The 211872-nt window shown below is 40.4% G+C and overlaps 25 protein-coding genes across 48 annotated transcripts; 11 read left to right on the top strand and 14 right to left on the bottom strand.

The window, feature by feature from the left end:
* Positions 1–31476: 31476 nt before the first annotated feature.
* G9a (histone-lysine N-methyltransferase G9a) lies at positions 31477–41027 on the bottom strand. Its single transcript, XM_043419331.1, has 13 exons — positions 40960–41027; positions 38530–39456; positions 37426–38030; positions 36733–36786; positions 36537–36640; positions 35555–36194; positions 34918–35250; positions 34305–34533; positions 33927–34133; positions 33396–33652; positions 33047–33297; positions 32677–32852; positions 31477–32486 (listed from the first exon to the last, which is right to left on the bottom strand). Exons 2-13 carry the CDS (start codon positions 39432–39434, stop codon positions 32324–32326), a joined length of 3924 nt encoding a protein of 1307 aa, XP_043275266.1. The 5' UTR covers positions 39435–39456; positions 40960–41027; the 3' UTR covers positions 31477–32323.
* A 762-nt stretch (positions 41028–41789) lies between these two features.
* Positions 41790–51487, bottom strand: LOC122410864 (serine/threonine-protein kinase 10-like). Its single transcript, XM_043419314.1, has 8 exons — positions 51078–51487; positions 49539–50029; positions 48972–49151; positions 48523–48657; positions 47863–48116; positions 44918–45751; positions 44062–44355; positions 41790–43745 (listed from the first exon to the last, which is right to left on the bottom strand). Exons 1-8 carry the CDS (start codon positions 51268–51270, stop codon positions 43610–43612), a joined length of 2517 nt encoding a protein of 838 aa, XP_043275249.1. The 5' UTR covers positions 51271–51487; the 3' UTR covers positions 41790–43609.
* A 549-nt stretch (positions 51488–52036) lies between these two features.
* LOC122411053 (ATP-binding cassette sub-family F member 1) lies at positions 52037–55157 on the bottom strand. The gene is made up of 5 exons (XM_043419568.1): positions 54699–55157; positions 54178–54403; positions 53265–53910; positions 53006–53184; positions 52037–52731 (listed from the first exon to the last, which is right to left on the bottom strand). The coding sequence occupies exons 1-5, from the start codon at positions 55052–55054 to the stop codon at positions 52237–52239; spliced, it is 1902 nt and encodes a 633-aa protein (XP_043275503.1). The 5' UTR covers positions 55055–55157; the 3' UTR covers positions 52037–52236.
* Positions 55158–56659: 1502 nt separating this feature from the next.
* On the bottom strand, positions 56660–62135 carry LOC122411059 (ankyrin repeat domain-containing protein 13C). 4 transcript variants are annotated; one of them, XM_043419579.1, is made up of 11 exons: positions 61978–62133; positions 61685–61876; positions 60572–60958; positions 60084–60125; positions 59785–59889; positions 59560–59691; positions 59257–59468; positions 58972–59103; positions 58480–58641; positions 57971–58371; positions 56660–57567 (listed from the first exon to the last, which is right to left on the bottom strand). In XM_043419579.1, exons 3-11 carry the CDS (start codon positions 60687–60689, stop codon positions 57552–57554), a joined length of 1320 nt encoding a protein of 439 aa, XP_043275514.1. In that variant the 5' UTR covers positions 60690–60958; positions 61685–61876; positions 61978–62133; the 3' UTR covers positions 56660–57551. The 4 variants fall into 4 exon arrangements, with proteins under 4 accessions (XP_043275514.1, XP_043275512.1, XP_043275513.1 ...); XM_043419577.1 differs by having other exon boundaries at positions 61685–62135; XM_043419578.1 differs by having other exon boundaries at positions 60572–60971; positions 61685–62135.
* Positions 62136–62500: 365 nt separating this feature from the next.
* MED18 (mediator complex subunit 18) lies at positions 62501–63517 on the bottom strand. The gene is made up of 2 exons (XM_043419592.1): positions 63149–63517; positions 62501–63068 (listed from the first exon to the last, which is right to left on the bottom strand). Exons 1-2 carry the CDS (start codon positions 63349–63351, stop codon positions 62618–62620), a joined length of 654 nt encoding a protein of 217 aa, XP_043275527.1. The 5' UTR covers positions 63352–63517; the 3' UTR covers positions 62501–62617.
* A 466-nt stretch (positions 63518–63983) lies between these two features.
* Positions 63984–68066, top strand: LOC122411057 (Golgi matrix protein 130 kD). 2 transcript variants are annotated; one of them, XM_043419574.1, is made up of 4 exons: positions 64002–64242; positions 64834–64917; positions 65189–67112; positions 67209–68066. In XM_043419574.1, exons 1-4 carry the CDS (start codon positions 64204–64206, stop codon positions 67769–67771), a joined length of 2610 nt encoding a protein of 869 aa, XP_043275509.1. In that variant the 5' UTR covers positions 64002–64203; the 3' UTR covers positions 67772–68066. The 2 variants fall into 2 exon arrangements, with proteins under 2 accessions (XP_043275508.1, XP_043275509.1); XM_043419573.1 differs by having other exon boundaries at positions 63984–64242; positions 65189–68066.
* A 1517-nt stretch (positions 68067–69583) lies between these two features.
* Positions 69584–70641, bottom strand: RpL35 (Ribosomal protein L35). The gene is made up of 3 exons (XM_043419594.1): positions 70510–70641; positions 69974–70110; positions 69584–69862 (listed from the first exon to the last, which is right to left on the bottom strand). Exons 1-3 carry the CDS (start codon positions 70510–70512, stop codon positions 69631–69633), a joined length of 372 nt encoding a protein of 123 aa, XP_043275529.1. The 5' UTR covers positions 70513–70641; the 3' UTR covers positions 69584–69630.
* A 261-nt stretch (positions 70642–70902) lies between these two features.
* On the top strand, positions 70903–72991 carry Hs2st (Heparan sulfate 2-O-sulfotransferase). The gene is made up of 6 exons (XM_043419582.1): positions 70903–71103; positions 71194–71420; positions 71657–71742; positions 71826–71964; positions 72038–72293; positions 72766–72991. The coding sequence occupies exons 1-6, from the start codon at positions 70992–70994 to the stop codon at positions 72975–72977; spliced, it is 1032 nt and encodes a 343-aa protein (XP_043275517.1). The 5' UTR covers positions 70903–70991; the 3' UTR covers positions 72978–72991.
* On the bottom strand, positions 72881–76537 carry Ntmt (N-terminal methyltransferase). Of its 3 annotated transcripts, none has more exons than XM_043419590.1 (5): positions 76419–76537; positions 74407–74775; positions 73805–73991; positions 73618–73726; positions 72881–73319 (listed from the first exon to the last, which is right to left on the bottom strand). In XM_043419590.1, the coding sequence occupies exons 2-5, from the start codon at positions 74590–74592 to the stop codon at positions 73082–73084; spliced, it is 720 nt and encodes a 239-aa protein (XP_043275525.1). In that variant the 5' UTR covers positions 74593–74775; positions 76419–76537; the 3' UTR covers positions 72881–73081. The 3 variants fall into 3 exon arrangements, with proteins under 3 accessions (XP_043275525.1, XP_043275526.1, XP_043275524.1); XM_043419591.1 differs by lacking the exon at positions 76419–76537 and adding an exon at positions 74896–75007; XM_043419589.1 differs by lacking the exon at positions 76419–76537 and having other exon boundaries at positions 74407–75014.
* Positions 75375–82455, top strand: LOC122411062 (P2R1A-PPP2R2A-interacting phosphatase regulator 1). Its single transcript, XM_043419583.1, has 5 exons — positions 75375–76555; positions 77444–77507; positions 77861–78264; positions 78737–78874; positions 79301–82455. Exons 1-5 carry the CDS (start codon positions 76419–76421, stop codon positions 79527–79529), a joined length of 972 nt encoding a protein of 323 aa, XP_043275518.1. The 5' UTR covers positions 75375–76418; the 3' UTR covers positions 79530–82455.
* Positions 79491–84789, bottom strand: Rpp30 (ribonuclease P protein subunit Rpp30). 3 transcript variants are annotated; one of them, XM_043419587.1, is made up of 6 exons: positions 84486–84789; positions 83912–84396; positions 83743–83810; positions 83571–83650; positions 83357–83472; positions 79491–79590 (listed from the first exon to the last, which is right to left on the bottom strand). In XM_043419587.1, the coding sequence occupies exons 1-5, from the start codon at positions 84577–84579 to the stop codon at positions 83360–83362; spliced, it is 840 nt and encodes a 279-aa protein (XP_043275522.1). In that variant the 5' UTR covers positions 84580–84789; the 3' UTR covers positions 79491–79590; positions 83357–83359. The 3 variants fall into 3 exon arrangements, with proteins under 3 accessions (XP_043275522.1, XP_043275521.1, XP_043275520.1); XM_043419586.1 differs by lacking the exon at positions 79491–79590 and adding an exon at positions 80624–83068 and having other exon boundaries at positions 84486–84788; XM_043419585.1 differs by lacking the exon at positions 79491–79590 and having other exon boundaries at positions 83297–83472; positions 84486–84783.
* Positions 84790–84860: 71 nt separating this feature from the next.
* Positions 84861–86598, top strand: LOC122411067 (transport and Golgi organization protein 6 homolog). Of its 2 annotated transcripts, none has more exons than XR_006261072.1 (2): positions 84861–85154; positions 86130–86598. XR_006261072.1 is itself a non-coding variant. In XM_043419593.1 (2 exons), the coding sequence occupies exons 1-2, from the start codon at positions 85850–85852 to the stop codon at positions 86421–86423; spliced, it is 390 nt and encodes a 129-aa protein (XP_043275528.1). In that variant the 5' UTR covers positions 85278–85849; the 3' UTR covers positions 86424–86598. The 2 variants fall into 2 exon arrangements, 1 of the variants encoding a protein (XP_043275528.1); XM_043419593.1 differs by lacking the exon at positions 84861–85154 and adding an exon at positions 85278–85945.
* Positions 86447–137482, bottom strand: Rab3GAP1 (RAB3 GTPase activating protein subunit 1). Of its 2 annotated transcripts, none has more exons than XM_043419572.1 (14): positions 137405–137482; positions 136913–137021; positions 136479–136742; positions 136066–136351; positions 135843–135979; positions 135434–135647; positions 134929–135340; positions 134431–134645; positions 91111–91256; positions 89963–90291; positions 89680–89779; positions 88629–88948; positions 87253–87456; positions 86447–87136 (listed from the first exon to the last, which is right to left on the bottom strand). In XM_043419572.1, exons 3-14 carry the CDS (start codon positions 136672–136674, stop codon positions 86909–86911), a joined length of 2787 nt encoding a protein of 928 aa, XP_043275507.1. In that variant the 5' UTR covers positions 136675–136742; positions 136913–137021; positions 137405–137482; the 3' UTR covers positions 86447–86908. The 2 variants fall into 2 exon arrangements, with proteins under 2 accessions (XP_043275507.1, XP_043275506.1); XM_043419571.1 differs by lacking the exon at positions 137405–137482 and adding an exon at positions 137120–137226.
* On the top strand, positions 127035–134451 carry haf (leucine-rich repeat and fibronectin type-III domain-containing protein hattifattener). Its single transcript, XM_043419575.1, has 7 exons — positions 127035–127161; positions 127382–128256; positions 129734–130049; positions 130672–131300; positions 131760–132192; positions 132283–132459; positions 132758–134451. Exons 2-7 carry the CDS (start codon positions 127390–127392, stop codon positions 133039–133041), a joined length of 2706 nt encoding a protein of 901 aa, XP_043275510.1. The 5' UTR covers positions 127035–127161; positions 127382–127389; the 3' UTR covers positions 133042–134451.
* A 96-nt stretch (positions 137483–137578) lies between the features above and the next one.
* On the top strand, positions 137579–141748 carry LOC122411064 (NECAP-like protein CG9132). Its single transcript, XM_043419588.1, has 3 exons — positions 137579–137857; positions 138312–138708; positions 138904–141748. The coding sequence occupies exons 1-3, from the start codon at positions 137772–137774 to the stop codon at positions 139165–139167; spliced, it is 747 nt and encodes a 248-aa protein (XP_043275523.1). The 5' UTR covers positions 137579–137771; the 3' UTR covers positions 139168–141748.
* LOC122411060 (tetratricopeptide repeat protein 17-like) lies at positions 141678–144529 on the bottom strand. The gene is made up of 4 exons (XM_043419581.1): positions 144006–144529; positions 142707–143010; positions 142198–142611; positions 141678–142102 (listed from the first exon to the last, which is right to left on the bottom strand). Exons 1-4 carry the CDS (start codon positions 144287–144289, stop codon positions 141944–141946), a joined length of 1161 nt encoding a protein of 386 aa, XP_043275516.1. The 5' UTR covers positions 144290–144529; the 3' UTR covers positions 141678–141943.
* Positions 144530–159639: 15110 nt separating this feature from the next.
* On the bottom strand, positions 159640–167082 carry aralar1 (calcium-binding mitochondrial carrier protein aralar1). 4 transcript variants are annotated; one of them, XM_043420617.1, is made up of 16 exons: positions 166680–167082; positions 164261–164317; positions 163866–164008; positions 163647–163762; positions 163430–163569; positions 163197–163343; positions 162912–163053; positions 162460–162644; positions 162314–162389; positions 162049–162167; positions 161801–161971; positions 161555–161695; positions 161170–161467; positions 160960–160980; positions 160539–160629; positions 159640–160427 (listed from the first exon to the last, which is right to left on the bottom strand). In XM_043420617.1, exons 1-16 carry the CDS (start codon positions 166719–166721, stop codon positions 160253–160255), a joined length of 2064 nt encoding a protein of 687 aa, XP_043276552.1. In that variant the 5' UTR covers positions 166722–167082; the 3' UTR covers positions 159640–160252. The 4 variants fall into 4 exon arrangements, with proteins under 4 accessions (XP_043276552.1, XP_043276555.1, XP_043276554.1 ...); XM_043420620.1 differs by having other exon boundaries at positions 166676–167078; XM_043420619.1 differs by lacking the exon at positions 166680–167082 and adding an exon at positions 164814–165187.
* Positions 167083–168736: 1654 nt separating this feature from the next.
* Sec24CD (Secretory 24CD) lies at positions 168737–174985 on the top strand. 3 transcript variants are annotated; one of them, XM_043420614.1, is made up of 12 exons: positions 168737–168890; positions 169608–169865; positions 169937–170082; positions 170450–170570; positions 170667–171319; positions 171405–172430; positions 172514–172640; positions 172751–172911; positions 172988–173564; positions 173652–173843; positions 173937–174121; positions 174194–174985. In XM_043420614.1, the coding sequence occupies exons 2-12, from the start codon at positions 169619–169621 to the stop codon at positions 174335–174337; spliced, it is 3579 nt and encodes a 1192-aa protein (XP_043276549.1). In that variant the 5' UTR covers positions 168737–168890; positions 169608–169618; the 3' UTR covers positions 174338–174985. The 3 variants fall into 3 exon arrangements, with proteins under 3 accessions (XP_043276549.1, XP_043276550.1, XP_043276551.1); XM_043420615.1 differs by lacking the exon at positions 168737–168890 and adding an exon at positions 168922–169284; XM_043420616.1 differs by lacking the exon at positions 168737–168890 and adding an exon at positions 169343–169477.
* A 135-nt stretch (positions 174986–175120) lies between these two features.
* On the top strand, positions 175121–179424 carry LOC122411648 (heparan-alpha-glucosaminide N-acetyltransferase-like). Its single transcript, XM_043420621.1, has 9 exons — positions 175121–175719; positions 175846–175985; positions 176601–176740; positions 176820–177099; positions 177348–177552; positions 177961–178253; positions 178464–178633; positions 178738–179025; positions 179117–179424. The coding sequence occupies exons 1-9, from the start codon at positions 175594–175596 to the stop codon at positions 179302–179304; spliced, it is 1830 nt and encodes a 609-aa protein (XP_043276556.1). The 5' UTR covers positions 175121–175593; the 3' UTR covers positions 179305–179424.
* Positions 179425–180043: 619 nt separating this feature from the next.
* LOC122410461 (WAS/WASL-interacting protein family member 1-like) lies at positions 180044–188935 on the bottom strand. Of its 6 annotated transcripts, none has more exons than XM_043418605.1 (11): positions 188557–188933; positions 187298–187329; positions 186992–187077; positions 186456–186879; positions 186073–186362; positions 185713–185999; positions 185413–185636; positions 185202–185336; positions 185019–185078; positions 184728–184853; positions 180044–180391 (listed from the first exon to the last, which is right to left on the bottom strand). In XM_043418605.1, the coding sequence occupies exons 1-11, from the start codon at positions 188601–188603 to the stop codon at positions 180369–180371; spliced, it is 1734 nt and encodes a 577-aa protein (XP_043274540.1). In that variant the 5' UTR covers positions 188604–188933; the 3' UTR covers positions 180044–180368. The 6 variants fall into 6 exon arrangements, 5 of the variants coding, with proteins under 5 accessions (XP_043274540.1, XP_043274538.1, XP_043274539.1 ...); XM_043418603.1 differs by having other exon boundaries at positions 186992–187089; XM_043418604.1 differs by having other exon boundaries at positions 187298–187332.
* Positions 188936–190155: 1220 nt separating this feature from the next.
* Positions 190156–192693, bottom strand: LOC122410462 (dnaJ homolog subfamily C member 1). Its single transcript, XM_043418608.1, has 6 exons — positions 192157–192693; positions 191927–192028; positions 191620–191838; positions 191290–191537; positions 190907–191222; positions 190156–190832 (listed from the first exon to the last, which is right to left on the bottom strand). Exons 1-6 carry the CDS (start codon positions 192310–192312, stop codon positions 190518–190520), a joined length of 1356 nt encoding a protein of 451 aa, XP_043274543.1. The 5' UTR covers positions 192313–192693; the 3' UTR covers positions 190156–190517.
* A 356-nt stretch (positions 192694–193049) lies between these two features.
* On the top strand, positions 193050–197579 carry LOC122410463 (uncharacterized). Of its 2 annotated transcripts, XM_043418610.1 has the most exons (4): positions 193052–193392; positions 193684–193882; positions 194094–194684; positions 196496–197579. In XM_043418610.1, the coding sequence occupies exons 1-3, from the start codon at positions 193215–193217 to the stop codon at positions 194680–194682; spliced, it is 966 nt and encodes a 321-aa protein (XP_043274545.1). In that variant the 5' UTR covers positions 193052–193214; the 3' UTR covers positions 194683–194684; positions 196496–197579. The 2 variants fall into 2 exon arrangements, with proteins under 2 accessions (XP_043274544.1, XP_043274545.1); XM_043418609.1 differs by having other exon boundaries at positions 193050–193392; positions 194094–197579.
* Positions 197580–197867: 288 nt separating this feature from the next.
* Klp3A (kinesin-like protein 3A) lies at positions 197868–203383 on the top strand. The gene is made up of 11 exons (XM_043418601.1): positions 197868–198090; positions 198182–198240; positions 198762–198991; positions 199253–201153; positions 201243–201549; positions 201714–201862; positions 201939–202067; positions 202153–202353; positions 202441–202623; positions 202705–202781; positions 202872–203383. The coding sequence occupies exons 3-11, from the start codon at positions 198766–198768 to the stop codon at positions 202888–202890; spliced, it is 3192 nt and encodes a 1063-aa protein (XP_043274536.1). The 5' UTR covers positions 197868–198090; positions 198182–198240; positions 198762–198765; the 3' UTR covers positions 202891–203383.
* LOC122410865 (uncharacterized) lies at positions 201857–204906 on the bottom strand. The gene has a single exon (XM_043419315.1). The coding sequence runs from the start codon at positions 204904–204906 to the stop codon at positions 203551–203553; it is 1356 nt and encodes a 451-aa protein (XP_043275250.1). The 3' UTR covers positions 201857–203550.
* A 229-nt stretch (positions 204907–205135) lies between these two features.
* Positions 205136–211396, top strand: TM9SF2 (transmembrane 9 superfamily protein member 2). 3 transcript variants are annotated; one of them, XM_043419469.1, is made up of 16 exons: positions 205136–205308; positions 205425–205680; positions 206150–206217; positions 206714–206807; positions 206894–207029; positions 207340–207461; positions 207572–207689; positions 208027–208166; positions 208272–208448; positions 208734–208890; positions 208986–209163; positions 209258–209417; positions 209513–209664; positions 209933–210044; positions 210228–210399; positions 210692–211396. In XM_043419469.1, exons 2-16 carry the CDS (start codon positions 205540–205542, stop codon positions 210757–210759), a joined length of 1995 nt encoding a protein of 664 aa, XP_043275404.1. In that variant the 5' UTR covers positions 205136–205308; positions 205425–205539; the 3' UTR covers positions 210760–211396. The 3 variants fall into 3 exon arrangements, with proteins under 3 accessions (XP_043275404.1, XP_043275403.1, XP_043275405.1); XM_043419468.1 differs by having other exon boundaries at positions 205136–205680; XM_043419470.1 differs by having other exon boundaries at positions 205137–205680; positions 208746–208890.
* The last annotated feature ends 476 nt before the right edge of the window (positions 211397–211872 follow it).

Raw genomic sequence — 211872 nt, forward strand, 5'->3', positions numbered from 1 at the left:
ATTTTCACGAATTTCTTTGATCGGTATAAATTATAAATATGGATATAAAAAGTGTTAGGCCTCGAAAATACACTCTTAAAATACAAAAAAAAAAATTTTATATGTATTTTACTCAGTTTTCGTACAGAAAAATGAGAGAGAAGACAGGTCCAAAAAAAGATGGATGTTGATCAAACCTCTGGAATGGATGATCGGAAAAAAAAATAAGAATGGTTTTAGATTCAATAGGTAAATGGCGCATGGCATACGATTTTTGATTGTTTCAAAAATGACAAAATGGCGGTCGTTTTTCCAAAAACTACGATAAAACACGTTTTTTTCATCGTTTTTTACAGAAAACAAAAATAATTCCACTAAAAATTTCAAAATTCGTATGATACGCGCTATACTTATATAGTCATAAAGAAGATGTGGTAAAATTTTGGTAAGGATCGGTCGAATAGTTTTCGGAGATTTGATCAGATTTGATCAACGAGCCGTCGAAAAACGTAATTTTGAGAAAACTTTCGAAAAATGCAATGAAAATAAATAGATTTTTTGAAAATTCTAATTTAGGTAAACCCCTTAGAACGCCCTCACGTGGCCGTCGCGATGACCGACCGTCCAAGCACCAATGACAACAGGGTAAGCTAGTCCGTTGCGGAAAACCTCGGGAAAACCACGCTGCCACGAAACTCCCTCAGTTACGTGGTGGCAACACATATGTAATGGATCCACAAGTAAATGTGCACGCTTGCGTGGGTTCCTATATCCATATCGAGTCGGATTTTCTGCTGGCTTCCCGCATTTCGTCCCGTGTACGGCGAGAGAAGCAGAATGGGGGGGTTATCGCACTAATGGAAGAGCCCCTCGCGTATAGTTCGTGCAACTGGATTACGTTGTTAACTTTTTGCTTGGAGGCTCGGGCGCGCGGCGCTAATTTGTTCTTGAATCAGTGACGTGCACGAGCGTTTACTCGCGCGATGATTAAATTAATAACCGCAGGATTGTCGTTGCTTGTTAAAAGCAGAAACTTCCCAAGTACGGATTCGCGTGGAAACGCATTGAAATTATTTCATTCACTCATTTTATTTCCTCATTATTTCTTACTCAAATGAAGCAGATTCCTCATGACTGCGGACAAAATGTCACCAGCTCCACAGACACGTTTATAAAAATGAGGAAAAACAAATGAAAATAAAAATAAATAATAATCCGTGCGACATTGTGTTCTGCGAAATGGAAACCGCTCATGCGAACCCCTCCGTCAGCGCTCAAACGCTCTCTCCGTTCAGCCGTTTCCATTCTCCAAAGTAGAATAAATGTTTCTCGATGGATTATCGATCGTCCGGAACGCTAGAGTGCAACTTCCGATGAGTTTCCTCTATCGCGGGGCTGGATACGCCGGTGAGCTCTCGCAAATCTTCTGGGCGTTTCTCGACACGCTGCATCAACACGTATATTATACTTTCGGACCCCTTGCGAGAGGGAGGAAAGCCGGAAGACACAAATCCACCTAAAGCCTGTTTTTAAAAAAGCCTCCCTTCTTCTCCATCGCGTGGGAGGACGGGAAACATTTGTCATCCACGAGGCAGCTTGACAAAAAAAGTTTCGCTTCGCTTCAATGAGAATTCAGTCGTTGAGGAAAAGAAGAAAAGTACGATTTAAAGACCTTCCGTCAGATTTTTAAAGGGAAAATTTACCGCCGTCAAAAGAAGCGTGAAATTTCGTAATTTTGGATATATTTCTCATTGCCAAAGTCTCGAAAATCCGTTCATCGTGTTTGATCTGAAAATATTTCTTTACTGGATCAAACGTAACCTGCTGGAGTATCGTCGAAAAGGCCTCAGATCTGTTGGACCTCCCTCGAGAACTTTCTTCCGAGTCCGAGTTTATACAAGATAAGCTGACAATTCAACAGGGTGCAGAGAAAGAGAAGGACGGTGGAAGATGAAGACCCTCGCAATTGCTCAGAATGTTCCTCCTCGTTTCGTTCTCGCATGACTACCCAGTTAATCCGCTTTCCCGCTTTCCTTGAGACAAACAGATGCAATGTATAGCTCTCGTTGCTCGTTCATTTATACTACCCTCGCATCATTGTGCTCAGACTCTATGGAGCAGGCTATGAAAGACAGAAGGTCGAAGAAGCCAAGGGACAAGTGAATCGAGGCTCTCGTTACTAGAGAAGCAAAATTGTGTACCGCGCACAAGATCCAAGCTGTTGAGATAGGAATGCATCGATTCACCCTTTACTGGCAAAGCCTCTCTCACTCGCAAATTTTATATAGAATGCCTCAAAAACCGAGAGGAAAGTTTCAAATATTTGTGAATTTCTTCCAAAAATCCTTCCATGCGAATTAACTTTCGTCGACTCACTTGAACTTTTTTTCTCTTTTGATGATCAAAGAAACGATTAAAATTTATTCTCCCAGCTTATTAAAATTATGTGTAACTCATTTGTTGAGATTGATCTATTTCTAATACAATGATGGCGGTTTAAATACTTTCGTAGAGTTAAATCGTCAAGCAAAACGTGACAGCAGCCATTTTCTATTTATGTGCGCTCATGGTGTTGTCAAACCTTCCACCGTTCGTGTCGTCGTAACTCGTTAACCTCAAATAAGTGTTTTTCTTTTTCCGTTCCCATAAGTGAATTTCACCGGCAACAAGGCTTTCTCAAGACCATTTTCTTATTCTCGTTTTTGGCTCTTTAAAGTCGGGAGGATCCAATTTCATTAAATCCAAATCGTCGCTAACAATTCCGGGAATAGATGCACGCTGTATATTTCAAGCACATTTCAAAATTTCAACTCTCAGAGTTGGAATTTTCGATTTCCATTAGATTCGCGTGAACTTGCTTGAAAGAAATTTCTTCATCAATGAGACTTCGTCAGGGTTTTGTCCAAATCGATATTATTTTTGGTGAATAATCAACTTTTTCATATATTGTTACTGTTATTCGTGTGAATCGAAACGATTATAGTTCACGGTCTTCAAAACGCCAAATCTCATGTAATTTCAGTCAGTGTAATCGTGGAATAAGAGGGAAAGTTAAGGGGTTGGGAATCGCCAGTTGCGGGATAAACTTGTTGCTGGCTCGGCCCGTACCTGGCACACGTAGTATATCCAGCGCAAATAAATGGACGAATTCGTGTACACGTGAAATTGCCAGATAACAAACACATGCCAAGGCGATATGACCGTTATTTTATGTGGAACGTTCTGTTCTCATGTTTGACTAATTAAATAGCATTCAATTCAATCAAATTCGTTGCTTCATGCAAAGGTCTTTGAACAATTATACGAAATTCGTGATAGAAATTCAGAACATTTCGAGTACAAAGCTCGAGGATTGCTCATCAAGTTTTTTCAATATCGAGAAAATTGAAAGATCAAAATTAGCATTGCAGTTACGGAAACCTGAGACGACGTCAAATCCTCCAAGGTTTTTACCGTGCAAACTGAGAATTTCCACAAATATATCAGTCAAATTCCTCGCATAAAATAAACAAATTTTATTTTCATATTCATGAATTTTGTTAATATTTAAGGTTGTCCCTAGTTTGTATCTCTCTAACGTTCATTCTGACTTTTGAATTATCTCCATGAATTGAATAAACGAACCTTTCTAATTAGTATATCCCTGAAAGTAATCCCCCGCTTCTACCCTGTCCAAAATGTTCGTCCGTTGCTTTCTTCCTATTTCACCCTTCCCTCCGCTCTTGTGGCCTTTCCCCTTCCTTCCGCGCCATATCCGTTGATCGCTTCATAGAATTCGAGATTCCAGCCTCTCGGTCCATGGAGCTTTGTAAACGTCCTCGCGTCGAGGCAACTGAACTCTTTCCGGAGAGCATATAATAGCGAGACGATAAGACGCCTCAATTAAATGGCGGATAGAAAATTTCAATCATAAAAAGCCATCCCTTATAATCGGATTGTCCCTCCTTCCTGTCAAGTTGCTTCGCTAATGGCATCCTTTTTCGCCACCGCTGAGCTAATTATTTCATTCCTCGCTCCCGCGGAGTTAACGGTTCCCTTGTTTCCGAACTATTACATCCCGTTCACAGAATCTTAAAAGTGCAGCCTCGCGATTTTATTAATCTTATATATATATTTCTGTTCACGTTCATTTTTCTATTGCGCTTATTTACATTGGCTGCAAGATGACTGAGACGGGTGGGGATGAAATGTTGGAATGACTAAAATTTCGAACAGCTAAAATCTCGAGTTTATACATTTCGAATGATAATATGGAGACAGATAGATTCGACTAGAGCTTTGAATGCCGAAAATAAATAAAGCAGAAAGTGCAAGGTTCAAAGCATGTCTACATCGAAAATAGAATGTAACGAATCGCCCATAGGACGATGACTAAAATATCGATTTTTCAAAAATTCGACTATTACTCTTTCGATTCATAAATTACTATAGTCAGCGATACTGTGAAAATTCACAATTTTGAAAATATAATAAAGAAAGACCAAATATTACTGAGCTCGAAATACTGAAACACCAAAAAGTCGAACAGTCAAAATAGCGAAACGTTAGAAAGTCGATCGATCAAAATAAAGAAATGCAGTGGAGCTCTGAATACACGCGTCTCACTCACTCACTTACTCAGACCGGTGATCTCCAATTTTAAACATCGCCATTTTGACTTTCGCCTTTTCGAGCTATCGCTATTCTGCATATCTAAGTTTTATAGGTTCGAAAAATGCACTTTCGATTTTTTGCTACTCTATATTCTGGTCTGTCTGTAAAACAATTACTCTTCATTTTGAATTCGAAAATATGAACTTTCAATATGAACTTTTGCATTCGAAATAAAAACTATTGAAATATATATTTTCGGGTAAATACGAATTCAAAGAAGGAATTTTTGATTAAACACGCAATCTGGTGAATAGTCGATCGGGAATAAGAATTTCAAATTACTTATTTTTCTCCAAACTGAAATCACAACTTTTAAAATTTCGAAATATCGACCGTTCTACAATTCAGTTATTCGACATATTGAACCCCACCCACTGAGACAAATGACAAAAAATATTTTCTCCGTTTTCTGTAGAAAAATGAACGAGAATTCCTTTTTAAGGATTTGATTACACAAAAGAACCCACCTCATTGCATCGAATCTTTTTTACATTCATTGAAGTAGGTCATCACAGCTCCAACAAAATTCACTAATTCCATAGTTATTAAAATAATAAAAAAAAAAAAAAATTTAATGAATTTTTAGTTAAATTGAATAATTCTTTTAAAAATAAATCTATTACAATAAATTTTTCAATTCTTTCTATATTCTATTTTCTTTTCATTTTTTTATTAAATTTGTAAAAATAATTTTTTAATTAAATTGATTTAATAAAAAAAATTAAGATTTTCATGCTATTCAATTTTTAATGAACTCTTCGCGATGGATTTCCAGAAAAGCCACGATTTTTAATATTTATCCTGATTTCTCATCGCAGCGAAATGTTGGAAACAAAGGAGACTGAAAATCTCAATTTTACAGGAAGAAATAATGGAGTAAGTCACTTTTATTCAGTGACGTGTCCACGACTTTGTGAGTTTTTCAAAATAGCCACCCCGTGGGTAATGAAAATGGCGTACGGCTCGAGCAGAGCCTAAGAGAGGCAGAGGTCATTCGTAACTTAATTATCGGTAAAGCCTTGCCGAACCGTCCTCCCGAAATGTCCTCACAGGAAAATACCAGTGCATTACGAATCGACGACGCGAGAGTACTCTCGTCCCACTTGATTCAATAATCGTGAAAGGAAGAATGGACCAACTCGCAGCTTCCTCCTTCAATTTCTCAACTTGGGGATTCGATACTTCGAACTACTCTTCAAGGCTGTGTATCATGATCTCATACGGAGTACAGTGAGAGACGGAAAACGAGAAAAAGATAATGGACGAGAGAGAGAGAGAGAGAGAAGAGCAGCTGAAAAAGGAGGAACGATGCACGAATGGTGACACCATCGATTTTCCTCCGCCACCCTCAGTTTGCTCAATACAAAATGTTTTCGCAATCAGTACGATAATTGGCTCTGAATATTCTCGACCGTTCCGCAAATATATTCCGCTGCACGAAGCACCGTTTTCCATCAATTGAAAAACCAAAAAAAAGAGCTTTTTTCTATATGCAAATGAACGAGAAAACTATCAATATTTTATGCAAAGTAAACGAACTGCGTACAACAAAATAAAACTGCATAAGAATCGATGAGTTTTTTTTTACGTTTCTCGACGAACAATCACCGTACCTTAATTTCTGTTTCTATCGTTAATTTAATCAATCAAGAGTCCGTTATCGTCTTGCTTCCGAGTTCAAATGATTTGCCTCTCCAATTGACATTTCGCTCTTTCATTAATTTTCGTTTATCCCATCATACCCAGTGCAGAAAAAAAAATGAACCGGAGCACGTGCCCCGTTCCACGACGCACCTAAGTCGAAGTGAACCGGACTCCCGGACATGCCAGAAAGTAATTGAAAATCTTTCAATGCATTTGCTCTATTGCATCGAAGATCCTGTCAACTTTTGGACTGAGATTTGAAAAATAGTGAATAGTGAAACAAGAAAATTTTCTGTGGCCACTGACTTTACCTTCTCGTCGCCATTTCGAATTCAATAACTACATTCAAATTTAAAGACTTTTAATTTGGATAAAAATTGTAAAATTCAACCGAAACGCTTCGTACATTCAAACAGACTTTTTTTTTTATCGATACAAAATATTGGAAAACTTCACGTAGAAAACGAGGCCGAAAAATCTACAGGAAAATACTAGAAATATAGTATCTCAGAGACACTATGTAAATACTGGATTTCAGCATTTATTGGAAGAGCAGTAATAAGAATTGTTCTATCCACCGTAGTAAAAAGACCAATACCCATATATTTTATTCAAAAGACTCAAGAGTCTTTTTAAGCATAGTATAAGCATATAAGTTTTAAGCACATATTTATGGTAAAATGTTGCACGTATTCGGTGTATATTCCGTGTATAATCATAGAATTTACTGTGCTAACAGTCAAAATTTGTGATTTACAATACATTTCGACTTATCAGTAAGCGCTAGTCTGACACGATGAATGACACTCGAAAACAAAACGAAATATATTTCTCACGTGTATCACTTTTTGCCATCCACATAAAGCTGTTTAGAATTGAAGGAGCAAAAAATTGGAAAATTCAAACACACTATGCTGTTTGTAATTGGTGTCTAAATATTTATTAAAAATCTTGGAAAAATAATATATTCCTCACTGTACAAAACGAATTTTTTTTCTCCACGTTGAGTAAGATGAAACGGTGTTTTTCGTGCAAAAAACGTAATGGATATTTCTCTGGCCTAAGCCAGGTGAGCTTTGTTATCGAATAGAGTATTCAGGAATATTCTCTCGGTGCAAAGATCAAATAACAAAAGCCATGTAATACAGTAGTCTTTGCGGAGATCCGGGAAGAGGGAGGTGCCGAAAGACGAGGGTGAAATTGTTTGGGAAGCGACATAATCGATATTTACGAACTCTCCATTGGTGTTGATGGTTGCGAGAGTTCACTGTCGTTTTTCTCCGGCTGACAAGCTCTCGCTGCTCCAATTCCATTTCTTCTGTGTTTTTTCCTGCTAGTCGTTTTTCCCCATATCGTTTCACCCTCCTTGTCTGCGAATTTCCGATAAATCGACTGTCTACGTGTATCATCCAATATCCTTCAGTCTTTTTTTTCCATCAACAGCTCCTTCTAGTCTTCGATTACAGGGGAAAGTGGCCGAATGTGTCAGACGTAAAAAAGTGCAATTTCACGTCGATTGGGAGGTAGAAAAAAATTGCGCTCATTATTCTTCAGCCTCGAGCAATCTTTTCCCATTTTATTTCGATCATTGCACCGCAAATTACGAGAGCTTTTCATCGAGTGATGAGCCCAAGATGCGTTTTCGTTATTTAACAATTTATTCCTGTTGTGAGGGAGCCAAAAACCGAATCGGCAGCCAAAAAAGCAAAAACTTTTGAGCCAAAGACAGGAAAATTGAATGAGAACTAACTTTGTAAACTTTGCTAAGAGTTTCCATCTCGTCTTCCCCACGCGTTTTCATAAAATTTTAACGAATTCCTCCACTTTGTTAAAAGCTTCGTCTCAATTCACGATACAACTTCGTTTATATTCCGCTCTGCATAATAAATCACTGCTTAATTATTCAAATAGAATGAACATGAAGGATATTGAAAAATATCTTTGAATAAAAATGAATTTCGTGGCGATGCTATAAGATCGATCGAGTTCCCAAATGATGATGGAAACTAAGGAGGGGCACGAGAGAGAGCTTTTCATGAATATTTTAATGGCATTAAGGGACTAACAGGTCCAATTGACGCGTCGAATGACGTGCCTCCTCCGAAAATAATGCTTCATTTTCCACGTAGTTTCGTATTAGGCCAGAAGACTGTGTGAATATCTTGATGACATTATTTCGCGTCAAGCAAATAAATTCGTCGTGATGAAACTGCAGGAAAAAAGTGCCAAAAAAGAGCCTTTGGAAAGCAATAATTATGGGAAAAAACACTAAAAACTTTTCCCCTGTCGGAATGAAACTGGAATGTTAATTGCGCGTTCGGGTTCCAACGGTAATTACCGCTAATTGATAATGAATCGGTCGATCGAACCCGAGCCCGCTAGGCGATTACGTTTTTGCGTAAACGTTTTGCGCCCTCTTATTTCCCGAGGCCTCACAATCTGGGCTTCGGTTATCGAACGACTGGAATAATTTAATTCACGATTGTTATTAATCCTCACGCTCACCAGGCATAGTATGACGGATTTTGCATGACAATCGCTCCGCGCTCAACACAGTCGCATGTGGCAGGTTGCGGCTTCATAATTCATTCGAATTATCTGTCCAACTTTATATATCTATGTTGCATTCGCTTCGCGCTCGGTTAAGCTTTATTTCCGACAAATGATCGCACATTCAAGGGCTGTGGACGCGGGTACGCGGGCGGTTACACTAATGCTGTAGCAGTGACGAGCACGAAACTTTTACAAATTAGATACAAAACTCCGGCAATGTGTCCGAAAAAATGAAGCCCTCCCTCGATCTCGGAGCTCATCAAAAAGGGAGGATGAAAGCAAAATGAATGAAAATGAAACAGCGATTGACGTTTATGGAGTTTCACGTTTTTTGGCCCGGATATCCTGTCGAAATGCGAGTCATATCGTACTCAACGCCGACGACCAAACTTCATTACGTTCTTTTATTTATGACGCGCCAGCCTCGGGATGAACAGTTTTACGAATCAAATTCGGCGCCGCAATTACGACGATTATTAAACCGCTGACGCTAGGGTCGTCGTTTCCGTGAATATTTACTTGCGGGAAAAAAAAAACGAAGTTTCGTTTTCTTACGGACGTTCAAGCCTGCCATCTAATGCTAATCGAAAATTCAAGAAAAAAGTATTAATAAAGAGACAAAAAACGAAGCAAAATGGACAAATAAGGAAATGTTCAATCTCGTTCAATCTTTAACGTAACATATCTTTATTACTAGTAAGACAATCGTCTCGAAGTTTTTCCCAGGCCTTCATTACATGCTCAATTGTTATTGTGTACTTTTTCACAAACTTCGTAAAAAGCGTTGATTCGTTATGTGGAAAGATAAATGATTTTTTACGCATAGTCACTAAAGCCCTGTGTGTTTTTCTTCATATTTAAACACGTTTATCTAAATAACCAATGATAAATAACCAACCCTTCAATATTTGATATGCGTGTAATTCGACTGCTTATTTAAACTCTTTTCAAGACTTAGCGTTATTCGTGAATGCACGACCTTGGTATTTCTCATTACATCGGTCCCGACTCATCATCGCGCAAGTATCGCTTTAAATGTCATTAGGATGGAGAAGCTTTCCGGTATAGATTTCAACGAGGATTTCGAAGCCTCGAAGTTTCGCTTAGGTTCACGTAACCTCGAAGCGCAAAATAACGCAAACTTCGATCGGAACGAGCGAGTTGTAGCGCACGGAGACAGAAATCGGAAAAATCATCTCTGCATTGAACGAACGCTGTGACGAAATTTTTACTTTAGACATTCTACCTTTTCACGTTCAAACTATTGATCCTGATGACACGTCACACGGTTACTCTTCAAGAAGTTAATAACATTCGTCAGCTTCCACATGCGTGGTCTTTACGATCATATTTTCTCAACCCCCGCAACCATGACTATTATGATTTTCCATCCACGATCTTTATAACCTCATATTTCTACCCTCAAAACTGTCACTCTTATGAAAAATAAAAAATCAGAGTTTCGCTGTCCCAGCGAGCATTCTCACGCGTCGCCAGAAAATTCCCTATTTTCTAATCAAAATCCACAGGCACTCCGAGCTGAAAAATGCGTAAGAAAAACAAAACATCAGCTTCCTTTAAGGGCTAAGTTCCATGCTCCCAACGCTCGCCATATCCCAAGAAAAATCATCGAGAAAAATACAAATCGCCACAACTATTCTCCACAGTCGATGAAATATCGTCGAAAAAGCATCAAAAATGTTTGCCAACAGCTCGGTTTACTCCAAAAAATTAAAGCCTGACTGGCCCTCGACGTTTGAGACGCCACACGCAAATGTGCTCGTCTCAAAGCGCCACTGCGACTGAGAATATGGAAAAATGAGTTAACGCATTATGCATATTGGTATGGAGGAAATACGTACAGCAACGAAAAAGCGATATGGACGTGCGGAGAGTTATCGTTATTTTATGGTATTATTCAGCGCGGCTGGAGTGGAAAAAGGGACTAAAGGGGGTAGTTAGCGAGGTCTCTTGCGACCGTGGCAGTGTGTATAGCTGGAAGTTGTGCCGGAGGCAAAGAGAGAAATATCTGTGCAAGCGTTGCAACAGGTGGGACTTGCACCACTCGAGCACAGACTCTATAACCGGTTATATACTACATGCAATGTGTACATGAACACGTACAGCTGGATCGTAACGCTCGTTCACGTATTTATCCATAGTTATAGATGCGCGTGCGGACGTACAGGCATCGGCGACATTGGGCTAAACGAGAGTTCTGGATCCGCGATTCCCCCGTTAATAGATACGACGTAGAGAGAGAGAGAGAGAGAGAGAGAGAGAGAGAGAGAGAGAGAGAGAGAGTACAATAAGCAAAATTGCAATTATTCACTAACTGGAAGTGAGCGCGTGGAGGGGAAACGGTTTTGGGGGGTTTTTGTTGTTTCCATCATGTAATTCAATGCACGGGAATTATCATCTCGACAGATAAAAATGAAACATGCGTCCATCCGGAACCAGCCGCATTTGTACAGCGATATCGGAAAATGAAAATATGGGCTTTAAGAATATTGCGAGTCACCGAAAAAAGCACGAGGACGCGGATAAAAGCTTCCCCCTCCGCCGCCATGATCACTCGGCCCCGAGGCTCCTAAATTTCCGCAGTGTCCTCGTAAAAACATAGAACGAATAAAGCGCCGAGTCGAATAAACGAAAACTGGGGGGGGGGGTAAAAAATGTAGGATTTTCAGGGTGCACCGTTGAGCTCTTGCCCTTACACACGCCCACTTGCTCTGCATTTTTCACCCTCTTTGTGATGATTTTTTCTTCCCGCATTCACCATGGCCTCGAACTACCTTCTCGCTCCCCCTTCTCCCTAGCTTTTCTTAGCCCTCTCGCGCCTCCGGCACGTCGACGCACCCTTCGTCGTTTGAAAAATGATTTCCTTACACTTGAGCTTAAACTAACATCGGGTGGCTTCGCTTTCGTCAAGGCAAACACTACTTCAGCTTTCTTTAATTATTAACTCGATAGGGGAAAAGGCTCTTTTTACCTGCTAGATAGTCGTGCATGGAAATCGAATTTTACTGGCACTTCAAGCCCGTTTTATTCAATGTTTCTTCAGCCAGCTGGAGATCGTGAAAAAAACATCGAATTTAGTTAAACGCGACGGTACGACCCTCCCGGCATCTAGTCACATCCCAGACTGTAATTTCCCTCCCTCAAGACTGCCAGATTTCGACAAAACTATCGCGTGGGGGGTGTCGAACCTAAAGACTTATTGTGGAGTCTAGAGGATTGAAAGGGCTAAAGGAGGGTGCGACTTGTGTCCTGGAAAACGTGTGTGTGTGTGCACGATTCTCATCACGTATTCAACCCTCCATGAATATTTCAACGCTCGTCATATGCAAACGAAAGAGAGAAAAAACAAATTCAAAAGTTTTGTGGAATTTAAACATGTAAAAATTCACACCTTATCTACGATATGCGTGATTGGCCACGTCGATATTTCTCGTCGATCTCCCGTGCATGATTAGAAGTTTGAGTGGGGAAAGCCGGCTCCCTCCTCTTCGAAAGCCAACGAGGGACAAAATCCACGCTCATGGAGATAAGTCTCATTTCTGCATTTTGTAAAAATCGGTCGTAACAACGAATCCACGTGACGTCGATCACGAAAAAAGGCTCTGAATGTAAAGCAAAATACGTGACTATAAACTTTATTTATTATCTTGCATTTTCGCTGACGCATGGTTGAACTGCCTGTAAAATAAAAGTGCGCGACTACAGACGAAATCTTACAGTTTTTAATCACATTTCGAATCGTATTTTGACGTTGGGAGTCGATCAACTCATTCGAGGAAGAATCTGAAGCTATAATTAATTACAAGAATGAGCTTCAAAGGAGCCGCGCAATTAGCCTGAACAAACGGATCCGAATAAAAACGACTCGACGCTACTTTGAAGTCGTAATTGATGGAGTCTGCAAGGCGGAGGAAAAAACGTGGATGAAAAATTCAAGATTTTTCGGAGCCGGAGAACGGTCGCTGGGATCTCAGCAGCGAAGGAAACCGAAGGAAGCAACAACTGCACGATTCCAATGCCACACGAATACAGAGAAATATACGAATGCATAGAAAAACCTTCGAGTTTATCTTCCGTTCGAGTTTCCCTGAGAAACAAATGACCTGCTTCTCACCCCCGCTGGAATCGTGCCCGCAAAGGGATTCGTGAAATCGTGTCGCGTGGAGCTCTCCCCTCGAGCTCTCTCAAACCCATGATTGGGACTTATCCGGACATTTACTCGAACCGCGAACACTCCTATTTTTAGCGTCGGAGCTTTCCAAGGGAAAACGCCCTGCGTGTGTGCTTTACACTCGTCGATCCATCTCTGCGAATATGAAATGCGAGCGTGCGAGATTTTTCTCGGAATTGTGCTCGATTCAGTCACACGCGTCTGGCGGGAATATTTCTGACCTTTTTCATCACACCTCTCCGCAATTGACGATATTCAAAAAAACTAAGAATTGGAGGCGACCGTCAGAGCATGGTCTCTACACCAACCTTATTCTGCATACCGCTCGATATTCTCATCCGCTCGTTTATCCTCCACGAGTATATAGACACAAAGAAGAAGCGTTCGCGTGCGTAAATGGCCCGAAATCACTTTTGTTTCTCGTGAGAAATTTCCCGCGCCGCACGCAACGAGAACGCGAGGCGAAGCGGGGAAGATTGATGCGTGGGGATTGGTCGCGCTGCTCTCCGGTTTCAAACCGGCATACAAAACAGAGGCGGGAAACCTGAAGGCGGAGGCGCGAATGAATCCGGTTTCCCAGGTCCGTTTCGATCGATGCCCGGGGCAGCCCGCTCCCCCTCGCCCTTCTCTCCTTCGGTTTCTATCTCTCCCGCTTTCCCTTCGCGTCCTCTTCCGCTTCGCCTTTCTCCCCCGGCCGCGAGCTCGCTCGACTCGTGTTTATGCCTGTATACGAAATACGAAATACATCAGCAGGGTAGCGGAAAAGCCCTGGAACTCTCTCCTGGCATGATCGACCGGGAGATCTCAGGGCAACGGTCTGTAGAACCTCCTACTCGTCAGCCCCCCTGGTGCTTTGCCGGTCGCGCTGCGAAGCTCGCCCGATACGCATCAAACTCCTGGCCAACGTTCGATCCTCAGACGAGGTTCCACGTACAAAATCCTCTCGAACAATAAATCAAATTGGCTATACGGAGCGTGGCTTAATTGGAAGATTTTTTTTTTTATTTAAAAATTGGTAAACATATGGCTATTGGCGTAGTTACAAAAACCGGGGTGCGCTTCGAGAGGCTTTTCGGCGAGTATCGAAGCAGATTTTGGATTAACTCGTTTATTGTGATTCGTAGATTTTTAATTCGGTGGTAATTTACATTTGTCCGTGCGCCATTGGGGCTAAGAATAATTGAGGCGTTCCGCGGACTCTGCTCGAATTAAAAGAGAATCGATTTTAAATACACAGAAGGAAATATAATTCAGTTGCTAATTGATGTAAGGGCTCGTAAAGGGGATTGGACGGAAAGTTCAAGTCGGTGGCGTCGAGTAACAGCGCTTAAAAGATGCTGCTAATTGGAATGGTCAGGAAAAATAAAGGTGAAAAACGTTTCCTTAATTACGGAAAACGGGCTTTCCTGGCGCTGTTTTATGTGCTTGTGAACATTCGGACGAACGGCGATGACCGAAATATTTTAAAATTATATTCAAAAGTTTTACGAAATACTGACAACTCCAACAAAACTCGTTGAAACGATACGAAAATTAAGAAGGTTCACGCGAATCTAATTTGAAATCGCAAATTCCAATTTTGGGAATCGAAATTTGTAATTATGCTGGAAAGCTACAGCGTGCATCTATTCCCGGAAATATTATAGAATCCACCGTCTGGTTATTGAGAAAACAATTAAGGAGGGTGGATCGCGACGATACAATGTTGCCATGCTGAACCATGTTAAAAATATTAAAAATTTCAAAATTATAAAAATTTAATAAAATTTGATAAATGTATTCTTTAAAAATAGATAAGACAATAAACATTTTTTTAGATCTTTCTACCGCATAGCTCTCAAGTAATTACACATTAAAGTTCACGTCCATAAGCATAGAGTTTACTTGTGTGTACATCTCGTGCACAAGAACTTCGGTTTAACGCTCAATTATTCGATAACCATGTGGTAAAAAAATTTGAAAAAAATAGTATTTGTATACTTGATGCTAAAGAATGTTATCGCCAAATCTTATCAAATTCTGATTATTTTGATTCCGTGATCCACCCTCCTGAACAAAAATCACATTTTTTAAGGGTTTTACACGTATCGTTTGGTTAATTCAGTTAAAGGTTTTCGAATGACAACACAGTCCACGAGTATTCAATATACAATTATTTTCGTAGGATTACCTAAATACTTTGTGAAATTTAACAAATATTTTTTCGTGCGTATGGGACAAAATATTTTAGTTTTGCACATTTTTCAAGCGCTCCAACCAAATTTTTTTCTCAGTGTAGGCTCTTATGGCAGGCACACTCACTGTGCGACGATTTGGATATAATGAAATATAATCCTCCCAACTTGAAGGAGCCAAAAACGAGAATAAGAAAATATAATTTTTTTAGATGTCAATGGTGTCTTGAGAAAGCCTTGTTGCCGGTGAAAGTCACTTGGGAATGGAAAGAGAATAAAAACACTTATTTGAGGTTAACGAGTAACGACGACACAAACGGTGGAAGCTTTGACAACACCACGAGCCAGCTGGTTTAAAATATAGATATGCGTACGCATATAAATAGAAAATGGCTGTTGTCACATTTTGCTTGGTTATTTAACTCTACGAGAGTATTTAAACCGCTATCATTGTATTGAAAATTGTTTATCTCAACGAATAAGTTACACATAATTTTAATAATTGCGAGAATAAATTTTCATCGGTTCTTTGATCATGAAGAGAGCAAAAAAGTTCAGTTGTTCTTAAGTAACGCATGATCTTCCTTTAAATGACTTCTGCATCGCAGTGTACACAGCTCGCAGTGTTTCTTTTAATACATAAATAACAAGTAATATACACTGCAACACAGAAAATATAAAAACTGGGGAAAACGAGATAAAAAATCGTTCTCTCCCAACAATGCAATGGAACAATGATCGATGGACATTGAAGCGACGCATCAATCCCACGGATCCATCAAATTTTTTTCCCAAATCCGCGTACACGCGATAAAATCCGTAATATTAAAAAACATAATTCCTCTCACAAACGATGGATGAATAAAAAGCTGCTACTGTGCACCGTGAGTGAATTTTCGTCGAATATGTACACACGTATAAAAGCGTTGATTACGATCGGTTGGACGCAGGGGGCTGAAGTCGGCAGCCATAGATGTGCCATCAATGTGGTATCAACCGTAAGCGCCTATACTGACATATAAATAAAATACATTTCCGTCCGAGTGAAACAGACGTAGAAACAAGATTATACCCCGTGTCTCAACTCTTTCGAAGGCGAGAAAGCCTTCGAAAGGTGCGCACCGCGATATTCGCGTGCACAGTCGCATCGGCGAAGAAAGCATCGGCGACGAGGAAGGAACTAGTGACGCAGAGAATAGCGTCATATAAAAACAAAGTCGCAGACTGCACGATTTCGTGCGTTCAATGAAACGTCGTGCAACGACGGACACGTTTGTGTCTATTCGCTCTATAGTCTTGTGCATATTTGCTATGGGATCGCGGTCAATACCTGCGGGTCTGGCTGCGTCTGAGGAAATAAACTGATTACACTTCCTATTGAATAATCCTCAAGGCAAAGTAAAAAAGACGGATTATATACGCTTTATTTTTTCGTTTTTTCTCAGCTTTCAAAGCCAAACTGGAACTATTGATCGAATATTATTGACGAAGGGAGTTTTTGAGGCCCCATAAAGGGGGAATATATATGAAGCCTATTGCAACGACCATATCTATAGTAATATCAGAAATGAAAGCCAATTTATCTTTCGTCCCTATCGTTTGCTGGCGCACAACGATCACGTTTTACATTCGTATACAGCCACGAGGTTCCATGCACGTTCACGTGTATACGTGTGTGTCAGAACACCCCCATGGCCAACTACTTCTAGCTCTAGGCCGTATAAAGTCTCGTTGTGCTTGCACGATTAGTGCCACGCAAGCCTGTATGCTCAAGAGGCTCGGGTTCCGACTCTCTGGTACATGTAATGCACGGTACGTTTACATATGCATAAGTAAATATACAGAGTGGCTCAAAAGTTGTGACAGCGAAAATCGTTGAATTTGAGGAAGTTGGTTTTTTTAAAAAGTACAAACGAACGATAAAGTTTGTCGGTTGGTATATCGACTCGTGGAAGGAAATTGATTTTTTTGTTTGTTAAAAACAATCACGAAATCAGTGAACCAGAGAAGATCGGAAAATTATGAAACTCCATCGAGCGATAAAGAATTTATAATTCATTTTCTGTAACGCTGACGCGTTTGCAGCGTTGGAGTCCAACGAAATGATGTTCAAAAAGCCTCCAATAATTACAGTAATCGTCCAATTTCGTTCCTTGTCGAAATTCCAATTCGTAGTTTTTTTGCACCGATATATCGTGAAATGAAAAATGAGCGAATTGCAAATGTTGTTTTCGTTAATTTCGTTGGACTTGAACGTTGCAAGCTTCAGGGTCGTTATTTTCTGTATTTTTGTAAGTGGTCTCTCAAATAATTCTCACTGAATAAATTTTTCGTATAATTTACAAATTCAAAAACCCCGCATTTTCGTTTTTCTTTCGTGCCCGCTCGCTTTGTTAATATACAAAAAGCTCGAATTACCGCGCGACGGTGCGCGCACGCACAAACGTAGCGTTACAACTTTCTCGCCCCATTTTTTCGTGCTCCGATCTCACGAGGACATAAATTAGTGAGGGGTAACTTTCGAGATGCTGCGAAAAACGAAAAAAGCGTGAGTCGCGCTGATTAAATGAGTGCGGAATTTCTGGGGGGAAACAATCCGTTGGCTCAAACAACCTCGGACAATGCTGGAAATGGGTTGAAAAAATAGAGGTTCGCCGTGTCCAAACAACCGTCGAATATCATCTTAAAATAGGTCGCAGCGATGCGTTGCGAATGCGGTTGACCCTTTGAAAGCGCTAGCGACTGCTATATGTTTGCTCCATTTTAACATAATTTCCCTTGATGCATGCTTCGACAAAGCTTGGCGATGACCGACGATACGGAACGAAGGATGATTTTCCTTGGGACCTGAATGCATGTCGCTCCGCGCGCACGCGTGTATGTAACGAGAAACGTAACAAACTGGAGTGCACGAAGGAGGAAACGCAACGCTTTGAAGGGTCTCGACAGAAACGTTCGTGAAAATGCCATCGGTGGTCGCGTGGAAGTTGCTGCTGCAGCGGGAGTTTGGCGGAGCAGAATAACGGCGGGCTCCGGGGGAAGCTTTTCTCCATCGTCCCGAAGAGTCTCTAGGGCTCTTAAAGTTTGCCGGAACATTGAAGGAACGCGTAAACACGCGCGAGAACCGCGCTGCCCGAGAGGAAAGGATAAAGTGAGCGGAAGAAAGTTGGAACGTTGAAGGCGACGGCGGCACGGAGCGCGGGGGCGCACACCGACCTCAACCGGTTGACCTCGAGCGTACACTTTTCGGAGAGACTCATCGGGATTTTCCTTCCCATCCGGCGCGGAGCTGTTAATCCTGAGAGATGCTTCGAGGCGTGAAAAAAAATGGTCCTCCAACAAAAGCCCATTGAGATTTCGGGTGGAGTTTTCTCTCCGATATCCAGGACTAAACCCCACTTGGCCCTTCGACCAGCTACGAGTTTCATACATGGACATTAAATTTTCGACTAAAAGCACTTTTCGGCCGAAGTAGATTCTACTGCTCCGATAAATTGTGCAAAGACCCCGAGTTCCGTTCCCCTGCACGAGTCTCTCCCTCATTATCGTAAACCCGCTCATGCCCTTTCGAGTATAAAACGAATCTTGAAAGCGTCTTTCCCTTCCTTTTATACTTATTTATCAACGACTCGCCTCGCCGGCGTTCCCGGATCGAACTCTCGCGACCGCGTGTATCTTAAGAATTGATCCTAATCGGCCTAAGGGAAATAAGATTTCTCCGAGTTATGAACATCGGAAAAGTATGGGGGAGGAGCAAAAAAATAAATAATCTCCGCTGCGTATATAGCTGCGCTCCAAGAAAATGATTTGTACAATGAAACCGAGCGCAATGCTCGCAGCAGCGCAGACTAATTCCCGATCCGCGCAACCGTTGCCTTTTCGCGCGGATAAATAATCGAAATCGTCGGTGAGAATGAACCTTCTGCGCTGCTGCTCGTCCCGCCGGTGCGAATAAAGTGTGCTAAAAACTTGGCGACGTCCATGGTCGAGTCAGACTGCGTGACGAACTCGCGCCCCTGTGTGTGACCTGCCCGTCCAGCGGCTGAGCTTTTTCCACCCCTGTCGTAAGTTCCGACTCACTGTGCTGTGTGTGCCCTCGTGTCCGAGACCCATAATTCACTCGTTTCGATAGTATTATTCTCATGAGTCACCGGCACGCGTTACCTCGAGATTATACAACTTGCTTTTTTCTGTCATGTACCACGCTCGGTTAAAATTCATGGCGCGATGCATTTCCTTGGTTAAATCGCAGGAAAGAGCGAAATTTATACCTTCAAATATTTCTACAGAGGGAGATGAACCATTCGGATTACGAATGACGCTTGGAGAAGGGAGTGGAAGGTATTCCTGATGGTCGATGAAATTGGGAAATGCTGGGAAAGTTTTATTCTGTAGGCAATAAAATAAATATGACGTGTTCAGTCAAATAGTGCACTGTTCCGTGTCCATGGTCGGTGTCTTTTTCCTCGTGCGGCAAAATTTTTCAAATTACTACGCGAAGCTGGTTCGTTATAATAGGGTATTACATTTTTTTGGAAAACTGTTTTAAAATCATTCTGCAATCGTAATAAACCAGTAGAATTTTTATTTCAATTTCGTATGACCGAAAAGTCTCTTAAAAACTATTTTTTATTTATAATTTTGAATTTTCGCGGGGAAACGCCAGTCGCCGCGTTGTGTTTCGGTTTGTGACGTCAATCCGTCAGTAAACGCAATACGACTGGGAAAGACAGAGTAACAAGATTTGTGAAAACAATGAGCGAAAATAATAATAACAATACAAGTGGAAAAACACCACAAAAATTGTGGTTCATCGCCAGCATAAAGTATATATTTATCATCGGTAGATTTGTACTTTCTGCTTTCTCTCAAAGCCCTTTTCCATGATGCGATTTTAATAAAATAAATGATATTAAAGTCCACAAACGTCATATAACAAATTGTTCAATTTCAAAATAACACTATCATAAACATGCATTTTTATATATTTTTTCACATGGTGTAAAATAGCCAATTCCAGATAAAAAATAACTTTGAATATTTTGAATTAACAAAAAATTTCGTGCTTCAACGACGAACCGCGTTATGAACCAACGTTCAAAGCTATCAATTTGCGGAGAGACGAAGGCAAAGTTCAAAGTGAACCTTTGAAACTTCAATTTTGAAATACTCTCAAATTGAAGTACGTACTTTAATTTTGAAAATAGCAAAGCCTCGTTTGTTATCGTGGCTAGAGATGAAAAATTTGCACGAATTCTCAGTGAAACAGACAGCCCGGTGTGCTCAGGCTTTTTTTCGTTGACACACATATTGCCGCCGACCCCTTGGTTTGCTTTCACGTTTACGAACTATGCGACAGACTCTAATGTAGTCACTGATGCGCTTATCCAACGAGACACCCTGCACGACTACGACCATGTGCCTCGGCTTTGATTGGATCAGCCGTCAGGTTAGCTCGGATGTTGCGGTGGACGCAACAGGGTACGTAAAGGGTGTCATAGAAATTTCGCCGAGCTTGATAAACCCTCGGGCGCGCGTGTACACATCTTTATGAAGCGAGAAAGTGCGTGTCTCGCCATCGCTTGCTCGTACATGCTGCGATCCTCGGAATTCTATTTGACAAACTGTGATTCGATCGAGGCTGTATACGCAAAATTCGAGTAAAATTGAAACGGAAAGCTCTCATTTGCGGGCTTCTCTCGGTTCAGAAACTCATCCCCGAGTTGACATTACTTTTTGGTTCAAATGACGCTGAAGTTTCCAGCGAAATGAGCTAAAAAAGCCTCCAACAATTCCAGTAATTCTCCAATTTAGTTTCCTAACGAATTTGCAATTCGTTGCTTTTCGAGCTGCACCGATACTTCGTGAAATAAAAAATTGGTGAATTACAAATGTTTTTTTCGTTGGACTCCGGCGTTGCGCATTTCAGCGTCGTTCGTTCAAAATGGTTCTATCTTTTTGCTTTTCTTTTTCATCAGTCGCGATTGAAATATGCTGAAGTGATGAAAAGGGTAAATTCATATTGGAAATTCGTTCGAATCGTCGATACCTTTGTAAAGCGAATTTCCGTGGAAAGCCCCGCACTTTTTCGCTTCCGACCTCGCAAGTTGTTTGGAACAGAGTCGTTCGGAGTTTGCTGCTCCTACGATCGTACACGAAGCATTATCGAGCGATAACTTTGAACGGAGAGCGATCGAAGTTTGCGGAGGATTGCGGAAAGCCGTAAAAAGTGACGGCGTGTTAAAACTTATTTGCTGGTGAGAATTTAAATTAAAAGCATGCTCCCGGAGCGCGCAGTGACTGACGAGGGGAAATCCTTCTGTTCAAACCCCCCTGCCGTGCGGGAGGGATGAAAAAAGCTCTTCGAAACGGAGCCTCCGGAATGTCGAAGGCTTGGGAGGGCGAAAGACCTCGGATCAGGAAAAAACACTTTTCGCGCGCGTTTCGAGAAATGAAATATTGATTTTATTGAAAAACTTCTAACGAATGAGCAGTTTTCATCGTTCTAACGATTCCTCGGAACTTGGACGTTAGTTTTTGGACACCCGGTACACGAACCTCCCTTTTTCCCGACGCAGCAGGTCTGTTTTTCGCTCCGATTATTATTCCTACGTCTTGGATGTACTAAAAGTAAGAAAATCGTTAGGCTTTAACGAGAAATACGCATAGAAAGAACGGGACGCACCTTCGTCACACGATTTTTTCGTAATTCTAACCCTCCGCTCCTTTCTCTCGTCCCTCGAAGCCTCGAGCGATCTTTCCAACTCCGATATCAAACGTCGAGGGTGGTTCCGGCTAATCCGGCGACCTTACTATTTTTTGCAGTTTACACAGGAGCTTCGCACTCTCGGTATATGGATCCTCGGAAATGCCTGCTGACCGACCGACTCGCCACTTCCCAGCGAAAACACGCACCCGCGGACTCAAAAACATTTATTCTCGGAGTACATTCCCCCTTAACGTATCAAATCATTTCTCCTCGGGGGAGATTTTTGAAAATGAAAAATTCGAATTTTCGAATTTGAAACTTCTGAAAAACTGAATTGATCATTTGAAAATTGGAAAACTTTGAAAAAAAAATGAATTAAAAAAAAAAACTGAAAAGAGCAAACAAAATGAGTTTGAGGATCGAAAGTTTCTGGAAAAAATGAACCTCGTTTTTCTCTCCGGATATCGAGATCTTTCCAAACTAAACGATGCTCGTGCTACGATGCGATCAAAATTTCAAGAAAAAAACCACGATTCTAGCCTCATTTCAAGCGAGTCTTCGTTTAATGAATCAACATTAGAAATAACGATGAAATAAATCTACGCGAAGAAAAAATCTTTTGATTCAGACCGAATTTTCATACTTCGAAGTATGCTCCGGCAGCCATGAAAACAAACCGTGCCAGAAGATCAACGACGCTGAAGTTTGCAGCGTTCGAGTCCAACGAAATGTACGAAAACAAGATTGGTTATTCGCCAATTTTTTAATTTCACGAATCATTGGTGAAGCTTGAAAAACTGCGAGTTGCAAATTCAGCAGGGAACAATAAAATTGGAGATTTACTGGAATAATTCAAGTTTCTTCAGAACATTTCGTTCGTCTCCGGCGTTGCGAACTGGTGTAAATCCATATATTAATCGCGGAATTTGCTATGCTGGCGGTCAAAATTTGTGATTTTTTATACTTACCCCTCCTTATTAAATTCTAGTTGGACGTGAAAAATAACACTCGAAAGTGAAAGGAAAAATATGGTCCTCGCGTGCGTTATTTCTCTGGCCCACTGTAAGTAAAACTTTTTAGAATGAAAGCAAAGAAAAAGTTGAAGTTTCGAAAAATGCTATGCTCCTTGCAATAAGTGGTGCCTGAATTCTTTGGACATTAAAAAACGAAAAATATATTTCTTGCTGAAGAAAAACAATCCGCTTCCTTCGTGTACTTACTTTCCTCTCAACGCTTCGTGTTTCGAAACGAATGCAAATAAACGACTCGAAACGTCTCACCGATAAACTCATTACGACAAACCCCCTGGATGAAAAGACTGAGGGAGCGTGTTTCAAATGATGATACACAACGTGCAAAATCAAAGGACGAGAAAAGGAATCCGAGTCGACACGAAGTTCCTCGTGCACGCGGTGTTGGGTTGACGAAAAATACGATACTCTCAGATGTAAAAGGTCGCTCTCAAATATATGATAGTTTCCTGACATGACAAGAGTTCATCAAAGAACTCTTGGCTCGGAGCTTCCCGTTACGGTGCTGCGACGAGGGAACGTAAAAGAAAAAGCGCAGCTTGCAATGGATCGGCTATGGCCGACTCGCGAGTATTTCTTAAAGCATTTTCAGGCTCTTACTACTTGAGTGCATTTCTATGAGAGAATGGAAACAGTTCGCCTTTTTTTCTAATTACTTTTGCCTCGGTTTCCAGATGAAAATCGCCTCAGAAATCGATGGTAAAAGAAATTTTTCATCTGGTTTATTGTGTTAATATTAATATCGATGAGGCATTGCGAACCGAGCTGCGAACACGTCGAAGTGGGCAGAAGAATATTTGACGTTTCGCAAAAATCAATACACTCGGGCCAAATGTTGAATTTTCCTCCAACCATCGCTTTACTTTTTCAACTGTGCGCCGCAATCAATTGTTTTCTCTTTTTATTTTTAGAGTCCCGCATTTTGAATTCGACAACTTTCGAAATTTGTTTCATTAGTCATTTTAATTAGTAGCTCAGAGAATATTGCAAGTTGACGCGTATTTTTTATTTTTTCTTCTTCTTCTTTCGATCTCTTCGAACTCTGTGGTTTAAAAAATTGCAAAAAATATGAGTTATTTATTATTTCATTTCGTGAAATAATGTTGCATTTTTTCTCACACATTTTTCCTGTTTTTTCATTTGCACCTTCGGATTCCTCAATCTGCTGTTGGATTCCTATTTTTTTCGTAACTTTTTCTACGTCAAGGCATTCGACGGCATATTTTTTGCGATTGACACTATGACGCTGAAGTTTCCAACGTTGGAGTCCAACGAAATGGTCTAAAAAAACTCTCAAATAATTTCAGTAAATCTCCAATTTTGTTCCCTGCCGAATTTCCAATTCGTCATATTTCAAGCCACATCAATAATTCGTGAAATAAAAAAATAATGAATTATAAATCTTTTTTTCGTTCATTTCGTTGAACTCCAACGTTGCAAACTTCAGCGTCGTATTGACACTGCGATCCTGACACTCGTCGAAACAGTCTCGAAAGCCCTTTCGCCACGAATAGGGTGCAGCCCCCTTCCTGTGCGAACATTATTCGTTGTTCCAAAAATATGTTCCAAAAATCATTGAAATTATCGCTAATGATGAGTCAAAAAATAGATGGTTACGGTATTTTACTAAACTTCCATAATTCCTCGTGATTTTGGAATTTTTATATTTTTCCTGACAAACAACTGTCTCGAGCGCAACGTTCTCAAGTATAGTGATTATCGCAGCTTGTCTCACGCGACGGCGTTGTCACGTCGCGAACCTTCGAATCTCCCACTCAAATTCTCACACGATTTTTAAGACAATATTTTCTCAAAAACTAGACGGCAGATCATGTTTTTTTTAAATTTATTCTTCAAAAAATACTCTAAAACTGAGTTTTTTAAAATAAAAATCGTAAAAACCTACGAAATCGAGAAACGACCTTAAATTTTCGGAGTCGAAAAGATTTTGAGTCGTTCCGAGTGAGCCGAAGTTGAAATATTTTTTTTCAACTCGATCAGAATTTTTCGACAGCCGAAAATATTTGGAGGAAAGTCGTTCTAGGGGTCGGGAGAAAATGATTCATTCCTGAAAAACGTACGAGTGTACAGAAAAAAGGGGGGGAAGGCAGAGAAGGAGGGATTTGCACAAGTGGATAGAGACTTTTCGAGGGCGAGAGGAACGACCTCGTCATTTCTCAGGCCTGTTGGTACCCCGAGTCGTTCGTACGATGTACTTCATGAATATTTAGCCCGATATGCATATGCACACTCGTCGTGGATCGAAAGTGTGCGTGTGTGTGTGTGTTACGTTTGGTTGCGTTCGCTGCATAAGCTTCTGTCATAATTTCGTTTTTTTTTCACCTCAAACTGTGAAAAATATCGCGTCTGACCACAACCCGGACCTTTCTACTGGCAAAACCTTTCCGAGACCAATATTTATCAGCCGTCCATAAAATCTCTCGGAACACACCAAATATTTCGACTTCTCATAATCTTTTATTGCTTCCTAAACGTTTCTGCTTCGGGGATCGAGACTACTTTTGGGGCTCGTGGCACACTTTACAGCGCTTTTATTCATCCAACTTGCCGTGGTTCGAACCCCTTTTTTCACTGCTGCGTGACTCCTAATTTCGAAGCTCACAAAAAACGGTCATTTTATTTCAAGAAATAAGTTCCACTCACGTTGGATTACGAACTGGGTTGCCTATATCCACTGCACGGTTATAATAATCTGAATAAATAATAAATAACTCGTGAAAGGTATTGAAAATAGACGGAAAAACCTACCGGACTGTTTTTTAACCCAAGGTCTGAACGGAGGCTAGACAATGTGAGCTTTTATGAACGAGCCTCGATTGACGCCGCGGTCCACCTTGGAAAAGTGCCTTACATAGCGAGCTAAACGGAGCTAATCGACAAGTGGATAAAAAACCCCCCAAAATCGACACTAATGCGAAAGAAGCGTCAAGTCAGCAAACCGAATTTTTTCGGTCCAGTGGCATCATTCTTCTTGTCACCTTGAAACGAATATGTCGCAAAAAAAAAATAAAATAAAATAAAAGTAGAAATTCGTGAATTTGGATAAACGTCAAAAATACTTTCATTTTGTTAATATGGAAGAAAAATGTTCTGGAAACTAGCAGAATTACGGTGTTTTCGGTAAAAGTGTCTTGCGTGCGAGCCGCTTGGTAGCTGTACTTACAATGAGTCGTTACCACGACCCTCAACAGGCGATCCAAACACGTGCACTTGGCGAGTACTTCGCGCTTGTTCACTTTTTTATTTTGGCGGCGCAAATTGGGGCCTCGAAATTTCGACTGATTTTTAACCTCTGAGGAGTCGCGGCGGTTGCAAAGCTTCTGCTTTTGCCATTTTTCCAACTTCTATCGTTAATGACTTTTAAGCATTCGTCGACACTTTATTTTTATCCTTGCTATGAATTCCTTACATTTCAATCTCCGCAAGCTCCCGCGTATAAATCTTACGACTTTTCGAGTTTTAATTCTTCGTTAAATGTTCGGTAAGCTGACCTGAAATTTCGCCAATCCATAAGCATGCGCTTTTACTTCACTGTAATTTAATATCAGTTTTTTGGAGAATATTCGGACTCGCGAAAGCAATACCTTAATGAGAAAACGAGCCTCAAAGTCGTTGGAACTGTTAAAAGACGAATTGAAAAAAATGCTGAAAATTAAAATTTTCTAATTGCTTCCTCAAGACGGTCAAGATGCGCGTGCTCAGCAAAGCTTACTCTATGAAGTGCTATATTTTTCATTTTGGCTTCCTCGTCGAGGAAGCTTTCAGCATTGTTGTAAATGCTTGTGAAAGCAATTCGTTGCTTTTCATTTTTTTTAAATAAAATTTTTACCTATACACAACAGACTTATACACATAATATCTTAGAAAATTTTCAAAAATTCAAGCGGCTAGCCGATTTTTCGAAAAACTCATATTTTCGTAAAATTCCAAAAATCATAAAATTCAAACCGCTCAACCGATATTCCCCAAATTCAATACCCCAACCTTCCTATTGTGATAATCTATAAACAAAAAAATTAGTAATGAAACTTAAAATTTTCGGAAGTTGGAGCGTCGACGCGCTTTTTTTGAAAATTTCAAAACCCCGTAGGATTCATATTTTTTTTCAAATTCTGACAAAATTGTCAGAGAATGAAGAACTCGTCTGGATTAAAATCTCTGTAAAACGGTAGCTCTGTATCTCAAATCGTTTTCGAGTTATAAGCGTTTGAATTTTGCAGTGCCGTAACATCCACACACACACACGCATCCGGACATTTTGTTCTAGGCATGATTTTCCGATGTTTTGGGACATTTTGGGCACACTGACATTGAAAACAAGAAAATAAATGTCATAATCACATGTCTTCCTCTATTTTTTTCCATATGCGTTTGCTGTTTTGATTTTCGATGGCCCCGAGCACCTGGAACTCAGTAAAAATATGTGAGCGCTCGTATCCGGGTTCTCCGCAGTTTCCCTCAGGCCTCTGCCCTATTGGGAGTCTCGAAGGAACAGGAGCAGTAAAATGAAAGCGAGGTCGAGGCGCTGCGCCATCGGATCGTGGGATCCTGGAAGAGCAGCAACGCAGGGACAGTAAAAATAAATAATAAAAAAAAAAAAAAAAACTTTTACGAAGGCACTGCAGCCTCCGACACACGGAAAAACATTTTTCGGATCGACGATAAATTCGGCTCGTTCGTTTCCGACTCGTCGCACCGACGCACCGAGAATGTTTTCTCATTGGTGACAATGAATCAAGCGGCTTAAACAGCAACGGTGTGTTCCTTATCTCTCAGTAAAAAAGAAGCGCCGCTTCAAATAAGAATTTGTCGTGATAAAAAATCGCTGAGATTCCACGGCTGATGTGCATCAACGTACTATTTTCGCTTGAGCAGAAAAAGCCATTTTTCTAAGCGTTGTCCTAGCATCGGAGCTGCGGGCGTCGCCGAGCCCCACCAAAGTCCACGCGGAGAACGAGAGGGAGCGAAAAAACGGCCCTCCTTTCGTGGCCCTCGATCTCACGGATATGAAAAAATATATACGTATAGAAGGATTACGGTAAACATGCGGGGAGTTGACAACGAATACTCAGCGAGTGAAAATGCCTCTCCGAGGGTAAAATTCAATCTCGCCGATCGCGTCGGACGAACGATGATCCGTCGGATGCAAAGCTTTTATTCTGGGCTGTCGAATTTCCTCCTCTAAATTCCACGGAACGTTTAATTCGTAAAGCGACGAAAAAACAACTCCGCGATCGTCCAATTTTTTTCGTAATCTTCGAAACAGCTGTTCCGCCTGAAAGCAGGCAGCGCGAAGTCTACTTTTTTTATTTTATTCACGAAAGAATGATGGAGCATCGAAAAAAAGTGAGATTTTCGTGCCAATAGGGGGCTCGACGAGAAATAACAAAATTTTCAAACCGCCCAATCGATCCGGCACTCGGAACGGTTGCTTTGGGAGACGAGGAAAAATAACGAAATTCTCATTTCAACATTAAAACTCATTGGAGCGAAGGGGATGAAAAAAAAACTGTTAAATGGAACTCCAACGTTTTTCTGTGAAGCTGTTTCTGTGTGCCCACTGTTTTATAACTCTCTGTATAAGCACGTGAAAAAAAGAGGAAATCTGGACAAAAACATTTTCGTTTTCTTCACTCCTTTCTTGTTCCTATCCCATTTAAGGAAAGGGCTGTTGCAAGACGGAGCGCAAAAGCGAGGACAAAGGAATACTCCGGTGTATTGTCGGATTTAGTAGAAACGAAGAAAAACAACCTCGAGAACTAATCTCCCCTCACTTTTCGCCCTCCCTTTCTTCGCCGCGCATGTTTTCGCGTATTTCTTTGCGCTCTCATCGTGATGCGAAGGTTTTACAAGCGAGGAGAAGAAGAAAAAACACAAATGTGTACCTTCCAGCAAAAAACGATTTTGCTGCGTGTGTGGCTTAGCTTCGGTTTCTCGAGAGGACGAAAGCATTCGTGGTAACAAGTTTTTACGAACTTTTTCACTTTCATTGGCACTTCTATTAGATACACGGGGAACTGGCACGTTATTTCATTTCAAATTTCGATCATTTTCATTCCTTAATCGACGAAAAGTTCAAACATGGGAAAAAAAACAAAATGTCTGGAAACGGGAAGACGAAAAAAAAGTTCGCCGATGTCGTGAAATAACAATGAGAGAGGAAAAAATACGTTAAAAGAAGAGCGGAACAAAAAGAGAGTGAGAAAATGAGATAAAAGAGTGGTGAGAAAACGTTCGAAGCGACAAAACCGAGTGACGTCGCCGCCTCTGTGATCTTCGAGATCGAAATATTCAACGAAACGCGAAAACGATCGAGCTGCATTTGGCAGGCTGATTTCCGCCGTGGGAAAATCATTATCTCAACCATCTGTTTCATTGATAGGCTTACGACATTACGAATATCACGAAAATGAAATAAAATCCCCCTGTTGTTGGCTCGTCATAAAAAATATTCGTTCTTGAAAACAACGCAAAGATATGATAGGTTAAGAAAATTCATTGGTTGCACGACCTTCGAAAAGTTCGCTCCACAAAACAAGCTAACTCAAAGTCACAAAAAATATGTACGTCATTTCTTCGAAGTATGAAACGAAAAACTTGTCGTTAGAGTATTTTCTAAAAACTATCTCAGTTTGAAAGCGTCAGAATTGTTTTTTCGTGAATTTCGAAAAATTTTCTATCGCAGTTTCCAAATTTTCGATTATAGTTTACGGATCGACGAGTGTCAGATATTTTGGAATCGAAATTCTTTGGAATTTGTTGACTGTGATCGAGTCCGTCAAAGAAGATACATTTCACTCCGCCCTCCCTTCGTTTTTGCGTTTCTTTACTCAATGACAATAGTAAATTGTAATATTTGAATATACATGACTCAATGGTAAATACCTTCCACTTTCTCGACGATTTTCAGCCCCGTCGTCACGGAAATCAGCCCGTTGACAATGATCGAATATAATATCCGTCAGCTGGCCATTACGGTATTTGATTGCACGACGAACAGACACGAATTATCACCACCACAAGAAAAACACTTTTGAGAAGCGTAGGCAAATCGTATTATCACCGCTCATTTCGTAAATCAAACGACAAACATTATATTTTTCCTTCTAACACGACCGTTAGCACGTACAATGAAATTTCAAAGAAAAATGATGATTTATATTTCGAAAACCTGTAAATTTGTTTCACACCGTAACGAATTTATTTTCGCGTAAAAAACACAATGAAACAATATTCAATAGTTGCGTTTCATTGAACAAAGCCTTTCCCGCACGGTTCCATTCACGCTTCGCTTCGTTTTTTTAAATAACCAAGCAAAGAAAAATCAAAACACGACGTTCCCTCGGCTCACTTGAAACCTGAAATACGACTACGATTCTACGCGCAGATACGGACCGTCGAGCTTGCACGCGCTCTGCGGACGCTACACTGTTTCGTTCGCTCTCCCTACGAGTTTCGAAAGCGGGCCTGCCGAATCCACAAGTCCCTCCCGAACTGCGCATACCCGCGACGCTGTCAGTTCGTGCGGTCCGAGCACCTTCGCAGTATTTACTTTTTAGTTTTAGTAAATATTACACAATCGGCAATGGAGTTTGGTTATGATTTTTTTTTATGTTCTAAGGGGAAAACACGACAGACGATTATGTCGAAAATATAGAACAAAATTGTCTCTTGTCTGTTCCTACCACGCTTGCCAAACTAAAGTTTTAAGCAAATTAGTGCTTATTTGGCCAGGGCTCTTACCGGAATCGCACTTCGAAATTATAAAAATCTGCGCTTCAGACCAAAAATCATCCCGCGGTGCAATTTCAAAATAACGTTTTAAGTACGAATAAAGCGTTCGCGGAGCGCGCCTATCGCACACAACCAACAATTCAGTGACAAACAGAAACTTTTTCGGAACGATCTCGATTTAATGGTGATCCGTATGCTTTGGTCTTTCAATATATATACCAAAGAGCATGTCAACAATTCTGTCGACATTCTGTAAAATTCAGAAAATGAAAATCCCTCCCCCCCCCCCCCCCCCCCCAGCACTAATCTCAAACGGCGCCTCGTAAATAACGTTTTCCTTCAGTCCGTCTACCCGGCATGCATCAGGTGGTAGTCGCGTGAATCACGTGACTATTCTACATGCACCGGCGGCGCAAAAAAAATAAGAAAATGAAAAAGTCAATTTTTGTCAAGAATTTAGCAACTCGATAGAGTTGCTATTAGATTGGAAATTAATAAAGAAATACCAAGTCACGACTATACCAACCATGAAATGGATGATCGTTGCGCGGCTCCGGCGTTATCCCAAAAGGCCTCGAACGAATGGTCGGGGGACAATAATGCTTGGCCATGCAGTAGTTCGCGAAATTCGATGAAGTACAAAATATAGAAAAAATCCGAAATTTTGCTAAAGTTCTGTTGATGTAATTTTTTTTATAAAGAAAAATCTGTTCGGAAACAATAATTTTGTAAAAAATATTGTTGAGACAAGAAACATGAGAAACTGGATGAATGAAGGGCGAAAGATCCTTTTTACTTTTTTTTTATTATAAAAAAAAGTTTGCAATTTGTACAAAAAATCGTATTCTTTTGCAAGACGACATATAATTATGATAGTTTCAGTATTATGAAACCCTCGCACCATTAACAGTCGTGAAAATTGAAAAATCTCAATTAATACATAACAATAATCTAGCACGATTTTTCATATTTATCTTTGACAAAAATTATTCTTTACGCATCCAAAGACCGATGCGATCGATATCGTGATTTAAAGAAAAAAAAAAAAACAATAAGCTTTTTTTTTCACACGCAGATTTTTGTTAAGATGCATGATGAATAACGATACAAATTTCAACCACATATTCATTCTCAACACTTAATCAATAATAATATCTAAAATAATGCAATTTGTCATTGCAAAAAAAAGTTTTTTAAAAATGTGACAATTTTGTGATGTTTTTTGTGAATTCTTGTAGGCGTTACAACAAACCGTGTTTAAGTCAAATCAGGAAGCAATTCTTCGTTGATAATGGTGTTTGGGCAAGCTCGGCCGTTGGAAACAAATTCGGAAAAAAACAACACGTATCAACAAACTCGAACATTCAATTATCATACCAAAAAGATCAATATTAACTAACATTTCTCCGCACTTTTGTACTCATCCATTATTTTTACACATATTTTTTCACATATATATGCTTTCTTGTTTGTCGTTTGTTAAAGTTGTTTTATACACTCTTAAATAACATGATTTTCCTCCAATTTGGCAATTGGAATTCTCGTTTTCTTTACCATTCCACGTGATCATGAGCCCTTTGCGTACTTTTATTTTTGTTTAGTTTTTTTTTTTTTATTTTTTATTTTACTTGGACTAGAGCATTTGTGCTGCAAGAATTTCTTCCTGTTGTATTTTCTTTCGGTAATTGTCCAACGTAACTTGTATAGTTTTCTCCGAATAACGACAATTCTCAGCGCCGCAGGTACATGTGAATGACTTGCACTTTATTATCCAAAACTTTTCACCGTAATCGAATCTGTTAAAGGAGATAAAATTAACGAAAAGTTAATATTTGTTGAATTGTTTTTGAATCAATCGACGTTCATTAGATAAGAATTTGTGCAATTTTGCATCCTCGTTATCAATTTGTAATATCTGATGGTGGACTGGAAATATTTACGATAACAAGTGTTTCGTTTGAAGGATTTTGAGTCGGTTTCTCTTACCCTAGTTCTTCATCGGCCTCGATGTCACGATTGGCGAAAAACGCTATTCTAGGAAAATGTAAATCTTGATGCTCAACGAACACTCGCACCGGTAATAAATTTGGTGCGCACGAGTGATTTATAAACCGGGCTATATTTCCGTAACGTCTTGCATCTATGCAATAAGTTTCTCCGTCCTGAAAACGAAAAAAAAAAATCGAACGAGTTTTTTCATGACTCAGCGGAAGAGAGAAAAAAATGTTCAATGGAAAGGATCATTTTGAAACGAAGTTTTGAATTCATTTTGTTTCAGAAATGATCAGTGTCTTTGTAACAAGAAAATGTTGATAAAATATGAGGAGAAAGCAGCATAAAAAACGTGAAAACTCACTCGATTGTCCAAATCGAAAAGATAAGAATCGTCTTCTCGATGATCAGCTTCAGAATCAGAAATAATTTCACCGACGTATTCACAGACGTAAGTCCCTTTGGGTATGTGTCTGAGCGTTCGTAAGCCCCAACCCTTGCCCGTAGTACGAAACAACTGAAATCTCTGCGTCAAACCATGCTGAACGACCCGATTGTTACAAGTGATACGATTACAATCGCATGCTTGATTACACTCGAAGAGCATTGGTGGATCTGAACAGAAAAAAAGAAAGTATTGAAGTAATGAAAAAATTAGCGTCAAAATAATCAAATTATCAATTTTGTTAAATGAAATTTTTTTATCGCTTTACCGGTGTAATTGAACTCTGGAATCAGCTTCCCTTCCTCGCTGTACCAACATCTCAGACTGATATTACCACAGAGACATTTTTCAGAGCTGCAATTATCCTCGCAATGGCAGGACTGTAACGAAGTTATCGTACGATCAACGTTTATATTGCTCGTAAAGCAATTTTCCGTGACGTAAAGAAAATCCGTTGGTTTGTCTTCGGTGTCGTAACCGTTTACACATTGTATCGGGTTAGTCTCTTTCCCCCTCGATATATCGCTGCAAAGGCCATCGATAAATGGTCAGAAAAACTCTCTTCTCGTCGTTGCACGTACTACTCGGTTCTTTTTTTGCTCTAACAATATGGGTCATAATAACTTTGGTTTACACTCAAAAAAATTGGTGATTTCCATGGATAAATAAAATGACAGATGTTGTCCGTCGGATTTTTATACGGAATATCATTTTTTGCTAAACTATAGAAAACAATGACTAGGTCAACTTTTTTTCTTGCCGATTTTTCTACAATCTATTAATTGAAATTGTTGAATACTTTGTAAGAATCCTCGTAGTTTTTTCCCACATGTGTTCCGATAGCTCGTTGACTTTCGCATTGAGTCGGAGTGCTGCCAGCGTATCGCCATCGTTGACACAACAATTCACCGCCGTCTCACCGGCAGCATTAACTTCGCTGACTTTTGCCCCTCGAGCTAACAAAAGCACGCTCACGGCATACTGATCCTGTCTCGCTGCTATGTGCCTGTAAGCCGAACCGGAAATTATACAAAGTTTTCGAAAACCTTTCACATCCAACAAACTCAATCGAGGGCGATTCAATTAACCAAGTTCTTGCGATTCTCTTAATCGATTTCTCACACAATACTAAAGCCTTTTTTTTCTTTATCTGCTTAAGAAATTTACGTCTACTTACAAAGGTGTGTCGCCGTGAACGTTAACCGCATTCACGTCGCAACCCTCGTTTAGCAACATTTCAGTTATTTCTGAGCTTCCGCTGTACGCGCTCCAATGCAGAGCTATATTTTGCTCGGCATCTCGAATCAGAGGATCACACTTCTTCTCCAAAAGGAACCGTGCGACGTTCGAGTGACGAAATTCACAGGCCCATATGAGACTCGTCCAGCCACCGTCATCGACGGAATCTGAAACATTGTTTTTTTATCTTCAACCGTGTTTTCCAATTTCGTGGATTTTCGTTACGCTCTGAGAGTGAATTCTTTAGTCACTTATTGTTACTTCATTCGCTGTGCTTTACGAAATTTTCTTGGTATCAAGTTTACCTTTTCCAGAGTTTTCCATGAAAAGATTTTTTTCGGAATTATTGTGACGTTGCAGTGAGTTTTGAAGAATGTAAAAAAAATGAAACAAAAAAATTCCCCATAACTTACAATTACATTTTAGAGTGTTTGGTTTACAATTTTCCGAAAAAAAAACCCCTCACAAAGATCAATACGATAAAAACTTTCTCACGCTTCCTCCACTTAAATTTTCGTTCCCAAATGAATGATAATGAAATATTAATTTACCTACTAAAGTCCGAGGTACTTTGCACTCGGATAGAATGATTCTACACGCTTTCAAATGCCCCGACTTGGCTGCCATGTGCAAAGCCGTCATACCATCCTCTCCTTTGAGGGTAACGTCAGCTCCTGTTCTTACGAGGTATTTAACGACGTCCGTTTTACCCTCAGTGGCAGCAAGCATCAACGGCGTTAATTGATTTTTGTCCATGACATCGACTTGGGCTCCCGCTTGGATCAACACATGGACACATCCCAAATGTCCTTTTTCCGCGGCTATGTGAAGTCCTGTGCGATGAGATTGCTCCCGGAATGTGTGGTTCGCGTTGTAACCGCATGCTGAAAAAATTTCATGATTCTATCAACAAAAAAAGACTTTTGAGGAACATGCTTTAAGGAGTTTCGACATAAAATAAAATGCGAGCAGTTTTATTCTTTTCACATTATTTTTCTGCAATTTCGAGCTCTCACGAAATACAATGTTCATACAATTCAGCAAATTTAACATGGCTCGATGCGCGTTTCTCCAAAAAATTAATCTTTCGTTTCAAAGTTTCCAATGACAAACTCAGTTTTGAACGAGCAACACCAGAGAAAATGAAAAAAAGGTAATAGTGCCAACGAGTCTGGAGAGATTTCTTACCCAAAACATTGACCAATTTTTCCAAATCGCCATTTTTCACTGACGTGTAGAGACTCATGATCGTGTATCGTTCCGGTCGATCGGAAAGCGTCGCTTCCGGTATTTTAATATCCTCGGGACTAACCAATGGACTCGGTGGTCGTTCGGCCAATTTAGTATTGTCACCTTTTCCCGGCAAGCTCATTTTGGCAGATGGAAACTTGGAGAATTTTCTTCTAGTTGGTATATAAACAGGTTTTCGTGTGCCGTTCATTGTGACCAATATTTCGTAAATCGTACTCTCAGTTGCACAGTGAGGGCAGGCCGACTTTTTATTGACTATCGTTTCACATTCTCGATGAAACTGATGACCGTTTGCGCATTGCACGAATTTACCTTGAGTACAAAACAAACCGCATGATGGACAACAGTTGTGCCTTAATAATCTCTCCTTGTGCGTACGACATAGGATTATGAAGGGAACACACGTGCTCGGACGCCGCATCGCAACGTCGTTGCTATCGACCTCGTTGCAACATCCGACTAACCGATTATCGATCGAATCGATCGCTGTACAGTAGAGAGGCGCGCCTGAGCCGGTTATCGTTACGTACAACTGCGACCTGACTTGGCACAGACACTTCATTGTTTGCTCGTACGACTGAAACGAAGCAATCAAATTTATTATTTTTTTGTCCTATTTTGACCGTTCTTGGTAAATAATTTGCGTTGGATAAAAAAGTCGCTGTACATTTTTTATGTTGAATTAGCAAATGAAACTTTTCATTCTTAGATCCGTCATAAACAGGAATCGAATGGGAAATGTAAAGATTTCGATTAAATCGAAACTGTTGAGATGTTTTGTTCAATTCTGTTTAAAAGATACCGCGTCAATAAAACTATTGGAAACGTGTCTTCCAGTCTTCAATGTTTTTCTACGTATATGAGTTTGACTAAAACCAAAAATGGAATAAATCGATGTCCGGCTTGAGGAATAACCCACCTCGCTGAATATCGCAGTTGATTCGGGTTTCGAAGCTTGTCCCTCTGCGGGGCTGGGACTCGGTGCCATACTTCGGCGAGTTCGTTTAACGGGACCTGTAAATTCTGCAAAAAAATTTCAAAAACTTCGTGAAACTTATCTCAAGGTATTCACTCGTGTTTAGGTTCCAGTAAGAAAAATTGCGAAGCCTAAATACCTTCGGGATAGTCGTTGTTTTTCCCCGTTTCAGCTATAGAGGGAGAAGATCCATCTGGAATGTAAATATCTCAATATTATTTCTGACCTATAAAAAAAAAAAATTAGATGAAAGTTTGCATCGTCAGAAATCGATACAAATGTTCTCCTATTTTTAATAATTTTAATTTCATTCAGTTGTCCGTATCGTTTCGATGATTTTGAAAAGAGATTGTGCAAAGCTTAAGGAGGGTGGCTACGTTCGTCAAATTGATAAGAAATTGATCAAATTTGGTGATAATGTTCTTCAACATCAAGTGCGAAGACACAATTTTTTTCAAAATTTTCTTCTGCTTAGTTATCGAGTAATTACGGATTAAAGCAAATTTCTTATGCCCGGAATGTATACCTATATATATGGAAACGCTATGCTTATACACTTGAACTTTAGTGATCAATTACTCGATAACTGTACAGAAGAAAAATCTTAAAAAATTTGTATTGTCAAATTTGGCCCTAAAGAATATGTTCACCAAATTTTATTAAATTCTTATCATTTTGAAATTTTTAATGTATTTAACATGGTTTTGCATGGCAACATTGTATCGTCGGTAGCCACCCTCCTTAATTCATTTTTTCTTAAAAATTTTGTTACGATAATGAAAACCCAAAATTTTAAGAATAAAATCGTTTTTCCTATTTGTTAAACGCGTACCTTCGAAAGAGTCAGTCTTCGCTATTTTTCTAGCAGCTTGAGCACTCCGTGGTCTTCCACGGTCTCTCCTCGTTCGTCCAGCAACAGGTTTTAAAAATGGTTTATCTATATCGCTACTCGAACTTTCGTCATTTCCGGCAGGATTATTTGAGCTAGTCTCGCTAGAGGTGATTCTCGATTGACCACCATCCGAATTGGTTTTAGTAATGGGCGATAACTTTGGCATACCATCATAATCGCTTATAGAATTATTCTGTGACTCTTCAAGGCTCACTTCGTTTATACTATTCTCAGAATTCCCGAGCCTTGAGTTTTCCAAAGTGCTATTTCCCTCACCAACTAACGAATTGCTCGTATCACCATTTTGGACGACAACTTCTGTCTTCACTTCGGCTGTCAACTTTGACTGAGCCGGCTTCGATTGTTCTTTCATTGGTTTTTTTGGCCTTCCTGGTTTGGCTTTTCTCTTCCATTGCGATGTCTCCAAAGTGTAATTCGATTTTTCTTTTCTTGCCATTGCACTCTCTAGAACCGTACTCCTGAAAGGCTCTTTGCACAAACGACGAGCCGAACGTTTTGGACCTGGCGATTCTTCTGCTGAGTCGCTGCAAGAATTAATTTTTTTCTCATTAAATCTCGTCAATAAATGGTAGCTTTTTTACACAAAACTTTTGGGTCCAACAAATTAATTGTTTCTACGAATATCTTAATCTTGAGTCATTTTTCCATAGTCAGTGAGTTAATCAGAAAATTGATCTCAACTTTAATCTAAGCCTTTTTACAGGGGAACCCCATGCCCAAAATTTGGTACAATGAAAGAACCAGTATTTTATTTTTTATTGTAAATATACTATTTTCAAAATGTCTAGAAACATGTTGAAAATTCGATCGATCAGTCAATTAAAAATATGTGAAGCCACACTTCGTTACTCTTCAACGAATATGAACAGTAATCCAATTTGTGACTAATTAACCCATTGAAAACATTAACAGCTTAAAAAATTAATGGTCAGCGATAGAAGCATTGGGAATCTAACAAATGTTTAAAAACATCTTATCTTAAGAAACAAAAGAGCTGTTGAATATAACAAAACGTTTGTTTACCTCAAGACTCTGGATCTTGCTCGTGCGGCTCTTCGTTTTCTCGTTACAGGAGGTTCTGGTTCCGATTGTTTGTTGGTTTCCCCGACAGCTTCCATATCTACGTCCTCAACTACAGAATCTTCATTTTCCAGTTTTTTGTCTGGCTCTTTTTCCTCTTGTTCAGGGACTTTTTCATCGTTTTCCAAACTTTTTTCTTTACTAGTTTCTCCAGATGAATCTTTGGACTCATCATTTTTTTCCTCGTCAACCTTGGATTCATCGTCATTCTTAGACTCCTCATTTTCTGATTTATCCGCATTGTCAGAATTCTCATCGGAATGTTCAATTTTTACAGAAACACCACCGATTTGATCACAATTGCCAAGTTCATCGGGGACAAGACTGAGATTGGAGGAGCAGCTTGAGATTTTAGTCTTCCTGCCATAATCAGTATTTTCATCAATAGTCCTAAACGTGAGGACGATTCGTGGTATGTTGTTATCTTTTTTGGACACGTTTTCCGGCTTAGTTTTATCGCGTTCACCAACCGAGTCGTCAGTCTCGTTGATTTTAGTAATTGACGAGTGTTCTTCGTTCCGTGAATTCGCTCTTATGATCGAGACGTCGTTAGAATTATCCGAAAGATTTTTTTTCAACTCGCTCGACGTTTCCATGTCCTTTTGCATCGAGTTCAATTTGTTGTTCACTTTGACACTAGTAGTTTGATTGTCGGCGGACTGCTTCACCGGAGTAACGACACTGCGATTGAACTCGCTAGTCATTCCAGCTAGAATCTGCTCGATGCTGACCTTTTCCTCAACCTCTTTGCCGCTCTCAACAGCGGCCATTTCTTCGTCTTCGGGCACTTTGGAGACGAGCTCGTCCTTGCTACCCTCAAGGCATTCTTTACGATCACTCTTCTCCATATTTCATTCACGACATGAATATCTAGCAATATGAATAAATGAACGGAAAAACAAAAAACACGGAGAGCTGACCGATTTCTCACTATAACCTGTTATTCATAAGTGATCTACGATGAAGATCGAAACTAGTTTCCAAAATCTTTGAAACATTCCAAACAGGCAAAATTGTACAGAAAACACTCGAAGAAGTCACAAACACGCGACTGAACCAGCTGAATTCGAAGTGTCCACGTATACTTTGATTTTAACAGGTACTTCGTTATTCTGCTTCTTTCTGCATCGTCAACGTCAGAGAACCCGAACAGCGCACGCGGCCACAACGGAACACAGCCGAAAATGCAAACTTACCGAACTCTTCGTCAGACAACCCGATGAGTTAAAGTTTCGGGTTGTATTTCGCTGTTTTTACGGTGTGCTTAGCAATAACATTGAAGTTTGAACCCATTTAAATGAACTAATTAATGACCGCAATTATTCATATAGCGTGTACATTTTTATTTTTCAATAACACCGCCGAACATGAAGAATGAGACGAGCCTAGGCTGGCGTGCCCCGCGTAGCGCCGGAGGCCATATTGATTGTTCAGGGACGAGAGAGACGCCCGTCCGTCGTCTACTATCGTTGCTACTATGTACGTGTACGCGCGAGCAGCCGATCCAGCGATCAGGAAAATACGTTATAAAGAATAAAATTCTTAGTTTATCAAATAAATTTGTGATTCGCCTCTTTTTACGATGTAATATTTTTTTTTCTAGTCAAGTTTCTCCAAAAATTCGTTTGCCTGCTCTTACATTTATACATATATAATTTTGTAACTCTCGAACATATTTGGTAACTGTTGAAAAACTGGAAACCAAATTGAGGGATCATATAAGCTATGGATTCGTATCGAATTCTTCAGCTTACTGCAACGTGGCAAAACCTACAAGTCGTTCTAAAAATAACCATTGTCTTTTTTCCAAATCCTCCATTCAGATCTAAAAATAACCGGTTCCATTAAATCCTGCATCATTACATACATGGGAGTTATTGTTTTCATGATTGGAAAATATACTTCATTTTGTTGCCAGCTATCGATTAACACGCTTTGCGATTGAAAACAACACTTTTCACGCACCCTCATATAAATCACGTCAAGAATATAACGCATAAGAAAAGTATCTTCAAATGTACTGAAAATATTCGAATCAAAGCGACAAATGGTCGAAAATGCCCATAATGCAAATTGCTTATACTTGATATCCTTGGCGAGTTCAAAAAATTAAAATTTCTTAAACCCCATCGAAAACTCGCATCGATTTCTCATTTTTATGGATTATTTACAATTGAATGTCTCATAAACACTGGTAGTCCGTATCTTATTGTCGTCTTTATGGAAATGAACCCAGAAATTGAAAAGTATCGACTGTCTTTTTCCATGTTACGTCACTACTCAATAGAACCACAAGTTTTTGTTTACAGCTAAATAAATAAAGCAATTATGTACATTTACGGAAGCCATATGTAAAAGATAAGGTGACAATACCCGGTGGACTGCTCATGCTGAGGTCACCAACGCCAAAGAGCGAGCGAGATTTAGAAACTCGTTGATTTTCGTTGTCAAAATATATATACTGAAGGAATTTGACACGAAGAATTACTGTTATCGTCGGGGCGGCGTCATTCGCCTGAGGAAAATTTCCAACTGAATAGTTTTTATCAAAAAAAAAATATTAAGTTATTCCTCGTCACGACACGATTCCGTGTGCTGTTATGTTCAGATAATCATTTTCCGAATAGAGTGCTCCTAGAAAAAATTTCCTCTGCCATATATCTAAGAAAAAACCTAACAAATTTTAATTTATTTTTGCCTGATAGTTGACGAAAAGATTTTATAATCAGTGTTGTATTTTTAACGATCGAATTTCCCTTCAATATGCGAGAATATTTATAATTGCAAAATGCACCTCGACGTATCTCCAAGAATGAAATTCATCACAATTAAAAATCAATAGCAATAATCAATTGAAATCCCGCGCTGAGGATCTGAAAAGAAACCAGCGAAGATGCTGTACTGAAAACAGCTAAATTGAAAAAACCGTTCAAAATTCTGACATTTGCATAAATAAAAAAAAAAAATTTATTAACCTATAAATTTCGCAATGAAATCTTTCAATAATCTCTAAAACTGCTCTCTCGAGCCAGTGGATGCGAAAAATGAAATAACCTCGAAACTGTACGCGTTAGTGTGACACGAATTAAAATCAATTTCTCAGATCTGGTAAAATCGCTGTTTCTAAGTCCCATTGTAAAAATGATGGGTCGAAAGGAGCGAGTCTGGGCGGGAAATGGGTAAATAAACAAGGCAAGATCGAATCGTATAAATATAAGTTTATTTACATTGCAACAGATCCTCTTGTCAAATAAGCGACAAAAAGGTGATTACGAGAGAGTGGCTTTTTGTAGACTCGAAATTAATTCGTGAATGATTGATTGTACATATACATACACACACATATCTCCATACATATATGTGTATATACATATAAAATAATTACCACGGTTTTACAGCTCCACGATGCACATTTTTCTCTCTCTCTCTCTTTCTCTTTTTTCTCATTGAAATAATATTGTACAATCGAGGATATATTTAGCGTCTACGAGTTTTATTCTTCGCGCTCCAACGCGACGCTTGTGCATTCTCGGCGCTAAGTGCTTACACGATCGACGCTCCTCGTGAATTTGGTTTTCTTATTACGATCATTTTCCTCTCTCACTCTGTCCTTCTTATTCTCGTTTCCAGTTCTATTTCTATCTCTATTCCTATTTTTATATTGTTTTTCTTTCTTTCTCTTATTCTTCCTCTTCTTCCTCGATTTCCAACGCACAATTTATAGAGTACAAACGTTAAGCACTTTCAAACCTGAAAACGTACTCTCGTCACAACACGCCATTTAGAAAAAACGTACTGCTCTGTTATCCAACATCGCTTCTCCTCACTTTTAATACGTACAAAGTACACCGCGTTTACACACTCAGGCACACTCTCTTCGCCTCTAATCCTCTCGGACTTTATCCGCTATTTTATTTCGGATTTAAAACATATCACTCGAAGTATAAAACTCCAATGTACATTGAATTATTCAGGATTCCATTCGTTATAGATGTCGGTCAGAGAAATATCGCCGGGCATATTAAACATCATTTTAGAGTAAACGTAGATTCGAATCGTTCGAAATGAATTCGTCAAAATAAAACATATTTAAATCATTTGAAAACGAAAGATTTTCGCGAAATTAAAGTGTTGCATTTTCGAATATTTGAAGTTAAATAACTGATTCCAATATTTGCATTACCAAGATCGCAAACGAACGAACGCGGATTTTCGATCTGGTTTGAAAAGGAATGAAAATCGAATGCTTTCAGGGTTGAAAACAATGACGAGTAAAGCCAAATGAAATTTTTCGATCCCTGAGTAAAAGACTCCGACGTAGACTGAGTAGACATGGAACACTAAATGTATATAGATGCGTCTTCCTCGAAATATTCTTTACAAGCGATATATAAAAAACTTGAGCATCGTATTGCGAGTTTTTCCTTATTTTTCGTTCGTTTTTCCATACACTTTGTTTTGTTGTCATTTCTATAATAAATTAGACGATAATAATAGAGACTCGTCACGACGAAGATTGTGTAACTAATTCGATTCTTGCGCCGATCGCAGGCGTGAGGAACGAGAGATTTAGGTCGCGAAAGCCGTGTCGTCAAAGTTTTTTTCTTGTTATTTTTGTTTCATTTTTATCATTGCCCTCGCATAATTTATCTCACGGCATATCACTTTGGTTTTTTGTTTTTTTCGTCATCTTCTTTTTCTCCTTTCAGACGTGCAAAAGCTTTTTTACGCTGCGCAAACCTCCAAAGCTCGCGCATATCGGGTTCGTCACGAACAACTGACTTTTCGGAATTAGAGTATTATTACGGCTTTTTGGTTTTGAACTATTCGTGATCGATGCTACCCTCGAGACGGTTTTCATTTTCATCAAGTATTCTCCAAACGGGATATCCGCGTGTGAATATTTGTCCTTCGAACGATCACTACTCGGCATCTCCTTCGCTAATCTCGTCACTTCGTATGGCACCCACTTTATGTCACATTTATACGGATCGTTTTCATCGGCCAAATCCTTGGCCATGCGTTATGGGGGCGGCGGCCTCCTCTGGGGCTCCGGAGTGTAACGCAAACGCGCTCGCACGTACTGTGGACTGCCCGGCACTGAATTACTCTCCGATAATCTGCGCGGTGGCGGTTGAGGTGGCGAGGGCGAAACGTATCTGTTGAAAATTCCACGAAGATTTTTAGACGCAGAGAATATTCAAAGGGATGGGGATGAAAAAGATGAAAAAAAAATCGATTTGCACAAATGTGTTTAAGGCTAGAAAATTTCGATATTTTCGAAGTCTGGAAATATTTAGAACGTTGAATTGTAATAATTTTCTGATAATATAGATAAAATATTCATGATAATTTGCGATATTTAACAGGAACATAATTTTATTTTTACTTTTAAAAATTGGAAAAATTCTTTCCTCAAATTTGACCAAACCGTTGCGTTTCAGCCACATGCAACTAGAAAGAGGCGATCGATACCTTCGTGGAAACGACGGCGAAGGTTGATCGACTATGTTTCTCCGACCGGCGAGGGGAGATTCACCACGATTCATTCGCGGTGGTGGTTCCGGCGACGGTGCTCTTTCGCCACCGAGTCTGAGTCTAACGTAGGACGCAAAACGTTTTTTTGCCGATTCCTTTGAGTTTCCAGTAGTCGAATTTTGAGCCGACGTTATCGGGGGATCTTGTTTGAGTTGATGAGCGAACCGAGATATGAGCAATTGGGGACTGGTCGAACCGTGTGTACCATGAGGCGGAGGTTCCGATGGAAATCTGATTGAAAATAAATAAAAACGTTTCGATTATCATCACATTCGTATCAATTTAAATCACGAAGCGGTCTAAGTTGTTTTTTATGTTTTCAAAAATCGTAGAAATTTTGTTGCCATAGTCTCGAGAATTCATTTAGAAAATGACTAACGTACACCTTGAGGTGTCGTAAAGGATTTGTGCTGCTGAAAAAATTTCATTAAAACTGTTGTTTTTTTATTTTATTTTTTTTTTTTTGGAAATTTCATTTTCATGTTGTATGAAAAAAAATCTATTCAATGACTTTTTTAAAATTTCTCTAGCGAAATTTTTGTATAAAAAGTTCTATCGTTGTCAATAAACTGACATATAATGAGTTTGTGTGTTTATGACGGAGTCAGTATTTGAGCTATTTTTAATGAAAAAAAATATTTCTACTCATAAGAAAAATCTATGAGCATCGAAAGAATGCCTCGGCAAAAAATTTGAAGGGAATGGCTATTGAATGTTTAATCCTATGAATACAAGTTTCTAGCCATTCCTGAAAATTTTCCACGGCTGAGACATGACACCTGTTGTAACTGACCTTTTCCTGCTGATCATTGGACTGCCATAAATATCCTGAGATGGTGGATGCGTCTGCGGTGCGGGAGGAAGTTGTCCAAGCCTGTATTGTACAAACGGTGAATATCTTCCGCTTTCTACGACCGGTTGAACGACGCCAGGCGGATCAACGTTTTCTCTCCGCCAAGGAGAATAATCTCTGGCGAAAGGGCTCAAAGAGCGTGAAACATTTTGCCATCTATCACCGCTGTTGTCGCGTCGTTCTTCGAAACGTCCGTGATAAGGTGAATACGATCTGACTTCGTTCGTATCCCCGGAGTTGGTGTTTTCGTGTCGATAAGGCGAATAGGAACGTCCGTCGACATAAGCTTGTCCATTAGAAGAGCATCTTTTCGAAGCGTATTCCCTGCTCATTTGCTCAGCTTGTGATTTCTGCTGCTGCTGGTGTTGTTGTTGTTGTTGTTGTTGTTGGTGCTGCTGCTGTTGTCTCCAGGGTGAAAAAGGCCTCGATTGAAGGCACGTAGCCGGTTCCGTTTCGACGGGATTTACCGGCGGCGAGAAAGGCCTCGATATAACGACATCCTTTCGCTTTATCGCGTAAGGACTATACGGCAGATAATTAGCGCCGTTCTCGCTGCTTGAGCGTTGATGAAAAGGGAGAAAATTCATCGATGTATTGGATTGTTGTTCTTTGGTCGCGTTGCTCTTCATAAAAGCCGGTACTTCCGAATGAGATCTCAAATGTGCCGTTTGCTTTAATGACACGTGACCTCGAGGCTGATTTTGTTGCTGCTGCTGCTGTTGTTGTTGGTGTTGGGTATTTTGCTGGTGTTGTTGCCCACCCGACAACCTGAAACTGAATCGTATTTCGCTGGAGTAATAAAATCACGAAAAATCTTTTTATGTTTTCTTTTATCTTGAAATTACGAATTTATTGTTCTCAATTTATCATTTATCGTTGACTCTCCGGAACGTGGAGCTAAATCCTCGCGGCCAATTTAGCTTTCATCCGTTGCACACGTTGGTCAGTTGCTAACACACATTTCAACTCTTGAGTTAGCTGAAGTTAGAGAGTTGTTAATTATCATTTCATGCAACATAAAACAGGACAGAAATAGAAAGAAAGAAAAGGTGTTTTTGACAGAAAAATATATATATATAGAGAGAGAAAGAGAAAAGAGAGAGAGAGAGAGAGAGAGAGAGAGAGAGAGAGAGAGAGAGAGAGAGAACAAGAGAGAAAGGAAAACATAGATGAGAAAAAAGAAACAGATACAGGGAGTGTTGACTTTTTTCTACAAGGGTACAACGTACGAGAGACACCAAACCTAACTTTTCAAGCCTGTGACGATTGAAACGAGACAATGAATATCGTAAAAAAATAATGCTTCGTTGGGTCATCGAAAAAGAAGCTCATCAAAGTTTCGAAGCTGATAAAATGATATTTCCTTGGATGATTGTTGGCACCCCACGTAACCGGTGAGTCATCGGTTGTTTACGTGAGAGAATCGCAGAGCAAGGAAACGCCAAAACGCAAAAAAATAATGAAAATTTCGAAAAAAAATAGAAACTAAACAAAAATTGCAAAATGAGTATTTTAAATAAAATAAAAAGAATGCTTACCATGAGTGGGGGTTGAAGGGTGGGGTGTGTAACAGGCGCGTGCACAAACCAAACAACTCGAAATGAAAATCGGACAGATTTGTCAAAGGGATGTTTGTTCTTTTGGGGTTTCAGATTTCGTTTTTCCGTTTCGTTTTTTTTTCGCTTTGTTCAAGTAGATTTTTTGTTCATCGATTCCTTTCTTTTTTTTCTCATTTCCGGGCAATTTCGTTAGGACGTTTTGTGGAGCATGGGTGGACTTAAGGGCGAGGGACAGAGAGAGGGAATATGCTACGCTGCGCTGCCTCCCTCAAGCTCAACGCTGCAACACAATTCAATACGCACGCAAACTTTTAATTCTCATTTACGAGTGTAAGTTTGTTTTTGTCATTTTTCGTATTTGTAAATTGATTAATTTTTTCGGATTAAATATCAAAACGTCACCAAGATTTTAAAAATATTCGCCAATTTTCAATTCCACTATTCGACTATCTTCGCAATTTAATTTCGATAATTCAGGGACTAATTAAGCAATCAATAAAATTCAAATAAAATTTTCATTCAATCGAGTTTGATTCATCAAAAAACTAAACCCATTCAATAATTGTGAGTCGTTTTTTGAAATTCAAATTTTTTTCAAATTTCATGTTAATGATCCGAGACATTCTTCTTAATAAATTCGGCATGTTTTTATGGTCATCGTGAAGGTAAATAATCCAACCCGATATTAGGAATGCGTTAACAACGTTTCTATATTTTTAAGGCGTTATTCGCCACCTCGTCCAAACATTGGAACAATAAGACCTTCATCTATTCTCAAATTTTCCACAGAGACCACCAATCACCGATTCTCTTGATGTATACATTGGCAAATGTCTGATCTACAAATTGTGTAAGAAAAATCGAGTGAAAACAATCAAAACAAGAGAAAAATTAATTTCATGGAAAAGAAAAACAATAGAAAAAATTTTGGGAGGTGAAGGTCAAAATTGGTCGAGTTGACAAAAAAACTCCTGTTTATACAAACCCGGTTGATAGCGACGAATCAAAATAATACCCGGTTATTTTCAAACCAAACCAAACATTACTGATATTAGTCAAGAATATATCATGCCGTTTTACACGAGATCGAATTAAAATATAAAACAAATACCATTTATGCAGATCAGCGCAATCGTTCTATTGATTTCGCATTTTTCGACGCAAGGTCCTCGGAAAAATTATTCTTATTGCAAGTAGATTGTCAACAAAAGTGCAACTAAAATATTACAGCAACTTTTTTTTTCCTTATTTAAAAAAAAATTGAAAATCATTTACGAAAATGCGATCACCTAACGGTTAAAATACCAAGCAACAAGAAGTACCAACCTCGGCTCAAGTTGCTGCATTACTCTACCGAACCATTGACAACTGGAAGTCGGCAGAGATGAGGAATCTGGAGCAGTCTCGTCCTGAGGCGAATCGTATTTTCGTATAAACGAATGTTCCATTAGCTTGTGATACTTAGGCCGATGTTTATAATTTTTCGTCAAACAACACGTTACAAAACCTCGAAATTCTTTCGAGAATGTTGCATCCTGGGGCAAAGCAGGAGGATCGTCTTGTACTACCCTACTCAGGACCTGAAATTTTCATAAAAATTTGTCGTAAAGTATTCGAACGAAAATATCTGATACGGAAATGGGGAAATTTTTGTGAAATTTATGATCATTCCGAATGGGCTTTTTTAAAAGATATAACGGTCTATTCTGATTCGGGAAAATCATCGAATTGTTCACAATCTTTTCGAGTATCTCGAAACGTTTTTCCACAGAAAAAGCCAAGACTTCTTAAACGGAATACAGCAAGGAGGTAGACTAAGTTCATTGATTTAGTTATCATTATTTTCATTGCCTCTGAAGCTTCAAAGTAAACGCATTTGTCTATACTTTTTTTGAATCACTAGTCACCTAACTTCAAATTCAAAACCATTTTCTTTGATGATTATGATATGAAGTTGATCAATAGTATGAGGGAGTGAGTTCTTACTTCAAAATCAGTCTTGCAGTCTCGATAGGGAAAAACACCGGTTGCTAATTCAACCAGAGTGATACCCAAACTCCACACGTCTGCTCTTATATCGTAGTCTGGTTTTGTCGGATCAGGTGGATCTATCCTTTCGGGCTGTGCACAGAATCGAAATCTTACTATTTTCTTTATCACTGGGAAATGAGAATCAATTATATGTAAAATCCAATTAATGAATTACATTAAAAAGAACTGTGATTGTAAATGAACGCAAAACTCGTTGAGATTTTTTATATTTTTTTTAAGTACGAGTGCATATGATACAGGAATGTCTTGAATCTCACAAACTATCCTTAATGGGTCACAGATGAAAATACATAATACACAATAGATTTAAAGGTGATATTAATGACAGATTATAGATAAAAAATGAGGGATTGAAGATGAAAATTATAAGATAATAAAATTACCGCCATGTATGCTGCACAACCGGCGCTTCGTGTTTTCGCTTTACTGTCAACCAAGCGTCCTGATATACCAAAGTCGCATAACTTAACACCTCCCATCTCATCCAAAAGTATATTGCTAGGTTTAACGTCTCTATGTATAACCCCGTGCTTCTCTTTCAGGTACGACAACGCTTTCACGGTCTATACGGGACAGAGTGGGAAACATTAAAAATAAAAAGATAGAGATTCACTCGATTACAATAATTCCAATTTACTGATTATTATACTTCACAATTTAGAAACATCAAAAAAATAATGGATGATTCAGTCTCTTATGCTGTTCTATAATTTAGAAAAATTTTGAAATGATATTGTCAGTTTCAAAAATATTTTAAATAATTCTTCAACTGTCCAAATCTCATTTTTTATAAAATTTGATCTGTTATTTTACTATCAGGTGATAATGATTTGGATATTTCCGTTGAAAAAGTTGATTGAAAGAGAATTAAAAAATGTCTAAAGATATTATTGTTGAGTTGTGAAATACACCCACTGTCATTACTTTCCAAATGAATAAATCGTACTCACTGCTACAGTAACTTTGCCTAAAAATTCCTCAGGAATGGCCTGACGGCACTTTTTCAGCAGTTTGTCAAGGCACGTAGCCATGAGTTCCATACAAATCCATACATCGGATTCAGTTATGAAACAACCCAAGCACTGTACTATGTAAGGACAGTCGTGAGATTTCAGGACAACGTCCAAGTCCATAATTATCCTTTTGTTTTCCTCTGCATTACCCGATCTTCTCATTTGTTTAACAGCTATGACCACTCCGCTGGGCTTATGTCTCATCTTCACCACATGCCCACAAGTTCCATTGCCTAATTCGCCAAGATGTTCCAAGTCTTTCATGTCCGTATGATACTTTTGGCCATCAATATTCAATATCCCATTTTGCTTCATGATCTCCTGTAGCTTTGACTCAAATTCACCATTATGAGCCTTTGGGGGCATCATCTGAAGTACCGGCAAATCCAACTGCCGCTTCGGCCTTGTCGGAGTTCCCATGTCACCCACTAATAATTTTGGAAATAATATTTCATTAATTACTTGTTTTTTTTTTCCAAATCTGTTTAAAATATGAAGCTATTTGTCCTTGAGACTCTAATACTTCTTTCTCTCTTCCCATTTGACATTGCAATTGATGGTCCTACCAAGAAAATAAGGAAACAAAAAACTCAAAACTTGTAAACTATCAATGAGATCCAAATAAAAATACTAAAGCAAAAATATACATTTGCAACTATACCACATATGCAGAATCATACTCTTTGGACAAAAAATTGATTATTGGGCTCTTACTTCTTTGCTTAGTATTTTTTATGTATAATGCACAAGAGTCTCATATGTATTGTCATACCATTTTACATCCAAGGTATATATTGAAAAAACAAATTTTTTAACTGATTTATTATCAGTTGATATCCCAATCTGACATTTTTATATTTAGACCTGAATATTACTGATTGTCTATTTTTCATTGAATTTGAAAGTACGACTATGTGTAGATCAAGAACAACCTTAACCACAAATTATTTGGGAATAAAGATTTGTTCATTCTAAAACTGTACTACATATATTTATGAAAATTATTTCAATATCATAATAATGGGATTATCCATTTTGAGGCTTAGTTCATGTATTGAATACTTGCAATACCTTGAAATGGTGTTTTGATTCACAATAGCCGAAATATTGATAACATCAGAAAGAAAAAAAAAGCCAGAGTTTCACAAACTCGACAAAGTCCATTTTCAAGGACAAATTTTCGCACGAATTGCCCATGAATCTCTCGTCATAATGAAAAACTTCAAATTATAACGGAAATGAAAGAACAAACTTATGAAATTGAAGCATTATACGAATAAATTGAGTCGGAGCTTTAAAAAAGCGATGGCGTAATAAATAAATAAGCCAAGAACAACATAACCTATATTCACAAATATCGTACTGTCACTTTCTCTCAATAACATTTCACATTCCCTCAGAAAACAATGGTTGTGTCGAATTTTTTCATTAAGGTTTTGAGAGAAAGAGTAAGTTATGAAAAGAAATGTTGCTCACGTTGTCGAGGTCTTCGAGCAACGGGACTCGAGGTCGGTGCCGAGGATGACGGTTGGAGAGTAGCACTTCCTGGCACGATATCATTACTCTGTCGATCTCTGTCACGGGATTCTTTCTCCGCCCTCAGGCGTTCCTGAAGATCTAGTATCTTGTTCTCGAGGGTGCTCGACATCCTTGGTACCTCGTCGGACATTTGTCAACGCCGCGAAAAACCGCCGAACGTGAACAAACCACGCGACACTTACAGATTTTTTTTCTTATTTTCTCTACTTTCTTTTTCTATTTTACTTGACAATTTTCACTATCATACAGGGAACTTCATCTCTCACGTCGCGCACCTCTCTCTGCCTCTGCTCTCTTGGAGGAGTTCTCTCTCGGGCCCTTTTTGGCAAGCAGGCAGGCAAGAGCGGCGCGCCAGAGCAGCTACGGTAGTGCCACTGTTCGCGTATAGGACGGCGAACGCGGGAACTTGAACCCCCAACGCCTAATCTCACGGAGTAGGCGTTTTCGCAAGGTTTCAAGGTGTTTGCACACATTGAAAATCTACCGAAAAATTGACGTAACAATAAAATGAAATCGTAAAGGTGCAAAAAATTCAAAATTTTATTATGCCGCTCTAATTTTTCCGCCCTGAGTTCGATTTGGCCTGCAATACGACTAAAATAAATTGAAAGGAAAAACGCACCACATACAATTGGATTTTTCGCTCGAAATGGAAACATTTCGAAATGTGGTTTGCCTACTTTTTTCTCTCTGCCTATACGAGACTCCCTCGATTTTATTGCGAAGGAAAACGCGCAGAAATTCACGTTCAAAGCCGCAGCAGACGATCCTAATATGGAGCGTTTTCCAATATAACGATGAAATCTTGTCATTAGATGGTAGATCCATCCAATCGCTTTCTCCTCCACCTTCGGACTTCTAAACTACAATACACTACGATATTTCTTTTAAAAAAATTTTAATAAAAAATTCGTTATTTTATTTCGCAAAGAAAGAAGAAAACAAAGATTCAAACAATCATTTGTATTTTATAGAATTATATAATTTATTTTTTCATCGCTATTTCGTTTCGCGGAAAGTTTTTGCTTTTTTTGTTTCCGAAATATTTCCTTTATTCTTCTTTTTTTTTGCCAAATATCTAGAGTCCTCGATTCCGTCATTGAAGAACCGCGGCGTTCGCAGCTATGCTCGGATTGTTGATTATCTCACCCAAACTCTCCAGCAGCTCTTTCCTGTAATCGTCGAAGTCACCATCGATCTCGTTGATCGACTGATTCTCGATAACGTAAAGGCAACACTCGGTGTCCCTGATAAGGCGCTCGTCGTGAGATACTATTATAACACCACCCTTATAACCGTTTATTGCATCGGCAAGTGCATCAATCGATTCGATATCGAGATTATTCGTCGGCTCGTCAAGAATCACCACGTCTGGTGCGTTTAAGCATAACTCAGCCAGCGCAACACGAGCCTTCTGTCCACCTGATAAATCTTTCATTTGTATCGTATGAGCGTGCGAACTCAGGCCAAATGTTCCCAATTGCTTCCGTGCCTTTTCGTATTGCAAATCAAACAAACGCATCAAATACTCGGATGGCGTTTCTTCCGCTGTCAAATGCTCTCCTGAATGCTGATCAAATCTGCCGATCCTCTGAAATTCAATTTTTCAAATCGTTTTATTTACCTTTTTAAAAAAAATTTATAGGCTTTCGAAGAAACGAAAGGATCCTTAATTTTTTTTCATTTCTTGATTCGAAATTGTCATTGAAAATTTTGATGTTATTTCCACTGAGCATGATTTCTTAAACCAAAAATTTGTTCATTTTGAAATTTGAATTTCTACTTGTTTGATAAAAAATTTAATAAATTTAGTAACCTTCATGGAATCGCGGAAAAAGCAGGCAATTTTCCGTAAAAAATCTTACCAATCGATGATTTTTAATAAGTTCTCCAGAATTCGGACTAAGATCACCAGTCAATAGTTTCAGGAACGTAGATTTTCCGACCCCATTGGGACCAACGATAGCTACTCGAGAAGACAAATCGATACCAAAATCGACATCGATCAATAGGGGTTTTTGGCCCTCGTAAGCGAACGTAACGTCTGAAATAGAGTAAAATGTAGATTTTTATTAGGCACTCAGCTATTCGTATGACAAATTTTCAGTATGTGAGAAGACGTACTGTGAAGCCCAAGAATGGGTGGTTGTAAAGGCGGTGGATCCGGGAAACTAAATTTAACTATATATTCTCGTGGTCTTGCTAACAGTTCTTGCGGTCCAGTTTCTTCCTCATTTTTCTGCAATTTAGTTTTATTCTTTTCTTGCTTTCTTGTTAAAACTTCCTTTTGCTTTTTCTCAGCTGCTTTTTTACTCTGACCCGATGCTTTCATGTCTTTTATTCGTTTTTCTTGCTTCTCGTAGGCTTTGATCATTTCTTTTCTCTTTTGAACATACATTTTCTTGAACATGCTGTAATTGCCTTTATAATAGAATAGCTTGAACTGATCCAAATGAATAATATCAGTACAAACGTTGTCCAGAAAGCTCTGGTCGTGAGAAACTATGAGCAAAGTTTTCTTCCATCCTTGGAGATAATTGTCCAACCAAATGACTGCGTTCAGATCCAAATGATTTGTCGGCTCGTCCAACAACAATAAAGTTGGCTCAACAAAGAGAGCCCTCGCTAGAGAAACTCGCATTCTCCAACCACCCGAAAAATTCTTCGTTGCCCTGTTTTGCATTGATTTACTGAATCCAAGACCAGCAAGAATTCTTCGTGCTCTAGGTTCTGCAGAATCTGCACCAAGCGCTTTCAGCTCTTCGTATACCTGAACATTTTTTTAATGATTTAAAAAAAAAACCTGGTTTCCAAAGTCGAAAAAATTTCATCATGATCTGTAATTTCTTTATAGATAAAAAAATATTTACAAGTATTGAAATAATATTTATAAAATCGGAGCAACGACTCATTCACAATATTCATATCCAATTGTTTAGGCTTTGTACTATTGCAAAAAAACAACTCAAAGTTGTACAATTTGAAGAGGAAATATTTCCTTTGAACTTTTTCAGAAGTATTTTTTGCAACAAATTACCTCCTGCAATCTTGCTTGAACAGACTCATCTCCTTGTTCTGCTTTTTCTTCCAATAGTTTACACTCTTTCTGGAGTTCCTTGCACTTCACATCGGCATTAAGTACAACTTCTACAGCTGGTGTATCGTCAGCCACAACTTCTTGTTCACAATAAAGGACATCGATATTTGGAGGAATAGCAAATGCTCGCTTAGCAATGTGACGCAACAAAGTTGTTTTTCCATGACTAGGAATAGAAAATGAATGAAATTATGTTATTGAGAAATCATTATAAAAGAACAATGTTTAATTATGAGACTAAAATTCTCAGTCAAAATTTTAAGCTCTGATAATTCATTAATATGAATGAAAATACATAATTTTGTCAAAAATGAACATTTTTTTAAAGTCCATAGTTTCCAGCAATGTGTGCTCAGTTTCCCACTTTGATAATTCATTGAAAATTCTAATTCAAGAAAAAAAAGAGGCTCAAAGAAAATGAGCATTATATCAATATATCAAATTTGAAAATGAGTACTCACCCATTTGGTCCGACTAGACCGTACCGTCTGCCCTGTGCAATGAGTAAACTTGCATTCGTAAACAATTCTTTACCCTTTGCAGCGATACTGAAATTCTCTACTTTAATATCGACTGCGTTGTCTAGCTGTTGGGCACCACGATTTTGTGCAAGACTTTGAGAAACTGTAAAATTTGATTCCAATTCACTGTGTCCCTGACCACCAGTTTTGGTCATACGTTCCACCGTTTTTTCGTACTCTTGCTGTTTTTTCAACTTCTTCTTCTCCTTGTGGGTCAATTTTTTACCCGTTTCTTCGATTTCAACTTCTCCCATTTTTTCCGTCACTTCCGATATATTTTCCTTAGACTTTGACATATTGTTAACTATATTATTTCATATAAAAAAACGATATGGAGTAAAATTTACACCACCTTGCTCAACGTTGCTCGCTACTTTCTAGTCAACGTGCTTTAGGTATGGGTTAAAGCATCGAACATTTCAATCAGCAGTCGACAGACAGGCTCCTCGTCAATTAACGGGAACAGAGCTCATGTTTATATTCACCGTCAGATGGCGCTATGATAACATTCCAACCGCATTTCCGTTGTCAAATCCTCTGCAGTGTACTGGTAATTTTAGAACTCGATTTATTTTTTATTTCAATTCTGGCAAATGGTGTATATTTTATTCATTCGAATAAACCATTTAGCTTGTAAAAAGAAATAAATTGTTTAGAAATTAATGAATAATATTTCCTCCGACGATTTAATTAAAAAAAAAAAACATTTTGACGTATTCGAGAAATATTGTTTAACATATTTCTTTTTCTAATATTATTAAGAATAAATTACAAAATTGTAGTTCATAATTTATTTTGTATACCATACAAAATTCAACATCATTTGTACGTGGCTAAATAATTGTAAAATGCCTATTGAGAAAAATGATAAAAACAGAATATATTTTTCACCTTCAAAACGACCTTCGTAATCTGGAAGAAATAAAATTTACGAGGCTCGTCGAAAGTGCACGACATCAATTTTTTCTGAGGCTCTTGGTTTTTTACGATTCACACAATCAGAAAACCTCGAGTTTTAGGGGCACTTATAAAAAAGCTTTACAGCTGAGAAGCCTATCAGAAAAATATTGCACAATTTCCTTGTACGTTCGAAAACTCGAATAAATTTCGGAGTTAGTTTAACATAATATTTAGTCATGATGTTGGAAGTATTGACATTTGCTGTTACCGTGTAAAAATACAAATTTGCTGAATAATCAATAAATTCGTGATAAATATCGTAATTTCACCACCAAAATGCGACACACCACGCTAATTTCATTCTTCATAATTTTCGGAATATTGTTGGAAATATGTGACTCGTCGAATCTCGAAAAAAGAGAAACGAACGATGTCGTGCTCCGTAACAAAAGATCTCCCTTGGACATAGTAATCGTAAGGCATCGACCGAAGTACAGAAAAATATATATCTCAAGGCCGGGATTGAAGAGAAAAATCTTCCATCATTGGATTTCTTCGCACATACTGTTCAAATAAAGTGGAATCTTTCAAAACGTATTTGGACTGTTCGATCACTATATAAATGTGTTGGAGAATCACGTTTATTGAAATCTCAACCAAAAATGTGTTTGAAGCTGGAACCCTTGAAAACAAACGACGAATCTTTTATCTGGAACATCATAAGAAAACTTGAAAACATTACTGTTATTCGTATTGTATGAATATTCGAATCGATATGTATGAAGTTATTGAAAATAAACGCCATTCAATTGCAACGGAAAATTAAGTTATCTTTTTTATTTTTATTTTTCTTTTTTAATTCTTGTTCAAAAAGTACACTAAATCAATTTATTACGTGCCACTTAAAGTGATAATAAAGTGATACTCTAGAATTATGAGTTATTGGACATTTTGAAAAAGTGTTCTCATAAGGGCAGATAAATAATAACAAATTGTCGAGCCACGTGTGAATGCTTTTTTATTTTACTTTTTCCTTCATCTTTAATAGTTTTTTATTCAGAGTAGAACAAATACTGATTGTGCAGTGATTAAAATGTTTGATGTATCCATGAATATGAAACAGGTCCTTGGAGCATTTATACACGATGAAGAAATAAAATAATTTATGTTTAAATTATCGATTCGCACTCCAATAAGAAATAACATAATAAATCTAAATCCCAGCATTTGTAGCAAATGAATATCTATTTTCTATCTATACTTGTAGCAAATACGACGAAATAAGGAGGAAATAATTATTTATAATGAAGTCATTGAAATACGATTTGTGTGATTTTCCATCTAAACTGCGCCAGAATAATACTACTTGTTTTTTTTTAGCTTATCTCACTTTCAAGGAATTCAATCTTAGATCGATCGTGGCGATTTTGAGATCTTCAATGTTTCTTCGGTTACCTTTCAAAAAAATTGCATTGCAACATTTTTCTCGGTAGACCTTCGAGCAATAGATTTTTCAATGTTTATTGTATGCGTTTTACTCTTCGATTTTGTTTCATTTTGTTTTTCAACAAGCATTGGAGATCTTTCGATTTGGTATCTGCTAATAATTTATTTAGCACATCGAAACGGACGAATTTGTTTTTCATCAGCGTGATCATCACTCACGTCCATATCACTCCATTAATACAGGTCCATTTTACGTCACTCGTGCCGACCATTTTTTCTCTTCCGTCACTCATATTGCTCAATTGATTTGACACAGTGCTTGGAATTTATACTTTCTTTGAAAACCTCGAACGAGCATTTCAGCAGTACCAGCCAGACCACGAATATCCATATCAGTCCCCAAATTCTCCGAGTACTCTTCTCCGCTTTTTTTTGGGTGTCGAAGCGTCATAAGTCTGGAAACCTGTAGAAAAGAATGCGTTTTTATGAAAATGGTAGGAAATACTAAAAATGCATGAATCCTAAAAATTTATGATTCGTTTCAACGAAAAAAAAGCGATATCAACTCTGTAACTCTTTTTGTCGTTAGAGCGTCCGTACGAAGATAAAAAGTCTTACGAGCGCATGAATCTTTTAATGTAGAACGACGAAAAGAATCATTCGCTGTGAAATTCAATGAGCAAAAAATTTACAATCCCACAAATAGGTACTATTATTTTTTTTTGTATTTTTTTCATTTTCATAACTTTTCAATACCATTATAGAAAATAATAATTTCGCATCGAAAAATTCTCGGTAAAATCAAATTAATTGAAGTTTAATGAAAACTAAGCAGTAAATGGACATTCAGCTATATGTTATCTTACCTCATTGGATCTTCAAAGTAATCCAAGGGCACTTGAAAGAGTTCCGAATTTATGTCATTTCTAAATGCAAATTCTTGAAAGGTTATTTTGGCGGTGACCGTAGGCAAAATGGGAATGTCGATCTTGACGGGGAATCCTGGCGGTAGTTTCATGAGAACGAACTGTCGAAGTTTACTGAAGTGTTTGAACGGTGCGGTCACTTCCAAAACATTTAGAAGCATGTCCACAGTCAATGGGAAATCCATACTCATCGCCACTGTCGCTTTGACAGATTTACTACTTTCCTTGTATACAAGATTTCGACCTAAGAGCGGACTTTCTCCTGCCGGAGCTTCCAAATATTCTTCCCATGATATGTGAGCATCAGGGGGAGGATTTAAGGAAACTCTCCTCATCGGAGGCTATGGGGTAAGGACGAAATATCAATTAGTTTTTTAGATTAAAATTTGATTGAAAAATCAAATTGATGAAGCTTAAAAAAACAATTGAACGATAAATTATTCACAAACCTCGCCATTAGCGAATCCTTGCGAATTTCCTTTAGTTAATGACTCCATAATTGCTTTATTTTTTTGCAGATCTTCTTCGCTCAAATGTTCCCGCCGTTTTCTGCTTTCCAATACCATCCCGTTTATTTGGTAAAAATCAGCGTTGAAGGGTCCAACCATTTCCTATATTTGGAAAATGAAAAATTCATTTACTTGAAATATTATTGGCGAAATTGAATCTCGACAGGATGTCAAATATTTCAAATATAATACCAATTTGTGCTATGAGTCTCGTGAATCATAAATCACTAAGTACGTCGAATGAAATTAATCTATTGCTTTTCAAAATCTCGTGTATAGACAGATCAATATTTTCAATATTTTTTTTCAACTTTGTGCTGATATTATAATCGCAACAAACTATTCTCAGAGTATAAATTTGAACAGAAATGACCAGACCTTCATAAAAACTCAATAATTAAAAAAATAGATAATACTTTAATAAATTCTAACCTTCTTATCTTCTCTAAAGATCCACCCACTTTGGGCTCGAGAAAATGTTATACCCTTAGTTGACATTTGAGCTGCCATGATATCACTGGACATAAGAATATCGACTTCATCTTCAATCTCCAGTTCAGTCTCCTAGAATAAATAGCAACTCAACTTGATTAAAATCGAAGGAGAACTATGCTTCGACCCGTTTAAATTCAATTAAAAAATTCGACTCGATATAAATTTTGAGACGCATCATTGAAGGAAAGATCAATAAATGCACACTCAGACCAAATTACTCACTTCGTATCGAACCCTTTGAAAGAGTTTGGCCTTATTATCAAGAACGGTAAGCGATTTACTAGGCTTTTGGTCTCCATTGAAAATGAAAGATATGTCACCTCTTTCCCATCGCATATCGTTAAAATCGACGAGTGTTGTATCCATCCTTATGGACGCACCGCTTTTATGGATTTTACATATGTCCGATGGAAGGATTCTAGATACGAGAGGAACTTTGACAAACAAAAAACAGAAAAAATATTACCATGGAAATAATGATAACACCGTAATTTACTTCTTCAATTATTGAATCACTCGAATTACCCCAACTCTGGAAATCCCATTTGAGTTCCATATAAAAATCGCCCATTTGACGTAACGCAGATACTAAATTTGGTCTCCTTTCTTCCATTTGTTCTCTTGCTTGTTGTTTCAATTTTTTCACTAATAATAAAACTGTAAAGTAATCATAGTACAATGCATATAATTGATATTGAAGAAATTCAATCAACCAAATGTTAATCTGACAAATGTTTATATGTAACTCACTAGTTGGCCTGTGACCGTAACTTATAGCTTCGGCCAATGGGCTCCAGCCTGCAAGATTTTTCACCTTTACAGGTGCTCCATGCGCCAGCAACAGTTCAATACATCCTGCAAATGACAATTATCAACTCTTGTATAATCCAAACACATTCAAGTTGGAAGTAGAAAAATGAAAAAACAACTTTAAATAAAATTGAAATGCAATGTCAATGAAATAAGTATAAAGCTTAAGAAATTAAGACCAACAACATTTGTATTGTAACAAAAAATCACTATAAACAAAGTCAAATCACATAACATACCTTTCCTCCCCAACATTACAGCAAGATGTAACGGTGTATTTCCTGCAACAGATGAACAAAAAATATATGCAGCGAAAAATTGTAATAAAAATGTGTTGAAAAATAGTTTGTTCGTGGAACAATTTGATGATACTAATATAAATTGAAAATTCTAAACAAAATGACAGATGAAATCGAATTATTGAATAAATCAAATTAAATGAATCCAGTTGAGCGAATAATACAAAATAAATTGAGTTAACTCAAGGTTACTACCATTTGGTCATTTTGACCCAGGCCAAAGACATTCAATATTGTATAATTTCTTTAGTTAAGCGTTGTTCAGTTGTTTAATCAACAAAAATGTATCAACAAATAACAATTTCTTGGAAACCTGTGAGAAACAAAAGTTGCTTGGGTCTCCAGGACCTTAGTACCAACAAGTGCTCAAAAAAAAAAAGAAGTTCAGAGCAGTCAAAATTTTCAAAATTCAAATGTTCTTTACCCACCGTGTTTATCTTTTTCACTAATATCGTGATTCTTTAGGATGGCAATGAGTGTTTTGATATCACCGTGGAATACACATTTATGCAGTGGATATTTTGAACTCTGTGTACTTTGCGCCATATTTCTGACTATAATTTGAGATTCTATATCAATATATCATCATTTAGGTCATTATTGTGATATTTTCTACTGCTCCCTAAGGCATTGGTTGCAGTGCTGACGTTGTATCATTTATTGTGTCCTCCATTTTTTTATTTATTTCAACATCAAACTTCTTTCCATTCCGTCCTTTACATTTTTAAATTAGATCTCTCTCAATTGATTTGTAGATTTCATCTACTTTCATGTTTCATATGGAACTGAATCGATGAAAAGTTCTTGCAGCCAGTCTGAAAAGATTCCCTATACATTAGAAAATATTGATTTAAAAAAATTTTTTTTTCCAACCTTAAAAGTAAATACTTCATGATTATTTTTTCCAATTTGAACTTCAGATATCCCAATATCATGTGTATCAAGTAAAATTGTCATGATTTTCATAATTATCCCAAAAATACTGTTTGAACTGAAAAAGGGTGAAATAAGAACAAGTTTATAGTCCATAGTTGAATCAATGGTTTAGTCTTAGTTCAATATTTTTCAATTTTTCAGACAAAACAAAGAAAGAGAATACAATAAAACTGTTTAACACATTTCAATCTTCTATGAAATATTGCACAACTTGCCTTCAAATCGGGACTTTATTAATCACCTTGCAACTACGGCTACACTGACATCTGTTTCAAATGATCCAAGTAATCATTTACTTTATTTTTTCTTTGTTATTTGCTCGTGACTCATGTTTTAATTCATACACATCGTGACTATGTCAATTATAAGTTTTATTTATTTAGTTTCACAATGGGATTCTCACGATGTGCATACAACACGATGCAATGTTTATTTTAATGAACACAAAACATCGACAGCATAACGCAAGTTCTTTGTTGCCAAAACGGAGGGTTATTTGCCACGTGTTACAAGCGTATTAGTGTTGAAAGTAGTTATCTGATAACCTATTTTCAACTACATTCGCGGCATTGTTTGTTGAATATCTCTGACGTTTGGTTACGTACCCCAATCAGCCTGCGTTCTACAATTTCCCTGCGATCTTGCACGAACTGACGATTCTTCTGATGACCGGTGACAATTCAGATGCTGCACGAATTTTATTACTTTCGCCTGTTTATATTATCACATATGCTGCATGTGTTTAATAAACAATAATTTCACACACACTCTTCCATTCGATTGTTGTGTTTGCGGATCTACACGTAAACAAAAGCATGGACACTAGTTATTCTCGTAATGATATACTCATACTGATTTTATTACAAGCTTTCACTGTAGAATAATATTGCTCCCTGACATGAAATAAAGGTTGCCATCACCCCTATCAATTTCATCACCGAAAATCAACGTTTTGATATTTTTTTAAACGAAATTTTATATTTCCGAATTAATTACAACGATGTCGAATGTTCATTTGTGAAAGATAAAAAAAAAAATATGTCCATGAAGTTAACCGAGTTTGGGTTCAGATGATCTTGCTTGGAACAATAAATCTATAAATCCCCTATGCCATAAAAATGAAATACTAGACCTCAAGTAACTTTCTCCGAAAAGACTTGCAGTGACATCTATACATGTCAATATGAAAATGCTTCGTATTTGATCTCGCATGATAATTGGATTAAACCGTATATCATGTGTGCAAGAACCAACGGCAGAATGAATCGAATGAATTTGCTCATTTGAAAAAATGACTATTTAGGAATACAAAATAGAACGTCTGTAAGATACTGCTGACAGGTATGCAGTTGATTTATAAACTAATAAAATTTTCTGATAAAATTCTGAGAAAGGAAAATTTCAAGGTACTTCCGAAAAAGTAGAAAAGAATTAGTTTTATTGTTATTCTTCATTCCCGTTTTATAAAACAAAAAAGAATTTTATACATTCACACATAAATATACTGGATTTTATTTTTATTTTTACACTAATTAAATTTAATGAGCCAGTCTCTTATAGTCAATTTTATCAAGCTGTACAAGAGGTCTGAGTTGTTCAGCGAATATTCTCATATCTTCGGCAATAGCATCTTGGCCGCTAGGAGCTAGAACGCTCAGTTCAACCAAATAACTTTGTGAAATAGCTTCTACGCTCTCAGGCAATTTGCCTGGAATCATTTTGAAGATTTTTGAAACAGTAACTTTCATTCTTCCTTTACGAAACATGTAACCTCTAACAATGTACTCAAAGTCAAGTCTACAGCCCAACTCTGTAAGAAATTCAACAACAGTATTGCTGGTTGCGATGTCTATACTCGTTCGAACGATGGTTGGCCGTGTTTTGTCACCCAACTCTGGTTGTCCTATGTAGCGCAATTGCCAAGGCATGTCCTGGCAATCGAGAGCTCGTCTCACTCGCAACAATAATGGTTGTTCAGGTGGCGGAGCTCTAGATTTCAATTACATAAAAAAATTCCTTTATTCATCAATTCCAAGGAATTTTAAAAATGTGAGCAATTTTTTTTTTACCTTCTTATGCTAAAGCACATCTCATGGTCGTGAAAAGTCTCAGGTCCGCTATCGACGTTATCACACAATCCTCGTAATCGGTGCAACAATATTTCTACTGCACTGTCCAACACAGAGCCTTGCAAAAGATATTCTTGATTTGGAATTATATTTGAATTCACTGCAGCTCCCAAACTGTCCATCGCACTTATTGAAGACGTCATTTTCAATTGAGACTGTAAGGAGATTTCGTTTGCCCATAAAGTGAAAAATTCGCGATGCGGTCGTTGTTTATTGTTATTTAAGGCTGGTCGGTGCCGAAACAAGGTGCCGAAATGCTTTAAACAAACTCTGAATGCTCTGAACTTAAATATATGGATTCACCTAGGTGATAAACTTTGTACAATAATTAGGATTTCATTGAAGGAACTTAGTAGTTGCTCTAGCCGTTATGGATGCTGCGGTCGTTTTCTAACATGCCCGCTTTTTTTTCTTCTGCTCGGTCGGTCGCTTCCGTGTTTAAACCTAATACCGTAAACTCGAAATTCAATTTGTTTCATGTTGTTTTGTAGTTTCAACATCGGATGAATTGTTGTATAGATTAACGTTGAAAACATGGGCATCAAACAATAAATATTTTTTTAAAAAGATGACTATTTTATAGTTGAATTATTATGTTACTTCATTCATTCAAAAATCGAAAATGGATAGTTGACTACAAAAGATTCGAAAAAGAAATTGAATTGGGATTCTTTTTTTGTATCTACTGAAATAACTTTCGAAAATAGAAAACTTATCTGTAAAAAGAAATCAGCTTGGCCGCTACAATGGAGGTGGGGATAAAACATTTTTTCTTCCATATACGCCACCACAGCAGCCAACAGCGCAGCCCTGGCTCTCTGGCAAAAAAGTGGTGAAGTGGCATCTGGCATCGCACTCAAGAGACATCATGGCACATAACCTCAAAAGTATTTGTCACTGAGCAATATTTTTCAAATGAGCTGGATAAATCATTTTCGTACTCGAAACATTGTTTCTTTATTATAGTCGAGGTAATTGAAATCAAAACTACGAACATGAACAAAACAGAAAAACTTTTGGCCGCTAGAAAAAAGGTAACGTAACCGTTGACTTTCTTTTTCCCTTTCGATTCTACGATGAAATATGTTGATGCGAAACTATGATTGTTCAATCATTATTTTGCTGTTTGTAGCAGGAAAATTTAGTATAATCACTAGTTCTCGTATATTTCTTACGTTTTATTTATTTGAATATCAAAATCGTATTCGGAACAATAATTCCGAGTTATATTTTCCAATGTTCATGTAAAAAGATTGACTGTAGTAGAAAATTGGGAAATAGATAAATATTGCTTTGACCTAAATGATTGAAGATTTATTCAGCCTATGGCATTGTTGATGTTTGATAATTGAAGTCTGCTGTCAGAGTCATGGATCTCTGGTATCTAAATCTTCAGCCCTACTGTTCAAAGTGAAATGTTCAAAGCATAATTAACATATTATTTTCTGTAACTTCAACTTTCTGTCAAACAACAGTTCTTTTTCTTGATATGTACTTAAGCATGTTAATAATCATTGCTCTCCAGCCCTCTTTAACTAAAATGTATGAATTGAATGGTTGTGCGTAAACTTATATGAACAATATATAAAAATTTTGTTAACATTAGATTCCCTGTTTTTTTGCAGCTAAAACAATTCCAACAAAACAAAAATCACAGTCCTGATAATTTGACACAGCAAAAGGATGTGACCAAGAATGTTCCAGCCAAGGTAAACATATTTCACAGATGTAGACTATTTGTATAAAAAATTCTAGTATTAGAAAAAAAAATTTACTGACTTTACTTGACTAGTATTCTTTCATACTGCTAGAAAAATTTCATAAAATTATTGGTTTGAAAATAAATTATATTGCTAAATGTGCATGATACTGGAATAAGAAAAATTATTCTAGTTTTATTGTCCTGTGGTTGAAAAATTTTCTTAAAATTACTTAATATATTCATATTCATATTCTTAATATATTCATATTTATCTTCAGTCCTCACCTAGGAGAGAAGAATCTCCATCAAACACAGATTTTGATTCCACAAATAATCCAAGAGAATTATTTGGAATAGACCAAGAAACAGCAAAAAAATGTGGAGCTCCAGAAGAATCCAGATCAGTAGAAAAATCATTCGAAAGAGAAAACCGTCTGGAAAGTAATGGAAACAGTGATAAAATAGAAAATCCACAGACAATTCATAATCCAGTTCAAGGGTCATTCAATCAAGCTCTGTCTTCTTCATCTGCGTCTCCTTCTCCGCCCCAATTAATCCGTTATGCTGATCATGAAATCAACATTACTCCATTGTCGCAAACAGAACAACTGGCACAAATGGCATCTGCTGCAACGGATGCACCGATCGAAGGGCCAGAAAGTTTTTTAACAATGCCTCAGAGACCCAATCAGGAATATATGAACGAAATGGTATCGTCTTGTGTTCAAGAGCATAAACAGTTGATAAAGGATCTCGAAGTCGAAGTGAATCAGTACAAAAATCGCGTTTTCGAACTCGAAGCAATGTTATCTTCAAAAGACAGGGATTTCGAGACAAAATTGGAAAGTGAACTGAACCAATTGAACTCACAGCTACAGGTTCATGCTCAGACAACAGAAATTCTAGTAGCTGAAAAAGCGGAATTAACTTCAGCGATCGAGCAGTATCGATCAGTAGCCCAGAAAAAAATTGGGGAGATTGAGGAATTAAATGATTGTTTAAAAACATCGCAAGCTAGAGTTTCCGAATTGGAGAAAGAACTTTCACATACGAAAAACATCGTGGACGATACTCGAAAAATGTATCAACAATTGCATTTTGATTACGCGGAGCTTGATAAAAGATACAACGATTTGCGAAAGTCCAAGGAAGACGACGAGCTCGAAGCTTCGGAATTGAGACAAGAACTAGGCCTGAAAAATGTTGAAAATTTGAGACTGCAGCGTGAACTCGAGGAAAAAAATACTTTGTTATCATTGAACGAATTGAAGATACAACAGTTGTCGAACACATCTCAAGATGTTCAAGCCCTTGATGGTCAGCGTCAAGCTCTCGCTATTTTGGAACAACAATTGGCTCAGTCTCGCGAAGATTTAGCAACAGTAACTCGTGAGAAGGACGAAGCTTCCAAACAGTACGAGAGTTACATTCGACAATTGGATTCATCATACAAAAACAGTCTCAAAGAGCTTGAAGAATCACGTGAAAAGATTGAAGCTTTGAAACAACGAGAAGCCAGTTACGTTCAAAGATTGTCCGATCTCGAGCAGAGTCTCCAGCGTGAAAAACAAACAGTTGAGAAATTATTACCGGCTCAAGCCCTTGATGAGCGTATTGATCATTTAACAAAAAGTCTCGATGCGTTGAGCTTGGAACATGCGAATCTTCAAACAACTCTCAACGAAAGAGATACAGAGATCGAAGCCCTTAAACGCGATTTAGAGGAGGCGCGAGAGAACACAGAAGACAGCGTGGATAAGTTGAAGCTCGTAAGTGCTCTAGAAAGTGAAAAGCTCGGTGCATCAAGAGCAGTGTCACAAAATCAACAGCTCAAACTTCAGTTGAACGAGATGCACGATGCTTTCGTAACTTTGAGCAATTCCAAATTAGATCTGACAGAGCAACTTCAGGCAGAACGTACCATTGGGAAAAAGCTTAATGCGCAATTGAACAAAGTAGAAGACGAGGTCGACGCCCTGAAAGAACAATTGCGACTGAAGACTGTTGCACTTGAAGAATTGGAAAGTGAAAAACTACAAACCGCACAGATTGCCGATCAAATGCATCACTATCAAGCGCAATCTCAGCAAGCTAGAACTTTGCAACAAGAGTTACAAAATTCTTTCGGCTGCATCGAAATCCTTCGCCGAGAGAATCAAAACTTAACCTCACAAATGAACGCGCTCAGGGAACTCGATGCCGGTGAGAATCTTTTATCGAATGGTGATAGTCTAGAGAAGAAAATCGATGATGAAACACATGAAAAAAGCTTGGTCGACTCGTCGTTTAACGTTTCAGCTGGTGGCATGATCTCGGATCCGTTGAAGAAGCTTGAGATTCGATTCAAGGAGACGATGGAACGCGTGGCAGAGTTGACTGAGGAGAAACAGCGATTGGAACATCTGGTGCTACAACTCCAAGGTGAAACGGAAACGATCGGAGAGTACATCACGTTGTACCAAAAACAACGAAGCATTCTTCAGAAAAAAGCTGAAGAACGAGAAACAATGTTCAAGCAATTAGTCGATCAGCGGAATCATCAGCAAGAACAATTGCATCAGCTGAAAGTCCTTGTTGCGCAGCTTATCAATGGGAAACCTTCGAATCCGATAGTGGAAAATGAAACCGCTTCATCCTCAATCATTGAATTCCAAAACGAACACCAGGAACAACCGTCTCCCAACCCCCAGATTACTATGTCTCAGAATAATCCTGAAAGAACTGAATTAGTCCTTAAAGATAAAACGACATCGAAAATTCTCGATTTACTTTCAGAAATCAAAGATTGCAAAGATTCCTGTTTCGTCGAACCCAATTTTCACCCCTGTCCGTGGTGCTCCGGAAAACTTATCACAGTTTAGGGAATGTTACTAAAATGAAATGTATATATTAGTCATATGTATATTCAACCTGAAGGAAATGGTCAAAACCTTTGTTTTTTTCAAGTTACTTTAGTTTATTATTATGCCTTTTATTGTAAACAGTGTATATACCAAGTGGCAACGGAATACTAAAATTCTTTATTGTTTACCAAACCTAATATATAAACACAAATATTTTTGTGCGATATCGCTTCTTTTACTTTGTACCGCGTACGGTAAATACAAGTTTATAAAATTTTGCAAAATAAACGTTGTGATTATTTTGGAAAAAAAATATTGAATTATTGAACTTATACGAAAACTTGAATTTTTTTGTTTGAAAATTCTACAACAAAGAGCAGAATAGCTTTCACATTTTTAGATGATTTTATAAAATAAAACATGATTTGGTGAGTCACATCAGTTGATTAAAAATATCATCTCGGTTGCAATGGGATTATAGGATTTCGAAGTAACGGAAATATTATAATCGGCATATCAACTCGTATTTTAAGTGACTTCGCATTTTCAGGTTTAAAATGCGATTGTATTTTAAGAAAAAATTTGACAAAAAAAGCTCGTTGAACACCTTTACATACGAATATACGAAAGATTTTGTTTTTATTTGAAATACTGCATTTTAAAAATTATTTCAAAGGGGCTTTGTTTCTTGCGTTAATATTTTCAGATACGTTTGAGCTGCCAGATGGTGCCTATATTTTATCTGAGAAATAGCTTGATATAAATCAAAATGCCAGTCACTGGATAAAATGCGAATAAACGAATACATTCTCTGTGAATATTGCTTTCAAGTGTATACACAATATTATTGTAAAATATAAAAAGCAAAAATCTATAAAAGAAGAAAAGAAAAAAAATATGGGGAAAAGTCTATTTTTCTTCCCTTCAAACACTATTGTTTCGGGTGATCAAAAATTGAGTCTAAATTCCGCAAAAAATGTTGAAGTATAAGCCTCATAATCATTACAGAAACCAATCAGAAAAGTTTTCTACTATTGATTCTCAGTACAGTTATTCTATATCACAGTTGTTTTGCATACTTGGAGAGTTTGCGATCATGGAGTGAAATAACCAAAATAAGGCACAGGCTCTCTAAGTATGAGAGAATGACTGTACTTGTCTCACTTTTTAACAGCGTTTCTGCTGCTTTTTTACGAATAACTTTTTGTAGTCGTCCCGAATTAGTTGGGAAAAACTTGTTTTTCGAACAGTCTTTGGTGGAGCCGATTTTTAAAGGGGTTGTTTTATTAGGGGTCACGCATGACGTATTGACTTTTTCAAAATGAATAGAGTTGACTTTGATGTCCTTTTGTGAAATATCCACTATTATTAGCATTAGAAATTTTCAATATATCATTTTGAATATTGTAGCAAAACGTGTGCGAATTCACGAATGTCTATCTAAGTATTCCAGTCTGGAAGAATTTAAAAAAAAGTATGAACAAGATTTAAGAAAAATCGTTTTCAGTAGAATCACCGATTCAATAATATAGAGGGTAAAAATAATTTGTGAAAGACAATTTAATTTGAACAATACTTCAGAGATTTCTACTAGTGTTGCTAGATTTTGTTGCATGGTAAAAACTAAAAATTCGAGTAAATCAAAATGTCTTCCAAAGAACTCTGTGTACGTACCTCAACACAGGAAGAGAAAAGGGATAGAAAAAAACTACCTTTTGTCTGATTTCATTGACCAATGACGGATACTGAGATGTAAATAAATATTTTGCAACATTCATTGAGATTCAAAGATCTTTCAGGGTAGAAGAATTATAGAAAAAAAAACTTGAATTTTTATGTAGACATTTTTATTATAACTTGAGAAAGGTAAAACGACACTAAGCCTTCAAGGCGTATTTCCTGATGGGGAATGCAGATCGTTTTCTGATCTCTTTGAGAGTCTTGCGGCTGGCTTGATGGGGTGTGAGTACTCTGCGCAGAGCCCTGGTCTTTTTCGGCCTCAAGTCCAAAGGCTTGTACTTTTTGTTCTTGTACAAAAGACGGAGGTTCTCCTTTTGCTTCTGGTGCATAATAATGTACACACGAGCAATAGCTTTGCGAACAACACGACTGTAATCATGGGAGAATAGAAAATGTTTGAAAAATCAACAAATTTGACAGGAAAAATATTCGGGCATGAAACTTGAGAATCGAAAGAAAAAATGTTAACAAATCGCTTACATTTTGGAAAGCTTGGATGCAGCTCCTCCAGTGACTTTAGCAACCCGGAGACTGGTCAGCTCGGTTTTGAGCTCTTCGAGCTGCTTCAGCAGCTCCTTCTTGTCCTTCGTCCTCAATTCAGAGCACTTAACTTTACCCTGCAACAATAAAACGCGTTGAACTAACCTCGAAACAACCTCAAGAGGAAGTAACCTCAAAATTACGAAATACAATTTTCGACACAACAATCGAACGTCAACAAATTTTCACGAAAATAAATATGTAATAAAAAATGTTCATCAACACCAATAATGAACATTTAAAAATTTCAAGACGGATATCATAATGCAAGAATGCCCGTCGTAACGGAGCATGATGGTGTACGCTGCACAAAACTTCGAAATTATTGTTCAAATTGAAAAAAGTAATAACTCCCGATTATATTAAAATCATCTTATCACGTGATTATAGTTTGTTCATCGGTTCGATTGTTTAATGCCATTGTCACAACGATGTTTTAGATTATTTTGGATTACGAGGTGGATGCACACACTAACCATTTTGCCACAAATTTACCGAAGAAAAGAGAGAGAAAATTTCGGAAGTGCTATACACGTTCGTTATAACCAGTGAATCAAATGAGCTACTCTTTTTTTTTTTTTACGAATGTTGAACGAAAATTTCTTGAACTTTTTGGAAGTATTCTTATTAGATGAAAATTGACAATATAAATAAAAAACCAATTATAAGCATTGATTGTATGTTGTTGAACAGATATTGTAGTTTTTCTTGAAATATTCATTTGACTGAAATTCGGCCACTCAATCCGTCTCTACCGGAAATCAGGTTCGATGATTGGTTGAATTCGTGAGATACAGTGGATTTCAACCAATGAAACTGAATGTTTTCGACATCGCGCGATAACTCTTTTATTTATAATTTTTGGCAAAAACAACGCTAGTCTTTACACTTGTAGTCGCAGTTACTGACAGATGTAATTCGAGGTTATGGTTCCGCACGAGCGTTATCGTGATAAAAAATGATATTAAGAAATTTCCCACTTCAGTGGGTATGCGGATTAGTGTTGTTTATCGTTATTTTATATTTGAAAGTAAAAATCAATCATTTGGAGGATCAAAATAGGAAATTGGGTATGTGTCACAAGCACTCTGGGTCAGCGAGTGTTTTGAAGGCATTGACATACCTGTCAATAATTTCGTTTTCTTTTTATCGTGTTATAGTTGATACCGTCACTCGAATTCAAAATCAAGTTAAGACTCATGGGACCGACGTTCGGCAAAATAGGCTCGCAGCTTCGGACGATATAGTTATTATTTATAATAGAGTTCCTAAGACTGGTTCAACTAGTTTTGTAGGCGTTGTTTATGATCTATGCAAGCCGAACAAATATCATGCTCTTCATATAAATGTTACGAATAATATGCACACTCTAACTCTTCCAAATCAAGTGAGTAATTGTTTTTTTGCAACAACTTCCATTTATCTCCAAAATTAATTTTTTTGTTTACATATAGCTATTGTTAAAGACTTTTATGGCCTAGGAAATAGTACATGCTGTCAACTTAAAGTCTAATTTTTAGTAATAAGTGCTTTTAATTCAAAGAACTATTTCAAAAACTAAACAGAAATTATCGTTCTAATTTCAATTCAATGGCTTTATGAATTTGTTTTTTCCGGTCACAGGTACAATTTGTAAATAATATAACGCAGTGGGATGCTGTCAAGCCAGCTTTTTATCATGGACATATGGCTTTTTTAAACTTTGAGAAGTTAGTCACACTAATAATGATTTGCATGGAGAGAACAGAAAAAAGCTGTTAATCGTGTTTTTAACTAAAATGCGTAATTTCAGATTTGGTGTAAAGAAAATGCCTCTGTATGTAAATTTACTGAGGAAGCCATTGGATAGATTTGTTTCGTATTACTACTTCCTTCGTTACGGAGACAATTTTAGACCTCACTTAATCAGGAAAAAGCATGGTGATACAAAGGTTAGCCTTATCAATCATCTGTACATTGACAAGAATGATCAGATGGATCATTTTAATTTCATTCATGTTTTAGACATTCGACGAGTGTGTGAGAGCTGGACAATCGGATTGTGATCCAAACAACATGTGGTTACAAATCCCCTTCCTGTGTGGTCATGATCCAGCTTGTTGGGAAGTTGGGAACAAGTGGGCTTTGGAGGAAGCTAAGAAAAACTTACAAAAACATTATTTACTTGTTGGTGTTACCGAAGAGCTTGAAGATTTTGTGCAAACCCTCCAAGCTGTTCTGCCTCGATTTTTTCGAGGCGCTTTTGACTATTTTCTACACAGTAAATAAACCACTGTTTCTTAACATCACATTCAATCTATTATTTTATCGTCTTAAAATGTGAAATTCTTTTTAATTTTGCATGTTCGTAAAAATCTTTGCAATAATTGAATGTTTTGGAAGAATAATTGAGCTCATGATTTTAGAGATTGTATTTAAAAAATCCGGCTAATAGAAGGAATTTTTTTTTCTTTACAAAAATCAAAAACTTACAATTATTTTTGCTTCTTCGATCAAATTTTTTGTGAATTATCAAAAAAAATTGATTTTCGTAATAATGTTTGGAGTTCCAGAATGATTCTATAAGAGCTTCGGAGAACAAAAACTTTCTATGATTTCCGTGTTTGTTTGATGAAATTATGTTTTCAAACATAAGTATCGAGATTAACTTTTCGAGTAGATCATACTTTCATTTATGCCTTTCTAAAACTTTGACCAAACCTCAACATTTCAATTGTCTTAAATTGTTACAGACAACAAATCACACCTTCGTCAAACAACGCGCAAAACGAATCCTTTGCCGGAGACTGTGGAGAAAATCCAAAAGTCTGTAGTGTGGAAGATGGAAAATGAATTATACAACTTTGCTCTTGCGCAATTCCATTCCGTTAAGAAACGTCTCATCAACGCATCCCCGCAAGATGCTAATCAACATTTTATGTATGAAAAAATACGACCAAAATAAATATATACATTTTTTGTCTTGTTTGTCTTTCCAAAAAATTTATAAACGTAGTATTAAAATTTCTTTTTTGATAAAAAATAATCTCATTGCATTAAATTTTGTATTTATCCTTGATCCATTGGTTTAGCAGCTCTCAAAGCAAACATGTAAACGGGAAATAGTCCTTTAGGCAATCTGTGCTGTACTTGTTCTGACAGGCAAATAAGTCCAGCTTTCTCAAAACATTTTTTCAGCTCTGTAAGAGGCCTCGTTACAGAAGAATCTTGTGTGTCAATTTCCAATTTATCCGAACTCGTGACGTTTTCCTTTACCACGAGGACGCCTTTATTTCTCAAAGCTGGGCTGAAATTCAAAAGTAATACAGAGAAAGTGTCATTTAAATATTTGTCGTCTTATGAACTTGTTAAAGTAAAATATTTTTTGGAATATTTCCTTTTTGAAAATGTTCATGTTACAAAAAGTTATGAAGAAATAATTAAGACAAAAATGTTCTCCTTTAAAAAATGGTGAATGACGAAAGTCATAATTTTCACATGGAGTATCATCAATTCAGTATTCACAATAATAATGGTATGAACTAGAAATACTATTATATTATGCTAAATATTATCTATCTAATGTTGATATTTTTTAAACTTACATGCATTTTTTAAAAAATTGTATTAAGTCAGCATCTTTGAGATGGCCTAGGACCCATTGACACCAAATAACATCATATTTTTCAGGTGCCGGAGAAAAATCTTGCAACCCTACAAAATTACAAGTTTTATATATCAAGTTCTTCCATCGCATTGACTTCATTCGTTTTTAATCATAATTCAAATTACCTTGCGGATAAAATTCTCCTATTCTTGATGAACACGAGGCCAACGATACTTTGGCAGCTTCTAAAAATTTGCTGGATTGTTCAACCAGATCGACTTTTTTGAAATGCTTTGTCAATAGGTTCTTCGTTATTCTACCAATTCCACTACCACAGTCCAGAGCATAATTTTTTTCAGGTGCATTTTTCATCTGCCAAAATTTACAACCAATCACAAAACAACAATGAATGTTGAGAATTTGCATAAGTGAACCATTTCTCCCAGTGACTCAAGATATTCTATTGCGTCGTGTACTATTTGCCTGTTGAGATTAGTACAGATATCCAGCCACTAAAATGAAATGACTGATGCAAACTTTTTTTTTGACACTTATCATTTCAAGATCTCGATGATAAATATTTCGGAAATTCAATTAATATTCAGTAACATTTGTCAATCGTCAACATTGAAATAAAAAAAAAGTATTTGGCGACATGTTGATTCACGAGGGTCCGACAATGAATAATTTTTCTTTCGTTCATTTGATAACAAATATTTTTTGTGCGATTATTAATGACTAACATGAAATTGAAATCATAAAACAATAAATTTATCCTTCAACATACCTTAAAAATAATCTTTAAAAAACCCTGGGAACCTTCAATGTCGGTGTTCGAAATGAAACCAAAACCTCCCAACATTCCATCAACGGTGGGAGGTACTTTATCCCAATATTTTGCAGCATCAGTGTAGAATTCAAGACCCTCAACGTCTTCCGAGACCGATTCTACGTTTTCACTGTCTTCACTCATTTTGTTACCTCACACTTCAAGATTTTCTACAAGAATTTCTCGAACAATATTTGTTTGAGCGTTCCACGTGATGAGGTAAGGAAAACGTGACAGCTTCGCGGTAACGTGGTACGCTGGCGCAAAACAATACACTAACAAATCCGCTCCGCTCCAACCCAAATGTTTGTTCATTCTTCGATTCCTCTGGAAAAACGCCGGTAAACTACATGAATTGCTGGTTTTGTAATAAAAATTGGGACTTTATATGCCTTTGATGCGACGGTGAAAATGAGCATGAAAATCACAAGTGTTCGATTAGTGTACTTTCAGGGTGATATTCCGTATTTTTTATTTTGAATTGTTGGGTATATATATGATGGAATGTTGAAGAAACAACTTGCATCGACCAAGCAAAAAAATACTATGATCTGCAGCCTCGACGGAGGCTTGTTGAAAAGACGGCATCTTCGAAAATTTGTCGCTACGAAAAAAGCGCCGCATCCAAATAAGATCTACAAAAACCCCGGCATCATCGGAATCTCATTTTTTTATTATAGCGCATATATATAAGAACAAAAAATTCATTTTATCCATTTATGAAACTTGGTGTACACGCCCGGGACTTCAAAAAAGTTGAAAGCGTGACATATATCGTAGGAAACTTTTTCTCGAGCTCCTTCACTCTGCAAGTCTGATTGTGACTGTAATCAGTACCGTAAATAAAAAAGCATTCTGAAAGCAGTAAAACATTGGGTTTTCAAGAGTTTCGAATATACATAACAATGGGGTCTTATTACAAAAGCGTTGATAACCTGCTGCACCAGCTACGAAAATCGTTAACACGAAAAAGAGTCAATATTAGAGTTTTGCCCCATTAAAATACGTTCCAAGTTTCTTATCATTATTGTTTTTTCTCCAATCATTAGATCAACAAAAAAAAAGTACACTTATCGTACACATTGCATGTACAATAAACTCGACGAAGGAACGCATCTATGACTCGCAGTTTAATTTTTTCGCTATTTTACCCGGTTTTTCCTAACTCTCTTTCTCAGTGGGTTGTGATCGAGGGATCGGGGGCGGTAGAGAGGGGGAGATTGGGTTCTCGATTGAAGAGTGCCGAATCGAAGGAAAAAGCCTCATAGTTGAGAAAGCTTTTGTGACAAACTTTACAAATTCCTTTGTTGCCTCTCTCAAAATTTTTCGAGTTTCGCAAAAAGTTTATTTTCGGTAATATAACAACGAAATATAAAGTTTTGAAAAATAAAGTGTTAGTGGAGAGGAAATTCTTCGATTATTGTGTACATTATTGGACGTCTCTCGTGTTGGTGTGTACAGTGGTGAATGTGTGAGACAAAAAAATTTACGATAAAAAATACGAGAAAAAAAATCCTCTCCCCACCCATTTTTTTATTTTTGCTTGCTTGGCGTACGAGAGAGTGTAGAAAAAAAAAATTCGGCATTCATTGAAATGTCGAGAGTCTGGTTTCGGGAGTTGAAATGTTGCTTTCATCGACGAGACTACTCGTATGTGGTAACACATGTTACTACGAGACTCTCTAAGTTGTCATTAGCGAGCTCGAGTTATCGTAAACGCAACGGAGAAGTGAATTTTTTTTAACGCGGTCTTGCTTGCAAAAATTAATCACGTCCAGGAAGACGTTTTATGAACAATAAAAAAACTTTACGCATATATATATATGATTAATATACATATATATAGATTCAATAATATCGGAGTTGACAGCGTTTAGTTTTATGCAACAAACCCGAGTCTCACACGTCGTGTATCGTATATTTTTCACCAATGTGCCAGTCTCTCCCTTTAAACGAACATAAAAACATACATGAATGTCCAGAGGAGTGCGACAGCCATGGATGTTGACTGTCCGATTGTAAGCTTAAAACGTTCAAGCAGCGCTCCTATGATTAACGAAATAAGCGCCACTATGTCTGTCACATCACCGTCAACTTCAGCTCCAAGGTATATTCTTTGCTTCCTCATTGAGCCTTCCATTCTCAAGTTAAACCCAAATTTGCATCCATGTTGGCTTTTAGTTTTCTGAACCTCTGCGTACAAATACCAAAGTTGAGGTCCCTGTTGATTTTTACTCGCTGGATGCTTGTCTAAATAAGAAGACAGAACGCATGAAAATTGTTGTGACCGTTCTGTCCATTAGCGATAAGTCTGATTTTGTGAATGACTTTCTTAGATTTTTACAAGTGCAAGAAGTCGAGATGGAAGATAATTCATCGATGAGAGCAAAAGTATTGGCTTTCTTATACAATTTAAAAAAAATGCTCGAATAATGCAACAAAATATTGTAGGAATAGAGTATGATGCTCAAGTTCTTCCATCAGGATCTGAGATTTCTTTGTATTCAATAACACTCGATATTTTTACAATGGTAAAATTTGTAAAAATATTCTTGAATACGATCTTAGACTCTTCTCTAGAAATTAAATTTTGCTTGCAGTTTTTGGCTTTTGAAAATAGACAATTCTTTTTTTGGATCAAAAACCAAATCTGCAGAAATGAATAAAATACTTGGTTGTGTTCTAACAATGAAAGACATAAAAAAGTCCCTTCACTCACCAACATACTCAATCTAAGGCCCATTCAATGATAGGGACATTTATCAATCACATTTTTAGCTGTTTACTGTTATAGCAGAGATAAAATTTATCCTCTTAAACTCCTATATGAAGAACAAATTTTGTATTTTTTTTACAAATAAATTTTAAATGGAATAGAATTTGTGAAAAGGTATTAAGTACGATGATTAGAATCTCCAGACTATTTTCTTTGTAGTCTTAGAATGAGGAAAGTGTTTAATAGAACTAAATGCCAAATTTCATAAAAATTTTTCAGGGAAGCAGTGTCAACGTTCAATGTGTTCTCCAACACTCCTCGTACCCGTCGCTTCAGCACAAGCGTAAGGAAAATTTTTTTGTCTATTATATGTTTTTGCACACTAATAAAAATAGTACTGGTGTACAATAATGACGAAATTTGTATCTTTGAAATGAAACGCAATGCAGTCTTTTCTTGGAACTTGCCCAAAATAGGTTGAATTTTATTTTAGTTTAGTGCTTTTCTCATATTTCTGAATAATTCAAAAAATATTTGAATTTTAAAATACTAATAAGTAATGAATTTATTTGCTTCTTAAAAATAAAAACTTGAAAAAAAATACAACTACTCGATAATTAATTCATTGTACATCAGTGAAAAAAACACCAGGCATCCAAGTATTTAGTTAACATTTTGGCATATTGGTTTTCTCAGAGTCCTGGCAGTATACCAAGATTAACACCTCGTGTTAGTCAATTAAGGCAAGAAGAATGTGTGGATGTAGCCGGCCGAGAAGCTGCACACGAAAAGGAGATACACAGTGCAATGCAAATTTCTCAATCATGGGAAGATCTGACCCTAGAAGCTGAGGGATTATCATTCAAAGATTCTGAATCGCCAACTCAACAATTGACCAAGTCAGAGCGTCAAACGGCTAAAAGGATATTTGATCCACTGAGCTTGAATTTGCCAGTGGGAGGAGGACCGCCTCTGTGCTCGTCTCCGTCGCCAACGAGATCAGGATTAGGCCAAAGGCAATGTTACTCACCCGGAATTCATATGGTTAACTGGAAAAGCAGTTTATCGCCAAGTCCAACGAGGAAAGCATTTGCCACAAGGTAATTTAACAAATAAAAAAACAATTTTTTTGCATAGAATGTATGAATTATTTTTTATCATTCATTCAAACAATTTGATGGATGATCTTTTTTTTTTACGTTCTTAATGGTCCTATATCCTCTAAGTCGGGTAAAAATATTGAGATGTTAGAAATATGAATTTTTGCGTTAACAAGAATGAAAAATTTTGAGAATGTTTCTAGACACTTTTGAAAATGTTTCTTATTTTTTTATAAGAAGATGTTTATTCTGGATATATGAGAATGGCTTCGGCGAATCTATTTAAATAATCATGAAGTTTTTTCTATCAATAAAATTTTCTTAAGCATTCAGACATTTGCAAAGACTTCAAAACGTTTGAAAACTTATCTAAAAAAAATATTTTGTACCATAAAAATAATGTCGATTTTTTTTTTGGTGTATACAGATTTTTATTCCATTTCTCTAATTGTTTTTTCACGTTTGCACACAGACGCAGCCTGAGTCCCATTGCGATTCGTCCAAGTTGTTTAGGCCCGGTAAAACGGAAATTCGAGTTGGATGACAACAGCTGCGATCTTCAACCTCCAGCAAAGCGAACATCCAATTTAGTCATTTCAAATTCTCCGCGGTAAGATTTCTACGGTATTTTTCAATTTCCAAACTCGTTCCTTACCTAAATGAGAAATATCGACATCAATTTTACTGTTTCTCTTCACATCACAATTAAATTTTCTAGGAACCATGTACAAATATTTATTCTTCGCCGAAAAACTGGTGTGAAGTTGGAGACAAATTAAGTTTTCGTGAACAAAGTTTCCTTTTCTCTGAATGCCAGAACCCAAAAATCTTTTGAATCTCATACAGCAGTTACTCGAATTTAAAAGACATTTCCATGACTGCGAATATTCTATTGGTTGTTTGCTTTATAATTTTTTAAAACAGAAATTTCTGTTCAAGTTCCTGTTATCTCATGTCTGCTCAATATATCATCAACTTTATCGTGACTGCTTGATTGTTTGATTCTTAATGTGGCTTATGTATTGAATTGGTGTAGATTGGACTCGATATCGAGTCCTTTGCCGGGGACTATCAGTTCGGCAGGAACACCAGAGTCTCTGTCGAGCGTTGATTCACCGAGTTTTTCGTTCAGGCCGGTGGACAGTCCATCACCGGGCCGTGTATTAACAAACGGCGACGAGCCCATGTTAGAAACGTGTGAAGGGACCAAAACATCGACGGAACGTGGCCAAACCGAGCAAGTTGGGCAAGGCGATAACAGGTGAACGAGCGAAAACACACACACAATTACACATACGCCACGTGCAGCCAAAGGTCGTCGTTTCGCTGCGCAAACGAAAAGTAAAGAAGGGAAATGAGAAGCGTGAAAACTGTTACCAACAATCACTTACGACGTCGCTTAAATGTCGTTTCGTCTCGATAATTTTACATGCTGATACAAAAAAATCATTATTTAAACAAAAACAATTATTTTTGTCTGAAAAACGAAACTCTACAATAATCGCTAACACCTCTTAAGGATCTTTGTACACGCAATTAGCGATTAATTCCATTCGGACTTTCGTTACTTGGAAATTGGGTTTAAAATCACAAACAAGTCAACTTTTTTGAGATCTTTCCGACAAGAATTTTTAACAGTAATTATTTTGTATAAATAATGAAGTACATAATTTTGCGTTATTAAAATTCAATTTCTCAATATTTTAAAATATTTATAGAGCTTTCCGAATTTGTCCTAATCGAAATATTTTTCTCGGAACTCGAACTGCATGAAAAATTTCATTAGTGTTGATCATTTTTTCATAGAGATTCTCTCAAAATTTTTACGTTATTGATCACGCAATCGCATAATAAATACAATCTCGTGAAAGATACAAAAGTATAAACTTCATAAGACGTTAGACCATTTAGTAAAATCAAAACAATTATTTTCAGAAGTAAACGAAGCTCTCATTATTTATCGAACCACATCGTGTTTCAAAAACTAGAGAATAATTCTACGTCGTTACTATTATTGAAGATCAATTTTCGTGACATTCTGAAGATTTATAATCTTGTAAGAGTTTAGGTATTGGAAGCTCGCATTGAGATTTTAATCCGAAAGAATTTTAGTCTGTCAATTGTTGTACCAAAGATCCTCAAGGGCACTGAATACAAAGCGGTATATATTATTTAGTCTCACATATTGGAGAGACGATTGATGGAGAAAAAACTGTCGACACGTATTCTTTTCGTTGTTTTTTTTCTCAATCGACGTCTCGTTCCCGTTTCGTTCTCGAATGCTCGCGCGTCTCAATAATGTAATAATTTTTTAGAAAAAAATTCACGTGGTACGTGCGTTAAATAATTTTACTAGGTATTCAGTATATGTGTATATTTACTCTACGTTAGATCGGCCTCAAATATATTTTTTCTTTTTTTTCGAATGCTTATTTGAGGCTCGTACTTACAGCTAGTCTTTTTCGTTCGATCGAATTACGGATTTGGGATGAATGACATTTTGGCGAGAGTCGTGTCCATGTGTCTCGAATTGCCAATGATTGTATACGCTGATAAATTATTAGTTGCTTGATTTACGAAAGGTAAAACACAATGTTGTCAGCAGACATAAACAAATAAACTGTCACAATCCTCGTTCCGTAACATCCGGAGTTCGCCCCTAAATGTGTACATATGATTGTGTGGGTTCGTTCCTTCGTATGAAAGAAAAGCTGAGAATTATTGTGGAAATTTCTCAACAGTAGTTCCGATTGAAGATCATTTTGTATGTCATCGAAATCCAAATGATTTACGATCGAGAACAACGTTGAAAACTGAAAACAATAATGTCTACGGTAGGTTGGATCGAATCGCGAAATAAGTAGCACCGTTTGGGTTCAATTATAATGCATCGAGAGCTAGAAAGAAGATTGGATACGGCATCATTCATAAGTACACATTCAGGTTGATATTCCAAATTCTCCAATCGAATCGCCGTATAAATAAGAATATCGTCCCACCGAATGAGGTCTGTGTTTCACAAAGCGTGTGCCTCAATAAGACAGTCTGGCAAATAATTATTATCACCATTTCCGCGAAATGAGAATACAGGGAATGAGGAAAATGAATAATAAAAAGCGCGACTTCAAGCACCGGTGTTGTAACGTTCGATTGGAGAGCGTTTCACACCAAAGTACAATTAGAATTATTCTAGAACTTACACATCTTATTGAATTCTTCACTATTATGCTATTGATGACATTTTGTTTTATTGTTTCAAATACTGCGATATTATTGCCCCTAGAAAGGTATATATGTATATACACGTTTGTTTTTATTTTCATTTACCATCAAACTTGATTCTTCAATTGATTTTTCGCTAATACCATGAGTATCGATGTGTCGAGAATTATTCGAGGGATGCAACGAAAAACGCTTCTCAAATCTATCGTTCCTTTCGACCCTCAATCCTTCTCTTCGAACCGCGCAACTTTGCGATCCAGCAGTAGCATAAATACGAATCTTCGATGTCCTCTCGACCGCCACCGCTCTCTTCAACTTTACTTGACTTTGAGAAATTCAGATAATTTTCATCCGCTTTTTCTATCGTACGAATATTGCATGCAAGAATCCATTTTTGTTTTAAATTTTTCCATTGGTAATGCTGAATTAATGAAAAAAAATTAAATTAATTCAAGTCATTTATGAAGAATGAAAAACAGCGTTTCGGATAAGAAACCCGGATCAGGCACAGACATCTTAGATTAATACATTATGCTTCCTACTCCCAAGACTGAAATTGATGTTTCGTACAGAAACACCCCCACAATCCCTAGAATAAATGTATCTCTTCCACAAAAATAAATCATATGAAAAATGAAGCAAAAAAGTGGACAAGAGCGACGAATTTCACGCTGCACTTTGTGCAGGAGTTTGTCCAACACTACAGGATCTGTGTTCTGTGGAACTCGAGCTTTCCACTTTATTCATAATCAACCATTATTCGATAGTCTTAGTACAAAGAGATACCAGACCCTCTTCCTCCCTAAGGGTTTATTCATTAACGAGTGCATTGCAGTTTAAACAATTGATGAAACAAACTCTAAAACTGTATGTTTATCAAGAGTTAAACGGAGATTCAATCCTGATAAAATCCTGATCTTGAAAAATAAATCCAATGTAATATAATGAAAAATAAATTTATAAATTAAATTTTTTGTTGTACTCTCCAATAATTATGTAGATAATTACAGCATAACCATGTAAGTTCTAAATGTTGGTTAATCATAAAATAAAATGATGAAAACAAAAACACGATAATTACGAGAATCAAATAAAACCGTGGAGCTGAACTGCGAAATATACAGAACATTCGTTCTTGTCAATATATCTAACTCATCGATAAATAATCCCATTGAAAAAAAAAAAAAAACAAAAATTCACGACGCCTTTATCCTGCTTTTCAAACCAAAGATTGTATTTTATATTGCAACACTCTCATCAGTGCCTTTAATACTGAGCACTACTGAATTCCAACATTTTTTATCAGACAAAAATTCCTAAAATTCGTTTGATACAATTTTTCTTTAAAAACTCACAAAAATTGAAAGTAGACAGATACATTTTAGGTATTTGCAATATGGCTAGTATATTTTTCTAGATATTGTAATTTTAGTTTTCATTTAAGTTTTTTAGAGATCATCTAAAGTATTCGTTCTACTCGTTACCCACATACGCGTTCCAAAGGTTCATACCGAACGAGCATATTTGTTCATCAGGGTTCTTCCAATAATGTATAGGCTTTATAACAACATCAGTCTCGTAACTAAAATAGGAATAATCGAAGACACATATCATCAAGGGCATAATATACGATTAGAAGACTGCAGTCGTCAGATTAGTAAAAACTCGTGAAACAAATTTCACGAGGCCAAAATACGATTGCATTTTCAAGGACAGCCTTGGTACGTGTAGCAAACATTTACCAAAACATTAAACTTAGCAAGTGTAAAGAAAAATACTAGTTTTTGTTCCATACTGAATCGAACGATTCTACATTGTGGGAAAATATTTATTAGTATAATGAGGAAGTAAATAAATTTCGTTTATTTACATGTTAAGAAATTTTTTTTCTCTTATTCGATTGGTATCCAGCCGATTGTTCTCCAGTTTCAGATTCATCAACATTCGTATAAATAGCGAATACCGCTTTGCCGTAACGTCTTCCTTCTGAAATATTGATGACACATGTTCAACAAATCATTTGTAATTTATACAAAGAAAACAGATAAGTGACAATGAATTGTTGGAAATTTCTGTGAACTCACCGGCTTTCAGCAAAAGATGTTTGCATTGAGCGAGCACCGAAGCTTTGGCTTTTGTCTCGTTCAGGCCTAACAGGAATGCTCTGATGTTTAGAGAGTTAAGAAAACATAATACACTCAATGAATTGTAGCTGAAGCTGAATATCTCTCAAATGTAAAACTCTTGAAAGGATACAAATTTATTACATCATACGGATTTCTGATTAAACTATGGTTCGTCGCACCACTGGATATTATTACGTTCTGTAAAATATAAGAGAGAAAGAGAACATGATAAAATATTACATTATTCTTTATGTATAGACAACAATACCCTGTAATTCATTAAAATCTATTAGACTCACCCTGCTTCTACCAAATATATAAAAAAGATGTGAATAATGCAGAGCATATTTTCTTGTTGATTCATTGACGACGTCTGCGTATTGTATCTCAAAATGTACACCTCTCTCAACAGCCTGAAGATAAAGTTTCCTATTGAACTTCAATCCGGAATAGCACGATTTCAAAGTTACAATATCGGCGTTGGATTGAGAACAAGCAAATTGGAGCGCTGCTTGAGTTTTTGGCACTAGTCCATAAAGGTCATATTTTTTGAGAATTTGAGACTGCGTTAGAGTGTGTATTTTTGATGAATCACCAAAAACAAAAGTTATTCGACTCAAAATAACCAATTTATCTGCAAACTCATTTTTCAGTTCGGTTAAGTTGAACGGTTCAGGTAACGTGGACTTTATTTCATTATCAGCGCCTTTTTTCTTTTTTTTCTTTTCGTTCTCAAATATCGATTCATCTACCGTTTGATTAATCGCCACTGTTTCGTAGCCCACTGCACGAAAAAATAATAACAAAAATACTGTATAGTTATTGAGCGTATTCAAAAAAAAGATAATCGATAAAAGAAATCATCAAACTTACGGCGGTAGAGTTGTAACAATATCTGACGAATAGTTTGCGGATTTTTATCGTCGGGGTTTACGCAAAAATCACAAAACCCTGAGTACGTCCGCATGTCTTTTATCTTTAAATATTTTCATTCAACTTTTTTGACTGTACGAATGTAAACATACACGGTCCAGTTCCCGTGGTTTCCCCCCTCCGGGGTACTGATTTTTATTGGTTATCGATAAAAATGAAAATTGTACATTTTTTCCAATCGACAGTCGGTATCCAGATAACCAGCGTACAGATATAATACTGGTAATATACCAGAACGCGTATTAGTACTGTACTTGCCAGGTACCGCCGTACCGTGAGTGTACGGTACTAGTACGACGTGTTGGGTACGTCGTATTGGTACCGTATCGGTACGCCGTGGACTGAAATTCATTATGAGCAGTACGGTGTATTGTTACGGTACTGGTACGGTAGTACACTCACCATATCAGTAACGTACGACGATTGTACACAGTAATTCAACGAACTGGTACAATACTGATAATATGGAAGTACGGTGAGCGTACGATACTAGTACGGCGTACTGCCACGGTACCAATACAGTACTCTTACCAACCAAGAATCAACATAATCAACGATTTATATATCAATTTTATTTTTAACTTAACAAACTTCGGCGACAGTGCCGTGGTAAGTCTTTTGGCTCCTAAGCTGAAGGTCGAGAGATCGATTCCCGCTTTCGTTATTTATTTTTTCAATTGGTTCATTTCGAGATTATCCCAAATTGAAACAAATTATATGCAATTTGATAAAGTGGACTAATTTTTCGAAAAAAAAACCTTTTCCATTTAAAAAATGAACAATCATTATCGCCGTATGAATCTTACCCTTTTACATTTGGATGAAAAACAAAATATCGTCACAATAATTCTGCATTTATTTAAATTGCTTAACATTCTTTACGCCGTTTAAAAAAATATAAATAAATAAATTTAAAAAATGATTTGCCGAAGGCTCGAACTGTCGAACTTCGGTTTTCTAGATGAGCATGTTACCATGTCACCAATTGACATCATAAGATTAATTATACGAATGCAATATATAAATCGTGGCAAATTTTTGGAAATCATTTAGTACGTTGTCTTGTACGGTACCTGTACGGTACCAGCACGATCGTAGAATTCACACGACGTACTGGTACGATACAGTCTTTTTCGTGGAACTCGTACGCAGGGATACGAAATACCATTTAGTATGCCGTTCTAGTACCGTACGGTCTTTTCTGTGGAAAAAGTACCAGAACACACCTACAATAATATTGCACAATATTTTTATTGTGCAATAAAATATTGAGTACTCCCTTTTGAATTCACACGTTCAATAATATGGACTCAATAAAATTGACGGCCATTCCCATCAATATTTTCATGCGAGCAACGAGCAACATGTCCGACGACGAAGTTTTGGCAGCGGCCACGCTGGTGATTTTGAATTTCCTTTCTCGTAATGTCCCTATAAAACGTCTTTTTAATATTTTTTTTTTTTATATAGAAATCCAAAACCTGTTAGACTGATATTTTTCAGTACAAAGTGAATTCAACAAAAGCTCTTAACTTATCATTCGTGTTTATTGTTTAATATAAAGTGCGTGGTTTGAATTTTCAGAAACTCTACTGCGTCGGACACGTAATCCGTACGGACAAGTCACCGGAATGCAGACGAGCTGCAGTGTTGGTAACGAATTTATTGATTCAAGGACTGGGCAAAGATGTCCTAACAGATTTGGGGCATGATCTGGTGCCTTTGTATCGAGCTCTCAAGTTGCTTCGCGACAACGACGACGATCACGTGCTACGTTTACACGCTCAGCTTGCTCTCGAGGAGTTGGATGACATCGTCCGATTACTAATATTCTCAGTCCCGAAGAAGTTCGATAAACGAATATACCTTCCTCCTTAATACCATATATAAATAAGTAGACGTTGTCGTTATTCATTTTATTGTTTCTTTTTTTTACCACAAATCGATGAGCAATCGTCGATTCCTTTTTAATGTTCTAATATGTCGATGATAAACTATTTTTCTGTACACAATTAATATAAATTCGTTAGTAATATAAATTTTTGAAAATCGATATGTGTAATTATTTCGAGAATTGCGTATATGTATCTACGGATGTGATGCTTCGATTAATCGTTGCCTGCGAATTCGGTAGTACCGTTAACTCGTTCGCTGTCAGTGACGCAAGTATGCGGGAAAAAAATACGTACCACTTTCTTTTCACGGTGCATATTCATGCGCACTTTACAATATATTTCCATTATTCTTTCTGCATGTTTTTTTAGCGAAATATTTTCGGTGCGGACATATTCTTCAACCGTTTTGGCAAAACGATTTTTGTCTTTTGAAAAGACATTTTTCTCCTCTGGTCTGCTTTGGCTGATTCAAAAAAAGGTCGTATCTTCTGAAAAAAATCCTGCTAATCTAATGTAATCTCGTTTCAAACAGGCGTACATTCGTTGCGGTTGAGGAGTCGATGTCGGCGAAGGTCTCGGCGTTACTGCTCGGAGTATGAATTCTTTGCACGATGCTTCCGGGAAAGTCTTGTGTTTTCCGTCGCCCGATGTTTCGACGTCATTGTTCGCGCTGCCCGAAGTCATCATCTGCGCGGCCTGAAGCGTGCGAAAGCAAAACGAGCGAGTAACTTCGAATTTGTCGAGGGAAACAAGTTTTTTTTCGACGTTTAAATGGACGAATTTGTTCTGTGAATAATTGTTGTCACACCAACCTTTTGAGCGTCGCGAAACATGGTCGTGATACGCGACCCGATGTTGCCTCTCGCACCTCCCGGGACAGAAACTTCTTTGCTGCGCATTAGCTGAACGATAAAAGAAGCAAACTCTTTGCAATCATCGTTGCCGCATAATTTGTGCTGCAGTGAATTGGCTTGCGCCACTAATGCCTCGATGCCTTCGATGTCCCTCGCAATTTCCTGAAATCCAAAAGCAAATGGAGATTTGTTTCTGTTCAACTATGAGAACTCATTACAAGAAATATATTGTAGATGGTAAAATTGTTCTGGGCATGCACGAGAAATATTTCATGAAATTGTGGAATGTTTATTTCTCACTGGAAACTCGCGATAATTTTTCAAAAATTCACTTGTGACACTAGAAATTCTCATTCATCACAGAATACAACAAATTCGGTAGGAGAAAAACTGTTCAGTTCTGAAAAATTATAAAAACGAGAAGAAAAATGTTAATTATCTCAATGACAAATATTGCCATTGAGATAATTGGATTTCTAATCCTTTTAAAAATCTTTCAAATAGACCGTATGTCGCTGAAGTTTCCAACGTTGAACTTCAATGAAATTGAACAAAAAAAAAAAATTCGATTCACCGCTTTTTTATTTCACGAATCACTTCGTGAGGTAAAAAAGGACGACATGCCAAGTTTGGTCGAAAAATTCGTTCCGGAATACCCCCATTTCGGAGGTTGAAATTTTCGAAAATTTCGTATAATTTTTCCTATGAGCATTTACCTCCCACGATGGGTTCGAAACATGTTTCACGCGATTCTGAGTGAGTTGAATGAGACAAAGTTGTAATGAGCGAAAAAAAAAATTTCGAAGAGGTGAATCGATTTTTTTTTTTTTCAATTTCGTTCAAGTCCAACGCTGGAAACTTCAGCGACATATAGACCGTAAATAGTTCCAAATTTTCCACGCGTTTTTCTAAAAATAATCAGCATTACTTTTAAGCTGAAATTCAGAAGAAAAAAAATATCAAAAAATATTGAATACTCCAGTAAATCAACAAACTTATTTACTGAAAGTTAAAATATTCTGGTTGTTGACCAATAATTGTTTTCGAGAAAGTCAATATTGTTTCCTACAATTCCTCAATTGCCTCGCAGCACTTACAGCTCTTCAGAGTAGTCCGATTATTCGTCCATTTTCTGCGAACTACAAAAGCCCGAAGTTTCAATAAAATATAAATATTTGTGTAATTCATGTTCAAAAGAAAATCTTCGATCACTGCAATAAGATGGAGGTGAACGATCGATGACATTTCCAAGAAAGTTTGACCTTCGACCTATGATGTTTGTCCAGGAGAAAAATGATGAGCGTTTCATTGAAGCTTACAATTTTCTTACGTACCTCGTACAATTGTAATTTCTGATGAAGCGGTTTCGTGGCGTGTTGCAATTTATTCAATATGCTCTGCGTCACCTCAGGCAAATTGGGCATTGCATTTTGTTTCTGTTTGCTCAGCGTATAAAGCGCCGCGTGTGTTAGCACTGGTAAAAGCAGTTGAGCCACCTGACCGAGTCTCTTCGACGTTAAATAATGAATTGCTTTCTCGGCCTCTCGAGTATCGTCGAACAAACGTTTTTGCCTGTGTGCCGGCACAGGCTGAGCCGAGCTCCACGTCGTTGACCAAGGATTGTTCGATATTCTCATACGCGGCGAAAGATGACCTACGAACAATTTTATTTATTATCTACGCTTCCCAATCGGCGATTTTTTTGAATTATTCATCGGTAGGCGTCAACGTACGATGCGAGCAAAATATATGTACAAGTTTTATGCATTCTTGATGCACGTTTTCCACGCCTATGAATTCCACATTGTAATAGTCGAAGACCCGTTGCGATTGAAATCGCAATTTTAATAAATTAATTATTTGTTTGTAATTATTTAATTTTATCGTTCGAATTTTTCGATTATCAATTGATAATCGAATTCTAAAATGCAGTTTAATAACAATAAATAGTTTCTACGAATACTAAATTTAAACAAATTCAAATATTTCACGGAATTTTCATGATTCCATTCACTTCCAGGGATGTTGAATGAACGTTCGCGAGTGCAAGGCTCTTACAGGCTGTTTTTCTGAACATAAACCCTGCAACGGGATCGAAAACAAAGCAAATTTTCTCTTCGGCATGGAATGTTTCCCGCATGCTGTAATAAGGTTTAATTATATAGCATTCTCTTCATTTTTTCATAACGGAGAGAATGCTGTGCGATGGTGTAGCATTCGGTAAACGTTTGTTGACAAAAACAACGCGAAACGAGAAAATCGTTCGAAAAAATGCGTTCAAGTTTTTCCTTGCACGAGTCTCAGTAGTTTTTGTGCAATTCTGACAGCACATGTTTTGAGGCAGCATAAAATTGATAATTTATCATCCGCAATCATCATTCATACCTCCGGGCTGTCCCCATTCGTCAACGCCCTCTTCCTCCACCCAGTCGCGAGGCGAATACCAGCGGATGAAATCTTCGAGTTCTGCGCCAGGATTCGCAGCCTGAAAATCGTTTCAATACTGTTATTCACCACTGCGATAAACTCGAGAATATTTCTACAAAAAGTTAGCAAAAATATGAGAAAATTTTTCGAATGGCTAATAATAATAATAAAAAAAGAAAAAAAAGAAAAAAAAAAAGATGAAAAACCAGAAATCAAAGGGAAAGCAATTCTGATAATTTACCTTGAAAGATTCCATGTCAGAAAGCAAAGAAGCGCTCATGAGTCTGGCGCGCATTTCTGAGGCGTACTTGTCAGTGCCAAGTTGCATCATAACTTGGGCATCCTCCTCGAGTTGATCTTCGGTTTTCGGGACTGGATCTTGAGTGACAGGCAAATAAAGAGCATCGCCAGTTTTGATGAGACGCAAAGATGGATGTTTCGCTAGTCTGCCAGTCGGACGATTCCACAACAAGTGTTTCGTCTTTGTGTGCGTTTTCGGCGGAGTTGAATCGTCGGGCTTGATCGATTCGTCGCTCGTACACTCGAAAAATTCTTCTTCGTCCTCGGATTCTAATCAGAAAAAGAAATCAACGAGGCATTCGAACAGCAATTTATCACTCGGGGTTTCAACCTAAATGACTATTATTTAAAAAATGACACGAATTACGTCATCGTGGAATTCCTCTTAAGGAGGGACCCTGCTTTGAAAAACCAAAAAAATCGATTGTTTTCGAAAAGGGTTTTGGATAGATGGAAATGACTCGGCATAGCCAACTTTTCTGTGTAGTTTCAAGGATATTTTAAGAGTACGAAAACATTGTTTGAATTTGAAAAATACTAATTTGTACATGGTTTATGCGCCAAGTCGCATTGTCCAAGTTTCTCAGTTGCGCCTACAATGTGGAGATCGTAATTATTGCCTGCAACAAAAATTCCAAAAATATTCTTTCCATTCACATATATATTTTCGTTCCATACGAATTTATGAAAACTCAATAAAATTGCAAAATTCTATCTTCTTTAGAAGAGTTTTTTTTTCAAACTTGCTAAAAATATAGAATTTCGCAATTTTTTCGAGTTTTTATAGGTTAACATGGAAGGAAAATGTACGAAAATGGAAAAAAAAAATTTGAAATTTTCGTTACAGACAACAATTACGATCTCCGCATTGTAGGCAGCTGAGAAACTTCGAGAATCAGACTCGGCGCATGAACCATGTACAAATTAGCATTTCTCACATTAAAAAAAAATCGAAATTTTCGACTTTCTAAAGCAGGACCCCCCTTAATTGTATTTTTCCGTCAGATTGACGCGTGAGTTGAAAAATCATTGACGAAACTCGAACGAATATTGGCAAGCGATCGATTTTGGGGATCATCGTTTTATTACCGGTGTCGAAATCCATTTCCATGCTCTGCTGATGCCTCTGAGCGGTCTCCTCGCGAGCCTTTTTTCTCTCGACGCAACAATTCATCATTTGGAGCTTCTGGTGGAGGATGCACGTTCTTACGGAGTCCGGGAATCCTGTGCCGATTCTGGAAGCAAAATTGATCGGTTTTTATGAGAATTTAGTCCGGGGAGATGACTCGCGCCAAAGTGACGTTCACTCGTGCCCGAATCGAATTTAATTTTCTTTCCTAGAGACGTTGAGGAAGAAAAAAACGTTGGTAACGAATGTTTTTTGCGTTTTCTTGCTCCAATAACGCTGCAGCAGTCTTGCACGAGAGTTGAAGAAACTCCTCGGGTCGAAAGCGTATATGTGCGTTTACTTGAACGAAACGAAACCGATGAACCCGCGCTTGTTGCACGCTTTTCTGGGCCACAAACGTACCAAGACGCTGCTACACCGCGAGAGCCCGGAAGTAAAAGGCATCAAATGCACGAGGTTCTTCAACTTTGTACGATGCTTCAATTTGGCATGCGGAGCCTTCAACGCGAATACAAATACGATGGATGTTTTTGGAGTTGGGCAGTAACTACGCGCATTCGAATTTACTTTGATTATTCGAGCGTCGAGAGTTGGCTGATAACATTTTTTTGATAAATCGTTTGTTTGGATTGAAATCTCGAATCTAAGTTGGGAAAGCTCCCGGAAGCAAGAATTTTGAGTTACTTTTTTGGTCCCTTGCAGTCAAAGATTCGAAGGGTTCGCCATTTTTATTGAGAATATCACAAAAAATCGGAGAAAGAGCGAAAATCGCTTTTTCTCGAAAAAAAAGTGAATCGGTACGATCGCATAATGGATTTATAGCTGCGAAAAGCATTACGAAAGAAGTAATGAAAAGAAAAACAATCGTTTTTTAAATTTCATTTAGAGTTATAACAGCGGTGCGGAAAGAAGGAAAATGATGCATCATCCTGCTGGTGTTCTCAACACATAAAATTAAATTACATCGCACGTATACATAGAAATCCGAGCCACAAGAATGAAATAGTGCATTTCACCAAAGCACCCACAGCGCACAAAAGCGGATACGTAAGCGCGGTAATTCAACGCGCGATCGTTCTTTCGTTTCCTTATAAGGATTCTCACCTGAAAATCGTCGATTGTCTCTCGGCATTATTTCCGGTTTTTTATTCCCAGTTATGTGTGTGTGTGTGTGTGTGCGTCATTAAAAATCTGAGTGCTTGTACACACACCTGTTACTTTGACCTAATTGTCGAATAAAAACTCCATTTGGAAGATATTTCATTTAGGAGAAAGAGCTCCGAATTTTCTCGATTCCTCAGGCCCGAGAATCTTGACTTTTATCGATCTTTTGATGGGTAATTCCGGTTCGGTAAGCTCAGTGGCAACCTCAGCACTCGCAGGAGCCCGAATCTCCCCGAATGGAGACAAGTTCGAAAAACTCCGGTGGCCCTTTTCAAGAAAAGTTGATTGTACGGGAAGAAAATGGTCGCTAATCGCCACGAAACAAAAATTTCGACGTCGGTGCCCAAAACTCGATCGCACACTTTGGTGCTCGCAGCCAGCGTTTTTATCGAAAGCAAATGGAAAGATGCGGGGAAAGCTAAGAGAGCTCGGTGTGCGCGAGAGGATTTACGGTGCAACTGTTACAATGTGGGCTGCCGTGTTACTCGAGTGGTAACGTCACGTGGCCGCGCGACGACCCCGCAGGAACTGGCAGAAGAGGAAAGAGATGAAGGACACAGGGCAAAGACAGACCCCTGAACCCCCTTAAGGAGTTTCGGTACAGAAGTCAAAATATTAAGAAATTGATCAAATTTGGTGATAATGTTCTTCAACATCAAGTGCGAAAACACAAATTTTTTCAAAATTTTCTTCTACTTAGTTATCGAGTAATTACGTATTAAAGCAGATTTTTTATGCCCGGAATGTATACCTATATATATGGAAACGCTATGCTTATACACGTAAACTTTAGTGATCAATTACTCGATAACTGTGTAGAAGAAAAATCTTTAAAAATTTGTATTGGCAAATTTGGCACTAAAGAATATGTACACCAAATTTTATAAAATTCTAAACTTTTTGAAATTTTTTATGTTTTTAGCATGGTTTAGCATGGCAACATTGTATCGTCTGTACCGAAACTCCTTAAGGAGGGTGGCTACCGACGATACAATGTTGCCATGCTAAACCATGTTAAATACATTAAAAATTTAAAAATGATAAGAATTTAATAAAATTTGGTGAACATATTCTTTAGGGCCAAATTTGACAATACAAATTTTTTCAAGATTTTTCTTCTGTACAGTTTTCGAGTAATTCATCACTAAAGTTCAAGTGTATAAGCATAACATATTCCAGGCATAAGAAATCTGCTTTAATGCGTAATTACTCGATAACTAAGCGCAGAAGGAAATTTTGAAAAAAATGGTGTCTTCGCACTTGATGTTGAAGAACGCTATCACCAAATTTGATCTATTTTTTATCATTTTGACGAGTGTAGCCACCCTCGTTAAACAGGCACGAGAAATTTCGTCGTCTGGACGTACATCCGCTTGTGAAATTTCATAGAATCGAGCCTCTCGTATGAAGGATCCTCAAAACTGCGTGAGCACACATGGCTCAGGGCACTCGGGGAGAAGGAACTCGTACGAGTAATGAACGAAACCTAAATTCGTCCAAACTATCGCTTTACAGGATGTTTTATTGAAAAGCTATTTCATTGGGGGAGAGTGCGCCGGAAAAACGGACTTTGATATCGAATGATGAGTATAGATGACGAATAAAAAGAAATTCTGATGAATTAATCGATGCGCAGCTGCATTACGATTTTCCTTGTGCTGAGACGAGGCTACATTTTTTATAATTTTTTTGCGAATGGAGATTTTTGTTTATTACCGTACGAGGGCATCGAACGAAAAATTCGTTCTGGATGATTCGGTACGAAAAAACATTTAGTGGCTCGGATCGAACCGAGTATTTTTGATGAAATAATCGAAATTTGTTGCGATTAACAGTTTTTTTTTAATATTCTGGGTACTCGAAGTTTTTCGATGTATTTCGACTGTTTTTTTTTTTTTTTTTTTTTTTTTTTTTACTTGAATTATACGTTTTTTCTCAGCAAGAGATTCGACGGATTTACAAGTTCGAAAGGAAGGCACAAACGAGAGTTTAATTCAGTATAATTTTGAATTTTCGTTTCATGGTTAGAGGAGAGAATGAGACGGTAATTTAAAGTAGTAAAATGCTAGCGTAGAGTATCATAAATCATATTGAAAGATAACATTTAAATAACGAAGTTTAATGAGTTGATGGCTCCCAGAAAAAGAGGAAAGTTCAAGCGGGAAAAACATCACTTTCACTTAATTTTTTTCGTTGTTTACTGAGACGATACACCGAAACAATAAAATAAAAGGGAGCCCGCGGTTCTCCAATAACCGGAAAGAGACCGCGAGGCATCAAGCAATAAAGGTTGGTTCTGCCGAGGCAACTCGAGAGATAGCGAAGCATCAGATGAGCATTGGGAGCCGCGCGTTCTCAAATTTCGAGGATTTCAATGGGAAAAGTCTCGTTTACCGATTCCGAAAAACAGGTTTTCGGGGTCTTCCATGAATTTCGATATCCCTAGGAATGTTGCCCTATAAAGCGTCTCCGCGAGGTTTAACCTTCACGTCGAAAAACTCGTCCCACTCGAGAGGGCAGAAAAAAGCGCGGGGAAAAGGGTGCTCTCACGGGAGGAATGAGGAAAATGACGTTTTCAAGTCTCCAGTAAAAGCCCCCACTTTTCGTGAGCCACCGTTCCCCCACGACAAAAGCTGTTTCGCCAAATCGTTGTCGAAAGCTTAATAAATAATTAATATCTCTTCAACGCGTCAAGCTACAGAGTTCGATGAGGTCGCAATCGAAAGAAAAAAAATAATAAGAAATATGTCAACGCATAATATTCCCCGAAATGATACAGTTAATTAATTATTGAAGAAACAAATTTTGAAAATTTTCGAAAACAATTGGAAACGCTATCGCTCCGGTAAAGAGTCCCTGGCAGCAACTCGTCATATCTTATAAATGTACTTTTGTCTCAGAGTCGCTGCCGCGACTCTAGATTTCGCTCGCTTTCAATAAGTCACCAAATCCCGTGAGAATAACGTGCGCAACAGGTTGTTTTTTCGGAGCTCATAAAATCGGCATTGTTTCCCCGGAGGCTCGACGTCAGCCGGGCTCGATCCCACCACCAGCCCACGCCTCTGCCTCGAGCCTCACGAGCCGTTCCTACAGCAAATATAACTATACGGATGTCTCGAGAGCACACGAGCACCGCTCGTGTACGGGGATCGGGACGGTGTGAGTATACACACTTAAGAAATCGTACGGAGGAAGGCGAGCAACGCTGAGGCACGGACACCTGGAGGAACGAGAGGACGAAGAGACCGGGGAGTTTGGTGAAAGAGTGAGAGCAAGAGAGAGCGTCGCCCCCTCTTTCTCTGCATGATGGGAAGGTGCATGGGATACTCGACTCGTGTATAGAGATGGAGGGAAGGAAGCTACGAGCGCTGTAAGAAGCGAGGCTCGCGGGACGAAGCGAGACGCGATATTCGACGCCGGCTCGAGACCGAGGCTTCGACGAGTTCTTGCAGTCGAGCCCAGGACGGTGATGCCGATGCGAGCACCGCGAGGAAGTTAACGGGAAGTTTTTCACGAGCTGGCGCGCTTCCTTTTTATTTTATTTTCTCTCTCCGTCGAGCGCTCACTTTATTCGCGGTCTCAGTTTCTTCTCCTTGCCTCGCCGATCCTTTCGCGTTCTCGAAAAAATTTTCGTCCCTCGTATAGGACGCCCGCGACTTCGGGCCACGCGCTCCCGGCTTCATTGGAGGATTAACGACCCTCGATCGATTTCACGAATTTATGAAAAACCTTACGTCAGACGATTTCGGTTGCAGAATGTAGACATTTTCGGACTCCGAGTGATCATCGAGCAGTGCGATCTTTTCAAACGAATTAACTCGTTCGCGCGCACTCCCGTTTTTATTTATGCACTCCAATTGTTCTGTGCGGTGATACGAGACTCCGGTGACAACGAAATCCTCAATCCGGGACGCAGCGATCTGTTTATTGTTTCTCGGCAATATGTGCTGTTGGAGAAACTGAAGATAATAGCGCGCTCTGAAAATCAGTAAGTTATCACATTTCTCTGCGCTCATTCGAGCCATTTCGCAGCGTGCTTGTACGTACACTCTTGGTCAGAATCGATCGCCGATCGTCGCTGGGCTCGATAAAATCCACGGCAGCGATCCCGAGCAGACCATAAACCAGCAAGAAAATAATCTTGACTGCAGTTTCACCGATCAAAATATCAAGCGAACCGAACGAATTTCACTCCCATTCCAGCGTTCATTCCCCATTTAAGATTCCCCGAATTTAACCAAACGAATCTCAACTTTCCTCGAGCGATTCCATCCTCTTACTATCGAAAATCCGTTCCTCCCGCGTCGTTGGAGCGCGAAAAAAATCCCATCGGACCAGTTTCCCCACACGAAAACAACAAAAAGCTCAACTGACCCAAAAATTAATCGGAATTTCCCTCCCGATTTTCACAGCTCCGAATGAACAACGAACTCGCGAATTCTATCGCGTTTTCATTTATTCAACCCGGAGATTGAGAACGTTGGATAAATTTCGCATGGTTGTTCGTCTGGACGCGCGACCGCGTCGGGCTCCCTCCGCGGGCAGCCCTGCAACGCGTACCACCGGTTGCATTCCTCGATAAGTGTGCACTGCACGAGCAAACCCTCGAGGTTCTTACGATCCAAGGGTTAATGCACCTACAGCCGGGGCTATATATATCGCGTACATGTGCATACAGAAAACGTACACGTAGTTATAGCCGAGCGAGAGCGATTCCGCGAACGCGTATCTTCGAGTATCGTTTTAACTGGATGCACTTCTATCATCCGACCTTGAACCACACCGCGGAGTCCACCGCCCCCTTCTTTTTGCAGAGTGCACATCGAGCACGCAGCCTGCCCTTTGGTGCGGTCTATTTTCTATCGAGGCTCAGGAAAGCCAGCGTTTTTTAATTCAATGCACTTGGACGAAAGTTTGGAGTTTTTAGTTGCGGAACTGAATTTGTAGGATATGGAATCGGTGATCGTGCTGGGATTTCGGGGAAGACGATCGTCAGTTAAAGGATATATTTCATCTGCTTGCTTCGGTGGCAGGCTTTGGCTCAAAGCTCTGGAAGCTCTCGTTGGGTGGGGGAAAAAACTTGGGGGTTTGGGAGCATTTAAAACATTGCGGAGAATTGAAAATTGGACGATTTTTGGAGAAAAATCTCGGTTCTGGGTCTAGGGCACTTTGGCTGCGTGGGGCGACCGTTTTCAATTACGTCACTCGGGCTTTACACCAGTTTTTCTCTCATCAGTTTGATGAAATTGCGAGATTTCTATTGTTTGGTCTGGTGCTCTCGTTGACTTTCGTGGATAAAATGGTTTCTGGGTTGGAATTTTCTCCCCTTCGAAATCGCAGGGCACACCTTGAGGATTTCATAATTCTTGTTCCGGTTTCGTTTAGCTGTGAAAATTCTCTTTACGATTGAACGGATGAATATTTTAAGGGATCAGGGCAGCGTCCGCGTGAATACCGAACAATCGAAACTTTCCATTTTTCCTGGGATAATAGACTTGAATGTATTCAGGAATAATAAAAGCTTCGAATTGTTTTTGTTGGCTGATCCACGCCCCTTTTCAGTACGTGAGAAAGTCGTTGCTGATCTCTCGATCGTATACTGGAGCCAAAATCGTGGAAAAAATTCGATGAAAATCGAGGCCAGTTTTTATTGTAATTCGTTGACGATCATGCAGCGGCGGCCAATTACTCAATTAAGTTCGTTCGAACTTGTTAGTTCATCGAGTCCCCAAAAACTTGGCTCCCCGATCGATAAAACTGGGAATCCGTTAACTGAGAATAGTGAAAGTTCCATTCAAACGTCAAATCCATTCCCGTGCCAATGCGAGCGGTGTCATTGGGAGAAAAAAGTATGAGAAAAGCGGTAAAATAATTTGTTTACGAAATGTGACAAGCGGGCTTGAAACGCCGGACGATGTTCGTGGCAACAGACGCGAGTGGTCGGTTTTGTTGAAAGATATTAACTGCCCGACGCCATTGATTTGTCGAGCTGATTGTCGATCATTCAAAATCTCTCCTGAACGTCAACCGGATGTTGCTCTTAAAGAACCACGCGCGCGTTATTATTTCTCTTGTAAATATTGCAGGCCGGATGTCGGTGTTTTTCGATCTTTTTCATTTTTATATCTCATCAGAATAATCGTGCTTGTTAAGAGGCTGGGAATAATTTTCGTCTTGAGAATTTTGTTTTCGGATAAAAATATTTCGAAATGGAACTCACGCGCGTGAAGGAAACGGGGACAACAATGCCCGAAAGATCGAAGCTCTTCTGGTGGGAAAACGGCCAATTTCAAGGTTCCAAAAACATTTCGCTGTTTCAATTGGTACGACGAATCATGAATATTCGTCGAATTAAGGTAGTGCATGCACGAAACGATTTTCTTAAGAAACTTACACAGAGTTCAAATGGGCAGTCGACTGACACGCACATCCAATTTTAATAAAGGGTTCGTCTTATTCGTTATTTACATAAACGTGCTTAAATATGAAAAAAAAAAAAAAAAAAAATACACGGGGCTATAAACAACGAATGACACGTGTCTTACGAAGTTTATAAAAACGTACACAATAACAGTGAAGTATATAACGAAGGTTTGGCAAAAAATTCGAGACGATTGTCTTACTAGTAATGAAAATATTATATTACCTTAAAGATTGAACGAAATTGGTAATGAGCACTCGTATAACCTCACACTTGCTTATTTCGGCATTTTGTTTCTTCTTGGTTTGGCTCATTCCCGTCACAGCCTTCTGTCTTTTTATTAAGGTGGTTCCTCCACGAGACAGTTAAATTAGGAAATTATTTAAATTTGGCATACGTATTGTTTAACATATGAACATCACCTCTATAAAATTTTAACAAGTTTCACCATCCCGAACCCGAGATATATGTAATTGAAGTCGACTCAATTAACACGTAACATATGGACCATGCATAGGCAAACAGCACATTATTAATTCTACCGCGAGTACTAAAATTAGGAAGTTTATAAAAAACGAGGAGGAGCTAGAGCAGGATATCACAGATATTGTGAAAAAAAAATCAAGGTGATTGACCATCTAGTTTGACAGAAATAGTCTCGAGAAGTACGAAGGTTTAGGCTGCGTACGATATATTTTGCAGGCGAACAAGCGAATGTCGTCTGTATAGGCAATCTTTTCTGTGTGTTGAAGCGCAACCCGGATAGTTCCGTCAAAAAATTTACTCACGATCTCGGATCAAAAATACTTTTAGAATAAATTTTACGAAAGCAAATGATATTTGTACTATATCTATTGGCACCGAGTACATTTATAGGGTCTTTACAAAGTTATTGATTACGATCCGAACGAATTATCAACCCATTTAATATGCAGACGGTACATAACTTTTGGTTGGGGCTGTCGCAGAGGATCAACCTTAAAATACTTTTTTCTTTATCCATTTCCCGCTGTGTTCTCTTTTCGATTTTTTATATAAAAAACTATGTTTGCGCCAGGGACGAATGAAATTTGGGGTTCAGTCAACGCTGGATCCCAGATTAATGAATGGCTTGTAATTTCATTCACCAAAAGATACGCAGAAAAAATGTGTTTGCAATTTCGAATTGATAACTCGCTGGCATTAATTTAAAGTAATAATATCTTTATTATTATTATTAAAATACGGTCCTTCGGGCATGATCTACCTTAATGGCATTCGTATCGAAGATTCGTCAGTTTTTTCCATCTCGAGGGAAACCGATTCAAGATTTTTGCAAGGTTCTTACATCCTCGAATTCCGCCTCCGAAACCTCCGAGAGACAATCTCATTGGAGCGAGGTTTTATCTCGATCGAGAAACCTTCGTGGAGGAGTAACCTACATTCCTTGGATTTCCTGATGGAACACCGAAGAAAACTGGGAAAGGAACGACGTTAACGAGATCAGTAGACCTTCGGAGTTGAATTTTACTCGATATTGGCTATGGATTTTACGATAAATGGGACGAAGAGCGCAGAGCCCCCATTTCCGCAACTATTTCTTCACTTCCGTCCTAGCAGCGGGGCCGCAGACCAGCGGTAATTGCAGGAACCGATGTACCTTATGTATTTCGAGGGGTCGACGACGCAAGGCCAGTAATCGAAATATCCACAGCCCATAACGCTCATTAGGGAAGGAGAGAAAAAAAAATCGTTCCTCGATCGATCGAGGCTCGTTGGAATCGTTTTTCAATGCTCCCAAGACCATTGATATAAAGCAGTTTCAGTACGTTCGATGATGACGAAGCGAATCGACTTCGCCTCCGACAAAATGAAGCAAATTTGAGCCCAATTTTGATGATTGGAGGAAAACGTTACGAAAAAATGTTTCAAAACCATCTCAGAATGGGAGACACTCATCACGTGCACTGTTATTTTCAATTTTTTATTCGTTCGACTCGAAAAAAAAACGAGGCCACCTAACGAGCACGCTGGCAAGTGTTCTATGGAAAATATCGTAATTTTCTAAACCGCCGAATGTCAAGACACCTGCGAACGTTTTCCTCGGAGAGGATCCCAGTGGACGAAAATTGCTGCGGACTTCGAGGACGAACACATCATAAAATGTTGTATGAAAATGGGCTCAAGAGCGGAGTATGCAAAACACATGGCGCGATTAGCACTTATCATAGAGTTTTATTTTATCGGCGTAAGTGAAAAAACATGGAGAATGCGCGGTTCGCTCGTTAATTCATATATTCGTCCGAAGAAAAACGAAAAGATCGAAGCACTTTGAAGGAGATTGCGGTGTCTTACCCGCTTGAAAATACACGTTGCTACGGTTATAAAGTTGGTGAAAGAAATAAGAAAACGATGAAGAGAGCCCGCGTCACAAATCATTTGCGGACGCGGTTCCGATAGTAGTGGAACGGCTGACTTCTTTTATTTTCGCTCTTATTTCTCATTTTTTCTCGCTCTCTTTTAAAAAAGCGGTAATTACCGGAGCAGGGAGGAAGGAGGTGCGCGCGATTAGTGTCTTCGCGGTTTCCTCGTTATTGTCTGCGCTGTTTCTCTTTCTTCATTTCTTTCTCACATCGGGCCCGCGTGGCTTTCCATTGTGTAACGATTCCCGCGCGACCCACAATGAAACACGATGCGTTACGTGCTGGAAGATCCACCGACGCAATTTCCACAAATACAACAAGTTTGTACGCCCGTCCGTGAACGAGGGTGAAAGAAAAAATCACTTTTTTCTCGGTGAATTAAAATCTCAATAGAGATGAAGAACGCGGCAGTTAAAAGGGAAATCGGGGATGAAAATTGCGGTTCTACTTTTGCTTACAACGCACGGGAACCTCGGAATAAATTCTCGTCCTTCACTCTCGCCGCGTCGTAATTTTTCCGATCCCGCGAGACCTGACGAGAGCTTCAAGTTTGCCAATCGCCTCGAGGACTTGCGTTTCGAAATTCACGGCTTTTCCTTCGACTTTTCAATAATATATTCATGGATACGAGACCGCGTTGAAATCGAGTTTAATTATCCGCGCGGAGGTATTTTTACACCGCTTCGAGTGTCACGCGCACGGGGGCAATCGAAATCATCTCGTCAGATAACGCGACAGCTAGCTTTATCCGTTGTTTTAGAAATCGCGATGTCGAATCCTCGGACACAAAAATTATTTGAAAATCATTCGCCTCCGCGGAATGCCGGGAAACTGGTAATGAATCGACACTTTCGATAGCGGATATATGCTCTTCGTGCAACGCTCCCGCGCCTTCGACCAACGACCCGAGTAGATAATTAGCCTGTCAGATTTCAGTGGAAATGAAATATATACTTATTAATAAAATTGCAGATCGATATTAATCGTTCCGGCGACACTTTACGGGGTCAATCACACAATTATTTCATTAAACCTTCCCCCGGTCGGTGTTTTCGAGAGAAAAGCACGGAATAGCTGAGATGGAAACCCTCCATATAAATTCCTCGTTATTTCTCACACTGAAAATTGAAATTTATTGGCTCAAGACGATTTTTCTTGACGACGACGAACAGAATGAAATTCTTCAAATGAGGAAAAACCCCGTTGGCTCAATGTCCTGATCAACTGGCGAACGAAATGAGATTTAGTAAAGCAAAGCTTTTTGCTGAACCGAAACAAAAGCTTCGGTCCAAGGTCACTCGGACCCTCCCCGCGATCGAATTTGATTTTAAAGGTGAACGAGCGCTTCGGACATCGATAGAAACGCATGAAAATGAAGGTACGAGGAATGCGAGATGAAACCGATAAGTGCTACTTCCCGAAGAGCTTTCATAGGCTCGTATCCGCTCGGGTGTATCGGTTTCCATGCGAGTTTTCCTTTTCGCTGCAAAAGGGAGAAGCCTCACAGCTCGTATTTGCACGACGACGAAGTTCTGGCGTCCGAGCGCATATATTCGCGACAGGTATTATTACGACAAGAGTCAAGAACTCGAGGAGTAAATAACTCCGTCCACGATCTACATGCTCATTTGGCAGCGCGGAGGAAGCACTTTCCTCGGAAGTTTCTTCGATAAATTCGTCCCCTTTTCTGCGTCCACGGAATCGTGAAATCTCCGAGTGGAACTTGTCATTATAAGCGTGGCCTGCAACTATCCGTCATCGAATGAATGAACGCACACGCGCGCAGTTTCGACATTTATCGAGCAGCAAAACCATTCACAACTTTTACAACACTTAGGCCCGATATCCGTTTGTCGTTCGAGCGTGTTAAGCGGAAATTACGACGAAAGTACAGAGCCGCGCTAATAACGCGTTTGCCTATTCCGCACCGAGCAGCGGAGCAGCGTTCTCGGCGTTCGTACTTTTTGTCGACATTGACGGGCTCCCTGATTTTGATCGATTGTGCAAAGCGACATTCCAAAGAGGGATGCAACGTGCTCGAGGAATCCTTGGATCCCAGGAATGTCGCGGGTCCTCCGCAGGGACGGAGGCGAGTCGCTCTGCTCTCCCAGCAGAATCGACCGAATTTCCATTCCTCAACGAAACCACGTGGAAAAACTTTCTAGAAAAAATCTATCCGCGTTGGCGCGCGAGGAGAAAAACGGTTTTCGTATCCGCGAGCGATGCTCCTCAGCGACGCGCCGGCGAGGCCCCGCCGATCTCTCGTTCTCCAGTCCTTGGAGCTAAGGAGGAAGGAAACTCCACGAGCACGCGAATCTCGGGTTGAGTAACGCGACACGGGTATCCTGTCGCAGATCCTCGATGAGTGAAACATCCGAAGCGCAATCGTGCTCGCGGGGGAGGCGCGATAGACGCGGCTCGTGAAAAATCCAACGTATTCGAGCGCTTTTGTCACGCGGCACGCTGCAACTCGGGATCGCGGGATCGCGCACGCCGATGCCCTACTCCGCCGCGTTACGCTTTCGAGATATATTTATCCAGGCTGTGATTCTAACGCGCGTGATAATCGCTCATGCCGCGCGGATGTAACGCGCTCTTGCAGCACTTTCGCAGTGCTCGGTTACGAGCGTGTGTGAGTGTGCGCGCGTCGTACTGAAAACGCGGATTCTTTATTACATCGGAATCTCGCCTGGGCTCGATTCTCATCGAGAATCGCCACGGTGGAATGCCCCGTTACGTTTTCACGGCGGGCAATGTAAGACGCGACACATTTTTACCGAAGCGTATTCCGACTCGGCGTTCCGGACATGGGAGATACTTTTCGTACATTTTTTCCCATTTTTCCGTACATTTCGGACGCATGACGTCACAGGTATTTGTCCGGCTCTCGTGCGAATGAAATGTTAAGGAGTTTTTTTTTTTTTTTTTTTTTTTTTTTTTTTTTTTTTTCGAGCGATGTCGAAAGACGAGGAAAATCTAAATAATTTTCTCGCGCACTGTTCGAGGATGCATCCCATCAAGGGCTGAGATTTGTGGTCGGGAAAACAGGCAAGTTTAAAGGTCAAGGAAAACCGCTACGCTCGAGCGTCTCGAAGCGCGCGATCAAATAATTTTTCTCGTCCGCGTGCGCCGGTTAAGAAGAAATTTATACGATTTTAAATCAAATTAATGCTGAGAAGAATCGCGCGTCTAAAAATTGAGATTTATGGGATTTTTATATTCTTCAATTCCGATTGGGTCCGCTTCGATGAATTCTGTGAGTTTAGCACTCTCGATGCTACCAGGACGAAGGTTCGTCCGCCGGCTTCGAGGTCTCGGGCTTCCGGGCGATGCGATAAAATGCTGGAGGGAATAAATATCGAGTGAAGAATTCCTTGTTTATCCTCGAGAAAGTCCGGCATCGATCTTGCCATCAATAAAGGCTTTCGGGGTTCGTGACGGGGCTTTATTGATGGATTTTTAGAACGTTCTTAACGAGATAACAGCACTCATTTCGGGCCCATCAAAAAATCTTGTAACGTCGGCGGCGCGACACGTGGCCGCGTTTCAATTCGTTTTACGAAGGCTCATCGAGAGTCTGGCAGCTTCCATCGAGTTGAGCATCGAGCCAGTGATCGTGAGAAAGTAGAAACGGATTTTTCAAAGTTATTTGAGTCGCGCGAGCTTTGTTCGTCCGCTCGTTACATCGCCTCAAATCGTTTTTTCATGAAAATTCGACTCGAAACGTGTCGACGCGGATGCTGATGAATCGCGATGGTGGAAGCGTTGCGTCAGAAAACTCGGAATAATCGACACTCTTTGGCAATCGCGTGCTCCGCGAACAGCCTCGACACCTGGCTTTCAACGCCTTTTCTTAGCTCTCATTCACTCGCCTCGTGCCCTCCACATGGCTCGGGCCCCGCTTTGCGGTTGCTTCGCAATTAATTTCTCCACGGGATTGAATAATTGGCACGAATACCAGGGACGACGCTGGGTGCTCCTCGAGCACGATGAAATTCGTCTCGAAACCCTTTCACATAGGAAACGCTTTTTAATCGTGCCGTCAAAGTTTCCCCAGGAAAACATCGAACTACGCTCTTTTCCTTGATTTTTATCACCTCGAAGCTCGCCGTCCGCCGGTCTCCGCATGTGGCCCTGCGTAATCGCGGTACACGCGTCGGTGATCGAAAGATACCGACGCGAGAGACTCGATGCTCGTAGCCACGAATTCGGTTAGGGCATCCGCACGAAAATACTGACGAAATGATCATTCGACTCAGGAGCAGGCTTCTTTGGATTTGAAAACCTCGAGGAATTCGTAGGCTCGCAGTCCATTGCGAAATAACGAAGAAAACGAGCATCGCGAGCACTTCGATGGCCTATTATTGTCTGGAAATGTTCAACAGCCAGCCCGAGTTCACATGCCACTTACTTATCCAATTCGGTGTATTGCACGCGCGCATAAACACGTACGCGAGCAGAGAAATCTCTCATCGAAACGGGAAATATCCACGGACAAACGTACTGGCGAGGAGATACGAGAAATGATAAATGGGATTGGTCCATTAGAGCATGGAAGCTGGACGCGGGAATCGGTATCGAAATGCAATTACGCGGCGAGCTCGAACGCTGATCCTAAAAGCAATTGGCCCCGCGCGCACCGCTCTTTATATAATCCCCAACTTTATGCCCCTTAAATGTGAGTCTTTATTTTATTTATATCAAAACAACTATCCCGTTAATATTCCTGCTCGCCAAAGACGAAAATCGCGGGACCCGTTCATGCGGAAACTCGTCATTCGAGTAGGAGTACCGGATTCATTCGATTTCTACGGCGAGCCTGCGAGATATGGAAACTAGACATTGAAAATGTGGATTTTAACATCAGAGGAATTCCTCGTTCGAAGCATTACGAGGGGGCCTGCTTTAAAAGGTCAAAAAATCGAGTGCTCTCGGCAATGTTTTTGGCACGGATGGACATAACGTGGCAAACTTTTCGGTATTGTTTCGAGGATATTTCACGGGTAGAAAAACATTTGTTGAATACTAATAATCGAAATTTTTCAGCTGCGTGCAATGTGGAGGTCGTAATTATTGTCTGCAACAAAAATTCCAATTTTTTTTCCATTTTCGTATATTTTCCTTCCATACGAACCTGTGAAAACTCGAAAAAATTGCGAAATTCTATATTTTTAGCGAGTTTGAAAAAAAAAACGCTTCTAAAGAAGAAAGATATCACTTCAACGTACTGTAAATATAGAATTTCGGAAATTTTTCGAGTTTTCATAGATTCGTATGGAAGGAAAATATATGTGAATGGAAAAAAAATTTGGAATTTTTGTCGCAGACGATAATAACGATCTCCACATTGCACGCAGCTGAGAAACTTCGACAATCAGACTTGGAGCATGAACCATGTACAAATTAGTATTTTTCGCATTAAAAAAAATGTTCTTCTACTTTCGAAATATCCTTGAAACTATACCGAAAAGTTCGCTGCGCTGAGTTGTTTCCGCGTCTATCCTAAAAACATTCCCGAAAACAATCGATTTTTTGACTTTCTAAAGCAGCCCTTAATAATCTCGTTGTTTTTCGACGTAAGTCGTAAGTCTCGATTGTACGATTACGTAGTGACGTCGATCGATTCAAAGTTCGATTATCCTCCGATTCATGGAGGTCGATCTCCGCAGGGTTCGATCTTTAGTCCCCTAATTTTACAATTCTCTTCCGTCCATCGTGGCTCAAATGGTTAATGAGCTAATCTCGTGTACACGAATGACGCGTCGAGCAAAGGTGATAAGAGGCCTGCATTATTTCCGCGTGGGTAAAAAAAAAAACCTTTTGAAAAAATCCCCGTCATGTTGCGAGCCCATTGGAACACACCTACGAAAACACAGTTACATTTAAGATGCAAAAATACAAACAAGTGCGGCAGCGGCCGCACAACAAGCTTTCTGCCGGTCAATTCCCATGCCCGCGGCGAATCCAGTTCGACCTGCTCTCGCCCGGAGTTTCAGGTCCAGCGGTCACGCGGTATCGCTGGCATTGACGATGAGAGAGCGACGAGGCAGATTCGGAATCCTCGTACGATTGTTGGTGCAACCATTTTACGAATATTTGCAATAGAATTATTTTATTGTCGTGATCGAAGATCGTTTTTTGGGGGGAGGCGTGCGCGTAGAATTTCAATGGTTTTTACGAGCCTTATTTTTACAAGGATCGTCGCGATCGAGAGTGAAAAACCTTTTTATTATTCCCCGTTGAAAATGTTTTCTTAACGGGACAAAAGAATCTCGAATTAGAAGCGATTCGGATGAGCGGTTTTGGGGGATTGTGACGCGACTGTTTTCCCTGCGAAGAGCCGTCCGATCATCTGCGCGAGTCCGCGTGAGTCACGGAGCAGTAAAATTGTACTCGAGTGGGTCAGAGACGCGGTGATAAAATCGATCGATGCTCGCTTTGACCCGGTTTATCGAAGGCTCATTTCACACCTTTGTGTACTAAGAGATGAAAAATGGGGGAATTATTTTACGGAGTTTTCTCTCCGGCAGCCTCTGTGAGAATGCTGAAATTCTTTGAGGCCTCGGAGATTCGTGAGCTCACAGCGACCGGCAATTCCAACGCACTGTTCGATCAGATTTTACAGGCTCGCACTCGATCAGCACGGCTATACACGACTGGCGATTGATGGACGTTTGATTGCCCAATAAATAGTCGGAATCTTGAAGCGTCAGGAGGGATTTTGCAACGAAGCTTCGTAAGAGCGTTGCTGTACGTAAATTCGAGCGTCGAGCATCGTAACGGAGGTCGCGGAGCGCGTGCTGATTGACGGTTAAATGGCACGTCAGATGAGCCCGAACGAGAGGGAAAGTTCGACAGCGTGGAATATCGGAGTGAAAAAAGAGAAAGAAAATAAAGGTGCTTCGATCGGTTTTCACTCGGACTTTCCCATCCCGCGGTCGCGGCCACCAAGTTTATTGAAAATGAGATGAAAAGCATCTGCGAATGCGCGCGCGTCTGGCTCATTCGCCATTATGTGACTCATCAGCGCGGAATCCTGAATTTCTGCCTCGAATGGGTGAGGTAAGGCTTTCGAGTCGCGAGCGAGAGCGCCTCTCGAAGCCTGTGACGTCGCCGTCTCAATCGCGAGCGAGCGAGTTCTCGTCTCCGCGATCCAAAAGGGACGCGTTCGAGTGAAAACACCTGCGCGCCTTCCCCGAGACGACTTTTTCGCTCCTCGCGTTTCGTCGATGTGAACAAAACCCCTTAACGCAACCTCAACCACGCTCCGGAGCTCCAGTGAACATCCTTTTTTCACTCCCTCTCGGAGCTCCTTCGTAAATTCTTTTCTCGATACGTAACACAATGGTCCGCGGGGAACACTCGCAGCCTTTTGTTCGCTCATCACCTTACGAGAATGCCGATAATTCGAGGGCACCGAGCGACGCGCGAGCATTCAAGTCTCTCGATAGTAACGGGACGACGAGAAGGCAAACTTGCCTGGCTCGATTTATCTCCCCGCCTCTCTGTTTATTATTCTTTCCCTCCCGCTCGATCCCCCCTTTTCTCGCATTCTTCTCGATTTCGTTATTTTTCGTCCTCGTGTCCAGGCGCCAACGCCGATTGCGAAGGAGCCACGAGCTCCATTTTCGCTTCACCCAAATCGAGTTTTTCGACTCATTTTTTGAAACGTAATCGAGTTTTTTTAAGAACGTTCCAAATCGAACGTAGAAGCCCCGGGTGCGCTCAATTCTCCGAGATTCATCGAGAACGAGCAGCAGTCTTTTCGTTCATTTATTCTTCAATGAAAAAAATAAGCGCGCCGATCACCAAATCGAGACGAGAATCCGCACGATCCGATTCGCGAAATCGTGACGTTCCTCGTCACACTGTTCTCCTCTCGCGCCCGCTGGGCTCGCTCTACTTACGGGAATAAAAACGGAAGTTGGCAATATCTTTGCGATCGCGTTGCTCTCTCTCTCTCTCTCTCTCTAGCGAGCAGCTCCGAGAAGGCGTCGACTGAGCGAGCAAGAACGAGACGGAGGAAAGAATTAAACGGAAAAGAGAGAAAAATAAGCGGCGGCGGACCGGTGCATTTCGCGCGTCTCCGCAGACATTCTAGAGAAAAGCGAAGTACTCGGTGATGTGAAACGAGCTGACACACCTTGAAATTATCCTCAATGATCTACGACGCTTTTTCTTGGCCCCTCGAACTCTTAACGTATCGTATGTCGCGCGTAATTAATAAACGAATTCATCACCTTCTCGTGTCCGCTAAATTCACTCGGTAACAGGTTCATTGAGTAATACACGTTACGTCTATCGTTTACATATTGAAATTAACAGAATTACTTGACTCGCTCACGATAAGCCGCGGAGCTCGTGAAATATGACTTTCGAGTTTCATTTTTTCGCATTCATTTATTACCATTCGTGCTCCGACGCTTTGCCATTTTGTCGTCCAAGTTGAAGGAGTTCGGCCGTCCGATAAAGTACGGTGGAGGTCCACTTTTTTGTGGTAAACGATAGTTTAAGGTCCCCTGACAACGATAAGGACCGGGGTCTCTTACAGGGCAAAATTTGAAATTATTTCATTTCCTATTTTGAGGTTTAAGGTACTGCATGCTAGTCAAATAAGTGCTAAATTTTCAAAACGCTTTCAGACCAAGTTTAACGTACCAATTAAATGTATTGTTAGTGGATTTGTATGGCAGCATATCTCAGTAAGATGTAAAAATATTAAAAACGCTAGTTTTGCAAAACCATTAACTGATTAATGCTAATTTCCACGCTGACACATTTTCACTGGTATTTTTCATATTATCTGCGTTTTTTTAACGATTTTGTTGCAACAAGTCTCATTTTGTTCGTCAACTGGTCCTCTATGAATCCACCATGTTTTTCAACTTGATCGTTTCACTGTTGCAGCTAATTGTTTCATTAAGTGAAAAAACTTTTTCATTCATAATTTATGAAGGAATGAATTCGAGGGAAAATCTACGTGGTGAATTCGTAGTGGAACAAAATGAGACTTGGTGCAATAAGATCGGTTAAAAAATACAGATGATTCTTTGAAAAATACTTGTGAAAATGTGTCATCATGGAAATTTGCATCTATCAGTTGACAGTTTTGCAAATCTATCATTTTTAATATTTTTTCGCGTTAATAAAATATGCTCGAATACATATCTATTAACAATAAGTTTAATCGGTACGTTGAACTTGGTTTAAAAGCGTTTTGAAAATTTAGCACTCATTTGACCAGCACGCAGTACAGGATTTACCTTAAAGCTTCGAAAAAGTTTATATCGCGAAGAAAATTTATCGCAGCGATTCCGTTTCTTTGAAAAAAACGTTACCTTACGAGCAGGCTTTTAGGAAAGAAAACATAAAAAAAGTCAAGTTTTCATCGAATTGAACATTTCTTTTTCTCCGTGGCATATTACACCGATATAAACTTTCTTTCGCACAATAAAAATATTCCCTCAATCATTAACTGTTCGAGTTGAAGTATAAATTTTATCTTTTACGCCGTTCTTAAAGCATTTTATTAGAATCTTGTGATACAAATATTCTCAATGTAAGTGTTTATTAATTTTATTAATAATTAAGACTTGAATTTAATCAACATAAAGTAGTTGAACTCGACTAGTGTCATGGAACGGCCGAACTTCTTTAACGACTTTGATCCAACAAAATTTTTGACCAGAAAACGAAAATATTGTAATAAAAATTTAATTGAGAATTTCAATCGATCTTAATTCTAAAACGTAAAAGCTTGGGAGCAAAAATTTACGGAATTTATAAAAATTAATAGAGAAAAGTGAATTTTATTTCGATCGTTTTGTATTTTCGATCGAACGATTGAAATCTAGAGAAAAAGAACGAGAAGCGAGATCGCGCTGCTGGTCGAACGGTCTCCGACTCGAGTTGGGAAAAGTTTTCTCCGCGCTCTTGATTCGTTGACTTTCGTTGAGGCCTGATACGAGTAGAATCAATGAATTTCTGTTTTCCTCTGAAACCCGATCGAAATCGTCGAAGTGAAAAGTTCGTAGATTTATTTTTCCACTGAATGCGCAGAAACGAGGTCGAGCGCAGCGTCGTGCCGAGGGTGGTTTACTCCTGCGTATTCTAGCTTCGCACCGCGTCACGCGCGGCTTTTCATCATCGCTGCTTTTCTTGTTTTATACGTTTGCTCCGGTTTTAACGTCGCAAAAACAACGAAAACACGGTACATGCGAGACGTCGCGCGCGCTCGCCGATCGGGGGCCCGCGCGCGAGTGAAATGAAAGTTGTAAGGCCATAAAAAGGTACTGCGCACACCCGATCACTGCTTCTTTCCTATGCGCTCTATATCTTCACTCTCTCACAACGTGTACGTTGATAAATATGGAAATATTCGCATGAATTTGGACCCCGGCGCGCGGGCTCGAGGCAACGATCCAGAGGCCCGATCGAAAGACGCTTCGTTACAGTGGCGACGTTGAGAAGAAAACGGCTGCGATTGGTTGGTCCGAACACACACACACACACACACACACAATAAGTCAGCAAATAAATCGAATCGAATCACCGAATTCGATGTTTCAGCGAAAAAAGTTGGGGGTTGTGGACAAAAATATTGAAAGTAGACGCCGCTGATCGAATCCAGAGAATAAAACGATCGGGCACGATCGCGATTTGTGGTGAAGCTTTTTATCGCAGTTTCTGTATGAAAAGGGTGAGAAAACTTTTTGGTCCGCCTGCGTGTTGCTCAATGTGCAAGCATCTGTCAGGAGCTCCGGCGAGTGCGTTTGGACCAGGATTTGACGAATTACGAGACCCCCGAGGCTGCTAAGGTCAGAATCGTCGAGAAGGCCAAACGAGCATGAAAATCATCGAGTCAAGGGCCGAACGAGGCTCCGGAGTGTTTCAAATTAGCACCAGCTTTTTCTGTAGCGTCCACACATCCGTAGGAAAGTGTACGATACTGCCCCGGCTACCTTCTCCCAAGCGCATTTCCCGCAAAATAGTTCCAAGACGTTCACTTTCCGCAGTGTTCGCTCGAATGTAGCTCCAGAGCTTCGCGCCACACCTGCGCTCCAAAAGTTACGAGCGTACAGAGCCCCGAGCCCGAACTCCGCTCGAACTCTTGCCAGCTATCGGCGAGTCCCTCGCCCCGAAGTGAGCCGATCTTATTCTGGGCGCCGGTTTATCGAACTCGGGAAAACCGGCATAAAAGTACGGCTCTCAAGGAGATTAAACGAATTTCCTCGTCGATTTTCCTCGCCGGCGTTATCGCCAAATCGTCAGCTCATTGATCGCTGCCTCCTCAGCCATGCATCAGGAATTTTTCGTCTCCGAATCCTGCGGCCTAACTGTCTCCTGGGATCGAGCGCACGTTCGCGAGCAGAAGCACGAAGCGTTGTCGCGCATACGCTCGTGTGCTCGATACGTTACGAGAGACTAGTGAGACGGAGCGCGGTTAACAGTACTCGAGATGCTCGTGGTCGAGGAATATTGTGCCGACTCCGGCTGGAACGAGCGAACCGTTACAAGCCATATGGAAAGTTCGGCAGGTCGTAAATCGAAGGAGCGAAGATCCGAGGGAAGCGCAACACGGAGCGAGGCGCCGTAAGCGCAGTAGCGGCTCAAAAGCAGCTGTAGTCTTTGCGTGCGTTCTTACGATACGAGAACTCCCGTACTCACTGTACCTCCTCGTAACGCTAAATATATAGGATACTCGTCGTCCAAACACGGAGGAACTTAGCCGTGCGCCAATTACCCACTCGATTGGTTCTTCGTATAACAACGCACGATTCTCTCAGCCTCCACCGAAATGCGCCTCAAACCGATCGCGGATTCCGAGGATTCGCGGGAAAACGGATTTTAACTGAGCTCGGAGAAAAAGTTGGCCGGCACGGAGATAATGAAATTTGATAAATTATCGGGAGTAACGAAAGTGCGGTGACGAACTGCGATTCATGATGCTATGGGAGGAAAATTGAATTTTCCTGTGAATGAAATATTTGTTGTTCACTTTTACGAGAGTATTTAGTAAATTTTGACCTCTTATTTGCAATATTTACTGTTATTAAACTGAACATTTGGCAAAAGTTAGGCCAGTTTACAGTTTGGCAATATTGTTGTTGCATACACTTTGACGAAGAGTTGGGAAAAGAAGACGAGAAAAACTGGTGAAAGCTCAGTCGAAGACACGGATGGTGACGATCCCAGCCTCAAAAAACTGCACGGGAAACAGATTATCATTAATATAATCTCAGCAAATCTCCTAATGAATCTGAAAAAACTGATGACACATTATTCAGCAAGCCTTGTTCATGTTGCCTAAAAAATTTCATATTTTTAGCATCATTTTTAACGGAGATATCGCCGAATGTGTCTTTGGCCCAAATTGTTATTGATTTTTCTCAGCAACGACGCTCCTAAACTGTCTGAAAATTGAACTGATTTTTTTTTGCACTTCACTATGCTTAAAAGCGATGGCATCATTTTCATTCCAATGCCTCGACGCGTCCTTAACGGTGAATTTCACGCTGCGCTTCCTCAGTCGGTAAAAATCCTGCTGCAGGGTTTATTCCGAGTAGCTTGATATTTGAAAGAAAATACGAGTCACGCGCTATTCTTATTTCATCAGAGAACAGGGTGTAGCTTTTATTTTTCTCAAAAAATCAAGCGTGTCCGAGTAAACCGTGCAGCCACTTCGCAGCTATCTTTCTCGCACTCGCGCAAGTGCGACTGATCATGCACCTGAATTCTCTTCGTGTAAGAAAAAAGAAATTTGGTCATCGAGAGAAATCCATTCGCAGTTCGACCGAAATCATGCGAATTCGACTTTTTTTCAATGCCGAATGATTTCGTTCAGCAGAACGACTGAGTTTCCTCGTATGTTGGTCAACTCGAGTGGGATTTTGTCTGCTAACCGAAGTTTAGTTACCAGGTTCGACTGACGATCTCCGAGGAGGCAAAAAGTCTGTCGCACAAAGCAAGTTCTCTCGTTCCTCGAGTCTGAAGAGCTCCCCCAGGACTGTGGTTTCGAGGAGAGTGCGGCGGGTTTATAGGCCTGAAAAGTTGAAAATGCGATTGTAAACGTAGCGAGATTGGGATTGGCGAAGGGCGATCATGGAGCGACGCCGAGTCGAAGAAATTGACATAACTGTAGAATCTCAAGTTTTCCGTGTATCCGCGGAGCTTGAGAGGTCGTAAGATCGAGCAGGGCGAAAATTGCAGACTTCACCGTAGCGTAATGACTATAACTACACTGAGTGGCGCAGACGATGAGCCTGGTCTCGACTGACGAGGCATTTTGAAGACGGAAGAAGCGCGCTCGCTCACGCAGGTGTACAACCGTCCGCGGCCTCCCGGGCCCGATCCCGCGCCAGCCTTTTCTCGTATTTCTCTCCCTTTCCTCCTCTCAGTTCCGAGCGTTTTTCCCTGCTGGGAAGAAAGAAAACGTCCGATCACGAGAGAGCCTCGAGCTAATCGAGTGATCGTCGGTGTGGTCCTGGTCCATTGTCGCTGGAGCACAGAGACAGGCTGGAGCCCGCAGTCTTCTTTGCTCTTCCCTCCTCTGCGTTATTGTCACGATCGAGCCGTCGTTATTTGTCTTTGCTCATGTGACGAGCGGTGACCGAGTGACTCGAGATTGTCATCGCGAAAATAAAGAACGAGGAAGATCGAGCGAGGGAGGTCGCGAGGTCCTCGACTCCACTTCCTGCACACGCTCCGCGCTACGATAACTATTCAAAGTTGTACGAACCTCGCGTACACGAGTTTATGGCACGGGGCACACGGTCTATCTCGGCCAGGAGATCGTCCAAACGTTATTGCACTTTGAATTCCTCCGGCTTTCCTAAGCGTCTGAATACCATTTTTTATCTTCTCGAGCGCCGGTGCGAGAGGCCGCTTGAAAATTTCCTCTTTCATTGTGTCGCGAGGGAACTGCTCGAATAAATTTTCGCCTCCGTCCCACAGGACGTTCCATTGAAAGAAACTGAAAAATAGCCTGAATTCTTGTGCCCCACTCGTCGCATAATCGACCCCTCGAGCGTGTCTTCGGAGAGTTACAGTTTCCACGTCATTTACCTTCGTGAGGATTCTCCGGGGTTTCGTGTCACCGAGTCACCGTGTCCCGTTGATCGTTCGAGAGAGAGAGCTTCGGTGTCGGAATTCGAACGAGTTCTCTTCAGGGGCTATTCGATCCTCGAGAAAACCACGACGATTCGGACAGCGAGGGAGGACTCGTGACGCTCTTCGAGCGACGCTTCCGCACCATCCTGAGATCCACTGCGACGAGATCGAAGGATTAAACCGCTGAAACTGCTGAAATGAATCGGGAGATTCATTTCAGCACTTTAGTCGGTGCTGGAGGTGCTCGCGCTGTCAAATTTTCTTCGACCAAGCAATGCCAAAGCCCTCAATGAGACGGAGAGACGGTTCACTAGAACCTTAGGCAGGGCCCCCGCAGCCGCAGGATTGTAACGGCGCCTCTCTTCCTCGGCGTCTTCTCGCACAGCCAGAATCGTCTGCAGGAAGGAAGAGAGCGGCAAAAGAATGAGAAACTTCCGTTCTCGCGCGCACAACCGTGTTTACAAACGTAAAGACACACGAACGTTCGAACGAACGACGAGGAATCTCGTTCGTGAATCCGACTCGACATCCGCATATGTGCCATCCGGAGCAACCAGACTCCGGCAGCTTTCACAAACATTTTCAGATTAATAGTGTGAATCCACGAGTTTATGCAACACAAAAGAGGCGAGACTCGGCTCGGCAGCTTCGTCGCTATCTTTCTCCAGTTTTTTCGTCCTTTTCTAGGTACGAAACGAACTCGTTCGTGTGCAAAGCCTCGTGTTCACATGCCAACGAATGAGCAATCATCCTGTCAAGGAATTTACATAAACTGAATTATATCGCAGTTACTGCCATTGTTGATACCGTTGGTACATTTTATTTGGCTTGTTCCTGCAAGCCGATGTTTTTGCAGAGGATTCTTCGTGTCGAATCGACCTCTGGTTCGTCGCTCATTTATTTTCAGCCTTCCGGAGTTTCGCAGCCAGTTCAAAGTCTCGCGATAAAAATCTTTTCAAATTTCAAATTAAAAAAACGATTTAAATAAAAATCACTTGGAAGTTCGTCGAGGAAAATTGTCGCTTGAAAGATCCTCCGAGGCGCACGTCGCTCCGTCCAAATTGTACGCAAGTTTTTTCGTCGATCTTTTATTGCAACGTTTGAGAATAATTAGCGAATGTTTTGGGTTAAGAAATATTGTCTTTGGGGCTTGGACATTTCACCGCGATCATTTTGGAAGCAATCGAAAGACCGAGAATCGAAACGATTCGTGAAATTCTTGTTCCTAAACAAAGATTCGCGTGACGTAGGAAGTCTCGTATAAAAGCCTCAACGGAGTAGCCGTTCTCCGTCTTTCAAAGCCGTCATTACTGAGAGCCTGAGCGTGCTAATATGCATAAAAAGTCGATAAATAAGAGGAACGTTGCTCTCTCTCTCTCCCTCTCTCTCTCTCTCTCTCTGACTCCGGAGACGTCAAAACGTCACGTTTTATTGAAACAATTAAACCAAATCGAGACGGGAGGAGAGTTCGCGGGAGGAAAAGAGTGAAAGAACGATCTCCGCGGAGCGGGTTTCTAATCAGATCGCACCAATTAACGAGAAAAGTGTTGAGGGACGAGACACGAGAGAAGTATATCGTTTATGGAGTCGTACGTGAAATCATTTTCTCATTACGAATCCACCGGTTTTTTGTCTTCCAGAAACGGCCTCGCGTCGTTTCCCATGACGAGCGTATACTCTCTCCGTATTTCGTCCAGAATTCGAACTCAAAGTCTCCTTCTCGTAATCAAACCGAAAAATTCTCTCTGCGACGAACGCAAAGAAGCAGCGACGATCTAGCAACGACCTTTAACAAATGCATCCTGGTCCCGAGGACAGTACACGGATTCAAAGCCACCGCGTAAAAGCCAAGGAGACACGCGAGGGGGATCCGCAGACCGATCGGCACCCCTGCTGGTCCCTTGAAACGGTACCAAAGTAGCTCGCTCGCGAATCGTTTCCAACCTCACAACATCTACGAAGGCTTAAGGTAGATGATGCCCGAAGGATCGTATTTTATCGGTGTCTAAATTGTCTCGATTCCTAATTAAAGATATTACCACTTTAAATTAATGTCAGAGTTATCAATTCGAAATTGCAAACACATTTTTTCTACTCATCTTTTGGCGAATGAAATTACAAGCCATTCTTTGATCGGGGATCCATCGCCGCGACTCAATCCCAAATTTCACTCGTCCCTGGCAAAAATACTACAGATTTTATGTAAAAAATCGCAGTAGAGAGCGCAAAGGGAAAACACGAAGGGAAATGGGTAAAGAAAAAAGTATTAATAAAAAGACAGAAGGCTGTGACGGGAATGTGGGCCAAACCAAGAAGAAACAAAATGCCGAAATAAACAAGTGTGAGGTTATACGAGTGCTCATTACCATGCAATTTCGTTCAATCCTTAAGGTATTATATATCTTCATTACGAGCAAGAGAATCGTCTCGAATTTTTTGCCAAACCTTCGTTATATACTTGATCGTTACTGCGTACTTTTTTATAAACTTCGTAAGAAACGTTCATTAGTTGTTTATAGCCCTGTGTATTTTTTCTTCATATTTAAGCACATTTATCTGAATAGCCAATAAGAGGAACCCTGTAAAATTGACGCGTGCGTGTCAGTAGTCGACTACCGATTTAAACTCTGTGTAAATTTCGAGATTTTCTTAAGAAAATCGTTTCGTGCACGAACTACTTTAAATTTAATCTTGAATCACTTTGATCAGAATGAAAAAAAAGAATTTGATTATCCTGCGGCTCTCTCTGTATCTTTTTCTGTTCATCTAACTTCGTTACATTGAAACTTTAGTAACGAGCCGGTAGACACTCGTTGGGATCCGAATCCATGAGAAATCTCGTTGTCAAATGTCCCGGGAGTTGGCGCAGAGGGAAAGATCCCTATGTGAAGATTGGTGCTATCTCGTGTGCTGCTCGCTAGCTCTGAATTCCGCGATATAATTATGATACATCGGACGTTGTGGGGGCGTATACAAGTGTCTATTAGTAACATTTATTCGCTCGAAAGAAAGAGGGAAAGATTGAAAAGAGAACGAAAGTGAAAGGACTCGGATTCCACCGCACCTGAAGTACGCGAGGCTCGAGCGAGCATACCACCGCGAATCGTTCTCCATCTTACTGTATTCATGAATTCAACGTTTAAAGATATTTTTCATTATTCCACGATTCATTACGAGCAACTTCGCCGCCGGGAATATTCACCGTTTCCGCAAATATGCTTCTCCAACGATCTCGATATCCCAACGAGGCTCATTATCCAGCTCGTTTTAGTGGAAATCTGATACGTAATTGCTGCAAATTTTGCAAATACCAGTCATTTCCACGGCCGAGTCGAGTGTTAAGATCTCCTCGCGGCTCTTGTACTTCTTCAGCAATTTACTGGCCACGAAGCTTCGAGTAGCTTGACGATCGAGGAGTTTCCTGGCTCTCTTCGATCCTAGAAAGATCCGTCGGAGTATCCACGAACGTGATACGATGCGTTGGGCTGCTATCGCGTGAGGATCGCGCGGAAATCACTCGAGCAGTCAATACTCTTCGGGAGTGAGAATATATTTCAAGGCCATATCCTCGGGCTTTTATATGGAACGGAGAAGATTTATAACGAGGGAAAACTCGATTCTCTCCGCGTCATACTCTGATAGTCCCCTGCACCGATCTTCCGAAGCTCGCGGGACCAAACTTTTTCGCTTAATTACATCAAACCTCCGCGTCTCCAGTCATTTGCGTTTCTCCTTCGTTTTTCCTCTTTATCTTCATTGTGGTTTCGTTAAGGAGGCTCTTTCTGTCTCGTCGTTTTCGACCATTTTCCGGACATCGAATCCGTTCGACGATTATCTTAAACTTCTACTGAACAAAAGTTTTCAAAGCATTTCGCGGCCGTTCTACGACTATTAGTCGAGTTTGCAACTACTTTATGTTGATTAATTTGAAGTATAAATTATTAATAAAATTAGCAAACACTTACATTGAGATGCAATAAAATATGCTTCAAACCTATCATAAAATATAAAATCTATACTTCAACTTGAAAAGTTAATGATTGAGTCGATACCGCGGTGACACTTGAAATACGCATAACCCTGGAGAACATTTTTATTGCGCAAAAGAGAGTTTGTATCGGTGTAATGGCACAGAGAAAAAGCGATCATTAAAAAAGAGCGAAACTTCTTGACGAATAAAAGCACGTGAGTCAGTCTCAAAAATAAATTTGATGAAATTTATGTTTTCTTGTTTGTTCTCCCAAAAACTCAATATTGTAAATGAAACAATTGAAAAGATCGTCCCGTGAGAGGCCCCGGAACTGTGCCTGTCGTTATCAGGGGACCTTAAACTGTATTATTTACCGCAACAAAAAGTGGGTCTTCGGCGTAATTCATTGAGCGGCTGAACGACTTTAAAAGAGCGACGAATTTTGGTCGTCGTAAGTAAACTACTACGCGCCAGGAACTGCCTGGTGCAGGGAGTTTCGAGTTGTTGCACATACTTTTTCATTATTCTCGTCACCAGTCTCCTGGGAGGCCTCGAGAGCTCAGCGGAGAGCAAAACGACGATCAATTCCATTGCCCAGCGTTACGGGAACCGTACAATCGTATTTTGTTCTCAAGAAGCGCAGTTTGCGCAGCGTAAAACGGGGATTAAAATGAACGAGCGTAAAAAGTGTTGGCCGCGAGAGGAAGATGTTTTGGACGAATCAGCGCTCGCTCGGAACTAGGCGAACGGCCCGGTTAGCAAGTGTACCGCGTCCCACTCGCTCCATCATAGAAACGCTCGAATATCGCCGCGTGCGCACGAAAACCGTCCACGTGGATTTTTATTATTTTCATGTGTTTACGGGCGCACTCCCGTAACGGAACCACCAACTCGATTAATTAACCGTACGTGCTTCTCCGCAATAAAACGTCGTTTACCTCCCCCGTTAAAAATAAAGAAAAAAAACAGTTAGTTCGAATTACATCGCCCAATAATTCCGCTCTGTAAATCGAGATTCCCTCACCGGATCTTACGATAACGCTCTTTCCATTTATCATCGCATGAGCCATCTCAACCGTCTCATCTCGAATTCACGGACTCCGATATCGGCTTCGGCATCTCGAACTTTTTTCATTATTCAAAGAAAATCAACCACTCGTTACAACATTTTTGTTGAGTAAGACGAATTAGATCATCGCGTTACTCGGTTCAGGAACACTTCGCGCTCGTTCAACGGACCAATCGACTTTTCGCTACTGCTTTTCGGAGAGAACCTTCGGCCGGATTTTCTTCTAGCAGAAATAGGAGCTGGAGACCTTGGGACTGGACTTAAGTAATTTATTCGAAAGGAGGGTTTTAAGCTCTTCTGCGAATGGAAGTTGGGGAACGAGGAAAGAGATTGATTTTCTATGTTGATGGACGAACTTGATTGCTCTGCTCGAAACTCGTGCAGAGAAATCGATCACTCGATATTTTTTTAATTGAAGTAGATCAATTTTCCATTTTTTTTCTCTTTTTTTTTCCAAATAAAATCTGCAATTCGATTACTAAAAACGACGATTTCGAGGCACTTTATGCTCGGCGAATTGAACTTCGAACGAGCATCGTGAATTTTGAAGCCTCTTCTGGGTTGCAGATTCGTGGAAATAGTGTCATGAATTTAGTAGAAAGATTGTAAATATTTTTTTGCAGCTCATGATCGTTGGATTTGTGAAAGCTTATAAAAATTGAAACTAGTGGAACAGAGTTTTTTTTATTGATCTCAAATATAATATAAGAGTACTGAAGTCCGAGAAAATAATTTTTGTGAATTGGTTGGAGCTCCAGGCAGTGGGACAAAGAATTTAATTCGATTCGACATAGTTGAAGCAACTCGGCGTTTGGGTGTTTCTCGTGACTCATGAGAATGGATTTTCGATGCAGATCTTAGCCAATTGGAAGTGGGAGTAAAAGGAGGAGGAAGATTGTTGATTTTCTGTGAATGCCCGAAGTTGATTCCCCAATCGGAGTGAATATTTCATTACTTTTATTCTCGACCTTCTGCTCGAGCTTCTTGAGACCATTCGAAGCGACGTTTCCACAAAGAACAAGAGAACGGATGATCGATGCGCGAGCGATGTTCGTTGGGTGTTGCGCGACTAAATCGTGGCCCGAAATCGTTGCGTTTGATTTTGGCGAAGACCGGTTAGTACTGCGTTGACTGTTGAATTTCGCTGCGAATGCTCCTTCGCGTTTGGAGCGTTCGTTCACCTCTGGCATCGATCGAAAACGAGCAGGAGGATCGCCTAGGCCGTTCGCATTCCCGATTACGTATTCCGCTGTCTCGAGGTTAAGTTTCAACGGTCTCGCGTAAGGATGAGAGCCCGCCAAGTGTGTCAAGGTCGCTTCCGGGTCGGGGGGCGTCGACGGTTTTGGAATTCGGAGTCTCCCGCGGCTGTTCTCAGTGCCGCAGACGGTGCTCCGGGGGCACTTTGGGAACTGGGTAAAGAGACTTCCTTGGCGCGCGACCCTTCGTCGCAGCTCCTGAAACGGATGTTCGCGTCGTTACCAGTGGCGAGCTCGAACTCCGAGGAATGCACGATCGTTTCCTCGAAACCCGTTGATCTGCCAGCTCGAATCGTGCACTCGTCTTGAGATGTAAGAATCAAAATGGTGGATCGCGGACAGCAAACGTTCGGGTTCCGGCGTTTACGAATAAGCTCGCATTTCCAGGATGCACGAGAGCGAATGAGCGGCTGCGCGCCCGGCGTTTCGTCCGAACCGTTATTCGCCGGGCCGTTTCGCCGCGATTATACATTTCGTAAAACCTTTTGTCGGGGGCGCCTCGGCACACCGAGATCCCGGAGATTTGCATAGAGCCGGAATTCAAAAATAGGGAAACGCTTAAAACTCCGTAAAGGGGAGCAGAAGCTCGCGGAAAACTGAGCGAGAAGCGATCGAGGCGAGCTGCGCAGGTTTCCAGGACAATTTCCATTAAATCGCAATAACTCGGCTAGTCAAACGCACGGCGATAATTAAAAGCACGATTGCGATTAATTAATCGGCCAAGTGGCCGCTCTTCTGGCCCTGGAACTGGAGCGGATCGGACATTTTGTCTCGAGCCTATTATTCTCCACCGAATTAAATATTCTTCTCATTAATTAATCGCGTACAGCACTTTATCGTAACGATTCGTAATCTCGAATAAGTTATACGATCTGGAAAAACTTCGGAAAGTGGGAGAGCTTCGTTACGCCTGGAAGGAAACGATCAGAGGCGATAAGGAGGGTGGATCACGAAATAAAAGTAATCAGAATTTGATCAAATTTGGTCCTTACATTCTTTGGCATCAAGTATACAAACGCAATTTTTTCAATTTTTTTTACCACATGCTGGTTATCGCATAACTGAGCGTTCAATCGAAGCTCTTATGCACGAGATGTATAACTGCACGGAGAGGAAAAAAAAATAGTAAGAATTACCATGCTGCCACGATATTGGGCTTCTATGCCCCCCGTTTTGAAAGTTTTGGAGGTTTTTACCAAAAATATCAAGAGACTCGGTAGAGTCTCGGGACAAGTACATTGACAGCCCTGTCGTCTGCTGGCCCGAGGCTCTCGCCGAGACTATACTTTCTCTGAATAAAACGATTCGCGGTGGTGGGGGTAAAATTGGCATGTGATTTTCTTTAATTGCGATTGTAATTTCCAAGTCAATTCTGTGCTATTTTTTGCTAACATAGTTCACAAAAATTCCAAGTGAGGTTAGTCGACTGGTCCGTACTCTTAACTTTGGTAAATAACAGAAATTTCATTCACGATTGTACGATAATATACCGGTAAACATGTGTACCTTTGTATTTATTTTGACATCATTCATGAATTTTCATCGAGTCGCTTTACAAAAAATGACTGTGTATGTTGGTAAAAATTAATAAATATTACCGACATAGAGCCCTACTTCTATGGCGCCATAGTAGTTTTTAGTGAAATTTTCTCTCCGTGTGTATATGTGTAAACTCGATGCTAATACACGTGAATTTTAGTGTTCAATAACTCGAGTAGAAAAATGTTAAAAAATCGATATTGTCTTATGTATTTATAAATAATAAATTTAGCAAATTTAATGAAATTCTTGTCATTTTGAAATTCTTTATATTTTTAACGTGGTTTAGCGTGGCAACGTTGTATCGTCACGATCCACCCTCCTTATTGCACAGGCGATACAATGTTGCCATGCTAAAAACATTAAAAAATTCAAAATGATCAGAATTTTATAAAATTTGGTGAACATATTCTTTAGTGCCAAATTTGACAATACAAATTTTTTAAGATTTTTCTTCTGTACAGTTATCGTTTTCATATATATAGGTATACATTCCGGGCATAAGAAATCTGCTTTAATGCGTAATTACTTGATAACTAAATTGAAGAAAATTTTGAAAAAATTTGTGTTTTCGCACTTGATGTTGAAGAACATTATCACCAAATTTGATCAATTTCTAATTATTTCGACTTTTGTATCATTCACCCTTAACGACGAGCGTCACAAGCGGATGGGAGCTCCAAACTTCCAGGGGCCCGCGGCGGCTCCGTTTCTCGGCTCGTCGACAAAATCTCGGAAACCATTGAACGGATCGTTACCAAAGTTTGATCGCGTGTACTTCGTGACTGTAGCAACAGCGCATTATCGTACGAATTTTCAAATTTCACCAAAACTATTTTATTCCGGAAGAAATTATGAAAAAACGTGTTTTTTCCAAGTTTTTTGAAAAAATGGCGGCCGTTTCGTCATTTTTGCGATAATCCAAAAATCGCGTGACATGCGCTAAAGCCTGTTGAATCTAAAACCATTTTTATTTTTCTTCTCCGATCATCCATTCCAGAGATTTTATCAAGAGCCGCACACCCGCATACTTTTTTGGACCTGTTTTCACCTCCATTTTGCTGTGAGAAAACTGGGTAAAATAAAAATAAAAAATTTGTGAATTTTAAGAGCGCGTTTTTTGGGCCTAACACTTTTTACGTCCAATTTATAATTTAAACCGGTCGAAAAACCTATTTTTTCAGACCCGTTATCTCCTCCATTTTTCTGTTCGAAAAGTGGGTAAAATAAAAATAAACAAAATTTTTTGTGTATTTTAAGAGTGCATTTTTTCGGCGTAACACTTTTAATGTCCAATTTATAATTGAAACCGGTGAAAAAAATTCGTGAAAATAGTATTTTTTTGCCCCTCTGATTCGGGTAGACCCCTTAAAAACATTGTCGCTTTCCCTCCCTCGTTAGAGCTCCCGGTAAAACGAGCTCGGAGACTCAATGAGCGGGAGGCGCGCGAAGGAAACGAGGATCGCGAGCCGGGGCAAAAAAAACTAATCGAATGACGATTCGTGTCCGCAGTTTCGGAGGCTCGGACGCAAAGAATCGGCGCCGAGTTTGCCGAGCGGGGTAAAACGTTTGCCGGGACAGCGAGCGAGCAACGATCCGCGGGAGGAAAAGTTGGGAAGTGTTGAGATGACGATAAGTGGAAGGAATCAAAGGTTTTTGTGGCTCGGGCGCGTGATACGCTCTCATGTCGAATGTAAACCTTTCGATAATGTTGTTGCCCAATGGGCGGTTACGGTCGAGGAATTCCGAGCATTATCCGCGGGTTCGTATGGGAATGTTTTTCTTTGAATTTCTTGGTTAGGTTTTTTATCGGTAGGGTTACAATCGGAATCGTGAGTGAAAGGTCCCTCGCGATATCCCTTTCGTTGTCTCTCCTTTTCGCTGTTACCCTCCGCGTGCGCTGGCTCGCTTGCTCGCGGTGTTTATTAAAGTGCATAGATCCGCGCGGGAGCGCCGGGAAAAACGATCGACGGCGGAGATACGCGTGAGATTTTGAGCATAAGGGAAAGGAAATGAGAGGCGAAGAGTGGAAGGCGAGGAGAGCGAGAACGGGAGGGGGGAGGGAGCGAGTAACGGCGATGCCGCGCGTTATTAATCGACGGTGAACGGCCCCTCCTTCGCGGCTCGATAAACCAGCTTAATCCATAATTGTGAAGCAGGAAGAATGGAAAAGTGCGTCCGGAGATAGCGATCGGTGTGCGAGTCACGCGCGATTCGAACCTCGCTAATTAAATGTTGGTAGAAAAAGGCGAGCCGAACGGAGACTCGATGCCGATCTGGCGTAGCGAGAGGTCAAACGTCAGAATTACGCGATGAGCGCACGTACTAACTCAGCGGCTTGCTCGCAGCAACTCCGACCGAAATCCTCCGACGTTTTCGCTTCCTTATTTTCCGCAGTTCCTCAATCACCGATACTCTTTTTCACTTGTCGCTACGAGCATTTATTATTTTTAATTATAGTGTCATTTAAGAGACGGAGAAATTGGAAGTGAGTGTGCTGAGAAATGGCTATGAAGTGCGTTCCAACGAATCGGGATTATTTACCGCTCGAATTTTCGATAATTTTCTATCGAAACGGGCTCATCGGGCGACTCGACGAAAAATAAACATCGAAAAATCGTAACTGACGCGACGCATAACGGATCGATGAATTAGGATTTCCAATTCCAAGTTGATGCAATTTCAGGTAGCGAAACGTTTACGACGAAAGCGTTTGAAACCCGAGCGTAAGAACGAACTGTTCGTGAGCTCGCGTCCGTGTTTATTGGCAGCCTCGAAGCGCTGTCACTGCCGAGATTATTTTCTGCGCAGTTATAAAATCCGAAAAGTAGCACCGTTTTCCTCGCAGACTCGCCAGAGACGCTGTATTTCATCCCCTTTTATTGCGGGCCGAACTTACGCGAAGCTGCTTCCCGCCGCGCCACGCGGATCTATTCGATTTTATGGTTTATTCGTGTACGTAGGAACGGAGCGATTAATCGGCGAGACGGCGATGCTTGAGCAACGTGGAGCCAACTAACGAGGTAACTGTCGTGTGGGAATGTTGGAGATCGAAACGAACGGGAGAGAGAAAGAGAGAGAGTCTCGTTTGCACTTTGCTCAAAACGAAACTTGTTCAATGTACTCGACCATTGCGAGCGCGTCCTTGAGATACTTGTGAGCGCGCGATCATCTCAGTAAAACCGTGTAATTACCTTCGAGATTTTCCCGCGAAGCATGTGGAACGAGTTTCGAAAACACGAAGAACGAGGCTCCGAATCCTGCGGTGAAATATCGTCGGACGCTCGGCTCGCGACACGAAATAACGCGGAGACGACAAAACTCAAAGCCTGATCTTTGCGTAGGACGCCGGGCGATGATACAAAACTTTCGAAAACGTTCGAGCGCCGAGTCATAACCCCGATCGTCCGTTTTTCAGGAAAAAAAATATTCCAAAATAAATTAACTCCGCGATAACTGAATCGGAAGACGAATTCATGAGATAAAATTCCGAAAGAACTTTTAATAGTAATCGAGTCACTTTTGGGCGATGAATCGAGGAAAGATTCGCTTTTCCAGTATATATATATGCATACGAATTCCCACATTATCATAATCGTCGCAGGGCTCGCGCTTATGAGCAGGTTAGAAATTGTCTCTCTACTAGTTTGTAACGACGAATAAAAAGACACTGGAGAAAATGAAACGATCGCGGGAGAGTATGTTGACGAGTAGAATTCGTATGAGAACGCGATCCCCGTCCGTTTTTATCGACAGGCAGGATCGAGCACGGGGGACTCATCGCGAGCCATGTTGCGGCCGTTGACTCGTAACGGTTTGAACTATACTCCCCCCCCCCCCCCCCCGCGCACTCCACCGCACCACTCTCCTGTTGTCCTTATTGTGCACATACATAAAGCGACTGCACCGAAGCGCCGCGTGTGGCGAAGTCCGAGAGACCATACGTATTCGACACGCGACTCAGTCAACTCAGTGCTGCGATGTTAACGATATTATACCCTGACCATGCCAAATGTAGCCTCGATGGAAAGATTCGTTTCCCAGAACGATCGTCGGTCAATCCGACTATGAGATAATCGAGGTGCGAGTTCAATTATTCAAATCGATAAAATTGTATGCCTCGCTGTTATGAAGGCGATATCTGACAATGTTTATTTATCGTTTTGTGCTGTTGCTCGTGGCGTGAACGCAGCACGAATGAGAAGAAGGTTGTGAGAAGAAAAAAAGTCGTAGAATTACGAAATGAAAGTTTTTTTTCGATATTTCGATTTATTTATGATTCACTGGTCTTTCTGTTTCAGTGGCCCCGATGACGAAGCTCTTAATTTTGGCGGTTTGGTCGATAACGGTCGTCCAATCGACGTCCCCCTGTCCATGGGCGTCGGAAGTGGCCGAACTCGAAAGTTCCTGCATCTGCGACTACAATCTCGCCCGTGAGCTCTCCGTCCAATGTGACATTGTCGATTATGGTCAATTGTTGACAGCTATGAGACGCTACGCGACGAAACTGCCGATCGATCTTTTCTACATAAACAACAGCACGATCGGCACCCTCAGAAACGGCTCCTTGTCCGCCCTCAAAATAAACAACATTCAATTCTCCGGATGCCGAATAAAAAACATCGAAAAAGATTCTTTCAAGGGACAGGAAAACACGCTGAAAAGCTTGAATCTGAAGGACAACGAGCTCCAGGAAATACCCAGCGAGACTCTGAAAACCCTGCGCAATCTCTCGGTCCTCGATCTATCGATGAACAAAATAACGCGCGTCAATGACAACGCTTTTTACGGACTCAATCTCGTCACCCTCAAACTCTCCGACAACGAAGTCAACCTCGCCGCTGGCGCCTTCCGCGGACTCGAAAGAACCCTCAAGAATCTTAACCTCAAAGGAACCAGACAGAAAAAAATTCCGGACGCACTCCGAGGACTCAAAACACTCGCTTTTCTCGATCTCTCACAAAATTCCATTCGAGAACTACCCGGATCCGCTGGCACCAAAGCTTTCGAAGCTCTCGACTCACTCACCGGACTCAATCTCGAAAGAAACCTCATACAGAGCATCGGAAACGACGCTTTTCATGGCATCAAAACCACGCTCAGCTCCCTCAGCCTACTCAATAATCTCATACCCGATTTTCCTTCCGCTGCCATCAACAGCATCCACGATCTTAGGGTAAACGAATCACGAATGTTTTTTTTTTTTTTTTTCATAAATTCGCTAATTTCAGGCTTCTATTCGTCCCCTTACCTTTCGTCAATTCCCTAACGAGATCAAAGGCGAAAATTGTCAAATAGACAATTTCACAGGAATTAAGGAGTTTCGGTACAGAAGTGTCTAAATATTAAGAAATTGATCGAATTTGGTGATAATGTTATTCAACATCAAGTGCGAAAACAATAATTTTTTCAAAATATTCTTCTACCTAGTTATCGAGTAATTACGCATTAAAGCAGATTTCTTATGCCCGGAATGTATGCCTATGCATATATGGAAACGCTATGCTTGCGTACACGTGAACTTCAGTGATTAATTACTCGATAACTGTAGAAGAAAAATCTTAAAAAATTTGTATCATCAAATTTGGCACTAAAGAATATGTTTAACAAATTTTATAAAATTCTCAACTTTTTGAAATTTTTTATGTTTTCAGCGTGGTTTAGCGTGGCAACATTTTATCGGCTGTACGGAAACTCCTTAAGGTATTACTGCGATGGATAGCCCAGCCGATAAATTGTACCTGATCGGAATTTCCGTACCTCGTGATGCAATAAAAATTTGAAAAAATTCAGCAACATTTGGAAAGTTATGAACTACAATGATCAATAATAATATTGCCCAAAAGTTATTAATAAATTGTTTAAATAAATATAATTTTTCAACAATTTTACGGTAAACCCGTGTTTTTTTTTTTTTTTTTTTTCACGAATCGAATGTACGCATTTTTCCGAATGCTCATGATTTTTTTCAGAATTTTCGTGGATTTTTGAAATTCCCTTTTTTAAATTTTTCAAGTGGTTCTATTCGTACATTTTTGATCCAGTAACCTTGAGATTTTTCAAAACTGATGGTAAATATGTCTTCTAAAACATATCCAAAATACAAATTTTTAAAAATTTTTTTCAAAATTATTTCAAGAAATTTCAAAAATCCACGAAAATTCTGAAAAAAATTCATGAGCATTCGGAAAAATACACACATTTGATTCGTAAAAAAAAACAATAGGTCAACGCAAAATGATTGAATAATTAATTGTTTAAACAATTTTTTATTAACTTTTGGGCAATATTATTATTGATAATTGTTGTTCATAGCCTTCCAAACGCTGTTGAATTTTTTCAGATTTTTATTGCATCACGAAGTACGGAAATTCCAATCAGATATAATTTTTGGTCGAGCTATCCATCCGGTTATACCTTAACAACGCAATTGGAATATTTTTTTTGCCATTCAATTTATGAATCGACCAAATGTTTTCCAACCTAAAACGCGAAGAAAACTTTAAACGAATTTTGTCGCTTTCGTCTTCATATTCGAGTGGAGTTTATATTTTTTCGATAAAAAAGTGATTTCGTCTTTGGCCCCGTCGATTATTTTTATTATTCGATGGACTTGCGATCAAGTTCTGAAGGACTCAATTTTTTTTCAACAGGTGCTGGACATCGGTTTCAACTTGATAACCGAATTGCCAGTGAACGCTTTCGAGGGCAACCCCTCGATAACCTTGCTGGCGATCGACGGAAATCCATTGTCAACCGTTCCCGAGGAAGCTTTGGCTCGTCTAAACGGAACTCTTCGTGGTTTGAGCCTCGGTGGTCGGTTCCTCGTCTGCGATTGCAAACTCCAATGGATCATCAACTGGATTCGCACGAGAGATCTGCAAGTTACGAGTCGCGAACGAAAACCACAGTTTTGCGGTAGCCCGCTGAGGCTGCAGGACCGCAGCTTTTATAACATCGATCCTAATGGTAATTAAGCTTGATTTTATTCCCTCAGAAAATTGATAAATAATTCCGCTCTCGAAAACGAGCCGATTCGAATGAAATTTTTTAATATTTTAAATTGACAACGCGATCGTATATTCGTCATCGAATCTTTGTTTCTTCAAACATTCATGGCAAAGGCAAAACCGAAGAGAACAGAAAAGTTGAAACTTTCATTCTCGATCGTTATGACAAGCCACGATTTTCTCTACTACACTTCGAAAAAACCGAACGACCCCGACGAAGTATTCAAAAAATAGAAAAACGGCAGAAAAAAAAATCCGAGAATTTCGTTCCGTTGACAGCCGGACGACCATTTGTCAAAACTTCATTTTCGTAAAGCGAAATTCACGATAAAAAAAAATAGCTTGACCCACGGGGCTTTCGTAGCTTCGGTCACGTCACAAAATTCGTAAAAAAAACGAACAAAATAAAACTTGGAATAAAACTTGGAATTGTATGCGGGTGCGTAAATTTTCAGTTTTTCATGATAATTCCGAAAAAAACTCGGCCACACAAACAAAAAACTGATGAATTCAGGTTCATTTGAACATTTGAAAAGTAAAAAAATGAAGAGAATTGTAAAAAAACGAAATTTTATTTGTAGAAATGACGTGCGAAAGGGCGTCAGAAATAATTGGAATAGGAACGGTTGAGAGTGTCGACACAAAAGAGCCATCGGGTCCGGTGAGCGGAGTCGTCGATGTTTTGCTTCCGACGAGCCGTCCACCGACAACGACTCCCAAGCTGTCGACGACTCGTGCAGTTATCGAAAACACAACACTGGCAGCGAGCACGACAACGCCGAGTACGACGACGACGACGACGACGACAGTGAAAAGAACTGAAACGTCGGTTTCGTCGACGACAACATTCGCATCGTCGACCACGAATCGTCCAACCGGTGCTCGAACTGGCAACGTCGTTGTCGTGCGAACAACTCCTAACTCGATGAAACACAATCAAGATTTGGCTCCTATGCAGCAACAACATCAGCCAAGACCGCCGCTTGTCCTTGGCTCACCTCTGTACAAAACGAAAACATTGGAAAAGGACATAATCGTTAAAGACGTCCTGAGACAAGACAATGCAGTCATTATTTACTGGGATACCGAAGTCTCAAATATACTCGGCTTTCGTGTCATTTATCGATTGTTCGGTGAATCGACTTTCAACTTAGCTCCACCGTTGGAAGCCAGCGAACGGGAATTCAAGATTAAAAATGTTCCCTCTCAGGTATACATTTTATCTGCCTTTTATTTTCTCCTCAAACTCCTTATTGTGTGTCAATTATCTCACATTTTTTACTCACACCTTTTTGTCGATCCTAAAAATATGGGAGTTTATAAATTATTCAAATTCGCGCGAGAAATGATTTTAGTAAATTATACAAACTGACGTTGAGATCTGTCATTTCAATGCGTACGAATGAGTTGTTACGCGTTTTGGGTCAACTTCCGTAAGCCCAGCAGGACGGGATTTTTGTCACAAAATTTGGCGCAGCCATTCCAATTGACTGTGTAAGGCTCTCTTAAAAAGATTTTTGCCGACTGGCGATGTTTGCCGAGATATTTCATTTGGCTGTCAAATAAGAAATTTTATAAAAACTTTGTTGGGATTTTTTCCGGACGAAAGATTCGGGTTCTGGGTGCAAAGCTCGCATGGTATTAATTCGATTTTGGTCGTTGATTGCAGGAATGTATGGTGGTTTGCGTCGTATCTTTGGAAGAAACGAACATGACACCAGCGAACGTGCCTTACAGCCAATGCCGCGAAGTGCGTACAGAAAATTCGCCGACCTCGAACATCGACAAAATAACGATTGCAGCGAGCGCGGCGATTTGTGCGACCGTGGCAGTTGCCTTGATAATATTTCTCGTTGCGCTGCGCCGAAGGGCGAGAAAATTGCACACGTTGCACAGCATCGATCAAACGAAAATGGGGGGACCGATCGCCGGTTTACCGGTAAATTGCTGCTCGAATGTTGGCCCAACCCCGAGTCCCGGGGGTCCGCTCTCCTCGATGGCAACATTGAGCGCTTATAACGCCCAAAAAGAGTGGGATCAAGTGTCCGCTTACAGTAATCGGAGCATTCCACGACCTCGGATCTTCCCCGTCGACAGACAAGGTAGAGTTTCCTTCATTCTTTTCTCATTATTTACCATTTTTTTGGCTCCATTTGCCAGGAAATTTCATTCTTCTTTTTCTTTCTTTTCAGGTTCCATTACGAGAGCTTCTTGCATCGACGAAGGCAGATCTCAAGCGGGTCATTACGGGGGCAAAGTCTCGACCAGATCTTTGGCTGATGGACAATCGCAGCATAGCTTTTCCAATAATTCGTCACGTTACTTCGCTAACGCGGCTCTGGCCACTAATCTCGTTAGCACGAGACCAGGTCAGTGAACTTTCTTTTTGTCATTCATTCGTTATTTTGCTAGTTTTCATAGTGAAAACGAGTTTTTTGTTTAAAACGGAAACGACAATTTTGTTTTTTGCTGTTCGATATGTGAACTCCCACAGATGGGAATGGGAAACATTTTTGGGGCCACAATTCACATTCGAAGTATGCTGGTGACTCAGAAGTCGACGGTTTTTTGTTCGTTTATATTTTTGATGGGCAATCGATGAATTTTGCTGGTTCGATTTTCGCTACGAATGATTCTTAAATAATTGATTGTTTTTATTCTCATCAGAATTACGACAATCAAGACAATCGTTAGCAGCCGCTTCGGACAGAATGTCAAGGAATGGTTTTCCCACGAGTCATTTGCCACCGCACGCTTCAGCACGCAGACAAAGACCGAGATCGCGCAATCGTAATATGGAACAAAATCCACCTCGTCCCGGGAGCAGATACAGTTTAGCCGATTCAACTCACACGTTGAACAATTACGAGGAGAACAATTGGACCGATCACGATATGGATATTTACATGGCGCGTAATCCGACGACGAGAAGTGGTTTGGTACCCTTGTAAATGATCGTTTCTTCATAAAATGCTCAATCGTGCTCGTAAATCGTACTAGTAATATCATTTCCAAGTTTTTTTTCCTCCAGCGAGTGAATCAGATGAACAGTTTCGAGATAAAAAGTGCATCTTTACTTCGTCGTGTGCGCATTGTTTTTCTATGTTTAATGAGACACAGAAATTAGTCCTGCCCTCTCATGGTGGTCTAACTGAGGTTTTTTTCCGTCGAGACGTACTGAGCTTTCGATCGTTGGAATGCAGCAAACGTTTTTTTTTCATTTTCAACTTTCAAATTGACAGAATCGTTTGCACTTTTTTTTGTTTATCGCTGTAAAAATTGATGGAACATAGATTCGTGGGTTTAAAATTTTTTATGAGGCTTTGGAATAAAAATGAAAAATTGGAGAAAAGCCTGCTGCACTCGAAGAAAGTTAATTTCGACGCCAAGAACATGCCTGTTCGATCATTTGCACATGTATCGATAAACTCAAAGAAAATTGATCGAAAAAAAAGAAATTCCTCCAAGTTGTGTCTAGTCTCTTCTGTGCACAGAATGAAAAGTATCATGAAGATCCAGTTGAACTGAATTCAATCTCTGATTCCACTTGTTAATTGTTTCGTGAATGAGCTGCTGAGAAAAAAAGGTGCTTGGCGAAAAGGAATGTGTGAATTAGCAAACTCGTTAATACGTACTACTTGAATTTTTTATCGACTCGTAGACAATAAGAATAGCGATTTTAAAGTAGATGGTAGAAAAAAAAGTCTAAAAAGCAATGAAAACAAATGATTAAAATGGTAGAAAAACTCAAAGTTCTTCATAAACGAAGAATTTAGTGAGGTAATTCTCATTGAAAAACGATGCATGGTGGGCATCCTCGTAAAAATGTTAAAAATCCTTTACATTGTAGATAATAGGACTAAATATTTCGATTAATGTCAAAGCTATACTCGTGGTTTATTCCAAAGACTGTAGCGTGTGACTGAGCTGATCAATTGATTGTTTAGTTTAGGTTACGTGTAAAATTTTTCATCACGTTCGTATTTTTCGTAATAATTAACTTTTTTAAGCATAGACAAAAATATATTATTGAGATAAGCATTTATAGATAGATATATTTGACGTAGTTTTTCGAAAAACATACTAATGCATACCGAAGAACTTGACGTGCGGAAGTACACAAATTATTTTACACAAACTATAGTTATTATATCGAAAGAATAATAAAATAATAACAAAAATTGATGTTAGGTCATTTTAAGGCACGTTTGAAATTATTTCAGTATTTGTACATCCGTTAAATCGTAACCATTCTCTGTTTTATTATTATATTTTTTTTCTAAACTTACCAACTGTGAATACATATTCGCGAACAAATGAAATAAATAAAATGTACTCACCCTGGTATGGCGATACTTTTTTCCCATCGATAGCGGATTTCCTGCACAAATTCGTGCCAAATTTGTGCCAAAGCCCCGGCGCCACCGAGATTGTGAGCACAATGCGCAGCCACGATCGCCAATCGCCAAACCAATCCGTCGACGGCGCAGGTCTTTACGCCTCTCCATGGATCGTCCTCGAGACTGTACGCGTTAATATCGCCGTAAGGAGCTTTCTGAATAACCGAAAAAAATTCATAGTAACATAATTCAATTAACTCAAAATTTGGTTTCCAAATTCAGGAATGAAAAAAAACGAAAATTCTATCTGAAATTCATTACAAATAATTGCGTGGGCGAGAGCTTGCATGATCACTTATAATCGCGAAACGTTACAAGCTTTTTATATTCGTTGAAAGAGCTTATACGTGCGGAGAACAAAAGTCATTGATTTTGAAAAAAAAACGGCTGTAGTAATGGGTCGAAGGTATTTTATAAGCTGAAGAAAATCGAGCTCACCTGATTGTCTTCAGCATCCGGGAATAGAAAGTATAAAATCGGTACAAGAATTTCTTCCGAAATGGGACCTTCGACGTTTTTGCTTCTTTTTGAAGCGGCTCTATTAACGACGTTTGATAACGTCGGGATTCGAGATTCCGTCAAAACGTTGAACGCAGAGCTCAACATGTGATCGCTGTAATCGGCCCCACAATCAGCAGCTTCGCCCAACAAATCGACCATAGTTTTCTGGCTCGCGCAAAGGTGAATAAAATCGGTTAAATATTCACCGAGCAAACAAGCCGGCGATGAAATCATTTTCACTTGCACCGACCATTCGGGCGCCAATTGCGGCTCGAAGTCGGAAAAACCTTCGCTATCGACGACTATGTTTTCCGACATTTGTGGCCAAGTCGCGAAGAGGTTGAGCTCACTGTAAGAATTGTAAAGAAAATTATGATTCCCCTATTTATGAGGTTTTTCTATTCTGTCTCGAAATTCCTAATGGAAACGTCATAATTCATACCCAACGGGATCGAACGTCGCTCCGAACGGCAATTTTCCGAGCTCAGCTACACCTAATGTTTCTCCTTGCATGAAATCGAAATCCGGAGGCTCCTGTGTCCACGTGAAATTCGTCCAATCTTTCAGAACGTATGAAAATCTTGCAGAGACCATTGCTGGCTCTAATCGTATACCACAACCATCACTGATCTTTTGTTTGAACAGTGCAAGCAAGCCTAGAAAATCAAAACATTTCTATGATTTGTTTGAAAAAAGAACGTGTCTCTTTTTTCTAAGAGATTGTGATATATTGTCATGTTCAAACGTAGCTACAAAAGGAGAAAGAAAACTATGAGCAGTTACACGCGTATGTGCGACTTCTCTAATCATTTGAAGATACGAAACTGTGAATAAAATCATTGACTGTGCACCTGTAAGATATCGGCAGTGCGGAGGAGTCTTTTTCAAGTGAATCATTTCCAAATGAGTCGAAGTACCTCGGCCTACGCTAATGCCAAGATAAAACTTTTGCCATTGTTCTTGAACTTGAACTAAAGCTGGTATTTCACTGTTGAATGGAAAACATTTTCTTTTACCAAACAGTGAAATTTTATTACTTATTGTATTCGGACAGAAAAGTTGTGATTTTCTTACCAATTTGCATTGTTTGCTGCTATTGTGAGAGAACTAACAAGAATCTTTATTCTCGTTTCATCAAGGATGGATTGACGCTTTGATGGGACTAAAACAACAAATTCACGAATGCCATAATAACGAGCAATTTCCAAATGGTCGTCTTCGAGGCGAACAAAATCATTTGCTGGGTCTAGAGCATCAATGTGCGCTTGAGTGTGGCCGTCTTCGATATCTTCTACTGTACCTTCGACAGTCTCATCATCCTCGGTTTTCAATTTGAAATGCTTCAAGGCAAAGCCGACATCTGTAGAGAAATGACAAATAATGATTTTGTACAAACTCTTTGTTTCAAACATAGAGAAAGATTATTCTCATGGAGCCATGATATAATAATTAAAATTCAATGTTGTGTGCTTTTATCCTTTACATACCTGCAAAATTGAGTTCCTCTGATCTTTGTGTCCATCCTAAATTGATAAAATCTCCTGGTTTCAAAGTGGAACCGATCTTTGTCTGTGGCAATTTCCATTCGTGTATAATTTCCTCCAGACGTGCAACAAAGACTTCCCATTCTGATGCTGTTGTGAAATCATGATGATAAAAGTCCTCGATTTCGATATTGTGCATTTTTATGTTTTTTTGGTTATCATCAATGTTTAAACAATTAAACTTTCACGAGTTCACTCCGCGGGGTGCTGTTCACACATCATGAAAAATAATTCACATTAGAGTAATTAATGTTTATAATTTTGATGATTAATTCTGTGATAGTAATAACGTCAACTTGGAAGGTTAAGGTTAGGGAACTGTCGTTTCTTCTGACAGATCGACAGCAGGTTGTACAATCAAAAGATAAACATTGGACCTGATTGGACACCCCTGTGAATATTGGCCCCATTGACTCAGTGAATTTGGATTTTCGAATTCTTTCTATTTTTGATGTGATGCAATTCTATGTGATGCTTGAGTCTGCCCTGTTCGTTGATAAACAGAAAAATTTGTTAAAATTAATTAGAGTTTTAATGACAAAAATTTTTTTAAATAGTTTGTAAATTTAGATGATGTATTTTACATCAAGAAATATGAACTCCCAAAAAAGCTTCCCTTTGAAGCGCAAATCGTCAGTCGGTTACGAATTTCATAAGTGAAAAAATTGTCTTATATTTTTTCTTTGAAAAAATGAAAACAAACACCGAATGCGTGCATTTCGTTGGATTTATTTTTAGGAAAAATGATACACCATTCAACACTGTTAATGTTAAACCGTACACCATCAAATGGCCACCAAACGATTTGCGAAAAATACTTTTGATATAATCAATAGCAAAGAGGGTTTTAGAAAAGCGAAAGGACACACCGCGCATTACAATAAGGTATAACTTCAAAACAAGTTGAGTCGAGTTGCACGGCTTTCGTGCATATCACTCACACAATCGTCGGAGAACTGCGTGGGGAGCGTGGGAGTGAAAAATCAGGAGGCGTGACGGTAGATAAAAATTATCGAATCACGCCGGAAGAGTGTGTGTCGTCGTCGGGTACTCGAGTGTAGTATAAACGCTTTCACGTACGTGTACACGAGCCAGTGTCGATCTTGACGGGGTTGTCAAATCGTACTCGTGTCAGCAAAGAGAGTCTGCTCTGCATTGAAAAGAAAAACACAAAAACATATTGTTTTTATTTTCGTGTTTTAAAAATTCGACGAAAGTTTTAACTAATCGTAAACAATGGAAACTTACGAGAGTGTGCTTCTCGTTAAATCGGAAGTGTTCGTCTTCAAAATTCCTCCACGTACATCGAACAGAGGCCATCGGTGAGAACTTCATTTTTCTTTCCTTTTCTTGCATTTTTCTCTCTTTTTTTCTTTTCTCTCGTCATCACTAACTGTACTCTAAATTCACATTATTATTATTCTCAAAATGTAACTCGTATCGTATTGTTGCCGAGTGTGGGAATATCGAGAAATGACGCCTCCTCAACTTTCACTTATCAGTTTCGACGAAAGAACTATCTCTCTTTCTCTTCAACTCCCGCGAGTTTTTTGCTCTACTCCCCAATCATCGTAATATTTTTGAAAGACCTAAAAAAAAAACAAGTTTCGTGAATGAGAGAAAAAAATTTTCCTCATATATTTGATAAATAGATCATTATTTTCAACTTTTACATGCTTTTTTCGAACCTTTCAATAACACTATTAGAAAAGATATAGGAAAAACAACATAAAAATCTAGAAATGTCTGACATCCTCAATCTTTTGTTGTTCACAGAGCAGCAGACTGGAGCTTGCAAGAGCCATCATGGACAGGACGAATGCGTCTGGTGTCACAGGGAGATTCAATAACGATTAAGCTTGAGGATAAAATAACAGGAGAATTATTTGCAAAGTGTCCAATAGAGACTTACCCAGGAATTGCTGTGGAGCCTGTGACAGATTCGTCTCGTTATTTTGTCCTGAGGATTCAGGACGACAATGGTCGATCTGCATTCATCGGAGTAGGCTTCCTCGACAGATCGGATAGTTTTGATCTCAATGTCGCTCTTCAAGATCACTTCAAATGGCTCAAAAATCGTGAACAGATAGAAAAGGAAAAAGAAACACCTAAGCAAGAATTGGATCTCAGGTTCAAAGAAGGCGAGACGATTAAAATAAATATGAAAATTACAGTAAGTTTGTTATCTTTCCACTTTAATTTATTCAGTTTACAAATCAATTTTACAGTAGTGTGGTTTGAATGCACTGCTTATTGTCGCAAATTCATTTGCAATTACAAACAACTGGAATCACAAAATTTTTTTTTCTTACAACAACAAACCCCTTACGATAATTTGATAATTGTTACCAATTGACTTTTTGTACAGAAAAAAGATGGTAGCGAAGTATCGTCAAAGACGAAACCACGTGCTCCAGTAGGATTAGGACTGCCACCACCTCCAGGCGGTGTGAAAATTGCCCCACCACCAGCTCGAACCCCAACGTCGTCGCCGGCTCATAAGCCTGCAGCAAATCCACAGGTTCAAGGTCAGACAGGATCAGAATGGGGCGAATTCGCGAGTGCCTCCCAACAGCAACAACAAGCAGCTGCTGCGACTCCTTCGACCAATGCAACTTGGGTACAATTCTAAGCCCAAGAATTATTAAAAGTATATTAAAAAAAATTGGAGGAAATAATAAAAACGCGGACTTACAGGTGAGAAACTTAGATTTCGCGAATTACTGTGAAAAATGACGAAAGAAAGAAAACAAACGTACATACTCGACGGCGTACGTATACGATGATAATAATGTATTATATCGATATAGTGAAGTATAGACGCGCGTGTTCACCCGATTTCGAACTCTCGGGTATTTTATTCGTTTAAGTGGCAAATAGTACACAGGATAATGTTTACGAAGCAAACAAAAACAAGAAATTGTAGTTAGCCGACTGTGCTACATGTTTATTATAGTGGTTTTCTTCCCAAAACTTAGTGGGTCGTTAAAACCTCAGTAATGGGAGTCGATCGAGGGACTGGGAGTGCAGAAAAGACAGTTCGGCATAAAGTGTCGACAGAATGCTTGCAGTTTTTTTTATTATTTTTTATTATTTCATGAGAAAAGGTTAAAGGTAAATTTTGCTGACTCGAAGAATGTTGAGAAAAATTATTCTGACCGGATAAAGAAAAATTGGGAATAAGGAAATTGTAATCGGAAAGACAAAATTTCGACAATTATTGTTCGTGCGTTTGAAAAAAATCTTCAGGCTCGTTTCAAAACGATATAATTTGTGAGAAATAATATTATATATTTATCGATTATTCGAGAGAGTTGGTCACGGGACGAGGCTGAAAAAGTAGATTGTGAGGTCATTAGTCGAGATCGATAAATTGCAATATTAATTGTTCAATCTGCCAGTGGCGTTTGTATATAACGAAAAAAGATCAGAATCATCCTGTAGTTTTTAAGATAAACAACAACAAGCCTAAATTCTTCGTAATTTAATCCAGTTATAAATGAAAGAAATACTTAGCAACCATATTTCAGAGTTATTGAAATATTTTTTCATGTTACATCCCCCGACACTATTTTTATTCCTTCGTCGTGTACTTTAAAAGGTAAATGAGGGGCGGAGGGGGGGGGGAGGAAACAATCGAGAAATAAGCTGAAACGGAAATAAATTGAAAAAATGGAAAATATTAATCGTACATATATAAATATATTTAGATATATGTATATCGGCCCAAGCATGCTTATTTTCGTACGAACACGAGAGTCTAACGAACTTTCTTTGTAAATACGGTAACTCTCATGTTTTGCCTTTCCGATTCTCATAAATGTTATTCATTGTTGTTGAAGTATTTCAGAGAATATAAACGAATAATAAGGGTACATCGATAGACCGAGTTGAGTTTTTTTTTTTTCCGTAATTTCTTTAGTGACAAGAATCAATGAAAACAATGCACATACTCGTTAATCATTATTAATAATGTTTTATCCGTTTCCCTACATTACAAATATGCAATTTGAAAAAGCCACATTGTTTTTTTCCCTCAAAATTAATACTTTTAATAACGCCAAAATTCAATTATCAAGTTACCAATACGATAGAAAAGCAAAAACTAAGATTTTCAATTAATTTCCTTTGAGATTTGTCAATACGAAATTGTTTATCGAAACATATTTGTGTCTGAAAACGTATGTGTGAAACATTATTAATAACGTTAAATACAATTTCTAATACTAATTATTTTATCGTGCCGAATGTGATTTCTGTTTTTTTTTTGTCTTCTTTTCGAAAGATATTTAACATATCGCGGTATTTGTACATAAGGGTGTGGGTATAAGTTAACTTGTTGGTGACAGTGAGACGAAAAAGGAAAAACCAAACCGACGCGACTTGTACTGATGAAGCTTGAATTTATTGCTTGCCCTGTGTGTTTCAATTTACAAATGCTATGTAGTCTGTATGATATACACTGTATTTATTATCAAGTGGAAAAGAAAAGAAAAAAAAAATAACAAAACAAACGTACAAAGTCTGGTGTAGCGTTGAAAATGATATTGCGTTTAAAAAAAAGAAAAGACTAAACTGCAAGTTAGTTTATCGCCCCAATTAGTATCGCAGTCGTCTTTCGCATTCAAAAAGCGAATCGCATTCCAGCGTATATACAACACATATATATTTATATATATATATATAATATAAACATATAAATATGCTTCTGTTTCTTTCAGAAGTGTAAAAAAACTGTACCGCATTCCATAAAGTTGTTTTGCTGAGTCCAACGTTGTTGAAGGTGGAAAATTCTATGATTATTCTTTAAATTTTGCAAAACATTTATTTTTCGTTCAATCCCTCGATTCTTAATTATTTCAAATATTCAGTATTTTCAAAGTTTCTTCATGCCTTTTACTTATGGATTCATTTTGCCCTGTGGCCTAATATTTTCGTGCTACTCGTTTTTTTCGTAATCGTAATGGAACAAAAAAAAACAAACTGTACGTTTGAAATATATCAAAATAAGAGTTGGTTCGAGGGTAAAGAATTTTCCTCCACTGGCATGAAAACGTATTTTTAAGGTACACACTTAGCTTATAGGAATAAAAAGGTGTATCGATGAGATAGGAAAAAACTTGATAAATAATTGCCGACGTATAATTCTCTATCGTACTGTATATTTAGTGTTTTCTTTGTCCATGATTAATAAATGGCCATTATTTAGCACACTCGAAAGTCATTTTTAACGTACATGTTTTGTTTGTTTGTTTTTAAAACAAATAAAAAGTTACTCGATAGGGAGTTACGCTTGCTGGAAACTTATCCTAGAGCGATTGGTGGGTTCTCGTTTTTTTCTCTCTTTTTCTCTTTATCCTTAAATTGAATGCTGCGCTTCCTTGATGGGTTTCACCCGAGATCAAGCATTAACAACGTTTATTACGCGATACGTTGAGCCGTAGACTCCTCATTGCCATTGCACGATTGAAATGGCGTTGCACCGGACGTTGAAGCTGTTCAGCCGCCAGTGTTAAATTCTCATCGCATTCAATGCTACTGAGAACGACTAGAAGAACGCCCAATACCTGTTCGACGAAATTAAAATTTTCTCACTTATTCGAGTCGAATATCAACTTTTCAATTGTGAATGGAGTACACGAAGAATTGAAGTGAAAATTACCAGGCAAACGATAATGAGCAGTGTATAAATGTGTATGCTCGCTGCAGGAAGCGATTCAACTTCTTTCAGAGCTTCGGCAGCATCAGTGAGATCAGGCTTCAATTCCAAAGCGTGACGAAGATGTACAGCAGCTTCTTGAAAGTGGCCGTAAGCCTTGAATATTTGTCCAAGAGTGAGATATTGTTCCCAGGCATTACGGTCAGGCGGTTGGAGTTCCAACGAGCGTCTCGCTAAGTACGTTGCATCGTCTAAATATTGTAGGGCGAGCAACACTCTTGCTAGATTCAATAAAACCTCCGCATTGTGGGGCGAGACTGCAAGTGCTCGCCGGAAACACTCGATCGATCTTTGTGCGTTTCCTTTTATACGCCAAAAATTACCGATTTGATTGTACAGCTGAACGGATTTTGGTTTCTAGAGAGAACAGTGAAACAAAACAAATTCAATTGTCTTCCGATACCATCTTTTTTGCAAATTTTGTTGAGGAAAATGTGGCAGATCCTCTTTACCTCCTTTTTGGCTTTTTTTAAGCGTCTCTCCAACAGATCTATATCAACATCTGTGACTTTGCCGTTACTCTTTTTAAACATAAGAGCCACGTGTGGCTCCGGCACAAGAGGATGCTTGTTTCTATTTGCGACACCCACCAAATTATCATAGTATGTAAAATTTACTGGTTTGCCACAATCCAGCACAATATCGTCGCACTGCTGACCTGGCGAACAAGCGTACTGTTCGGTCGATATATCCGTCGATGACGGATATGGCTCTGTTATGTTGGGTGTATCCGTCAATATGTACGATGTAAAGCGTCTGCCAATGGTACCAAAGTTAGGGCTTTCATAACGCTGAAAGAATAGCAAGCCACACACAAATACTAACTACAGGCAAAAACAGAAAACTACATAACGACTATTATTAAAACATATTCATTTTTTTTATATCAGTTACAGAAATGTATCTATATGAAAAATAAATATTCGGTATCATCATCAAAGTTTATAAAACTTTCAAAAAACATGTATTGAATATCAAAAATGAAACAGAAGAATTTTCAAATGTGCTCTAAAACAGCTTATATTGAAAAATTATATTTTTGTACCAATATTTGGAAAAATTATTATCGAATCATCGAGTTTGTTATGTGTCGTATCTATCTTTTGAAATTTCTGTATAGTCCAGCTATAGTTGATGTTCTTTTTCTTCATTGTTAGGTTCAGTATCACTGTTGTTTTTTTTTTTTAAATAATTCATATCACCCAAAACCAACCAATTACAAGAAAACTAGATAAAACAAACATTTTTACTCATTTTACTTACAGCTTTCGTTTTTAATTACACAAACATTAATTTTATCACAAACAAGATTGAGATTCCATTTCTGGAGAATTTTTTTGAAGTTATGAGAAAAAATAATTCATTGACTGTTTTTCAGAAAATTTTCAGCAATCGATGTAAAGCTTTTGACGATAAACGAAATTCTGCAGTAACCATTTGAAATGATGATAAAATTGCAAATCACATATTTTTCATGAGTGAAACTAAGTGTCATTAAAATATGTACTCCAAGTTCATGCATTTGTGCATTTCCTAATCCAGACACAAAGTATAGGGAAAAAATGAAGTTGAGAAGTTTGCATCGTTGGAATGTAACGAAAACAGAAATTTATACAAAATATCGAAAAAATGGATCAATCATTACGCTGATTCATGTTGAAAAACGATCTAAATCTGTCGCATTACAACGAAGTAAACTACGATAAATACGTTATGAAATTGCAAGAGAACAAAATTCCTCCAAAACTCACCGTTCATGATCATCACTAATAAAGTTATTGTACTCGTTACAATAAACTTGAATTTTTTCGTGATTTTCGGACGAAGCTGTTTTGCTCCATCCTTGTCCACTACCAAGACTAGCAGTGGTGGCCAAAATATCGAAAACCGGATCATCTTCAAGAGAACTGGGGAACTGGGTAGCTTTGATAACTCTATCAGCACTAAGCCTCCAGGAAGTTCTGGAATTTATAAGCTTCACCTGAAAGATGAGAAAACAAAGGGCGTAACTTGCAACACGACCGTGTGCCCACATAATGCACTTGTCACCCTCGCCCCACGCCCCTCTTTCAACCGTTCACTTTGTTCACGCACTGATTTCTTTCCCTTAATTAATATAAACGATGGAAAGATTTTTTAATTTTCTTTCCGAACGGACTCTGTCATTTGTTGAAAGGCATCGAGACAAGGACAAAGGCGCGAAATCGCCCACTGATTATCAAAATCCCATCGAGATCATCAACAATCTTCTATGAATTTGCACACATTTTTTTCTCTAGTCACTGCGCCATCTATGATGTTGGAATATTTACAACACCCCACATATAACAGACTACTAAACAAAGAAAGAAAGAAGATTATGTGATCTACATTTTTTTCCAGCGTCCATGAGTTTTTTAGAAACGTTAATTGAATTAGATCGCACAACTCGTTGGAAAAAATTTACGAAAAAGTTCTAAACCGGCCCTTTATTTATTTATTCCATAGTGGGTAAATGCTTTTTCAGGACATATCGAGTCGGGACAAAGCTGAAAGTTATCGGACTGTAAAGGGATTATTTGGAGTACAATTTTTTTTTGGAATATTGGTTTTCAATTTGAAACGAACGTCGAACGTCACGTCGCTCAACATTACTCGGTCGGATCCGTAAAGTCGAATTATACTCAGTCGGCAGTGCAATCACAGGGTTTTACTGACTAATATCGATAAAACAGAGCATGCCACAAATTTGAATTTAAATTGATTAATCAATCGTTTATTTATGAACATACCCTGCTAATAAATTTAATGATAATAAAAAAAATGAACATTTTCATGCTTCCGAAATAGATAAAAATTGTGAATTTCTTTTTTAAATTAAAAGAGAATGAGATCCGCGGCAAATAAATCTACCGGTTGTAATTTTCATCAGACCAAAAGTTTTGGAATTGTACGAGAACATCAGACATTGAAAATATGTTATTACAAGTTTTATATTTTCAAGTGAATCCAAATGAAAAATCGTTCGAAAATGATAAAGTAGTTTAGGTACTCTCGAAGAATCGGCTGAGTCCAAGTGCCAGTTTTGACGATGTGACGTTTTCCCAAATTGACCGCTCCAAGTAGCGCCACTCCATAAGAGAAAACCCCATCTTCTCCGGCGATCTCCTGCTCCTGCTTAATTCTGGTTCGCATTGAATCGCCCGGAACAAACCGTCACGTAGCAGATTTCTGATTTTTATTATCGCGTACTAAATATTACAAAAAAACACCGCGTAGTTTGCGAATCCAACTGTAATCCGAACCGTGTTTTTCATCGAAAATCAGTACAAGTTTGAGCGTTCAAAAATTACCAACGACCATCGGGTAAGTACAACTTTTCAGCACAATAAAATAACACGGTCGTTTATGCGATGTTTTGAAACGTTTTCTTTTGTCATTTTGGGACGATTCCTGCTGTTTTTTGGTTCAAAGAGTAGTACAAACGTCGTAGAAAAGTTCAGCGAGCTCCCATAGAATCATAATGCTATATTTACACAGAAATGATCAACTTTTCCGTCAATATATTTGTGTACAGGCGTTTTCGGTCATAACAAAGATCGTGCCGGTTCGAGGAACAGCTATAACGACAACGAACTTCAAATACTCTGAGTCCAGCAAGTTTATTTCGAGCTGCGCATTATGTTTTTTTTTTCTTTTTGTTAGCTGCGAATTTTTTTTTCTCAGTGACGAATCATGGGAAGTCCCGCCGATCTCGCATGCAGCTCAACGGGTTCAATGAAAATTGCCTTCTTTGCTTGCGTTTGTTTTGCTATTCGTGATTGTTTTTCCTGTGTATATATGATGGCATCCCATCGATATATGCCAATATAAAATTCGTTTATTTAAAAACCCCACAACTTTCACGTAGCATTGTAATGATAATTAAACACTTCGATTTTGTACACGAAACACAGAATTTCGCAACACGATATAATTTGCTGTTCCTCGTATCCGATTCGCCGTCTCTTTCTTTCCCATGGTGCTTTATCCAATTTACAAGTACCGAGCAACGGTAGAAAAAACTGATCAATTCTCGACCTTGTACGAGTTTTGAAAGTTCGAGGAGTGTGGGGGGGATCGAACATAACGAAATAATTTCAGTGACATCGAGAATTGAATTTTATGGGGTAGACTAAGTATTACAATCTCGAAAAAACGTAAACTTTTTATTTCAAGGATGTAAAAAAATGAAACCGTCAAAATACAAATCGACGTAATTCTCGTCAAAATAGTATTTAAAAAAATAATGAAAAAATAGAAAAAATAATTTCGTTAATTCGAGCAAAAAGTATCGAGAGTCAGTCGAAGAAACGTCCTTTCCTGCGCCTTTGTATGTCGCTCGACGAGAAGTTTATCTTCAGTCGCGCATTGTGCACAATCCGTGATATCGAAACGACTCGCAGTTAATCAATACTGTCATATCGTCGAGACCTGTTCGAGATACAGAAAAAATTGCTTCGCGTGCTTTTTTCTATGCACAAAATAGAAGTGTGGGGTGTCAGATATTCGTTAAATTTATTTCCCCAGTCCATGTTTTCATTCAATTTTTTCAAACATAAATACTCAAATTAATGACAAAAAATTTGGTAAAAACACTTGAATCTCGTTATTTTTTTATGATTTATTAACACTCATTACATTTTTCAGAAGTCAATGGCGAACTCGAGTAAAAAGAACCTTTACAACGAGAAAGACATACGATCGGTAATCCCGGAAGTCCATGATCCCTTGATAGAAATATGGGCGCCCGAGTTGAAGAAACAAAAGAGCTATTGGCAAGTGGGAACGTCCCTGGTAAGCCGAGTTAAAATAAGTGCGCTTTCAGAGGCTGCCGCGATATGCGTACGGAAAGCAGCAATAATAACAGGAACAGCATCGGAGAATTACGAGCCCATAGAGACCTTGGGCACCACGTTCATTAATATAAACAAAAATGTTCGCATTGAGGCTCACGTGACGAGATCGAGAGACGTGGCCCCCTACGTGGTGGACGGGATCATCGGTTTGGACGTGTTAAAAAAAGGCTGGGATTTGGATCGCCAGAGACGAATGTTGAGTCGTAAAAGCGATCTCGTAGCGATGTCACTATTGCCAGCGAAATATTTCATTTCGGATTACCCGAAAAAAATACGAGACAGCTTGAAAAAAAGTGTCAGGTCCGAAGAGCGAGGTGGTTGGGCTTCGGTTTCGAGGCGCTTGGAACAACTGCGATCGTATTTACGACCGGACGTAAACGACGATGAGCGCCCCGCTGTGATCGACGTTCTTGACGATTATAATGACTGCTTGTATTTACCAAGCGATATTATCCAAGCAACGAAGTTGTTAAAATACCCTATAAAATCGAAAGCCAACGACATCTTTGCCATTCCTCAAACCGAGCACAGTCAAGTATACTGGGATGAAATCGAAATCATTATCACTGATTTATTACGACAGGACATCATTAGAGTTTCAACGAGTCCGTACAACTCTTCTGTCGGCTTGATCGACAAGAAGCCAGATGCGCGCGGTCACATTGACCATCGCCTCGTTATTGGCTTTAGCGAGTTGAACGAGCGCTCGCAAAGGGAAACTTTTCCGATTCCCGATATCTACGATGCTATCGACGAACTCAACGGCTCCAAATACTTCTCCGTACTCGATTTGGCCTCGGCCTCTTATCACATTGCAATCGAACCGCAGGACTGCCGCAAAACTGCCTTCACCACCAGAAGCGGACGGTACGAATTTCGACGAATGCCTCCCTGCATAAAAAATGGCGCTGAATACATGCAGTGTCTGATGAACAAAGTTCTCGAAGGAATCAGAGGAGAACAGGTACGGAGAGCTTTCAAAACGATTTTTATTTTCTAATTATTATTATTCATTTTCAGCATAAAATTTAGTGTATTTAGGGAGAAACATGGACTCAATTCGAACGGTTGATTCGTTGCAGGTTTTCGTGTCCCACGACGATATTCTCGTATATGCTCCAACGATGGAAGAGCACGAGTTCCGAATACGCAAAGTCTTCGATCGTTTGCGTGCCCACGGCTTGAAATTGCGTCCAGGAAAATGTCAGATGTTCAGATCGAGGGTTTTGTATCTCGGATTTTTAATAACTGACGAGGGAATGCTTCCCGACCCGGAGAAGATCGAAAAGTTGCAAACGCAACCAAGACCCCAGACTGCCAGCGACTTGAAATCTTTTCTCGGCTTGTTGTCCACGCATAAGCGTTTCCTCTCCGATTATTCTAGTCTGTCGCAACCCATGTGGGATTTACTGAAAAACGAAAAGTTCCATTGGACCATAGAAGCTGCCGAGAGCTTCGAAAAGTTCCGTACCATGCTCAAGGAAGATCTTTTACTTCATTATCCCGACTGGAGCCGCCCATTCGTCATTAAAACTGGTGCCTCCAAGTACGGCATCTATGCTGGGCTCTTCCAAAATGTCCCCAGACATTCACAAGCCCAACCCATCGCTTGGAATTCCAGAAAGTACACTTCTGCGGAATCGAAATTATCTCGAGACATGCAAATTTCTATTGCTTCAACTTGGGGAACGGAGACTTTTCGTCGTTATGTACAAAACACAAAGTCCCTCGACGAAGTCGCGGGACTTCGGAATATGTCGCTCCGAAATTGAAATTGAAATACCAACAGTTTCGAAGCTCACGAGCACCCTAACGGAATATTTTTCTGTTTTTTTTTTCTTGGCGACTCCAATGATGTCGGTCCAATCTCCTTGTTTTGGCCAAATTCCTATAATTTCAACAGGGAAATTGAACGATTTTAAAAACGGCAAAATCAGTCCGTTACATTTCAGTTCGAGCATCAGGACTGCACAATTTCACTCCCAGTCTTCGTTTTTCACATCGAGCGCCTTTTTCATAGTCATACAAAATATGACATTTCATAAATATGTGATTTAATTATAAACAAACTCCATTCTTTTTATATTACTAAAAGAATTCCACTTTTTTTGTTACGTGTTTCATGGTATTCTGTAGTTATAAAATGTGTTACACTTGAGTGAAAAACAACACAATTTTAGTGTTACGAGCAACGGGATATTCACATTGTTGAAACGCTACGAAATCTCTTTCATTTACCACTCTTCATTTAAGAGTTTGAGTTATCGTTTTGTTCTTATAAATACAAAAGAACCGATTTATTGAGTAAAATAATAAAGTGGAAAAATACGTTGTATAGAAACGTAAACTTTGATACCACTGAAGAATAATAAATGTTTGTATTTTTTTCATAAAATAAAGATAATTTTGTGCAAATAAATACAGACGAATTCCTCATTATTGAATTTATTTTTACAATCGTTCGTTACGGAAATGACAAAATTGTGTCAGAATCCGGGGTAAGCTGTCATCGATTGAGTCGCCATGAGTCGGCGACTCGGCCAGTTTTTCTTGATCGCACCCTTGCAAATTCCCGATAGACCAGAAAGTAGAGTAAGAAATATTTAAATTTGGTAGAAAATGGGCACGGATGGAAAACTTTTTAAGGATTGATCGATGAATTTATAATTTACGAAACAACGGATTTTTCGAAGCGGTTACGATTCCCAGCTGTCAAAGCTTCAAAAGACACTTTTCTGAAAAAAAAAAAAAACCCCGTTGGCGGACTCGAAATTTCTCGAATTTCTTTAACCTTTGCAACCTCGATGGCTTTATTAAATCAGTAAACGAGTTTTTTTCTCTCCAATTCTTAATCTCGGGCAATGACTTCAAGAAACAACGTATTACGAGCATGAAAATTCCTGAAAATGTCACATTTGGGTATGTCATATACGCTAAATATTCATGTCGAGTTAAAAAGGTTATGAAATATTTTGCAGGTTTTTATTCCGTTTTTATAAAAAAATACAGATTTGTCGGGTTTGAATGTCACATGAATACATCAGCCTGGAATAATCCATTCGGAAAAAAAAAATCGGAAGAAAAATGAATTTCATTTGGAGCAAGCCGTTATTCGAGTGGCCCACGAAAAAAAAGTTTCGTATATTTGTAGTGTTTCACGATTGAGCAGGCTCGACGAACCTTTCTGTACCGCCTTTAACCCCGATAATTATTGGTCGACAGGGTGCTGAATGACAACAAAATGTTATCGAACGAAGCGATGAAAAACAAGACTCGGGTCCACGAGGAGACAAAACCCAAAGAAACATGCCCAGAAACATCAATGCCGGCGATTTGTTTACGAATACCGGAGATGAAAAACGAACTGTCTTATTGGTTGATTCTCTCGTCACGGGTGACGCGCTTGAAAATAAACACGTTGCGCGAGAGCGTGAAAATAAGGACGAAAGAAGCGGGCGTAATAGAAGGAACGTTGGCGGAGGGTTACAAGCCAGTGGCGACTCTGGGAACCGCCATAATCCACATTTTCAATAGACCAGTAAAGGTTCACGTGACGCGCTCGAAGCGAGCGTCGCCGATGGTTTGCGACGGCGTTCTTGGGAACGAATTTCTGAACGTTATTTACGGCTCTCCGCCGAATTATAAAGTCAGTGGAATCCCACTGACGTACCCAATGTCAACAGGGGAAGAATTGATTCCTGATTACACTCTGAAATTACATCGTGCCATGGAGGAAGAACGCGTCGCTTATGAAAACGGGCAGTGGGCCACGATCTCCGAGAGACTGAGCGAAGTACGCAAATATTTACCGTGGAAAGTGGCCAACAGTTCTCTCGAACCGGTTCTCGAGATATTGGAGGATTACGCTCATTGTTTTCATCTGCCCGAGGAAAAACTGACGTGCACAAAGTTACTAAAGTACAAAATAACGTCGAGCAACAAAAAAGTCGTTAATGTACCTCAGCCTGCATTAACCTCAAAAGATTGTAACAAGATCGATTCTCAGGTTGAATGTTGGCTTCGGGATGGTATAATACAACCCTCGAATTCCCCTTACAATTCACCGATTTGTCTGATCGAGAGCAAGCCCGACTGTCACGAAAATGGGCGTTATTATTTCGCCCCCGATTTCTCCGAGCTCGAGAAGAAGTTTGCGAGCGATACGTTCCCGATACCCGACATAACCCAACTCGCGGACGTTCTCTGCGGCTCCAAATATTTTTCGGTTTTCGATTTAGCCTCAGCTTGCTTGCAGATCGAGCTCGAACCCGAGGACCGTCAAAAAACGGCATTTTCAACGAAAACAAAGCGTTACCAGTTCCTACGCATGCCGCTCGACATAAAAAATGCACCGCAAACTATTCAACGACTGTTGAATCGCGTCCTCGACGACATGCTTCGCTCTCCGAGCACGGCATTCGTCATTCACGACGACATAATCGTCCACGCCCCCACGATCGAGGAGCACGAAGTCAGAGTGCGAAAATTGCTCTCGAGAATCGAAGCGGCTGGACTGAAATTGCAGCCGTCCAAATGCCAAATGTTTTCCAAGAGCGTTCGTTATTTCGGTCATTTAGTTACGGACAAAGGTCTGCGTCCAGACCCGGAGAAAATACAAAGAATACAAACCTACGAATTGCCAAAAAATCGACATTCGTTCAACTTTTTTCTGGGACTGTCCAACTGTTACGAACGTTTCGTGCCGAATTATGCTGAGATTATTAAACCGATGAGCGATTTGTTTACTGACACGAATCACGAGGCGCCGACGACGACGAGCGAAACTATCCGAAGTTTCCAGGCTACACAGACAGCTTTTTCCCAAGAGCTTCTGCTCCACTATCCCAAGTGGGACGAAACTTTTATACTCGAAACCAACACCTCGGATGTTGGCGTTCGAGCTGCTCTCTTACAAAAAAACCCTAAAAATGGAGAAACCTTTACCATCGCTTACACTTCGAGATGCTACACTCTCGAAGAATCCTCCTACAAAGAATTCCATCGAGTCCATCTCGCTGCGATCCATGGTATGGATACTTGGTATCGGTACCTCAACCCGATAGGTTACAAAAAAATCATTCTCAGATCGCCCGAACCCTCCGCCTTCAATTGGTACATACATCGCCAGTGTGCTGATTCCGATGTTCTCGAACTTTTCGCGCTTTTGTACTGCGGCACGGATTTGATCATCGAACCTCTTTTTTCGAAGGAAGAACATTTGTACGATAAAATGCCGTTCCCCCATTATTCGCACATGGAAAACGAAATATAGAGACTGATTTTCATCATTGAATTACTGGCATATTTTTATATGCCAGTAGCCTAATGGTATTTTCACTTTGTACTTTGGAGGTTAACCCAAGTGTTTGCTACGCCACAAATGAGAACGTATAAGTGACAATAAAACTGTCATTTCGAGTCTTCACTCGTGTCTGAGCCCGCTCGAGGGTCTCCTTTTTTTTTACGAATATCACCCGTTCGGCCTTTTTCGAGAGTTTTTCCTAAGAAAAACTCTTGAAATCCTTGTATTCCGCGCGATGTATAAAAAATGGAGAGCGCTCTCATCACGTGTGTCCATCGGCTGTTCTAGCGACTCGAAAAATATTTCCGTCAGCTTACACTTTTTTTTAGGCTTTTAGCTTTAATTTTTGCTACTCACATATGTAATTTTTTATTTTTTATTCCTTTTAAGCTCCTTTTATCAACAAACACTGACATTGACAGTGCTAACACAGAAGGATTTTTAGAATTGTGTATAAAAATATGCTAGACAACGATGAGGCCCGAAAGCTGTTGCGTGCTCGAGACAAAGCGTACGCAGGCCTCGCGTAGCCTTTGTCTTTCAATACTTGGAACCGAGCCGTTGTTGCTGATACCGTGTCTTTCGCAGTATTCAATTTGAAAGTAATTCAAAATTAATTCACACAGAAAAAATAGCGTGACAACTCCACTAAACAACAATAAAATGATTCTCGATCTGTTTTTGTTAATATATTTACACGTTGGAGAAAACTGAGCGTGCGATATTTTTTATCAAATGAAAACGACTGGCGGTGAAGCCTGATTCGCTGATGGTCGCGTGGTGGGGGGCGCGAAGCAGAGGTGAAGCCTAACTAGCTGGAGGACCCATAGTGGGGCACGTGAACCGGTGGTGGTGCCTGAATGGTGCGCTTATGCTAAAGGATTGATTTCTTATTCTCTGCACTGTCTTTTTCATCAGTTATGGTTCAACGTCTTATTAGAAAAAATTTTATTTAACGAGTCCTCGCATCTAAATTGTTAATGTCATACGAGAAATTTTGAAAGAAGTTTCCATTCAAAGAGAATTTTCCATTCAATTACAAAATTCCAAAGATTTAATTTGTGAAGTTTGCCTTCGTGAGTACAAACTTTAGAAATATTTGATTTTCACAAACTTAGATATTTGCTTCAAAATGATTCTAACAAAGGAGTTGATTTGGCCTGAACAGCGAAGAAGGAAGGAATGTTTTATCACATTTTCTTTTTTTCATCCGTCTTTTCCATTGTTTTTACGTCTAAACGGCGAAGAAACTTTTAGGAGAGGGGAAAGGAATGTTCGTGTAATCTGTGCTTACAGCGGCGAAATTGTACAATCCGAAACCGGTGACAGGTGTATTAAGAAGATAATTTAGATTTCGCAGAAAAAGTCCATTTTGAACTTTTTGGAAGTCATTCGCATTGCTGTAGACTGAGTTCTAAATCGGGCTTAATTTTGAGATTCTTTCGAATCTCGCTGATTCGTCAAGAAATTAAGCGGATAATGCGCAAACTAATGTTTAATTTTCAGTTTTTTATTGGATATTAATAAGCGTATATCGAGTCGTCAACATTAATTCCAAAAAGTTGTTTACGTGAAAGGTCTTAACTCGAATATCGCCCCTAATCAATGCCAAAGCACCTATATATAAGCAACTAGAAAAAATTATTGAAATGTCGGAGCTCGTATAGTAATCCTGCTTATTGCTGCCTCTATCATGGGCATGGCAAAAAACTCCATAGTTTTTAGTTCTTATTATTTTAAATCATTATCGTTCTGCCTTATCCACATAGAAAGCGATTGAATTTTTAAATATGGAAGAGAATTGAGATAAAAAATGGATTCCCTTGGAGATTTTAATCGGAAATTCGCACCGGCAAAAAGAAGCAATCATCAACTACGTGAATCCTGGACGTGAAAGGACTGGAGTAGTGTAACCGCGTTAGGAAATTTTCGAGTCCTGAAGAGGACCGTAGATTTGTGACAGACTACGTTAGGTAGTCCTGAAAAGGACTGTAGATTAGTGACAGACTACGTTAGGTAGTCCTGAAAAGGACTGGAAAAGATGCTCTCCGGATGTTCCTGCTCGATACTCGCTCCGATGAAGGATGAACATTGAACGGCGACCGCCAAGTCCAAGTAGCGCTGCGGGATGGCGGGGGACCGCTCTTTATGCCCAGCTATGAAGTGGTGGTGTAGCCTGATTGGCTGGTGGTCGCGTGGTGGGGGACGTGAAGCGGCGGTGGTGCCTGATTGGTGCGCTTGTGCTGAAGGGTTGATTTCTTGAAAGTTTGAGCGGACGCTGTTTTTATTGCGCAATGTCTTTTTATTATGTACCGTGCGCAAAATTTTGCAGTTCAGTCACCAAATAACGCAAAGTTATAGATAATCGTTGATTAGTTGAAATCGCTTCCCTCACGCTTGTGTTCTTTTTCCCGATCAAAGGTTTTTTTTACTATAATTGTAATAATTCTTCGAACTTTTTGCAATATATCCATTCTCACGTAGTTTTTAAAATCGTCTTCTTCAAGTCAGTCCAAGGCTAAGTCCTTCAAAAGCATTTCATGAGTGTAGACTGGCCTTTTCTTCAACCATTCTTTAACCCACATTCGTTTTCTTTTTTTTTTTGTTTATACAAAATCACCGGCGTCGCCGCAGCCAAAACTTCGTCGTCGAACGAAAATATTGACGGGAATGGCCGTCAATTTTATTAAGTCCATATCATTGAACGTGTGAATCCAAAAGGGAGTACTCAATATTATTACACAATAAAAATATTGTACAATATTATTTTAGGTGTGTAGCGGGCCTTACACTCTGTCCCTTTCATCATCGGTTATATAGGAGCTCCGATTGGCTCGCTGGGTCCTTTTCTCACCACTAGAGCCCTACCCATCCCCTCCGTATTCTCAGATTCAAACAGTCGCACTGTGCTGTGTCAACAGTCAACAGTATGCCTGTGAGACTCGAAGAACAAGGACGTGCACGATGTGCGTATGGCTCGCTGCGTAGCTCGGTAAAATCTTTGTGTTCTTTCTTTTGAAAAAAAAACTCGTGAAATTCTCACATGTGCTGCGAGTTCTTGGAATTCCTTCGTACACTCCAACCTCAAAGAATCAAACAAGTATATGGTTCGGCATTCCACAGATCGTGGGGGTTTTAGCAAATTTTTGTGAAACAAAAAAATCAAGAGTCCGTTCGTATGAAAATATTCGTGCTAGTGTCTTAAAAACGAACATCACCGCTTTTTCTGACTCGTACAAAAAAGACTGACGGTTAGCGACAAGCAAATAATTCGGATTTAAATTACGAAGGGGCTGTTTGTGTACGCGTACTCGCGAGTTTCGGCCGGCATTGTTTTCTAAACACACAAATCCTCACCGTTAGCACTATTGAGTTTGCCCGGTTTAGAATTTCTTTTCACCTGATACAATCTTGGCTCGGACGCCGTTGAAATCCGACTTGCGGTTATAAAGCACTTTCGAATAAGAAAAGTGGGATGTAAAAATTGACTGTTGGAAGATTCGTCAATTTCGATCTTTGGTAAAACAACATTTTTCGCGGTTCACAATTTTTTAATTCGAAATTAAATAAAAATGAGAGTTTTCACGGTAACGCTGGAGATCGCGAAAGTTTGTCTCAGAAACAATGACCCCATGGCCGAAGGCTCTGGTTATTTATTATTTATGATTTAAAACTTTAAGTGCTGTTGGAAACAAAAGAGCAGAAAAGCGAAGAGTTCTGTTATTTAGTAGTTTCAAAAATCGTCGAAAAATACTGTGCTATTCAAATTTTCGTGAGTTTATTGACGTCAAATTTGTTTCTAATCCTTTCGCTTTCGTTTTCACCGCGCGGAATGCGATGGTGAATCGAATTTTAATGACGCTGAAGTTTCCAACGTTGGAGTCCAACGAAATAATCGAAAAAAACTCTCCAATAATTCCAGTAATTCTCCTATTTTGTTCCCTGCCAAATTTGCGATTCGTAGTTTTTCAAGCTGCACCAACGATTCGTGAAATAAAAAATTGGTGAATTAAAAACGTTTTTTTCGTTCATTTCGTTGGAGTCCAACGTTGGAAACTTCAGCGTCGTGAATTTTATACGTAAATAGTGAAATTTATTTGTCCGAAAACTCGAAAACCGTCAAGTTGAAAAACCACTCGAAAAAAAATGTTTTAAAACGTTAAATAATGGAAAAATATTTCGAAAACATTTCATCGAAATTCATAAAGATTATCAAAATTTATTATTCGTTTATAAAAATTTGGCAATTGTCTTTTGATTTGGGAACAGGACTGAATGAGAAATGTCGTCAGAAACTCGGAAGTCATCTCAATCGAAGGAAACTGGAGATCTTACCAATTGGTTAGCCTCTGTCGTCAAGTGCAGCTCAGAATTCGACGAGTCACAGTCAACAGTTTGTCTGCGAGTGCCGGAGATGAAAAATGAACTCTCTTATTGGCAGCTCAACCACCTACGCAGGTTTTCGAAGTCATTTCTCAAAATAAGTTCACTCCGCGGAGACGTCAAAATAAACACGGAAGATGCTGGCAACATGAGCTTCATGGATGCGGAGAGTTTGGGCACCGCGACAATTCACGTTTTCAACAAGCCTGTGAAAGTCCATGTGACAAGGTCGAAGCGAAGATGGCCGATGGTTTGCGATGGATTTCTCGGTGAAGAAGAATTCGCCATGTCGTTCTGGTCCTACCAGCCATGGAAAGCCATAGCGCGTGGAATCCCACCAGCTGTTCCGATTGTACCAGGCGAAGAATTGATACCGGATTACCAGGAGAAGCTGCTGTGTCGCTTCATGGCGAAGGCAATTGTTAATTATGAAGGACAGTGGGCAGATATCTCTGAAAGGCTCGATGCGGTACGCGAATATTTACCACCGGAAGTAGCCAATAGTCCTCTGGAAGCGGTTCTCGAGGTATTGGAGGATTATGCAGACTGTTTTTATCTGCCGCATGAAAAACTCACGTGCACACATGTGCTCAAATACAAAATAACATTGAGCAGCGACGAAGCGATGAATGTGCGTCAGCACAAATTATCTTCGAAGGATTGGACGAAGCTCGAGGCCCACGTCGATTCCTTGCTCCAAAAGGGCATCGTACAACTGTCAGATTCGCCGTACAATTCGCCGATTCGTTTGATCGAGAGGAAGCCTGATTTCCGAGGAAACGTGCGTTACTCCCTCGCCCCCGATTTCGAGAAGCTCAACAAGATTTCCGAAAGCGATTCTCTGCCGATAGCTGACATCGAGGAGCTGACGGCTCGTCTCCACGGTTCCAAATATTTCTCTGTCTTCGATTTAGCCTCGGCGTCCTACCAGATCGAGCTCGAGCCTGAGGACCGTCACAAAACGGCATTTTCAACGAGAACGAAGCATTACGAGTTCCTGAGAATGCCACTCGGCATAAAAAATGCATCGCAAAATATTCAACGCCTTTTGAACCGCGCTCTCGGCGACGCGCTCTACTCCCCCGACGCCGTGGCTTTCGCCAGTTACGACGACACGATCGTCTACGCACCTACGATCGAAGAGCACGAAGTCAGAGTTAGGAAAGTACTCTCGAGAATTGAGAAGGCTGGGTTGAAACTGCAGCCGTCCAAGTGCCAAATGTTTTCCGAGAGCGTTCGTTACTTGGGTTATCTCGTCACGAGAGACGGTCTTCGTCCCGATCCGGAGAAAGTACAAAGGATAAGAGACTGCGAGCTGCCCAAAACTCGTCATGCTTTGAGCTCCTTCCTGGGGCTTGTGAGCTTCTTCAAACGTTTCATACCGTATCATGCCGACAGAATAAAACCGATGAGCAAATTGTTCAAGAGCAAGGATCAAAATTTGGCCTGGACCGACGCAGCGACTCAAAGTTTCAACGACGTGAAGAAACATTTTTCCCAAGAACTCTTGCTTCGGTATCCCAATCTCAAGGAAACTTTCATCCTCGAGACCGACGTCTCCCTTGTTGGAATTCGAGCTGCCCTTCTACAAGGAAATCCTGAAAAAAATGGAGACACTTTCCCCATCGCTTATGCTTCGAGATGCTACACTCCTGCAGAATCGACTTATAGCACGTTCAATAAAACACGTCTCGCTGCTGCCTATGGCATGGATACTTGGCACTGGTATCTCGACGGTCGCACTTGTCAAAAATTCATTCTCAGAACACCCGAACCACGGGCCATCGAACGGTGTGTCCGAAACGGTGATTCTGAACTCTCCAGACGCTTGACGTCTTCCTGCCTCCGCAAAGAGTTTACGGTTGAAGCACTTTATCCTAAAAAGTAGAAACTCTTGAGAAAAGTCATTCCAAAGCTCGTACTGAAAAAAAAGAGCGTTTGGCCAATATTTCAGCGAAACTGGCGCTGCTTTCGTTATTCTTACATTTACTTTTTTTCGCTATTAAGTTACTTTCTTACTTCATACGCTGGACATAGGTTCAACTTTTTCCTAAGCTGCAGATAAAGAGCCGTGAAAAATATTTTTTTCAACACGGTCAAGTTTTCGCGAAGGTGAATAACTTTTTTAAAATGCAACTAAACAGGATTTTCACAGATTGTATATTCTACGATGAACTTTGTATCCAAAGCTTTAAATCGATGGATCAAAGTCGAAGAGAAACTTGTTTGAATATTCTAGTTTCGCATAGAATACTTCACGGTTCAAGGAACATGTTGGAAAGTGTTCAAAAATTATATAATAAAATGTGTGCAGAAATGAGAAATGGTCGAAACGAGATTGGCGAGAGGGAAATAAAAATCTTCGATGTCGATCATAAAATATTGTTTTTTTTTTTTTCGTATAATTCCTCTACCATTTTACTTTGTTTAAAAGTAAAAACGAAAAGTTCATCCTCGGCTAACGCTTTGGCGCATTGGATTTGACATTATCACGTAATTACTAACGAGCAGCGTTGCGTTGAATTTATTAAGAATTATTTTAAAAAATCTCAACGACTTACAAACGTTGCGATTAAATGAAATCTCCTCCTACGAAAGTGTTTTTTTCTTTCGTATCGCATTCCAGAATTCCGACTCGGTCAGTAATGAAAATGATGAATTTTTATCCGAATACGTTGACTTTTCAAAATTATACGGACTCGTTGCACGAATGGTGATAAACGGCGAACAAAATTAGCGTGAAAATTCTCAAGCTGGATAGAAACGGATTTTCTCAAGCGATATTTCGTGTTCGTTGAATTTCAATTATTAGTCACTTTCGAATTCATATTTATAATCATTGTATTTATTATTCGATAATCTATAAAATATTTGAAAATAATAACATTAGAGTTCATGCACGACGTATTGACTGTTGATTTCTCCAAGATTGTTGTTACATTTTTACAATATTTAGATAACGATCGAACGATGGAACAAGAAAATACGTGGAAAGAATAATGGAAAAATTGATACAATCTTTTGGTGTGGATTTACAATTGAAAAATATATCGATAAAAGCGTCTGAAGCCTGGAAATAATGTTTGGCAGTAGTAATAACGAACGAAGGTTGTTCCAACATCAGGCACGCGACAATGATACCCAAGATATTAGATACATTTTATTCAACGATATCCACAATTTGTTTATTTACACGTTGTCTCTCCATCTATGTGTGTGTGTGTGTGTGTGTGTGTGTGTATAGACGGACATGGACTTGAATATGCCGGCGTCTTTCGATACATAGTGGTAGTGTCGAGTATTTTCGAGAGTAAAAAGAGACAAGCCGCGATAGAAATTGATGTTGAGGGCGCGCGCGCGTCATTAGCGATCGAAGGGGTGTCGTATAGTGTCGTTAATTAGAGTGCGAGTGCGAGGAAAACTCGCGAGGCCGTCGTTATTTCCTCGACGCTGGGGCCTGGAACCTCGGTAAGCAGAGGCCAAATTTCGTTTCGATTCCGGTGAATATTGGGAGAGCTACCTCGTATCCACCGATGTGATCGGGGTTGGTGGACTTGATTTCGTCGGCGACGCCGGTCGATGGTACTTTCAGCTCGGAGCCGGTGGGTCGTCTGTGAACGAGTGTAATTTAACACTGGTTAATATAAAATGGATCGAGCAATTTGATGCTGGGTATTAGCGCACGGTTTTTCGTAAGGATGCTAAATTTAAAAATCACTCACGATCCGCCAAAATCGACGACAAAGAGCCTCTGGAGTAGCTCGTAGGTAAAGAGGGTAACACCAAATTGGGGCGACGATCTAAACACTCGAGCTTTTCGTCGTAGGGAAAACACGCAAAAAGAAGAAAAAATAAACAGTTAACATACGTTTATACTTGGCGATTTAATAATTCGGGGCTAAATCAATCCAAGAAACAAATCTGATACAACAATATTGGACTGGTCAGTAATAACAAAGTCAAAACAAAAACCAGAACACTCTTGATTATCACAAGTTGATTTTTCACGTGAAATACACAAGTGAAGTACATACATCAAATATTTATTAACCGTGAATAAAAATAGCACTGTGGGGGGTTATAACACTGAATATGAGTACGATTGCTTGCAGCAGACAGATGGAGAGAATTGCGTCTACTTACTGACCAGTAACTCGCCGGGTCATATAAGAAGGGAAACGGATGATCGAAACGAATGCGCCAGGTCATAGGAGCCAGGCGCAATCCGATCGACCATTCCAGAACGTTCATTAATAAATATTTCAAGAAATTCGTTGCCTCTATACCTCAGTAGGTAAATAATATGAATAAATAAGCCAAGAAAAAAGGAGATGAAATGATTTGGACGCATACCAGTTGCTCCTTTCCAGAACGCCCGGGGGCCTTCCTCTTTATAGATTTTTCTAGCGCAATCGACGAGGCCGTTGTACGTCGTTTGGCCTTCTCTCGCGACCACTTGGAGCCTCGTTTTGATAACGTCCGCTGGAGTAACGAGAGCCGCAGCGGGAACGCCCGCAATCGCGCCCGACACGAGAAGCGAGAGCGGCGTATTGTAGCCACCCTCGTCGGCCATTTTCGCTTTTACGTGGGCATACATCGGGAAGTATATAGCGCTGAAGGGAACGTCCCTCAAGAAACAAGCCCTCGCACCCTGGCACAACGACGAAATTGTTTTTACAATCGTTCTTGCATAGGGAAAGCGAAAAAACACCGGGGTTTTCCGGGGAGGCCTTGTTACCTTGTACAAGCCGAAGAGCCCCAATTCCTTGACGACTGTCCAGGCTCTGACTTTTTGTCCTCCGGCTATTTCACCAGCCACTTGCAATCGGATTTTCACTATTTCAAGTGGATTCGTAAATATCACTTGAGATCCTCCGGCCTGTGAAAAACGACGCGTGAAAATCGCAGTGCATAAAAGCATGGTGAAGCGCAGTGTCGAGCCCCTGATCGGAGGCCCGTGCGCACGATCGGTAAAAGTACTCACGCATGCACCTGATAATATTTCTCCGGCTAGAGGCAGGTTTCCATTCTTGTCCATAAACTTGTCCCGGACGAAATCATTGACTGTGAGCTTGATCGCCTTCTCGGGAGCTACCCCCATCAGTTGCGGCAGCAAACCACGGTACAAACCAAAGACACCTTCGTGCCGTATCACCTGTCAAACGCCCGAGGCGAGCTTTGTATCATTAACGATGCAGTTGTGATCAACGGAGGAGACTTTTCGATTCCAACCTTTTTAAAACAGTCGTAGCTATTTCTGTACATGAGCTCGCCGATGAACGATCCGGTCCTCTGATTCTGCATTCGAGTCTTTACCAGATCGATCGGGTACACCGCCGTCGCTCCAACAGCTTTTAATCGAAACATTTTTTCATTAAATTTCCGTAAACAATGCTCCCACGTGACATTGCGGCGCTTTCAATTCGTCTCTCCTCTTTAATCTTTCCCCTCTCCGATACTCTCAAGCATCGATTAATTCATGCATAAAAGTACGCACCTCCGCCTATGGAGCCCAAGACAAAACGGTAACCACTTTCGAGTATTTGAACGACGACACCGCGATCCTCGGGGCTCTGCAAAATGTCGAGATCAATGAATGCCGAGTCGCGTTCAGTTTTGTCAATGAAATCGTGTTCGACGTACCGAAACGGCCTTGATCTCGGCGAGGCGTCGCGTAATGTGCTTGAAATACTGTTCCGGCGTTATCGCGACCAAATCGTTGTAAATTATTTTTCCGTTTTGATGAACGAGGTCGCACAGATGAAAGAGGATGTCGACCTCCAGGGGAGTTATTTGTGACATCATTTGTGCAGAGTGCAAAAATTCCTCTGTAATGAATTCCAAAGGAAAAAAAATAAACGTCCAGTTACCAATGAATTTTTCCACATGGAGATTTAAATCTTTACGTTTTGTTTGCATTTTTTGTAAAAATTAAAGAATCGAAGTTTTGTAAAGCAACGAACAGTTTTAATCATGATTCTGTGAATAATTCGTCGCAATAAACTTCGTGATTTTCAATTGAAAAGCTGACAAATATTATTCGGCAAACAGATTCTCGTATAAAGATTCATCGAAGAGCTTACGAGTGCACGTACCTTTGGTAACTTCTTGAAATCTGTGGCCATTAGTAGCATTCAAATATATACGTTTAATGAGTTCCATGTTGTTGAGGAGAGAATTAAAAGCCATGAAATATGGGAAGGAAACTTTTCTACTGCTCTGTGCGGTACTGTAGACCTGGAAATTAAAAAGAATTTACAATTAGAATTTGGATGAGAGGGAGCATCTGCGCGGTAGTTGGAACGAAGGAACGACGAAAATCTCTTCCATCCGAATTCCTTATCAATGAAAATAAATAAGATTTATAGTCAATCGTTTACCCCGATAAGATTGTCCTTGACTTTTTTGGTGAGCAGATGACTCTTTATACTGAGCATAATATCTTGAAAATCGAGTGCCGATATAAATCCATTTCCATCCTTGTCAAATTTTTTGAAGGCCTCGGTCGCGTACTCTTCGTGAAAGTCCTAAGTGAGAGTAACGAAGAAGGATTGAGTCGTGGAGTGTTTTTACTCGAGCGTGAACGAGCGTGACACGATAATGACGAACGTACGTGCAAAAATTGACTAAATTCCGTGTAATTGATGAGTCTCTTTTTGTCTTTTCCAAAGTACAGTTTGATGAACCCACTGTCCATGTTGAAGGGCATTTTTTGGTGGAGAATCGTTTTTTTCATCACCTCAGCGAACTCATCTGAAAGAGAATTTGATTGATCAGCGATTTCTTTAGTCTTTCCGATTTTACAATAATCCCTGATATTTCCAACTCACCAAACGCGACCATTCCATTTCCGTTAGTGTCAAACAATTGAAAGGCCGTTCTGTAGAGGGCGTCGGGTACGCACAGGAGGCCCTCGAAAGCCTGAAATTCTGCGAACGAGATGAGCCTTCGTCCGGAGAGGTGGGAGAAGAGCATGAAAAACAAAAAACCATGAGATCCCACAAAGAGCAGCGACCTGGGCGTTTCCGCGTGATTTAATCGATGCTCACCCATCCTTGCTGGTGTCAACGATGCCGGCGAGAAGGGCGACCGAGTCAGGGTTGTAGTCAGCGTCGGTGTACAGGCCGAGGTAGCTCCGTACGAAATCGGTCGGGGTCATGAACCGTTCGCCTTGTTTCTCCTGGCTCGCGTACTGCAATAAAAATGAGAGGTCATAAAAACAAGTTGCGTATGCTTATCGGGAGGTTGTGCGGCAGGCTTGAGAAGCTGCCGGTACGACCGGCGGTGCGACCGCCGCGATGACCTCGTCTCATCACTTATCGCTTTTATCGCTCGCTCGTGACGCACGAGCGCTATTTCGTTGCATCTATCACTCGTCGAGATAGAACCAACGAAACAAAAAAAAAAAAAAAAAAAAGAAAGAAAAATTCTTCTCGTTCTTTACCTGGTTGAAGATTTCATGGAGGCGCTCGGTGTCCGCTCGCTTCAGGTATCCAGAACCCTGCAACAAGAAACTTTTGATGACTGAGAATCGATTGCTCTCGCTCTTTTCGAGGAGGGATCGTCATCTATGCTCGAGGCTCGCGGTGGGGTAAGAGTAAACGCCCGGGCCAACGAGTCGCCGCGACCTTGACGGAAGGAAGCGCCGTGTCGCCACCGCAGTCAATACGACAGAGCGCGATACACGTGAAACTACGAGACGTTGTACACCGAACACAGTCGTATGCGCCCAAGTATAGATAAGCCTCAGTTCAATCACGTGGTCGTCTCGTGTGCCCCGTTCTCCGTCTTTCTCTCTTCCGCGTGCTGTTCCAACGTAAAACCATCGCGGCAAACCGTTTGACGAGACATTTAGCTCTTCTTCCGTATCTAATTGCGCTGCGAGTGTGCACGGCGAGAGAGAAAGAGATCGGGGCAGGTGGATAGAGGACGAGGGAAGTGCGGGCCGAACAGGGGAGAGGGTAGGGCCGGGGGAACTGTGGCGAATAAACACGTACTTTGGAGGTAGGCATTTCTCTTTCTGGTCGAAGCTTGTCACAATTATTTAAGTAAAAGCTCGCCTCAGCCCGGTGACGTTCGCGGTGGTGTTCCGACGGTGAGAAAAAAATTTAACGCGGCGATGGAATTGATAAGCGGATGCACTGCTCGACGAACCAATTAATATTAGCATCGATCCCGTATCGATCAAGCGGTCTCGGAAGTGTGCGCGCGCGACAACGTGTACGAGGAAAATACTTATAAGCGTAATGATATGTATCCGAGGCGGTGATCGGCGACTGCGGTCCGCGCGAGCCGAACGCCACAACGAGACTAAACGATAAATTTCCGCGCGGCACTGTGCCACAGTGGTCGATTCGGCGCTGCTGCTGCCGCCGCACTCCGCAGTTCCTCGTTACACCGGACGGTTACACCATCCTCGCCCATCCCCCTCTCTTCCGCTCTGATCATCTTCCTCTATCCGTGTACTAACGCGGCGTGTACACGAGCACACAATTTGCGTGTGGGGCTCGCGTCCGTACACGCGGCTCCCGACTTAACACGGTTGTTTTTTTCTCTTCTACGTTCGTATTCTTCTCAAATCTTTACGTAATTTTCATAACAAGTTTCTATCGCGCGTGTTATGTGTACATTGTCGTTAGAATTTACGCGTTGCATCTCGGGCGAACGAGGACTTTGCTTCTCGAGAGGAAAAATAAAATATATGAAGGAAAAAATTGACGGAAAAATAAGAATGAAGCAAGAATTGTTATTTATTCAAGCGCGCTACAATCTCGGGACGGACACACTGAGAAAAACTCTATGCGCGCGCGAAACAGGGGGGAGAGAGGCTGCGGAAATAAGGGGCCCGTTTTTCGCTAACGCGTCCGAGTGTCATTGCGGACAACGGGACGATTGAATTGCTCGAAAATATAGGCCAAACGCATGTTCATATACGAAGCTCGGAGCGTTGCATCGCCGCGACTACAGTCAGTTCTATTTAAGTGAAACTCAACCCGGGATAGCCGAGGACGCGTGCTCACTCGCACGCTCTCGTGTCCGCCTCCGCGCGAATACGCCTTAAATGTTTTTTTCATTTTTGCGAGGGGATTTGATGGGGGGGAAAACGCACGAGGCTCGGGCTCGATGGCTCATTTTTCAGGAATGTCATCACTGGCTCGCCGAGGTTTATCGTGATGAAAATCTGCGAGGTTTTTTACCGCAAGTACAACGAACGAGCTTCGATACGCGCCTTAGGGGGGCACGTCTTCAAGGTCGTTCGAGGCATTGACCCAAAATTGTACGGAACGCGGTGTGCGATCTGCGCGATATTCTACACGGCGACATTCTAACGTGGAAAAAAAGGAAAAAGCGTGCATAATGCGTGGATTACGAGAAACAACGAAAGTGATGGAATTATGTATTTATTGGGGCTAAAGAGAGGGTTGAAGCGCGGGCGCGGATGACTCGAAAGTTCCGGTGACCTCGAAACCACCACTGCCGCCGTGCCTCCCTCGCGCCCCACTTATCGCCGTCCCTTTGTCTCCGCTTGCGTACACGCGCGTTCTCTCACCCCACGTCGCATGTAGAGGAATATACACTCCGCGGTAGGTGGTAGTGCTACTACGTATACACGGATGAGCCAACGACACGGACCGGGAAGATCGATATTCTCGGCTCTTCTCCGCGTCACTATTGTTTCCTCTACTCCCGCTCGCTCGCTCTTTAATTTTCTAACGATTAACCTAATATACGATGTCTCGAACGAAACACTTGAAATACACGCTCGGATGTTCACACATAAATAGAACAAACAAACGTACACTTGACGCAGGGCTTGGTTGGAAGCGAATGCGAAATCGCAGTAACGAAAAAAACTTACCTACCTCTTGGCAGGAAGCTCGAACGATCAACAAATCCTTCAACATTCCCTGATGCACGAACCGTGTGCTTATATATCTATAACTTCAGGCAACACAGTCACGACAATGAGTTGGAGGGAGAAAGAGAACAGTGGCACCGGAAAAAAGTTTATTTCAAATTCACGGTTCGTCACGAACGTTCGATTCGATGTTGACTCGCGGAAAGGGGACTACTTTGCGCATTTAATTGTAACAGGGAATTGTAGCGGTTGAGAATTAACGCACTGCAACAATCACGTAGTCACGATGCCGGGAAAACCGAATTCTCTAATAAAAACACCTTACGGGACGGAAGCTGCGACGTACAGCTGCACACGAATCGCCGCGTACATATATACGCGCTCGCTTACACGTATCTTATGGCCCTGTTGTGTGGCCCTTCGAGCTATAACCACGAGCAACGAGATTCTCGCACACGCGCAGCCGTAACTAGCCTATATCCCTCCGCGCTGCAACCTGCTGCAACAACCACCGCCACCACCGTCGTATTACACAACTATGCGAACCCGCCTTATTATTATTAACACCTCCATGTCAGTAGTCAGTGTTGCGCGAGTGTCCGAGATAGCTGAAAAATCCTCGATATTTTGAAAGAAAATGTCCGCTTCTGTCTTTTGTTAAGAGCAGAATATTGTGGAAATTTTGTGTTCATCAAAAATTCGACTATTCCGAAAGAAATGCTCATCGGAGTTTTTACCGACCGAATGATCAGATTTGGAAAATCGTTGACGACCGACACATGCGAGGCTACAATAACGAGACCGCGTTGAAGACACAAGACGAGGAAGTACTTCGGAGCAGCAGAAGAAACAGATGCGCTCATAAGCGAAGATAATTAAACGATATTAGCCTGTTAATTCTTGTATGAAGCCTCAATGAAATGTTTGCATTCTATAACTGAACTCTTGATACCGGCCAACGCGGCGGATCAAGCTTATTTGACCTTCCCCGGAACCCGTCAAACTCAATTTAAACAGATTCGATCATTGTCGCAATGATTTTATTGAACGACTGCGAACTATCGTATTCAATTATGGCGTCTTTTTCGTCAATGTTTTTTTTCGACGTTCAGAAAAAATGCTGACCGGAATAATTCCACTTTGTGTTAATATTTTGGTAACATGATCAATTTTTTTAGCATACCGGAAGTATATCCAATTTGTTATTTTCTATTCGAAGTTCTCTGATCTCTGGTCCGATAGTTCATACTGCACTTGAAAGCTATTTATGCGAATCATTTATTTGAAAAATATATGACCGAATATCTTATGAATGGGATTGGATTGACGATTTTTTGAAGAATTTTTCTAACGTAGTAATTTTACGATGATAACGTTGCCAAGTTCCATCATCCATTTGTTATTATTGATAAAAACTTCGAATACCTCGAAAATGTATCTTCCCGCGCAACGATCCACGGTAACGACATCTACCGCAGGGCGCCCCTTTTGGTGTTATTTTATGGGCGCGATAATTCAACGCATATAACCAAAGGAACGAGTGTCGACAAACGCAGACTTTTTTTCTATACATTTTTCTATTGGTGAATAATTAGAGGATTTTTTTTTACTAGAACATGAAGGGAGACCATGCTACATCTGCGCGCCGTTATGTAACAGGTAACAATGAGTTTTTTAGACAATATAATGTTGCGCCCTACTGTCTTCTTGGTTCTCCAAAATACTACCGCAGCTCGCTCGTCAGCTGTTTGAAACGGCGAGCGGACGGACGGGCAGGCGGCGCAGTAATTTAATTGTTCCCGCGAATCATCCAAATGTTTCTATTTTTTCATTCTCCGAGCCTTTCATAGATCGCGGACGCGCGATTTGCACCGCGCTTGTCTCTTTTCACGCTATCTGTCCCGTTTCTCTAGTGCGCGCGAAATTGTCGATAAGAAGTGAACAAAAAGTACAAAAGAAGGAAAACCCTATGGGGGTTAGAAAATATTTGACGAAAATGTCATGTCCTGAATATCTCTCATGACGTGTCCAGAGTGGGCGCGAGAGGCGCATGCGCGATGGGGCCTTACGTGGCATCGGCGGCAGGCAGCGGCACTCGCCGTCTCGCAGCTAAAGAAATTCTCCTCCCGTACTCTCATTATTTTTATCGTGTAAACATTTGCGGATACATATTGTTTTGTTATGATTTAAGAAAGCCTGCGTCATCCCATATAACGTGAGTGTATGCTATTGGCTAAGTGAACAATTGATTTTACTCAATTAAACGTTACTAGTTTATTCGTGGCTCCAGCTATATTGGGTATTGGAATTGGGGTATCCTGACTGATTTTGTATAGTTATCGAAAAATTGGCCCTCCTCCGTTGGGTCTGGTTGGGTGGTGCGGTAGCGATTCGCGAGTCGCGATTCGAGAGCCAATGTGCGAAATGGAGCTCTCTTGACAGTGCCGTGGCGGTTGTGACGTTTCTTCTCGTCGTAGAAAACTTCATCATCACATCCGTCATTTGGTCATTTGAGGAGTTAGCTCTAAACAGTTTATTTTGACAAATATCGCGCCCGCGCGCGCTACCTGCTTAACATCCTTTCAAATAAGCGACAAGTTTTCCTGCTCGTAAGTTTATCGTACTTTCATCATATCGGGGGTTGTTGAGTATTAGTGAACTAGTGCACGGTGATTGTAGCGGTGGTGGTGGTGCTGCTGCTACGACTGCCACGCACAATCGTACAACGTTTTCCCGTTTTGTCAAGTTAAATAAATGTTCGCGCGTCTCGCAATTCACTTGCTGGGTACAAGCGGAGCCTGGGTGATAATAAAAACATTCGAATCTCTCGTATTCTTTTTACAATCTGACCACTTATTCGTTTATCTCTTAATACAATATAACCTAAGTTGACAATATGTTATAATTTCGTTTCGATTCTCTCTGCTTGTAGAATTGTAAACGATGAATCACCAATATATGCAGCAGCAGCAGCAGCAACCAGGATATCATCCGGGTCCTGGAAATCCTGTGCATCCTGGTGCACCGTCGTACCAAACATCGGCCTCTGACATTACTCAGAATGCCTCGAAGCAGGGACCGCCGCCGTCGCTCTTGCAAAATTATCCCACCCAAAAGCCAACTCAAGGACCTTTGCCAATGGCCCAACCGCCTTCTGTACAACCTCCTTACTACAACAATAATACACTCGGTAAGGAGTATGGCAAATTAAAATTTTCCTTGTGAAGTTCCTACAATATGAAGTAACTCTTTCAATTGAAGCGGGTAACACCCAAATGGGAGCGCCACTGCCGCAGCCTCAACCACATCCTCAGCCCCAGCCACCTCAAAATTCTGACCGAGCTGCCTTGGCCAATAGGATGGCTGATTTGTCCCTAATGAATCAGCAACAACGACCACCTTCCACGGTAAGTAATAAATCAACCAATCTCAAGTGTAGATACACCGCATGTCTTGTCTTGCTTCGTCGAATTTTTTTCTTTAAAACTTTGATATTAATACCCCGTTCATTCGAATGAACCAATCAATAATTCTACAATAGCTCTTTGTGGTCCGATATTAGATTTTTGTATAAAAATTCTTCTTGTTCAAATTGTCCATTACTTTGAACTCTTACCAGTTTTGCCCCATGACCTTTATTCAACATTCTTAAATCAATATATCATTCATCTGGAAGGTTTTTGTCCCCAGTCTCACGACTATTCATTTATAGCTCCTCACGTTTTTGCTCTTTTTTTTATACATGTCTAATTATAATTTTATTATATATTGCAGCAAAATTTCCCTCCGCCGCCAACGAGCACTCAGTCAACTGGTAACAACAGTAATTTTACATCTGGAGCAGTTCGCCCAAATGTCAATGGATACGACGTTCCCTCAGATCGCTCACCCCTCGGTAAATAGTCGTACGGAGAATCTCTTTGTAATTTTTACTTTGTCCATTTGTTCTATAAGACACTTTGACTATGAATTTATATTCATAAATTTGAAGATTTGACGCGTCACAACGAGACACATGCAGCAGCAACAGCAGGGCAACCACCACCACCACCGCCGCCATCCGGCCTCGGTGCTCCACAAATTCCAGGGCAAGAATCCAGGGCTCGGCCATGGACGAATCAGCAAGGAGTTTCTCAAATGCCCCAACAACATCCGAAAGATAACGTTGGACAAGCTACCAATAATCAGCAGCAATATCAAACTGGGGGAATATATCCGCCACCGCAGGCACCACCATCGGCAAACCAAGGACCCTCGATGCATCAGTTTGGAGGACAAGTTGGCGGTGCACCTGCAACACAGCCCCCACAGCCAGGAGCAACGATGCCACAGCAACAGCAGCCACTTCCACCACCGCCTTCCTCATCGATGATGATGGGAGGGTATCCATCAGCTAATAGTGGCAGTGGACCACAGCGAGGTCCCCCGACAGCTTATGGGCAACAGCAACAATCGGTTGGACCGAACATGCCACCTGGTCCACCCGGACCACCAGGACCACCAGGGCCGCCTATGCAGAGACAGCAGCAATACATATCCGGTCCACCTATCACTGGTCAGCAGATTGGTTCGCCGCCTCTCAATCGACAGCCTCCTCTCCTTGGCTCACCAGGTTATCCACCACAGCCGCAACCAATGCATCCGGTAAGGAAATACGACAAAACGCTCATATCAGACTCGACGAAAGACGAATACATCCTCAAAAAACTTTAATCCACATTTTCTTTAGGATCCCTACATGGGGCAGAGAAATCCGCCCGTTGGTGGTCCGTATCAGGGAGGAATGCAGCAGCAACCGCCGCAGCCTCAGCAACAAGCTAGAAGGCTCGATCCCGATCAAATGCCAAGTCCGATACAAGTGATGCAGGATGATGAGCGAAGTCGCGGTGGTGTTTTCGTGACGAATCAGAAAGGCCTGGTGCCACCTCTCGTTACAACGAAATATACGGTGCAGGATCAGGGAAACTCATCCCCGAGATTCATCAGATCGACCATGTACACGGTACCTACGACCAACGACATGATGAAACAGACGGGCGTACCGTTCGGATTGATTCTCAGTCCGATGGCTCAAGTTGCCGAGGGCGAGTATGAACCTCCGATCGTCGATATGGGTGAAATCGGTCCCGTTCGTTGTATACGATGCAAAGCATACATGAGCCCCTTCATGCAGTTCATTGACGCCGGAAGACGCTTTCAGTGCGCTTTTTGTCGGGCCACGAGCCAGGTACCCCAAGAATATTTTCAGCACCTCGATCACACCGGTCAAAGGATGGATCTTTACGAAAGGCCTGAACTCGTCCTCGGCACTTACGAGTACACCGCGACAGCTGATTATTGCAGGAACAACGTTCTTCCCAAACCTCCCGCCATCATATTCCTTATCGACGTTTCATACAACAACGTTAAATCCGGTCTCGTTGGTCTCGTTTGCGCCGAAATGAAAAAAATTATTGCCAAACTGCCCGTCGACGCGGGCCAGGAACGTACGGGAATGAAAGTCGGCTTCATTACTTACAACAACACTGTACATTTCTACAACGTCAATGCATGTCTCACGCAGCCACAAATGATGGTCGTCGGTGACGTTCAAGATGTCTTCATGCCGCTTCTTGATGGCTTTCTTTGCGATCCCCAAGAGAGCGAGGTCGTTATCGACGCACTAATGTCTCAAATCCCAACCATGTTTGCCGACACTCGAGAAACTGAGACGATACTCGCACCTGCCATTCAGGCCGGCCTCGAAGCTCTCAAGGTACCCTCTTCACTCACTTTATCAATTTTTCAAACTCTCTCGAAAAAATGAAATTATAATTCCACTTTTCTCTGATTCTTTAGGCATCCGATCGTGCCGGTAAATTGATGGTATTTCACTCATCTCTTCCCATCGCCGAAGCGCCTGGTAAATTGAAAAACCGAGACGATCGTAAAGTACTCGGAACGGAAAAGGAAAAAACGGTTCTCGGTGAGTTTTTGATCGATGTGTGACACGTGGCGGATCGTATTAATTTAATAAAATATACGATGACACAAACGAGGAACAATCAGCACCAACGAGAATGATATTTGTTGCAGCCCCACAAACGAATGTGTACAACAATCTTGGCCAAGAATGTGTGGCGGCCGGATGTAGCGTCGATCTTTTTATTTTCAACAATTCATACGTCGACATTGCAACAATTAGCCAAATTTGTCGATTGACAGGCGGTGAAGTTTACAAATATACATATTTTCAGGTAAGTTTCACGAGCGGTGGGTTCACGTAGAGAAATAACAGTGAAAAATATAGTCGTTGTTTAATTCGAAATGCAGGCCGACACGGACGGTGAGAGGCTTGTAACGGACATAATGAACAACATCAGCCGACCGATTGCGTTCGACGCGGTAATGCGAGTTCGTACGTCGACCGGGGTACGAGCCACGGATTTCTACGGTCACTTTTTCATGTCAAATACGACGGACATGGAATTGGCGAGCATAGACTGCAATAAAGCGGTCGCGATCGAGATAAAGCACGACGACAAGTTGACCGACGACGAGGGAGTCTACATTCAGGCCGCTCTCCTGTACACTTCTTGCGGTGGAGTACGGAGGCTGCGTATTATAAATCTCAGCCTGAGGACTTCCTCTCAAATGGCAGAGTTGTACAGAGCGTGCGATCTCGACGCGATAATAAATTTCTTCTCGAAGCAGAGCGTCTCGAAGCTCCTCGAATCTTCGCCAAAGAGCGTCAAGGACAGTCTCGTAGCGAGATGCGCAACGATACTCGCTGCTTACAGAAAACATTGCGCTTCGCCCTCGAGCGCTGGTCAGCTCATACTACCGGAGTGCATGAAATTGTTGCCGCTCTACGTAAACTGTTTGCTCAAGAGCGACGCTATATCCGGTGGTGAGTTGCAACGCGACCGAATCGAACTTCTTTCGGGATTTTTCGGTCCTGCAGACCTTTTTCTCATCACTCACGCTCTTCTTTCAGGTGCGGATATGACTATCGACGATCGCTCCTACGTTATGCAGGCAGTTTCGACAATGCCCCTCTACACCTCGGTCATTTACTTCTATCCTCGATTATTGCCGCTCCACAGCATCGATCAGCAGACTAACAAGCTGCCACAACAGCTCCGATGTTCTTTCGACAAATTTATGGATGATGGAGCTTATCTCCTGGGTAAGTCGTCAGAGTCCCGCTTTTTCCTTTCTCTCGAGTCGACTATAATGTAGCACGAGAATTATTTACCTTGTTTCTTTTCCTCGCCCACAGAAAATGGAATCCACATGTTCCTGTGGCTGGGACTCGGTCTCTCCTCCGAGTGGGTGAACCAAGTATTCGGCGTTATGCTCGTCGATACGGATCGTACTACTCTTCCGATACTCGATACTCCTCTGAACAAACGTGTGAGAGAAACGATCGCCCAAGTGCGGGCTGAGAGGCATCACTGTATGAGGGTAAGTTTTTAGCGCTGCTGGAGCATCAAATCGTCCTTAAATATTGAAGTAAAATCACTCAAATTTTTGCAGTTAACGATCGTGCGTCAACGGGAAAAACTGGAGATGGTTCTTCGACAATTCTTGGTCGAGGATAGGGGGAACGACGGCAGCCCCAGTTACGTCGATTTTCTCTGCCACATGCACAAGGAGATAAAAACCCTCCTCAGTCAATAAACACCACGCGACTTAATCTTCCACGATAAATGCCGCGGTTCCGCCCGCCCGCGATTTCCGTTTTACGGCAAAAGGTCTACGTCGGATCTCGACGAGCCAAGCGGAACGGGCTAGGGCAGCGTATAGAAAAACGAATGGTAATAGCATTGCGTATTATGTATAGTTATTACGGATGACGGTAAAGAAACGGTAAAAACACAAACAAACAAACAAAAATACAGAAACTAACAATTAAGGTGTATCTGCAACCACAAGGGCGCACGCACGCAAACACACGTACCCGAAGACACACGGGCGTGCGCCAACATACACAACGATACAGAATATACGCAAATACTTGTAAACGTAAAAAGAGAGGAAGAATTATTGTACCATTATAAACATATATTATTTTACTTATTTCTTTGTTATTGCAACGCTCTGTGTTGAGTCAAATGATGAAAAACCGACAAAGAAACATTTACAAGTTACGACGAGAGATATAATGATTGTACGGATGGACGAGAAAAGGGGTGGAAAAAAAACGATGATTGAGCAAATAACGAGGTTACAATTTTTAACATAAAAATGTGTAAAAACGAGAAAATGAGTCTTCGCGTAAACACGTCTTTGCGGGACGGTGAAACAAATAAAATAGGAACGTTGGTATTTTTTGGGCGAAAGTCTTACTTTCTCTTAGCCGCGTGTAGCGATGGCGACAGGGAGGGGGCAATGTACTTTCGAAAGACGCTGATCCCACACCTCGATTTGTGACCTTCGACTATTTAAAAATCGACGCTGTGGTGGGGATCGCGATCGACGCCCTTATCTTATTTGCTGAAAAATTCCTTTCTCTATCTGTCGAGATAACTGCCGATTTGTTGGGATAGTCACGATTCATATTTTTATTGTTCCTCGAGATGAAAAATCAGCAGCAGCAGCGATGCAAGAATCTCTTATCGAAAAGATGTCGCAGCCGGTCTCAAGTTTCGATAAAAATCCTGGGGATTCTTGGTCGTGTTGCGACTTTCAAAGTGCTGTGTTCGGCTCGCACGCGCGGCTTTTCCTTGACCAAATTTGCCTCGTGACTAGTGTGAAAATAGCGGCAAACCTGTTTCGCGGTGACAAACGCCGATGAAAGTTCCACACCAAAAGGAGAAACTTTCGATCGCGAGCTCACACCCGCCCTCGGCGAGTGCTCGAACACTTTGAGTGAAAAAAAAGCCGCGAGTACGCGTCGCGTTCGCCCCGGATAACAAGCTGTAACGTGCTGAAATATGGCGAGAGAGGATTGCAAACTTGAGGAATTGGGCATCGATGAAGCTTGTTTAGTTCTCACCGGACATCATGATCAGGATTACAACGCTACGCTGCTCTACTCTCTCTCTTCTGATTGCGTTTTGGTACCGTATGCCCGCGTCCCCGTATGACGATCATCCGTCTTCGCGTCACATAATAAAACGCGCTTCAACATTCCTTTCGTTTTATGTGTCATTCTTCGATTTTCCATCTGGCGCTAACGACACCAGTGTCCGTACTCGAGAATCGCATCGATTGAGCCAGGTAACAATATCAGCGTCAGAGTCAACGCTGCTAGATCCGCCACATGGAGAATTTACGAACAGACTACGGAATTGCTTCAGGATTACCGATCCGTCAACGATGAAAGGTGATTTTTTCATTGAACGAAATAAGCCCAATAAAATGTTCTTATCAATTTACAAAGTGTCTCCTTTCCGCTAAAAACATTCGCATAATCTATTTTTTGTATGATGAGATCGTGCAAAAAAGTTGCAACGTTGATCTTACTTTTGGATTTGAGCTTTTGATATTGATTTTTGAATTCTTATTGCTCTGGGTACAAAAATTTAAACGAAATTGATTCATTTATTTGCTTGTACTGAATTGAGAAATTGTGTATTTTCACATATCAGGAATAACCGAAACGAAAAATATAAATGTTCGTTACTCATCAGAACGGATTTGAGCATTTTTTAAATTCAGGCTCTTCATCCCCCGGGAATTCTCGGATTTTCTTAACTGTGTTTATCGCTATAGCTGTGGCGAAATTTCGGTTGAAGTAAAATTACGGTTCCAGTTACCACATAATCAGAGACACTCGTTTAAATTTTTGATAGAAAGCCTTCTCATTGCCTCGGGAAATATTCGCGAATTAGATTCCAATACAAATAGCTTGCTCGGTAATACTGTGAGATCGAGGGGCGTAGAATATCGAATATTGTGGCGAAGCAGCTGCTCGCGCGTGTACGCGATGTCTTTGCAGTGGTTTGGTCTGCCAATTCCAGCCGAATATCGGAGAGTATGGAATTTACAAATTGAGCAAGTCCGAGGAAGGCGAGGTCGTCGACGTCGGAGCAGGCTGGAAGTTTCGAACGATCCTAGAGCCGCGAAATTCTTACACGCGTAATAAAAATTCAAAATAATGTTAAAAACAGGATTTAAGAAGTTGAAAAGAGAATTGAATGGGCGGTGAACATTTCAGCACTCGCTGCAATTTTTGGCATCGTCCTGTGCCTCATTTTCGTTCTTTGGCTCGTAAAAATGTGCCTGCACCTGACATCGAGGGTGAGGAGGAGAAATAACAGCTGCAGCGTCACCAAGAACAAAGGCAATAAGCGAGTGATGCAGCTCGAATCAACTGGCACGGTACCAGGCGAACCAGTTGGAAATTCAAACGTCAATGACGAGCGAAGTGGCGACGAGGCAGCAGCGGGGTCACGGCCTCGGGGTCGCCGCATCTTCTCCATAGACACGTTTCGCGGGTACGTCGTGCCACGATGTGACGATATCAAATGCTGCAACACTGGAAACCCAATTTGTTTGAAATAGCGAAAAATATTTTGATCGGCGTATTCAACGAAATTATTTCGGAGGCAATGAAATTTTCAATTTTTCAACAAAATTCCAATGGACGTATCCAAAAAAAATATTCCACTATTTCAGCAATTTGCTTTTTTATCAATTCAATTGCATCCCTTGAGAACGTCTCTCGTATTTCTACCATCGACAGGATAAGCATTCTGACAATGATATTTGTAAACAACGGTGCCGGTGGTTACTTCCTCTTGGAGCACGCAACATGGGACGGTTTGCTCATAGGTGATCTCGTGTTTCCCTGCTTCGTCTGGATCATGGGGGTCTGCATTCCCATCGCGCTGTCTTCGCAACTCGCCAGAGGAACTTCCAGACTGACCATAGCTCGAGGGATTCTGAAGGTACCAGTATCTCCGTGTGTCTTCTTAGTACACAAAGACAATTGGGGGCCAGATCGACGTCTAGGATTCTGTAGAAAAAAAAGCAGAAGAAAATCTATAACAAAAAAAAGTCGTCTCCAAAGGTCGTGCTGAATCGAGATACAATTTTTGTGATAATTTTTGAAAAAATGTCTGGAAATAGTAATCCAGATGAAAATACTGCATCGCGAGTGAAAATATCACCGTCACAGCTCTCGAAACGAAATACAATTTTGCATGATTGCAGTATTTCGAATGCGACGTTTACATTTTCATGAAAATTCCAATTCCGAAGATCGTTGCTCGCTGCTGCGACGGTAATTTTGCACTCGTCGATTACGAATAATGTGATAATCGTTTGGGATGTTGAATTCCGGGCGACACGTGTAGCGGAGCGTACTTCTTTTCCTCATCGATCTGTCGACCAACTCTATAGGAGCGGAGGCGGATTTGAAGAGAATGCGATTGTTCGGAGTGCTGCAACGCTTCGCGATCGCTTACGCTTTCGTCGGTCTCTTGTACGTATTTTTCAGCTCGAGGATAGAAAATAAAAAACAGCCAGGAGGAAGGACGAAAACGTTCGCCGATGTCCGCTGCTTACTGGGCCAGTGGATTGTCATATTGGCGGTTACCGCTCTTCACTGCGCCATCACATTTGGTTTGCCCGTGCCGGGATGTCCGACGTGAGCATTAACTTTTCATTAACCGTTGAGAGCGGACAGAGGCCAAAAATCAGTTGGTTCCTTGGCTCCCAACGATTTTCGTGAATATGAAACTTGACAAGAATACAAAGTTAAATGAACGAGAAAAAACTTCGAAATATTAAACCTTCTCGAGGTTTTTTACAATAAAATTGATTGTAAAACAAAAAATAATGCGATAACCGGTTGCAGTGGTTATCTCGGGCCTGGCGGTAGGCACGCGGAGGGCCGGTTCGCGAACTGCACCGGTGGAGCAACCGGTTACATCGACCGGATTATTTTAGGCTCGGATCACGTTTATCAGCGACCAACGATCGCCAGCGTTTACGGTTCGGGACCCTTCGAGCCCGAAGGAATTCTCGGTAAGACGCTGACCCATCAAATGCGTAAATTTTTCTTCCAGTAACTCGGCGTAGCTTTCGTTGATAGCGACACCACGAATATAATTTTTTCGGCGATTGGGTAGGTTGCTTGACGACCATACTTCAGACCTTCCTCGGCGTTCAAACTGGCAAAACTTTGCGAATTCATGCCGGATGGAAAAGCCGAGTTTCGCGGTGTCTCGCTCTCGCTATTCTCTGCGGTTTCCTCGGTTGCGCGCTTCATTTTTCCGGTATTATTCCGATCAACAAGAACTTGTGGTCGCTCTCGTTCGTTCTTTCCACCACAGCCTTCGCTCTGGGCCTCTTCGTCGTGTGTTACCTCCTCGTCGACGTGGCTCGAGTTTGGCTCGGTGGTCCTTTCCGGATACCCGGTACGTCACGTTTCGCCTCGCAAATCCGACCGTAGAAACGGCTTCTGCGATCTTTCTTCATTCATTAAATCTTCGTTACCCTCGTCCCCAGGTATGAACGCCCTCGTCATGTACGTTGGCCACCGAATCTTATATCAGATGTTTCCATTCCATTGGAAATACGGAGAAGAAACTTCGGACAGTCACGAATGGCGAACGATCGCCGCGGTCTGGGACGTCGGAATGTGGACGATCCTCGCCTACGTTCTTCACCGAAAAAGGATCTACATTTCTCTCTGATTCGACGAGCCTCGTGTGTCTCCGCTATACAACCGTTGAACTTCGTCGTTTCCTTCGAGAATTCGGACGCTGGGACCTGTTCGAACGAAAATAATAATAAAAAACTTTTCTTAAATTCTATTTTTACTCTCTTTTATTGTGTATTTTTACACGCCCTTTTTACTCAAGTTTCACTAATTTTCGAGCATGTTTTCCAGCGAAAATTGGAACGGAGCTCTCTGAAAAATAAAAACCTCAAAATTATCCTGCAAACCAATCATTCTCAAAACATCGTGATTCTCGCGATCGCTCAGTGACAAATTTTTCGAAATCTGTCCCGAAAACGTTTCCTCAGCGAGTGATTGGAATCGACGAAAATAATAGCCGATCTTTCCTCCTCGGAATCGCTGAAAAGGATCCTCGAATTTCAAGAGCTCTTCTCTCTTTCTCCTCGACACGATTGTAGATAATCAACCCGACGATAAACAGTGGCCAGATTTGTGTGATTCTTACCGATAATATTCCGCCAATGCAGTATCGAGCCGTCAGATCATTAGTCGATGAACTTGAGACGTTCTTCCATCTCCACCGACCATACGTCGACAATTCATCGCTGCAATTCGCATTGAAAAAAAAGACGCAATATTGAGACGAATCCAATACGAACGTTGACGAAATTTCGTGGCTTTCCATGAAATTCGGGTGAAAGTAGGCCGAATGGCGGTTTCCAATTCGGAGCGAAGATCATTGTTTTTCTCGATTTAGTAATAAATAATATTTATTTCTGAAACATGTATCATACAAGTGTGTTATTCCTTTTATTCTTCTTTTCGTAATGAGAACAACCGAGTCACACGTTGGAGAGCGTTCCGCGCCGATCTAGTTCGAGATCGGGTATGACGGGGGGTGTGTGTAACAAGACTGCGATTCGTAGAAAAGATGATAAGGGAAAGAGAGATAGAGAGCGAGAGAGGAAGAAAGTGAAACAACAAACACGCAAAGGCACACGCGCCGACTGAGAGAGTTCCCCGTCTGCCTGCCGGGAGTTTCGAGAGCGCAGCTCTCCGATTCCGTCACGTATCTCATCAGTAATCGGTTTGATCGGGACCTGAAAAAAGCAATATTAAATCTCATAATCGTTCGTTCGGTATCGTTAAGGGGGTAGCCAAAACCCAAACAAAAATGAAAACGACGTTACGATGAAAGATCGTGCGAGATTTTACCGCGTGAGTCGGTGCTCACGATCACTATTAAAAAGCAGAGATTAAACGCGCGATCGTGTTGACGATGTCTCGCGACTGAAAATAGTATTTATACGATTGAGAATTGTCCTGAGGTTTTTAGTAGAATTTTTCAACGATAAATAAAACCGCGTGCGTGCGTGCGTGAGTGCTTGCGGAGCCCCGAAGAGCTCGATCGGCGCGCGCGGTGCCGCTCGTGTTCGCCCCGCGCTCACGTTCGCCGTTCGATCAATGCGAGAACGACGAAAATTCGTGAGGCGACGAGCCATCGGGCCGGCCCTTGTTTGCTGAGAAAAACCAATTTCTCAGAGTTCCTGGAGCTTCACAGTGTCGTGTACAAGTCTGTATATATGAATGAACACAGCACGTTTAAAAATCATAGTAGCGTACACATAAGTCAAACGACATAGAAAAAAAAATATATATATATATTGAAAAAGAAAAAAAAACACATATGTACCCCGGTGGTGGAAAAAAAACGGTCGCGCAGATTCCGGACATCCCGTCGGAGCGGCGGTGTCGCATGTTGCCGGTGGAATTTGTTAGAGCGATGAAAATAGTCCCATCGCGCGTGCGATCCCCGATTATTAAAATCTCACAAGTGTTTTTCCCCTCGCGGCGACGGTGGCTCTGCCCCGGGCTCACTCTTTTGTTCCGGCGATGAAAAGCGTTATAAAAAACTTTGGAAAATCAATGAAAAATAAAAGAGATCGTAGCACGTGGGCGCTTCAGCAACGCCCGTATTCCCGAGGAAGGGACGTTGTCAGTTTACTGGGAGGATCGGTGGCGCCGCTGGTGTTTGAAGAATCCTTTCCTCCGGCGGTTCTCGCCCGGAGTAAATTTTTCGAACTTTTTACTCTTGGACAGGAAACGGGCCGTCTGAATCGCCAGTTGGGCAATCGCGGAGCCTCGCCGTTGTCGCCCCGACCGTAAGCTTCTCGCAACGCATCGGAGTCGCTTCTCGTTGTTTTATCGGTGTTGAATAAAAAATTGTGATCCGGCATGACGAGCTTCGGGTGATATCGGCTTATCGTCCCGGGCGAAGGGACGCTTCCGATCGTTACGATTCCTCGACTCTCCCGGCTATCGTCTTCCCGGTTGCTCAACAATCTGAACAAACGCGAGTGCGTCTGCGTTCGCTTGTAACTATTTATCTTTCTACCGCTCGGCTTCCCTGTTCCGCACTCCGAATCGGTATCGACTTCGGATATCAATCTACTCGTGTCCGAGGTCACCCCGCTGTCCTCGTCGTCGCTGTCGGAGTGCCGCGAATCATCGACACTCGCAACGATCTCGTCTCCTTGAGGATGCTCGTGGTCACTGTCGTCCGGCGCCTCGGTCACTTGGATCACGACAGGCGGCATTTTCTCGATCATTCTCTCCGATTTATCTGTTAAAAGAAAACTCGTCGATTCGTCTTTCTCTTCGTATTCTTCCTCATCGTCCTTTTCTTTTTTCTCTTCTTCCGCGTCTTTTTCCTCTTCTCGTATGTCCGACTGTAGAGCTACCGGAGACTCATCGCCCGCAGTCCGAAGAGTTTTCGAGAAAGAATTTTCTGTGCGATTATTTTCACGGTCCATGGTTATCTCTTTCCAGAAGTCAATGGAATCCTCATCGGCGGAAGAAGACTGCGAAAGATCTTCCTCGCAGGAGGGATCGGCCGAGGCGTTTGATTCTATTGAGATGTTACCGGGGCGAAGTGAAATTTTGAACTCAACGCAAACGTCGTTATCGGTATTTTCATCCTGGGCATTTTCCCTCGAAGAAAAATCTGATTTGGTTGATCGTATTTCGGCACTCGCTTGATCGCCGTCGTCCTCTTGCTCGAGGTCACTCTCGTCGGACGTGTCTTCGGGGACGGTCTCGTCGGGGCTTGTCCGCTTGGTCAGGTGGCCCGTCGAGTACGCCAGATACGAATCCGAGTCGTCGTCGTCGTCGTCGCTCGTTTCAGAATGGTCGCTCGCACTGCGAGAAACTTGATCCGCGAGCTCCTCGGACGTCGAATCGTCACTGGCGGTATCAATTTCCTTTTCGTTCTTCTCGCAGTGTTCCTGGTCGCCGGATGTCCCGGAGTGCTCGGATGCCTCAGCCTGTCCGTCCTCGACGCTGAATTTCTCATCTTCCTCTTCCTCTCGATGCAAAATATTCATCGTGACGAATTGATCGAGGGCGTTTCCTCCCCGCTGCTCGTTCCTGCCCGCGGCCACGTCGATATTGTTCCATTCGGTGGGTCGCCCCGCTTCGTTCTCCAGAGGCGTTGCCTCACCACCGGCTTTCTCGAAGAGCGTAAAATCTTTCGAACCAGAGATCAGGGCCCCGGTGTCGACGCATTCCGAGGGCGAGTCAAGGTCGCAGAGCCATGGGGGAGGTTTCCGTTGTGTAACGGAGTGGCGATTCCCACCGGGCGATCGGACATCTCGGTGGCGTTGAATAGAGCTCGCCCTGGAGGAGGCTTCGGTGGTACTCGACGGCGAGTGCTCGACACAGGTCGTTCTCTCTAAACAAGGATCGCAATCGCTATCGTTGCCAGGCTTTTTATCGATTGCTCGACGAAAGTGTAACGATACCGGGAGAGCAGGAGACACACACGCGGTAATAGGCTCAACCGTGTTCTCGATCGCGATACTCGCGAGCGGAGAGACCATCACGGAGAGATACGAGCAGTAGCGGCATTCGGCAAAAGAGCAAGATGGAGGTGGAGAGCGAAGGGGGGATGCGGAGGAGGGAGGAGACGGAAGAGAAAAATCGTTGCGCATTCGCGTAGCGGGAGCGGTAGCAGCGATACTATTTTTGAGAAAGTAAACAGCCGTCGCGTCTACTCTGTTCTCGGATGAGGCATAAAGTAACAAGCTCGCTGACGACCCCTTCGAATGCCCTTCGACCTGATGGTGATGAAGATTATGACGGTGAAGGCGGTAGCGGTTGAATGACCGATGGGAATGACTGTGACGACGACATCGAAAGTGCGGAGAATGACGACGACGGCAGAGGCTGCACGTCGCGTAAATTGGTGAACGGGAAATGGGATGAAGAACGGGCGATACGGAATCATTCGTTTCTTCATTATCTTTTGACGACGATGAAGACGACAACGACGACGACGACGACGACGACGACGACGACGACGATAATTGTCGACGAGACGGGAGCGATTTGTCATCGCGACAAGAAATATCCACCAACTGGTAAAGGGGCGGATGAAAAGTTAGTGAAGAGTGCGGCATCGGAGCCTCCGTTCGAGGATGGAACATGAGACGAACTCGATGAACCGTAGGCGGCAATGAACTTTGGTTAGCGAAGGAAGATAATGAAAGTAAAGGAGGGATCTGCCGCCGCCGTTCGTCAAGCAGTCGCGCATTAATCTTGCTCTCACCCTCATTTATCGCTCGTAGATTTTCCCGTTTGGCTACAACAGACAGCACATTGCATTCAGAGACACAAGCCCTTTTCCCGGTTACCTTCGAACCCACTTTTTTCTACGACTCGTTGATGCTTTCACGAAAAAATATTCTCTCGAGCTCTATAATGAAATTTCTCGTCGCGTATATTCCATCAAACTCGGACAAAAGAGCAGTCTCATCGAATTCGATAATGACACCGATCGCGCTCTTTCGAGGGTGCGCGGCGCGAGTGTGTGACTGCTTGGGTGCTTGGGTGCATGCGTGCGTGCGTCCATGCGCGGTTACGAGCTCATGCATCTGCGACGCTCGAATCGTTAAGCATCTGTTGAATTCAAATATTCAGCGGTACCGTTTTCAATTATTTCACCTCGAGCCTCGTCAAGAAAATTATAAAGCGGGCCTCCGCCGCGTTTTCATTGTTATTTGTCTCCGGTGAATTTAACTCGATTATGGTGACGCGAAGGCGGTGAAAAGAACACAAAAAAATGCCGCCGTTAAGGGCATAGGTCCAGTGAGAGCACGAAAATGAATTTGTGTTTCGTATTTTGCATTTAACTCGAGTAATTCCAACATTTCTTCTCAAACTCGGTCTCGCACTGAAAGAGAATGTCATAAGTTGAGATAAAAATCTTAAAATAGTTGGAATTGTGTTAAAATAAGAAAAGAACAGTCTTGAAACAATCTTGAAAATCTCGGTTTCGAGTGTTCTAATTGGATCGATCCCTCAACGGCTCGGCGTGTATAAGATTCGAGAGCAGGGGGCGGTGGGGATGAGAAAGAATAAATATCCGAAATGACTCACCGATACTTTCGGGGGACGTCATGGCCTGGAGCATTCTGAAGGATCTCGAGGGTATCGCACCTCCCGTGTATTTTTTTGGCTCAGGGGCCTGCTGTTCGCTCGCCGGTACGATGACCCGGAACTCGTCTGAAAAACGGCCGAGGTTAGAGAATCGAAGAAACAATCGACGATGAGTGAGAGTTAGCGAGTGAAACGAACGCATTAGTGAAAATGAGAAACAGAAGATTTTTCTTCTCGAGGCGTGCTATCGCCAAAAATTGAGAAACTTGAACGAATCACTCAACGTCTCACCGGGAGGTGGAGAATTTCTCATCTGCCTCATCTTGTTGACGGGACCCGTAACTCCGGAGGCTGTAGAACGGAGGGAAGACGAGTAGAGCCGAGTACAGAGAGAGAGAGAGACAGACAGAGACAGAGACAGAGAAAGAAAGGGTGGGAGAGGGGAAGAGCAAGAATTCAATCGAGATGCGTTACCAGTGGTAGCGACGGGGATCGATGGGTCACCGGCGTCGGTCATGTTCCTGAGATAGCGAAATGCCCGAGAAGGAATAGCGGCGCCGCGGTATCTCGGATCCTCTTCCTGGTGGAGATAAGTCCCTTCGCCGTCGACTATAAAACAGGGAGAATCGTGTGACGAGGACGGGAGTAAAAAAGCGTTTTGTTTCTACAAAGCGTTTTGGTCTACCTCGTTCTTTGACCTTGTTCATGAGAACTTTGTCGTTTTCCGTGAGTCGAAGTTTTCGCGACTGTTGTCCGTCGACCCGGTCGATCGGGGCATCGGTGTCCGTTATTTTTTGTAGAACTCGAAATGACCTGGACTGAACCGGAGCCGGGGATTCGCTGTCCTGGTACTGATTCTGAATCGCTGATTGGGGCGAGGGCGGGGCACCGGGGCCGCGTTGAATGATCCTGCAAGAGTCGAGTCCGTTCGATTTTAGTCGGGGAAAACCACGGCGAGTTATCGTATAGAAAAATCGAGAATTACACTCTGGGACTGCGCCGCTCGACAGTGGCGTTGTTATTGCTGTCCCCGGCAGATCCCTCGAGCATGATCGGCACGATGTACGTCCCACCGCTACTGGGGTTCGCCGGAGCGGAGAAGCGTTTCTGTGGAGCAGCAGAGTTGTGCGCGTCAACGGGGGACGGCGGAGTCGCGCCTCCCCAACGTTGCTGGTGCCGAGTGCTGGGTTGCTGGGCCTGTTGATTGTTCAGTCGCTGACGCTGACCAGCAGCATCGTTGTCGACTGAAAAAACTGAGGGCCTCTCTTCGATCTGTGAACGAAGATTTGGAGGATTAGCGAGGCCTTCAAACAGCGGCGATCGAAACAGGCTCGTCAATACTTACGCGAAGAGGGATTATACGTTCTCGCAAACTGTGCGAGGGCTCCTGCTCCGGGGGGGAGGAAGGTGTCGACGGTTGGCTGCGTTTAGCCCATTCTGGAAGTTCCCCCTGCTGGGATTTGTTTCTATTCTGAAGCCAAGGAGTCGGAGCTTTGGCGAGGCTGATCTGTGGCGACGGGGGTGTCGTCGGGGTCGTCGGAGTCGACGGTGGCGACGGAGGACTCGGCTGCGACCAGGTTGGCGTCACGACCACCGTTTGTCCGGTTCGAGCCGGTGTTGCCGGCTTTGTTTCAGCTGGAAACGAACGTCGAATAAGAAAATTTAGTAGGAGCGAATTCGAAGACGCGGGAAGAGGGAGGAACGAGCGGAAGGGAACCGTTGACTAACCGCTCGACGGAAGCCGGTTGTTGTTCGCAGCTCCAGCGGATATCGACGTCGGTGGTAAACTCGAACTCGCGAGGGTCGAGCGCAACGGCACCGGTGGGGCGTTGCTCGGGAAAACCGGAACGGCGACCCTCGGCTGAGCCGCGTACATGCTGGAAGCGGCCACTGCCGGAGACACCGACGACTCGGAGGCCGTCGATCGCTGCGGAGCTTCGATGCCCTCGTCGTTCGCGTTCTTGGCGACTCGTCTCGCCATTCTCGGGCTTCGAATTTGCGACAAATCCAACTTGCCGCCCATCCCTGGTGTGTACGTGAAGGGCTTTTTGTCCCTGGTCATCATCGCGTTCTGAATCGCAGCCGGAGGCTCGTACGCGTCGTTGTTACCAAAGTCATTCGACAAGGGGCGTCGTCTCGTCGGTACCGCCGTCTGTCGAAAAAGTTTCGTCACTTTCGTACATTGAATTACATCGAAATATCTTTAAAAACAATGACGAAGCTAGGCTCTCTTAATTATAGAGAAATTGGGATTGGAAGCTTACCTCGAGAGCGTTAATCCTCGGCGGTGCTGGCACTCGTCCAGACGTGCTCGACGGAAGCGGCGGTGGCGGTGGCGGCGGGGGTGGGGCTGGACAAAACCCTCAAAGCACACGAAGCCACGATTAACACGAGCGTGCCAAGTGCGACAAACATTTTTCATTTATATATTTCCTTCTCTTTCTCGTTTTGTGTGTTAATAATCTCGAGAGAAGCCGAGCGCGTGCGTTCCCGAGTATTATTCGAGTTTACGGGTCAGACGTGAAAGATTGAACGATTGCCAAGAATTGAAATTCGCAGAGAAAACTCACCGGTCGTGCCCTCCAACGATCCGCTCGGGTCCCTGCTTCAACAAACAAAATTTCATTTATTTCATGAGTTTCGTAAATTTCGCAACAGGGGGCAGGGGCGACAGGCGCGTCCGAGGCGTCCGAGCGCCGACGAAGCAGTTTGCTTTCATACCGAAATGGGAGAGGAACGGAGGTCGCAGGAGCGAGATCGACCGTTTGGTCATCGATGAGACACGCATGCACTCGCGTGCGCTTTATCGGGAAAAGGCGCCCGAGATTCCTTATAAGGAGATTCCTGCCGACGCGGTGCGAGGTCGAACAAACGTTCGCTGCGTAAAAAACGCGTACGATTCGCCGGGCACTATGGAAAATTGGGAAATCATTGGACGCAGCGGGCGCCCGCGCGTGCTATTTATTTGGGTAGAGGATGGGCCAATTTTAGAACGGACCGAGAGCCGCGAACGCGCTGCCACGAAATCTTTACGATAAGTGTTATTTATAGCGAGGCGCTTTTTCTCACGGTTCTTTCGCGAGACGCGAAAGCATCGTTTCGGTTCGATTCTCTGATCGGAAGAAAATATTGGCGAGAGCGAAGAACACGGGCGGAGATAACGTTAAAAATACACGCACGAATAAAAGCGACACTTGAACGACGAGGAAAAATCTCGAGACGGAATGGACCGATCGTATACGTGCTGATCCCCCCCCCGATTCGCAAAACCTATTCGCAATTTCTACGATCCGAGGTCACCGACCCTAGCTCTTTCTCGGAGAGGGTGCGAAACACATTTATTTCGGGAACTAAATGTGTCTCGCACGAGTCGCGCGCGGGACACATGCCAAACGGTTTTCATTATTTATACACGTATCCGCGGGAGGTAATCGGCACAGACGCACACTCACGCGCGCCATAATCGTGCGATTCTCATCCTTTTTTTTCCGGCACAACCCAACCGCCCCGTACAGCCAAGGTCGAACCTGTAAGCTCGCCTCGGACGCGCGGACCAATTATCGAGTTTATGTTGTAGATATAGAACCCCCGCTCGGACCAAACCGGTTCGAGATCCCGCACAGTTGCTTTCCAGAAATATTGCGAGGCTCGTAGGTATTTCTGGATTAACGCCACCGAACGTTGCTCTCTAAAATAGGCACACGAAATAGGCGCGTCTCCGCCCCCATTATCGTACGATACGGTTTAATTGCGGGACCGTTACTTCTTCGTAATCTTCTTTGTTCCAACACTGCATCGCGTAAAACAAAACAAAATATTTATTTCTTACCCGGCGCTCCCTCCGAGGACGAGAGTGCTGCTGCCCGTCGAACTCATGTTGACTTACGCCGTCACTAACTTTTGTTCTGTTATTGTTATTGTTATTGCTGTTATTTTTCTCAATTAGTATAATTCTCAATTCTAAACGTATTTATTTTCGAATAGAGGAAAACGAATTTTTTCGGCTAGTCCCACCGACCCGATGGAACGTCTGCGGCAGCGACACGGAAACCACGGAATATATACTTGTTGAACGATGAAAAGCACACTGGTCAAATATTCGGCGCGTCACGAATTTCGGTGAGATAAATATATAACCGCGATCGCAAAGAAGACCGATGGACAACCGTACCGGCGCTCGCGCGGATCTGCTCTCCGCGATCAGCGAGGTGCGAAGCTGACAAATTGAAAATAAAAAAAGGTTGCGGCGGCGGCACGGCGCCCGCGCATAACCTCCTATCGCATGTTCCCTCCACCTTTGTTTATTTTTTTTCGCACATCTTTCGATTACCCCGCAATAAATCGGTAACATTAGAGAATCGTTTTCTGTAAAGGACATTCGTACGTGATACTAAAACGATTCCTTTTTTGAAGCCCGAAACAGCGCGCTGGCGCGAGCGCTAGCAACGAAACTGTGCGGTGACCAATCAGATTTATTGCGAATGGCGCGCTTTTGACGAACGCTCTTCTGGCAGAAACCCGCATAATTTTGTGTGATACAAATGTAGCCTATCGAGCAGCGGTGAATATTCAAAGTTAAACAACAAAGAAAAGGTGGAGAAATGAACTGTCAATATACGAAAACTGATTTGTTTTTTCCTCCAAGTTTGTCATTTCTGCAGCACCAAAAGCGTCGTGTCTTTTACAATTTTCAAAGCTGCGCACAAATTTCAATCTGTGGCCGCATTCTGCATTCTACCCTGCTGTGCGAATAACACTGGCCGTTTTCCAGCAAGCGACACTGTGGAACACTGTGTAACACCGTGCAACAGTGTCGTATGGTGCTCATGTTATTTCGCTCTTGCTGGAAAACGGGACTGTCACGCCGAGTTCGCTAGGCTGTACGATATGAGCGCAATTCAGAAATTATTCATTTTCGAAAAGCTATTAGGCTAAAAGTAATTAACGATCGCACGCCATTGGGGTATTTGGTATTCTCACGCAAGCAAAAAGCTTACATCAAAAATCGCGCCAAAAAACAAAAGCTCGTATATAACTTATTGGTGTAGAATGGTAGAATTTTGCTCGAAAAAATCGCATATCAAAATTTTTCCGAGTATATTTATTTTCAACAAAAATTCCACACTGTAGGTTTTGTGAAGTACTGGTTCAATTATACGAAAAAAGCAGTGAATTTGATCAACTTTCAGTTCGTTAAAATGGCAAATAACTTACATTACTAACCTAGAAATTTCAGCCCAAGAATGAAAATGTTTCTCGTCTTATTTAACCAACTTTCGAAAGTATAACTTCGATGAATTTTATTTCAAAGGTTTCGACAAAATTTGATTCCATGTGCGGAGTAGTTTCTTCAATTATGAATATTGTGGAAAAGTATGAAAATCGTAGAATCGATATTATCACTAATGGACTGAGAAACTCGAGTATGTAGTTGTAATAACCTTTGTAATTTGTTATAAATTTATTAAATAAATACATTTTTAGTAGATGGACGATAACAAAATAACATGATAAATTTACAGTACTCGTCAAGTTGTGGTGGCACAAACGAGGTTATAAATCATGTATCACACTGCTCAATAGTTTCAAAGATGACCAAAGATACCAGATTTCGTTGCTTCCATTGAATCCGATAAAATGATATTATGGACAATTGCAGGAAGTATTTTCCCTCTAGTTTAAGAGTTTGATCAGTCGAGACAAGGGCACAGAAGTGTATTCATTCGGTATCCATTGCGCATGATGTATCTGTGTCGGAGATTCTCCCAAAGATGACAATTTGATTTGCTACTAATTGGTCTGCTGATTTTGCTGTTTTTTTTTGACAAGTTGAACCAACTGTCTATAGCGGACCTGACACTCTTCTTTAGTTTTACCCTCAACACAGCTTGCTATTTTTTCCCATCTGTCAAATGAAGTAGCTGATTTGGGATGTTTCAGGAGTGCTGCTTCCAAAGCTTTTTGTTGCTCCTGGCTCCAGTCCAAGGCGGCAGAAGATTCAAGGTTGGTATCGTCAGCTCGGGTTTTTATCTTCTTTGGTTGTTCGAGCTCCGACGAACCTGGCACCTCGTTTGGTTGACCAGGCTTAAGACCCTCGTCTTTTACCTAAATTTATGATAGTGATTAACGCTTATCGTCAAAGTTGAGAATTGTGCGGGCCTTGACAGCAAGTCTCTTACCTTTTTTGCCATGTGAGTTACTTCACTGACCGTGCGAGACATCACATCAGCTATTTTTTCCCATCGATCAGGTGTTCCACCTGGATATTTCTTGACAAGTTTGATAAGCTCCAAAATATCGTCATCGGTCCACAAACTGCCGACAACTTTCGGCTTCTCGTAAACGTGATTATTCGTACGAAAGTTTTCTCTTTTAAACCCAGTGCTGCCATTACTCACACTTTCTCCAGAATGCTCCTGTGGAGCAAATGCAGCCCTACGTCGCCTGGCTACCCGGGATACTGGCTCTGGCTCAGATTCTTCTTGCTCCAAGGCTCTGAAAAATAACTTTTGGATAAGCAGCTCAGCGGGTAATTTATTTCAGAGCTAGATTTAATACTTACAAAGCAGCCTCCTCCTCTTCTCGTTTTCTTCGTTTTCTCTCTTCTAGAAAGTCACGAATAGCGCATATTGCTGATGGAATTCCCACCACCGAGGCATACGTCCATCTCGGTAATTGGAAGGGCAGTGTGTTCTTAACACTAGGACTTGGAATCTTTTCCAAAATATCTGCTAAATCTGGTACTTCGCCCATCTTTCCTTTTCTATTTTTTTTTTGCATTTTTTGCAACTTGCTACCTAATACTTGTTCCTACCAACAAATAAAACATGTGAAAAAGAAACAGCACCATTGATATGACAGATAAAATATTAGAAATATAAAAAATACTTACGTATGTGTATCTTTTTTCAAAGTATGCAGCCCATGCTACTAAATACTGGCCTATCGTTATAACTATGAACAAGATCACACTCATCTCGAGTAAACCCATTTTTCGTACATGACGATAGTAATAGACCGCTGAACGCCAGTTCGGAAGTCCATTAACCAATACGTCATTGTATTTTTCCCGTTTTCCAGGATCTTTGAGAACATCGTAAACTGCTACAAGCTGCCATAAGGAACATACATTTTCATTTATCCTGCTGCTTAACAAGTCTTATGATTTTTACTTTAAAACCAACTGAACGAGTACATACGTTTCTGAATTGTATCTCAGCGTCTTCTGCATCGTTTTTGTCTGGATGAAGCTGCAGGGAGAGCTTCCTGAATGCTCTCTTGATGTCCGAAGCATTCGCATTCTAGAGACGAAGAGATCCCAACAAGACAGACAAAAAAATACGAATAAGAGACATTTCTTATTTCAAAAGTATCAGCAAGAACACATATGGTTTCATAATTCAAAAAAGATAAATCATCATTTATGCACCTGAGGAATCCCCATAAGCTCGTAAAAATTTTGATTGACTTCCTCGACGACGTCGAAAACTTCCAATTCGTCGTTGTCCCATGCTGAAACTGGACCGCATATGCTCAATAAATGTACGATACAAAATATCCCAGCAGCCAATGTGATTCTAAGCATTTTCGCTCTTGTCCTTTTCGTTTTATTTTATTTTTTATGTTTCGTCATTGAACGATCGAGACACGAAGGTTTCGCGCTAATAAAAATATGTTTTCTCAGATTTCGGTCAGGAATGTGTTCCTTTATTTTACTCGATTTTCCTTGATCGAATAGTCGTCACCGCTGTCTCTCTCTCGCTCTCTCTCACACGAATCACGACAGAAACATAGCTTCAACGCGGAAGGAGACAAGTGTGCCTTATCTACAAGTTCAACGCAACGTTGACGGTTTGTATGCCCGACCAGGTCCAACACGTCAACGACGGCGGCTGCGACGGCGACAAGGTTATGAGTCGCGTGCGTGTGTTCAGTGCCACATCGCAAAATCATATGTCTACACCTCTACCGTCGGCGGCGGTTCGACTCTTCTTTTTTTTACGTGTGGTGAATGCCTAAGTCATCACTAGAGTGCGCTGATTTTCACGGAAAAAACCGCGAAATCGCCAACTCATACTATTCTTTAGTTTACCGTAATTAAACGTAAAAATGTATTTGTCATTGCTAATTAATCTCACTATTAAAAATGCCCCACCATCGAAATCATTCAAATGTATAAAAAATAATAGCGAAGAGATTTCCTTTACTTCCGCTCCAAGAGTCTCTTTCGACTGACCAATCTCTGGCGTGGATTTGTTAAACGACCGCGCACTTTCCCCTTCCACAATTATATTTCGTCTCGTTCTCGATATTACCATGTAGTTCCCCTCCGGTCCGCTAGATGCCACAACCTTTTAGCGAAACTGAAAAGGTATGGTGGGGGACTACCGGCGTTCGGCTTAGCCCGCCCAACCAACCTCATATCGCTTCGTTGTGCGCGAGAAGCAACACCTTTGGCGAGACTGTGCGCGTTTTCCTTAAGGAAAAATGTCGAAAAGAAGGGCTGACATCGAGGAATTACGTGCGAAAATTCGGAAAGTGCAACAGGATATAGCAGGAATAGTACCGTTGCTTGAAAGTGAATTGTCGGAAAGTGACTCCGGAGAATCGACGTCTTCGTCAATGCGAGCCTTCCGAGCACTAACCAAGGATGAGGGGAATAAAGGTAAATGAGACTCAGAGTCTGCGAGTTCAGACGACTCGCAAGAGACCTTTTTTCTTTCTGACCCCCCTTGTTCCTCGACAATTCCCTGGTTCTCCCCGCCCCTTCGTCTTGTTGTTTTTTCTTAGTTACAGAACTCGTGACGACGCGCGGGCAACATTGTTGACAGAGCCATGTATATGTGCACATATCTGTGCATGTATACTTTGTAAGCTCTTGTTATAATCATAACAAGAGTAATTTTTCTATCGAAAACTTACGTTTTGGCTAAACACTGAACCTTTTCTGTCCCAGAGAATATTGAAAATTGTCAGTCAAGTCCAGGAAAGACACCGGTCGATCCGGAGATCCTCGACATTCTCGGGTTAGAGGTCGACAAGGACAAAGGCGAGACAACGTGTATCGATGAGGATCTCGTAAACATGTGGCAGAAGCTGATCAACAAAGGCCTGACAAAAGAGGAGAAGGAGGAGTTGCTGAAGGATTATAAGAGGCAATGACCCTTAATCTAACTACTCCTTGTTTTTCATCGTATTATTATTATCATAATAATGCAGATACGCATGTATAAAAAAAAAAAAAAAAAAAAAAGGCATGACCTTGTTTTAACTACTCCTCGTTGTATTATTATTATCATAATAATGCAGGCACATTGGTGTACAAAAAAAAAAAAAAAAAAAATAATGGAGACTGACTGTCTACAGGATCCCGGCACTGGAAGCTAAGAAGGTGAACCCGGAGATATTGGCCTCGCTTGCACCAAAGATTGCAAAGAAAGATTCGTATTTAACTGAGATCCAGAATCTCGCCGGAGCCTCTCTCATGGCAACTGGCATGGTTCTCACGCTGTTAATGCGTGTGGAGGAATGCGACAAGCTCGAACTTGTAAAAAAGATCAGCGACATAGCGAAAATTAATATCGCTGTACATCATTCCATCTCCGTGACCAGGAAGGCAAATATTTTCATCCCAGATCTTGCACCACAGGTGGCAGGAATTATTAAGAAAGCGGAGATGGACGAGACGCTTTACGGCAATGATCTTGGAGAGCGTATCAAGGAGTCAAAAGCTCTAACACGTTTGAGTCAGGACATCAAACAGAAAACGACACCAAACCCGGAAAAGAAGACTTTTTTATTCAGAGGCCCATCGCAGAGGAAGCCCCTCTCTGCCTCCATGGGCAACCACCAAAGCAGGGCACAATCGAGATCATTCCCGTTCTACAAGAGCAAGCAACAACACTTCAACAGACGAAGCCACAGGAACAGCGAATCATCACGCCGAGAGAAATAGGTGTAAGTAGAGAAACTATAGCAGGCAGGCTTAGATTGTTTGAATCCGAATGGAAAAAGATTACAAACAATATGCTCGTGCTTAGTGTAATCAAGGGTTACAAGATTCAATTTCAAGAGAGGCCCTCTGAAAGAGGCCATCCGACCGCCAGTATCCCCATCGGGGAAGTGAGTCGCTACCAATTAGCTATAGATAGATTGCTCAGGAAAGGAGCGATTGAAGTCTGTGATTATGATAAGAATCAGTTCCTATCATCATACTTTTTGGTTCCTAAAAAGGACGGAACTGACAGGTTTATTTTGAATCTAAAGGAATTAAATTGTTTCGTTAAGCCAGAACATTTCAAGTTAGAGGACTTGCGAACGGTTACAGGTCTAATTTCGCCCGACTGTTACATGGCATCAATCGACCTGGAAGACGCCTATTATATGATCTCGGTACACGAGTCCAGCAGGAAATATTTGCGTTTCTCCTTTCAAGGGTCTATTTTTCAGTTTACATGCCTACCCTTCGGCTTGTGTACAGCCCCGTTTATCTTCACGAAGATTCTCAAGGCCCCAGTGAAGGTTCTAAGAACCAAAAGGGTATCCTTGGTTGTTTATCTGGACGATTTCATTATCATTGATAAGAGCAGACTCAGATGTGCTCAAAAGGTATCGCTTTCCTGCGAGTTTCTAGTATCGCTTGGGTTCAAATTGAACATAAACAAATGTTCCTTAATTCCCTCAACGATATGCAGATTCCTGGGGTTTAACATCAACTCTCGAGACTTCACAGTAGAATTGCCAAAAGAAAAGAGAGAGCAATTGTTCGCTCACGTTCGGTCTTTCCGGAAGAAGTCGTCATGTACGATACTGGAGTTATCTCAGTTGATAGGGAAATTGATAAGTGTTTGCCCGGCTGTTGATTATGGTTGGTTATACACGAAGGCGTGTGAATCCTTTAAGACAGTCAGTTTAATGAGAAATCACTTTAACTACGCAGCAAGAATAGCCATCCCAGATAGGTTACGGACTGATTTAGAATGGTGGGAGAGAAATATTGGTAGAGCAATGGGCCAGATAAAATCAATTAATTTCGATGTTGTAATCTATACGGATGCCTCTAACTCAGGATGGGGAGCTACTGATAATCAGAGAAGAATTTCAGGTTTCTGGAACGAACAGGAAAAGAGAATGCATATCAATCTCAAGGAGTTACTGGCGGTAAAGATTGCGCTGGAAAGGCTTGCGGATGAACTAAGAGGTTGTCAGATTTTACTTAGGGTCGATAACACGACGGCCATCTCGTACATCAATAAGATGGGTGGTGTGCGCTTCACTAAATATAATAATCTGGCCCAAGAAATATGGAAATGGGCGGAAAGGAGGCGTATTTTTATATTCGCTTCATACATTGCGTCGAAGGACAATGTCGAGGCGGACGCGCTGTCCCGTGTGAAGAATATCGACACGGAATGGGAATTGTGTAGCAAGGCTTTCGGCCGAATCCAGGAAAAATTTGGTTCCCCCGATGTTGATCTCTTTGCCAATAACAACAACGCCAAGTGCGATAATTATATTTCTCGGTTCCCAGACGCAAAAGCTCTTTCGATAGACGCCTTTACGTCAAATTGGTCAGGAATTTATTTTTACGCTTTCCCACCGTTTGCAATGATTCTAAAGTCATTGTCGAAGATACGAGAGGAGAGAGCGTCAGGCATTATTGTAGTCCCAGACTGGCCAAGCCAGCCATGGTACCCGCTCTTTGTCTCGTTAACTCGGGAGAAACTGATATTCAAACCAAGAACTGATCTGTTACTATCGCCCTGTAGATCACTCAGCCATCCAAGGGCGAGAAGCCTGAGCCTGATCGCGGCCAAGGTATCCGGGAAGCCTTTTTAGAGCAAGGAGTACCAGCGGAGGCACTGAGCATCATGAGAGCTTCACTATCCCGGGCGACTGCAGACCAATATTCCTCCGCCTTGAATCCGTGGTTCAAATACTGTGTAGACAAGGGGTTTGATTGCTTTAATCCTACTAGAGCGGCTATATTAGGTTACTTGACGACCAAATACGAAGAAGGTGCGAGTTACGGTACGTTAAATTCTGCAAGGTCGGCAATATCACTCGTTTCGCGGAATAAAGTGGGAGAGGATGTTACGGTACGGAGATTCCTGAGAGGAGTTGCAAAACTCCGACCACCCAAGCCCAAATATACATTTACGTGGGATGTGTCAATTGTACTAAAGTACCTGGAGCAATTAGGCTCACCGGAGGATATTTCGCTAGTAGACTTAACGTACAAGACTGTGATGTTATTGTTATTGAGCACAGGCCATAGGGCACAAACTATTGCTAATATAAGACTGGAGAATGTAAAGATAACGCCCGAGGGCTTATTAATCCACATAACCGATCTCATTAAGACGTCAGCGCCGGGTCGTTGTCAACCGTTGTTGGAAATCCCCTTTTATAGTCAAAATCCAAATATTTGCGTAGCATCTAATGTTATAAGATATATCGAGGCCACGAAGGAACTGCGTAAGGAGTCAAAAAATCTGTTGATCGCACTAAGAAAACCACATAGGGACGTTAGCGCCCAGACGATAAGCAGATGGACAAAGATAATTTTAGAAAGAAGTGGCATAGATATGTCGGTGTTCTCAGCACACTCTACACGACACGCGACCACTTCGGCGGCCTTGTCGCGAGGCGTGGATTTAGATACCATAAGAAGAACTGCGGGCTGGTCCGAAGGGTCAAAGACCTTCGCAATCTTTTATAATAGACCGATTTTATCGGCAGAATCTCAAAAGTTCGCGTTATCAATACTTGATGTAAAACATCTTAGAAAATAAGTAGACTACTCAGGGGCTGTGTCAAGGAAGTTTAGTCTAATAAAGAAAGTAGTCGTTAGATATTGTAAATTGTTATTCGCTAAATAACTACATGGTAATATCGAGAACGAGACGAAATATAATTAGCCGATCAAACGAACTTACCTGTACGTGAAGTTCGATCGTAATTATATGTAGTCTCGTTCGAAGATATTACAGTCCCACCCTATAGACTCATTACATTCATCCCTATCCCTATAACACAATTTAAACAAATCTCTAAAAGATATGAGGTTGGTTGGGCGGGCTAAGCCGAACGCCGGTAGTCCCCCACCATACCTTTTCAGTTTCGCTAAAAGGTTGTGGCATCTAGCGGACCGGAGGGGAACTACATGGTAATATCTTCGAACGAAACTACATATAATTACGATCGAACTTCACGTACAGGTAAGTTCGTTTGATCGGCTAATCAAACCTCATCTCCCTCATCTAATGAGAAACGACGAAGACAAGCGACAAGCGACGTAAGAATTTCAAAAGTTGCCGTTACACCGGACGCACTGAGCAGGATTCCAATTTTCTTTATCAAAGTTCTTTCAATTTTTTAACTAAAAACTGAATATTAATTAATCCAAACGAGTGTCAGTGAACTAATACATTTTTTGAAATAACACTACAAAGTTCTAAAAATATCGATCCCTTGGAGTTTTGATGGACCACAATTAGAGCAAAATCAACAGGTTAGTCTCCATTTTTCACGAGGAAACAATAGATATTTCCTTTTGATTCATAAGCTACTTTATTTTCGCGTTTAGCGAGTCGTTATTTGCGCTACAAACACTAAAACTACAATTGAATGGTTTTATATCTTGCATTTTTAGAGCAAATAACGACTCCCCGAACGCGCTTTGAAATGTGAGCTGTGACTCATATTTTTCGGTAACTGCGAGTTTGCATTATAGGAGTGGATCGAGTGCTCTCATGCACTCTGTGCTTACATGGAGCATTCGAGGCTCTAACATGTTTCATCAATTTTTTTGTTTTATTTATCACTGTTTTTTTTGTGTTATAAAAATCGGCTGAATTCAATGACATTGAATTCTATATAAATTTTCACTTCATTTTTGAGTTAGTTTTACTGACTATTCTCGGGTTCTAATCTTGTTTCTTAGTTGAATGAATCGAATATTTAATTTTGTTTCTAAATACGTTATTCGAGAATGTTTGTATATTTTTTGGTCCTTTTGTTTGTTGCAAATAGGAAAATGAGTGATGATACGGTTCGGGTTGCCCTGAGAATACGACCGCTGGTACCAACTGAAGTCGAACGTGGCTGTCAAACTTGTATCAGCGTTGTTCCTGGTGAACAACAAGTTCAAGTTCGTGACAGTGATAAGTCCTTCACATTTAATCACGTTTTTGGACCTGATACTGATCACGAGCAATTTTATAACACAGCTGTAAAAAAAACTGTCAACAAAATTTTTAAAGGTAATTTCTATGCTCTCAGTATCGTTGATATTGCTGCTGGATTGATATTTCTCCAACTTTGCATTTCATTAGACGAGATCATTAGATTTTAATTGAATATTTTAAAAAATTGGATTGTTTTGTTATGATTTCTAAAAAGATATTTCCATTGGTATTTTCATTCTTCATTTTGCCAAAAAAAATTATGAAGCACGTTTATCTATAATATAAATTTTTCACGATCGCTCTGAGTTGATACCATTTTTGCTCAAAATATTGCAGGCTACAATGTTACAATACTTGCTTACGGACAGACCGGAAGTGGAAAGACTTTCAGTATGGGAACTAATTACAATGGCAAAGGAGCAATGGGTGTTATCCCTCGTGCGGTGAATGAAATATTTGAAACCATAAACTCACAGATTGAATACACGTACAAAGTGACTGTGTCATTCGTAGAACTGTATCAAGAACAGCTCTACGATTTACTTGCTGACAAATCCAGAAATGAAAGAATCGTCGATGTCAGAGAAGACGATAAAAAAGGGATCAAAATCGTTGGATTGACTGAGAGACCAGTTGCCAATGCGAACGAAGCCTTCGAGGCTCTGACTCAAGGCTCCAACGAACGAGCAACTGGGGCTACTGCCATGAACGCCCAAAGCAGTAGAAGTCATGCTATATTTACGATTGTAGTTTTTCAATCAAAAAACGACGATCCAAATAGCGCAACAACGTCCAAATTCCATTTGGTTGATTTGGCTGGTTCGGAGCGCAGTAAAAAAACACAAGCCACCGGAGAACGATTTAAAGAGGGTGTAAATATCAATAAGGGTCTTCTAGCACTGGGGAATGTGATCTCGCAGTTGGGAGAAGGTGGACCGTCAGCTTATATTGGTTATCGAGATAGTAAATTGACGCGACTTCTCCAAGATTCTCTCGGAGGAAACTCAATGACACTGATGATCGCTTGCATCAGTCCAGCGGATTACAATCTCGACGAGACATTGAGCACTTTGAGGTACGCAGATCGTGCAAGGAGAATAAAGAACAAACCAATTGTTAACCAAGATCCTAAAGCAGCTGAAATCAATCGGTTAAATAGAGTGATTCAAGAACTTCGCTTAGCTCTCCTCGGCGATGGAACAGCCATTGGTAGTTGTCCTCCGGAGCATCGTCTTCTGCAAGAAAAAGTGACAAATTTGCAGAAAAAACTTCGAGAGCTGACCGAACAGCTCAATACCAATTTAATTGAAATAGTGAATATGCACGAACGAGCAGAACTGGCTGAACAAGCGAGAGAAATACTAACCTCTGCAATGTCTAAAATAATCGATGAGTTCGAGAACGTCTTCGAAAAAATGGATGTTGCCTCTCCCGAACGTGCGATGCTCAATCCTCTTTACCAAAAAGTGCTAGATTTTATGAAAGATCAAGAAACAACAGTTCAAAAAATTCATCAGCATGAAATGTCGAGCATGTGCTCCTTGAGTAAATCGGTCGGCGACAGTGATTCGACGAACGTATCGATCAACGACTCAGATCCTCAAGCTGAGGGAGTTCGTGTTGATCTCGACGAAAGACACGCCGAGCACACTCTACGTCAAGCTCAAAGAAATCAGGAAGTGAATGACATCAGTCGTTCACTCGCCATGAAAGAGGAACTTATTTCGACACTTTTAAGAAATTCGACATTAACGATTGAACATTCGAAAGAACTTCAACAAATGGAGAATGAGTTAAAAACTCTACAAAATGAGAAGGAAGAGCTGCTCCAAGCCCTACAAAATGTACAATCTAACAACGCCAGTGCTAAACTAGCAGCTTCAAGACGCAAAAAAGTACAAGAACTGGAAAAACAAATCAGTGAATTATCAAGAAAATGTACTGAACAAATGAGAATCATTAAAAAGAAAGAAAAATCCGACGAAAAAATAAAAAATCTATCCACCGAGATACAATCTCTGAAACAGGCAAAAATTAAACTCATCCGTGAAATGAGAAAAGAATCCGAAGTCTTCAACAAATGGAAACGCGAGAGCGAACGTGAAATCTACAAACTCAAGGATCAGGATAGAAAGAGACAAAATCAAATCGTCAAGTTGCAGACTCAACACGATAAACAGCAAAACGTTTTCAAACGGAAGATGGAAGAAGCTATCGCCATCAACAAAAGGCTCAAGGTGAGAAATCATACGTTACTAAAATGTAACTTGCTAATTTTATTTTGCATATACTTACATCATCATCATCTTTCAATAATAAAATTTAGGATGCTCTGGAGCTGCAACGGAAAGCCCAGAGCAAACGCGAGAAGAATTCAAACAGCAAGAGCAACGGTATGCGTGACTGGGTCCAGCACGAATACGCGATTCTCACCAGTACCATCGAGGCGGAAGCTTCTCTTGAAAAAATGATTCAAGATCGGGCTGTCCTATCGAAAGAATTAGAAACATTGAAAACTACGTCGTCTGGAAGTCCTTCGTCGTCAAATCATATCACGCAACTAAAAGAGTTTCTCGATTTGCGTAACACGCAAATTGCAGATCTCCAACGAGAGATCATGGAATCGGACCAAGGTAAAAAAAATAATCTAATAATCGAATAGTTTGTTTTTTCATATTTCGTTATTTACTGAATCTTAAATTATATTTATTTGTTGTTATATTGCTCACGTAAATTGAATAAGAACTGGTTAATTTGAATGTTGAATTATCGAAATCTTTGTTTTTAATTATTTCAGACAATCGTAGCAGTACTCGTCTCAATAATATTCAGTCGATGGGAGATGCAAAAACCGTCATTAAATCATTGTTTGAAACGATTGCTGTCGATCACAGGAAAAATATAGGCAAGAGTCAGGAACTAGAAAACAAATACGTCGAATTGATGGTAAAAATAATATATATTCGAGTTACTTGAAGAAAATTGATCGATTACAATGTTCTTAAGTTTTTGCAAATTGCAGGAAAAATATGACTCCGCTTTATTAAAAAATCGTCAATACGAACTTCGCCAGCAGTCTGAAGGAAGACTGAAGGAACTGGAAGAAGAATTAGAAATGTATAAAGAAAAGTGCGAAAATCTCGAAGACAAGGTAAGAAAAACCATCGATCGAAAAAAAAAAAATCTCAACTTCCAACCATTCAAATGACTGTAACAATTTTTTCTTGGCTTTTTAGCTCGCTATGGGCGTTACTTCAGCGGTGACAAAAAATCGCAGTAAGAAGACCAATGCTGCACAGCAAACTAGGCACATGTCTGATCCACAAGATTTGGACAGTTCATATTTCCACATTACCGATGACAGTTTCAGCGAGATCGATGACGCCAACGATCCCGATTGGAAGAAAACTCCACTTTACAAACGCATTCAAAAAGCAGTGAGTGAAAAATCATAACAAAATAATGTGTAACTTCTAGTCGATATTTGGGCACAAATAATGGAATTGTGTCTTCGAAATTTTCAGCGATTTTCGAAAAATCGAAGCACCGAGTCACTCTCAGGAGAGAAAAGATCATTCGACGGAATAATCAAGTGCTCTTGCAAAAGTCAATGTTCAACACGCTTATGTTCGTGTCGAAAAAATGCAACGAGTTGTTCCAACTGTAACTGCAATCCTGAAATTTGTACAAATCGAAATGAAGCAAATGTAAGTGTATATCGAATAGATCAAAGCAATGGTGATATTTCAAACTATCGAAAACTTTTAATCAACTATTTATTTCATCAGGTCGGAACGAAAAAATTATTCTCCGACAGCACGGATGAAAATAAACCTGACAACGAAGATTCTACTAAACGAGCCAGGTTAATAGATAGATATATATATAAATATTTCATCGATCCTCACTAAACAGTGTTATTTGAGAAATCTAATCGTGCTTTATCTCTTTTCAGACTCGAAGCTGACCTGTGAAGTTGTTTATCAATTAAGGAAATAATTTTTATCTCTCAGACTTAATTATATACCTTATATTATTATATAAGGTTATGTCTTGTTTATGTGAGTATTGTTTATTTCAATTTTTTGAAAATTAGTCACTGAGTTCTTCTAGACTTATCGATTATCCTCGAATAAATGCAGGAACTATATTCATTTAATTCAGCAAACAAAATTTGATAACGCTTAAGAATAATAATTAAGACAAATCGAAAAAAGTTGCTCATCAATTGGTGAGTCGTATTACTTGACAAATTTATTTAAAACGGAGCTATTTGGTTCCGTAAACAGATTTATTGACTTGAAAAATTATGCCTGCGACGATAAAAAAGGAATGACCACAAAATTTCTGTTCAACAAAATGTAAACGGTATTTTTATATGAGCAACCGATCGAATTTAATTATAAAAATGTTAACATTATATGTAATAAATTGGATAATAATTCAAAAAATGAAAAACTCCTTCAACACTCGGAGTATTTGGAACATGTGAAATTTTTGTTCCTGCATTTTCCCCCGAAATTCCCGTTACGAAATCCGCTTTGAAATATTTTTCAAAGCAAAATCATGAAAATTCATGAATTCAAAGAAAAATAATGAAATTCATTGCGATGACAATTTTTCAAAAGTATACTTTATTTTTTTCGTTTTTGTCGGGAATCCTGATCAATTTTAGACTTTTCGAACGAATATTTTTGCATTCCCACAACTGAATACGGCGGAATTTTATTCGGGGTTGGTAACATGGTTGAACCGATTTGCTCCTTTTTATCAATTTTTTTTGGATTCTCAGGTGGGTGGTGTTTTATTATTATTTTCCATCTGAGTGTCGTGCCTGCGAGATTATCAGCTTTTTGGTCGTTAGAAATTTCAGGCCGTTCGCTAGTTTCACATGAATCACATGTTTTTGGATTCTCGATTTCTTGATTTTCCGTCGATGTATTAACAATCGAGTGGTCCAGATTCGACGATGATTTTTCGATAGGAAGATTTTTTTTTATGCTTTTTCGTATGTTCATCAAGTTAGGCGAATTGTAGTGGACCTGAACAGGTGCGATCGTGTAATTCGTGTTTTTTATCGCCGTGTCATCTGGATCGTTGACTTCGTGATTTCTGCTCTCGAAATATCGACGACCGAAAGGAAAGCACGAAATATTTTCATTTCTCGAACGGTTTGATGATGTTTCCGTCGTTTCTGGTTTATCTCTCGTTGGAATTTCTTGATTACGAGAAACGGACGACGAACCGCTTGGACCGTTGAATTTGACATTGTTTTTGTTCGTGGCCTCATTGGTCGATGTATCTTTAGTTATATTTGATGAGCCCGACGTTTCTATCTTCGTCGTTGATGAGATTTCCGATATTTCTTCGGCCAACGAACGTCGACTTTTCGAAGCAGTGTTCAACGGACACGGATCTTTCGGTACTCTTTCAGATTCCTTCAGATTCGGATGAAGGGCAGTGAATTTGTCGAGCTTTTTCGTCAAATTTTGACGAATGATTGCATTATCGTTGTAACTTTCCAGTTGATCATTTTCGTTTGGAGTAAAACGTAACATTTTGCCGTTGCTCGTGAAACCGGAAGTACTTGGTTCGCTTTTTCCAGCGATGTAAAAAAGGGAATTCGCAGCTGGCGCAATGGAATAAACACTTTTCGTACTCTGACCCACTTTCGTCGATGTATTCTTCTCACAACCACAATCTTCCGACTTCGTTTCCGTGTCGTAAGTGTCGTGTGACATTGCGAATAAGCTTATCGGTACTCTTTTTATTACCAGTTTTTCTACTATATAATCGTAAATCTCGCGCGTTTCAGGCTCTTCGGGATATGGTTTATTAACAACTTCTCTGCGACGTCTGTGATTCTTTTTGAAACACCTAGTAAAAAAAGATGGACAACTGGAAGGGATGACATTCCGTTGTGGGGTTTCACTTTGAACAACTGTAACTTCCGGAGCACAATTTCGTTTAACAGTTTTTCCTTTTCCCATTACCGATTAATTATTTATTGTTAGAAACAAAAATAACGCAAAGTTTTCAATATGAATACGTGATTCAATCGATCTACTGATTTAAGAGGCTATTTTGACTTGACTCCATTTCAACAGCCAGGGATCCCACGTCTCTAGTGAATTTCGGAATTGACAGTTGGATTTGCTGCCAACCAGGCGGCAACTTCAAATCGTACGATCTCCCCCCTCCTCCCTCATGAATGCCTGTCGCTCCACTCCACTCGTTTTCTCTCGCACACAACAGACTCCCCACGATAGAGGTATCTCCTTACCGGATAATAAAAGTGAGAATATACGAGCGCCTGCACGAGCCATTCATGACGTGTCGTGGCAAAGCTGGCAAAGTAATAGGAAGGAAATAGGTGGAAGTAGACGTCGACTGTACGTAGTGGCTGCGCCGTTGACCAACCATTTATCCTTCAGTTGGTGTTCCCCTGTAAAGGCTGACGACGAGTTCAGCGATTGAAACCGGTGTTGTGAATTTTGGTTTTTTTTAGTATTACCCATGTAGCCGAGAAGATCGACGGTCGGGATTGCGTTCGATTTTTTTCTACGCAATAAACAAAGAAAAAATAAACTTTGTAACGCGCATATATAGACGATATAATAAAAATGTGGGGTGACACGACAGCGATTACGATGGCGATTCGGCTGCTATGTCTCTTCTGTGTGATTCAAAGTGCTACGAGCTATTTACCGGGTCTAGCTCCTGTCAATTTCTGCAAAGCTGGCGAAACCACCGCAACCTGCAAGGTAAATACAGCAAACCTTTTTTTATTTCAAATTTGACACGATTATTTATCTTCGAGTCAAACAATGATCAGACAATGATGCATCAATAATCCCAATGGATTCGCCAATTGTTTGTGAAAAATGTATTTACAATGTAGCTTGTGTACCTAATCGATTTCGATAAATGTGACGGATAACAATTATCGCCAATTCGTGCTGTGGAAATTGAATTCTTTTTTGTCGCACTTTATCAAACATAACCCTATCAAATTCGTCTCAACTTGCCACCACATCACGTTTATATATAACGCCTCCAAATGTGTATACAGGGAACGTCTTATTGTGATAAACAATCTCCTTATTAATCTTTCTCACGTCCAGACTTTATTTCAAGCACGAGTTAGAATTTCTGCAAGTTTAGCCAGGTCCTGGCGATATAAAATGTTCATGTTACAAATGCTTTATTAATTCCTTTTATCTATTTTTCCAGTCGGAGATAAAATTGTTTGTCAATCGTCTCAACACTGAAGAATCGGTTATACCATTCGAATACAATTAGTAAGTTATATTTATATATTCTTAGAAATGATAAACTGAAGGAATACCTGTAAAGGCAAAACATATGAGATAAAACAGCTTGGAATTAACTTTTGAGCTCCTTAGAATAATGATTTTAATTAATATTGAAACTTTTGAGGTGTACTTTTAAAGTTTTATAAAATCATATAAATTTGCTTTAGTTGAAACTGTGGAGTTCAAATATTTTTTTGTGTGTTATTGGAAATAAACAATAACATACAAATGTGAATGGATATTATATTCTTTACATTTCCATTTTGTTTAGATGTAACTAGCAGTGCGTCATTAAAAAGTTATTCATTTAGTTTACTTTTAAAAAATATTCCTTACGTTGTTGTTGAAGAAAACATATTTTTTGGTCAATTCCATATGATCCATAGTGTGTTTGAAAAATATCCATGGCATCCATGGGAAAACTTAATAAAAGAATGGAAAAAGTATTTTGATTTTCTAAAATGTGATTTTTTTTTTTCAGCTTTGATTTTTGCGAAAGTCAAAGTGATGAATCACCGGTTGAGAATTTAGGTCAGGTTGTTTTTGGGGAACGGATTCGGCCATCACCTTACAAAGTTTGTATTGAATCCCATAAAATAACATATAGAAGACTATTTCTCAATAAGAAAAGCAATTACGATACATTATTTTGTTTCAACAGTTGGAATTCTTGAAAACAATGAACTGCGAATCAGTATGTCACAAAAGATATACAGGAGGAGATCCAGACTCTGATAAGAACTTAGGTCGATTGAAACAGGGGATGTTTTTGAATTATCAGCATCATTGGATTGTTGGTAAGTTAAAAGACTATACGAGAGTAATAGATTTTCAATTATTTGAAAATGTGTAAGAAATTACAAAAGCTAAAATTGATCCAAATGTATTTAGAGATTTCAATGTAGTATGAAAATCATTTACGGAATCCTTATAGTTTCAAATGACATTTCATTACGGTTCATGCAGCCTTTGATTATTCGAAATTTAGTCGTGCTGCATACGTTCGACTTCATCTCTATTGTCAACAAATATATTCATTGGATGCTAAATAGCTCTTATCTCATGCACTGAATTTCCGATCGATTTTCAAAACTTTTTTTCTTTTAGATAACATGCCAGTGACGTGGTGTTATCCATTGGAAAGCGGAAGACAGTATTGCAGTACAGGATTTCCTATGGGTTGTTATTCACGAGAATCTCGTTTAAACATGGACACATGCAGCATAAGCGTAAGCAGAAACTTTGAATTTGTCTCTTTTTCAGAAAAAGTACTGCAAAGTGATGAAATTTTATTGGTTTCGGAAAAATAAATGGTTCTAAAATATTTCTCTTTATACAGGCATCTTACAACAAACGGAAAACTTATTATCTGTTCAATCATGTGGATTTGACCATCACTTATCACAGCGGTTTAAAGGAAGAATGGGGAGATAAAGAAAACAGCGGACGTATAATTTGTATGTTTATTGCTATATCGAACTTCCATACTCGTTATCCATAATGAACAACATTCTACATTGAGAAGAAAATGCCTGCAGAAGAAAATTGAGAAGCAATGGAAAAAAAAATAATTTTTTGACTGCAGAGTAACGCAAATATTTCCCTGTGAAATTCGAAGTCCGTTATCAAAAGTCTGTCGTGAATTGAAATTTCATTTTTCTGAGTTTTTCTGTGCTTTGAGCACGCGACATAAATGTTTGAATTACAGAAATGATGTCCTAATTTGCTTCTTGCTAATGCAGCACAGACTTGATATCTTCAAACCAGAAAATAATTGAGAAATTATTTCCACAGCTATCAAAGTTGTACCCAAAAGTATCAAGCACGGACCGACATTGGATTGTACTTCTGAGACTCCGTTGGAAATACCCGAAGGTAATTTGGAAAAAGGAAAAACTCTCGACGTGCAATACACGTACTCGGTCAAGTTTTTGGTAAGCTTTCAATGTCATTCAATTCTATTTTGAAAAAATAAATGAATACTGTGAAGTTATGGACTAACATTAATTTCGAAAAATCGTTATGAATAAATCCGACAGAAAAACGACACGATCAAATGGTCATCCCGTTGGGACTACATTCTCGAATCGATGCCACACACAAATATCCAATGGTTCAGTATACTGAATTCTTTGGTAATCGTATTGTTTCTGTCGGGAATGGTGGCGATGATAATGCTTCGTACATTGCACAAAGATATCGCACGATACAATCAGGTATGTCTCAAAAAATGGCACGACTAACAGAGAAAGGAAAGAAAAGTATAACATTGGTATTTGATCTTTAGCCTCGTCGAAAGAAAATTTTGCACTTTCACGATTTTTCTCTGATTCAGCAGTACATAATCGATCAAGGTTTTAGTAGTTCGGACGTGTACGGGGCTGACTACTTATCGAGTCGCCAAGTCCGTGATTGTAACGGTGATTGGGATCGATGCAAAAACAGTCGTGTTTTAATTTGCACATTAGTTTCATGTACGCGTCTGTGTTACCATAACGCAGGCTTCTTTTCAGATAGAATCGGGTGAAGATGCGCAAGAAGAATTTGGATGGAAACTCGTTCACGGCGATGTTTTCCGACCACCGAGAAAGGGAATGTTACTGTCGGTACTTTTGGGTTCGGGTATTCAAGTATTCTTCATGACATTGGTCACTCTCGGTAAGAAAAATCTTGTTTAAACTTCTCAGTCAAATTGAAAACTAGTTTGATGTTTGGTCCTCGAAATTCACTGTTTTTTGTTTCGATTTTCCAAGCTTTCGCTTGTCTGGGCTTCTTGTCACCTGCAAATCGCGGAGCTCTGATGACCTGCGCGATGATTCTGTACGTGTGTCTTGGAACACCGGCGGGCTACGTATCTGCAAGAATTTACAAAAGTTTTGGTGGCGAAAAATGGAAATCAAATGTTCTGCTTACTTCGATGTTGAGCCCGGGGTACTAATGTTATATCAACATAAATCGATCCACTCACGAATCGTTTATTTAATAATTTTATATTTCATTGAATTTTTATCGTTTATTTTTACAGAATAGTCTTCAGTCTCTTTTTCATTTTGAATCTCATCTTCTGGGCCAATGGAAGTTCAGCAGCTGTACCGTTCAGTACACTCGTCGCACTTCTCGCACTCTGGTTCGGTGTTTCCGTACCTTTGACTTTCGTCGGCGCTTACTTTGGCTTTAGAAAACGAGTAATTATCGTTCTTATTTGATTAACCAAAAGTTCACTCGAACAATTCGTTTCCTGGGTCCAATAAACGACACAATTTTTATCTTCTGTTATCAGCCTCTGGAACATCCAGTGAGAACGAATCAAATACCTCGACAAATACCCGAGCAAAGTTTCTACACTCAGGCGATACCGGGAGTCGTGATGGGCGGCGTTCTGCCATTCGGATGTATATTCATACAACTCTTCTTCATTCTCAATTCTCTCTGGTAATGGAACTACCATAAATCAGGATCTAAATATGAAAATTTTTTTAAAGCTGGATTTTCTTTTATCTAGAAAAGATGTTCAAAGTGATAAAAACATTTATGGGACGAAATTCGTTGTTTTTCGTTGCTAATCCGAGTCCCTCAAACTCAAATATCGACTTTGGAGGCAGATTCTCCACCGTTGTGAACGCTTCAAAATTTTTATTATATTCATTAAAAAATTTGAAATTATCTCAATGAATATCATGTCACGTGTTTTAATTTGCAGGTCAAGCCAGATGTATTATATGTTTGGATTCCTCTTTCTCGTTTTTCTCATTCTCGTAATCACCTGCTCGGAAACAACGATTCTTTTGTGCTACTTCCATTTATGCGCTGAGGCAAGTAGAATTTGAACAATCTTAAATGAAAATAAAATTCCCTGGAAACAATTTGAACCTGCAAAAAAGATATCATTGAATCAAGACACCCTTTCTTGAAAAAAAAGCTGTGGTGTGAAGATGTTGTTTTACAGTTTGACTTTTGTTGCTCACTGACATAAATTTGATTGGACTCTTCCACAGGATTACCACTGGTGGTGGCGGAGTTTCCTCACTTCCGGTTTCACCGCGTTTTACCTGCTGGTTTATTGCGTACACTACTTCATTACGAAACTTAACATTGAGGGTGCTACCTCGACTTTCTTGTACTTCGGCTACACGCTCATCATGGTTTTCTTATTCTTCCTACTCACTGGTGAGAAATCGTGATATTTTTCTTTGGGGTTTTTAAAAGATTGGAATAAAGAAATTATATTTGTCGAATTTTTCATTTTTTTTGCTCAATTCGCGTATTACATTTTGGGGAACAAAATCGTTCTACGGTGTAATGGTTTGTTTGACTTTTCTAAAGGTTGAATTGTAGAACTATGAAAAAAGTGAATGATTTTGGCAACGAAATTATGGTTTGCTACGGTTATTCCAACCTTGAATCACGTTGCGACCTTTTTCTTTTTCAACCGAATAACATTTTGACTTTTTCTTTCCAGGTTCCATTGGATTCTTCGCTTGCTTCTGGTTCGTTCGCAAGATTTACAGTGTTGTAAAAGTCGATTGAGGCAAGAGAATAAACTAAGTAAAAGGGAAAAGTGGGACTACAGTGACGAAAAAAAAGTATTTGTGTGAAAATCAATTGCATAAGACAATGTGATCTTTGACGAGTAACGAAGAAAAATCCACTGTTAATATATCTTTTCCTAAGCCCCGTTTTATCCCCCTTAAATCTTTGCTCGGAGTTACGATCGGTATTGCTAAAAAACCAACGATCAATGCAATATCGTGAGAAATTTGACTCTGAATAATCGTACGTTGTTTTAAGTTCGAAAAAAAATCACTTGCCACTAAGCATATTATCGTTTATTTTTCTTCTTTCCTTGTCATGACCACTGTTCGTGAAAATAATATGACAAAATTATTTTCCAAATGCATAAGGTTTGATTAGCGATCAACGAGAAACGCAATCTCACGCTGTTACTCCTCGTCGTATATCCGGAAAATTCGCAAACTACTACTGTCAGTGTGTTTCTACGAGAGAATCAGAAGGAAAAACGAATTAACATTAAACTGAAACGAGTCACGATCCAAACAATAACAGAGTTGTAAATCCTCTTCTAGCTGGTGAACAAGAAATGTGGAACCCGCAAGAGGCTTAGAATATTTCATCATAAAAAATAAAAGAAAAGGGTTTAAATATACATATTAGGGTGGTCCTTAAAAGGGGTGTTTTCGAATTTCTTTGCTCCCAGGGGCTCAAATGCTTCCAAATTAATAAAAAATAATTCCCTGAACATTTGAGCTCTTAATATTAACTCTAAGATAGTCCGCATTCCAACCTAAGATTCTTATGGAAATAACATGAGAAAAATTCCTTTCGTTCTTTAGTATTTCATAACTCTGGGACAAATAAATTAAAAATTTCGAGACACACATATTTTCATAGAGAATTTGACGCTCTACAAAAAAGGTCTTTTATGATTTCTAGCTAAGTCTATTGGTTTAAGAGTTATTCGAGCTCAAAGTTTAATTTTTTTTCTCATTATCAATATTATCAAGGATATTCATCAAACCCTTAGGGAAAAAACGGTTGGGACAAGTACATTGATGCTTCCGTGTTTCCTGATCATATCACGAAAAATGTCATAAAAATTCCTTAAAAAAATTATGTGGCCAA

Source organism: Venturia canescens, chromosome 5 (assembly GCF_019457755.1).
Source record: "Venturia canescens isolate UGA chromosome 5, ASM1945775v1, whole genome shotgun sequence".
Classification (NCBI taxonomy): domain Eukaryota; kingdom Metazoa; phylum Arthropoda; class Insecta; order Hymenoptera; family Ichneumonidae; genus Venturia; species Venturia canescens.

Excerpts from the sequence above, each read along its gene's own strand:
- G9a (XM_043419331.1), bottom strand. The coding sequence starts at position 39,434 with ATGGAGAAGAGTGATCGTAAAGAATGCCTTGAGGGTAGCAAGGACGAG. Across the intron at positions 38,031-38,529 it reads GCAAGATCCAGAGTCTTGAG|CGACTCAGCAGAAGAATCGC; the intron begins GTAAACAAACGT and ends TAATTCTTGCAG. Across the intron at positions 33,653-33,926 it reads ACTACGAGGATTCTTACAAA|CGATATATCGAGGGGGAAAG; the intron begins GTATTCAACAAT and ends TGGCCTTTGCAG.
- LOC122410864 (XM_043419314.1), bottom strand. The coding sequence starts at position 51,270 with ATGTCCGACGAGGTACCAAGGATGTCGAGCACCCTCGAGAACAAGATA. Across the intron at positions 49,152-49,538 it reads TAGGCAAAGTTACTGTAGCA|ACCGTGAAAGCGTTGTCGTA; the intron begins GTGAGTACGATT and ends TGTCCCGTATAG. Across the intron at positions 48,117-48,522 it reads ACTGCAAGACTGATTTTGAA|GTCCTGAGTAGGGTAGTACA; the intron begins GTAAGAACTCAC and ends TGAAAATTTCAG.
- LOC122411053 (XM_043419568.1), bottom strand. The coding sequence starts at position 55,054 with ATGTCAAAGTCTAAGGAAAATATATCGGAAGTGACGGAAAAAATGGGA. Across the intron at positions 53,911-54,177 it reads TTCAAGCAAGATTGCAGGAG|GTATACGAAGAGCTGAAAGC; the intron begins GTAATTTGTTGC and ends AAAAATGTTCAG. Across the intron at positions 52,732-53,005 it reads TTATTAAAAATCATCGATTG|AGGATCGGCAGATTTGATCA; the intron begins GTAAGATTTTTT and ends ATTGAATTTCAG.
- LOC122411059 (XM_043419577.1), bottom strand. The coding sequence starts at position 60,689 with ATGGCGCAAAGTACACAGAGTTCAAAATATCCACTGCATAAATGTGTA. Across the intron at positions 58,642-58,971 it reads TCTTTAGAGAAGATAAGAAG|GAAATGGTTGGACCCTTCAA; the intron begins GTTAGAATTTAT and ends TTCCAAATATAG. Across the intron at positions 58,372-58,479 it reads AAGGATTCGCTAATGGCGAG|CCTCCGATGAGGAGAGTTTC; the intron begins GTTTGTGAATAA and ends CTTACCCCATAG.
- MED18 (XM_043419592.1), bottom strand. The coding sequence starts at position 63,351 with ATGACGTCTTCAATAAGTGCGATGGACAGTTTGGGAGCTGCAGTGAAT. Across the intron at positions 63,069-63,148 it reads ATGTGCTTTAGCATAAGAAG|AGCTCCGCCACCTGAACAAC; the intron begins GTAAAAAAAAAA and ends ATTGAAATCTAG.
- LOC122411057 (XM_043419573.1), top strand. The coding sequence starts at position 64,204 with ATGAACAAAACAGAAAAACTTTTGGCCGCTAGAAAAAAG. Across the intron at positions 64,243-64,833 it reads TTTTGGCCGCTAGAAAAAAG|CTAAAACAATTCCAACAAAA; the intron begins GTAACGTAACCG and ends GTTTTTTTGCAG. Across the intron at positions 64,918-65,188 it reads CCAAGAATGTTCCAGCCAAG|TCCTCACCTAGGAGAGAAGA; the intron begins GTAAACATATTT and ends ATTTATCTTCAG.
- RpL35 (XM_043419594.1), bottom strand. Across the intron at positions 69,863-69,973 it reads GCATCCAAGCTTTCCAAAAT|TCGTGTTGTTCGCAAAGCTA; the intron begins GTAAGCGATTTG and ends CCATGATTACAG.
- Hs2st (XM_043419582.1), top strand. The coding sequence starts at position 70,992 with ATGATATTAAGAAATTTCCCACTTCAGTGGGTATGCGGATTAGTGTTG. Across the intron at positions 71,104-71,193 it reads GGATCAAAATAGGAAATTGG|TTGATACCGTCACTCGAATT; the intron begins GTATGTGTCACA and ends ATCGTGTTATAG. Across the intron at positions 71,421-71,656 it reads CTCTAACTCTTCCAAATCAA|GTACAATTTGTAAATAATAT; the intron begins GTGAGTAATTGT and ends TTCCGGTCACAG.
- Ntmt (XM_043419590.1), bottom strand. The coding sequence starts at position 74,592 with ATGAGTGAAGACAGTGAAAACGTAGAATCGGTCTCGGAAGACGTTGAG. Across the intron at positions 73,992-74,406 it reads TTTTAAAGATTATTTTTAAG|ATGAAAAATGCACCTGAAAA; the intron begins GTATGTTGAAGG and ends AAATTTTGGCAG. Across the intron at positions 73,320-73,617 it reads CAATTTTTTAAAAAATGCAT|CCCAGCTTTGAGAAATAAAG; the intron begins GTAAGTTTAAAA and ends TTTGAATTTCAG.
- LOC122411062 (XM_043419583.1), top strand. The coding sequence starts at position 76,419 with ATGAATGTCCAGAGGAGTGCGACAGCCATGGATGTTGACTGTCCGATT. Across the intron at positions 77,508-77,860 it reads CCCGTCGCTTCAGCACAAGC|AGTCCTGGCAGTATACCAAG; the intron begins GTAAGGAAAATT and ends TGGTTTTCTCAG. Across the intron at positions 78,265-78,736 it reads AGGAAAGCATTTGCCACAAG|ACGCAGCCTGAGTCCCATTG; the intron begins GTAATTTAACAA and ends GTTTGCACACAG.
- Rpp30 (XM_043419587.1), bottom strand. The coding sequence starts at position 84,579 with ATGCGGACGTACTCAGGGTTTTGTGATTTTTGCGTAAACCCCGACGAT. Across the intron at positions 83,651-83,742 it reads CCGTATGATGTAATAAATTT|AGCATTCCTGTTAGGCCTGA; the intron begins GTATCCTTTCAA and ends TCTAAACATCAG. Across the intron at positions 83,473-83,570 it reads ACATCTTTTGCTGAAAGCCG|AAGGAAGACGTTACGGCAAA; the intron begins GTGAGTTCACAG and ends TCAATATTTCAG.
- LOC122411067 (XM_043419593.1), top strand. The coding sequence starts at position 85,850 with ATGGACTCAATAAAATTGACGGCCATTCCCATCAATATTTTCATGCGA. Across the intron at positions 85,946-86,129 it reads TTTTGGCAGCGGCCACGCTG|AAACTCTACTGCGTCGGACA; the intron begins GTGATTTTGAAT and ends TTGAATTTTCAG.
- haf (XM_043419575.1), top strand. The coding sequence starts at position 127,390 with ATGACGAAGCTCTTAATTTTGGCGGTTTGGTCGATAACGGTCGTCCAA. Across the intron at positions 132,193-132,282 it reads CTTCCCCGTCGACAGACAAG|GTTCCATTACGAGAGCTTCT; the intron begins GTAGAGTTTCCT and ends CTTTCTTTTCAG. Across the intron at positions 132,460-132,757 it reads TCTCGTTAGCACGAGACCAG|AATTACGACAATCAAGACAA; the intron begins GTCAGTGAACTT and ends TATTCTCATCAG.
- Rab3GAP1 (XM_043419572.1), bottom strand. The coding sequence starts at position 136,674 with ATGCACAATATCGAAATCGAGGACTTTTATCATCATGATTTCACAACA. Across the intron at positions 90,292-91,110 it reads GGAAATGGATTTCGACACCG|AATCCGAGGACGAAGAAGAA; the intron begins GTAATAAAACGA and ends TTTTCTGATTAG. Across the intron at positions 89,780-89,962 it reads CTGACATGGAATCTTTCAAG|GCTGCGAATCCTGGCGCAGA; the intron begins GTAAATTATCAG and ends AACGATTTTCAG.
- LOC122411064 (XM_043419588.1), top strand. The coding sequence starts at position 137,772 with ATGGAAACTTACGAGAGTGTGCTTCTCGTTAAATCGGAAGTGTTCGTC. Across the intron at positions 137,858-138,311 it reads ACATCGAACAGAGGCCATCG|AGCAGCAGACTGGAGCTTGC; the intron begins GTGAGAACTTCA and ends TGTTGTTCACAG. Across the intron at positions 138,709-138,903 it reads AAATAAATATGAAAATTACA|AAAAAAGATGGTAGCGAAGT; the intron begins GTAAGTTTGTTA and ends CTTTTTGTACAG.
- LOC122411060 (XM_043419581.1), bottom strand. The coding sequence starts at position 144,289 with ATGTGGGCACACGGTCGTGTTGCAAGTTACGCCCTTTGTTTTCTCATC. Across the intron at positions 143,011-144,005 it reads ATTAGTGATGATCATGAACG|ACGCTTTACATCGTACATAT; the intron begins GTGAGTTTTGGA and ends TACCATTGGCAG. Across the intron at positions 142,612-142,706 it reads TAAAAAAAGCCAAAAAGGAG|AAACCAAAATCCGTTCAGCT; the intron begins GTAAAGAGGATC and ends TGTTCTCTCTAG.
- aralar1 (XM_043420617.1), bottom strand. The coding sequence starts at position 166,721 with ATGTTGAAGGATTTGTTGATCGTTCGAGCTTCCTGCCAAGAG. Across the intron at positions 163,570-163,646 it reads AAATGGAATGGTCGCGTTTG|ATGAGTTCGCTGAGGTGATG; the intron begins GTGAGTTGGAAA and ends ATTCTCTTTCAG. Across the intron at positions 161,972-162,048 it reads GCTACGACTGTTTTAAAAAG|GTGATACGGCACGAAGGTGT; the intron begins GTTGGAATCGAA and ends GGCGTTTGACAG.
- Sec24CD (XM_043420614.1), top strand. The coding sequence starts at position 169,619 with ATGAATCACCAATATATGCAGCAGCAGCAGCAGCAACCAGGATATCAT. Across the intron at positions 170,571-170,666 it reads CTCAGATCGCTCACCCCTCG|ATTTGACGCGTCACAACGAG; the intron begins GTAAATAGTCGT and ends ATAAATTTGAAG. Across the intron at positions 171,320-171,404 it reads AGCCGCAACCAATGCATCCG|GATCCCTACATGGGGCAGAG; the intron begins GTAAGGAAATAC and ends CATTTTCTTTAG.
- LOC122411648 (XM_043420621.1), top strand. The coding sequence starts at position 175,594 with ATGGCGAGAGAGGATTGCAAACTTGAGGAATTGGGCATCGATGAAGCT. Across the intron at positions 176,741-176,819 it reads GCCGCGAAATTCTTACACGC|CACTCGCTGCAATTTTTGGC; the intron begins GTAATAAAAATT and ends TGAACATTTCAG. Across the intron at positions 177,100-177,347 it reads TCCATAGACACGTTTCGCGG|GATAAGCATTCTGACAATGA; the intron begins GTACGTCGTGCC and ends TACCATCGACAG.
- LOC122410461 (XM_043418602.1), bottom strand. The coding sequence starts at position 188,603 with ATGAGTTCGACGGGCAGCAGCACTCTCGTCCTCGGAGGGAGCGCCGG. Across the intron at positions 185,637-185,712 it reads GAGCGGCGCAGTCCCAGAGT|GATCATTCAACGCGGCCCCG; the intron begins GTAATTCTCGAT and ends CGACTCTTGCAG. Across the intron at positions 185,079-185,201 it reads GATCCCCGTCGCTACCACTG|CCTCCGGAGTTACGGGTCCC; the intron begins GTAACGCATCTC and ends TCCGTTCTACAG.
- LOC122410462 (XM_043418608.1), bottom strand. The coding sequence starts at position 192,312 with ATGCTTAGAATCACATTGGCTGCTGGGATATTTTGTATCGTACATTTA. Across the intron at positions 191,839-191,926 it reads CTGAGATACAATTCAGAAAC|CTTGTAGCAGTTTACGATGT; the intron begins GTATGTACTCGT and ends TCCTTATGGCAG. Across the intron at positions 191,223-191,289 it reads GAAGAGGAGGAGGCTGCTTT|AGCCTTGGAGCAAGAAGAAT; the intron begins GTAAGTATTAAA and ends GTTATTTTTCAG.
- LOC122410463 (XM_043418609.1), top strand. The coding sequence starts at position 193,215 with ATGTCGAAAAGAAGGGCTGACATCGAGGAATTACGTGCGAAAATTCGG. Across the intron at positions 193,393-193,683 it reads CAAGGATGAGGGGAATAAAG|AGAATATTGAAAATTGTCAG; the intron begins GTAAATGAGACT and ends TTTCTGTCCCAG. Across the intron at positions 193,883-194,093 it reads TTGCTGAAGGATTATAAGAG|GATCCCGGCACTGGAAGCTA; the intron begins GCAATGACCCTT and ends GACTGTCTACAG.
- Klp3A (XM_043418601.1), top strand. The coding sequence starts at position 198,766 with ATGAGTGATGATACGGTTCGGGTTGCCCTGAGAATACGACCGCTGGTA. Across the intron at positions 201,863-201,938 it reads ACAAATACGTCGAATTGATG|GAAAAATATGACTCCGCTTT; the intron begins GTAAAAATAATA and ends TGCAAATTGCAG. Across the intron at positions 202,624-202,704 it reads CAAATCGAAATGAAGCAAAT|GTCGGAACGAAAAAATTATT; the intron begins GTAAGTGTATAT and ends TTATTTCATCAG.
- LOC122410865 (XM_043419315.1), bottom strand. The coding sequence starts at position 204,906 with ATGGGAAAAGGAAAAACTGTTAAACGAAATTGTGCTCCGGAAGTTACA.
- TM9SF2 (XM_043419468.1), top strand. The coding sequence starts at position 205,540 with ATGTGGGGTGACACGACAGCGATTACGATGGCGATTCGGCTGCTATGT. Across the intron at positions 208,891-208,985 it reads CATGACATTGGTCACTCTCG|CTTTCGCTTGTCTGGGCTTC; the intron begins GTAAGAAAAATC and ends CGATTTTCCAAG. Across the intron at positions 209,164-209,257 it reads ACTTCGATGTTGAGCCCGGG|AATAGTCTTCAGTCTCTTTT; the intron begins GTACTAATGTTA and ends TTATTTTTACAG.